The following is a 288,358-nucleotide window of genomic DNA, read 5'->3' as shown; positions in this document are numbered from 1 at the left end:
TGACCTCCCCTTTCCTATTTCCTCTGCCAGACCCCAGCAATAAAGCCCAGCCATTTCTCATCCCCTTGGCAAAGGCTGCCCGCTGCCTTGAAACACGGAGCACACCCCAGCGCCGCTCGCCTCTCCTCCGGGGGGAGCGGCTCTGTCTGGAAGGCGCATCGCAGATTCAAAAACCATACGGGAGACCGCCCCCCCTCCACTCCATTCTTTTTCTGGGTTTTTTTTTTTTTTTGGTAAAAAAAACAATTGCATTTATACAATATTAATATCCGCGACTAAAAAAGACTTCCAACCTTTTTAAGCGTCTGACATGGCACGCTCAAACCCATATTTCACGTGTCTTGTTCTGTTTTAAGTTCAGTGCATTTAACAGGGCCCTGGAGAGGATCATGTGGTGGAAGATTTCTCTTCCGTCTTTGACACCTAGAGGGGGGGAAGGAGGGGGGCCGGTGCGGAGCGGAGCTCCCTCCGCCTGGGACCCGGAAGCCGGTCCCGGCCCAGCTCCTCTCGCCTCCTGTCCAGCCGGGGCCTGGCCTGGGCTTCCCTTCTTCATCCAGGGGTGCAGCAGACCCCTCCTCGGCCGTTTCCTTTTCCGGCTTCTCGGGCAGACGGATAATTAGCTGATTTCGAGGAGCAGCAATTCTCTCTGATCTCCTCTCCCGGTGACTGACAGCTCATCAAATCAGAGTAAAATGCCTTCTTAGTCGGTTGCCGCCGCCGCCGCCTCCTCCTCCTCTTCGGGCCCAGGCTCGCCTTGCGCCAGAGCCGCCGCCGCTGGAACCCAGCGCCTCCCCAAGAGGAAAACCCCTGCAGACTCCCCCCCCCGCCCGCCCCCCATCTCTCCCTCTGGGGGCTGGAGAGGACTCGACGAGCTGCAGTTCGGCTGCGGCTCCTCTGGAGCCAGGATCGGGGGGGGGGGGGCACAGCGAACATCCATCCCCTCGACTCGCTAAAAAAACAGCGTTGCACTTACCTGTAACTGTTGTTCATCGAGTGGTCTTCTGTGCAGGAACACATGTGGGACTCTCATGTGGGACTGCACAGAAGCCACGAAGATGAATAAGAATAACCAGGGGTGTGCGGGTGTGTTTAGTTTGTAATGAATTAAGACCCGGCTGAAAATCTCTCCGGCCCTGGAGCGTCCAAGGGAAACATTGGACAGGGTGGAAATGTGTTTCCCAACGGATTGTACAGAGTAATTAAATCTAGGGGGAGGGCGGGGGGGGGAAACTGGGCACCAAAAAAGAAGAAGAATTAAAAATACATATCGAATCCCCTCCCCCCGTGTTCTTCCCCTACTATTAAAATATATACCTAGGATTTGTAACCCTGCTGCTATCAGTGGAGGAAGATACATATAAATTAGCAGGAAGGCAAATGTTTAATTTTGCTGCTAATAACGTGAGGCTGCCGGATCTCCTGATCTCCCCGATAAATATCATAACTGCAAGGGGAAGAGATGTGAACTTTGCGTGAGGGAGGGGTCAGCAGAGGAAGGAAAGACAAAAGGCGGCGCCCCTCTTCCCCTCCCCCAGACCTTTCTCTTGCAGGATGACGGAGACGGGGATCATTTCTCTCTCTCCCCCCTCCCCCCCGCCCACATCCAATATCTCGTTTCCATTCAGGGGATTATTATTATTAATTGCATTGTTCGCGTTATCCGCTAAGATACCCCCGCGCGCCCGGCTGCGTCTAGACAGCCCGAGAAAGAGGCCAGCGGGCCCGGCACCCGGGGCGAGGAAGCCCGCCCGGGCCCTTCAGCCCAGCCCAGGCCCGATCCCTTTGCCCGGGGGAGCAAAGGAGGGGGAAAACCAGCCTGACACGATTGCAAGGGGGCATCTCGAAAGGGAAGGAGAAGGAGAAGCTGTCTGGGAGAAGAGGCTTCAGCCCAAAGCGGAACTCAGCCTTGCAAGAGGCTGTTCCCACCAAATTAGTTGCTGGGGTTTGGGGCCCCTCGCCCGGCCTTGGGTGCTTTCAGGACCCCTCCCCTTCCCTGCTTCTTCCATTGAAGGGGGACTCGCAGCGATTTATCTGGGCCGACCGAGAAAAGGCCCCGACATACCCTGGAGGCGGAACGCCACTCGCTCCACACGAAGCCAGAACACCGCAGCCATCGGGGGTGGGGATGGGGGGGTGCCCAGAGCTTTCGTTGGGCTTCAGGTCGGAGCGGGTGCCCTCGGTGTCTCCCCCCGGACTGATGGTCGGACGGAAAGGAGCCAGCGCAGATCCTCTCGGACCCTCCTTAGAGTTCCGTCTAGGCCAGGGGTCTCCTACCCCCCTCTCCTTTATTCCCTGGGTTTGGCATCAGGGCCAGGCAGACAGAGGAACAGACGGGGCGAGCACCTGAAACCGGCAATTAGCCCCCACAGGCTCCCTTTGTTCAGCGCGGGCCTCCCGTTTGGCAGCAGATGGCCTGGGCCGGGCGGGGAGAGTAGCTCACCTGTCGCCACCGAACCCAGGCAGGTGGAAGAGGGATCCATCCTGCGCTGGGGTGGGGGTGGGGCGGGGAGCTGTTGGCAGAGTGCTAATTACGCAGAGAAGCGGCAGACTCGGGGATTAAAGATAAAGTTAAATGTTTATTAAGGAACTACATTTCAGACAGGAAAGCTGAGAGACCCAGCCTCTAGCTGTCTAACTGGCTACGGATAGGGAGGAAGATGGGACTTCTGAGAAAGAGGAAATTAGACCTGAGGTTATCAGTCTAAGGACAGGCCAGAGGTGACACAAAAGGATGGAAGGGTCCCTAACCTTACAGCCCTATCTAGCTGGCCACTTACCCACCCCCTGCTGGGTCTTCTTCTCAGTTCCTTTGCACGCTAGACATTTTTACTTCCAGCAGGAGCTTGGCTTAAAGGGAGCCAGGCACGATGCTTAAAGTGTGTCGGGATCGCCCTCCCCTCCCGCTTAATTATTCTCCTATATCTTGTTGGACATAATAATAATAATAATAATAATAATAATGCAAAATGTCGCTGGAATAGAAGGCCCAGGCTTTGGCAGGCCATCGCCGTGTTTGCAGTCCCTCCTTCCCTTATTGGACGTCGTCTTGTGTTTGACAACACTTAAGGAGATAATGAGAGAGGGGGGTGGGGTGGGGGAGGGGCGTGCTGGTGAACTGGTGGCGGGAGAGAAGGCGGGGGAGAGGGGGGGGTTTCGCCCCGTCCCTTGAAATTATAGCCCTTGTGTTGGTGTTTCCAGGCATTAAATCAATCTAATTACATAAAATATAGACTCCAGCCCACTGGAGATAATGAGCCGGGGTCTGAGGGCAGGACCCTTCCCCGCTGGAACGGCGGCTCGGCGGCTCTGCCACGCGTGTCGGGGCTGCAGACCGAGCCCCCAGCCGAAGCCAGAAGGAAGGCAGCCGGGCAGGGCAGGCGGACACAGACGGGCCTGCAGCGAAAGAAGCAGGACTCGGTGGCCTTTGGGGGTGCAGCTCGTGGCACCCTGGGCCCCTCCCCGATCAAATGTTGATGGGTGACCCTTCAGTCAGTTCAGACGGCTCAGTGGTAGAGCATCTGCTTGGCAAGCAGAAGGTCCCAGGTTCAATCCCCGGCAGCTCCAGTTAAAAGGACTAGGCAAGTAGGTGATGTGAAAGACCTCAGCCTGAGACCCTGGAGAGCCGCTGCCGGTCTGAGTAGACAATACTGACTTTAGGCATTTATGCATGGGAGGTTTTGCCTTGGATGTGCTGCGTTCTAGATGCGCATTTCCCCCACCCGAATTCTCAAAACTCAAAAATAAGCCCCCATGCAGAGTTTTGAGAATTCAGATGGGGAAAATGCGCATCTAGAGAGTGGCAAATCCGAGGCAAAACCTCCCATGCATAAATGGCCTTTGATGGACCAAGATCTGATTCAGTATAAGGCAGCTTCATGCGTTCATGAGATCGACGGTCGCAGAGTGGTGCAGAGTTTGTCAGAAGTTGTGAGAAGTAAATAAAGAAACCCCAAACTCTGGGGAAAATTTTGTTGGGGGGGGGGGAGAGAAGGAGAGAAAGGCAGAGCCAACCCTAAGGAGGGAGGGAGGGAAGGAGCAGGAGGCAGGGTGTCGTCACCATCCTGCCCCGCCTCCTGTCCATGGATCCCAGGAAAACCTATACAACGGTATGGCTTCGCTGTACTTCTCTTCTCCCATGTAAAAGAGCGGCGACAGGATCCGGCCCAAAGTGAGCACCTTTAAGTCCATTGGCTGCAATGTGGGAGGCAGAAGCAGCAGCAGCAGCAGCACCCCACCCCCACAGCCTGCCAGTGGCAAAGGATTGTGGCTCGCTGGCTTCCCCATTCAAACCAGTCAGCACTGGTTCGACGGAGGCCTCCGTCCCTAGACGAGGGCCGCAGAGGTTGCAGCAGCCGGACTGAGCGCTGCAGAAATGAACAGCAGGCGGATGTGGGGGTGATCGAAGGGCGTGGGGAGGCCGAAGTGACGGGCTCGGGTGGCCCGCAACCGATGCAGGGTTCAAGTGCGGATTTCCCAGCCGGAGGGTAGCTGAAGCTCCTGCCAGAGTCTGCTGGGGGCAGCGCAAGGGAGGCAGCTGAGCAGGGTGGAAACCATCGCGTTGCTCTCCTGGGATGGGGAGAAACCTTGCCAATGCCGCCCCAAGAATGATTTCCCCCAAGTCCAACCTCCGGAGAGGAGAGGAGGCTGAATCACTCTTTCTAAGCGCCGTCTGCAGTGGGAGACGCCGAATTTGTGACACGCGAATCATGAATGTGCTGGGAAGGGGTAGGTGGGCTGGGGTGGGGGCTGAGTTTTTAGGAAGACGCAACTGGCTGGCAGGCCTGTCCTTTGGAAACAGCCCCGCCGGTTCGTAAAACACACACAGGCCGAGCACGACTGAAGCTGAGGCCCGAAACTCGAACACGGATCTTTGGCAGTTCGTTCTCTTGGCCCCTCTTCAACCTTGTACACCTGTGCCTGTGCGCCTGTGTGTGAGAGAGAGAGGGAGGGGGATCTTTAGCTGCCTGGCTCGGAGCACTAGCCAAAGGGCGAGGAAGCCGGAAGGGATCCTCTCCCCATTACACCCCCTCCCCCAGTGTGCTGGCCCAGTCTTGCTCCCCTCACCCCACCCTTGTTCTGCTTGGAGCTCTTCACCGTGGGAACGTGCCCAGTTCTCCACGGGGCCCAGTGGTAGAGCATCTGCTTGGCATGCAGAAGATCCCAGGTTCAATCCCCGGCATCTCCAGTTAAGGGGACTAGGCAAGTAGGTGGTGTGAATGACCCCTGCCGGAGACCCTGGAGAGCCGCTGCCGGTCTGAGTAGACAATACTGACTTTGATGGACCGAGGGCCTGATTCAGTAGAAGGCAGCGTCATGCGTGTTCATGTGTCTCACTTGCGCGGCTTCTGCCCATCTCCTGGGCGTGGCCCTCTCGGGGGTGGGGTGGAAAGTGGCCCCCGGGGTGGGGCCAGGAGGGCCAGCAGCGGGCAGCGGGGCGGCGGCGTCGGAGCCCCCGTCGGGGGCGGGCCGAGCGGCGCGGAGGTGCCCCGGGTGGGGAGGTGGCCCGGGCCGGGCGCGCGACGGGGCGGGCGAGAGGCGCGGCCCATTGTCTGCGTCAAGCGGTCCGTCGGCGGTCCGTGGGCCTGTCGGGCGGCGGCGGCGGCCGGCGAGCACATGGTGGCCGGGCCTGGCCGGGAGCGGAGCAGCCAATGGGCGCCGCGCCCGACGTGATGTCAGAGCGGCGCTAGAAAAGGCGCGGAGCCTTGTGCTGGGCCGGGACTGCAGCGGCTCCTGCCCGGATCGCGGCTCCTCCTCCCGCGCGGCTCGCCCGGCCCTCCCGCCCGCCCGCCCGCCCGCCCCCCCGTGCCTGGGTCCCCGGAGCAGCCGCCTGCCTGGAGAAGGGCGCCAGGCCGGACCGTCCAGCCGGCCCAGCCGGGGAGCCGGCCAGCCGCGCCCCTAGGCCTCGGCGGCCAGTCCCCAGCGCCAGGGCAGCGCCCGCCGTCCGTCCGCCCGTCCGTCCGTCCGCCCGCGCCGCCGCCGGGCCATGGAGGAGGGCCCGGCCAGGCTCTGACGCCGACCGGCCGACCGACTGACCGACGCTCGGCCCGCCACCGGCTCGGCCCAGCCCCGGGGCCCCGAGCCCGCCAGCCCCGGGGAGGAGGGAGAGGCGACGGCGAGACGGGGCGGCCGCGCTCCAGGAATGGCGCCGCGCCGCGCCTGAGCCCGGCGCCGGTGGCGGACTCGCATCGGCCCGAGCATCCCGGGGCTGCCAGCCCGGCCTCTGCCGGCCATGCTCTTCCACAGCCTGGCCGGCTCGGAGATGCACGGCGTCATCGACGAGATGGACCGGCGAGCCAAGGGCGACGCGCCCGCCATCAGCTCCGCCATCGACCGGGGCGAGACCGAGACGGTAGGGCCGGGAGAGGGACCGCCGGAGGGGAGGGTCGGCGCTCCTCTTGCCTACCTGCCCGGGCCGAGTTGGCGGACAGGGGGCCGAGGGTGGAGGGGAGCGGTGGGCACGGGGCTTTGGCTCTTGGCTAGGAGCACCCCCCCCACCCCAGGAAACAGTAACCCCCCCAGAAAGGGATCGCGGCAGGGCATTCCAGTTCCGGCGCTTGGGCTGACTTGCAGGAAAGCCAACCTAAGGGCAGGGCTGCCTTCCTGGGAAGAATTCCGCTAGTTCGGCTAGGGTGCTCGACTTATTGTTATTATTAATAATAAAAGAGAAATCGATTCAGTTAATAGCTAATTTTCGAGATGGAGGGGACAGACCTGCAGCCAGAAGAACCTAAAACGAGGAGCAAAGAATACAGGTCCAGAGAGGGAGGGAGAGAAAGGGACCCCCCCTTCCCGACATCTGAGCCGGGGCGGATGAGACTTCTGTCTTCCAGAGATTTCCTCCTAGTGAACAGAATAACATTTACTTTTCTCCCTTTCCTTCCCTATTCCGTAGAATTTAAAAAAGACATAAATTAACTTACCTAAAATTAAAATATCTTAACCTAGCTCGGAAAAGATGTTTGAAGTGACTCTTTAAGTCTTCATATGATTATTATTAATATTTTGGAATCCATGTTGCATTCAAAAATATATATTATTTTTTAGGTTTCAAACAACACCTCTCCCGCCTAGACAGCCCCTCCATCCTGTTGAATCGTGCATTGTCTGGGGCTCTCTGAGGCTTCGGAAACACGATTTGGGTTTAATGCGGGGTTCTCCTTTTTCCAAAGCCCGTTATTTTTGTCTGCCAGAAGCGAGAGAAACCAGGGCCGGCAAAAGCAAGAGAAGAGACCCAGAGCCGGCCTGTTTCAAATCCCTTTCCGGAGACCTTCCCAGCTCTGCCTTCTCTCCAACTCCAAATATATTGATAGTCTTTTGCAAGATAACTTTCCCCTTCTTCTTCTTCTTTTTTTGTTTGAGGAGGAAATAATTAACGTTATTTTGATTTGCAACGAAAAAATTATAAAAGTAAACCGGAGGCTTCTGCTAAGAATTCAATTGCATCCCGTTTTTATTTTGATTATGTCAGGCAGCGTCCACAGCAGAGAAGATTATTGTAATTTGGATTTTAAAAAATTATATCTTTCTTTTTGGTTGGTGGGGGAATTATTCCACATTTTGCTCCTAAAGCAGTTTGCTTAGGAGTAAATTAAAAACATATCTCAGGACCCTTACATGTGGAGATGGGGCCTTATGCCCCCCAAGAAGCACGGGTTGTTTTTTCGGCTCTTTTCTTCTGCTGTCTTCATTTCCTCGAATCGGGTCCACAAAGTCAGGTATCCCAATTGGGTTCCATTTGCAAATGTCATTTTAAAAAACGCTCTTAAAAAACAACTAGACCCTTCTGCATTTGTGCCGTTAGTAAGGAGACGGGAACGAAATTTCTTCTCCAAATACCGTCGGGCCGCTGCAACAAATATGTCGCACATATTTAAGAACAAGGAAAAGGGCCGTATAAATCAGTCGCTCACAGACTACTTAAGCTGAGGCGAAGCCGTGCATTTTAGTGTTCTATATTGTGCACTAAACGTTTTGCTGAAAGTAAGCACCCAGTAAACTTGAGTAGGATTCTGAGTAGACCTGCTTAGTATTTGTTTGTAAAATAGCTAAAATGTGAACAAGCTGAGAGAAGGCAAGGGGCGCTTTTCTCTTGCGCAAAAACGGCCTTCAGAATTGTCTTCCCCCCTTTTTCTTTTTTGAAATTTAAAAGGTAGAGCTGTTTTGGTCATTTATTTTTAATTATGGGGCGATTCAAAATAACACGCACACACTCCAAATTGTTTAATTCTTCACAGTTTAGCCCGGGTTCCGAGTCCTGCTGGTCGATTAATTCTGCTTTCAAAACAAAGGACGAGTCCTGCGGCCCGTGCGTTATAGCACAAGTTCTCCCCAAGCGATTGGAAAGGAAGCCTCTTTGAAATTTTAATTTTCCTAAAATGCGCCTCCCAATTTATTCTGCCGCCGCCGTCTCCCCACCTCCCGCGGCTCAGGCGTTGCTTTCCCGGGACTTCAGTTTCCGCTGAACCCGCATGGAGAAAAAGAGCTTTTGATTGCGATTCCAGATGGGCCGGCGGGTTCGGCTGTAGCCGCGGAATGAAGCCGGGGTCCAGAGGCGCTTTAAAGGCCAATACCATTTCCTCTGCCATAAGCGGTTCCCTTCTCCCTATTCCCCCTTCCCCCATTTGCATCGGTGGGTCTGTGGCCCCCTAGCGAGGGGCTGCTCCTTGGGGAAGGGGCTCTTTGGGTTTGGGTCGTCCGGACTCTCCGGGCGCCGCTTCTCCCCGATCCCGCCCGGAGGCCGGAGCTGCCGCTTTGGCCAACTCTCGGCGCCCGGCCGTCGAGCGCGCTCAGCGCGGCGGATCCGGCTCAGAGCCCCTCTGCCCCCCTTCCCGGCGGGTGGGCTGGGATCCTTTCGGTCGGGGGAGGCCCCTCGGGTCCCTGCGCCGGGGCAGGGCTGGGCAGGGCAGGCGGGTCGGAGCGGGAGCCGGAGCCGCCGGCGGGCCCTCTAACCGACGCCGGGCGCCCTTGTCTCCCCTCTGCAGCACGCCATGCCGTCCATCAGCAGCGAGCGGGCGGCCCTGTGCGCCGGCTGCGGGGGCAAGATTTCGGACCGCTACTACCTCCTGGCGGTGGACAAGCAGTGGCACATGCGCTGCCTCAAGTGCTGTGAGTGCAAGCTCAACCTGGAGTCGGAGCTCACCTGCTTCAGCAAGGACGGCAGCATCTATTGCAAGGAGGACTACTACAGGTAAGGGAGGCTGCGGGCCTGCCTGTCGCCCGGGGCCCTGGGGAGTGGGGGAGGGAGAGCCGGCCAGCGGCCAAAGGGAGGCCCCTTCCCGCCCCCCCATCCTACTGAGGCTCTTGGAGGGAGCGGGCGTTTAGGATCCGGCCTTGGCTTGCAGTTCGGGCGCCCTACCGGGCAAATCGCAGTAGGGGAAGGAGTGCCCTCTACCTTCCAGCTTGGGCGGAGATGCCTGGAGCATCCTGGGCGGCGGCAGCGACCCTCCTCGGAGCCCCCTGCCCCGCAGTTCCCTAGCGCGCCCGGCCCAAGCGCCCCAGGACACGGATTTTGAAAAAACCCCAAAGACTCTCCCAAGCGCGACCGTACTGGCTGGATTCTTTCGTGCCCTTGGCCAGCTCCAATTAGAAGCCGGCCTACACGAGATCCCCTTGCAGCCCAGGGGAAAGCCCCCGCTGCTGGGGATCTGGGGGTGGGACGCTTTATTTTCCATAAAGAAGCGCCACACAGCCGTCCGCTCCCCCAAACTGGGGCCAAACGTTTCCTGCGGGGTGCCCGCTAAAGGGCCGGGGTCCTGGGCGATGGGCCCTCTGCACCTGCCCCGGCCGGCCCTCCAGCGGGTTCCGGGACTGAAGGGCTGCCGTTTTTCTGGGCCCGCAGGAGGTTTTCGGTGCAGCGCTGCGCCCGCTGCCACTTGGGCATCTCCGCCTCGGAGATGGTGATGCGCGCCCGGGACTTGGTCTACCACTTGAACTGCTTCACTTGCTCGACGTGCGCCAAGATGCTGACGACGGGCGACCACTTCGGCATGAAGGACAACCTGGTCTATTGCCGGCTGCACTTCGAGGCGTTGCTCCAGGGGGAGTACCAGCTGCACTTCAACCACGCCGAGGGGGCGGCGGGCAAAGGCCCCGCGCTGGGCGCCTCCGCCCCCCTGGGACTGCCCTACTACAACGGCGTGGGCACCGTGCAGAAGGGACGGCCGCGGAAAAGGAAGAGCCCCGGACCCGGCGCCGACCTGGCCGCCTACAACGCAGGTAGGAACCGGCGCCTGGAGCCCAGGACGGAAGCCGGAGGCCCCTGGGCGCCGCCAGGCGGGACCCGGGACGGGATCCGACGGGCCTCGGCCGGCTTCTCGTCGGAAACCAGCGCGGGTGGGGCGGTGGGGGGCTGCGGCTTCGTGTTCAGGCTCGGCGCGCTCGAAGCTGGTGTCGGGCGGCGATAGACGGGGCGGGAGTGGTGCGGCTGGGGCCTTGGCTGGTCCTCGGGCGGTCGTAGCTAGAGAAGGGCAAACGGTCGGCTTGGGCCGTCGGAGCGGTGGCGTCCCGGGCGCTTTTCCTCGGGTCAGCCAGAGGAAGTTTTCGCCAGTCGCGAGGGCAGCCAGGAGCGGCGAAGGCGCAGAGGGCGCCCAGGCCAGGCGCAACTTGGCATTCTCGCAAACGCACGTCGGGAACCGTTTCTTTGGGCTTGCTGGTCCAAGCAGAGGAAGGGCGGTGGGCCCGGGGGAGCTGCGAGGGGGGGGATTGATGAGCTGGCGGCGGGAAGGGGCGAATGGGCCTGTTTCCGAGGTGAACGCGTCTGGGGCTTCCTCTGGGGCAAAAAGCCCGACAGAAGACCCGTACAATGTATCGCTAGCCCCAACCCCCAGGAAGAGCAGAACTCCCTCCCCCCCCCCGAAGAAGGGGCTCCGAGGTCTCTCTGTCTCCCCCTCCCCCCCCGTCGAGTTCGTTTCCTTCTCCGGGCTTTCCAGTTTCTGGATTTGGGCTACTTGTCCTCTCGGCCTCCGCGTGGTTTTGCGAATTAGAATAAAAGCAAAGGGTCGAGCGAAATAACTCATCATATTTGCCGTCTGCAGCGGACAGAAAACTGCTGCTTTGTTGTTGGAAGTCTCCAGTACCCACCCACCCCTGGAAAGAAGCGGTTCTGGAAAGGCCTCCGAAACCTGTTTCCGGGGGTTCCGCCGCCCTTCTGAACCGAATTTCCCTCCCTGCCACCCTCTGCCAATAAATGACCTTTTAGGGGGCCCCACATGTCACGGGGAGAGGAGATCTGCCCAGCTCGGCCTTTTCGAAGTGAAAGTAGCCGGCGACAGCGGAGTCGATCCGACGTGGAGCGCAAACCGGGCCGCCTCGGCCTCAGCCCGCCTTTCTCGGTGGAAAAGGAGCCGGGCTGGAGCCACAAATGGAGGCTGGCTGGGGCAAATCGGCTTCCGAGGGATGCGGAGCCCCAAACGGATATGTCCTCTTTTCCCCCAACCCCCCCATCCCAGTCCCTTCTTTGATTTCGTTGTAGGAGAACTGGGTAGAGGTGGGGGAGAGTAAGAACCAGCTACCTCCTCTCTCCCACTGGGGTTTGTTACAAGAACTGTTACGAACCCCTCCCTCTAAGGCATGGGTTCTCAACAAGGGGGGAATCCCCCCCGGGAGTGGAATTGGGACCACTATTCAGCCAAGTGTGATGTCCTGTAGATTATGTACAATCTGTAAAATTGTAGTTTTTTTTTTTTTTGAGTTAGACTATCTTGGGAAGGGGGGAATTATATTCTGAACAATGGTGAAAGGGGGGAATGGAGCAAACAAGGTTGAGGACCACTGCTCTAAGGAATCTCCAAAAGGGTTAGGGAGATGCTGGAGTAAGCCCCCCCCTCCGAGAGAACCCCTCCCCCCTCCCCCCAGCAGCTATGCGACCTGTGGCATCTTCTCTTGACTTGATTCTCCATTCTGGAGACCAGAGCTCTGCTTGTCCTATTCAACCCCCTGGGTTTTTCCAAAGAGGGGCGAAGCACAGAGTGCCTGTCTCCCACCCCTTGCTCCGGCCTCTTTCTTTCTTGAACTGGCGGCTCTGCTTGAAAGGGTCCCGCCTGCCTGTTGGGAAGAAGGCGCCCCTCTCCTCCATGGGCCTGACCTCCCAGGCAATGTCAAAGAAGAGGGGCATCTCCCCTCCGGCACTGAGAGCCCTCCTGGAGTCCGGTGTTGCCCCTTCCATGCCTCGTGCCTGGGGAAGAACCCCTTCTTGGCCCCTGGCCTGGAATCCAGACCTTCCCTGGGGTGAGAAGGGGGCGGAGAGATACCCAGGGACATGGACAGTCAGCAGGCTGGTGTGAAGCGAAGCCCTACCAGTGTGCTTCTGATCCCAACTAAAATAGACACTCTCGACCAGCTCAAAACCTGCCTGTGTTTGTGGAGAAGGGGAGGGTGAGGGTGATGTGGCCCCTCCCGAACAAAAATCCCCCCTTCCCCTCTCATCTTTCAGACCCAATCCAACTTTCATAGGATGCCTCTTTATAGGACCTGCCTGTCCCTGCTAGGGGCCCCTCAAATGACCTGACCCCTGGCATGTCCTCCCCCTCATCCTGTCCTCTTGCCAGCCCTGCCCCCCCATCTTCAGCTGCAGCTCTCCCTTTCTGCAGGGACACTGGTGGTGGCATGGGCAACCCGGGTTGGGCACCCCTGGCTTGGGGTTCTCTGGGGACTGGCTGTGCATGTTGTAGGCTTGGCAGTTGCTTTGTTTGGCTTGCTGAAGAGCACACTGAATGGTTCTGCTGGATGTGGGGGGTGCGTTTCGCCCAGCGTCCCTAGTGCCAAGCCAGATGCTTGGGGGGGGGGGCGCAAAGGAGTGTAGGAAATCTGCCTGTCCCCCAGGTATCCTGCCTCTTACCACAGAGCTCCTTTTCCCTCTGCCATGCATTTGTCGAATCTTTGACCGAAACCATCTTTGCCACATCTGGCAGCAGCAAACCCTGTAAAGCTTTACTTCCCTTTGGGTATCCAGAGCCTTTGCTGCAGGCCCTTGCCTCCTGGGGGAGGACGGCAGAGCATGACCATCACCCCTCCAACCAAGGGAGGACCCACAGCTGCTCTGAAGAGTGGGTTCTTTCCACACAAGGGTAGAGATCCCTGGCATTCTGGTCTCCAGGAGAAGGGCTGGGCATGCCCTTTCCCATGAGAGCCCCGGCTCCTTCCCCCACCTCTCCCACGTGGCAAACCCCCACAGAAATATATATTTTTCCTGTGGGCTGCAAAATGGCAGCTCAGCTAGCAGCAAATATTGGCACGCTGGCATCAAGTGGGTTGCCACCATGAACAGAGGGGAGGCCAAAGGAGTGTGTGCTTGTGAGTTTATACATTTCCTTTAATTGTTGTATACATTCTTGTCTGCATTTTAAACATTGTTTTGATTGTTCGCTGCCTTGGGGACTCTATGTTGAGTGGAAAGGCAGCCTATAAATGTTTAAAATTACCCCCTAAAAAACCCCAAAACACAAACACAACAACAATGTTGCTAGAGCAGAATAGTTGTGTGAGCCCCTGGCGAGGGGCGATTGGCTGGGCTGCATAGAAGGCAAATCCCTTAAATGTCCCAAGCTAAATTCTGCAACTCAGTTTTTCCAAATGAATCCAGATGCTCCTGCAGCGGCAGTGGTTTATTTGGGATTTCCAGAATCTTTCCAGATCTCTGGCAGGAGAATGGATTGTCCCACATAAAGACGACTCAAGGCTAATGCTCCTTTGGTGCCCCAGGGCTAGGAAAGCTGGGTTCCACTGCTCCGCCTAATTGGATGTGAATACTCTGGCCTCCAAGCAGCAACTCCTCTTATGACCTTTCCCAGTTCTTCCCCTAAATGCTGGAGAAACAGATTCCCTGATCCCTTTGGGGAGGGAACATCAGCAGGATTAGAAGAGGAATGTCCTGGCATAGAGCCCCCCCGTGATGGGTTCTCCACAGGTCCTACTCCCTTAACCACACAACTCTGCTCAGTGTTCACTTCTAATAAATCAGACTTTCATTATTGGTGTGGGGGGATTAAAAGAATGTAGAACAGGTGGAGACTGAAACAATTCACAGAGCAAGCCTCCAGATTACCCTGGGTTGCTGAGTCTATATCATGGAGGCTGTACTTGTGGGATGCCAACTTGTGTGCGAGTGGGCATTCTTCCTTTCAAGATTTGCATTGTCCACTTAGCAGTCAAGAGAAAGAGTTGTTGGTTTTTAAAAACTGTTGGTTTTTAAAGCCCAGGCATGCAGGTCTCTCTTCTCTGTGGCTGGCAATAGGATAGTAGATTTTTTTCCTTCTGGAAATCCGGTCTCCGAAACTGGCTCAGACTGGCTTCCCTGCTTGCTGGGGCAAGTGCCCATTTGGACCCATTCACAGGGCATAAGGTTAGACAAAAGCCTCATTCATTCTTTTCCTGTGCATGCTGAGGGAGACAGAAAGGAGGCATGTTTACTCCAGCCGCTGTGGATCTAGTGGTGCATTTTTAGCATCTTTATTTTGGAAAGAAGGGAGTATTTCAGGGACTGAGAATCATGCCTGAGATGTGGAACATCCAAGTACATGGTGAACATTGAACTTGTGGCCAGTCTGGCTACTCAACCAGGCACCCAAATAATGTCTCGCCTTGCTATTGCAGAACTGTAACCACGGATGGTGCCATGATGTTGTCTGTGGGGGAGGGCAAGAGTTTTCCCATGGCTCAACACACACAGTGTTGTAACCCCATCATGCCCTTCAACCCCATCATGCCCTTCTGAAAGGGGGTCGTGTGAGGTCCTGATGACATGAGGCTGCTCTGGGATCTTGTATTCTGTCCGTGATGGCTTATGTTTCGTCCACAATTAAAGGCTGAGTGAACAATTGATTGGATGGATGCAATGAGGACAAGGCATTCTTAATCCACGCAGGCTTGATTAGAGGACTTGCTTTTAAAACAAAACTCTCTTTCTCATCACCCCCAGGGAGAGGACCACTCTTCTGCCCACCCACTTTCTTGCTAGGGTGCTCCTTGATAGCTTCCAGCCCCAAAATGAGCTGGCTTATTTGAATCGATGCATCATTCAGCTGTCCTCTTTTACTCCAGTGGCCCACAATGCTTCCATTCCTGACTTCCGCCCTTCAGGTCATCAGTGTACAATCCCTTCTATCCCTAGGCCATTTCAGGTATCCCCCTTTCACATTCCCTAGAGAAGACTCACCCTTGACCTGGATGGCCATGGCTAGCCTGATCTCATCAGATCTCAGAAGCTAAGCAGGGTCAGATCTGGCTAGTACTTGGATGAGAGACCACCAAGGAATATCAGGGTTGCTACATGGAGGAAGGCAATGGCAAACCACCGCTGTTACTCTCTTGCCTTGAAAACCCTACTGGGTTGCCATAAGTCAGCTGTGACTTACCAGCATTTTACACAGATAGACACACACATACAAGACTCGCTGCCTCTTGTTGGCTGACTATATGCTTCCCCATCAATGTTTGTGAACATTTTTTATAATGTCACCCCATCTCAACTAATAGCTGGAGAAACGCCACAGACAGGAGTTCAGACTTTTTTTGTTTGCAAATATTTGTGGACCAGATTACAACTGAAAACTATTCACAAGGCAGTGCATTACAGTTCTAAAATACAAATGAAAGCAAACCATAGAAAACAGACAACCTCCCCCCCAAAAAACAACAACAACAGTACAACAAAACCAAGTAAAAACCAAACTGTTTAAGTGCTGGCAGAAAAGAGTGGATTGTGTTAAACCAGGTCTTTTAATCAAAGCCTGCTAGCTCCCTGTCTCTCCAGCATGTTTATTATCTTAGTTAATCCAGTCCTCAATCCATCGCAAGGATACCTTTGGCAGGAACTAGCAACCAGAGCCCAAAGGCAGACGTTGCTAATGCCATTCAAACCTCCCTCCAGTTAGGGCATAATAAATAAAGCACATCTTGGACATGAGGTTCTTTTTGGGTTCAACGGAGGGCTGATGGGTATGGTGCAGCCCCAGTATCAGGAAACCATTTGTGGTCAGGCACTGGAAGAAGAGAGGAGGCATCAGGGTAGAATGTGAATGCTTACCCCCCCCCCCATGTTTACATTATTTGTTACATTTATATCCAGCCATTCTTCTATTATGTGATTTGAGGTGGTGAGGTGTACGTGGGTGAGAGGCTCCTGGCTGGAAGATCTTCCCATGCAGGTTCTTACCAAAGCTGCAGTTCATTAAATGCAGCCACTGGCTGCATAATGCGTTTTCCAAATGTACTCTGGGAATCCTTAACTGCAAGCAGCATCAGATGCACCCCCATACATGTCCAGAGTACCAACCTGGACACTGCAAATACTTTTTAAAAATCTACTGCAAATTAAGGAAGGTGACCTCTCTCACAACCATTACTAAGCATTTATTAAGAACCGATGAGGTGCTGGGTACTATATTTAATATATCAGAGCAGGCCTACATCTGACAGATGAGACTCAGATAGGACAGGGGTAGGCTGGCTCAGGACATTTTCCTACCCTGAACAGATACAGTGCATGATCAAAGATGTCGCCAAGAGGATTTTGGAGTATAGCTTTTGGAGGCTCCCAAATTAACAACCTCTAGGATGCGTTATGAGATCTCATTGTCACCTTATCAATATTGTTGGCCCAAGCAATTGCTTGCTTTGTTGTGAGCCAGTCCTGTTGGGACAGCAGATCAGGTATTATGGCATATGCACAGTTTGCATGTTAGAGAGTACCTGCATGTATGTGCATACACCTGTTTGTAAGAAAGGACTAATGCACATTCACTTGGCAAATGGAACCAGTACCTGGATAAATGTGGGGTTTCAATAACATGTTCAACTGTACATGCATTGAAGGTAACATGAGAATTACTCACTGCACATATAAAAAAATCAAGTGTACACTGTACATGGATTGTATGTGTGTTCATTGCAACTTGTGAGCAGGGCTTCTGAAGCGAGATTTCAAGTGATGTCGAACTGTTTAGGAGGCAGGTTAAAAATTCTGCCAGACTCAAAACTTCATATTCTTATGCCAGATGGAATGTTTCAGGTGGAACAAGTTGCTCTTAAGAGCCATAGTGGAGAACAGGTTTGCCATAGTGGAGAACAGGCTTTAGGGATGACAGTTAGGAATGGTGCCTCCATGTACAGAAGCAGTGTACTTTTCACTACCAGATGCTAAAGGCAAATGTAAAGGGTGGCTCCAAGATGGCGTATACACTTTCAGAGTGTTTCTCTGCTTTTAATGACATGTTTACAGTCTACCTTTTTCAAGAGAAGGTGACTACAAGAGTGGGTAGGAGGTAGGCTGACCATATATACCGTTTTGAACAGGACAGTCCCATTTTTATCATATTTCCTGGCCATCCCGTCTTTTTAATTAAAATGTCAATTTGGTCCCGTTTTGCACCTCATTACACTTCCAATGTTTGTTTCCTTCACTTCTGACATTTCTTATGCTGCATGCAGGCATGGCTGGGTAAATTCTCATAGAAAAAGTGCTCCGATCAGGTTACGCTAATATTACATAACCCCTGTCCAGTTTTTGCCATCCCAATGTCCTGTTTTTGTCTCAAGGAAATATGGTCAGCCCAGTAAGAGGAGAGGGTTGGTTATTGTTCTCTTAAAAGATTCTGAGTCTCTTTGAAGCTTCTCCAAAACACCCTGCTTGACTTTGGGCTTTTGCTTGTTGCCATTTCTTAGGGTGTTTTTTAAAAAAAATCTTAAGTGGTGGCTACCTTCATTGCCAGCGAACTTCCTAGGGGCACCTGGCAGTTGCAAGCAGAGGCCAAACACCAAGCTAAAACTTATTTTTCCTCTGGTCCTGGGTGGTGCCTCTCGTCCTTATACTCTAGGGAGAAGCAGGCTATGAGGTCTTTGCATGAAATACCGGTATTTAAAGCACTACCATGACCTGCTAACTGCGCATGGGATGTGATGTCTTTCTGAACATTTGGTGCTATGGCTACTGAGGACCAATCATTGCCCAGTTGCGAACAGTAGATTCATCTGTACATTTCATTTTCTGTTGTTACATCTGGATAAATAATGTGCATTGGAAATAAGGCTATGCTGGTATAGGTACCTAGTAGAGGCAGACTGGATCTGTGGTGATGGACAATTTTTAAAGCTGGTGCAGATTTGTTTAGACAGCTGGATCAATAATGCACATTTTAACACTCCCACAGTGGATATTTATCTTTGGGGGGCACTGGATAAATAATTACCAAGAGAGAATATAAAATAAAACAGGGATCTCCCTTCTCCCCCCCCCCCCACATATAGTTTGTTTTTGTTTTTAATTTGAAAAAGGAGTTTGTGGATGCTTGAGCAGCAACCAGGGCCTGTTCATGAGGCAATGTCCAAAGGGATGCATTGTTGGGTTCCTTTGTGTTGTTAGCTTTTGCTCTTCATGTTATCTGTAGAAGGAACTTCCTGTGTCTCTATATGCTCTGATGATGTCTAAAAGCTTTAAAAAAAAGAAACACACACTTTCACCGGTATGCATATTTTTGCTTAGTGTGCAAATTGTAGCTTTGCTGGTTAATTACTATAAGGTTCCTTTGCTTCTTTTGTGTAAGCTTCATTAGTGAATTTATGCAGCCGTATGAGGGAGCCTAAATTTATCTAAATTGTCTTTAGTAAAAACATGGAAAAGAAAGGAGTTCTGCACACAGCTTTCTTCAAGGGAGTTTGATCTGAATGGAATGCAAACACACAATTATTTTAAACTTCCATTTTGGTCTTTGGTTCCTCTCCAGGGCCTCTGGAACTGTCCCCCTCTTGTCAACCCCTCCCCCCTTGTCTTCAGTCAAGTGATAACCGGAATTTGCCATCAGGTATATAAAATCTCCCTCCCGCTGATTAAAACCAGGGTTTTTATTAAATGGTCTCTCCTGTATCCCGCAGTGTTGGGATTGGAAGAATGCTGAGGATTTTGAATGAGCTTTTTGCCATTGAGTGTTTGAGTAGACTTGGTTGTTGCAGGTTTGCAACTGCACAATGCAGCTGGGCATTAAAGTGCATTAAAATAAGTTGCAAGGTTGTTCTTGACTCTTCTCATTGTGTCTGAAAATGAAGGATGGGGGAAGCAGTGAAGGGTGGGAAAAGAAAGCCACCTGCCCTTGCAGAGAAAGCCAAGGTGCAGGTGAGGGTTTGTACAGGCCAGTTATTGTCAAACAAGAAAGGAGCGAGGCTGCAGGCGTGAAAGGGGCAGACAATGCGCACACGGCAGTGTGTTGTTTCGATGGCTGCTCTCGCTTGGCCTGACTTGCCCTTTTCCTCCTCCTTGTCTCCAGCTTTGAGCTGCAATGAGAATGACGGGGACCACCTGGACCGAGACCAGCAATACCCCAGCAATCAGAAAACGAAGCGCATGAGGACATCTTTCAAACACCACCAGCTGCGGACAATGAAGTCTTATTTTGCTATTAACCACAATCCAGATGCCAAGGACTTGAAACAGCTTGCTCAGAAAACGGGCTTGACCAAGAGAGTTCTCCAGGTAAGAGAGGCCAAGGCCTTGGCTCTTGCCCCAAGCAAACAGGCAGCTTTCTTTCCGGAGTGCCAGAAGGATGACCCTGTGGCACCTGCAGCTGGGTTTGTGGGTACCAGTTTCCACTCTAGGCAGGCCAAGGAAAGATCTGGCTCTCTGCTGTGTCATTGGAAGATTCAGAAGGGGTTTGAAACTTCCATGGCATGAGCTTTGGGAATCATGTGTGGTTTTCTTCAAAGCTAAGAAAAGTTTGCAGAATCTGCAGTTGATGTACATTTCTCCCCTGCACTGTCCTTTCTCCCCTGCACAGCCAGTTTGATCTAGCCCTTTCTAAGTTCCTTATTAAATGATGAGCAAACTACCATTTGCATGTTTCTGAATATAGGCTCAAGAAGCAAAAGGCACAGTTAGAGAATTTCGTCATTCTCAGATGTCCACGGGCTGCTGATCATCATCTAAATGCACACAGAAGGGGTTTAAGGTGTAAACAGGAGGTGCCCCTGGGTGAAACAACACTGGTGTAAATGAAACTCTGGAAACATTTACCCCCTGGGGTGTGGATGGCTGCAGATGCTTTCCCGCCAGGCAGCCTAGCTGGTTGCTACTGCCTAAAACAAATGCTTTTCTATCCATGATGATCCGTAAGATGACAGCAGCATCAAAACGATTCAAACCAAGTTAAGCAACAATAAAAGATCTGCTTAAACAGCAAAGACAGAAAGCATTGCTATGGTGCTTGGTTAGGTGGACACTTCCAAGGCAACTAGGCTGTGTCTGAACTGCAGGCAAGCTGTCCTTTGTTTGGAGTGGTGGTACAGATTCATAGCAGTGTGCCTTACCAGTTATGTCTGCCTGCCATTGGAGGATGCTGTGGCATCATCTGTTTCTGGCAGGGCCTTCCGGGGTTTTTAAAACAAAGATTCAGTGGCACCTTAAAGATTTTCCATATGAGCTTTCATGAGTTTTTTCCATATGAGCTTTCACGTATCACAGCTCACTTCTTCAGTGGTATCATCTTCAGTAAAGATCAAACTGGAAATCAAATTGGGTGTGACGTGGGAAGTTTGAACCATGAGATGGAGGTTGGGTGGGAGTAGAAATGATTGGCCATTTATGCAAGGCTTTTCTTCAGTGGTCCCCACCCCCCGACTGGTCCAGCGCTTCATTTTGATTATGGATGCCTTTCCCGAACATCAGAGGTCGCCTTGCTCTCCCTGCACATTTCTGCATATTTTATCCATGTTTTCCGGATTTTTGCTAAAACAGCATCTGGGAAACACGGGCAAAATGCGTTGAAATGAACGGGGAGAGCGAGGTGATCTCTGACAGCTGGGAAAGGCATGCATAATTGAAACGAAGCACTGGAGCAGTCAGAGGAGTGACTGTGAGGGAAACAGCCCCACATAAATGACCATTGTCTTTCTTTAACCAGGTCTACCTGATCTCACGATCTCCAGGTGCCAGCTTGGTGCAAATTCTGCTTTCACGTGGGCAGTCCGTGGAGATTGGACACGGAAGGTTCAGCGCAGACTAGAATTTGCACCGGACTATTCTGAACAATGTTAGCAGAGGCTGACCCCAAGTCAGAACAACAGGAGGGCTTTAAGCAGCAATGTTACAACAACCCACATCACATACACAAAGCCATACCCATTACCTGGAGAAGTTAACAGTAAATATAACCCTGGTCTTCCCTCCCAGTGTTGTGTGCTGGAATTGTTTAGACACCTAGTAGGCACAGCCAGAATGGATAAAATGACATTCAGACTACCTGCAGCCCCAGAACCTCTTGTTTTGATAATGAAGCACTCTTTGTAGGCAGATGTATTTGCAGGCTAAGCTTCTGCAAAGCCAGGTGTGCAACCTGGATTTTTGCAGGCAAGCTGGCTAAGTGTCAGCCCAGAGGAGCTAAACAATCAGCAACTGCTTAAGCAGGATGACATGCAGCATACAGTGGTGGCATGAAGCCCTCAGGCATCTGGACAAGGGATCTATACCTCTGTGCCACACATTTGCAAAAGGCCATGAGCAAGGGTCCTGTCATCTTTGCACACTGCCCCCCTCCTGGGGCACATGAAGCTGCCTTATACCAAGTCAAAGCATTTAGTCCAGTACTTTTGTTCTGACTGGCAACAGCCCTCTGAAGTCTCAGGTAGTAGAGGTCCTTCTCATCACCTGTTTCCAGATCCTTTTTGCCACGTATGTGTGTGTGTGACCCTGGGCCTCCTACATGCAAAGCAAGCACACAGCCAATGAGCCACGGCTCCTTCCAAGCTTAGCATAAACTAGTTCCAATTGCTCGTGGCTATCAAATGGCAAGACATGCAGAGATGGTCTCCTAGGGCCTCGTTTCTGTTTAGAACATTAGTTGGATATCCTTTGTTTTCAGTTTTGCTGTCGTACAGACTGTTGCTAATCTAGCTCTCTGTTGAAAGGGTTGACCAGCTATTCTTGCAGTGCATAAAGTGAGCATTTGAAGTTTCCGGTTTGAATTTTGACACACCAATAAGATTTAAAGTTTATACAAAACTTCAAGCCAGTGCTTGGGAGCTGAGCACTATCAGCGATGGTCTTTTAAAGCCCCAAAAGGGGAACCGGGGGAATGGCTGTGCAGAAATACCGTGTTCCTTAGAGAGAAATACAGCAACACAATATTGTCCTTTGTTTGCTGGTGGCAGTTGCCATCTTGTGGCCAGGAGTGGTCTTAGGAATGGGGCATCCAGGACAGCTGCCATTGGCTTGGGCCCCCTGACTGACCATGGCATCATTCCCCTGTCAAAGGGGGAAAAGAAGATTCAGGGGCCCCATCCGGAACTTTGCTCAGGGCCCCAGAGTCCCTAAGACCACCCCTGCTTGTGGCTGATTTACACTTTGCATTTTGCAGGATCCTGTGAGTCTGTCAAGGAAGTGTGTGAATGTTTTAAGTACAGGTTACATCTTGGGTAGCTCTAAAAATGCCTGGAGTTGGACCATACACTTCCTGAGTGTGGGTTAGTAGGGAATTAAAGAGAACCTTGGAGGGGGAGGAGGAGGAAGAGGAGGGGAGAGCTATGTATGCCTACCCAAGCACCTTGAGGAAGAGCAGGATAAAAATCCAAGAGAAAGGAAGCAAAAGGCATCCATACAACACTTTTTTCCTGCCTTCTCCTAGGGATTGTCTGCGAGAGTAATCCCTTGTCTGAAAAATAGGATTGTACAGAGAAAAGGAGGCTCTGGATGCACAAAATTTTCAGTCCTTCTAATCAAGGAAGTAAGTTTAGCTGTGTTTAGGGGAAGAAGGTTGTGTCCCATGAAGATCAGAATTGCCATTCAATATCATAATATGTCCATCAAGTTCACCCTTCTATTGGTGATGGTTGCCAGCATCAGATGCCCCTAAGCCAGGATACCATGAACTTTATAGCAAACATGTTCAACTGGGAAATATACCATGTTTGACAGCTTTGATCACCTATGAGCTGAATGTTGAATTTGTGGACTGTTTGCCTAGCTGCCATCTTCCTTGAATGGCCGTCAAACAGCTTTGTGGCTGTGCAGTAGAGGTGGTTCTAACGTTTCATTTCCTTGTCTTGTGGGGGCTTTTACATCTGTGCAGTAGGTGAGGTGATTCTGCTTGGGGTCATGGAGGGAAGGGGCTTTGGCTCAGTGGTAGAGCATCTGCTCGGCATGCAGATGATCCCAGGTTCAATCCCTGGCATCTCCAGTTAAAGGGACTAGGCAAGCAGGTGATGTAAAAGACCTCTGCCTGAGATCCTGGCGAACCGCTGCTGGTCTGAGTAGACAATACGGACTTTGATGGACCAAGGGTCTGATTCAGTATAAGGCAGCTTCATGTGTTCATGTGTGCTCACGGGCTGGTCAGGTAATTACATGATGTGAGGGAGGAAGTATGTCTCCCATAAGGCTGTGTGAGAATGGGCATGCATAAAATGTAGATAATACGGACTTAAATACCCAACAGGAAGATTTTTTTTAAAAAATACTGTGTTTATAATTGTGGTATTATTTACTGTGATATATGTATATAATGGTATAGTCTGATCCTCCCCCATTATCTATTGGAGTTAGTTAGGTCCCAGAGGGCAGAGTTCTTGTTACCAGTTTCTAGTTTAGTTGATGTTGCTGTGAGCTATAGCTGGGACCTGTTGGAGTTGATGTTATACAAATAAAAGCTGTTGGATGGACCCAAAAATGAGTACTCTTGCCTAATGCTGTATGCCTTAAAAGGGGATCATTACAATAATCATTGCCTGACTCTTTGATTTGCTCACAGTTTATATGATTGGCTGCCATGCAATGACTATCGGTCTGTGGAGGATAGTGGGAGAGTAGGAATCCTATTGGGCTGTGTGAGAATACACATACGTGAATCACTGCCAGTTGCAATGGATGGTACTGTACTGTACTGTTTGAATACGTGAACAATAACCTGACAAACAGGCTGGTATTGTTCACAAACAGCCAAACCAACGGACAAGAAACCGTCTCCCTGTTTATGACTGGTGAACAGCCCTTGAGGCGAATCAGTGGGTGTGTGAGCAATCCTAGATGCACCCTCCCACCAAAGCTTCCAAACAGAGCCTGATGAAGACCACCATCCCAACATCCTGGGTTTATTCCCGGCATGTGGAAATCAGAGGCATCTTGACCCACAATATGGCAGTTCTAAATTCTTTGCTCTCGTGGCTATTAATAAAAATACTCCAAGAGTCATCCTTTAGCTGTTAATATAATCCTTTTAAAAAATGGCTTATGCGAGTGGCAATAAGTTCCACAAGTTAGTTATTATGTATGCGTGGTGTTACTAGTAACAAATCCAGGGCTAATTTGCATGTGTGGATCCAATAAAAATGCTGCCGGTGTACCGAAGCTGAGAGTGAGAAACAGGGTTCATGTGGAAAAGAAAGTCTTGCCCCTGGGACCTGAAGGGTCCTCCTGTTTCTACTGGGTAGTATTGCAGATGGTCCTGCTTCCATATTGACCTGGCAAGCCTTCCCAGATAGACAGGGACAGGTTCTAGTGTGTGTTTATGTGTGTGTGTGTGTGTGTGGGAGCACAGCTGCAATTAGATCTCATTTGCCCTAGGAAGGAGTTTGTTTGCAAGTAGGTTGTCATTTATGCTGCATTATTTCTTGCCTTTAAACCCACTCTTAAGAAAAACCTAGAGAGATACAGTTTCAAGCTTTGGACAACTCCTAGCCAAACCTCCAGGGAGCATCCTTCCCCTATGGAATGGCCCTTTTTTCATGGTCTGCGGAAAATAGCTATAACTCTGTGCTACAGCCTGCTGCTCAGCATCTAGAAAAAGAGATGCTGAGGTTCTTGCGTGCCTGAAAATACTGCAATCTGGTCTGAAACCCTTCTTCCTATTCGATGAAGTTTGGGGATTCTCTATTGTTATTCCAAGGTGAAGAAAATGTACTCAGGGTCATTTTCATCAGTTCTTACTTCATTCGGTCCTGGGTTAAGTTCTGCAATGAAAACAGAAAACAAGATATGCCCTGACACAAATTAATCCCCACTAGACACCCCATCATTTAGAACAGCAGCTATGCCTTTCCTAATTTGCATATAATTAATATTAGTGGCACAGTTTATTTTTGCATAACTTGACAGTCAAAGGCTAGGAATGGGGGCCAGAAATTGTACACATGTTTGTGCAGGGACCAGAATCCCCCTCCTGAATGAGTGTATGCAGCAGAAATGGGTCACACAGTTTGGTAGTTTTTCTCGACAACATCAAGGACTGGGAAATGGAACCTGAAAATAAAACCCAGGCACATTCTGAGGATTCCACGTTCTGCTTTATGTATCAGATGCTTTGCTGCCCTGAAGTGGCAGCTTTGTTAGTCTGTTAAGGTGCCACAAGGCCTCTGTTTATTTTTTGCAGCTCCAGCAGCGTGCATGGACATGTGTTAATTAATGCCAACATCCCTGGATGTGACAGAGGGCTTGATTTGAGGTAGAGCTAATCTCCCATATCTATTTTCATCACCATCCTTGGGATGTGAAAAGAAATAAAGATAGGAAGGCTCCTGAGAAGCAGCAGCAATGTTTTTTTTATCACTGAGAGCTCAATTCACCCACACGTCTGTAATCAGTGGGCTTCCTGTTTGGTGGGCATGACATTCTGGAGCCCCAGCACCTTTTCTTTTCAGAATTTAATCACTGGGCATTGGAAACTGTGAAGGGGAATTCAGCCGAGACAGGAAGAAAGCAGCCTGGCTTGGTGAAACAGGATGTCATTCTGGATCCACGGAACATTCACCTGGGTTCTGACTGAGCTTTCAGGGTCTGATTCTCCTCCTGGAGACCATGCTTCCAACTGCATGATTCAGTGACAGAGCACCTGCTTTGCATGGAGATGATCCCAGCTTCAATCCCTCGCCTCTCCTGGATCAGGTAGCAGGGGATATGAGAACCTGGAAAGCCAGTGCCAGTCAGGCTAGCCAATACTGACCTTGATTGACCAGTGGTCTGACAATATAAAACAATTTCATATGCTCAAGTTAAAAATAAAGTTTCTAGCCCTCGTGGCTATGAGACTAGCCGCTAAAGACTGGGGTTGAAGTCTCAGAAGACTAAGGGCGAAAATGCATGGTCGTTTAGCCTCTATTCCCTGTTTCAGTCAGGATTCAGCCAGGATCTAATGCACATTCGGCGAAATGCATGCGTTCGATCCTGGCTGAAACAGGAAATAAAGGAGACTAAAGTGACCATGTGTTTTCACCCAAAGAGGCATTTGAGTAAGATTTTCAGGGATTGAGGGTGGGGCTACTGTGGCTGGAGGGGGGCTGAAAGATGGTCCACTAACCTGGGCATGGTTGGGGGTTCCTTTCTCACCTTCTTCATCATGCGTTAACTAACCATTAAAATAATTGCATGGGTCACATGGACACAGGAAGCTGCATTATGCTAAATCTGACCATTGGTCCTTTGAGGTCACTATTGTTTATTTAGACTGGCAGCAACTTTTCAGGGTCTCAGGTAGAGGTATTTCACATCACCTACTTCCAGATCTTTAACTGGAGATGCTGGAGATTGAACCTGGGACCTTCTGTATGCTAAACAGATGCTCTACCACTGAGCCAGGGCCCGTTCCTGTGTCTCTCTCTGGTAGAGTTCATAATTTAATAAAGAACCACAAGGATCTGTGAGTGGCCCAAAATAACCAGCAAGATCTCAGGGCTGCAATTTGCCCAGGGATGCCTTTTTTTGTTTAAAGGGAGACGACATTTGCTATTGTACTATAATAACTTAGAAGAGTTGGTTTTTATACCCCACTTTTCTCTACCTTTATGGAGTCTCAAAGTGGCTTACAATTGTCTTCCCTCCCCTCCCCACAGCAGGCACCTTGTGAGGTGGGTGGGGCTGAGAGAGTTCTGAGGGAGCTGTGACTGGCCCAAGGACACCCAGATGGCTTCATGTGCAGGAGAAGGGAAACCAACCTGGTTCACCAGATTAGAGTCCACCACTCATGTGGAGGAGTGGGGAATCAAACCCAGTTCTTCGGATTAGAGTCTGCTGCTCTTAACCACTGCACCATGCTGGCTCTCCAGAGGTGGCAACCGCTGGATCATTTGGGGAGGGATTTTAGTTCAGTGAGAGAGCACCTGCTTTGCATGCAGAAGGCTACCGCTTCAGTCCCCACATCACCACTCAGAATATCTTGGATAGCAGTTGGGTAACACCACCTAAAAGCCTAGAGAACTGCTGGCCATCAGTACTGATCTAAGTAGACCAGTGGGGTCTGAATCAGTGTAAGGCAGCTTCTTGAGTTTATATCATTGTGCCCAGAAGCCTGCAGTGGAGGGCTGAGAGGTTCTGATGGCAGCTGCCGTGGCCTGTTGCAAAACAGAAGCTTTCAATCTTCTCAGGTACAAGACCTACATTTCGCCTGTCTTGGGGGAAGCTTCTACTTTTGAACAATATAATGTTATTTCCCCCCTTTGAAATTTGGATCTCTGGAGGCTCTCAGTACTCCTCTTTCCAGCATACAAGCACATAGCTCCCTCTGTAAAATAAATCATGATGGGTAGCTGTGTTAGTCTGTCAATAGCAGTAGAAAAGAGCAAGAGTCCAGTAGCACCTTAAAGACTAACAAAAATTTCTGGCAGGATATGAGCTTTCATGAGCCACAGCTCATTTCTTCAGAACAGAAGTGAAGAAGTGAGCTGTATCTCACGAAAGCTGATATCCTGCCAGAAATTTTGTTAGTCTTTAAGGTGCTAATGGACTCTTGCTCTTTTCTGTAAAATAAGGGAAGTAAGGACACCTTCCTTGCATTATTGGGATGGCAGGATGTTGCTTCGATGGCGGATGCAGCATGAAGGAGGTTCCATAGTCCATATTTCACTTGCAGTCTGGGTGTCTTGCATACAGCAGGAGCCATATGAGCAGCAATCATAAGCCTGATCCCATTCATATTCTTCCTATTCTCAGCAGGGTTTATTCTAAATCCAGTGTGCATAAGACTGCTGCGGGGTCAGTGCAGAAAACAGGCCAGCAGCACATGCTGTATTTTAGAACCACACGCTAGTTTTGTTAAAAACAACAACACAACATAAAGTTTTGTCAGGAAAGGGTGCTGTGCTTCATACTGTTGGATCTTGGGTTACATTGACCAAGGCAGAAGATCATGTGTTCCAACTGGAGCTAAAAAGAATTGGGGTTGGACCTCAGGCCTTTCTACTTGAAAGGGGGGCTGAAGACATTGTGGCTTCTTCTGCACTGGAGGCTTTTATGAGTCAGTTGAACAGATGTTTTGTTGGCTCTATTAGGGGGTCTTATTGATCTACATGGCGAGAGGGAATAGGGGATGGCCTCTGAAATCAGAGTTGCCAGCTTTTTCTGATCATCCTAGTCCTGTGCATTTAGTAGCAGGCTGACATATAGCGACTCAGAATTCCACCCCCCCCCAAAGCATGCAGACAAATGACACAGTTCTATGAATTGCTGCTGGTGGGGGGAAGACTTGACCCATAAGGGCACAGGCAATGACAAGAGCAGCTGATGTAAACAGGGCAGCAGGGCCTGGGGCGCCAGCAATCATGGGGTGCAGCTGGGGCACAACACAGAATGACTGCCTGAGCAATGGGGTCTGGGGCCCAGATACCCAAATCCACTGCTAAACTGGACAACCTTTGCAGCTATGGAAGTGGCAATAGAAGCACCGGGTCTCCCAGTCCCATCTCAGCAGCCACCAGGAAATGAAACAGCGGTGGGAATTCACTCTGCAAATGCACTGCTACTGCAGTTAATTGTATTGATTGATTGATTTCACTTCATAAATACCCTGCCTTTCTCCCCAAAGTGGCATACATGGTTCTCCTCTTGTCCATTTTATTCTCACCATAACCCTGGCAAGCATATGTAATAATTACTATTAAATATTAAACAAATAAAAGAACATGCAGTGTTGAGGAAGGACCAGCAAGGCTTCTGGGAAGGGAAGTCTTGCCTCTCCAAACTTTTTAAGTGTCTCCAAACATACTGATAGGAGTACTGAAGTAGACACTATGTAGTTAGATTTATGAAAAGTATTTGATTACATCCCTGACCAAAGGCTCTTTCTTGTGTTAATTTACCTATCATGATGTAACAGAGCATGTCCTGTTATAGGCTGGTAACTAGTTAGAGAACACGAAGCAAAGACAGTTCTCTGCAATGGAGGGAAGGAAGCAGTGAGATCCTCCAAAGAGTGTATCAGGGCCAGCGGTATCCAATATGTAGAATTACAGGTGAGCAGAAAGGCTGCCAACATTGCAGCTGACATTATGTTATTAAAGCTGGTGAAAACCCAAGTGAACACAAAGAGCTCCAAAGCCCTCCCTCCAGAATAGACATGAGGACAACAAAATGGTAAATGAGATTCAATGTACATAAGAGTAATGTAAGGTCATGTACGCTGGGGCAAAGCATCCAGGCAAGAGATCCTGGTATGATAGTTCAATGAAGCCCTTAACTCAGTGTTTGGTGGAGGTGAAAAAGGCAAATTCCATGTTAAGGATTATAAAGAAAGGGATTGAGAATATTATTATAGTGCCTTTGTATAGATCTAAGCCATGGCCTCATTTGGAATACTGTCTATGATTCATAATCATCCCATCTCAGAAAGGATATAATGGAATTGGAAAAGTGCAATGAAAGTGAATGAAATTAAGGAGTTGGAGCGGCTTTCCTACAAGGAAAGGCTAACAAGACTGGAGCTTTTTTAATTGGGGATGGGAGAGAAAGGGAGACATTACAGAGGTAAATAAAATCACGCCTGATTAGAAAAATTGAATTTATCATGCACTGAACTCAATTGTCTGTACATTCAGCAAAGAGAAAAAGGAAGTATTTTTTCATACAATGCATAATTAACATATGGAATTCACTGTTCCAGGCTGTAGTGATCTCCACTAGTTTTGATGGCTTTACACAGATTTCTTGTCAGTGGCTTACTAGTGATAAATAAATGGATACTCCATTTAAGAAGTCATGTGAGCTGAACAATGGAGGAAGACAGTGGCCTCCACCCCCTGCTAATGAGCTTCTTAGAGATGTCTGGTTGGCTGCTGAAGGGAAACAGGATGCTGGATGAGATGGAAGCACTTTTCCATGATTTTCAGGGCTTTTCTTAAGTTCTTTGCTGCTTTATAGGACCAGATGAAACTGTACTGGCCGCTTTTGTCACCTGATCCATTATCAGTTGGTAGCTGCAATACCATCTTCTGGGCGTCTGCCATGGTGGTGCTGCAGCACAGCAGAGGCCAGCCAACAGGTGGTTCTTCTGGCAAATTGCCATGGTGGCAACAAAGCTTAAAGTAACTATGCCCTACTGCTACTGAGTCCTATCAAGGTTTTGAGACCTCGGTAGCCTCAAAAATGGAGAACACTACAGGACAGGCCCCATATCTGCAGAGACTCCAGATTGTGAAATTTTGATCCAACAGTTCTCCAATATAAGATCTACAATCTCAGTTTTTTATTGGCAGATGAGATACAGAGGGCCAGTGTTGAGTCTGTCATTCTGTATGAAGATAATTCACTTGTTCAGGGCAGGAAGGTTAAGAGCTGGGATTCCTGGGATTTCTGGAAGGAGAGAAGTGGCTTTAAATTGGGCTGGCTTCTGGTGACTGGGACAAGAGATGACACTTCTTATGGCTGATTCACAAGTTCATATTTACTACTTGGGATCTCTTTACTTGATGGCTCTCAGATGAATGTGTGAAGATGTCTCCAGCATTGGAATGGACACTGGATGATATGAAGGCTGCTGGTTGTGGGGATCAATGTGTGATGGTCGATTCACGCATACAGGTTAACTACTTGACATTTTGCCCAAAGAGTTGTAAATAAGCATGTGGGAACTGACAATTAGTGTCTGTCTATCTAGGAAAATTGCCAGCTTTTGTCTGGTTAGATCAGTCATCTGTATACATGTTGTCTTGACTTCAATGCTCTGAACTTTGGAGGTAGTGTGTATTATTTATTTTTGAAAGAAAAACATAATTAAATGGCTACTGGATCATGATTCAGTTGTAGAGTATCTGCTTTGCATGCAAAAGGTCCCAGGTTTCATCCACAGCATCTCCAGTTAAGAGGATCAAGTAGTAGGTGATGTGAAAGGTGGATAGATCAATGCTGACTCAGAAGAAGGCAGTTTCATGGGAGTTCCTGCTATGTGGACATCTTTTTTTGCTCAGCCAGTTTGGATCAAATATTTCTCTCCCTACAAATTTTCCTCCTAGAGAGTAAGACCTGAGCAGCATATACTGCCCTGGGAATTTCTATTGCTAATAATAATTTATAATATTAATACCTTCATTTGTATCTTCCTGTTCCTCCAAGGAACTCAAGGTGTTGTAGATGATTTCCCCCACCTCCTGTGAATGTTATGCTGAGAGATGGTGGCTGGCTGAGTGGCAAATTTAGAACCCATGCCCTTAATGAGGGCAATTATAGCACTATCATATGCATGTCTACTGAAAAGTAAGTCCCACAGCATTTAGTGGTGTTTACTCTCGTTAAGTATGCATAGGATTGCATCCTTAGAGAGAAAATAATGTTTTCACTTCGTTCAGAGATCCCGTTCTCCAATATGGAGCCAGGTACTCAAGTGGAAGCATAGCTAAAAATCTATCCACAATAGTAAACATTTTGTATCCACTTTTTACAAGACTTAAGACTCAGACCCAAACTTCAAACAGAGCAACATTTGTGTATATATAGGTGAAGAAGGGGTGGAATTGAACATATAGTACAATGACATTGTAACCTACAATGTAACATTGTAACCCACAACCAAGTTTTGAAATATATATTTGATAACTATTCTGAACTGAAGTGTGATGAGATATTCCTTCTTGCGGCACGATTAGAGGCCCTGCAATAAGCAATTTTAAAGGCTTTGCCTGTGCAAAATTGTTTAGCTGCAGAGTTCTCCAGGATTTATCTATTAAAGGTGATTAACAACCTTTAATTCTGATCATACAAAAGAGTAAGGGCCCCCAAGTTCAGTTCTTTGAACTATTAACCTGCAAACCAGACAGAACATCTGTAGAAACATTTATCTTTTATTGAGATTAAAATATTATTTTTATTGAGCAAGACAGGAAAAAAATACAGGTATGAGAAAGTTAACCCTACAGTTACTGTGAAGATAAATGCTAAAATTATCAAAGTTCCTAGCACTGCTGAATCATATTATAGCAAGTGGTAGTTTTAAAAGTAAATTCGGTTTCAGCTTCTGTTTCACTGCTTTTATGGATTATCAAAAAGCCCAAGTTATTTTACCTAGTTGTCTTCTGAGTCTTCCATCAAGAGAAATCTGATTTGCTTGTCACAGGAGTGCATATTTATATTAAAAAAAAACCAGTCTTTCTCTAAATCTATTCTATCATAATTATTATTATCTAGATAAGTGATTGGTTCATAACTAAATATGAGATAATCAACATAAGCGCAAATAAGCCAATCAGCATGTGCATATGAGTTACATCTGATATAAAGATAAGAGGGCCAATCTCAACTCTTAACCTCTATTAAAAAGCAATTAATCTAAATTTTCTGTAACTGTTTCAAAACTGTTCAAGATGAAAGCAACTTTAAGCAAACAAGGTTCATTGGCAGTTGAAAAGTGCTTGAACTCTGAGTTAGCTTTCCAACTAGGAAGAAAAAAGTAGTGATATCGTAGCTCTGTGTGTGTGTAAAGTGCCGTCAAGTCACAGCTGATTTAAGGCGACCCCTTATAGGGTTTTCAAGGCAAGAGACTAACAGAGGTGGTTTGCCATTGCCTTCCTCTGTATAGCAATCCTGGACTTCATTGGTGGTCTCCCATCCAAATACTAACCAGGCCATCCAGGTCAGGGCGATATTGTAGCTACCACTACAGAAAGACACAGAGAATTTTTTTTCTTTTGGTCTATGAACTGGGTAAGGACATTACTTAAAGGGTGTCTTTGCCTTGGCAACCTCTGAGATTTGCTATAAATTTGTTTCACTGATTACTGTTCCCTTGCCCAAGAGACCATTTCTTATAGTACATCTAAATCTAGAATAATCTGAATATAATCTGAATTTGACCCCTGTTGACATTTATCAACACAGAGTATCTGCTGCAGGCCTGTTTTTCCTGTTAAAGACCATATGTTAACTTTTGTGATGGCTTCTGATTTTAAAGAAACAAATATGGCTGGCTGGTCCAAGGTCATAGAATCATAGAGTTGGAAGGGACCACCCGGGTCATCTAGTCCAACCCGCTGCACAATGCAGGAAATTCACAACTACCTCCCCCACACACCCCCAGTGACCCCTACTCCATGCCCAAAAGATGGCCAAGATCACTGGGACCATGCTCAGGCATTTGAACCCAGTGGCTCTCTGGAGTTGCTATGGTTGAATCCCATTTAACCTTTGATTTATTGATCGGTTTGTCATTGGAAGTATATCATCATCATAATTCACTTTGGTATACCACTTTCAAGCATTCAAAGCACTTCCCATATATTATTTCGTAACCCCTACAGCAACCCTGTAAGGTAGGTCAGTATTACCAGAGACCCCCCTAAATCACAACTCATTCTGTCAACCACTGCATGACACCAGCTCAGCACAAAAAGGCTGCATCTAATGTCTACCATTTTAAGTTAACTCTTTTTCTATTGAATGGTTTTAGGTCTGGTTTCAAAACGCCCGAGCCAAATTCCGACGGAACCTTTTACGTCAAGAGAACACGGGGGTGGACAAGACGTCTGACTCCACGCTCCAAGCCGGCACGCCATCAGGCCCCGCCTCCGAAATCTCCAATGCCTCCATGAGCCCTTCCAGCACCCCTACCACCTTAACGGACTTGACTAACCCCAGTATGCCGTCTGTCACCTCTGTCTTGACGTCAGTGCCAGGGAGCCTGGAGGTCCACGAATCCCGGAGCCCTTCACAGACGACTCTGACAAATCTTTTCTGATGACTCTTTCTCCAAATAATTTCTTTAAAAAAGGAATTATTCTTAGTTGAATTCCAAGTGTATTGTGAATAGAGGCTTTTCACAGCTGGGCTAGCCACAGCGTAGGGTCTTTCCGGGAAGCCAAAAGGCCGCTTTGTTCTGGTCTGAGAAACGCGACGGACTAAGGAATAACTTGGAAGTGCTACCTGCCACACAACATTTGTGTCAATGTACAGTTTTGTGGACTGGGCAAGGGAAACAGCAATTAATTTAAGTTGGCTAAAGCTTCTGTAATTTTCAAAGACTGCCATGTGCCTTATATACTGGTATCCCGTCCTTTGGATCACACGTTCCCCCCTCCCCCCTCTCCTTTCTGTATATTTATGACCAGGGCAAAGACAAAAAAAGAGAAAACGAAAAAAAGAAAAGAAAATGTTAATAAGAGTTTGTTACTTTGAATTAGTCCTAAGCCCCTTCATTGGTTGTTCTGACGTTTTAGAATTTTAAAAGTGAAAAGTCTGTTCGGCTATCAGAATTTGTAAAAATCTAACCAGTAATAAAACCACTTATGGAAACTACCTCATGTTGCTTGCAGTTGCAAAAGTCAGGGTTTCCTGAAGTGGGGTATCTGATCCATTAAAGGGGAGCACCAGAATCCTATAGTGTAACAGGAGTGGGGGAGAGAAGAGGTTATTGAAGGAGGAGGAAGTCAAGAGAACTGGCACCTTCCGGACAGGCCTGCAGCAACACAGACGTGAGTGAAAGCATGTAGGGTTTTGTCCATGCATTATGATTGTTATAATTGTTGGAGTGTAGGCATACATGTATTAACTGTTGTTTTTCCGAACAGTCAAGGTGACACAAACACACACAAAAACCTTCACAATGCAATCAATAAAACAGTAGTATTGGCCCAGGGTAGCCTGATCTCGTCATATCTGAGCAGGGTCAGCCCTGGTTAGTATTTGGATGGGAGACCACCAAGGAAGTCCACGGTTGCTGTGCAGAGGAAGGCACTGGCAAACCACCTCTGTTAGTCTCTTGCCATGAAAACCCCAAAAGGGGTCGCCATAAGTCGACTGCGACTTGACGGCACTTTACACACACACATTAAAATACGACATCCGAAGTACTCCGCACAGAAGCAGCATAAACAAAATTCAGTAAAGCAGCCAATGCATATCTGGAGAAGGCCTCATGAGATTTTTTTTTTTTAATTCACTGGTGTTACAAGTTGAATCGAGAAGGCGGGTGTCCTGTCCAGAGAGCTTTCCAGGGTATTATAGGTGGAAGGATCACTGTGGAGAGCGGCCTTGTTCTGTGCCATATTTGACTTCAAATTGAGAGACCGAGGCTTTACCTACTGACCTTAGAGGTCCAAATGCTTGACCCCCATATCACTGAGGCAGCAACTGGCAGGAGGGACAAAAGTCAATCAAATCGCAAGACAATCGCCACAGCCTCAACTCCACCTAGTCCAGGGAATCATGTGACACCATCGAGTCAATCCCATCCGATGGTCTGTATAAACCTTCCAGGGCTCCTACTGTCGCTCACAAGGAGTTCTTTTTACTGAGGGAGACCACTAAGTTGTATTGTCAGTTCGCTGAACACCTCAGATACTTGCCAAGGGGACGTGAACACATGAAGCTGCCTTATACTGTGTTGGCCTGCTCATCTATCAAGGTCAGTAATATCTACTCTGACTGGCAGCAACTCTCCAGGGTCTCAGGTAGAATACGTCTACATCACCTGCTATCTGATATTTTTAACTGGAGATGCTAGGGATTGAGACTGGGACCTTCTGCATGCCGTGGCTACAGCCCCTTCCTGATTGCCAGATAGCCTTCTGGGTAAGAATGACTTAATTTCTTGCACCAGCTACTAACGGGGTATGGTGTTCTTAATGCCAAATACAATTGGCAACTGTCCTTGTCAGAACAGCAGCACCTCAGAGAGGAGAAGTTGCAAACTGTGTATGTATGCAGTTTCTCTGAAAGGGCATCTTTGCCTAGTGGTTGCAGCAAGGCAAAGGATGCTGGACTCTCCTATGTTCTGTTTCCAGACTTTTTTGGTATCCCGACTAGCTCACAGGTGTGTCATAAGGTTCAGATGATATCCACATGCAGAATGTTGAAAAGGGTCACAAGAGAAGTGAGGGCTGGTTTTGGATTCAAGACAAACAGCTGCCGGGAAATGCCAAGGAGTAGCAACAGGGCAGGATGGAAGGCTGGTTGCTTTTCTTATGAGATACCAGGGCTTGGTCGTTTGTTTTGTTTTGCTCCTCTGAGTCGTAGAGCAAGCTGGCAGAAGAAAAGCTACATTGCAAAATGGCATGGTGACCGAGGCTGTTGCAGATTTTGAGTGATGGTCCCTGTCTTCCTTCCTTAACAGATGGGAAAGCAGCAGGAGAAGCGTGGCCTTGCGCTCATACAGCAGGAGGCGAAAAGGTCAAGCAGCCTTTCCCCTCCCTTCTACTGTTTTTAACTTCCAGCCTTCTAAAGATGCCTTTCATTATTTAAGGCAAGAGCCTTGGAACCTAGGTCTAGTTTGGCCTCGAAAATGCATTTTGGAGCATAGCCAAGGGAAACCTCTTGCTCTAATAAAATCGTGGTAAAGATGCTCTGGAAAAGCTTCAGTGTTTTGATATTTCCCAGAGCAACTGACAGAGAGCGTTCTATGGTGGTTAGAGTATGGGCCTAGCACCATGGAGACCCAGATCTTTCCCACACACTCAGCAACTGCCCCACCTCAGGATATGCTGAGGCCACCCCTGGTTGGCAACCCTATCGACAGACACAGAACCCAAACTATCTGATTTTTGTGGATGCTCCAGAGGTTTTCCTCCGTTTGGAGCAGTGGGAGAGAAACACAATCTGCAGCAAAGAGACTCTCCTGGAGGATCAAGTTCCTGGCAGGAAGCGGCTCCCGAGGGGCCCAACATACCCTGGCCTGTTTGTGCTTCCTTCCCACCCAGCCAGACTTGCTTCTGAGCCCGATGCGCTCCCTGCCTCCCCCCGGGGCCGCCCAGTCCCCTCCCCACTGCATGTTTCCTGGTTCTCTGCCATCGCACTCTCCTCTCTGGAGGCAGCCGGTGCCAGAAATACACTCCCGCGCTCTCAGCCAGCTGCAACAACTGCTTTCTCTTGCATCACCAGGACCCTCTGGCAACATCTCGTGGGCCTGGCAGGAGAAAACAACAGCCATGTCCTGAGGAGAAAAGGAAGCATTGCTGAGAGTTCAAAAAGTTACTGGAAAGCTGAGGTGAGAAGGAGTGAAGCTCCACCTGATGATACTGGACCCTTCTCCCCAGCCTGCACTGCAAGGCTCGTAGGCAAGTAAAGAGAAGGAATTATGGGGTGGGGGGATCCTCTAATGTTGTTTCTTTTCTGCCCTTCAAGGTCTTGGCTACTTAGAGACTGGCACCTACTGTTCTCAAAGCATCCTTATTATTTCTGCCCACCTTTCTTTCCAAACAGAAGTAGCTTTACTGCCACATTAGAAGTACTTTTCTTCACTGTATTTATATTCTGTTTTTCAGGCAAAGGTCTCCTTCTGCACCTCGCATCAGTTGAGAGGAAAAGGCCCCTGTCCTCAGACTTGGGGTGGGGGAGATGGGGAAAATAAAGGAGGAAAATTAGTCTGATAGTGTTGGCAATAATATTCCTTTGGGAGGAGGCTGGTCTCCCCCTTGGGATGATGTTCTTCCTGGGAGGGGGGGCATCCTCCCAATGGCTCTTGGCTCTGTAGCCTGGTTGCACAGGTCAAAGCTTCTACCGCTTGCATCCACAGTCCTTAGGCAGCTGGAAATTTATGAGGTGCTCACATTGCTGCTTTGGGTAAAAAGTACTGCTCCGAATCCAAAACCAAAAATCAATCAATCAATCAATCTATCTATCTATCTATCTATCTATCTATCTATCTATCTATCTATCTATCTTTCTTTCTTTCTTTCTTTCTTTCTTTCTTTCTTTCTTTCTTTCTTTCTTTCTTTCTTTCTTTCTTTCTTTCTTTCTTTCTTTCTTTCTTTCTTTCTTTCTTTCTTTCTTTCCAGAAAATTAACCATGCAAATACAAAGTGGCTGTGAGAAAGTCTACTACTTCCAATAGGCTCACACTGCCTTTCCTCTTATCTCTTTGCAATGAAAAGGGCCAGAGACTTACTTTTAAAAAAACGAAAGCTGGGAATTCAGAATAGCAATTATCAATTGTGTAAAAACCCTCTTATAGTAGGAGAGAAAAGGAGGCCATGGAGGGAGGTGAGCCAAAGAAAATGGTGTCAGCAGGACCTTCCAAAATGTATACCTTCCCTTTCAGGCAGTCTTTGTAATGCCTTTAGACTGTGTTCTTTCTGGATAGATTGTACCCAACCAGGTTTGAGAGAGAATGTACCAAGGATGGGAAAAGTCTAGAAAATGGATCATTATTAGAAGATTTGTTTTATGTATTTCATTTTACTTCGTTTATATCCCACTATTCTCCCCAATGGGCCCCCAAAGTAGCTTACAATATTCTGCACATGATGTCATGTGGATGCTCATCCCCCCCACCCCAACGTCTGCAGTTTGGAAGCACATGGTGGAGAAAGACCTCCATGGGGCTACAGCCTTGGCCAAACTTTCAAGCTCTGCGCATTGTCTGATGCATAACTATGCCTGACTCTCCACTGCCATTTAAGTCATGTGAGATCAAAGCAACTTAGCACTGTATCTGGGAATATTCTTGACTGTGTGGATGAAGGTGGAACCAAGGGGTGAGAGCAGCGCTAAAGGAATGAACATTTGGCCCTGGGGCAGGCAGCTTAGATGTCCCTCACTGGCTGCTGGTGATATCTCTCTCAGTGTTCAATCTGCATTTGCATGTGGAATCTGGATGGGGGAGGGAGAGAAATCCCCAAATATGCAAAACCTTGAGTTCATCAGGCCATGAAAATATAGCTCACATGCACATCTTCAATAATTGATTCCCATAGCTTTAGCAAATCTAGAAATCTGCAATAAATTTTAAAAATAAATAAGCATTTTGAAAATACAGTAACAAATCATTAGCGGCAAATGTACTATAAATATTTCAAACCTCGAGCAGTGATCGTTCGGTATTCAGTTCTCTAGGGATAAGGGATAAGATGCAAAGGCTAGCAACATACAAGGCAGACCAAATACTTTTGCACCGTAGTTCAAGAAACTGCAGCAATGAAGGACTCATAGAGTTTGCCATTAGGGCTGTGTATATCATAGCCCTGGTTAGAACCGGGGCCAGCCGAGCCTAAAAAATAATTACAAGACCCTGGGCATAAAGCACACCAGGAAGTAATTGCAACCAGACCCACATGTCTGTAGCAAGAGCCCAGGACTTTTGGGTTATGCAAGAATACTACATTATTAGACAAGTCTTTGCACTTATTTTATCTTATTTAGGGGAGGGGCTGCGGCTCAATGGTAGAGCATCTGCTTGGCATGCAGAAGGTCCCAGGTTCAATCCCCGGCATCTCCAGTTAAAGGGACTAGGCAAGTAGGTGATGTGAAAGACTCCTGCCTGAGACCCTGGAGAGCCGCTGCTGGTCTGAATGGACAATACTGACTTCGATGTGTTAGCCAAATTGCTCTTTAACTTGGGGAATTAGCAAGCAAGATGGCAAACTACAATATTTATATAGCGGGAGCAACCTTTGTATACCATAGCCGGTAACTGTGACCTTTAAATAAAGACAGAAGCAAAGGATTCCGAATTAAGAGAGTTTATGTTGTTTCCTTTCAAATCAGTGATGCATACACACATACAGAGAAATCTAAGAAATGCAAAGAGAGTAGTACAAGCACAGATGCCAACGTGCCAGGGATCGTTGATGGGGTGATATTTACCGTTCTTGGTGTTGTCCAAGTTCACGTAGACTAATACAGAAGAAATTAATAGCAAAGGCGGGGGCAAGGCGTCCCGTAGACTTGGCCAGCAAGGCGGGAGGGAGCGTGGTCAGGCTGTGCAAAACCCAAACCAACAGAGTAATGGCAAAGATGCCAGGAAAGACCTAAGGTAACATTATGGGCTGGGGGCACCCCAGATATACTGTTTTTCTGGGGGCAGACAGAGGGGATTTACCCCTCCTAGGTTCCCAGGTGACAAAAGGTGACAAAGGGATTAATCTGTGGCTACCGAGGTGGGGATGGTGAGAATTTGGAAATCTATTCTGATTCCAATAGCTTTTGCAACCCGGGAGGAACCGGGAGTTCTCTGCTGAAGTGATTAACGTTCTGGAACAATCTCTGCAAACGTCTGGGGATCGCTGCTGCATAGCTGGAGGAACGACTCATCGCTGATATCAGGATCGTTGCTGATTGCCCATTAAGCTGCTGATGTTGCAATGGGAAAGGGGGGTGTTGGCACTGAATACGTGACTGTCTGCTTTCCGTGACATGGCTGCGGCTGGAACAGAGTCTGCCCAGGAACATGGAGTCTCTCAGGTTCTCTGGAGGTTGCCCTTGCTTCTGTTTCCTAGCTGCTGGCTGCACGGAGCTTGCAGGAGCGGCCGTGTCAGTTTCAATGGAGCGTGCAGCGGCCATCCAGTAGCATTTGGGATGGGTGCGCGGCTTGGAGCAGTAGTCGGGTGCCTGCATATCGGGTTGCCAGGTCCAGTCCGGGAGTTTAGGCGGCCTGTATGCTTTCAGATAGACCGAGGGTCTGATTCAGTACAAGGCAGCTTCATGTGTTCATGTGTTCAACCCACTTTTCTCCTAAAAAGGACTCCAGGAGGGTTACCATTTGTTTTATACTGCTATATTTTAAAACTAACAGTTAAAGCCTACATATAAACAGAGATTAAAGGAATTTCAGACAACTAGAAAACCTTTCATCTATTGGGAGGAAGAGCTAAACAATTTGGTGTTACACAGCTTGCAAATTGCTTTAATTGTGGGAGGGTTCCTGAACTGTGCAGGAAGGCTGTTCTACCACACAGAAGCCCCTGCCAAAGGAACTTAGAACCTCAGAGTTAACAGTTGGGGAGATGAGGGACTTTTGACATGTAGCATATTTTATGACTTTATGTTTGTGTCGATTAAAAAACAGATTGCCATTGGAGAAACTGATTATGAAGGAGAGTGGAGCCAAGCAGGGAAGCTACTGCAGGACACAGACTCAAACCTGAATGCAAGTGTGCCGTTCTCTCCCTGCCTGTGTCATTAACTCGATGCCTCCAGGGGAATCGATGCTGTGTCTGCTTTTCATCTGTGCCATGCAGGGGGTTCACAGTCTCTGCCAGCTGGCCAGAGAGAGGGTTCTCAGCATGGCTCCATTAAGTGACGTGAAGCAATTTCTCCCATGTTAGAGTCGGATCTGCCAACCATACAGTGAAGACATGGAGGTGATACAGGTATAAGTAACTGGGTCAAGGGCCTGAGCCACAGATGTGGGAGGCAGTTCATTTATTCAGGCATTGCATTAGTGGGGAATGGAAGTGTTGTTCTTCAGCCCCATAAATGCTTCCAGCATCTATGTAAGATTCCCTTCATGTCGGCAAAGAATGATTGGCATATGAGACTGCATTGAGTCAAGGGCCATGGCTCAGTGGTAGAACATCTGCTTTGCATGCAGAAGGACCCAGGTTCAATCCTCAGTGTCTCCATTTTAAAAGGATCAGGTAGCAGCTGACGTGAAAGACCTCTGCCTGGGACCCAGAAAAGCCACTGCCATTCTGAATCAGGCTAACATCTGAATCAGTATAAGGTAGCTTCATGTGTTCACATGCCTTATCCAGTCAGATCAATGGTCCAATGAGCTTGGTGTTGTCTGGAGGGAGGGGGATTTGGGTTAACGAGACACATTATACACTGTCTCGCTCTTGTAAAAAGTGCCACGGGATCACCCAATTGGAGTAGGCAAAAAGTGGTTTAATTTCTGTTAAGCCAACTTTTTCCTGGGAATGCCATGGAGCTTCCAAAGAGATTTGTAATGCACTCCCAAAAAGAGATTTGCCTTGCAATCTTAACTCTTCTAAGCCCATTTATTTCAATGGATTTAGAAGGTTATAGCTTTGTTTAGGGTTACACTGTTGTGATTCCACACACCTTATCCCTTCCAAGTCTCCCTGTTTGCTCGTACAACTATAGCAACCTTCTTTTCTACGTGCAGTTGCCCCTGCTTTTTTATTATCCTCACCTCCCCGCCACTTGAGTTTTTCCGTTTGCAAGAAGCAAAAGTAAGAAAGACACTAAAAGCAAAACAAACAAATCAATGTGACTGTGTGTCATTATTTGTGTGTATGACAAATTAACCAAGCTCAGCCAGATCATCAATTTTACAATTGCAAAATTAAGATCATAGGCCATCCTGAAAATTAAAGGTACTTTAGAAATTATGAAGAAGAAGAGGAGGAAGAGGAGGTGATGGCTGGGATGGGTACAGCTACTATGGGGTGGGGGCTCATCACAGGAGAAAAGTGTCACTATCATGACATGCTTGTGAACTTTCCTGTAGAATCTGCTGGACTTTGACCTGATTAAAGCATTCCTACACCAGACATGATCCCTCCACTTACCGAGCAAGCTGAAGAATCCAAGCTGTTGGGAGCCTCACCCGAACAGCAAACCAGAATTGGCTGGTTTCCCTGGACTCCCCACCGCCCAGCTTAGGGGCTTTGAACAAACATTAATTGTTCAAAAGCATGCCAAATGCACACTTTTATCTTTCAATAAAAAGTTGTTTGTATCATTGAAAGCTCATTGTGTTTTTCTTTTAAGGCAAAAGATGTTAATAATGTATGTGTTGTTTTTTTTTCTAAACGAAAAACCTCAGTATTCAGGTTAAATTGCCATGTTGGCACTTTGCGATAAATAAGTGGGTTTTGGGTTGCAGTTTGGGCACCCGGTCTCTAAAAGGTTCGCCGTCACTGCCATAAGTCAACTGCGACTTGAAGGCACTTTACACATGCATACACACATATGCAATGCCCTGGGATGCCCATGGAATTAGCAGCCATGTGCATTAACAATGTTACGCAAAGAAGGGCATTATGGTTATATGTCATGCCTGATCTTCTGCGCTAGCTAGAAAGACTAAGTCTGGCACATTTACACCTACATGTTGTTGTTATTGTTGTAGTTGTTAACAACAATAATCATCATTAATGGTAGCCAGGAGTAACCAGTGTTGCCTGTCTATGCTTCTTTTTGATCTGACTCTTGCAAAATATTGTTCTTTCCCCCTGAAAGCCTGATCTGTCATTTGGCAGAAAATTCAGCTTTCATTACAAAGAGACACTCCGGTCTTGCATCCAGAAAGCTTGAAAGACAGGATCAAAGCATAACCTGAAAGCTCCAAATTCAGACAAGGGAGAGTCTTGTGGCACAAAAAATATCCATGTGAAAAATTCAGTCCTATGCTTCCCCCCAGCTCCCTTGCCTCTCTGAATCCCCTTCTACTAGCAACACAGGCAGACTCCAATAGTACCTAGATCCTCTGTAAAATTTCTCCCAGCCTTTCAGATGTTCCAAAGAAGCTGCACTGCCTGTTAACATTCTGTAGATGAGAGTTCGCAATCAAACTGCAACTCCTTATTTCCTGAACTCCTGAGCAGCTAACCAGGAAGGGTTGTGTCATTGCATTGTCTTTTGCTCTTGGGCACCACCAAGAATGGTGGCCAGGAGGGGGACTGCAGGCAGAGTAAACCACTTTGAATCTTGATGAGCCAGCAAACCGATGACATGACACTTTGTACTATAGACGTGCTAACACTCTTCTGTTATTTAGTCTGAGTGCCTCACCTCTCTTGAGGCTGTTTGACTAGTTATTGGCCTTCCTGCCATTCTAATGTTCAGACATTTTATTTCTACAAATTGCATTACCAGTGTCTCTTATATTGTTTGGACTTTGTATGGTGCTCAGAAGCAGCATATTTGTGATGAAATTTGGCTAGGATTTGCTGGTTGTGGCAGGGGCTTCCATCTCAAGACTGAGCCAGGTTCAGGGGATTCCCTTGCTCTTGATGCAATGAATTACTTGCTAAGCTGCATATGGGTGAGTGGCGAGGCTTTTCAGCTGCTCCAGCCGGTACAAAGGTTGAGCCTTTCTGCCCAGTTTAAAACTGGCCACTTCCTTTTTCACATTTACCCCATTAAGACTAGAATAACCTTTCCAAAAAGGGAAATAAGCATAGATCAGACAGCATATATAGCAAAACCCCAGTAAACCAATGACTCTGTGTATGTGTGTGCATCTGCATGCGTGCACATGAGTAACCAAAAGGCAGTTGGTGGGCCTATGTGAATATATAGCTACACTATACATGGGGCAGAAGAGCTTTAATAACATTTAATAGAAAATTAAGAAGAAAAGTCTCCCTTCCTTCTCTCTGGTTAGAAAAAGTTTCAGTATGTTTGTTCTTGAATCACGCAAGTGCTGTCTTGTATTATCTGCTATTGTTGTGGGAGCAAAAACTGAGAATAAACTGTGGACTGTTGTGAGAATGTGACATCTTGCACTCTTGATAGGGATACCAGGAAAAGATTCCTATCCAGTCTGCACTGGAGCAGTCTTATGCTCACAGAGAAGGGTTGTTTCCTACTCTCTGACTGGTACAGAAAGATGACCTTCTAGAAGGCACTCTGCTATACTGGGTGAATAAAACGGAGCTGCCTGTTCAATGTATTGGTTTCTTGTAGAGGCGATCAATCACCTAATCCAAGCTCACTCTAACAAACTTCTTATGGATGTTTTTAGAGGCAGTTCTGCAAATGTAATGTGTGTGTAATGTGCGTGAAATCTGCTAATTGAGAGCACATGAATGCCAGCATTCCTGAACTTTTTGTGTATACTTGTGATGAATGTTATTTTTTGATGACCTGCAAATAAATTGCACTGAACTGACCACTGTCAGAGCACAGAGGTTTGTTCCCTGGTGTGTGTGTGTGTGTGTTATTAGAAGCACAAAAGAAGAATGGTACAGCATATGTTCCAGCCTGCCCCTGCCTTTTGGGCACAATGCAAGATGCCAAGATGTTTTTCTTTCCTGGTCAATTGGCCTTCTTGGCAGCCGCTCCACAACTGTGGGAATTTCATCTCCAGATTCTTGCCAGATCTCTGTGAATGCTTATTTTGAGCTCTCTCCCAAACCACACAACAAGCCATAGCATTGAGCGCAGCGTCTCCAGCTCAGCACAGAAACTGTCAATTGCAGCTGTTGATTCTCTGGCAGTACACTTGGGAGAGCTGTGGACTTATCTTTTGCCGGTGTTAGTCTCTGACTAACTCTTCCAGCATGGCTGCCTTTTTCCTTTGGAGAGGGAATGCAGGGGCATCGTGGGCTACTTTTTCTGTCATCCTGTGCCACAAAGGAACTGCAGTGGAAGCTTTACTGCTAGACAAATATCAATACCAGCTCATTCACTAAGGCTTAAGCCATCACAGGTTCTGTTATATTTTTATTGTACTTTTAATGGCTGTAGATATAACTTCGGTTACAAAAGCAACAGATCCCAGATGGTTAGCTCTGTTTGCCTGTTGCAGCCAAGACAGTCTTGTGATACCTTACAGATGAACAAATGTATTGTGGCATTGCGAGTTAGGTGCATGGCATGTTAGAATCAGATTGCATTCTACACTTGCATAGTCTCCCCCTTGCCTCGTGTAAGGAGTGATTTCAAAGTCTTGCTGGTGACCCAAAGACAGCCAACAAGACAAGCAGAATTGTGCCCTGTATAAATTATGCAGGTGTACATAATTGGCCTTGTTTAACATACTGCATTTGAAAAAAAATTTTTGTATAACTATTTTTTCTTCTGCTACTCAAGAGGAAGGGGCAGGGACCATAAGGGGTTCTGAGGCCCTATCCTGAGGACCACTGGAAATCTTATTCAACCCACTGCTCCAGCTTCTGGGATTTCACCAGCAATTGCCTTACTTTCATTCATAAGGACCAGAAAGTCAATTTCTTGATGAATTCATCGGCCAGTGTCATTTTCTGAGTCTCTTTGGCATCCCCCCTACAGCCACCACCCTCTGCCTATGTCTGGCCACCTTTCTCCAGGTGCGGCAGGCGTAGGGTTGCCAACCTCCAAGTACTAGCTGGAGACCTCCTGCTATTACAACAGCTCTCCAGCAGCTAGAGATCAGTTCACCTGGAGAAAATAGCAGCTTTGGCAATTGGACTCTATGGCACTGAAGTCCCTCCCATCCTCAAACCCTGCCCTCCTCAGGCTCCCGCTGGTGGCAAAGAGGGACTTGGCAATCCTAGGCAGGCTGCTGCTGAAGTAGGCTGTTGCCTGCGCCTTCCCCAGCAATTAAGAGAGGGGCTGTGGCTCAGTTGGCATGCAGAAGGTCCCAGGTTTAATCAACGGCATCTCCAGTTAAAGGGACTAGGCAGGCAGGTGATGTGAAAGACCCCTGCCTGTGACCCTGGAGAGCCGCTGCCGGTCTGAGTAGACAATACTGACTTTGATGGACCCAAGGGTCTGATTCAGTATAAGGCAGCTTCACGTATTCATATTCAGCAAGCCTCGGAGAGGCCCTGGCGTGCTTTCTGGCCTCCTCGAAGAGGGGCTGTTCAGGCAGGCTCCCCTGGGGAAGGGCGAGACGCTTTCCAGCTGGGCCCGCACCAGCAGCCAGCCGCTCCCTCAGCCCTGGAGGCTCCGAATCCCAGCAAGCAGCTTTTGCGCTCAGCCGAGCTGCAAATTAGGCCCTTTGGTCGCCTCCACTCTTTGTCAGCTTCCGTAGGCCAGCCTGCAATCCCGGCTGGGTGGGAGGCCCCGGAGCCAGGCTAGAAAGCCCCTGGCCAGCGGAGGCCGGGTTGAAGGAGTGACTCAGGCGTGGGGCCTGCAGAGAGCTTCGCGCCCAGGGAGGAAGCTGAAGCCTGGCGGAAGGTGGTCGGGACCTGTCTGACCCGCCTGCTATACCAAGTGCCATGGCGTTGAACGCATGAACATATGAAGCTGAATCAGATCCTTGGTCCATCGAAGTCAGTATGGGCCATTTATGCTTGGAAGATTTTGCCTTGGATTTGCTGCTCTATAGATGCACATGTTCCCCAACTGAATTCTCAAAACTTTACATGAGGGCTTATTTTTGAGTTTTAAGAATTTCGATGGGGAAAATGTGCATCTATAACACAGCACATCCAAGGCAAAAAAACCCATGCATAAATGGCCATTGTTTTCTCAGACAGGCAGCGTCTCTCCAGCATCTCAGGGCGGGGTCTTTCACATCACCTACTTGCTTAGTCCCTTTAACTGGGAATGCCGGGGATTGAACCTCGGACCTTCTGCATGCCAAGCAGGTGCTCTACCACTGAGCCACGGCCCTGCCCTTCTTGGAAGATGCCCCTCCCTTCTTGGGGGCTTGCCGGTTGGCGACTGGCTTTCACTGTACATCGCCTGTTCGTTTTTGAAACGGCTCGTCTGAACGGGGGAGCAAGGCTCTGGCCTCAGTGGCAATGCACTGCTGGCAGCGCTTCCAGTGAAGATTTCCGGGTTTCCGGTTTCAGGAGGTGGCCAGGCCCTTCTGTGTCTACTTATGCAAGGTAGGTTTTGCCTTGGGTTTGTCGCTCACTAGATGCACATTTTCCCCATCTGAATTCTCAAAACTCTGCATGGGGGCTTATTTTTGAGTTTTGAGAATTTGGATGGGGAAAATGTGCACCTAGAGAATGGCAAATCCAAGGCAAAACCTCCCATGCATAAATGGCCTATCATTCAGGGGAGACAATACTGAGCTGGGGGATAAGTGAGCTGACATGGGGCAATGCAGCTTCAGACATTGCGGGGAATCCACTGGTAGGGCAAGCCTGCAGAAGGTCCCTGGTTCAGTCTCCACTTGGAGGATCTCGTGGCTTGGGAAAGACCTTTCTCTACTGGGGTCCCTGGAGAGACACTGGCAGGCAAAGCAGGCGAGTTGGGGCTAGACCCGACTCGGTAAACCAGGCACTTTCCATTTGTACGTTCCCAAAAGGCTCGTACACAGCTCTGGTTCCTTACTAGGATCTGTGTTGAAGGCCTTCCCGGTGGATCGTGCCCTTAAGCCACTGCTGCTGTGAGAGAAGCTCTGCAGTTCATGCGACAGAGCCAAAGAAACTGGAGGAACCAAGAGCAGATCCCCCCTCCCCGCCCCCTATTGCTGCTGCTGCTGCGCAAGACAATGCATTAGCAAACACTGTTTTCCTGAGTTATTCTAAACCTGTGAATAAACCGGCTGCTTAACGTCTCCAGGGCTGTTTTGAAGTCTCTCACTTGCTTCCCATAAATATTGTATTTGCCTCCAGTGAGGAATTCTGACATGTATTTAAAATATATACATTAGTACCGAGTATAAAATAGTAATTCTGCATGCTGCTATTGTGCCCCCCCCTCCCGTTCAAAATACAACTTAGTAGTGAAACGAGTCAGCCCCTCTCCACCATGTCAAATGTATTTTCTTTTGTCCCTCCTTCTGTGATCTTCCCAGGTCAGGCTCGTGGGGTTTGTTTTTGTCCGTGTTGGAAGATGCCTGCGATGACTGGCTAGTATTCTGGGGTGGGGTGGGGGTGTCCTAGCATGCTGACCCTTGGGCATCGTTGCAGTTTACTAGACTCTCTCTTTCCCTTGCACCCCAAGTGGGAGTGTTGCGTCCACTCCAATCTGCAAGAGATGTTCGGAACTTGATTCTCAAGGGAAGCTCCTCTCTCTGGGCCTGGATTAGAAATAATTTAATTTGTTCTTGGCTCCCTTATGGGGGATGGGGCAATCCGGCAACGTTAAAGCATTAGCCAATATGGCCAAATTTAAAGCATTTTTTAACGGTTTCAAAGGGTGGGGTCCTGAGATTTACAATTTCCCCCCATGCCCCCTGTAACGCTTCTGTTAGCATTTTGTATGAAAAAACCACGAAGGTCAAAGGAGGTGCAAGAGAATTCTTTGCCTCGAAGTCAACGGGACTGAAAATTGTTAAGCTTTGGCTGGACCCCAAGAAACATAAAGTTGCTTTTTACAAAATCCTTCTATAACACCCCCACAGCCCCACAACTCTAGGGGAAAAATTGAATAAATCCATTGCAGAGCAACAGAGGCCTTAGCCTTGAGTGCAATCTGGGCAGGGGCATAGAACGGGCCTCAGAGATTAATATATTTCCGAGCTATTTAAAGAAACGTAAACTTATACTTAAACTATTACACATAGAGCTATAGGTCATCTCCAAAGTTAGGGTGGTCCTGCGTTAATGAGTGCAGGGGCTCAGGAAGGGGTGTGGGCCGCTGAGAGCAGCCCTGGCTCTGGGGAGGGTTTCGGGAACCAGCCCAGCTGTTGGGGTCTATCGCCAGAAGCCTCCCCCTGTGTGTTTTATGGGTGGGTACGGGAGATAGGCGGTGACACCTCCCCTTTGGGATTCCCTTTCGGCCTCCTCTTTGCCTGGGAGGTTCTGCCTTGGATTTGCTGCTCAGCAGATGCACATTTTCCCCATCCGAATCCCCAGAACTCAAAAATAAGCCCCCATGCAACGTTTCGAGAATTCGGATGGGGAAAATGTGCATCTAGAAGTGCAAATCCAGGGCAAAACCTCCCGTGCATAAATGGCCAAGTTCTCAACATTTCCATGGCGCTTGCTGGGTTCGAAGCGCTTTAGACGCATTCCTTTGGCCAAATCTTTCGGACAGCCTTGCGAGGTTGGCCCGTGGAAAGCTCCCCTAGGAGGCGGCTGGCTTGAAGGAGGGTGGCTCGACCCCTGCTGGGCTCCGGGCTCATGAGGCCGTGAGCCGGGAGGACTCCCGGGGAGAGGAGAAGGCCGCGGCCGTCCGTCCTTCGCCTCCAGGCGCGCCGCGTACCAAGGCGGCAGCTTCTGCCGGCGGTCTGCCCTCCCAGCGTGAGTGACAGCTGTCAATCTGCTGCCAGGCAGGAAGATCTCCGCGGCGCTGGACGGGAGAGGTTCGTGCCCGCGGGGACCCGGAGAGGAGCTGGAGGCCTCTTGGTCCAGCTGCACACCGGCGACAGGCTCCGTCCGGCTCCCCCGGCGGCAGCGGGGTCCTTCTTGCCTGGGGCGGGCCACATCTGGCGGGATTCCAGGAGCGCACATCTGTCCCTCCGACGCAGCCGGAACAGCGCAACTTGGAAGCGAAACGGGAAGATCAAACAGAGAGGCTGTCGTTGGGCGGGCTGGGACTGCAGTCCCCTGTGGACTGCAGCTTCTCGGGCTAGATTTGAGGCAGAGAGGCAGCCTGGGGTAGTGGTTAGAGTGTCGGACTAGGGGACAACCGGGTTCGAATCCCCACTTTGCTATGGAAGCCTGCTGGAGGACTTGGCTGCGGGAGGGGTGGCCCAGTGGTAGAGCATCTGCCACTGGGCTCGGCATGCAGAAGGTCCCAGGTTCAGTCCCCGGCATCTCCATTAAAGGGACCTGGCAAGTAGGTGAGGTGAAAGACCTCTGCCTGAGACCCTGGAGAGCCGCTGCCGGTCTGAGTAGACAATACTGACTTTGATGGACCCAAGGGTCTGATTCAGTATAAGGCAGCTTCATGTGTTCATGTGACTTTGGGCCAGTTCTACTCTCAGCCAAACCTACCCGGCAGAGCTGTTGTGAGAATAAAACGGAGAACAAGAGAACAGACATTTTGGGTCCCCCTTGAGGAGAAAAATGGAGTCTAGATAAAGCCCCGGGGTAGCACAGGGCCCCCTCAGACAGCTGTGAAAGTTGCTAGATGACTTGATCCTGACAGCTGAATGTCTTAGGCAGCTTCATCTGAAAGGATTGCAAAGAAAAGGGGAGGCTCAAAAGTTGTCCTTGTGGCACTTTATGCTAGGCGGGGGCTCATTCCCACCTGCAAGACACCACTAGTTGCTGCAGTCCTGATGGGAAGAGTGTGTGTGCAGACTTCCTCTGAACATGCGCAGATTAGAGGGATGCAGATGGCATTTTCCTCACAAGCATATAGTCACAGCCTGCCTACAACAGCGCTCAGGTTACAGGGAAGCCTTCTAGACCAAACAGTTTGATCTGTTAGTGTGGCCTCAATGTAGGGTTGCCAACTCCAGTTTAGGAAATTCCTGGAAATTTGGGGGCAGTACGTGGGAGGGGGGAGATTGGAGATGGGAGGGAGTCCAAACGGGGATGGGATGCCATAGAACCCATCCTCTGAAGCTGCCATTTCCCCCAGGGGAACTGAACTCTGTATTCTGGAGGCTGCTTGTTCTTGTGACCTGGCAATCCTGCTTCAGTGAGCCCTGATTCCTCCAGTTGTCAAACTCGGCTACACTCAGGAGTGATCATCACCATACAAAGCAGTGCTCTCTTTACTCCATCTGGCCTTTCTCCCAGCGCCATCACTGTCTGCAACATTCATTTGGTGATTTTAAAAGTTGACATTGCATTATCCACCCCGGTGGGAAAAGAATGTTGAATCATACCATTCCTGTACCATTCCTCTTTTAGGTTGGAAGGATTTGCAGTGCATACTCATGCATGTGAACAGGCAGGGCTGGCAGCTTATGATAAATCTAGCCCACATTGCACCAAATCCACAAGCAATGAAAGGGTGCTCTGGCATGGAATGTGTCCAGGGTCTGAACGTAACAGGCCAACCCCAGCAAACACCTTTTTTAAAATTTACCTAAGGGCCACCAGATGTAATATTGGGTCCCTGGGTCAAAAACACATGAAGGATTCCTTCTGGGTCCACGCTGAATAATGGTCATTTTGTGCCAAGGTGCATGTTTAAAACCTGGTAAATTCATGGGTCAAAATGATTTCAACAGCATGGACATCTTGAGTATTCAAGCTGCAGATCTGTGCATTCATTATCTTAGGCTATAGGCTGAAGCACCACAATTAGTTCCAATTAGGTAATTAGCATGAATGGAGAACACTTGAAAGGGATTTTTGTTCTGTGGATTCAGTAGGTGACTGGAAGCAGCAGGAAGCCTATTTGTGTATTTTCAACTGTATAAACTAAGGTGACCTTAGAACAGTGATGAAGTGAAGAAAGCATCAGCCATTGTTTGGGTGGGAGAGCCTTGGTTCTTGTTCTGAACTACTGTACATGACTCACTGGGCAGCCTTCAGCAAGCCTTCCCCCTGTCTGCCTTCTCTCATCTGTGAAATAGGGATATGAATTCTCTGGGCAGTTGCGTAGGTATCTGATAGCCAAGGGAATTTATTAGCCCTTGTAACTCTTGGCCCTAGAAGCTGAACTGACCCTAGAAGCTAAAATGACTAAACTGAGGCTATCGTATTTTGGTCACATTATGAGAAGACAAGAGTCACTGGAAAAGACAGTCATGCCAGGAAAAGTTGAAGGCAGCAGGAAAAGAGGAAGACCCAACAAGAGATGGATTGACTCTATAAAGGAAGCTACAGCCCTCAGTTTGCAAGATCTGAGCAAGGCTGTTAAGGATAGGACGTTCTGGAGGACATTGATTCATAGGGTTGCCATGAGTCAGAAGCGACTTGACAGCACTTAACACACACACTCTTGGGAGACTGGGAGGGTTGCAGGCTGGTGAGGGTTGGTGTATGTCTCCCTGTCCATTTACATAGGTAGGCGTTTTTGCAATGAGTGGAACTTGTTCTTTGAAGGGGGAGAAGTCCTTTATGCATCCCCAGCCTTCTATGTATTTGTTCGATAAGGGGCAAAACCTAGTTTAGGAGTGAGCAACTGGAAATTCCTGAATTAAACTTGGCCAGTTGGTGATGATTTCTGGTATCCCTGGTGTCAGTTCCAGTGTCTGTGACATGTGAAACTGCCTTATACCAAGTAAGACCATCAGTCTATCAAAGTTAGTATTGTCTACTCTGAGTGGTAGTAGCATGCCATGTTTTCCACTGTGGTCTTTCACATCACATGTTGGGGATTGAACATGGGACCTTCTGCCTGCAAAGTAGATGCTCTGCCACTCAGCCATGTCCCCTCCCTAGAGACTTGGACAGGAGGCCATTTTGAGGTGGGTCATGAGCTATGACTCTACCACAATCCCACTCACCAGTCAGAGTGACCTTCTGAGACAGCTAGTTGGGGAGGGGCAGTGACTCAATGGTAGAGTATCTGCTTGGCATGCAGAAGGTCCTAGGTTCAATCCCCAACATCTCCAGTTAAAGGGACTAGGAAAGTAGGTGATGTGAAAGACCTCAGCCTGAGACCCTGGAGAGCCGCTGCCAGTCTGAGTGGACAATACTGACTTTGATGGACCAAGAGTCTGATTCAGTATAAGGCAGCTTCCTGTGTTCATGGGGGGGGGGTTCTCGTTGAGCCCGAACCTGGACTGCATTGTGTGTAGCCAATTCAGACAAACAAGTGCCTCTTGATCCTCCCTGGGTGGGGATGGCAAGTCAAAATAAGCTGGAAGATGGTGGAAATGAACATTGATCGTCTGACTCCACTAAGTATTTTTTGGGTCCAGAGTTTCTTACTTGTTGTGAAAAGAAGCCCCCAGGTATTTGTCCGCCACCATCTCAATTTGGGATGAACCAGCCATAGCCGCAGATGAGATTCTGTATGTCTCATCACGATGCAACATACTTTAAATAGCATCTGCATGACTGCCCCCCCAGTCTCTCTCCCCCCTCCCGCTTCCTAGCGAGGCTGATACACAAAGTACCTCAAGTGGCAGCTGTCACCAGTGAGGTGGCATTTTTCTTCAGCGGTGCTGACAGCAGCTGTCCAGGAGGAGTATGAATGGAACGGGAATGACATCATGTTTATTCAGAAATGACATTCCCAGCTACGGATCAGTGTCAGCAATATTTTTGATATGTTTGAGAAGGCGAAAACACTTCCTGAGATACGTCCCTGATTTATCCTTTATACGGTGCACAACACGCACAGATGTGCACAACATGCATACACTAATTGAAGGCACTTTGGCAGAGCAAAACATAGCTACCTCACTGAGCAGGGTGCGCTATAACTCTTCCCCTGACATGCTAGCTTTCAGTGTGCAGGGACTGATTTTGTTGGGAGAACAATTCAACCCTGTTATCCCCCTAGCCTAGGAATCATTTTATAATTAGCTGTGAAATGGAAACTATAATGAGTTGCAAACTATGTCCTGAGCTTTTGTGGGGTTAGGAAGGCTGCTTTATCAGGAGCCATTTGTGTAGTCACCATATCAGATTGGGCTGGCTTGGGTTCTAATCCTTGTACAGCTATGATGCCCACTGGGTGACCATGGGGAAGGCCTTGTCATTTAGGCTAGCCATCCTTCACTGTGAGAACAAAATGGGGCTGTCCAATGGGGCTGCCCTCTTGTCCCTTGGGAAAAGGGTGGAATGCGATTGTGACCTGACACAATATGGTACAAGATCCAGGACTTGCTCCTGTGTATCTGCAGCTAACAGCATCTCCAAATGCACCTGGCAACAGAAGCCCAAGGCTCCAGCTGTTGTTACCTTTGGACCTCCAAACACATTTGCCTGGTTGCAAACTTTCCTTTCTTGTCTCCCTTTTCCCTCCTCTTGGTTTCCACTCATGGTGTCAGATGAAAGAGAGATATATTTAATTCTGAGTTCAACAGAAGGGCTTATTTAAATATACACTCTGAAACTCTGTGCCTGATGATCTCAAGTTGCAAGTGGGTTGATGGATGGAAGTAGCTGGAGGGAGAGAGTCCGTCAGAGTCCTTGGGCAGGCTGTCTGAATGCTAAGAGATCTTGGCTTCAGCAACCTCTGTAAGTTACGCAAGTTGAGCTTGGTTTGCGTGGTTTCTCTTCTTTTGTAGGATTTGCCCACATGCAAAGCACCAAAGCCTCACCCTCTGAACAGTCAATCCATCCTCTCTTTTGGCTTCTGAGATCTCAGCCAGCGTCACCCATACATTTCTGCAGCAGTCAGTGAAATTCTGTGCTCACTGTGCCACAGCCTGCATTTCCTCCTGCATCTTTACTGGCTCTGGCACAAAATAAACCTTCCACCATGGTAGGAATAGAGTACATGACTTCCACGGATGGGATCCGAGGGCCACAGACAGAGTGGGATCCAAACCAGGATTGTCCAGATCCTGGTATGACATTCTAACCACTACATCACACTGGCTCTCTAGATGGCCTTTGGATTCCTTCTAACTCCAGGAGCCAATATGAAATATTAAAATGAGGCATGGCTTGACCTACCACCCCTTTGCTCACCTCTCCTGATTGGCTCTGTGGCCCCAATAGGACCCCAATGTGCTTTGGTGTTCATATCACCGTTTCGCCCATGAACAGCTCAGAGGCTGCAGCTGAAACATTGCTAACATTTCATGTTTTCAATAGAAGTTGTGACATGTTGTTTCACAACTGACGATGCCAACATCTGTCACTGCCAGAGTGATGCGGAATCAAGTTTTGTCATTTCAAATATTTCAGTGCTGTTTGGGAGAGGGGAGCTGGGATGTAAATATGTCATTCCTAGAAAGGGAAAGAAATTGGGACTATTTGTGGCTTTGGAACTAACTTTTGTCACTCAACCAGGCCTGTTTTCTTTCTAATGTTGGTTAGGCAACTCTCTCCTATGCACCCATGACAAACGGAACTCTGCAGATCAATCTTTCCCAGAGATAGTCTTTCCTTGACTCAAGGGGTGATCCTCATGGCGCACAGAAGTTTTCACTAGATACAGCAGCCAGTGGACTTGCATAAGAGTTAGATATGGGAGGGGGGCAGAATGGATTTCTCTCACAGGATTGTGTAAGATTCAAATTTCTATCCCTCTGATTCAGTTTTCCCAAAAACCATGCACTTACTCAGGCCTTGGATGACAGTGGATAGTGTTGTTGAGTCAGGCCAATGTCCAGCATTCTGTTTACAACAGCAGCCAGCGAGTTGCCTCTGGATGTTCAATGGAACCTCCAGATTCAGAGGCAATATACCACAGACTGGATGCAGGGGACTGAGGAAGGCAGCACCTTTGTGAACTATGGCTGGCTACGGTTTGTGAGGTTCTTCAGCTACCCTCGGCAATCCCAATAAGTCACTTGCTCAGACAGGTAAATCAGAAGCAGGTAAACGTTTATTGAGGAGCACGTAGGAACATAGCATGAGCAATCCACGAGTTCAAAGCTGCTAATGGCGAACCAAACTACAAAGCATAACTTTAAGCACAGAGTCATCCCAGGTGCAAAAGCAGGCTGCCTGGGAATTAGGTGATAACGGAGCCTAGCAGGAAGAAGGGAGGGAGTAATCCATAATACAATAAGTGCCTACATGAAGCTCAAGGCCAGAGGAGAGGGAGGGGGGAGGAGTGGGGCAGCTTGACCCGTTCAGAGAAACAAAACGAAAGTAACATTTGCACAGGAATTGGCCTAACTCATGTCAAGAGCCTGCCTGGACTCCTGGCAGGCTGAACAGCAGGCTGAACAGACACACTTGAACAGAAATCAGTATGACTCTGAAACAGAAATAAGCATGACTCTGACACTGTTCATTCAAACAGATTGCTGGGCTTAGCTGGACCAGGGCCTGATCCGGTGAGACTCTTCTTATGCTCATACAGTAGCCTGCTTATTAATGATTGTTCAGAACAACCAGGGAGCAAACCATCTCCCCCACCCCCATCCAATATTTCTTAAAAACAAACAAAAGTTGACTTCACAGCTCCGAGCTAAACATTTTATACATTTAAGCTGCAAGTCACCCCCATGTGCACCCATCCCCACAGCGCACCACGATCTGTGAAGTTCCACAGATCTTGTTTATAACACATTCGTCTAAAATTATCTCAAGGCACACGGCGTCCTCCTATAGAACAGATGCTCTGTAACCCCCAGTTCTGTTTTGATCTCAAATCGGCGTGTTTAAGCGGCTTGTGTGAACTATAAATTGAAACTAAGCTGAGGAAAGGAAAAAATGTGATGTTTACCAGCGTGCTTTTGTAGCTCTGCAGCTTTATTCAGATTTCAGGACCTTTTTTGAGGGCACCTGGCTGAGGCTTTTCTTAATGATCAAAATTATTATCGTCTGTGTTTGCCAGTATAGGATCTTGGGATGGTAGGGGGGGAAACAGAGCAGCCAAAGGCAGGGATTCATGAACCTCACAACAAACAAGAGTGACCCCCTCCTAACTTACATTTCTTCCACTGCTTTTGATTTTCCGTGGTTGCTGGGTAGCTATCCCAAGTGTCAGGTTTCTGTACTAGTCACTCAATGCAAGGTCTGCCATGGCCAGTGGAATTTCTAGTTTCAGTGTCCCACTTTTAGACACACTGATAATGGACCAATTGTTTGTTTCTAATTCCTCCAGGGGAAGGGAAGGCAGCATGGTATAGCCCAGTCTCATCAGTTCTCGGAAGCTAAGCAGGGTCAGCCCTGATTAGTATTTGGATGGGAGACCACCAGAGTTGCTGTGCAGAGGAAGGCACTGGCAAAGCACCTCTGTTAGTCTCTTACCTTGAAAACCCCATAAGGGGTTGCCATAAGTCAGCTGCAACTTGACGGCACTTTACACTGAAGGGCTGTCATATAGAAGATGGTGCCAGGTTGTTTTCTGTTGCCCCAGGTCTGACCAGAACCAATGGGTTGAAATTAAATCAAAAGACTTTCTGTCTAGACATTAGGAAGAATTGTCTAACAGTTAGAGCGGTTCCTCAGTGGAACAGGCTTTCTCGGGGTGGGGGTGGGGTAGTTGTGAATTTCCTGCATTGTGCAGGGGGTTGGACTAGATGACCCTGGTGGTCCCTTCCAACTCTGTGATTCTATAATTCTAAACACACACTCGTGATTCTCCCAGGATCCACAACTGGCACATGCCCAGGGCTCACTAGAGAATGATTTGGGTTTATCCCCTCTAGACTCTTCTCAGCTAGGGGAGGGACCATGCCTCAGTGGAAGAGCATCTCTTTTGCATGCAGAAGGTCCCAGGTTCAATCCCTCGGCATATCCAGTTAAAAGGCCCAGGCTGTAAGTGATGTGAAAACCTCTGCCAGAGACCCTGGAGAGCCACTGCCAATCTGAGTAATCAACACTGACCATGATAGACCAAGGGTCTGATTCAGTATAAACCTCTGTTATATTCCTCTGTAGCTGTCTTTTTTTACTAAACTGAGAAGCTCAAGACCTTTTAGCCTTTCCTCATAGGAAAGGTGCTCCAACCCCTTTGATCATTTGGGTTGCCCTCTTCTGCATATAAACCCATATAATTTACTTTGCATGCCGTCTTGAAATGAGGAATACATTCATTCTGTACCGTAGCTGCAAACACTCCTGAAGCACAGGTGCCGCAGAACGTAAACCCCCCCCCCCAAACACACTTGTGAATGCCGCTGTGTTGGTTGTGCTTGGGCAGAAGCTTTTCAGCTGCTATTTACAGTTTGACAAAGTGAGATTGGGGAGGGGATGCAGCAAGGTCACTACTGGAGATTGTGGTGAGAATGGCTACCTCCTTTTAAGGCACTGGCAAAAGCCTTAAAATCCTTGGCACAAAGGCACTGGCTTCAACCATGTATGCTATGAGTTATTTTGGGTGGACGGGGAGTCTTTGGGATTCTTTTAAACCTGGTACCCACCAATTGCATTATTGGGCTCATACTTTTTGTGTGCATGCTGGAAAACGCACTGTATCAGAAAGGCCAAATAGTCACAGGCAGGGATGCTCAAACACCCACCAGTTCAGCTTTCGTCTTCTTCATCAGCTTCAAACAGGGAACCAATTTTGCAAAGGACTGTTCATTTCCCTGTTCATGGATTTTTGGCAGGCTGCTTCACCATATTCCATACTAATGGGGGCAGGACAGCAAAATTTGCTTTTCATGTGCGTGCGTTCTTACACAGCTTGATGGAGTTCTGCTTCCCTCCATTTTTGCTGCACTGCTGCTCCACTCAGCAGGCAATTGGTTAAACCAGTCACAACTCATATAAATCAGTCATAAATAAATGCTGTATTTAAAAAAAATCCTACTGTTTGGTGTTCACCTTACCAACATTAATGGCTTCCAATCTGTGTGGATCAGCAGCATTTTCGCACATGCGCAGCTTTGCAAAACCCCTGATACAAACCCGTTTGGCAGGCTTTCAAGCCATTCAATGTTAAATTGAACAAATCTGGTGATTAGCTCACATTTGGGCATCACAGTTTAATACAGTCACATTTGTACTACACAGTCTTTAGTCCAGCATCCTGTAATTGTGAAATCCAGTTTGTTGGCTCTTGGTTCTTCAAGTGTGAAGTACAGTTTATGCACTGCTTTATAATGTTTCTATTTCATTGCTCTTTAGTTGGCGTAATCTGGTTTTGCTGCATTGGCTATGATACGCATTGTACCGTCTTTACTGCATCGTCTTTTATAACTCTGCAATCTGTCTGGGGTCTCAGTGAGAAAGGCGGACAACAAATGAAGTGAGTAAAGAAATAAATACACTGTCAAACACATTCAGTGTGAAATTCACGGCATCTCCACTTGCAGGCTCTTGCTACAGAGCTGCTCCACGGGGGCCGGGCTAGTGGAGACCCACAGTCCAACTGTCAGGATAAGCCACATGTTCAGGTAAGTGCAACTCTGTTTTCTTTAGGTACAGAATTGCTCTCAGACTCTGGCTTTAGGGCCTCCTGACTGCTTGTCTGGTCAGCTCCTGCCAGATAGCTAGACCTGATGACTGCTGACATTTTGATGGTGCTGGGGACCAGAGGAGAGGGGGGGTATCATTAAAACCTTGAGAGACCTTCCAGCTTTTAGCTCCTCCATTTTTCTTGGGTTCCAGAGCATGATCATCTCTTGAGGGCAAGCAAAGCGTGTTTTCCCCATTTGCTCTTGTTTAATTAGCACCTGGCCAAGGCTGGCATTGTTGGCACAGGGTCAGGTGTTCCCTTTGCCGCATCTCCTCTCTGCCTTTATTATTTCCTACTTTGGTTTGATGTTGTTGGTATATAAAATTTAAAGAGCTCTAATTTTTTTTAAAGGGCCCTAAAGGGAGCTGCACTTTTTTGTGTTAGAAGTCATTACAGCAAACACCTGCACACTGTTGAGTTTAATTGGGCTACAGCTGTTGAGGAGAGAATGGGGGAGACGTCACATTGATTGGCTGTCTTTGCAATGCGACGCACTGTCAGGTTCTGTCCTTTCTGGCTTCTGTGGGACAGTGGATTGTACAGACTCAGCCAGAAGAAGTAGTGGGGGGGGGGGAACTCCAGGCCCATCTATGGGTGTCTTGGGGCAGCCCAAGGAAGTGATGGCAGTCAGCTGAGCTGAGACAAAACCTGCTGGCTCCAGGGGGCCAGACTGCCAGCTCTGTCTTGGAGGGGAAAATGCCAGGTTCAGAGAGGTGTCTTAAAGAAGCGACTGATGGGCCATCAGGGAGAGAGGCTGGGCTGCAGAGGCAGAGAGGGAAAGAAATGCACATGCACAGGCAAAAGTAGACCCTGAGAGTCAGCATGTGCTTGCAAGACTGGCACTCTGGAGCCATGAGTTCAAATCTGCTTCATTTATCAATTCAGTGAGTGGCCTGTCTGTTATATCCCCATATGAGTAGCAGCTGGCCTACTATTTTTCCTGGATTGAAATTGAAGGCAGATATTATTCTTGCAGCTTCCCTGTTTATCTATGGGATCTGTAACTCCATCCCACCATAAGAACATTAGAATAGCTCCACTGCATCCCTCTAATCCAGCATCTATTTTCCAACAGTGAACAGCCAAATGTACCTGGAAAGTCAACAAGGAGGGAAGAGGCCAAAGTCTCCCTCTGTTGTTTTCTCAGAGCAATTAGAATTCAGTGGTACACTGCCTCTGAATATGGAGGTTCAATTTAATCCAATGGCTAATAGCTATTGAAGGGCATTCTTCTAATCGCCCTTTAAAGCCCTCTAAGCTAGTGGCCTTCACTACACCTTGTGACAATAAGTTCCATAAGTTAATTATGTCTTGTGTGAAGAGGGACTTTCTTTTGTCTGTTCTGAATCTACTGCCTATCAACTTCATTGAGTGATCACAAGTTGTAGTATTACGGAAGAGAGAGAAAAGTCCTCTCGCCACTTCTAAACTGAAACTGATAAGCTGAAAATTAAAACTATTACTATAATTTTAAAATAGATCTCAATATCTCAGAGTGAATGAAACAATGGCAAGTATTTTTGTGTATGTGGATGGGATTCTTTTTAAGTTGGACAAAATTAAGTTTTAATCATTGGCACTGTTTTTCATCAGCTGAAGGGGGAAAGCATTTCAACTGGGTGTATACATTTTTGGTTTTGACCTCTTGTTAAAAACAGAGGGTTAATTTTTTATCTGAAATCTCAAACCTCAAGCCTGACAATCACAAATTGCCTTTTAAAAAGGTATACACCAAAAATATTTTCAGCGTAAACCTGAAAATGTAAAGAATGAACAAGGGCTTATGCTTGGCAAGATGTGACTTGTACGTACACTTATCTGGAAGCCAGTATGAATCACAATCCCCCTTTGGTGGCAAATCCAGGTTTGCCAACTGCATAATGTGTGAAACTGAGAAGCCGTGTGTCTCATTCGCTTTTAAAAACCCAAGCAGCCTTTGAAATCTGTGGGCAGCTTTTTTAACACCAAGCTTAAATTATGCAGTGGCTGCAGTTTGATGCGAAATATGCAGATGAGCAGATTCTTGTATCTTGTGGCTCTGGCTCTGTCTAAAAACAGATTGCAACCGTCATCCTAATTTGGAGGAATAACAACAAATCACACCAAAACAGAAAAAGGCACTGAAAAGCCAAACCAAACAAGCTCAGTTACCCCTTCTCTGGCTTGTGGGTTAACATGAGTAGCCACTGGCTCAGAAGCCATGAAATCATCTGCTGTTTTTCTCAATGGCAGAGGATGCTGCAATTTATTCCAGTCAGGTGGAAGAAGAGAAATGATATCAGCCCTAAGAATTATGCCCCAGCGATTAACCTAGGGCCTGAATACAGCAAGAGGGGGGCTCCAACTGAATGCATAACAAACACTTGCTAGGCTGGAGCAAAAGCAGGGCTTGCACGTGACTGCAAAATACATGAAATAAGAGGGGACCTGGGCCTGGTCTACGTATGAAGCAGAATTCAGTGGTGGCGGAAAACTGAGGTGGTACAATGGACTGTACCACTGCAGATTGCACATGAGGGATTACATGCCTCAAAGTTCCCCTGCAAATTAACAATTCCCTGCATGTGGAAAACTAGCATGGCATGCAAAGAGTGAGACTAGAACTTTTCTCACTGGTCTGCTAATTTTCTATTTGCAGGGAGTTTTTACATGGGTAGCATTAAAATGTGACCCCACCACCCAGTAATTTGAAGTGGAACAGACTGTTCTACTACTTACATTTGCTAGATGTGTAGACCAGGCCTCAGTAACTGTAGAATGTGCAACAGGTATATGTTTAAGGTAGAGGGAAGGCAACATGGTATAGCCCGATCTCGTCAGATATTGGAAGCTTAGCAGCACTGTTACTTGGATGGGAGACTATCAAGGAAGGCTCTGCAGAGGAAGTCAGTGGCAAACCAGTTTCTCATCTTGAAAGCCCCTTGCTGGGGTTGCCATAAATTGGTTGCGACTTGATGGCACTTTATACACACACAGCTCTCAAAAAATGCTGCTTTGTGTGAAAAGGGGGGTGAGTTTCACATTGAACTGTATAATATCAACTGGAACAGTTTAAATTTAAATGCCAAGTCTTCCCCATAGAATCCTAGAAACTGTAGTTTTGGTGTTTCAAGATTCCCCCCGCTATAAATCTCGAGACAGAAATACAGTTAGAAAGGTTACTATTATTAAGCCAATTTAATTGTCTCATGTAGACACACCTTTAAAAGCAGGGATTATAGGAACACAGGTGGCTTTATCTCAGGCAGCAGACTTGGGATACCACTAAGGGTAGCATAGTTGTATAAACTGATGCTAGGAGCACAACCTAACAGGAAATTTTCCCACAACACTTTGGCACACAGGAAGTTCATCCACTCCTACAAGGAATATCATATACACCTTCAGGGAAGCTGACTATAGTAATTTTCCACCTTCTTTGAACACATATAGCTGCCTTATACTGAATCAGACCCTTGGTTCAAGGTCAGTGTTGTCTACTCAGACTTGCAGTGGGGCTTCAGGGTCTCAGGCAGAGATCTTTCTCACCACCTTCTACCCGATCCTTTTAATTGAAGATGCTGGGGTAGATGCTCTAACACTGAGCCACAGTCTCTCCTTTTCTTTCCTTTTAAACTCTCTCAAGACTGGCTAAGAAAGACCAGCAAGTAAATTCTCCCTGGAGGGTGAGAGCCCCTATTTGATCTGTTACTCAGTTTCTGATATTTCATATAAAGAGAGTTTGGGAGATGCAAACTGGAACACCAAAGACCCAGTCTGCACGGCTAAACTCACACCACTGTGGACTCTGGTCCCATGCAGTGTGTGTATGTGCACGTGCGTGTGTGTATGTGTGTGTGTGTGTGTGTGTGGGGAGAATCTCACAAAACTGCCTTATCCTGGGAATCTCTCCGAGGTCTTTCCAAACTTGTGGCTTTGGATCCACTGTAACTGGAGATGCCAGGGACTAAATTTGACACCAGCTACATGCAGAAAGGTCCTTCACACTGAGCAGCTTTAAAGTTTTGGACAGGCTTGGCCTTTTCCCCCTCACATCCTAAACCGCTTCCCCCCCACCCCACACCTTATTCTCCTAAATCTGAGGATCGTGGCATTGTGACATCCACAGGGTAGGGCGAAGGAGATTCTGTTCCGGCTCTGCGTCTGACATCTAGTGGCTGCCGAGTTTACAGTCCGCTCTTAAAGTGTCATTGGTTCTCTCAGCTCTGAAGCTTTGTCTGTACGACAAGCTTACGGTTTTTCTTGATAATAATTATTTATTTAGCCATACATACAGCAACAGAGGCACTTGGCAGAAAAACCTAAGCAAAATCAGAAAGCTGGCTACCCCGAGGAGTCTGCAAGTTAAACTGTGAGAGTACAGAGAGACCACAGTGGGAAGGGAAGGGAGTGAGCAGTAAAGCTAAGAAACGAAGCAACGGTAATAAAAGGGAGCCAGTGTCCTCTTTTGCTTCTTACTTTTGCTTAGTTTAAAACCAATTTAAGAGTCAAAGCCTCCTGCCACAAGGGGCTGTGGAAACTGTAGTTTGTGTCTCAAGGTGACAGTTCTTCAATACATAATTTGCAGGATCCTCTCAAGACTACAGTGGCTAGAGTTCCTCAGGGAAGACTTGTAAGTCAAGCCAGTGTGAAGCCCATTTTAGGCCCACAGTACAGATGGGTCTCTTGATGAAGAATCTCTTCAAGGGAGTAGATGAGAAATCATGCCTCTTTCCACCTGCGTTTCTGTTTTTGCAAAGCAAGGATGGACGGGAGGAGGTGGAGATTTGCAGGGAACCGAGACTGCTGAAGCTCTAATTGTAGGAGCCATCTAGAAAATACTGTAGACATGACCTTTGCCTTTTACCTTACAGCAAGAACCACTCACATGCTCAGTACTTTGCACTCTTGTACTGGAGTAACAAACCCTCTACCCCCAAGCTTTCAATGAAGGGCTGTGTATGTCCTCCCTCTGTCACACAGATAATGGCTGATAAAAGGGGGGTGTCTGTGTTATGGGTTCAGACAGGTTGTCCAGTTAGCTTTAAGCTTTACCTCCAAGGCATCCTCTTAGTGAACGAACTGTATTTTTTGCAAGGGAAAAGTGAAGAGCTGCTTGGGGACGGGGCAGTATTCTCTGGGGTTTTTCTCCATCCCTTTAATCCCAAAGAACACCTCTGATCAGCTCAATTTGCCTCTGTTTCACTGCCCTTGAACACCCAACATTAGCAAGTGCTGAAGTGTTAATGAAGGATTTCTGAACATGTGCAGGGTGCATTTCCTCAAGGTTACACCTGAAGCAGTGGATTGGGGTTCCCGCATGTAATTTTGGGCCCACCTGCTTGGATCTCTCCCAGAACAAATGTGAGAGGGGTGGGTGTGTAGGCTGAATTCTTCCTGGCTCCACATTTTTTGGTTCCTCCTGTCATGCTCCCTATTCATTGCAGGTTCATCAGATCAGAGCTGTGGGGGGATGAACAAATAGCTTATTTTAAAACCTCACCCTTTCCCCAAAGAGGGAAGGGTGTTGTCGCCTCCATTTTGTCTTCACAACAACCCCGTGAGGTAGATTAGAGAACGGCTGACCCAATATGTTTTATGGCAAGTGGGGATATGAACCCAGGTTCCACCCCCTTCAAGCCCACCCCTATACAGCATGGGTAGGGTTGCCAGGTCCCTCTTCGCCCTAGGCGGGAGGTTTTTGGGGCAGAACCTGAGGAGGGCAGGTTTTGGGGAGGGGAGGGACTTCAATGCCATAGACTCCAATTGCCACAGCAGGCATTTTCTCCAGGGGAACTGATCTCTATCAGCTGGAGATCAGTCGTAATAGCAGGAGATCTCCAGCTAATACCTGGAGGTTAGCAACCCTACGCATGGGCGCAAGTCTTGAGCTTTGCTGCCTGGATAGGCAGGGTTGCCAGGTCCCTCTTCGCAACCGGTGGGAGGTTTTCGGGGTGAAGCCTGAGGAGGGCGGGGCTTGGGGAGGGACTTCAATGCCATAGAGTCCAATTGCCAAAGGGGCCATTTCCCCCAGGGGGAACCGATCTCTGTTGCCTGGAGATCAGTTGTCATAGCAGGAGATCTCCAGCAACCACTTGGAGGTTATACAATCACAAAAGCACTACTGGCAATAAATCACTCACACTAGCACAATTATGCCAAGTGAATATATTCCAAGGAACAACAACGCATTCCAAAAGTGTGTGTGTGTTTTAAGTGCCGTCAAGTCTCTTCCGACTCATTGCGACCCTATGAATGAAAGTCCTCCAAAATGTCCTATCTTTGACAGCCTTGTTCAGATCTTGCAAATTGAAGGCTGCGGCTTCCTTTATTGAGTCAATCCATCTCTTGTTGGGTCTTCCTCTTTTCCAAAAGTACAACGTGCAAATTACAATAAATTCCTATCTATCATTTGCTAGCAAAAAGTGCAAAGTTCATAGCTGCCCATACAACGGGCCTCCGGTAAGTTCTCCCATTTCGCAGCAGCTTCTTCAATTCAGGCAATTCTATGATGTAATTTCTTGGAACGTATGTTCCATTCAACGGTGCATAACCTCCTATATCAGTGGTTCCCAACCTTTTTTTGACCAGGGACCACTAGGACTTTTTTGTTCGGTGCAGGGACCCCAAGGTTCAAAATAAAAATTCCGAGAATTTGAAAATAAACTTTAATCATAACTGTTAGTTAAACATTAAACTTAGAATAATATTTGAATATATATATATATATATATATATATATATATATATATATATATATATATATATATATATATATATATATATATATATAATATTATATATATATAATAGAGAACTTTTAATTGAAAATATTAATTTATTATGGGGTTATAACTTTGTTTCGTGGACCTTAATTTAGTTCTCGCGGACCCCTGGGGGTCCACGGACCCCCAGTTGGGAACCAGTGTCCTATATCAATGGGTGGCTTGCTGAGCCACTTGGAGGTTGGCAACCCTATGGATAGGGGCAGAGGGATTCTTGTCGGGTGGGGGGGGGGCTGCCTCGTGTCTGCCCTGGTCAGCGATGGAGGTCTGCGGAGTTGGGGGGAGAGACGGCGGGGAGGGGGTGGAGGGGGAAGCGCGCTTTCTTCTCCGGCGGGACAATGGCCAGACCTCCCGGCCAGCGCAGCTGCGCCGGCGGCTCTGAATGCCACCGGCCGCTCTTGGCAAAGGCGGCCGCGCTCCGGCTCTTGGGCAGGCGCGCCGCAATTCAGCTGTCACTCCGGGCAGGCCGAAGGGCGCGTTGCAAAGGCTCCTCTCGGGGTGAGCGAGGGGCCGGCCCATTGTTCCGCCTCCTCTGCCGCGCAGGGGCCCTTTTGGCAAGGCGACAATGGGTCCGAGCTGCCCATGGCCCGGGCGGCCGGGGAGAAGTTGGGGCCAAGGGAGACCCCTCCCGGGAGCGCGCTGCGCCAAGGCTCCGGCTCGAGGGCAGGGCTGGAGCGGGATGGGGAGGTGGTCGCAAGGGGGGACGGGTGGGCTGGGGGAGTTGAAGCTGTCGTGAGTCCACTGTGAACGTCTAAAGTTTGTTCAAAGGGAACTGGCTTTTCGGTGCTCCAGTGACCGGCCACCGACTGGTATTCCATTCACAACGGGGGTGGTGGTGGTGGTGGTGGTGGTGGTGGTGGTTACATGATCTGTCCCAACTGACTAAACTATTTTTGTACTCTGCAAGCCTAAAGACACTATCTCATTAGCGGCAGTAGAAAAGGGCAAGAGTCCAGCAGCACCTTAAAGACTAACAAACATATTTTCTGGTAGGGTAGGAGCTTTCGTGAGCCACAGCTCACTTCTTCCGGAAGAAGTGAGCTGTGGCTCACGAAAGCTCCTACCCTACCAGAAAATATGTTTGTTAGTCTTTAAGGTGCTACTGGACTCTCGCCCTTTTCTACTACTGCAGACAGACTAACACGGCGACCCACTGTGAATTATCATTAGTGGCAGTGAGATGTTTCCTCCAGCAGAAATAGAGCCGTTACAGTTGCAGGAATGAAAATAATGTAGAAGTGGGAATGCCAGGTCCTGAATTAGTTCATGAGTGATGAGCTCTTTGTTTAATGGGGTGGGGGGGGGAGAAGGGGCCAGAGAGCAGTGTGGTACTAGAGGACACCGTTCAGCTATGCCTTCCTCAGCCTGTGAAATGCTGCATATCTTCTTTCAGGACTTTATCTCATATTTTGCTGGTGACTCCTTGATTTAAAAAAAAAACTTTTAAAATGTCATTTGGATAGGAGTGTAAAGCTAAAAAGACCAAAAAGAATACAAGTTTAAACCACCTGAAATGTAAAAATGTGCTTGTGAAGTTTGTGAAGCTAATATATCTATAGAATGACATATTGTCAGCTATCCGGGGAAAAGCACTTTACTTGTAATCATACCATGAGCCTTTTGTTGACTTAACTTGTGTGTCTGTATTCAAGAGATTTGCAGGACATAAAACGTAGGAGATGGGGGAGACAACAATTAGCCACTCCTTTAATTACTTAAGTGAGAGATTCTAGGGTTACTCCTGCCTGTAAATCACTCCCTCCAAGCTAGAAATGCATCTCCTAACTGTAGGTAGGTAAATGTGTGTGCTTTACTGTGTAGTGAGGGAAAGGCACTCTGCACATATCAAAGGACTTTTCACCTATTTGCAGTCTGGGCATTCAGAGTAGGGATTAATTTTGGCTGGTGTAGTCAAGCTGTCCTCTTTTGCGCAGTGGCTAACCAGATGCCCCTGGAAAACCTACAAACGGCATGGACACGCAAGCCCCCTGCCCCCCCCCCCCCGATTATTGCTGTGAACATGGAGGTTTCACTATGGACCCTCTATATAAATTTTAAATGCTGTCAGCATTCATGAGGGCTAGAACCATAGCTGAATTTGGACCTTTGCTTTCAGAGAGTGTTTACAGACTCCTTTTTCAAAGCAAGGCTTTGAAGTACGTAGATCAGAACTCTCATTTCTGTTTCCATTTCTCCTCTTGTTAACAATGCAACTCAGTACAAATAAACCATTCTGCGTTTATGAAGTCTTCTGGCCTGGCAGAATGACCCAGATTGGGTGCCTAGGCCACGGCATCCATCAAGATTGCTGGGAAATTGAATAAAATGGCCATGCACTTTCCCTGCAGGTCCAAAGAGGTTCAGCCTTCCTTTGCCCATGAAGGAAATCTCTTTGGAAGTTTCTGCCCAGCTCATCTCCACTTATCGAAACTAAATTTCAGGAAGTTAATCGGGCAGAGAATGTAAAGGATGAAGACATTAAAGATCAAATTAGTGCAGCTGAACCACCAATTTCTGACCTAGAAGACCATTAGAGATGGTCAGAATTAATTAGTGGAAATCTGGAGGGGGAAGGCAGCCTGGGCACCGGGGATATGTCGATGGAGGATGTGATGTGACTTTATGGAGATGGGTGGTGAAAAGGCCCAATTCTTGGATAAAGCCCTGGATTCCAAGAAACATCTATGGAGATTAAAAAGAGAAGGAGGAAGGAAGAGGCTACCAGGGAGCCCCGCTTATCCCCCCCTGCTCATATTGTGACAGGAGAATGACATTTATTGGCCTAGAAAGACATTTCAGGGGCTTTAGACCCTCTTGGCTTGCAGGAGTAAAGTGGGAGGAGGGATAAATGTCAGATGTGAGTTGCAACACCCGGTGGCAGTCTGCCAACTTTGAATTTTTCCTGTGTAGGACTTTGTGGTTAGAAGAGAGAAACTTTGTGCTGACGGTTGCAGCTGTCCTATTCTATTTTTGACCAGTTCCAGAAAGATCTTTTTTGATGGTTCTCATGTTTAGTGAAAGATGAAGGGCTTTAAAATAATCTAGATTTTGGGTCTTAATGTTCCAAGTTTCATTCTGGAAACTTCCTTTCTGCAGCTGCATGAAACGTTAGTAGCTGAGTGAGTTCTTCTCTTTTGTGATCTGGCCTGGCGACAATTTTGTAATGTTGGTGTTTTGTTGCTGTAACTGTATGGTTTCGTATTTGAGTTTATAGCGTTCACAGTTGATCACTGGCATTTTGGAAGTAGTTCACTGGGAGAGGGGTCAGATTTGTTTTAGTTAGATATTTCTATCCCGCTTTTCCTCTGATTGGGGACCCAATATGGTTTACAACATCATCTTCTCTTCCTCCATTTTATCCATGGCTCAGTGGTAATACAACTGCTGGGCATGCAGAAGTTCCCAGGCATCTCCACATGAAAGCATCAGGTAGGAGGTAATGAGAAAGACCTTTGCCTGAGACTTTAGAGAGCTGCTGCCAGTCTGAGTAGAAAGCACGGACTTTGATGGACCAAGGGTCCGATTCAGTATAAGGCAGCTTCATATGTTCAGCCTTGATTCTCACAACCACCACTTTGTGAGGAAGGTTAGGCTGAGAGAGAGTGACTGGTCCAAGGTCACCCAGCAAGCTTCCATGGCTGAGTGGGGATTTGAATCATAGAGTTGGAAGGGACAACCAGGGTCATCTAGTCCAACCCCTTGCACAATGCAGGAAATTCACAACTACCTCCTCCCCCACACCCCCAGTGACCCCTACTCCATGCCCAGAAGATGCCCAAGATGCCCTCCCTCTCATCATCTGCTTAAGGTCATAAGCATTGCTGACAGGTGGCCATCTAACCTCTTCTTAAAAACCTCCAGGGAAGAAGATGATTGTAGTCCAGCACTCTAACCACTACACCACGCTGGCAGTCTGGCAGCTCCTGCCCCATGCTGAGCAGTTGTAATCAGGCAATTGCACTCATTTCTAGATGTCTCGAGAACAGAAGTGGCAAGTCTCAACAACTTGGGTTTCACCTGCAGCAAAGCAGCCGTACGGAGAAACTCCTTCTGTTGCAGTGTCATTCACAGCCTTTTAATAACAGTGTGCTTGTGTGTTATTATGGGGAACCTGAACATCCTTTTCAACAAAACAGCATCTGACTTTTTCCTCTTGATTAAATAAAGAGCTCTGTAGGGTTTGGGTTTTGTTTGTTTGTTTTTGTTAAAAAAGCCCTGCTTCATTTTCTGGCAAACACTTTCAATTGACTGCTCGACCGCAGCAAGGTCCGCTGTTACTTGTCAGTGTGGACGTCTCCCCTGGCTGGACAACTTACATAGGCCGTTTCTGAAATTAATTCAATCGGACCCATCTCTCCCATTGTTTTGCTGAAGGCTAAATAAACACAATTAAAATATCCTTTGTTTCCAATCTGCTTTGTTCAGTTCATTAAGTGTAAGTGGGGTTTTCTGGGCCCTTCCGCACAAAGTTAAGGAAGGGAGAAAGAAATAGAGGGTATATTTAGAGAAATGGGATGCTTTGTCACTAATTACACCTGGGGGGAAATCTCATTAGGTATTCATTTGCTTTCCAGAGTTTAAAACAAATCTAATGAGCTGCATTAGCTGCTCTGACAATGGGAGGATCCTGCCTTGTCCATTCATATTACATAGCTGGAGACGAGGACGACATCCCTCTTGAATCAAATGGGCGGCTGTGCTTAGGCTAGGGGGCCTCCAGGGTTGCAAAGAACATAACCGTCTTCTGAGTTCTCGGTTTGGTAAAAGCCCTCAAAAACATTGCACTAGAGGAGAAGGATGGTTCTCACTGGAGCCTGTAGTTTTCAGTGTTTTCTCATCCATTGTAGATGAGGGAGGAGTTAGAATTGGTATCCTTGAGCTCTGCTTCCCCAGTTCACCTGTCTATGTGGGCTGTTCCAGAACTGGCATGTCCTGGGAACCCTTGGACCTTCCGTCTTTCCCCAGTTTCAACTCCCCTCCTTTTTTTGTTTGACTATCAGAAAAAATAGCCCGAAGTAGCCATTTTAAAACAAATTGGCAAGTCGAGACTGGCTGAGCATCACAGAAATCCAGCCATGAGATTCAGGATTCTGCTGCTTCAGTCACCCACTTAGCTCCAGCCTCCTTATGCCCTTTCCCTTTGGGTTCTCCACCTACATTTTTTACTTGCATGGGACTTCTCAAAATTGACCTTCTGATCACCAGCTAACAACCCTGTACCTTTCAGAGTTTGACTCAGGTTCCCAATGTCAATCTTTCTAGTGGTACCTTAAGTTAGTGTTTTTAAGGTAGGGCCTATTGCTCAGTGGTAGAGGTTCTGCTTGGCATGCAGAAGGTCCCAGAATCAGTCCCTAGCATTTTCAATTAAAAGGATCAGGTAGCAGGAGATATGAAAGACCTCAGCTTGAGGGCCTGGACAGTCACTGCCAGTCTAAGTATATAAAACTGACCTTGAGAGACCAGAGCTCTGACTCAAAATAAGGCAACTTCATGTGTACAGGTAATCTAGCCTCCCCTCTGCTCACATCCAACACAACCAGTCACCTTCCTCCAGCCTTCTGTAGGCCACATTATCAGCTCCCTAGCTTGGTTTGCAAAATGGCTGTCTACATCTTAACTTTCTAATGCAAAACTTGCCCCTTCTTCCACCTGAGGATTTGTAGATATACACAGGACTCAACATAAAACACTCCCAAGCACAATGCATTTTAACTAACACCCAGGCGGCTATTTGAGAGTGCTGCTCCACTCTTTCTAATAACACAAAGCTACACAAGGCCAGTTATCAGTTATATAGAGCTATGCGCCCCACAACATAAGATATTCGCATCCTCATTCAGCATGCAAAAGGCCCAGCAAGCAAATACTTCTCTCAAGCCGCACCCCCCCACCAATTCGAACTGTAAGGAGGAAAAGAGATTGTGAGGTTGGAGTTCACATAACTCCTCTGGAGACTGCTGAGAGCCAATGGGTGGATGTAAAATGGCAGGCTGAGACAGCTTTACTGCCTTTACTTGCAGAGGCCGTGAATTCAGCCACAGAATAATGTTGTGGGAATGATCACATGGAAGCAGGATATATGGGACTCCTTGGTAATTGGGGACAACTTTGCAATGGAGTGGAGGAGGAGCTGGTGGCATTTGGGCTCCTGCAGGCAGGAGAGCAAAGACCAGAGCTACAATTTCATTTTAATTCCAATCTACCCCAGCGCAAAAGGGGGAGAAACGCTGACGGTGCAGAAGGAACTGTCAGGTTATGGCTGCCGGCAGGGAGAGTCTGAATCACAGAAGTGCCTCTGGAACCAAAGTTGTAAGTAGAAAGCTGGAAACCAGACTTTCTTCCTCAGAAGCAAAGGGAAATGCAGAGAAATGGTAGCTTGCAGAGGGCAAAACTGGAGGGCATGAAGTGGAAGGGCGGGGGCCTGCCTCCCTCCCCTGCGTCTTGCTTATTAAAAGGTTAAGGGAACTGCTGCTCTCAGCTGCACAAAGCCGACGTGTTTTTGCAGGTTCTTCCTCAAAGGTGGAAAACGGCCAAACTCATGCCATTATTTGAGGAACAACCCAGACACGTACCAGGGTCTTGCAAGCAAGTTCGTTTCCCTTCAGGTGAAGGGAAGTCTTAGCAAATGTTTTAATAGATTAAAGATGGCATGTTGAGAAAAGCACAGCTTGACCAAAAGTAGCCCGTGTTCTTTCCGGAAAGGACCTTTTCTGCCTCACTAACTTTTGGAAATGTCTCTCTTTTTTCCCCCTTCCAGAATATGCATTCCTTGTCAACGTAGACAGGAGGCAAAGTAGCAGCCATAGAGGCTCTTGGATCTTCAAGAGGGGGGTCCCACACCAGAGGTTAATGTCGAAAGGTAGGGAGCTGGAAAGGGAATGAATTGGCACGCTGATTGAAAAATGGTTGGAGGGCAGGAGCGTAGTAAGGAAAGAGGGAGGTGCGAAGAACAGCCTTTCAAGATGAAAGGCAATTTCATAAAGGAAGTGTGTGCAGTGGGAGACCAGAGTGGTTGGGTCTGGTCTTTTTGCTAGTTACAGTAGATGAGAAAATGGGTCTGAGAACATAGAAAGATTGCAAAAATTACACCTGATCTGGGAGGAGCCTGGAAGAGTGAGGGGCTAATTGTTCCAAGGCAGCCCAGCCAGAGATGGCTTTGTGATCATTGCTAAGACGGCCAGCAGAGTCTGATCGGGATGGACTGATTAATTTCGCAGCAGTGTATCTAGTTGTTGCCTGCCAACCACTCTATAAAAATTGGGCTGATAACCTCTGTCTGTTTTGATGCCTCGTAGTTGGACGTATGGCAAGGCCAGGGTATGGCAAGGCAAGCGTGCCCCCCCCCCCACAATTTGCTTCTCTTCTGGCAGAGAAGTGATGGGGATGCACACGATTTAAAAAAAGAAGAAGAGTAAAATAGGTCTAAAACGCATGGTCACTTAGCCCAGTTCCAGCCCCGTTCCAGCCCAGTTCCCTCCCAGTTTCACCCAGGATCAAATCTTCGCAAACAGACGGAACCTTATTTACTCTTCTTTCAGCCCTGTATCGAAGCGAAATGAACCCGCCTTTTCCCATTCCTCTTCTGGGAGAAACAGAAACAGAAATAGGGGAAACACAGATGATTGGCATCACTCACAGCCAATCATGAGGCAGTTTGTGAAGAGGCAGGAATTCAAATGCTTCCTATCTGCTGCTACTTGGGAGCTTTTTCTGAGAAAAAGAAAGTCTTTTTTAAAATGAGGCTTGGATTCCACCCCCCTTCTTTCAGGTAGCTCCGTTTTTTGTTTTTTTAGTTCTTAAAATGCTTTTTAAATTACAAGCGCGGGGGGGGGGGAAGCCTCCATCAGTCTATTCGAAAGGACCAATCACCAGGAGCTGGGGTGGTGGTGGGGAGGGCTTACTCAGCAGGAACCCGCATTTTCTGTTTACATGGATCCTTATGCACATAGTTTAGTCCCTGCTCATTCCAGGTAATGTGGATTCATTTGATCCTGGGTGGAACAGGGATGGAACTGGGATGGAACTGTGCTAAGTGACCATGCGTTTTAGACCATAGTTTGAAGAAAAATCAGAAATGGAACCCGATGTGAATGGAAATAAGAGTCCATCCTATCAGGGCTGGATTAGGACATACTAAAGCCTGGAGTGATGTCATTTTAATGATAAAAATAATATTTTATCATTCTCACAAAAATAACATCAAACATTTAAACACGAAAGCTTTATTATTTTTCCATATATACGAAAGTGCAGGGGCAAAGAAAAAAATTATCTTAGTAAAACTCCCCCCCCCTTATTTGGAGGCCCCTCATACTGTGAGGCCCTAAATTGTAATTTATCTAACTTATTCGTAAACCCACTCTGCCTCCCACCCTTCAAAAATAGACACCTGCATAGTCAACATAAGGTGCAAAACCAGCAATTCCAGCTCCAGACTGTGTACTTCTACTTCCAGGCCAGAATTACTGCCATGTTGGTGGTATTGACAGATGGCAGGGATTCTTCTATACTATGGTCACAGGACAGTTTGTCTTGAAGAAGCTGTTTCTTATATCACATGACCTGGGTGGAAGAAACAGGGCAAGTTAATATCCATATTCTGTGCCTTGAGTATCAAAGTAAAGTTTCTTTGCACTCAGGTCTAGGCTATGTGATGCCACCTCACCCGCTCAGTCAACACAGTGCGGGATTTGGTGCCAGCAAGGCATCAAGGAAGTCCATGACTGAAAGGTGCTGCTTACTCTTTCATTCCACCTTATATTTATTTATTCTGGGATTTATCTTTCACCGCATGCCTCAAAAGGGACCTCAGGGCGGCTTACAATATGTAATAAAAAAAATAAAGGCCACAATAAACAAACCACCATAACATCCGTCATCGTAAAAACACGGTCCTAAAACAGCATAAAGAAGGCTTGTGAGCTGCAGCCAACGAGGCAACATCAGATTATCAAGTCAACATGTCCTCAATGAGTTTTAGATCTGATTTCACTCTCCAAAGGCACAACTAGGGTAGGAAGACAGAAATAGCAGCTTGGATGAGGAGCCTCATGGGATCTCACCTGGCTCAGAGACTTACTGTGGGCTGTAGAGCAGGGGTGGGGAACGTCAGGCCCCGGGGGCCGTATAAGGCCCTCGAAATCATTTGGTCTGGCCCTTCATGGATCCTGGTAGATCTCTAGCTCAGAAGGATGCTGCCCTGCCTCAATCTCTTGGGCCCAGCTGGGGACAGCAGAGCTCAAAAGCGAGTCGCTCTATGTGGCAGACACTCGGAGCCGTCTCTGGTCGTGCCTCTTGGCTAAATGTTTAACCAAATATAGTAGGCTAATTTTTAAGCTGATAATTTTGTATGGCCCCCGAATAATGTTATAAATATCCAAATGGCCCTTGGCAGAAAAAAGGTTCCCCACTCCTGCTGTAGAGGGATGCATGTGTGTGTGTGTGTGTGGGGCGGGCAACAGCTCCTGGAACTGACAGCATTATGCAGCCTCAGGACTGGTCTGGCCTGGTGCAAAAACCAGGAGTCTGGCCCTCTGCACTTCTGGCTTGGAATCTAACCCACTTTCCACTGTCAGCAACAGCCCTGCAGGTTGGCCAAGCTGTTCCTATGGCTTTCTAGGCACATTCACTGGCCACTTGCAGGTTTCATCATTTCCCTGATGCCATTTATCTTTCCAAAGCCCCAGAAACTCTTGATTACTCTGGCCACCTTTTGTGTCATGGGGTGGACCAATATGTTGTTTTGACATTTTATTGTCAAATCTGGACGGTGCCTTGACAACTTCAGATCTTTGTATCACGTCCAGATTTGGGAATGGTTTTTAGTTTGTCTACAGCTTCTCTTGAATAGTGGTTCTCTAGACTACCACTGTGGCAGAATACAGCTGTCAATGCCACAGTGTGAGTAAGCACAACCTTGTACCTTTGCATCATTCAGCTGCAGACCTGTGGCATGGGCAAATGAAGTTTTACTTCTGAAATAAAAGCTGCAGGCTTTGAAACATGCCTGGAAGCCACACATGTTAACACTGGGAAATGTGTTGTAGGGTTGCCAGCTCCAGCTCTGGAAATTCCTGAAGATCTGGGGGCAGTGTCTGGGGAGGGTAGAGTTTGGGGAAGGAAGGGAGGCTCAGCACCTTTCAAAGCTGCTCTTTCCTCCAAGGGAATGGATCTCTGTAATCCAGAGATTAATTCTGGGAGAATTCAACCCCACCTTGAGTTCAGAAATCCTGTGTTTGGTATTTAATTTTTTAAAAATATATTTTTTATTGCATTGGAGGTCATTTTACATCTCCATACCTTTATAATTACAATTTATACTTTCCTTCTTCCAATACAAATTTTCCCCTTCCCCCCCTTTCCCTCCCCCCACGGACCAATCCATAATATCGTATTTTCATATTTTCAGCCATGAGCATAGCCTTTTTAGTTTTACTAAAGTCTCTTCGTTGGCTTCTCCTCTTTTCACCCAATTAATGTATGGGTTCCACTTAGTCTTCAGTTCCATTTCTTCTGTTTCTCCCATCGTCTGTTGTTTTAAGTATCCCAATACATCTGTTTGCACATATTTGAACACATAATTATTCCACCTGTCCATATTTTGTTCCAAAATTCTATTACCCTTGGGCACTCCCACCACAAATGTGAGAACCACCCCTTTTGCGTTACAATGCCAACAATTCGGTCTCATTCCTTTGATCATATGTGCTATTTGGGCGGGTGTTCTGTACCACTTCAGCATTATTTTCCTTTCCAACTCTTTATATCTATCCATCTTCAACATTTTAATACCCTTCATCATTTTATTCACCATTTGTGTTGATATTGTGGTTTCTTTTGCCCATTTTGCCTGTATTATTCTAATCATAAATTCTTTATCTCTTATCATTCTGTATATTTTCCCTGCTAATCCTTTTCTAATATATGCTTCACTCTTTATTAACTCTTCCAATTCATTGTCCTCTCTTTTCATACATTCTCCCCAACTTCCTTGTTTTACTGCTTCATATAGTCCCCTCAGTCCCAGCCAATGTCTTTGGCCCACTTCATCTAATACTCTCTGAAAAGGTTTCAAATTTCCTTGGTGATCTAATATGTCCTTCACTCTATAATAACCCTTATTTTTCATTTTTAACCCTAAGTTACCATCTATGATACTTTCTTTCACGCAGACTATTGGGGGCCATCTTGATTGTTTGTTCATCCACTTCATTTTCCATTTCTTCCAAACACTCAATACTGCCCGTCTCGGGCCCTTGGTTAATCGTAAAGCTTTATTTAAATTTTCTGTAAATATCCCATATTTCCCCATACCTTGATTTAATTCATTCTCTATTCTTATCCATTTCATATTTTCAGCTCCCTCAATCTCCATCAATGCTTTTAAATGAAATGCTTCATAACTGTGTTTGGTATTTAATGAGTATGGCTTAATGTTTTCCTGTTCCAGTTGTTGGGTCAAAGTTTTTTTTGGGAATAGGGCAGAAATGTTCCCTGGAAAAAAATCCCCAATTGTGAGAACATCCAGACTTTTATGATCTGCCTCCCCCTTCCTGCTATAGCTTTAGTACATTTTTTTTCCTTCTCACTACCATGTTGTCTACTTCAGTTAGTCACATGGATGAACCCAACCAATTGGGAATTGCATAATGAATGGAATGACATAAGGACATAGCACAGCCAATCAGATTTGACCACATGCTGATATCTTTGAAAGCAATGCATTTTACATAGGTTTTAAACATGCTGAACTCTTTTTGAATAAATTACCAAAATATGGCAAAACTAGGGGAACCCTTTTCAAAGCTGGTAAAAATATTTGCGAAAAGCAGATGCCTTTCTTTCAGATCAGCCTTTATATTAAGGCACTCTATACATGCTCAGAGTTGCTGTCTTCTTTATTATTACTCAGCCCTAACATAGACAATGGGTCCTCAAGCCAAGAGCAGCAGCAGCAACATCCTTTTCTGAGGACCTCCTCATCTTATACATCACACCTCTTTGCTGAGATCCTAGAATTTCCAGCAAAGATTATTTCCTTGTGATAACTCTTTTTTCTTGGTAGCTAATTAACGATGCTGTGGAAATTATGTTTTACAAGTGATAATGAGCATGGATTTTGATTCAGCTGTACAGCAACTGAGCCTCAGTGAAATGGTAATTAGCTAAGCAGTTGGTTCTTCCGTATTCTGAGTTAGGTACATTACCCTTGGCTCCCCACCATCCATTTCTGGGGCATGGGGAGGAGGAATGATGCTTCTAAATAATGAGGCCTTTGAACCAAAATCAAACAAAATAGGCAACGAAACATGAGGACAGTCCATTGTAACGGGCATTTCAGTCACTGCATTGTAAGATCCATGAACCTGCATTGAGAGCTTTTGGGGTGCAGGGATTTTGGCTGCTAACCTATCAGGGCACACCTGGATTAATCATGCTGATAAACTTCAGAGCAAAGTCCTAGCCAATCAAGACCTCCAAAGAGGCTGGAAACACTTTTTGGGTGTCAGTTCCCTCTAGACGTCTACCAGGGAGAAATGGCCTCCCCAACAAAGGCCTGTTTTCCAAAAGGATACCTGGGTGCCTGCTTCTCCCAGCTGTCAGCAAGGCCCTCTCTCTGATGCCGTCTTCGGGGCTCTTTTGAAACTCCCCCCCTTCTTTCTTACAGAGCTGCCTTATTGCAGCAATAAAAATAACAAGGTCCCCGCAGACCCTTTTATAAAGAACAATTTAGAGCCAGGAGTAAGTGTTGGGGGATCGAGATGAAAATAGGAGGCAGGAGTGCTAATGTGATATACAAGTGTGATTCAAGTATTATATTGATGCAGGAGGATTGTGGGTCCCGGGAGAGTGGATGCTCAGGCAGGAGGCGGCTGGAGTTTGTGACGCTGGCTTGGAAACAGCCTAGCCTGGATAACAGGGCCACAGAGAGCAGCCGGGTACCTGGGTGGCTGAAGTGGCCCAGGAGTGGCTGCGGCAGGTCAAATGCACTTCCCTCCCTTGTAATGGCACGTGTGGAGTAAACCGTCCCTCAAGCTGCCATTTGCTATCGCTGTACATTTGATAGGAGCTAATGAAGAGTGGCAGGCGCCCAAGCAGGAGGCGGGTTTTCGTGGGGAAGTGCTTTGTGTCACAAGAATTGACGTGAGCTCCTTCCTGACTTTCTGCTCTGGCTTTGACTGAGAGCCAGTGCTTCTTTCCCAGGCTATTTGAGGGGAGGTGGGGGCGTCCTGTGCATTGATCCTTCTGTCTCTTGGGCGGGTCTCCTACTGCTGTGCTCCAGACCCGGCATGTAACACATGAGTCACCCAAATTGTGCCACATGACCCCAATCAGCAAAATGATACAGGCCAAATAGTGTCACATCACGTGGAAGTTCTCTTCTTAAGTATCTTTTGTCCAACAAGCAGACATCAAAAATAAATAAAGTGAAGGCTAAAAGGCACAGATCTTGGTCTCAGCCCTGGAGCCAAAGAGGCCTTGGAGGACATGTGTGTGTAGTGCCGTCAAGTCGCAGCTGACCTATGGCGACCTCTTTTGGGGTTTTCATGGCAAGAGACTAACAGAGGTGGTTTGCCAGTGCCTTCCTCTGCACAGCAACCCTGGTATTCCTTGGTGGTCTCCCATCCAAATACTAACCAGGGCTGACCCTGCTTAGTTTCTGAGATCTGATGAGATCAGGCTAGCCTGGGCCATCCAGGTTAGGGCTTTGGAGGACATAGCAGAGCATTAAAGCTCTTGCTTTACAGGGCAGGTTTGACCCTAGCCAGTAAAGCATCTCAAGGAGCAGATGTTGGCAAACTGTTTGAGACCCTGGCGATCAGGCGCCGCTCAGGACTCAAAACTGAGTAATGGGGACCAATGCTCTGACTTTGGATAAGGCAATTTCGTATGTTTAGGGGAGGAGATGTGGCTCAGGAGAAAGTACCTGCTTTGCATTCACACATTTCAGATTCAGATCCCAGGGAGCCAATACAGGAAAAATATTTGCTTGAAAAACTAGCAAATGACTACCAGTCAAAATAGACAATATTAGGTTGGAAGGGCTAATAGATTGGCTTTAGCTGGAACAGTTATGCAAATAGCTGAAAATGGTTGGGGGAAAATTGTTGAGGGTGTTCACACACATTTCTTTTCTCCCGACTGTTTCCTTAGCCAAACGGGTGTTTTTTTGGGGTGGGTGGGTGGGGGAGATGAGAACCAGCCAAACATGTTTGTCAGAGGCAAAAACCGGACGGGTATTCACCCCGCCCCCAGCAGTGATGTCTTCTAAATTCTTGTCTGTCTCCAACCATCGGCTTTTGTTCATGTGTGCCTCTGTGGCATACAAATGTTCAGGAGATGTTTCTGTACTTCTCAGCTTGGCAACTGGATGGCCCCACACTTGATTCACCCATATGTTGTACCTGCAGGAAAGCAATTGAGCAAGATGGCTGTAGGGAAACTGTATGTTCATGGCACTCAGACAGACAATTCTAACTTTTGGTATCTTGCTGAAAAAAGACATAATACGGCCTTAAATTATGTCTATTGCTTTTTGAGGGACTGCCTGGCAACAAAACCCCTTTAACAGCCACAGAGAATGATCCAATATTAAGAGTGCCCTCTCCCCAGTTGTTCTCTTGTGAGGTTTGATTTACAATTTCAACTCAGGGGTTGGAATGCTGCCCCTCACAGCAGGCTGGGGTGGGAGGCAGGAATTGGGGGTTTTCTGCTGACTTCCACTAAGGTGTATCAGATTCCAGGTTTTACATGACCACGTAGGCTAACCCCAAAGCTTGTTGCTAGGAGAAGGAACTCACACACAAAGCAGACTTATACTGAATCAGACCGCTGGTCCATCAAGGTCTGTATTGTCTTCTCAGACTGTCAGCGGCTCTCCAGGGTCTCAGACAGAGGCCTTTCCTCTGGCACCATCTGGTTCTTCATCTGGAGATGCCAGGGATTGAACCTGGGACTTTCTGTATGCAAAGCAGAGTCTCTTCCACTGAGCCACAACCCCTTCCCAAGCTGCTGCCATGCAGAGCTTTTGCAGAGTAGTTGGCTTTACCCCCTTGGGGTAGTTCGAACTATACCAAATCCTGATTCTGTGTAGTCCAGATCCAACACTTCCTTGGCAAGTGCCAATGAATAAATACAAAAGTTTTGCTGCTCTGTAGTGGAGCCAGGGTAGACGGCAAGTCTCCTGCAATCAAGTCTTTTATGGCTGCTAACACCCAGGTGGGCCCTGGAGTTCTCCCAGAAATTACAATTGATCTCCATGTTAAGTCCGTGTGGGAAGGAGTCACGAGATCAGAGACGGAGTTCAACAACACAGCTTTATTTGATTTCAGCACAGAACTAACTTACACACTGAACGTGCCCTGCTTATATGACCCCCTGGCCGCCTGATCCGTGATGGGGGGGAATACCCTCTTGGTGACCAATGGGACATGCTGGCTTAGGGCCAATAGCATCCGTTTGCTTAGCCAATAGGGCGAGCAGGGTTTAGGATCCTTCGTGCGGAACTCAAGCTCCTAAGTCTCCCCTTGCTTACTACCCTATGAGATACATACACAACACCCCTCCCCCCTAAGTCCGAGCGATCCTAGCGGTACACTAGGAGCACACAAAGTCTTGGAGGCAGCTCGGCGGCGAGCGGTTCCACTGGGAACGGTGCGGCGCCGGGACGGGGGCCTTTGGATGGTCCGTTGGCGCCGGATCAATCTTACCCATGGTTGCTGGGACGTCGGTGTTATCCGTCGCAGGTAACGGCAGCTCCGGGCACTCCGGCTGTTGCGGCTCTCTGGTGACGGGGGTCGGCAGCGGCGCGGGAACCGTGGCTGCTTCTGGCAAGTCGGCGGAGGTGTGGCATAGCTGATCGATGTGGCGCCGCAGAACGTGCCCCTCCGGGGTGGCTACCCGATAGGATACCGGGCCGGTGGTGTCCTGGACTGTGGCTGGGATCCAGGTGGGGCCCGCTCCGTAGTTCCGGGCGAACACGGGGTCGTTCTGCTCAATGACCCTCGGTGTTGCGGTTGAGTCCTTGCGGCCCGGGTACTCAGGTGCCAGGTCAGGGTGCAGCCGGTCGAGCAGCGTTTTCGGCCACTGACCCATGAGGAGCTCTGCAGGGCTCTTGCCGGTCACGAAGTTGGGTGTGGTGTGCTGAGCTAAGAGGAAGTCCACTAGCCCCCTGTCCCAGTTACGGCGGTCGATGCGCCGTAACGCATCCTTTGGTGTTCGGACCATCTGTTCCGCCTGCCCGTTGGTGGCGGGGTGGAACGGGGCCAAGGTTGCGTGGCGGATCAAGTTTTTGACTAAGAAGTCTTTGAATTCGGCGGACGTAAATTGGGCTCCATTGTCAGAGACCACGGTGTTGGGCAAGCCGTGGGTTGTGAAGACCTTGCACAGCTCACAGATGACCACACTCGAGGTCATGGAACCAACGTCAACCACCTCTAGCCACTTGGAGTAGGAGTCCATGATAATCAAGAATGTCTTACCCTGGAACAGCCCTGCAAAGTCTATGTGGATGCGGGACCAGGGTGTGTGGGTAGACTCCCAGCGCTGGGTCGGGGCCCGTGGCATCTCCGAGCGTGACTCCTGGCAGGGTTGGCAACGGCTCACCCACTCCTTGACAGCAGCGTTGATGCCCAGCCACCACACATAGCTTCTTGCCAGGGCCTTCATGCGCATGACCCCTGGGTGGCTAGCGTGTAGAGCCTCCAGTACTCTCATGCGTAGTTTGGCCGGAATCACAACGTGGCTCCCCCACAGCAGGCACCCCTTGTGCAGGGATAGTTCGGTCTGGCGGGAGGCGAATGGTTTGAATTCCCTGCCCGGCCGGGTCGCCGGCCACCCCTTCCCCACCCAGTTAAGGCCTTGGCGAGGGTGTGATCCTTCGCAGTGTGTGCGGCAATGTCTGATGCATGGAGGGGAGGCTCGAGCAGCGACTCCAGAAGCATCACCTTGCAGGCGGGATGAGGGTCGGGATCGAAGATCTCGAGCGGTAGGCGGCTGAGGGCGTCGGCGTTGCCGATGGACCTCCCGGGCCGATGGACAAGCCGGAACTTGTAGGCATTCAGGAAAATTGACCAGCGGAGCATACGGGGTGACAGGATCTGTGGCGTTTGGCGATCCGAAACGAACAACCCCAAGAGCGGCTTGTGGTCCATCACAATGGAGAACTGTCGCCCGTAGATGAAGTCGTGGAACTTCTTAACGCCGGCCACGACGGCGAGGGCCTCCCGGTCGATTTGCGCGTAGTTCTGCTCGGCCGGGGTGAGGGTCCTGGAATAGAAGGCGATCGGGGCCTCCTGGCTGTCCGGCAACCGGTGCTGCAGGACCGCGCCGATGCCTTAGGGTGAGGCGTCGCAGGTCAGCACCATCCTCGTCGCCACTGTTAAGTCCGCATGGGAAGGATTCACGAGATCAGAGACGGAGTTCAACAACACAGCTTTATTTGATTTCAGCACAGAACTAACTTACACACTGAACGTGCCCTGCTTATATGCCCCCCTGGCCGCCTGATCCGTGATGGGGGGGGAATACCCTCTTGGTGACCAATGGGACATGCTGGCTTAGGGCCAATAGGATCCGTTTGCTTAGCCAATAGGGCGAGCAGGGTTTTGGATCCTTCGTGCGGAACTCAAGCTCCTAAGTCTCCCCTTGCTTACTACCCTACTAGATACATACACAACACCCCAGACTGCAGAGATTAGTTCCCCTGGAGAAAATGGCAGTTATGGAGGGTAAATTGCATGACTTCACATCCCTGTTGAGTTCCTTCCACTCCCCAAACTGTGCCTTCCCCAGGCTCCACCTCAAAATCTCCAGGAATTTTCCACCCTGGCATTGGCAACCCTAGGGCCTGACACTAGAGTTGACAGGTCCTTCTTCCCCACCGGCAGGAGGTTTTGGGTTGGAGCCTGAGGAGGGCGGGGTTTGGGAAGGGGAGGGACTTCAATGCCATAGAGTCCACTTGCCAAAGTGGCCATTTTCTCCAGGTGAACTGATCTCTATCAGCTGGAGATCAGTTGTAATAGCAGGAGAACTCCAGTTAGTATCTGGCGGTTGCCAAACCTACCTCACTCACCAATCCCTCCCAGGTTTACATTTTGGGACTTACTGGGTTTGAGGGCACTTTGAGATAAGAAGGAGCTAGTGGGCCAAGAAGGCATGATGTGTCACAGAGTCTGGCTGCTTCTTCTATGTATGTGTGTGCGCTTGCATTTGTGTGTGTAGTCTGATGCTGTTTCAAAAGTCCAAATTGCTAGTACGCTCACTCCAGGTAATAGCAAGAACATTGTACCACAAAGCCCCCTTTTTAAAAAGCCATCTGTTTTTGAAGTTGTTTCTGAGATAATAAATTATCCTGCCTAAATTGCACAATTGAATAGTCTGCTCACACATGGCCTTTTTTTGAAAAAGCCTGTGGAATGTGGTTTTCTGCATTAACATCTTTTTGTAAAGGCATGTCTACATACATCTCTAAACCAGTTCATGGACAAATCCACCAAATGAGAAGTGCCAGAAATGATTTTATACGTTCCCAGAAGACATTCCTGGGTTACTGATACGTTATGCAGGAAGGGCACGTATGTGCACAAGCATATGCATGCACGCACGTACGCACATGTACACACATACTCCTGCCATCTGCAAATCTGGGTGATGGGGGGGGGGACAAAATCTGAATTTCTTTGTGGAGCTGGCATTTTGCCAGACCGGCCCTCCCCCACATTCAAATTGCCTTGCTGTCTTATGGCACTGGAGTTTATTGTTCCACAGCCTGTTTGCTTGTCTTGTGAGGTGCACACCCAGGCTCAAGGTTGCTGAAATTCTGGGCAGGGTTCGTGCAAAACAGAGACTGTTTTCTGCCAAGAAGCCACCCTCTTTGTAGAATGCCGATCACACACTTTGGCTGGGAAAGGGAATTCAGCAGGTACATGTTTCTTGCGGGGCTTGGTTTCATGGAGGAATTCTGAAATCTTGCAATGGTCCATGTCAGGCAGGCGAGACAGGGAGAGAAAGTGAGAATGAGCAAGTAACCATTAGCAAGGTTCTGATCCATTTTGCTAAGGAAACATGTTCAGTGATAAATGTTTGCCTCTGCCGGACCCACTGGCAGGCTCTCCAGTGATACCTATTAAACAGGTACTGTCCCTGTGTTCACTTTGTATACCAGAAGCTGCTTCGTATCTAATCTGTGCCTTGTATAGGAGTGTACCTTAGGGACACAGGTCAGGTTTCCGAAAGGGACTTGCAAACATGCAGTGGTACACTGACATTCATGGTACATTCATAATAGAGGCCTTTGCTGATCACAGACTGATTCTGAAATCCTCATTCATTTGAAAACATGCTAGTTTACCTTGGAAGGGGAATGCAGCCATGTTCAGTTTTTGCACAGCTTACAATCTTTATTCTAGTTGGTGGTGGCTCTCTGGGGTCTCAGTCACCAAATGATCGTTCCCCAAATCTGCTACCTGAAATCCTTTAACTGGTGGGTTGAAGCTGGAGAACCACAGCCTAAATATACAAATATACCTTGTTCTGAGTCAGATCGTAGATCCACCTACCTAGGACGCTATTGTCTGCTCTGACTTTCACCAGCTTTCCAGGGTCTCAAGCAGAGAAAGGGTCTCCATCACACGCTAACAGAGATACCAAGGACTAAGCCTGGAACCTTCTTCATACAAAGCAGGTGCTCTGCCACTGACCCAGAATTAGGGTTGCCAACCTCCAGGTGGTGGCTGGAGATCTCTCGCTAGTACAGCTGATCTCCAGGTGACAAAGAACAGTTCATCTGGAGAAAATGGCCACTTTGGAAGGTGGACTTTATGGCATTCTACCCCGTTGAAGTCCCTCCCCTCCCCAAACCTCACCCTCTTCAGGCTCTACCCCAAAATCTCCAGGTACTTCCCAACCCAGAGCTGGCAACCCTAGCCACAGTCCTTTCCCTAAGGCAGTGGTTTCAACCTTTTTTGCTCCATTCCCCCCTTTCACCATTGTTCAGAATATAATTCCCCCCTTCTCAATATAGTCTAACTAAAAAAAAAAACCCCTACAATTTTGCAGATTGCACATAATCTACAGGACATCACTCTTTGCTGAATAGTGGACCAAATTCCCCCCTGGAACCTTAAAATTACCCCCTGGGGGGAAATTCCCCCTTTGTTGAGAACCCCTGCCCTAAGTTTAAAGCAGTTTGCCATGCAGCATGGTGGGGTGGGATGCAAGCAAGGCAGTTTGGGAACCACAGATTCAAACTATGCTGGTAGTGCAGAACCTTATAGCACAAAAAAAATCATACCCATCTACCAGCTGCATATTGCAGGTAGAGTTTGCAAACTTCCCATGAGATTCCTTCAACATGGATTTTTTTAAAGCTGGGGGATGGTGAAGCACACATGAAAAAAGTACCTTTTTAAAATCTGTTCTTTATTTAGAATTTTTATATGCCTCCTCTCCAGAGAGTACTTTCACCACTGGAACAATACAATAAAAGTACACAGTGATTAAAATCAAGCCAGAGCATTAAAACAAGCCCTTAAACCTAAAAGATAGCCCTCAGGCTATGGCATGGCTGTTCCATTTCTGGTCTTCTGGAAGCATTTTGTTGCTGCCGGTTTGCCTTTGTGTCTTGCTATGACTTGATACTAAGCCATGTGATGTAGAGGTTAGAGTGTCAGACTAGGGTTCAAGACACCACCCTACCATGGAAGATTTCTGGATGACCTTGGGCCAGTCACACGCTCTCAGCCTAACCTACCTCACAGGGTTGTGAGAATAAAATAGAGTAGAACAATATAAGCCACTTTGGGTCCCCATTGGGGAGAAAGGCAGGGTATAAATGAAATAAATAAAAATTTAAAAACGAAGACGTCCTTCTTCATACAGCATAAAAATGTATGCATTTTCATTTGGCAAATGCTAGAAGTTTGGTGGGTTTTATTCCCTGCTCCTCCACAGGAAGCCTGCTGGGTGACCTTGGGCTAGTCACAGTTCTCTCAGAACTCTCAGCTCCACCTACCTCACAAGGTGTCATTTGTGGGGAAGGTGATTGTAAGCCGCTTTGAGACTCCTTAAACGTAGAGAAAAGCTCACTATAAAGACCACCTCTTATTCCTCTTCTTCTTCATTGTCTTAACTTAGGGTTGCCAGCTCCAAGATGGGAAATACCTGGAGATTTTGGGGGCGGAGCCTGTGGAGGGCGGGGTTTAAGGAGGGACTTAAATGCCGTAGAGTCCAATTGCCAAAGTGGCCATTTTCTCCAGGTGAACTGATCTCTATTGGCTGGAGATCAGTTGTAATAGCAGGCAATCTCCAGCTAGTACCTGGAGATTGGCAGCCCTATCTTAACTGAAGGGCTTTTCTCTCAAGGAAGGCTGTAGGCCTCAGTGCAAAATTGTCTTCGACAACATTTAGGTTGTGCCCACATCCATAAGCTCATAAGAAGAGCCCTGTTAGACCAGTGGTTCATCTAGTCCAGCGAGCATCTTGTTTCACACAGTGGCCAACCAGTTGCCCTGAAGGGCCAACAAACAAGGCATAGAGGTAGAATTGCCAGCTCCGGGTTGGGAAATATTTGGAGATTTTGGGATGGAGCCTGAGGAGGGGGGGTTGGGGGGAGGGACTTCAATGCCATAGTCTCCAATTGCCAGAGTGGCCAGTTTCTCCAGGTGAACTGATCTCTATCGACTGGAGATCCGTTGAAATAGCAGGAGATCTCCAGCGACCACCTGGAGGTTGGCAACCTTACATAGAGGCCAAGGCCTTCCCTTGAAGCTGCTCCTTGCACTGGTATTCAAATAGGGTGGTAGCCAAATAGGCTGCTGAGTAGTATCACAAGGAACCTGATGTCTGAAGCATGCACAGATAAGGTAGATGCATTTTGGAACTTTCTACTTTACAGAAATGTAAGAAGCTTCACTTTTCCAATATAATTTCTTTTCACTGCTGTTGAGAGGAGTTTTTTCCTCTTAAGAAAAAGCACCCCACCAAACAACGTGTCTTCTTGCTCATCTCACCACAATCTGACAATGAGCATCTGTGATCCCTCTCATATCAATGTGGCTAAACACTATTGACTCTGTGTTGGATTGTGGCCCTGTGTTTTCCCAGTAAGCTGCCAACGCAGCTTCTTTCAATCAAAGATCATTTAATTTGTTCTCTGATCATTGTCTCCCATTAATTGTCCTTAAAGAAGTCTCTGGCTTGATTTCACTTCTTTTCCCTGGTGGCCACAATAGGTTTTAATTACTTTTAGGTGTATGGTGCCCTTGTAAAAATTGTACAGCAGTTTTGTTAAAGATCACAGTATGTTCATCTATTCGGTTTCCCATTAAAAGCCAATGGGCGCCCATCAAAATGACTTATGGTACATGCTGGGGAAGGGGGGAAAACTAACAAAAGAAAATTAAACATTATATACTTAAAGGGCTACAAACAAAGATGAATATTTAATTTGTATATTTCGCTTATACACTGATCAGTCAAGCAAAATACAAGGCCGAACAACGTCTGTGTGGAATTGTTTTGCCTCTTATACTAAGGGAGAGTTTGCAGCAATGAAGACATTTTGGTGCCTTTCTAACTTCTGAAGACAGGATGTTCTAGGATCCTTGAGCTCTGCCCACATTTCCCACCTCACCATGAGAGCCAGCATGGTGGAGTGGTTAAAAGCGGTGGTTTGGAGCAGTGGACTCTGATCTGGAGAACTGGGTTTGATTCCCCACTCCTCCACATGAGCGGCAGAGGCTAATCTGGTGAACTGGATTTGTTTCCCCACTCCTACACACGAAAACAGCTGGGTGGCCTTGGGTTAGTCACACTCTTTCAGCCCCACCTACCTCACAGGGTGTCTGTTGTGGGGAGGGAAAGGGAAGGTGATTGTAAGCTGATTTGATTCTTCCTTAAGTGGTAGAGAAAGTTGGCATATAAAAAACAACTCTTCCTCTTCCTCCTCCTCCTCCTTCTCCTCTTGTTCTTCTTCCAACATGGATTTAACCCTAGAACCCCCACCAAAAAGTACAGATTTTTAAGATTAATACTTCCAAACGTATTCCTAACCATAGCTAAAATGAAAATTATCTGAGAAAATGTAAAGCCTCTGTCTTATTGTATCAACATTCAGTCACAATAAAACAGTTGGAAGTTGAAGATTCAAAGCAGTTTGTTTTTATTGGCCAATACACAAAATGCTGGTGAAAATTGCCTAAAGCGCAGAGCAATTTCCACACACATCAAAGGATTGCAAGTATGTATATAGACTTTGATGATGGGTGGTTACTGAGGGTAATACACACGTAAGACTCAACTGTCCAATAAACACTTATAGACGTATAAGCAATTATTTGCATATCCAATAGAAAATGCTCTTCAAGGCGTTCCCTAATGGTTAATGAGGAAACACAAGTTTACATTCCAGGATGACACTTCATGTCTTAAATCAAAGCTCCAGGCTTAATTAGGGAACTTGCCTGTACCAAGTGAGAATGATCTCACCTAGTCAGCTGCCTGCAAACAGTTGCAGGTCAATCTGACCCAGGCCTCACAGTAGCAAATGTCTGTTGACCAAAGATTGCTACTTTACCCATCATGCATCGTGATTCTAGATCTGTACATAAGAATATATGTATATGTGTGTGTGTGTTATGCTATGCGAATATGCATATGTGAAAGATATGTTTTCCCCATAAACTAAGTTACTAAGGCACTACAAAAGCTTCATAGCTATACAATAGACTAAAGTGTTATACTGGACTTTATGTCCAATCCATGTTTACTTATTTGGGGAAAAAAAGTATGTCCACATGTCCAACATATGGTCTTCTAGGTTTATTCCATGCTCCCTCCCACTGCCAAACAACCAGTCCAATCCCCACCTCCATCCATAAGCACACAGCAAAGAATTTTATTCTCAAGAGAAAGGAAAAAAAGAAGATAAGATGACAGGAAAGAAAAATAAAATCTTCACTTTTTTGTATCTTTTCACCTTTTTGTCATCTACTCCTTTTTGCGAAACAGACTAGTTCTTTATTACGTCTCAAATCCTCAGCCATAGAAAAACTGTACCCCTCCCTACACAAAATGTGCCCAGCTGCACTTCAGAATAAACTCTGCAGCATGGCTTATAAAATCATAAAAGCATTAACTTTATCCATAAAAATGTCACCATCAAGTCAAACAGCCATGATCTCAATCTTCATTGGAGCGTGGAAAATTATCTACAACCCAGCTCAACAAAATGTACATATATAAGTACTGTCAAGTTGCAACCAACTTATATTCCAAACAAGTGAGAAGTAGAGGTGGAATGCCATTGCCTTCCTCTGCAGAGGCTTCCTTGGTGGTCTTCCATCCAAGTACTGACCCTACTTAGCTTCTGAAATCTGATGAGACTGGATTATTCCATGCCACCTTCCCTCCCATCAAAATGTAGGAATGTCATTATTAGTTTGCTGGGAAAGGAGCTTATAACTGTCATGGACACTGTCCAATAGATGCCTGCGATAGAAATCCTGGAACCATGCTGCAAGGAGATGAGAAGGAGGACCTTGCTGCTATGTGGCAGAAGAGGATTTGGCAGGTGCAATTTGGTGCCTGCAGTAGCAGATTCAGAAGCACAAAGGGACTTTCAACACATCCAAATGTATTACAAATCCCTTGAAGAGAGAAGGGCCAGCTGCCTTTGGGAAAGGTCTGACATTTCACTCCTGTGGGCCACATGGAGTTCAGAGTGTCTGCAGTGGTATCAATTGCAAGGAATGTGAATTGCTCAACATCTCTGTTTTCCCCCCCAATATCTCCAAAAATTTGAAGCAGTTTACAATAAAAAATATTTATAACCAAACCCTAAAACACTGGCAAGGCCTCATGTTTCAGCTTCATTAGAAGCAATAGTTCTATATAGCACTGTAGGCTGGCTGGGCAGGAGGAGAACATGGACAAAATCTTCAGAGTTGGATGTTGTGGCTTGCCAGTGGATAGGAGCCTCTGCTCTTCTCATTTTTGCAAAGAAAGCACTGAAGACGTTGATACCTGGACTTTGTGTTTATTTATGAAACACATTTTTAGGTTGCTTCTCCTATGTGCTCAAAGCACAGATGATGAAATATATATTACATTAAAAGAAACAGCTACACTAGCTCCAGGGGGAGTATTGGATCAGGCTCAAGGTGCTGGTTTTAACCTTTAAAGCCTTACACGGTCTGGGACCTTTGTACCTACAGGACCACCTCTCCTGGTATGCCCTCCAGACAGCTTTACATTCTATGAATAATAATCTGCTGGTGGTCCTCAGCCTGAGGAATGTGTGGCTGTCCTCGACAAGGACCAGGGCTTTTTCAGCGGGGTGTAGTGGTTAAGAGTGGTGGTTTGGGAGCGGTGGAGTCTGATCTGGAGAACCGGGTTTAAATCCCCATTCCTCCACATGAGTGGCGGAGGCTAATCTGGTTAACTGGATTTGTTTCCCCTCTCCTACACATGAAGCCAGCTGGGTGACCTTGGGCTAGTCACAGGTCTCTTAGAGCTGTCTCAGCCCCACCTACCTCACAGGGTGTCTGCTGTGGGGAAGGGAAGGGTAGGTGATTGTAAGTCGGTTTGATTCTTCCTTAAGTGGTAGAGAAAGTCGGCATATAAAAATCAACTCTTCTTCTTCAGCCCTGGCCCCAGCCTAGTGGAATAGTCTTCTTAGCGACATCAGGGCCCTGCAGAACCTTAATGAGTTCCGCAGGGCCTACAAAACGGAACTATTCTGCCAGGCCTATAACTGAGGGTAGCCGCAAGTTTTACATCATTGCTGGCCTCCCCATCCTCTCCCCGCCACTCTCCGATTGTGGGGGTTACACTGCCTGGTTACACAGCAACTGCTATTCCCCAGTGTGAGAATGACATCTTGATTTTATCTTATTTTATCTTATATTTGTGATTAGTGATTGTATTTTTAGCTGATGTTTTTATGTTTTCAAAATGTTGTTACCCGCTCTGAGTCCAGCCCGGCTGCAAACGAGGGCAGGCTATAAATGTAATAAATAAATAAATAAATAAATATAAATAAGAAACCAAATAAAATTAAACAAAAACATTGTCAAAGCAAAACAACCCCAATCCAGGTTGACGCTTGTAGCCATGTGGCAAAAGGGACCATTTTTCTTCTCATTTCTGCAGCACTCTAGATAAAAGAGCTGAGATGTCTCACGCTGTCCTTGCTAAGCCCATTCATGCCATTCCCAGACTTCTCACACTTCCCATTCATGCCATTCCCAGGCTTCGTGGGGCATCTGAGGTCTTGGGCTCTCTCTTCTTTCTGGTAATGGACCTATGATGACTGAGTCAGGATAATCCAACCCGCCTCCACCCGGCTCCCTTGTCTGCCATGCAATGTACAAGTTGCTCTCATGGCAGCTATAAATGGCTTCTTGTAAAGTGGTATCTTCTCTTCTATCCCCACCCTCCACCCTCAGTGCCTGGGCTTGTAAGAGATACTGTGGTCATTAATGACAGCATCAGCCATGGAGGGATAATGACTGGACGAGAAAAGGATGGCCTGTAAATGTGAGGAACAGCAAGACCCAAAATATCATACACACAAATACACATCCCAGGCAACAATTGCTGGTACTTTCTTCGCTTGTTTCTTCTCCAGCCTAGCTGCTGCTCCAGTACCACTACCTAAATATGGTGCTTAGAAAATCCTGTTGTTTCCTTGAGTTATAAGTTTTGAATTCTTTTTATTAAAAAAGGATAGGGATGGTTTACACTTTTTTTTTTTTTGCCGTCATGCCACAGTTGACTTATGGTGACCCCATGGGGTTTTCAAGACAAGAGACGTTCAGAGGTGGTTTGCCATTGCCTGCCTTTGAGTCACACCTCTGGTATTCCTTGGAGGTCTCCCATCCAAATACTTGCCAGGGTTGAGGCTGAGAGTGTGCAGCTGGCCCAAGGACACCCAGCAAGTTTCCATGGCAGAGTGGGAATCTGAACCTGGGTTTCCCAGGTCGTAGTCTGACACTTTAACCACTACACCATGCTGGCACTCACTACTGTCCAATTAATGCTTCAGCATGAGCAAGTCTGTTTGTCCAACTCCTACTCCTCCTCTTCATGAGCAGGAGAGGCACCATGAGAAAGCTAAATGGGAGGAGAAGCAGTATATATTTGGGGGGGGATTGATTATATGTGTGCCTTTTCACCAGGGAGAGAGACCTCCAAGAGCTTCACCCACAAATAGAGTTGCCAACTCTGGGTTGGGAAATTCCTGGAGAATTTAGTTATGGAGCTTGGGAGGGTGGCATTTGGGGAGGAGGAGGGCCTCAGCAATGTATAATGTTATAGAGTCCACCCTCCAAAGCAGCCATTTTCTCCAAGAGAAATGATCCCTGTAGGCTGGAGATAAATCACAATTCCAGAAGATCTCCAGGACCCACCTGGAGGTTGGCAACCCTACCCACAAATAATAATATTAATGAAAACGGTCTGTCCAAGTATATAACCCCAAGTGACATTCAAAATATGAACAGTGAATCCTCGGGACTTTGCTGGAAATGTCATAAAATCAGAGGCACCTTTTACCATTGTTGGTGGACATGTGAAGTTGTCCAGAAATTTTGGAAAAAAATTCATAGGAACCTAGAAGGCATCATTGGTCAAAGTATAAAATACGACCCCAAACTTTTTCTACTGAATAAAACATCAGACACAATGAATGAGGATCAACAGGTCACAGCAAAATATCTCGTAACGGCGGCGAGAATCGTCTTGGCATCCCTTTGGAAAACAGATAAAATCCCTAAAATATAAACATGGATAGATAAGTCATTAGAATATATAATGATGGCACAACTAACCAAATATATGAAAGATAATACATTAGAACGAAATCACGAGAGATGGAAACCGTTTTATGACTACATCAAAATCACCAGACAAAAGGACCAATCAAACTAAGTCACTATCTAGTTAAGAACATCAACTTGTTAGATGGCAATGATATGAAACAATATACTATATTCAATAGAGGGGTAGATACTTCCAAATGTTAACAAAAGGATATTCAACTACTAATATTTTCCTTTCCTTTCCCCCCCCCCCATGTACCTATTTAATAATGAAAAATAAAAATATATTAAAGAAAACGGTCTGTCCATGCACAGTGAAGAGCTATTCCGTTAGACGCCTGGAAAACCAAGTCCATCTTTTTGCATCCTCTCCTGTTTGTGGGCTTTAAACACCAGCCTTCCAAATGGTCCTCAAAGCATCTTGCTGATATTAACTCATTCTTTAATTCTATAATCCTCATGGAGGATAGGGCTATCCATGGCTACTAGTCAAAATAAATACTAGTCATGATGTGTACCTATTCTCTCCAGTATCAGAGGAGTATTCCCATTATGTTAGGTGCTGTGGAACACAGGCAGGATAATGCTGCTGCAGTTGTCTTGTTTGTGGGCTTCCTAGAGGCACCTGGTTGGCCACTGTGTGAACAGACTGCTGGACTTGATGGGCCTTGGTCTGATCCAGCATGGCTTCCCTTATGTTCTTAATGTTTCATCCAGTGTCAGAAGCCAGTGGGAAGCTGCAGCATCTCTAATTGTGCTGAGGCCTCTTCCCCTTACAGAAGCTGTAATACCAGCTGGGCTTGGGGTAGGATCTTCCAGTTTGGCCCTGTCCTTCTGGGAAAAGTTTCTGCTGCTCTGAAAAAGTCCCCCTAGATTGCACTTGCGATAATCTGTTGTTCATTTCTCACTGTATCACCTTCCCTCCCCAAGTAGGAACCACACGAAGGCTTCGTCTAAGTGCCCCTTAGTCAAACTGTGACTGTTCATGGCAACTATCCATTAGTGCCCTCTTGTTGACTGTATTCTCCCCCTCCCTGTCCGGAGATTACCGACGCAATCATTACCAGCCAGCAATGGCTCAGGTGGCATGAGGAGAATCTAGAGAGGCGCATTAATACAGTAGCTTTGTTCATGCCACAAACATTCAGTGCCATTTAGCATGTCAGCTTGGCTTGAATGGCTGAGGCTGTTGCTGAGGAACTGCTTCTTAAAGTTAGGAGAATGTTTCTCTCTCTTTTTCTTGTTTTTGAGCATAAGCATGAGCATCAGAGATGCCCGTAAACTCTCTTGGCTACAGAGAAGACAGTTAAGAGGTAGGGCCATCACCCGCCCCCTGGCATTCCATTGGCTCTCCTGACCCGGTCTGGCTATTATCACTTCTAGGATGGGTTCACCACTTTTGCCTGAGCAATAGTCTACCCTGCACAATTCTATTTTACAGCCAATGTAGTGATGGTAGCAACTGCTTGCTGCGTACTAAGACAGCCTTAATACTGGGGGACTTTTCAGGCAACAGCCGAGGAAGCTGCACAAGGTGATGGTTATAGCCGGGCTTCTGGAGTGTTGGAAAGGACCATTTATCCTCATTGCTGCTTCTGTTTCTCCTGCTCAGGGACAGCAGAGGGCGAAGGTGAGACAGCAAAGCCAGCACTACAAGAAGGTCCAGCTTCTGGTGGGCAACAGAAATACAGACTTGGGCATCCCCCCCTCCACAAATGCAGTAAGAATGTTTTGTATAAAGACGATGACAGCTGACTGCTCTTCAGAATAATGAGCATGTTGGGGCCCTTCCAAAACAGTGGCCCAGATGCTGTGTGCCCTCAACACTGCAGAATGGGAACAAAACAGGGCCCTCTCTTCAGGCAACAGTTATTTCAAGCTCATTTTTGCAGTTTTGGCTTCCTTCAGGCCAGATTTTTCCTTGCCTGGCCTTTATTTAATAATAATTTTTAAAAGATTATTTCCAGAAATGCACGTATTTTGCTTTTTCTCCAACTCTGTCACTTCTTATTAACTCAAGCAGAATTCTCAGGCAAGCAAATACCCTCTTTGAAAATACTTTGGGTAACTTAATAGGACACTGTCTGAAAAATCTCTGAACCGCATCCAGGGTTCTGAGGCAAAATGCAGACGGCAGCTGGGGGTGAAGGAAACTTTGCTGTTTGTGCGGCTGGGGTCTGCGTTTCCCATTAGGGAGGAGGCTGGTGGAGACAATCCCATTCCCAGACTGTCTGCTGTTGCAGACCTCTGACTGATAGAGGTGGTAGTATGGTTGCCTGTGGCTAGACGTTTTCCAATAGTGGGGTGGAACAAAATTGGAGGGAGGCATACCCTGTGATCTGCCATTCACTGTCCCACATGTTTCTTTGCTTTGCCTTAGTCCTTACGGTATCACATGTGCAATGGCAGATATTTGGAGGCTGACAGGATCTGCTGGATCTTGAACCAAGAACATGTGGAGGGCAGAAGGCCAGGAATATCCTCTTCCAGCTGGCCCCACCTTCAGGGAACCCATTGGTTGTCTGCCCAACATCATGTTCCCACCCAGTGATTCAGAAACCGACTCAGATGAGTTGTTGGGTCCAGCCCTTGATTCAGGTCCACATAGATTGGCAAAACCAACAGCCCCATCCAGGGACGAACTGGTTGGGAGGGAGAAGCACTTCTGGACCTGAACCCCAGTGCTGGCCTTTCCCCAAGTCTGCAGCCTGAGTTCTAGAAGACCCGCCTTCCCAACAGCCTCCAAAGTCACCATCATCAAGTCCCACTTGCTAGAGATGAAAAAAGGCCCCACCAGGAGGTTGCAGAATATTGCAGGAATGCTGCACTTCACATGCAAGCACTGCCCTTTTAAGACGTGCTCCTTGACCTTGGCTAGATCTAGTTGATCCCTCTCTGGTAGTTAAGACCTTCGTCTGGCTCTGGCAGCTGTTGGAACAAGTAGTCTGCCTTGGGACCATCCAATGTTCTGCAGCTTGCCTTCAGCCAAGCCTGACTTTCCACCTTGAGAGGAAGTGACTCTAGAGCTCATGCAGGAACTTGCCTCTACCGTGCAGGCGCCCAGCCAAGACTGGACATTAGCCTATTTATAAATACTTCCACATCATATTTCATGAGCCCATGAAGCTGCCACTCGACCATGTCCTCTTTGAGTGGCAATGGATCTCTCAGATCTCAGGCAGAGAAAGGCTTTTCCATCACTCACTACCTGAGACCATTTAAGTTCCATGGAACTTTATTCAGGTAAAGCCTATGCTCTGTCTCTGAGCCATGACTTCTCCTTGTATGCTTTGCTTCCAGCTTGTCTACTTGCTTCACTGTCTGTCTGTTGTATCCCAGTCCATTTGAGCTAATACCTCAGCTTAGTTCCCAGCCTGTGAACAACTTGATCTTTGGACAACCCCTTTGACGTGACACTTTGACAAACCCTGTGCCATAGCACCTAGCAAGTCTGGTCGCTGATTCTATAGATGTTGAAGCTTTGATCTACATAGGATCCCTACAACCAAGGATTGGTTGAGACTAGAAAGTGTTTGACAGCTTGAAGGAGCCTAAGGGTTGCCTGTTGAGGAAAGAAGGTTCCAGACTTGAGCCATGGCTCTCAGGGTATGAAACAGGGCTTCCTGAGGAGATGTGGGCTTGAGCACTTGGGGAGGCCTCTGTCTGAGTCAGGGCTCAACCCCAGAAATGTGTGAAGTGGGATCTTAGATCATTTTTTTTGACTGGCTCAGCTTCTAGAGCCAAGATGGGACATGCAATATTCTAGCCGTTGTGCTTGGTCCACCTTAGAGATGTTCCCAGCTTCCCCAGAGGAACACTGGTCGGGGCAGTAATGGCTGTGCAATTTACAGAGGTGCCATGGGAAGGGGCTTTTGTTTGGGAAGGGGCTTTTCCATGTGTCCAATTGATACTGGATGTCAAGGCATTGTTGGTGTGGACAATAGATAACATTACCTTTGGTCTTGTCCGCAACAATGGAGGAAGTTCAATGCCACTTGGAATTTAATAATTCCTTCACATGCATGCTCATTCACTCTTTCTTTGAACATTCTGATATCACTAGGGTTGCCAGGTCCCTCTTTGTTATCAACGGGAGGTTTTTGGGGTGGAGCCTGAAGAGGGCAGGGTTTGGAGAGGGGAGGGACTTCAATGCCATAGAGTCCAATTGCCAAAGCAGCCATTTTTTCCAGGGGAACTGATCTCTATTGGCTGGAGATCAGTTGTAATAGCAGGAGATCTCCAGCTAGTACCTGGAGGTTGGCAACCCTAGATATCACCCCTGTTCCTTTATGGAACAGAGATTTCTTTAGGAGATCCCAACATTGGAAGTTCTAGCTCTGCCTCAAAACACACACACACACACACAGAATTTAAAGCCGGACATGATTCCTAACCTGAAGCAAACAGGCTCTTCAAAGCTGGGGAGGATGCCCTTCCAGTAATTAAGGCAAAGTGAGGAGAACCATGCCGCACGCTTCTGCTTACAGGTCTTGGCTCTCCTGGGGCCCGGCCATTCGCTTTGCTGCCTGCCATGGCTCACTGCCTCTGCCGGTGGACATTAGGCAGTTTATTACAGTAATTTATCACCCCATAAATGTGGCTCCCTTGTATTACTGGATAATTCTGAAAGAAATATGTTTTAAAAATTAAAAATGCAGCCGGTGTGTGCACCGTCAGGTCTGTGGGGATGCATTTTTGCCACAGCTGTAACTGCCAGGGTACTTTTAATACCTCTGCCTTCAATTATTTAAAGTATTATGATTTTTTTTTTACTCCTCTCTGAGCTTCGGCAGTTATAAATAAAAGATAAGGGTTGAATTGTGTGTGGGTCCCAGTAAGCAGTTCCCATTATTGATACTTAAAGAGATGGGACTGGACTGGAGTTTCTTGCTTGTGCTGAAATCTGAACCAGAGTCCAAAGATTTCAAAGATTTTCAGCAAGCAAAGCAGCCATTTTTCTCTCTCCCTGGTTCCGTTTCCCCTTAAAGCTGCCCTATAGGCTGCCTGTTTTATGCCATGTTGTTTTCCACTGCTTATGCTAAGCATGTCCATCCCTGTCATCTCCTTCTCCCCCGCCAGGGTTCCTGTGTTTAAAGGGCCAAGGCGGGGACGCATGTTTAAGCTAACTACTCAAGATAATAGGATCCTTAGAAAAATGGGTGGGGGCTGCTGTTAGTTAACTTTAGATCCCACCTGTCTTCCTGCTTGGATGTTAAGCCAGTTTACATGGTGGTCCCAGGACGTCCCTTACCCAGTCACTGGCCAGGCCAAGACCAGTCTATTAATTTTTAAATTAAATCGTGATCATGCCCTTCCTTCAAGGAGCTCAGTGCAGTGACCACGGTTCTCCCTCCGTCTGTTTGTTATCACAGGTGGGTTGGGAGAGAGTGTCCGGTTGTAGCTCACCCAGTCATGGGGCTCCTGACGTTGACTGAAACCTTGGAACTGGGTATTTGCCCTGTTGGAACAAATATACAGGTATACACATCAGCATCTGGATGTTCCACATAGTGGGAGAAATAGCAGCTCTCTGGGGCCATTTCACATCAGGAAAATGGCATGGGGGATAGATTAAACCCCCTTCCCCCTATGCCATGATCCTGATCCAAATTGGGGCTTCACGCACAATTTTTTTTTTTAAGTTGAGAAGTTTATTAATGAAACTCCCAGTCTCACATTTTGTCCACTATTCCACACTGGCTTCAATTTAGCTTTAGCTCGGTGGCTTTAAGCATATTCTAGAGGGATTTTTTGTGTGTGCTTTAAAATGATAGTACAAATATATTTTGTTTCAATGCTGTCATGCACACAAGGGCTGTCATGCACACAAGTAAACTGCCTTTACAAGTAAATAAAATTAATCCAGCATGCCCCCTCATGTCTCTTAGGAGTAGGAGTGCAAGTCACACATCCTGTTCTTCTCAGAGAACAGATTTGCATAATCTCTTGCATCTTCTATTTCTAAGAAGTGACCACAAGCCTTGGATGGTGACAGAAAAAATGAGTCATGCATTTGTGAATGGAGAGATAAATTCTGGTACGTTCTGTGCGTGCAAAACCTCAAGGCTGGATTCTGTGCCGCTGGCACCACCTTCTTCTGGAGAAGGAGGCTGAGCAAACCTCAGAAAGGAACATCACAAAGACCAGCAATGAGTAGCGTGTAAGAGGAAAGGCTTTTGGAGGAGATTTCTACAAGGCTTCTGGAGAGGTGGGTTTTTTTTAAGCTGCTGAGCAAAAACAGAAGCTGAGAAGGCTGCAGGGGAAATGCCAGCTTGCTGGAATGGGACTCTGTAATTCCCCCTTTAGGCCCAAGTGAGAAGGCTTTTGTGAGTCATGATACTTTATTAAAAGAGACTCACGCTGAACTGCATTCTGGATCTCTGCAGCATACCACCTTCTACCCACACGTAGCTCTAATTCAGAAGTGCATCGACAATTAAGTGTTGCAATGAGTAGTGTTGCCAACTGCCAGGTAATAGCTGGAGATCTGCTAATTCAACTGATCGCCAGCCGATAGCGATCAGTCCACCTGGAGAAAATGGCCACTTAGGCAATTGGACTCTATGGCATTGAAGTCCCTCCCTTCCCCAAACCCCGTCCTCCTCAGGCTCCACCCCAAAAACCTCCCGCCGGTGGCCAAGAGGGACCTGGCAACCCTAGTGACCATGGCAGGATCAGCTTGGACTTGACCCTCCTGGTCTTCAGTCTGGGGCTCCCTTGTGGTAAGTAGGGTTGCCAGCCTCCAGGTACTAGCTGGAAATCTCCTGCTATTACAACTGATCTCCAGCTGATAGAGATCAGTTCACCTGGAGAAAATGGCCACTTAGGCAATTGGACTCTATGGCATTGAAGTCCCTCCCCAAACCCCGCCCTCATTTGGCTCCACCCCAAAAGCCTCCCACTGGTCACAAAGAGGGACATGGCAACTAGGGTTGCCAACCTCCAGGTGGCAACAGGCGATCTCCTGCTATTACAACTGATCTCCAGCCGATAGAGATCAGTTCCTGTGGACAAAAAGGACGCTTTGGCAATTAGACTCTATGGCATTGAAGTCCCTTCCTTCCCCAAACCCCGCCCTCCTCAGGCTCTGCCCCTAAAACCTCCCACTGGTGGTGAAGAGGGACCTGGTAAGCTACTCAAGGCTGCAGAGAGGAGGGCACAAAGGCAGGACTTTTATCTTCAGGATCCACCTCCAAGGCAGACATTTGTTCTCCTTGACCACCCAGCTTTAAATATGTCAAAGTCAGACAGCTTTCTCATTTCACCTGCCAGTGGGTTTGGCCAGCTGCAGGTCCTTGTTTCTGCCATGTTTGGTCATCTACAGTTGTTTTATGAGAACAAATGCAACCTGCTTTGTGTACTTGGGGAGGGAATGCCCCTCTCTTTTTGAACTTCATGGAATAAACAAAATACATTTAATTGGGACTATTATTTCACTTTTATGGGAAAGCCTTTAAGATCAGACAGCAGCCTTCTCTGCAATGGTGGAAATAAGCAGGCCTAAATAGTTCCATTTTCCAAAGAACCTCAAAGGTAGCTGATGAAAGGAGCTTGTTGTGAGCCAAGCAAGTTCACCTAATGTGCAGGGAGGGGGAGAGTGGAGAAGCTGTATGGCAGTCTGTTGGGTACATAGAGGGGAAGTGGTAGATAAACAAGCTGAACTAATAGGATTTGGGGTTTGCAGTCCTACAGAGCAGGAGAGACGAGTGCATAAGAAAAGTCCTGTCAGATCAAACCAAAAGCCCACCTAGACCAGCATCCTGTTTCCAACAGTGGTGAGCAAGAAGCCCACAAGCAGACCTTTCCCATTCTTTGTCCTTCTGGCCTCTGGAGGTACACCTCCTTTTAATATGGAAGTTCCATTGAGCTCTCATAGCTAATTGCAGTTGATAGATCTATCCTTCACCATTTTGTCTAATCCTTTTTAAAAATGGTCAGAGCAAAGAGTCTTTGAATAAGCATTAAAAATGCAACCAGTGGTTTCACTTTGTCCAGCCGCTACCCCTTTGGTTGGGCCACCTGGAAGGTCACACACTACATGCCCACTAATGCCACAGCGATGGGAAAATGGATCCATGTCCGCTGAGCCATTAATGTGTTGACGTGATGTCCTTGGGCAGCTCAGTTGCTGATCAGTGATCTGGAAAATCTGTATGTGCCCTGACATGATGCTGGAGGTTTTTCCAAAGGCTTTGCTGCTCTGCAGCCCTCTGCAACGAAACTTCTTGGACAAAGAGAAAGAGATGTCCAGATAAAACTAAATCCCACCCGACTCCACGCATCACATTCTACTCGATGCCCACGTGTTCTACGGTAATGGTTCAAAATTAGGGGCAACGGGAGGGCAAGAAGTAAGAGGAATTGCAATACTGTAGAAGAAGGGATAATGCTTTTAAATAGACTTCATTTTACTTGGACTTGTGCCATGTTTTCAATAAGAAGGCATACCTATAAAATAGAAATACTTAAGGCAGATAAAAATATGAACAATTACTACAGCCCCCACCCCACCAAAAGCTCTTTTAAAATACAGATGATTTGCAGTGCTTCAGAAAAGTATACCAGCTTCAGCTTTTGTCTGCCCTTCCCCCTCCATCATTCCTTTCTGTAAGGATGCTTTGTAAATGAACACAATTAGAATGATGAACAAAAGGAAGTTGGCGGGCTTGGCATGAATGGAGGCAAGAAAAGAATGTGGTGTTTGGGAGGGGATGAAGGGAAGCCTGTTGGGACTCAGCAAGTTACCAGGGGGAAGTTCTTGAAGTTCCAAGAAGGCAGGGAAATCATTCCGACATACACACCGGAGTCCCTCCTTTAAAGGGCTTGTCTTCCCATGTTGTCTTATGGAATGCAGCACCTTCCTTCTTGGACTGGGATCCCACACACACACTTTTGAAAGGCTATTCTATATTTCTTGAATGTACGCAGATTTCTTTCTTTCTTTCTTTCTTTCTTTCTTTCTTTCTTTCTTTCTTTCTTTCTTTCTTTCTTTCTTTCTTTCTTTCTTTCTTTCTTTCTTTCTTTCTTTCTTTCTTTCTTTCCCCCTGTTCTTAGACCGAGGTCTTGAACAATAAAACCATAAAACTTAAATAAGACTCATCTCTAAAAAAACACCTCCCTTCATCTCTTCTCTGCAAGCCTCCTAAAAAAGAACAACAAACTAAGTACGCTGAGGGTCAGAATCCCCTAAGAAGAACTGAACCTTTTGCTCCAAGGTTGCTCAAGAAGATGTGGACCGTTAGGCTAAAATGGATTATAGCATGTTTTAACAAAGTTGGTATACATAAGGATAGTGCAAAAGGATATGTATCAAGGAGTCCACAGACTGAAGAGGGCAGGGACACAGCCGGACTGAAAAAGTAAGCAGATATCAGTAACGCTAACCTGTAATGCTCACCTGACCCAAGTTCTTTAAAATTCCCCATTTTGTTTGTTTTCCTGTTTGCAGAAACAGCAGTGCATTTTTTTTGTATTCCAGGCAGCCCTAGATTTTTAGCAGTGACACCTAATTTACATGCAAGAAGATCAAAGAGAGCATTTCCACAAGTTTTTAAACAATGTAGCTCTATCTCTAAACTTTAAATAATGTTTTTGTTTCCTATAGTACATGCTGAACTATACTACCTATGCAAAAACCAATTGCAAGGTTGTGTGCAGAATTCATTGGTCCCTGGAGAAAGATGTTGACCTCTGAAGGATATCAGGCAAAATCACTTTGAGAAAGACCTCAAGGTCTCCTTTTGGCCTTTAATGTTGCACGGGCATGGCAAAAGCTTTGGGCATGATCCAGCAGGAAATTAAATGAATTTGATCTGTGTGAGAGCAAACGTGATGAAGTGGCCAACCTGGGCCTTTTTGTTTAAATGAAGCTCTGAAGATAATGGCTTTCCCACTGTGTTCTGGGTAGTGAAAACTTTTCAATTATTCCAGTGGAAATAACTGGAAATTTGGGTGAGCCCTGAATCAGTTAAATACTTATTAAGGTAAGACTTTGCTCACTCAAAATGTGTAGTATTGAGATGTGTATGTAGAACTAAAAGGTAACGGTAGTCCTCTGTGCGAACACCGGGTCATTACTGACCCATGGGGTGACATCACGTCATGACATTTACTAGGCAGTCTGTGTTTATCGGGTAGTTTGCCATTGCCTTCCCCAGTCATCTACACTTTACCCCCAGCAAGCTGGTTACTCATTTTGCCGACCTTGGAAGGCAGAAGGCTGAGTCAACCTTGAGCGACTTGAAACCGATTTCCATCATGATTGAACTCAGGTCATGAGCAGAGCTTCATTTGTCGTACTGCAGCTTACCACTCTGCACCACCGGGCTCCTATGTAGAACGGCTAACAGATAATGATCATAGTTATCATGTATACTATAGGTATATATAGCATATATTCAAAGATATGGTTGTTGCTTAAGTGTTGATAATTCTGTTCACAATTAATTATCTATAATATGTAGTATGATACACTACTGGACAGTTCAGTGTTTTTACTGTTATAAAATTTAATTTCAATATGCGGTACAACTTTGATCATATGATACTGTTTTAGCCAAATAATGTGTCCTTTTGTTTACTGAAAAAAGTCCTTTCCTTTCTTCAATTCTTTATGCTCGCCGACCAACAGGTCATGAGCAAAAACTTAAAAACTGTGTTCTCTGTTTGCAACCTTTATTTTTTCCACTTCCTCTCATAGGGCTAAAACGAATGTAGCTAATGTAATATAGGGTGCAGCAGTTTCCTATTTTCTGTCTATAGTACTGGGTGCTAGGTATATTTGCAATTTTGCTTGTAGAAAACGAAGGCATTTATGTATACCATACAGTACAGTTTTATATGCTGTTATTATAAATGATTAATTTTATGATGCTAAACAGTAAAATATGTTTAGGTTTGGTAAAAAATCGGAGAGGAGGTGGCATGGTATAGCCTGATCTTGTCAGATATCGGATGCTAAGCAAAGTCAGTACTTGGACGATTCCAGGCTTGCAGCTCCGTTCTGCAAGCAAGAGTTCATTACTTTTAATAAGTGTGGAGATAATTGTTCCTTAAAAGTTTTATAATAAAATGTTGTAAATCTGTCCGCACCAGGAGATTTATTTAATTTACTTTTACCTATAACATCATTTAGTTCCTCCATAGTTATCATGGCGTCTAATAGTTCCCTATTTTCTTGTGATAATTTTTCCCAATCAAATTGTTTCAGATAGACATCAATTTCCCTCTCTGGAACTGGATTTTTCCTATATAAATTTGTATAATAATCTACAAAGGTTTCCATAATTTTTTGTTTCAGTTATCAATTTGCCCTCTTTTTTAATTTTTAATATTGGTATTCTTTTTTCTTTATTTTTAAACTGCCAAGCAAGCAGCTTACCTGGTTTATTAGCATGCTCAAAGAATCTCTGTCTGTTAAACATTATTTTCTTTTCAATTTCTGAAGTTATTAAAAATTCATATTGGACTTGTAACTTTTTAAAATTATTTATCTGTTCCTGTTTACCGTATATACTCATGTATAAGCCGACCCGCGTATAAGTCGAGGTGCCTAATTTCACCCCAAAAATGGGAGAAAATTAGGCACCCGTGTATAAGCCGAGGGTCGGCTTACACAATGCCCCTGCCCCAGGTCGCCCTCCTGCCCAGCCTCCCGGGCCCTCCAGACCCACTCCAACCCCAGCGCCACCCCTTCCCGGGCCCTCCACACCTACCCTGACCCCAGCGCCACCCTAGGAGGGAGGGAGGGAGAAGAGCCCCTGAACCCCTTACTCACCGGGAGGACGAGGCCCACTGATCAGCTGGAGGCGGCGGCAGGGAAGGTGCGCGGGCCGACGGTGGCAGCGGCCGCGGGGCCCTGCCTGCGTGCAGGGAGCCCCCTCTGGCTGCTCCCAGGCCACAGAAAAGGCGTGGGGGGCAGGAAGGCCCCGCTGGCCCCTCCCAGGCCGCAGAAAAGGCGCGCAGGATGGCGGCGGTGGCGGCGGTAAGTTCCCCCTCTCCCCTCCCCTCCCGTATTGACCCGCGTATAAGCCGTTGGCTTTTTTCAGTCCTTTTTTTGGGCTGAAAAACTTGGCTTATACGCAAGTATATACGATAAGTAATTTATCTTGTATTTTTCTTAACTGTCTTTCTCCTTGTCTAATTTCTCCTTTTCCTTTTGTGCCTCCTTCTCTTTAAACCATCTTGTATTTTGTTGTATCAAGAGTCCTCTGATTACTGCCTTGCCGGCATCCCATACTACCTCATCAGTTATTCCCTTATCTACATTATCATAATTTTTTTTTGGTATATCTATTTTTAATTTGTCTACTATTTTTTTGTTTTTTTAATAAAAATTCATTAATTGCTATTCCATTAGTTTTTCTTTTTTCATTACAAGATGTAAAAAGTTCTCCCAATTTTAATTGTTCCAGTCTTGAGATATCCTCAGGTAAAATACGTGTTTCCTGTAAACAGAAAATGTTAGCCTTAGACTTTTGCAAGTGATGAAATACCTTCCTTCTCTTATTGGGAGAATTTAAACCATTAACATTCCATGATAATACCTGTAACATAATAAGCTTTATTTAACCCCCTTTCTTATTTCCAAAATTATTACTCATATTTTTATTATAGCCCCCCTCCCGCCCCCTGTTGTTCCCTTTAAATCCCTTTAATAAAAGTTCAGCCTTCTTTGCCATCTGACTGGGAGTCCTCTTCTGCTTCATTAGGTGGATGTGTCCTGCCACTTGCTTCTGCCGCCTTATCCTCTTCAGGAAGATCTTTAGATGGATGTTGTTTTGTTGGTTTGTGGAGATCTTTATCATATCTTCTTAAAAATTGTTCAGCCTTGGCAACATCCCATTGAGTTTCAGTCTTTCAACAATCTCTGAAAAATCTTTTCTTTTTCTGAGTAGTCTTCCAGGAATTTCTTTCATCATTCTCATAGCTGTGCCTTCAATTGTAAGAGGGTTTTGGTAATGCTTGTTTAAAATAAGATCACGGTAGGTTCTAGAAAAAAGCTGAATTAAACAGTCCCTTTGCACATTGGTTTTGGTTGCAAAAGCAGAGTTAATCCTGTAGGCTGTTATAATCATTCCTTCCACAACTTCTTCATCTTCCTGTAAAAACTCTGCCAACAGTACCTTTAGAAAAGCTTTTAAGTCTGTTCCTTCAGATTTTTCTTTCAAACCCCAAATTCAGGTTTCTTTTTGTTTGAGATCAATCACTGCGATTTGATCTTCCCTTTTTTCTTCTCTCTCTTGGGATGCTTCCACCGATAATTCCAAAGTGTCCGATCTTTTTTTTGTATCCTTATTATCTTACGAATGCTTTTGGAGTTTGGCCTCCACTTTATCCTGATGAACAGTCAGGGAGGAGATTGAATCTTTCAATGCAGAAATGGCAGCTGTATTTTGACTAATGGCCATTGTATTTTGAGTCAGTTCTTGTTTTATAGCTGTTACTTCCTGAAGCGTTTTTGTCATCATCTCATGGAGAGAACTAAGAGTATCCTCCATTTTTGGCTTGGGAGGCATCTTAGCCATCACAGTGGTCCCTAGAGATGGTGAGGTGGCTGGTGATAGATTTATATTAGAAGCAGAAGGTCTTCTCTGTTGTTGGGATGCTTGCTGTATCTGCAATTGTTTAGAGTCTTTAAAGTATTCCTTGGAATGTTTTTCTTTTTCTTTTTTTTCTTTGTCTCCCATATCCTATGGGTTTAGTTTAGCTGTAACTTGTAATCCACAGTGGGGGGGGGGTATAGGTTTGCTGTTTAAAACATCAGTTTGAGTTCTACATGAAAGAAAACTTGAGATCCAACTTATAATTTAGTCCAGACCTTAGAGAGAAAGTTTAGCACATAATTTTCTTTATTTTGTCATCTCCTGCCAGCTGTTTTTCACTCCCCATTCCTTGTAGTTTATTACAATGGCTGGCAAAGCTGGAAAGGTTGAATTGTAGCTGCGCCACAGCTGGCAAAAAGCCCAGTTTCGCTTTGAGTTTTGTTAGTAGAGTTATAGTCAGGATTCAGAGTACTTTCTCTTGGATAGTAAAACTGTCAGACACCTCAGTTGTGTTATTAGTAGAGTTCAAGTGTAGAAAAGAAAACTTACGTTTTATTTTTGAAATCGGGGTCTCCCACCTCTCATCCGGCTGCCTTCAAGGTACAATGGCGCCTGCTCTTCGGCTAGACCCGTCCGAGCGGTTGCCGCCGCTTCCACAGCAGCAACCCGCTGGGATCCAGTTCAGCATCCCCTCTTACTCCGAGGGGTTGGCTTGCCCAATGGTGGGGGCGGATTTCCTTGCCTCCTGGAAGCTTAAAGCCGGAGCGCAATCAAACGTGTGGCCACGGTGATTCCACCCCGACCCATCCCATTATTGAATAATGATTATAAACTTTTTGTAGCTATCTTAGCATCTAGATTAAAAACGGTTTTAAATCAGGTTATACATAAAGATCAAGCTGGTTTTTTACCAGGTAGACTGATTAGCCAAAATGTTAGAACAGTGATAGATCTTTTGGAATATGCAGAAATAGATAAAACACCTGTAGCTATGATATTTTTAGATGCAGAAAAAGCTTTTGGTAATGTGAATTGGAATTTTATGAAGAAAATATTAGAGTATATGGGCTTGGGAGCAAATTTTAAGACAGCTATTGAAAAAATATACACATACCAATCAGCTAGTCTGCTGATTAATGGTACACTATCATCACACTTTGAAATCCAAAAGGGCACCAGTCAGGGTTGCCCTATTTCACCTTTGTTATTTATCTTAGTGCTAGAAGTTTTATCGAAAAGGATTAGACAAACTCATGATATAATTGGATTTCAATTTGGGAGAAATCACTTTAAGATTAAAGCTTATGCAGATGATCTCGTATGTTTTTTGACTAACCCCATTTCTCAAATTGATAACTGGAATAAAATTGTGGAGGTTTATGGAAAGCTCTCAGGTTTTAGAATACACAAAAATAAAACCAAAGTATTGGTTAAAAATATGACTCTATCGCACCAGCAAGAATTATCCAAAAAGACAGGTTTTAATATTGAACACAAAATAAAGTATTTGGGTATATGGTTAACCTCAAATAATCTTAATTTGTTTCAAAATAATTATAGCAAGTTATGGCAACAAATTGTCATAGATCTTAAAAATTGGGGAAAATTACCCTTATCATTATGGGGTAGAATTTCAGTGGTTAAAATGATGGTACTACCTAAGATGCTTTTCTTGTTTCAAAACTTACCAATTCTAAAAGGAGTACAAATATTTAAAAGCTGGAAGAAAGATGTTTTAAACTTTCTATGGGGTAAAGAAAGACATAGAATAGCATATAATAATTTAATTGAATTAAAAGAGACTGGAGGGTTGGGGTTACTGGACTTAAGAATATACTATGAAGCATCTTGTTTTGTGTGGATAAAAAATTGGATCTTTTTAGAGAATCCTAAATTATTGGAAATGGAAGGATTTAATTTACGTTTTGGATGGCATGCATATCTATGGTACGAAAAAGATAAAGTGAATAGAGAATTTTATTCTCATATTATTAGATGTGGTTTATTCCAAATCTGGAAAAGATATAAGAGGTTTGTGGAAAATAAAACCCCAGGATCGGTTAACACAATAGAGGCTTTTATGAAGAGAAGTATACAATTAAATTTGGATATGGACATTTATAGAGAGATTATGGATTGTAAGGAAGGGGAATGGTTTTTAAAGAGTAGAGAAGAACTTAAAATTAAAGATTGGTTTATGTATTATAAACTTAAAGATATATTTAATAAAGATAAGCTGATGGGATTTAGTAAAAATAAATCTAAATTAGAAATTATATTAGGTAAGGGAAATAAAGGATTGATAGGAAAAATATATAAATTATTAATTGAATTTAACTTGGAACAAGAAAGAATTAAACCAGTGATGGTAAAGTGGATGCAGGAACTAGGATATAATATTGATTTGGAAATTTGGGAAAATCTCTGGAAAAAAGTGTATAGATTTACAATTACTAATGAAATTAGAGAGAATTTATACAAAATGTTTTATAGATGGTATATAACTCCTGTGATGATAAGTAAAATGAAAAATGGAGAATCGGACCTATGTTGGAAATGCGGAATTGAAAAGGGAACCTTTATGCATGCCTGGTGGTTCTGTAAAAAAAATAAAAGTTTTTGGAGAAAAGTTTTGAAAGAAACCAATAATTTAAGTAATATTAAAGTAAAAAGGGATCTGGCTTTTTGTTTATTGGGAATTCCTCAAAGTAAAATGGATAAATGTGATAGAGTCATATGCCAATATAGCTTTGCAGCAGCAAGAATCATAATAGCTAAAACCTGGAAGCAAACAAATAAACCTTCAATCATTGACTGGAGAGAGAAACTATGGATGTATATGCGAATGGCCAAGTTAACAGATTTCCTACATGGAAAAGATATGGAAGAATTTAAAATAACATGGGCGAAGGCCGTCGCATATTGGGACAAACTGGCAAAAATGAATTTTACTGTTAATGAGTTATAGAGATAAATGATTATATCTGTATATTACTGTTATGAATAATTTTATAAACTGTTAAGACACTTCTCCGGAAGTCTGGTGATGGGTCACTGTTTTAAGGTGGGTGGTGGGTTTTAAGGGTACTTTAAATTGTGTAATCTTTTAGTATATTATGTAGTTAAAATATTTTGTATGTACTCTTTTGTTTTTTCTGTTTTTTATATTTTGGTTTTTTTATTATAAAAATAAAAAAAATATTTAAAAAAAGTACTTGGACGAGAGACCACCAAAGAAGACTCTGCAGAAGAAGGCAATAGCAAACTATCTTGAAAGGCTCTTGCTAAACATCTCTAGTTCTGTGGAATGATGAGATCCCTCTGGGTTTCTCAGTGGCTAAAAAGCAGCTGGTCAATCACTGCCCTGCAGTTGCAGGAGAGCATTTGAGGTCACACTTCCATTTCAAACAAGATAATAGTAAGGACAAACAGATCCTTAGACTTTTGGCCAATGCCACAAAGGAATACTGCAGAGGAGCTGTGGTTTAGGGGTATGCTACACACATTTCATGTGCAAGGTCCCAAGTTCAACCCGAGGCATCTCCAATTAAAGATCTCAGGTAGCTGATATTGAGAAAGACCTTCCTCTGCCTGAAACCATGGAGGACCACTGCCAATTACAGGAGATAGTACTGGTTAGATGGGCCAGTGTTCTGACTTGGTATAAGGCAACTTCATAAAATCAGCTGTGTGTGCACCCTACACTATGCTTAGAATCCTCTGAAATGGTCACTTTGGGAGTTTTGAGATGGAAATGTGGATGTTTCTTAGCATGGGAAAAGGGCAGTGTTTGAAAACCACTGGCTTAGTGGGAGTGACATGGCAGTACAAAGTTTCAAACCATCATATCTATGATCCTGGACATCTGAAGTACCTTTGTACGGAAGTGCACTGGAGGGGCGAGTGATGTTTTCTGCTTGTTGATAAGGCATCAGCTTCTTGAAGGCTCTGCAGCTTCACTGTCACTCCAGACAAGTGTGTCCTGACATCTGCTTCTTTTTATAATATATCAGAAGCAAAATGAATAAATTAGTTATTGACATTCCTCCCGGGCTTCATCGATGCAATTGCAGGTGGAAAAGACAGGTAACATAACCAGAGGGAATTGGTGTCAAACCTGCTCCTGGGAGCTCTAGATTATATCCTCCATTGGCTGGCAAAATAAAGAGATTTTCCACGTATATTTAGTAAATCAACATGACAATGTCATATACGATCAGAGATAATTAGATGAGCCCCCTGTGCTGCTTGCTCCATACCTTATGCCTTAAAGGGATGGTGAGGTAGAGAGGCCGGAGTCATTAAGCCTTTGGAGAGGGCAGCAGGAACTGATAGGCTGGTGCTCTCAGGAACCTCTCAGTCAGGCAAAGCCCTGAGCAGGTGTAGTCCAGGGACTGATAAATAAGTCAGGTAGAGAGAGAGCCCATGGTTCAAACTAAGTCTGGGCTGAGAGGAGGGATGAGTTTGGAGACTAGGCCTTGATATATGGGGAGAAAGGTGCATATCTGTAGCACGGCAAAACAGAAAAAAAGGCACGGAGCTTAGGACACAAGCTATTTAAAACAGTGAGGTCTCTGATGCAGCAGACAGATGGGCAACACAACAGTAAGCAATTCACGCCGACTATATTGCGTCTACACAACACACGGAAACCAATTTCAAGACTATTTGCCAAAGTTCCCTAACAAAAAAAATCCTCCAGAATCGAAGTTCTCCAAAGGGAGCTAGGGATCTCCTGTAAGGAATTTCATGCACTCTCAAAAACTACAATTCCAAACATGCTTTGGGAGAAGCTAGTTGTGCTCAATCTACTTCCCCTCAAAATATAATGCAGATGGCCAGTGATGTGCTTAAAGAGGCCTGGGAAGTCCTTACCCTAGCACCCTAGGGAGGATCATTTGGAAAACCAGATTAGGAATGTATCTAATGCTGTCACTGAGACTAAATCCATGAAGTGGGGAGTGATCCATCTGAAGTACTGATTACCCACTCTGCCAGCTTCTAGTCTTAACAGCCCACTTCTCTGAAAGGGTTAACATCCACTTCCTCAGTAGCTTGACCAAAAGTTCCAATGTGGATTGTGATAAGATTAGGTTGGATCTCCCTAGATCAGAATACAGAGGCTTACTTTAACAGCAATTTAGGCTTATTGACAAAACACAAAAGAATTGCAGTCCAAAAATAGCAAAATATTGCTTCTCGCTTCTAATACCAGGTTTAGCAAAGACACTGGCCCGCAGAAAACATGTGGCAGTAGTTGGAGAGACTCTCTCTGCTTTCCTGGCACACGATGCAATGTGGAAGCATGGGGTGAGCTTGTGCTGACCCCAAAGTGAAGACCCTTCAGGAAACTTGTTTATGAATTGTCCCAATGGTGGCACAGCCTGCTTCAGAAAGGTTCTCCAATTTAGGATACAGGACAGGACAAATCTTATTCTAGTCCCTGCATGATCATTCTACATACACGTACCACTTTAGAACTGAAGGCAAATTGGACCATTCAAATAAAGACTAGTAGAACTGTATATAACATTTCACATTCCTAACTCTACTAAGATCATCTTTGGGATCTGGAGACACTCCTGAAGGCTGATACCTTTGCTTACGGTTTGGAGTTTGGGAGCAGAAAGAAAAAAGTGTTTCAAAATTGGCTTACTTCCTGCAGGCAAGGGTGACCATTACTATTGTGAAATGTCCTATTACTGCTAACACTGGAGCTGGGTGGCTTGCATTTTCTGACCAAAGAACAGGTCCAATGGGGCAAAAAGCACAGGAACTGTCCAGCTCGGTTCAGCACTGGAAGCAGGTTCAGGGCAAGACTGCTACTCCTCATAGCTCTTCTTCTTCCAGACCTGATCCTGGCCATTCATAGAATCATAGATGGGACTGCTGGAAGTGAGGCCTTTTGCTGCCAGGTGAGGTTTCCAGCTTCTGGTATTGGCTTCTGCTTGAGCTCATAATCTTCCTCACTTTTGGAGAATATGGAACGTTTGTGGGAGGTCCTGAGCTGCTAAACCCCAGCATGTGAGTGTGCCTGTCCTGTCTCCCAGAGCCTGGATCTGAAAGTTCAGATCTCAGAGGAGGCAGCAGACCCCTTATATCCCAGCAAGGATCCCCTCCGCATGCATCACTGCCAGTGAAGATCAGCAAGAAGCCTATATCCTAGGAGGAAGACATGGAGCAATCTGGTTGGGCAAAGGCACTCATGCACCTTGCTCCTACCTTAGAGTCAGGGGAGCTCCCCACACCACCTCCAGGGGCTCACCACTCCACTCAGGATCACTCAAAACCCCCTCCCCAATGCCAGAAATGGTGGTGGGCTCACAGGGAAGTCCAGAGCAAGAGGTAGAGTACTTACTTAGCCTTACTTGCTTCCTCTGCTCATTCTATTTGGGAAGAAAGCTGCTTCACAAGTCACAGTATATTCAGGACCCTCTAAATGCAGAAGAGGAGATGGGACTACAGAGCCAGCTATGAAACCCCTGAGTAACTGCCTGAACTTTTGCAACATTCCCCTCCTGCAGCTCTTGATCTGCCCTGAGAGCCCCAGCTGCTGGACCACTTGTACCCAGCCAGGCAGGGCTTCTTCCCTCAGTAACACCCAGCTCCTTGCCTTGCCGGACTATTTCATTGGGTCTTCGAGCCAACTGGCCCTTATGGTGGCAAGACCATGATAGTACCCCTGCCTCTCATGGCTGCTGTCTCCTGGGTGGGTTGCTCAGTGCAGACCCAACCGTGCTGGGACTTGCAGGTGGGTCCTTGCTAGGATTCTAGGAGACTGTCTCTTCCAAGGATGAGCCTTCTGAGTCAGACTCTGGAAGGTCACGGGACATGACACAGAAGCACTATTTTTATATAGTGATTTGAAGGCAATGTTAACTCTCTTCCCCGCCTCCCCCCCCCCATTGGAACAGGCCATTTTGTCCCTTGCCTGGAATGATTTTCCGTCACAATGTATCAAACTATGCTTGAAAGGATTTCCTGTAGACATTTTAGCAGTATTAAATAATGCTATCTCAGCAAAGCCAGCTTCTCTGTGCCACAGGGAAAAAAAAGAGGGATTTGACAAAGCCCCCTCACTTTCTCTCTTTCCCTGGCCTTGGGGACCAATTTACTCCTTGCTTCTTCCTATCGTCCACTAGTAATGCCACACAGCGCTGCTTGGATGCCGCCTTTGTCAGAATTAGAGACACATATGGCAGAGTGTAATTACCTGTTTATTCTGCTGCTGATTCAGCAAAAGCAGCCCAGTCTCCAGTGCAGCTCCATGAGCCCTGTTCATAAACGCAGGTCATTGATGAATTCATGCAAAAATTGACACGATTGTGTGGGGATGGGTGAGAATGGGTTTGCAGACAGAGAACCCCAAGGGCACACAATAAATGATGTGGCAGGATCTCAGGGGAGGGGCAGTTGGGAAGAAATTGGGGGGGGTTGTCAAATTCCCCCCTACAGTGAGGAGACTGACCTCTCTGAAAGAAGACCATGTGCACAGGAATAGGTGGTAACATTTGCTTTAGACCAAAAACCATGCATGCATTGTGAAGTACAGGAAGGTGCTAATATGATTGTAAACCCACCTTCCTCCTTGGCCTCCAGTCAATTCAGAAACTGGATAGGAGTGAATTTAAAACAGCCTTTCTTTTTTTAATCACATGCACACCATGACAGTGGGAGAGGGGATGAAAAAGAGTTTTGCGTGATACATGCAAATTCTCTCTCACTTCAAATGCTACACAATATTCCCCAGGCCTGGTAATGACTTTGTAATGGATGGATATCTGTTGGCATAAGACAGACAGAATTCTTCCTGAGAAAGGGCAGAGTGGAGAGATAATAGGCCTTAGGTATGTAGCACATGAGGTTGATTCCAAATGCTTGAGTTCTTTTGCATTTCAGAAAGCAGGCTCTTTATCCATTGTTTTACCATACAGGTAGAAAATATGTTTAAAAACAAAACCAGGAAGTTATGATCTCTCATTAATCCAATCTGCTTCCATACTTCAACTGACAGCATGGGGTGTGTGTGTGTGCGTTCAGGAGGTCTGCTCAGCAACTGTGATTGATCCTCCAAGCCCCCGTTGTCTCTGTTGCTCCTAGCAGGCTGGAACAGAGTTGCATCACATGTGTTGTTGTATTGTATCCTCTCACCCCTGGGTTACATCTTGTGAGATGAAGCCCAGCTCAGGACACAGATTATGCTTTGTTCTTTTTGGTCAGCTGCTGCAAGCATTTCACTAGCCCATCCTGACAAACAAGTGCTGGGACCAATCCAATCCAGAGCACAGGCTTGTAGACTGATCCAAACTGTCCCCATGGCAACTTTCCACTCGGTGGCTCAGCCCACATTTCCAAGTTCCCCCACTCAGGACACGGCAGGTTGCGATCTGGACAGCATTCACAAGCCTACTTCAAAACAAAACACTGAATTCATTGGTTACCAAAAACAAAATGGGGCAATTCCTGTTGATTTTGCCCCTCAATTAAAACATGGTGGTGTAAGTCAGCCACAACACGCGGCTGGAAACACATGCTGACATTACAAAGCTGCCTGTTGCAAGAAAAAAGGGAAAGGGTTAAGTTCCACTTTTGCTTCTGCGTTTCCCATAATCCCACATATCTGCTAAGGGCAGCGACCTGCCTCCTGGGGCTGAAAACAGAGCCAATGGCAACACACTGTCAGTCTTAACACTTACGCAATTTTGATCTCCTTCCACAAGGGGAGGATTGCTGGGGTGGTGTTTCGGTAGAACCAGATAGGGCTGCTTTTTAGCCTCTCTGCTTCTTCCATTGAGTCCAAATGCTGACCTTCACCCTGACTGGCCTTCTAATATTTTGGTATTTTATAGTTCCAGGCAAGAAGATGAATATGTCTCCAGCTTGAAAGGCTTAGGTGTGCAAGATCAAGATTATGCTTACACGAGAAATGGAATTTAGCAAATGTTTTTACAACGCCATGGATAGCTACATCTGCTCTATATGAACTGTTATATGAAACTGCCTTATACCAAAGCAGACCATGAGGCTACCGAGTTAGTATTGTCTACTCTGACTAACAGCAGCTCTCCAATATCTCTGGCAGCACCAGGTCTTTCCTAACACTTGCTGTCCAAGAACATTATGACTGGAGTTGCCACACTCTCTGGCACAAAATATTCAGGTTGCTCTGGGGAAATTCATTGCTCTGGGGAAACACTGAAGTTATCATGAGCTAATGGTGCTGTGCCCTGACCTGGATGGCCCAGACTAGCCTGATCTCGTCAGATCTCAGAAGCTAAGCAGGGTCAGCCCTGGTTAGCATTTGGATGGGAGACCACCAAGGAATACCAGGGTTGCTGTGCAGAGGAAGGCGCTGGCAAACCACCTCTGTTAGTCTCTTGCCATGAAAACCCCAAAAAGGGTCACCATAAGTTGGCTGCGACTTGAAAGCACTTTACATACACACAATGGTGCTGTGCAAATGTAGGTCTTTAAGAAACCCCAGTAATCACAGGGGCTTGAGAGGCATGTGTACATTGCTGTTGCTCATGCTCAGCAATCGTCTTATAGGGTTTTTCATGTACAAATATTTCCTATAACTTCCAAGCACTTGAGCTTTGGGAAATGAAGAGTACTTATGGAATCTTCTTTTAGTTACCAGTCAGGGTTTTGTCTTCTCCATGAGCTGGAATCTAAACAATTACTTTGACGGCGGCTATTGGGAAAGATATATTGTGGTCTTGGTTGTGCTCTGGCCTGGCCAATTAGAATTGTGTGGTTTGTAATGCCATTTGAACTCTTTTTCCAGACTGCCATTATATTGTCTGGCTGTGACTCCATTTCCTTCCTGACACTTGGTCTCTTCCGCTGCATCTCTGCTTTATTTCTGACAACCCTGGCAGTGCCCGGCTGTGTTTTTCTCTTCTTCCTGTTGAGCCTCACATCTGCCTGACTCTTTGAATCAGTGGCTCGGAGTAATTTCTGGACATTTTTAGTGAATTATTTATAACAAAGAATTATAGGCCATTCTGGGAACAGAATAACCACTGTGGTAGGGCAAGAAGGTTTAATCAGCATCTGGAGTTTCCAAATTAACCGACTGCAGAAACATCTCCAACACATTCTGCTTAAGTAAGAATCTTAAAAATCCTACTTTTCATTAAAAAAAACAACACCCTTCAGTTTCTGGCTCTTAAAGTGACACTGAGAAGTACGTGCTGCTTCGGAACACCCGGTCTCTACTATAATGGGAGGCAGGAACACCCACCAAGTCATATGGATGATAGGGACTGTAGCAAGATAATTTATGTAGCAAGATAATTTTATACTGCACATTCTGAGAACATCAAGGGAAAAGGCTCCAGTCTAATCACTTGCTGTGAGGCAGGATCATTCTCCACCCCTCTTCAGGTAACCGTAAGCAATCTAAACCACTGGGTGTGACAGTCAGCTCGTGTGCTGCAGAAGGTACTTACAGGGCAAATGGCTCCAGGTGACTCATACAAGCACACTCAGTAACTGGCTGCTGAAGAAGGCAAAACTACTCGGGAACACTGTGCAATTTGCTTTGAATGAAAATTGTTTCCTATTCCCAGATGTTGCAACCAACCAGATTCGCAGCATAGACATATGACACAGCCTAATGCTGAGTGAGCCCTTTGGCCCATCTAACTGGGTATTGCCTTTTACTGGCAGTGGCTCTCCATAGTGTCAAACAGGGAAAGGCCTTTCCCAATACCTGCTGCCTAACTGCAGATACAGGAAGCAAACCTGAGACTTTTGGTATGCAAAACAGGTGCTTAACTATGACTCTCCATGGCAAGACCCAGTCACTGTGTGTCATCCACCAATGTTACTGAGCAACCCCAAGCATTCTATTTCTGTAAAAGTGTCTGATGCCCATAGCAATATGGGAGAGCCCTTATTCTGGGTAGGGTAAGGGAGGACCCTTTTGGGATGTAGCTGAGCCACCCAAATGGAAAGTATACTTTGTACATGTACATGGACCTGCATGGCTGGCTTCATGCTTTGGGCATGGGATGCCTGCTAGAGTATCCAGCGGTATTTTTGATCTCTGTACCCCCTGGTTATGCTTACAGTACTGAAGCAGGAACAAAGAACAGCCATGTGGAGTTAGTCTTCTGAGCTCCATCGAGCCAATTACAGCTCCAGAATCATTTTGTCAGATCAAGAAGGTCGCTGATCCTGCCTCCTGCATACCACCCCACACACACTTTGCTCAATTAGTCAAGGGCATTTCACATAGATTGTCCATATTTGCATCACAAATTCTAAATGATGCATGAAAAGCAGCTGTTAAAAAACTCCAGAATTAATTATCTACAGCACTTGAAAAGAATGAGCTTGCCAGACATTGCACTGCCGGTGGAGGGTGGGAGCGGGTGTTTGTGTGTGGGAAGCATACAGTGTTTGGCTCAATGGGAGCAAACAGTTTGTGATTGAAAGAGAGAGAAAACGCCAGCCTGAGTGGCATCTGCTTCTCATTCCGGCTCTTCCCCTCTTATTTGGTTGCCCATCTGCACTGGTGACCTGAAACATCAGACCAGAAACAAGATAGGGTGGTGGTTGCATTCCATTATATGTGGAAATGGAATTTAGCTAGTGCCAGCAAGTCATCTTCATCTGTGCTTGGGTGCTCCTACTCTATATTCTCTCAACTGGCGACTGTTTCTAATCTCTCTCAAACTGGAACCTGATTGAGAAGGAATGAGAAGGGATGCACCATCAGTATCCATTTCAGATCTACCACTTGAGGCAAGGGCTTCAACCCATTTCATTATAGGGCTGGACCTGGTTCCAAATAATTTCCAAGCCCCCGGCCCCCATTCATCCAGCTTTCTGACACTGCAAGAAGCATCTGATGAAACAGCCTCACCCACAAGCAAGTTCCTGCCACTACATATTACTCTGCCTTGAAGACACCACAGCACTTCTCTGTTTTTGCTACAGCAGACTAACACAGATGCCCCTCTGGAACTGGACAGGGCAAGACTCTCTTCTCACCATTCACACAGCCAAAGCCTCTCACACACAAGCAGGCTTCCAGTGGATCTGAACTGCCTAATGATGTTACCAGGTTCCTCAGAATCTTGTCCTTAACTAAGAACCATAAAAAGCAAAATAAAACTGTGTCCAGATTGGGATATTGACAGCAAACATCAAAAGAACTTCACGTCAGGTAAGGCCTTGTGTAATTAATGCCTTCTCCTGGCAAGCTTTACAAATTTACCTGTACAGAAACTTCTTTTCCCCCTTTTCTTTGCCTACCACCTCTAGAAAGTGCCAATTCAAATCACATGTATTTAGTGCTCTGGTTTCCATGTAATCATATCTATAATATTATGCAACTCATTGCACGCACACCAGACTGGATCCAAACATTCTGGTGCCCTTCCCCATCTCCACCTGCATGCTCCTGTCACTAATGAACTGCAAACAAGCGTGTTCTATGTCGTCACCCTGTGCCCTGCCCGACGCATGTGTAATCTAAATAGAAACTATAATGATGCTCCCAGCAGCTCTAGCCCACTGACAAGGACTGGTGGTGAGAGGGGTCAGGATGGCTGTTGCACCTTGAATATTTCACCCTTAACCCTTTCTCTGCCACAAAGAGCAGCCTCCAAAGCTCCCTGGAACAAACAAAGTATTTTATCATTGCTTGGAACATGCAAGTCTCTGCTTCTTTCCCAGCACTTCTGCTAGATTCCTGGGCCTTCTGAACTAGCGATGAGGCTATTGCTTGCCTGATATGTAGGATCTTGATCTAGTCACTGAAGCACAGCTTTTGTTAAGGGATATCTGGACAAAAATACCTTCCCAATCAAATACCCTCCCACCCTTACACCTGGGAGACATATCAATCCCAGCTACTTGCCATAGGCCCACACCATTGGCTGTATTCATCTAATATTTAGAGCAGCTGGGTATGTAACCACTGCTCCCTGGGAAGTCATAAGAGAACAGGCAGCAGGAAATTTCAAAAGTGGCCAGCGCAGGATAACTCTGCTCTTACCACTTATGTGTTCCCAAAAAACTGTATCACACTAATGTGTGTGTGCGAAGTGCTGTCAAGTCGCAGCCGACTTATGGCGACCCCTTTTGGGGTTTTCATGGCAAGAGACTAACAGAGCTGGTTTGCCAGTGCCTTCCTCTGTACAGCAACCCTGGTATTCCTTGGTGGTCTCCCATCCAAATACTAACCAGGGCCGACCCTGGTTAGCTTCTGAGATCTGATGAGATCAGGCTAGCCTGGGCCATCCATGTCACACTAATAGCACCAGATAATTAACAGCCTGATAGTTAGTCCAGAGAGTGACTTTATGTTCTTATTTTGTGCTTTAAATCTCTACCCCTTGCTTCCACTACAAAACTTGTAAAGTTTCCTGAACTTCATCAAAACCTGGTTGTTGTTTTTTAAGAGGAGAGGGAGAATCTGGGCACAGAATCCAGGATATTTCAGCACAGAACATCAGTCAGCAAGAAAGGCCTGACTCTCTTTTGGAGGGAACTGCAGATCTTATTTATTTTAAAACATTTATAACTTGCCTATCCCTTTAGGGCTCACGGCAGCTGCTGCAGATGAGCTTGTACTACTGGTTTGTAACTAGCAAGCAATCAGAATTCTGATTTCCAAGGAGCCTAGTAAGGTCCCACATGGTGCTTCACAGCTTGGCGCAAGAAGGTGGGCACATTGCAGCTTCTGGCTGGGTCACATTTGTAACATCTGGCTGTGAATGCTGAAGCCTCAGCCAACTCTCTCCAAATAACAGCAGCCAGCGCACATGGAACTGGAGCCAATCTGTGCATTCCAGAGAAACTTGCCCAAAAACACTTGGAATGGAATGAAGAATGTCACGAAAAAAAAAAAGGGGAGGGTTGCATTGTTAAAGTCGCAACTCGCTAATCTGGCTTCAATTTAAGTGGGGGAAAGGGGACAAAATAAAACAAAAGAATGACTGTAGTTGCTAAAATTCAATGCTGCTTTTTTTTTTTTAATGAAGACTTAAGCATTGTTAAGAGATCAAGCACCAGAGAGAATTTGAGGTTGCAAGGGAACTGGGCTGAAACCAACTGCAAAATGTGCTACAATTTGCTGCATAGAGCTTGTTTATGAAGGGCAAGATCTTTTGGAGGGGTGAGCAGCTGAAGGAACACACAAATCTGCCAATATTCGATAATCTGAAAGAGGCAGACTTGAGCTTTTCGCTCCTTGATCCTTTTCTCAGCTGTTATGCTGAGATAACAATTCACAGAGGTTAGATTTTCAAATATTACAATTCATCTAGCCCTCTTCCCTAAATATGTATTTAAAATGAGGAAAGCTCATTTAAACTCACATAATATCTCAGAGAACCACCACATATTAGGATGGGAACCTCCACTGAATGAACTTGTGGAGTTCCCCAAACTATATGGCCAAGTCCCTGCTGCAATTTGCTGAAGCCAGGACTGATGGTGCTTTTAAGAGGCCTTTAAAACCCCATTTATTCATCCAGGCCTTTGGTGATTAGGATGCTTGGTATTTTTTGCTAACTGTGGTTTTAGTTTTTGACTCTCCCATTGATATTTATGTCAATATATTATAGTCTTGCTGTACTTATATTGCTTTGAGAGTCTTGCCTGCTGAAAAAATTGTTTGTTTGTTTTTGCTGTCAAGTTACTTTTGACTTATGGCAACCCCTGGAGGGTTTTTCAAGATAAGAGATGTTCAGAGGTGGTTTGCTATTGCCTGCCTCCACATCATGACCCCGGTATTCCTTGGAGGTCTCCCATTCAAATACTTGCCAGGTTGACCCTGCTTAGCTTCTGAGATCTGACAAGATCAGGCTAGCCTGGGTTATCTAGGTCAGGGCAAAATAATATAAACAGAATTAGAGTTGGTGTTGTATATTGTTGTATATTGACTACAACAGGTAAAGGGTAATCCTATGCATATTTATTTTGTGTGTGTGTGCGTATATTATATATCCTATATATATTTCAGCGGTACTTCAGTATGTATAGGATTGTATCCTAAACTACACATCAGGAAGTCCCTGGTTCAAATTTAATTTCTGTTAAGAATTCAGTATGTTGCCTTAGGCAAACCACCATTCTCTAAGTATTCCATCAGTAATATGTGGATATTGTTACTGACCAATCTTTAAGGTAACTGTTGTATGTGAAGGACTTTGAGCATTATCTATAAATGCTAAATATTATTGTTAGAATATTAAAGAATTCAATTTATCCATGTTTTAAATCTAAAAACAGGGAGTTGTCTTCCCCACACATACCTTTTGCTGTACTCAGAGACTGTGAGTTCTAATTAAGATGCAAAGTTTACTTGGCTTATTTCAATTTACAGACAAAATGTGTGGTGGCCAGGAGCTCCACTTTGATCTATCTATTCAGCTCCTGAAACGAGAATAATCTCAAGGTACCTGGTGTACTTCTCTTAGGGAAGCTTACAGATCTGGAGCTGGCAAAAGCCTGGATAGAAAATGACTGGCAACCCCATTTACGCTCTGTTCAGCTTTGAGAAGGAATACACAATTTGTAATGCTTAGCTGACACACCTGATAGCTACAGCCAAAGTAAGCCACCAGATGACAGACAGGTGTGAAGTAAACTGTCCTCTGGGCAATAGTTAACTGGAAGTTCCAATAAATGCTATTGGTAGATTGCGGATAAATGTAAAGTGGGAGTGCTGTCCTCAAGTCAGGATGTTCCTGGGCAAAATGGCCAGATGCTGAAAATGATAACAGGTAGTTTCAAAATTGGAGAGGGTAAGAAGACAGATGGACAGACAGATGGACAATGACTCATGCTAACTCGGGATCCTGTAAACTTCTCCCAGCAATTTTGCAAATCTGCTTTCTAATACATTATTTTTCTTGCCTAAAAGGAATCAGAAGACTTTCCTCTGAGCAATTAAGCAAACTCTAAAAACCCTCATTATTTCCCATTATACTTTTCCATTTCCCATGGCAATCTTTTATTCCAGATCCTGTGCTGTGTGTGTGTGTACACACACACACCATATATATATAGTTTGCCATCAGTTACATATTTGATGGTTTGCCATCAGTTACACACACACACACACACACACACACACACACACACACATATATATATATTATATATATATATATTTGCCATCAGTTACATATTCCCCTGATGAGATCTACAGGCAGCTGGCCCAGATTTCTTTCTTGGATCACATGACTTGTCTAGGTTGCTTTATCTTTCTGAATACCAAGTCTGTAGCTTGTTTCTCCCCACTTCCTTTTTAAAGATTCTTTATCAATTTAAAAATATAAAATTGACCCACAAATCTTAATCAGAGATTGTTTCCCACAGTGATCCTGAGGAGCTTTCTTGAGTTTTATTTCCTCTTAAGTTCTTTTCACACAAGTCACATGCTGCCATGCATTCCTCTAGCATTAATGCTTCCTTTGGGACTCAGACCTTACAGAAATATGAGAGCAGAGCCTGCAACAGGCAGACATTCTGGGGAAGCCGGCTGTATGTTTGCTCTGCGTGCATGGAAAGAAGGAGCTACAAAAGGAGAAGTTAAGAGCTCAGCTTCACAGGATACAGCTGACAAATAGATCTCTCTGAGTGTTGCATGTCAGTTTTGAGGAAGCAAGACTTTGCTGACTTGAGGTCCTAGCTGTGTGCACCCACATGCTGTACTATTAGGGGTTCAGCTAGCCAATAAGAGCTGAAATCTCTGGAAATATTTGGGTGGAATGGAAAAATCTTCATGAAAATTTCAGCCTCGGTGACTGCAGACAAGATTTAGTGTCTATTGAAGAATACAGAGCTTAATCACCATATCTTCAAACTGGATGTTTACATTAAGTTAGAAATATTAAACTGGCTGAGCACATTGCTTCAGCATGTAAACCTCAAATCCTGTTGAGGAATGGGTCTTTTTCCTGCAACACTTTGGAATGATAGCATATATAGAGTTATAAGTCTTGACATTTATTGGCATCGTAGCTGGAGATAATTTTCTAGATTTAGCTCAGTTCCACAGGGTCTGTAAAATGGAGGTGTTCCACCAGAACTATTGTTGAGGGCAGCGATGGTCCATACATCCTTCCTTTTCCCTTCTTCCCTTCCCCTTCCCCTCCTTTCTCTCTTTCTTTTTCTCCCTTCCCATACCCAACGTGGTGTAGTGGTTACGAGCGGTGGTGGTGGACTCTAATCTGGACAACTGGGTTTGATTCCCCACTCTTCCACATGAGCGGCCGGCACTAATCTGGTGAACTGGTTTGGTTTCCCCACTCCTACACATGAAGCCAGCTGGGTGTCTTTGTGCTAGTCACAACACTCTCAGCCCCACCTATCTCACAAGGTGTCTGTTGAGGGGAAGGTAAGGTGATAGTAAGCCAGTTTGATTCTTCCTTAAGTGGTAGAGAAAGTCGGCATGTAAAAACCAACTCTTCTTCTTTTCCCCTTCTTCCTTTTTTCCTTTCCTTGTTGGACCCACTAATAAATAAATATTGCCCAGCCATTCATTTATGTGTTTCCCATTCTTATCCCTGTAATTCACATTCGAACAACATTGGGGGTGCCATACTGTTATGAAGAAGGAACACAATCCTAGAATTTTAATTGAAGTGATTTTATTATTTAACTAAAAGTGGTTATTATTACTTTGTATGTTGATTGTCTGACTATCATATGTTGGAAACTACCCTGAGCCCGGCTTTGCCGTGGGAGGGTGGGGTATACATTGAATAAAATAAAATAAATATTTTGTTTAAACAGAATACTGCACTTTCTTTATGTTTGTATTCATATCCTGTTCAGGCACCATTTTCTCTCCTGTCTTCTTCCAATGTGCACTGGGTTTTTTCTTAGAAATTTGGGAAGTCATAGTACAATGTGCCTTAAAGGGTATGCATCGTGCAAAACATATAGGTTCAGTTTTGCACTACAAAAAAGGAACACGGCAAAGTTTCTCAACACAAGGCCTAGCATTCACAAAACCATTATTCTCGAAACTGCCCTCAGCTACTTTGTGGTTAACACACATGCATCTGACTCAGGATGCTTTAACATTTATTTGTATGTTTACTATTTGTTTTTGTTCATCTACATTTTATGTAACACACTGTATATGGAGCTGCTGTTAAAACTATTAAAACACCTCAGTTCAGAATGCTGCAGCAAAAATGCAGGCTGACAAAAGTTAGTGACTGTATCTCACCAGTTGAAAAACCATGCTGGCTACCAATATGTTTTTGGGCATTTGAAAGACCATCTGCTTCCTCATGAATCTGCCTCTACTCTGTATGCCTGCAGCCTGTGGTATACATGAGTGGAACGAAATAGTAAGCCTCCCCTGCTTGTGTTACACCAACTTTTGGAGTTCTCTCCCTGCTACAGTTCATCTGGCACTAAACTGGAGGCTGCAATCCTGAAGATGGGGGGTGACGCTCCTTAGAAGCCAGTGTGACCCTGCGCCAGTGTAAGTGCCCCTTTCACCCAGGATAAGGGGCACTTACGCCATCCCAGGGCCAAACACGCTGGCATCAGGGAGCTGCAGAGCTGCGCCGGCTCCTGCCACCAGCACAACCACACCAGCAGGGAATTCCCAGAAGGGAAAGCTCGTGCAGGCATGGGGGGCATTCCTGGGGGCAGAGCTGCCTTTTGACAGATTCCTAACCACTTTCGCCCTGGGAACGCCCCCTTGTGCTGTGGTGTTGCTATGCCACCATTTTTGGTGGCGTAGCCTTGCAGTTTTCAATGGGGACATTTTCCTTCTTTTATATTTTAAATTCCTTTTATTTTATTTTCGGCGACTGGGAAGCCTCTGTGGAGGCAGTGTGGCTGTACCGCTCCCGGCTGCTGCCTAACTGCCCCCCCACTTCAGGAATGGGCTTCCCATTTTATTTACCATGTAAAAACACTGCCATTTCTCCAAGCATTTTGTTGTACTGTGTATGTCCCCCCTTTCTTACCATAATTTCTACTAATGTATTATAATTTATTGCTGTTTTTGTACATCTATTTTACACTTATGTTTTGGGGCTCCAAGTTTTCCTAAATTTGAATACTTTCAATTTTTGGAGGTTTTGTTCTGTTTTATGGAAAAATTTCTCCTGTTTATTTTTATTTGGTGTTTTATCCTAATCAGTATGTGTTTTAAAAGTGATGTTGTAAATCAACTCAAGTGTTAATAGGGAATATGAGGCATAAACATAAATAAATAACAATAAGTAACTCAAAAACTCTAGCACATACATGTTCCTCGCATATAATGAAGTAGGGCTGTTGATTCGGTTCGGCCCGAACTGTAAATCAGCCGAATTTCCCCTGATTCGGTGGTTTTTAGTTCGGGAGGAACCGAACTCAAAACTGGTGGGCAACCGGGGGGGGGGGGGCCGAATTCAGCGAGTTCGGGAGTTCGCGAATAAATTCGGCAAATTCGGCCGTCAGTAAGCAGCATAACCGTCAGTAAGCAGCATTCTCCTCCCCTGGCCAATCGGTGGCCAAGCTGGGTCTTCTTCTGGCCAATCAGTCAGGATTGAGTACTGGAGGAATCAGCTGATGTGCGGCCCCGCCGGGGAAAGAGAGAGAGAGGGAAATCCTTGTGTGTGTGTGTGCGGGGGTGCTTGTGCACATTCGCTCCTTTCTGTGGCTGCAGGGGGCGCATTTTTGGGGGTACAGACCCCAAACTTTGAGGGGATATTCAGACAAGCCTTCTTAAGAGACCACACAAGTTTTGTAAACATTGGGTCAGGGGGTCCCGAGATATGGGCTCCCTTTTTCTTTCCATGGCTGCAGGGGGCGCATTTTTGGGGGTACAGACCCCAAACTTTTAGTGGAGCTTCAGATGAAGCTTCTTAAGATACCCCCCAAGTTTTGTAAACATTGGGTCAGGGGGTCTCGAGATATGGGCTCTCCCCCTTTTCCCTCCCCCCTTTTTCCATTTATGTGGCTGCAGGGGGCGCTTTTTTGGGGATATAGCCCCCAAACTTTTAGCATAGCTTCAGACAATTATTCTTAAGATACCACCCAAGTTTTGTAAAGATGGGTTCAGTGGGGGAAGAAATATCGCCTCCCCCCCTTTTCTCTTTCCGTGGCTGCAGGGGGCGCATTTTTGGGGGTGCAGATCCCAAACTTTGAGCGGAGTTTCAGACCAGTGTTCTTAAGAGACCACCCAAGTTTTGGGTCAGGGGGTCCCGAGATATGGGCTTTCCCCTTTCCCCTTTCCCCTATTGGGATGAATGGATCAGCAGATCCTGTGTGTGCATCTTCTCCAGAGCAAAACGTCCCGTGCCTAATTGGAATCATCTTGGATTACAAGTCCTCCCCAGCCCGTCCTGATGGAACAGAAGACAGCCATAGTAAGACCCCTTTGGGGACTTTAATCTATAATTTTTCTCCTGTGTATGTGTGTGTGTGTGTGGGGAAAGCAGAGTCTGTGTGTGTGTGGGGAGGGAGCAGTTTCTGTGGGTGGGGGGGAAGCCAAAGGGGGCTTTCGTCGGTTCTGCCTGGGGTGTGTGTTCCCCCTCGAGTCTCTCGCTCCCTGGTTTGAGGGGGGAGGTTTCAGTTGTGTCTTCTGGTTTTCCCTGTTGCAAAGGTGTTGTTTTACAAGGTTGTGTTGCTTTGCAAACTGTTGTCGGGGCTGGGAGCTTTGTGCGTGGGTGGCAAGCTCTGCTGAGAGATGCACATGAAGGGTGGGGGGACCCCTTTCAGGGCCCATATCTCAGCCCCCCCCTGACCCAATCTTTACAAAACTTGGGGAGTCTTTCAATAAACGTCCTTTGAAGCTCTGCTGGAAGTTTGGGACCTCTAACCCCAAAAATGCCCCCCCAGAGCCGCGGAAAGGCGCGATTGTGTTTTTAATGGCTTTATTCGGCCGAATTTTTTTCCCGAACTTTGAATTCCCGCCGAATTGAACGGATCCGAAGTGGGGGAGTTCGGACTTCGGCATATCCCAAATCTAAACGGGCTGAATTCGGCCGAATCCGAACTATACCGAATTTTTTTAAATTCAACAGCCCTATAATGAAGTCCTACCCAATACTCAAGTTGACTAAGTATTACCCATAACCAGTTTTGAGACTGCTAGCATGTTCTGAATGTCAACATCTTGGAAAACGATCAGAATGTTAACACATTTATATGCCATGCTACTTTGTTAGTTTGATGACAAACTATGCATGACTGTGCTAGAGGCAAAGCCATTATTTTGAAGTGAATATTTCAAAAGATCTTTGGTGTATTGTAGGGACATATGTGATCCTATATAAGTGACATCTCATGATCCCCTTTGCTTGTGGGGCAAACAAGTGTCAAAGGCTGCAGGATGTGAAGGCTGCCTCCTAGAATATTATGAGCAATCCAGCACTCATTTCTCATAGTGGTAAAACAAACAGAAACTCAGTTGTTCCTTGTTTGATCATGAAATACCTGGTCACATAATTTTAAACACTATTTGAGACTTCCAATTCTTATGGTAACGTTACAGGAGGTTTCACTTCTAGATGAAAAGTATGAAATCTGTCTTTCTAAAATTAGAAAGAGAACGACTGGAATACATGATTTATAGAACTAATTCACTGAAGTAAACTACTTGCTAGCTGTGTCAAGCTTCCTCCTGTGACACATAGACAAAAGAGGATTCATTGCAAATCATCAGGTCTCCAGTCAAATTTGCTCTTGTGCTCCTGATTCTAGTCGTTTTGTTAGATATGGGGTCCCACAGACTGCCTTTTGCTAAGTTGTTCTTAATCAGAGTGATCATCAGGATTGCCAACCTCCATGTACTTGCTGGAGATCTCCTATTTATTATAGCTGATCTCCACTGGACAGAGATCAGTTCACCTGGAGAAAATGGCCGCTGTGGCAATTGGACTATGGCATTGAAGTCCTTCCCCTCCCCAAACCCCGCCCCCTTCAGGCTCCGCCCCCAAAATATCCAGGTATTTTCCAACCCAGAGCCGGCAACCCTACTTATCATGCTGTTTTGTACCGTCCTTTTACACAAATGTTTAAAAATTATTATTATTAACCGCTTGTCAGGCTTTTAAAAACTGCCTCGCTGATTTTATCTCGCTGGGTTAAAAAACAAACAAACACAACTCTGCCTTCGACAATATTTTAAACACAACTCTGCTTCTTACTTATGGTTCATTTATTTAGATGCAACATAACTTCGAGTCTCTGCAGGAAAAGCAACGAACAGCTACCCTAGATAAATAATAAATAAAGCGTGGGCGGGAGGTGGGTACGACGTGGTGAAGCCAAGAAGAAATGTACGTCGCGCGCAGCAGCTCTAACCCCTCTAACCCCATTTGCCCGAACTTGGTGCCTGAGGTGAAATGGGAGTGGTGGTGAAAAATCCGTTCGCGCCCCCCCCCCCTTCAACGGCCCCTGCGCGCGCCCTCCTCGTCTTAGGGAGAGAAGGTAGTCAGATGAGCCTCGCCCAAGCCACGCCCCCCTCAACGGCCCCTGCGCGCTCTCTCCTCGTCTTAGGGAGAGAAGGTAGTCAGATGAGCCTCGCCCAAGCCACGCCCCCTTCCCTGAGTCCCGCCATCAGGCGGCTCCGGTTTGGTAGCGGTGGAGCCAGGCGAGCGCAGGGCTGTGCGCGCGCACCTGCGCGCGTCCACCCACTAGCGAGCTCGTTCCCGGAGGAGGGAGAGAGAGAGAGGGAGGGGCCAAAGGGAGGCCTGCGTGGCAGCTGAGGACCGAGTGGCGGGCGAGCGCGCGTCCTCGACTGCGCCGCGGGCGAGGGGGGCGGGGGACGCGCGTGCGCGTGAGCAAGAGAGAACGACCCGGGGCCGTCACGGGGTGCGCGAGCCGAAAACGAGCGGGGGTGGGACTGGGAGCGCGCGAGCGAGCACGAGCGGGTCGAAGTTGTGTCCGGGACTCCTTGCCCGCTTGCCTGGCTGCCTGAGGCGCGGGGCCCGAGAAGGCGCGACACCTCCCTCCCAGAAGCAGCAGGTAAGGGAAAGGAGGCCTCGTCTTGGCTGTTTCCCAGGAAGGATGGAAGGAATGGGGTCGGGTCACGTCACACCTCCCAACCCCAGTGCTTTGCTTCCACCCCCCCTTACAGCTGGGGCGCCCCTTTTCCTCCTCAAAAAGCTCCCTCAGGTGTCCCTTTGCTTTGCCCCTCCCCCCCATTCTGTACGCATTAGCCATCTCTCCCCACGCTGCTCCTCGTATGGTTTACATATTCGCTTCTTAAATGTTTATCCCATCTGTCAGTAATAAACAGTGCTCAAGGCGGCTTACATCCTCAGATTAGTAAAACGGAAAAATATTACACTTCTTAAACATATGCATCTAAAAGTAGTCGCCTAAAATGTTGGTTAACTATTGATTAAATAGAAGAAGCATAAAACTAATAAAAGCTCAAAACCAGCATGGGGAAAGTTAAAAAATCTATAGTTAAGATTAAGTAAGGATTGCTGCTATTACTAGTATTTTGTAGGACCTTTTAATGGGCAATATTTTTTGCTTACTTTGTTACCTAGGGCACATAGGATCTCTTTCCCCCCATGCCACTGGACAGGATTGTTGCCTTCTATCCATTCCTCTTGCATCTTTGGCCCTGCTCTGGATCTGCCTGTACCCCATTTATTGTCGCTTTTATTTCTTATCTGGGTTCCTGTTTGATTCTGAATTATAACATTGGTTGGTTTTTTACATGTGCTGGGCCTGAGTGGGTGTGTGGCTTCTGAGGTCCTCTCCAGGGTCATTGCTGGGGCTGTTTTGCTGCACCCCAAAGGGTGTACTAGTGTGGAGCAGGGGTTTTGGGTGCTGTCTTGGATGGTGATTGCACTGTACTTCGGGAGGGGCACATGGCATCATCACTGTTGGGCAGATCAGGTGATTCTTATATACAGCTGAGCCATGAGTAGGAAATGGACAGCCACCTGATGCTATTTCTCATGAGCTTCTGTTATGGCAGCTCGTGGCATGTTCTTGGTCACAGAATTTTGGGGCCTGTTGTCCCTTTATTGGGAGGCAGGGTTATTTTCAATCCTGCCACCAAAGGATGTTAAACTACAGACTGGTTGGGGGATCATTCCTAGCAGTGCTCTCTATTATCTTATTTGAAGGGTGTGTTTATATATGTTTGTATATGTGTATGTATCTGTGTTTTCATCTGTATTAATTTCACAGATGCTATTTGAAAAGTGGCTTTAAAATATGAGTTAACATTATAAATTTGCCTTTTTTTATGAGTGGGGTCTTAAAATCATAAATATTTTAAACTGCTAAAAATTGACAGCAACTGCCTTATACTGAGTCAGACTGTGGTCTGTCTAGTTTAATATTCTCTGTTCAGACTGGCAGCAGATCTCTAGAGGCTTAGAAAAATCTTGTCCTGCTGTCTGAGTCCTTATAACTGCAAATTCTGTGGATTGAACCTGCAACCTTGTTTATGCATTGTGGTCTGCCTCAGAACTATACTCTTACCCTTTATTCTTTAGGTTACAGGCCTCTGTTCTTCACCAGGCAAGAATGGCCTGTCCAGAATGAGAATCGTGAACCATACACTGTAGGCAGAAATTATTCCCCTAGACCATCAAGCCTCACTGCAAAGCTCACAAGGATATACTTAAATCACATTAGGAGTTTTATGTAGACCAGTTTTAGATTTCCTCATATGGTATCACAAAGGTAACATTTATCCTATGGGGCTACATTTAGGTAAACATTTACAGAGAATACAAGAAAATGACAGAGGAAAGGAGATCAGTTTTGGTTTTACTTATTCAGTTTTTCTGAAGATCCATGGTAGGGCAACAATGAGCATAAAATACAATTATGACATGCTGACAAAAGAAGCTCCTGTTCATCTTCAGCAGTTCTTTTCCTGCTGATGGGAGTACACTCAAGCAAATAACTGTATTTTTTCTGACATCATGATGTTATTCCTTCTCCTTCTCCCTGTTGGTCTCTCTCTGAGCCGTTGTTAAAGGCTAGAACAGCACATTTCTGTCTCTCTGGGTGTATCATGTGTTTTGGACCTGAAGTCTTTATTCACTTTATAACTTGTGAGATACATTGCACATTTCAAGAGCAGTGACTAATGTATTGTATTCTATTTTGAATTATAACATGATAATCCCTAGGAAGCTTCTGTGGCTTCCATTGGGGTTAAAGTGTGGTTCATTTCAGACATGGGTTCCAGTTCCTCCTCATCCATGGACAGCATGTTGTGGCTTTAAGGAAAGCACCTCCTTTCAGCCCAATCTACTTCCCAGTGCTGTTGTTAGAATAAATGTAAGAGATGAGAACAGTGAAGCATTTTGTAGAACAGAGTTCCAAAGAAATTGATAAACGAACACATTGTAGTAAAGTTGTTCTCCTGGGAGGGACAGTAGTTGTTGGGAACAGAAGTGATCTGGGATTTAACACTACAGTGTAGCATAATCGGGCAGTGTAGCATAATCAGGTGTATATCTGACAGAATGTAACTCAGGATGAGGAGGGAATGAATGATCTCCCAAAGATCTTAAACAGGGTGGGTGAGAAGTTGGATTGGTCATTAGATAACATGGTTCTGGGTTTGAGAAGTGAGCTGAGAGGGACTCTTTTGCTTTGTAATTGTGTACAATTATGGGCTAATATATTCATTATTAGTGAAATTTCCTTGGTTGAAATTTTGCAAAAAACAACAACAACCTGCATTATATTTTGGTTTGGTATCAGATATTATTTTTAAAAGTTAGTGTTGGTTATACTGTCACTACTGTTAAAATACATGCCTTAGAACAGATGCTTCCTTATACCATATAGTTTTTTAAAAAATAAAACAGACATCTCTAAGAGGAGGATTAAATTACTTCATGAAAGCCAGTGTTCTTTATTAGTTTACCTTAATTTCTTATTAACAGGATTATGCAACAAACTGTACAGCTCCTCTCTGCGGGCACTTGAGGAGCCGTCACCAGTCCCTCGGATGCAGCCAGTCTCTCTCCTGTTCAGGCACAGGATTGAGACCGCAGTCTGCCTTCCTTCTCGGCCTCCACCCCTCTGGCGTTTAAGTAGGCCCCCATCCTCCTCCCAAGCCCCGCCCTGAGTCCTTATTAGGACCAGGCGGTGCACGCCCGTCCGCTTCCTGTGCGCGCCCTGCCGCCTCTCAGCTGGGTGGCGGCGCCGGGGCTAGCTGGCCACCCTGCTCATGCGGGGGCGGCGTCTTCCCCGCTCTCCTGCCAGCTCCTGTCCCTGCCGACTCGGGGTTCTCCTGTCTCCCCTCGTTGGGCGAGGTAGGTGGGGCCACAGCCCTCGTTCTTCTGTCATCTTGGCCTGTCGGCGGGGCGACCCTGTCCCCCTCCGTGGTCGGCTCCTGAGGGGAAGATAAGTCGCTGTGGGAAGGGACCGCTGCCCATCCCTCCCGAGTCTCTCGCCTTCCTCTCCCCCGTTCCCCGTGTAGAGGTGGGTCCTCCCTGTCGGGGAGGGGTAGCCAGGTCCGAGCGGATCCCGGCAGGGTCCGTCTCGCGACACAGACTATCTCTGCCACCTAAGGAAGAATCAAACCGACTTACAGTCACTTTCCCTTCCCTTCCCCACAACAGACGCCCTGTGAGGTAGATGGGGCTAAGAGAGCTGTGACTAAGCCAAGGTCACCCAGCTTGCCTTATGTGGAGGAGTGGGGAATTAAATCCGGTTCTCCAGATTAGAGTCCACCGCTCCAAACTATCGCTGTTAACCACTACACCACGCTGGGGAAAGAAAGAAAGAATCTTGCCACGGTCTTGTCTTTTTATGTGTCCAGTCTCTCCTAGCAGTGTTCAGTACAACTGTGTTAAGCTGCAGGGGCGGGGCCCAATAAGCAGTTGCAAAATGGTGCTTTTTCTGCCTAGCCAGCTGCCCTCCCTAAGCCTCCGAGAAAGTTGGTACTCGGGCCTCCCATCTTGGAAGGAACAGGTTACGTCAGGGGTGGGGAACCTTTTTCCTGCCAAGGGCCATTTGCACATTTATGACATCATTCAGGGGCCATACCAGGTGTAGATCTCCTGGTGGGGGAGGAGAGGCTAGAGTTGCCAGGTCTCCAGCCACCACCTGGAGGTTGGCAAACCCAGGGGAGGCCACACACAGAAGGCCTGCAGGGTGCCCCTGCTCCCCCCTCCCAGGCGGGAGAAAGAGAGGGAGAGAAAGGAGAAGTGACAGAAAAAGAGGAAGAAGAGAGAGAAAAGCCTCCCCCCCACACACACACCCATGCATGCCGGCCCCACACTGGGCCCCAGTCTCCATGCCCTCCCATCCCCCAGAGTCCACAAAAGCCTCCCCCCCAAAGCCCAATTGGCTCCCGCATGCATGCTCTGCCGCCAGGAGCCACCGGCCTCTTTCCACCACCCACCACCTTGCTGCTCAACAGCCGACAGGCAGCGAGAGGGGCTTACAATGTGCTGTGGTGTTCCTGCACGCCGCGACTGTAGGGGACAGCCTTGGGGGAAGCGTCCCTCCCCCTCCCCTCGCTGACCAACAGCCGACAGTCGGCGAGAGGAGGTCCAAAGGGCGCTGTAGCGCCCCTGTAAGCCGCAGCCCCAGGAACACCTTTGGGGAGGGCCACCCTGTGCCCCGCCTCCGTGGCAGGGCTCCGGAGCTCACGAGGGCCGAAAAAAATGTCCTCGGGGGCCGCATACGGCCCCCGGGCCTGACGTTCCCCATCCCTGGGTTACGTCTTCATCATGCTAATAATTTTCCATATCACACCTGGCCCTGTGGGCCACCTATGGCTCCGTTCTGCTAGTGCAGGGTCCCCTTTCTCTCCCCCTCTCCCTCAGTTAGGCCACTGATCCCAAATGATTTCAATGCCATTTGCAGCTGGGTTTAACTGTGTGAAATGGCACAATCCACTTGCTAAGGATTGTTAAAGTGGATTGAAAGTGCACTATTTGGCATGTGTGAAAGCACCCTCAGTATGAATCACTGCACAGTTTATCCACCGACTGACTTCCTTCAGTTGTTTCCGTATGCTTCATGGGGGGGGGGAGGAATTGGAAGTGTTCCGGATGCTCAAATCTGCGCCTTAATTCCAAATATATGGAGATTTGGCTATTTATGCATGGTCAGTTTTGATGCTCACTCAAAGCTCTTTTTAAAAATGCAACTTTAAAACTGCCTATTCACGGTCTCGGAGCAAAAGGAGAAATTCCACCCCTCCCACTCGCCTGCTCCTTTGTTCCTGTTTGCATAGCATGTGCATAGCTAACCTGCCGCTGTTATTTTGCATGGTTCCTTCAGGGGGATTCTTCAGGGGGATTCTACAGGTTAAATTTCTGTTTTGGCACTTCGCGATAAATAAGTGGGTTTTGGGTTGCAGTTTGGGCACTCGGTCTCTAAAAGGTTCGCCATCACTGCTCTACTCCCTCCCCTTCTTTGTCTGCTCTGCTTCCTTATTCCACTACATGGCTGATGTGGGGGGTGTTTCCTGGACTGTGCATGGATGCTGCTGCCTATACATAAAATACAATGTTGGTGCAAAAACTGCACCCCATCAGGCCATGTACTTCCTGGGATTGGTTCTTCTAGAATTGCAGTAGCATCCATGTGGACCCATTCATCTTCAAGGTTTTGAGTATAAATAACTTTATGGGCTTTATGTCTGCTACTGTAGAAAGATAACCAAACCTCTCCCAATCAGTATCCTAAAAACACTTTCCTGGGAGTAAGCCCCATTGAAGAGACCTTAGTAGGATTCTGAGTAGATCTCTTTACATTGCTTTCAAGACATTAATTAGGCAAGTTGGAGCATACATGCCCTGAAATAATGCTTCCCCCTTTTTGTGGCATTGCATTATTACCTTTATAATGTTTTTGATCTGTAGTGTGAAATACTTGGTATGTGTGACTCTCACCATGCTGCACTTTTCCTAGAATAATATTCTTACATGCTGTATCAGTCTAAAGCTACAGCCATTAAACCTACCTAGTCATTAAAGCCTGTATATCCCAGACTGTATGTCTGAAGTAAGGGACATGAATTGCAGTCTGTGTGAGACTTAAAACAGGAAATGGTGACTTTTTCATATATTTCACAGCATTGGGGAAAAAGCAATTAGACAGAAATGGGCTGTCCGAATAGGGATTGAGAGAATAACTGTAAATGTGTAATTTTTCTTGTTTCTCAATAATGAGTGTAGTGGACACTTTAGGAAGTGGTTGCTGTTTTGGTCCCTGTATATAAGCTTACTAGAAGACAGAAGGCACTGTGATACAGAAAATATTTTCTCCTTCCACCCCCAGAAAAACAACCTACAGCTGAGATGACAGCAGGATTTGTTTAGTGTTTTTCTAATATTTAACATTTATTTAGTGCCAACAGTTTGATTGGTGATGAAAAGCAAACTTGTGGACTCTAATGGGAAACTAACACTGAGCAAACAAGCCATTAGCGCTTAAAGAAATACTTTGAGACACAAACTGCCTCAGAAACTTGCCTGGTATTATTTTGATTAGCATTTAATCTTCCTTTATTGTGAGTTATATTCTATGTGAAATGCCTGTCATATTAATATAGAGGACGCTGAATAAGAGGGCTGGAAATGCAATTATTGGCACATGGATCATTTTGTGTGCTTTGGGATGGAATTGCTAACAGGATTAGTTATATCATGCTGTATGGGTGCTTGTGACCATACTTTAGTTGCTTCTGAAACCAAATTTGGAGGGAAGCATTCCTCTCAACATGTGTTATCTGGGCAAGTGTTAAGAATTTCAGTGGGGCAAGTTGGGATAGTAGTAAAGACTGTGGATGAAAAAATGGTCTTTCAATGGGCAGATCATTCTACCCCCTCCCCATGATGTAAATAAGATACTAGTACTTAGTATTGTCTGAAGTAGCATTATTTGCCAGTTTTCATAAATTAGAGTAGATGGTTTAAACCTCTTCTTGTATAACATAGTAAAATGTGGTTTAAATGTTTCTGTGATCACAAGTCACAACATATGATTTTAAAGGGCTTGTGTCAACTTAAAAGACTATAACCTTTAAAATAGTCACCACCTCTCAGTCCAACTTGTTGTATGTGCTCTAATTTGTGGCCTTCTATTTCTAGAGCTTATGCTGTGAACATGCAGATATATTTGACTTATCCACTGCTTTCATTAGTACAACCGAAAGAGTTTTATAAGTATGCCAGCATTATTATCCCATTTAATCGCCTTGGGGACTATATTTGGGTGGAAAGGCAGCACACAAAACTGCTTTAAATAAATCTTTAAAATAATGGAGAGAAAGAATAGAGCAGTGGTGGTGAACAATATAGGACCTGGGCTGCAACTGACCTGTAAAGAACACTCATGTGGCCTGTGAGCCAACTGCCTGTTGGTTCCATCCTCCCGCCACACCTGAAGCAGTGGCCTGACATGTCCAGTGGACCCAAGGCCGGCAGCAAGCCAAGTTGGCTAGCTGGGAGGTGCCACTATCAGCGCTGCCAAGGAAGAACTGGGAAAGGCTGATTGCTTCCTGGCTTGGTGACAGCATTAGAGACATCACCCTGGCAGGCACCTGGGATGCAGGCAGTGTCAAAGGAGACAAGGACATGCCTGCACAGTTTGCAGGATTAATGGAGGAAGCACAGAGATGACACACCATTTTTCTGTGGGAAGACAATGTGTGTGGGGGTGTGTGGGGGTGTTTGTGAGGCCTATAAGGGGGCCAGGAGTTGAGCTGAATGGCAAGATGAAAGGAATTGGGTGCCGAAACCCCCTCTTTTCAAGCTGAGACCCATATGGGGAGATTGAGGGGAACAAGCAGATATAAAATCCAAGAGAAGAGTGACAAATGTTTCCCAGCATCCTGTCCCCTCAATGAACACTGGAGCACAGAAAACTACCCAACTTGCCTCACCAAAAGGGAAGCAGACACACTTCCTCCAGGCAATAAAACAAAACTACTTTTTCAAGCAGGTACTTACTAATGTTCCTTGGCAGATTTTTCTCTCCTGACAATGCTGGTGGGAAAGAGTTGATGGAGCATTTTACCTGCCAGTGGGATCTGGGTGGAATCAAAGGACCCTTATTGGTCCAGGAGACATAGTTCTAGCTCACTCTTTGTGGATCCCAGTGGGAGGAAGGGCTGTTGACACCCTCAGTGGTGTGTGTTTTGTTCAGTATTGAGTCCTTGTTCACACATACAGGAGAATAGTGTGGGGTAATATGAAGTTGTATGTTGGTGGTGTTTCCCAGCCTTCCATCTTGGGAAGGGGAGCATAGGGACTGAGAAGTGGAGACAACTGCTCACCACCAAGGCCATTAAGAACAGCTGTTCTGCTTGGTAGAAGCATTTCCAAGGAATAGTCAGTGGGAAGCAAGAGATGTTGAGCACCTTCTGCTCCTCCCCTGTAAGTGTTTTGCGTTTACAAATTCATGTTCCAAAGCCTGCGAGAATGCAGAATTTGCATGGGATTGCTGTACTGATTTTCATTATATTTTAGTTAAAGTCAGGGGAGATATGTTGCTATAGTGCTGCAGAAAGCGCATATAAGACTCATTCAGCTATTAATATCAGTTACTAGTAATAATGATTTAATTAGCGCTAATACAGTTAATACAACATTTTGAAACAATATCGCATGCTTGGCTCAACCAAGTTATGCTTATACCAAACCCAGATGCATGAATTTAATACCCCTACAATAGAGCATAAATAGGATATTTCAGCTAATCAGGGTATCAGGGCTTCAATAGAAAAAGTAGACATTTCTGTTCGGCATACATAAATGTCCCAGAATAACTTCCAAGAGGGCTTTGGCTCCAGACCTTTTCAGTGAGAACTGGGGTTTCATCTTTGCTTTGTGCATGTTAGTGACATTGCTTATAATTAAAAAGAAAACTCCTCCAGTCTCCTGAGATAATTGAAAAATAAAAGACTACCCATCTTCCAGCTTATCAACGGAACAGTAGCATCATAAGCACAATTATAACCTTCTAAGTCCATTGACTTCACTGTAAGTCCAATGGTGTAATTATGTTTAGGATGGCACTCTGTACTAAAACGTATCTGGTTCCTACTACTAACTATAGCTGACTTGCATGAGGAGTGGAACACATTTCTCCTTGAGTTTTTCCTGAACTGGATATCATGAGGGAACAAGCATCATCTCGAAGATGGCAAACAGAGCCAAAGTGGCAAGCCTGTTTTCCTTTTGCAGTGAAGAACTGTTATGTTTAGGATCACCCAGAAGTTGTTCACCATCCTTGGATCACTTAACTTCAACATGGTCCCAATGTGCTTTATGTGAGGCTTTCCAGCCCCCCCTTTTTTACCAGAGATCATCCTGTACTACTTCAGAAAAATCCAAGTCAAACATTTGTGGTGCATAATAGAATGTAAGGCCTAGAACTTAACACTTTTGAGTAAAATGGTTCTGACTCAAGAGGCTGAGCACGTTGCTTTATAGATCTTTCTTTAAAGAGCAGATTTAGAAGTGCAGATAACTTTGCTTAATATTGATTTTGACATCTTGCCCAGAGCTGCTTTGAAATAATAATTCTCTCCTGGAATTTAACTAGTGTCCCCGCAGTGACTCTCTTGTAAGTGCATGTATTTAATGTCTCTCCTTCTATGCTTTGTAAAAAAAAAAATTGCTTCTTAATTTTTTTTATGCTTTATCAAAATAAACATGGTGATATTCTCTTCTATTCTTGCTTTAACACCACAAGGTCAGGGAGCCTAGAGGATTCTTTAATAATAGCAAGTCCTTTCCCCAGTCATAATTACCTGTGCTGCAGAGACTCAAAGGAAACAGATGTAAGACTCTTGTCATAAAAGTGGAGCCTTTTGCACTGTTCAGCATTTTGACACAGAATGAAAATCCCATAGTTAGCAAAACATATAATTTTTGTAGTTGGAGGTAATGCATACAGAATTGCAGTACCTAAATTTTAGTTGGTTTTCTTTAATGGAATGAACTCTTAAGAGTTCATAAACTGGCCATTTTATCAGAATTGTGGAAAGTAACTCCCTATTGGATATTTTAAAGTACTGGAAAGAAGGATTTGGGGTGGTTAGTTTTCTTCTTCCTGGGGGACTCCTTTATGTTTTTCCTGTTGAATACTTTATTTGAAATAAATAAAATGTTCTGGTTTAGTGCCCTCATATTGCAGAGGTGAAGAATAAATTGATAGGCCCTGTGAACTCTTGCCCCTGCCTAGAATGCTCTTGTAACAGGTGGTAGCCCGCACCCTCTCAGAGGGCTTGCAAGCTTTCCATTTTGAAGAGCGGAGTGATGTTTACTATTCTCTAATGACTTTCTTTGCTTCATCATTGAGCTCTGAGACATCTGTGTATTATTCAGTGAGATGTCCGTTCGCCTTTTTGAAAGGCTTCATGAACGAGAAACATATACTCAGGCTTGTGTTGGCAAGAGAAGTGGATGTGGTGTAGGTGGGATTGTTTTGTGAGGGGCTTGTGTGCAGACTTGTAAAGTGACGCGCAGGGGACTGGAACCCAGGCTTCTGCTTGTCAGTGCCTGCCTCTGAGTCAGCAGTCTGCTCCTGGCTCAAGTGGGAGTAGGATGGCTCAGGTTCCAAATTTTCCCCTTTCCGATGAGCCAACTGCTGTCCTTATTACTACGAGACAATAATGCTAAGCATGTCGTGAGTTTGAATCTGTGCCAAGGAGGAGGTGGGAAGTAGGATATTTTATAGCAGAAAATGTTCGTGACCCGACAGTGTAGGAAAAGACTTCACAAATTATTATACTTTTTTTCTGCACAGACCAGTGGTAGCAGAAATTGATCTGGACAACCAGTGCAACAGCTGACTTACAGAAGGCCTTCCAAAATGTGGTTTTGACTGTTGTGCTTGCTATGCAACATGAACAGAGGACTTCTAAATTTTCTTCATTTGCTGTCTTCTTCAGAAATCATCTGTATTCACCAAGTCTGTTCTTTTGTTCCCTAGAGACCAGGCGAGGTGCTTCCCAGGAGCCTCAATGAGCTAGTTGGATGAGCTGTAAAGGGATGGCCCTGTGACATCTTTAAGCATTTCCCCCCAATGCACACACTTCTAAGTAACTACATATAGACAGCAGTTAAGAAAAAAGTTAACTGCTTTGTAAAGGGACAAAGCTTTGCTTTTAGCATCCTTGATCGAATGCTTGAGTTTCCAGTATTATATAGTAATAAAATTTAAAGGGATGTAAAGATCAGCATCTGAAGTGTAAGGATGTTCCACTGGCCACCAAGATTAAGTTAATTCATGCCATCGTATTCCCTATTACTATGTATGGGTGTGAAAGCTGGACTTTGAAGAAAGCTGATAGGAAGAAAGTAGGTTCCTTTGAAATGTGGTGAGTGTTACGGATATCGTGGACTGCCAAAAAACAAATCAGTGGGTTATAGATCAAATCAAGCCTGAACTGATCCTAGCAGCTAAAATGACTAAACTGAAGCTATCGTATTTTGGTCACATTATGAGAAGACGAGTCACTGGAAAAGACAGTCATGCTAGGAAAAGTTGAGGGCAGCAGGAAAAGAGGAAGACCCAACAAGAGATGGATTGGCTCAATAAAGGAAGCCAAAGCCCTCAATTTGCAAGATCTGAGTAAGGCTGTCAAAGATAGGACATTTTTAAATGCCAATAAAGGTTCTGTTTTCTGTTTTAAAAAAAAAGATAGGACATTTTGGAGGACTTTGGTTCCTAGGGTTGGCATGAGTTGGTAGCGACTGGATGGCACTTAACACATACACACACAAAGATCATCTATCCCAGTCATGTATCTAACAAAGTAGTCTCTAGCTCAAGATGGCTGCTGTCACAGTGTGATTTAATCTTTAAAATGCCACAGCATACTTTTATAGTTTTGGCTGCAACCCAGGAATTTAATCTAATCCATTTAGTCTAACTTTTAGAATTTAACACAATCCACTGTCGCAAGGAAAAATTCTGTTCTGGGTTAAATTGTGTGCCATTAACAATTTGTGTTTTCCCCTTTCCTCATTTTTGTCAGTGAGAAGGCAACAATTAACATTTTGTTTGCTGTATACTTGTCATATACAGTGTGTCACAAGGAGATCGTATCAAGCAAAGCATCTGATGCTACAAGCTCTGAGACATGGGACGACGGAATAAAACATTGTGGTTGCTTTCCAGAGTTCTTGGGGAAATTGCTCATTGACCCTAGATAGGGTAATCAGACCCTGAGAATCCAGAATATGCTCCTGGTATAGTGTATTTTCCCACTCAACATCATGTGCTTAATCGTTATTGCTGAAGAAGATATCTATGTGCACAAGATTTTGGGCCCAGGGAGTGTCTTTCAAAATCCAAATTGGGTCAGACATCATATTACACAGAAACATTTATATATAGGGTTCTTCACACAAGATATACAAGTAGAATAGAGGAAGCTATTATTTTCCCTTTGCGGGCCATACTTAATCAGTCTAGAAAATCTAAGTGATGACTTTCAGCTCTTAGAAGATTAAGAACCAGTGCTGGTTTTTGTGGCAAGCTGTATATATTAAATTCAGCCCAACATAGTAAATATTATCTGTTACCATAATCATTGTACTTAGTGTAAGTGCTTCTTGGGTGGATATTAAAGATCTGTTAATCTTTATGGTATTTATAGTATAATTTTTAAAACTCGCTTGAACTTCTTACTGCTTTCATGGGTCAATTACTTCAATTTATAATGTCTTGTCAGCTTTAAGAACATTCCTGTCTGATAATACACACCATGTCATACAATATTCGACTTGCTTAATTTAATCTTTTCAGACATCAGAGAACGCTTCTTACCATAGGGACTACGGTTTTGCATAGTAATTTATGGTGCCTTTTGCTCAGCATAGAATGTATTGGTCATTATGACAAAGCAGAAGGGATGGATTCAGTTTTGCCTAGTGGATCACTGCTGTCAGAGAACTTCTACTGATGTTTCTCTTTTTACTCCCCTTGCCCCCGTAAGTACAACTGATGTAAAAGTCTGAGAAAATCAGCTTGTTATAAGGCTGTGTGGTCATCTGTGGGAGTGACTAGAATCCTACTGTCCTGCTATGGGGGAAATTGTTTATTTGTTCTACACCCATCCTGTTTGACTAAAGATAGCTTTTTTAGAAACGCGTAATTATTTGTTCTACATCTTGTAATTTTATAGTATCTTCCATCTTTTTCTTAGCTTCAAACTTGTGAGATTATACTTTCTGTTAAAGATGGCTCATAGAGTATTTTAAAAAATTTCCCTTTTTTTCTTTCAGTATTAAAAAAAAGAATGGTGCTTTTCCTAACGCATCTTATTGTAGGCCTGGGGTAAGGTCAAAACAAGCAGAAAGCTTTATTCAGTGGCCAAAAATATAAGTGTCTGCACAGAATTTTCCCTGGATTCTAATCCTGACATTCATGCAATAGTAGGAAATTTTAAGAAAAAGCCTAGTGCAGCAAGGGCAGGCAGGCTAAGCACTCTGGTACTGAAATGCATTTCTTCAATTATCTGAGAATGTTGAAGTGTAGTCTTCAGGGCTTTCCTCTCTCATGCTTTTTCCCTTGTATATATGTAAGATGAAGCTTCTGCTGGCAGAAGCAGGTTTCAGCAATCACAGCAGCTCTTTGAGGATCTAATAAGTCCCCCAAGGAGTTACTGTTCTAGTTACACTTTCCTTACTTTCTAGTGGAAAACTAATTCTTTCTTATGGAGGACAGCAACTTTTGAAGTATTCTTGGGTATAACATACTGTACAGATCTTTGTGGTGGAGAACGGAACTGTATATCTTTTTCAAGGATATGGACCTTTAGAATTAGTAGTGGTTCAAGCATGTTTCAGTGAAGTTGCCGTTCGTACTTTGTTTTTCCAAAAATAGTTATATATTAGTTGCGTACGGTTAAACTGCTATTGCTGTGTAATGCTGGCATAACTGAGCCAGTATCCTGTGCACTCCCACACAGATGGTGAAAGAATAAATGATATTTTAGGCGACAGATTGCACAGTAACAGCCACAGAGTTCATGGTTTCATTGCTGATAGGCACTATGAGTGATACAGCATGCAGACAGTGACCTATATGAAACAGGCATGAAAGGAGTCAATTTATGTGTGATCATGCCAGAGCTCCTGTGTGACCTCACTACACACACAAGACACAACCTGTAAGATAAAAACACTGCCCAACATCCTCAGTGGTATGAACTTCAATGGCATAGTCAGCAGGAGTCCTACAGCAAACACCCACCAGCCATCCTTGCAGGTGGAGGTTTATGCTCCATACACTCAGCCTGCGAACAGCGACTCTTTAATTTTATTTTTATTTGCTGTCAAGTCACAGTTGACGTACGTTGACCCCGTAGGGTTTTCAAGACAAGAGACTTTCAGAGGTGGTTTGCCATTGCCTGACTCTGCATCATACCCCTGGTATTCCTTGAAGGTTTTCTATCCAAATACTAGCCATGGGTGACTCTATTTGCTTACGAGATCTGATGAGATTGAGCTAACCTGGGCTATCCAGATCAGGTTTAGTCTTGACGAGGGGAAGGAAGGACGGACAATCCAAACACAGCTCCCCAGACAGGGATTCAAGGCCAGTTAGAGAGAAGGTGCAACTGTACTCTACAAGGGACAATGCTGTCATCTCTCCAGTAGTTTAGTGGGAAATGTCATTGAGATATGGTCTGTGATGTGTGAGTCCAATGCTGTCATCTCTCCAGTAGTTTAGTGGGAAATGTCATTGAGATATGGTCTGTGATGTGTGAGTCCTGCCGTGGAGAAATGTACAATTAAAATGTTTTGGATGCTTATTCAGTAACAACTGGGACAACAACAAAAAGGAAGAGGAGACAGTGTAAGAACCTGCATTACATATTCCACATAACAAGTCTCTAACCACATAGCTACAGGAGTACAGAAAAGAGTCTGTGTCGTAGTACATTTGAACTTTCCCATTGGCCCAGCCCATCAATTTGGCTGTTTACGTACATCTGAGTGGAGGTTTACATAGTGGTATTTGTGTGGAGCAACACAAGTGGTGAAAACACATGACACAGGTTTGAACTTTGGGTGAGGTCACCAAGAAGAGGGATGTTAGATCCCTCCATATACACCTCTGTGAGAGAGCAGTTCCACAACTGGATGGAATGGGTTAATTGCACAGTTTAGCTAATTGCCTACCTCAGCTTGCTTGTCACTTTTCCTAGCATTCTCCTATCTAAATAATTTCAAGTGTAGCCTTGTTAGCCTACTAACAGTAAAGCAAAACAGAAATCAAGTAACATCTTTAAAATTAACCCAGTTTATTCCTGCATAAACTTTCATGAACCAGACCTTCAGATGTATAGTCTGTTACCCAGCGACTCACACCTGAAGGAATTATGACATTACACAACTCCCCCGTCACTCCCCCCCCTAAGATTTTGGTTATAAATATTTGCATAAAATTTCTATTTTCTGTTATGCAACTGAAGAAGTGAGGTCTGACTCATGAAAGCTTAAGCTGGAATATACTTGGCTGTAAAAGTGTTGCTTGATTTCTGTTTGACTATCCTCACATCTAACCAGTCTTCCCCATGTTTGTTCAATTGATTGCCTGTGTTTGATGCCTGTTATCCTAGCAAACTGTACGAGTCACCTCCCTTCCATCCTCTGCGTCATGTAGTCTAAATGCACGTTTTATCACACCAGCGGCAATCAAGGGGTTTGTGAACCCATGTCAGGTCTGCTCCATCTAGGGATGCTAGTTGTCCACTTCAGGTGGATATTCTTCCATGTTGCCCCCCCCCCTTACCTCTGAATTCGAACAGTGGGTGGCAGATATGACATTTCCCTACACGTTGATGTCACATTCAGGCGAAAACCGAGACATGCTCTAAAAACTATGGTAATACCATACAGTTTCTAGTGCTGATGCTACATCCGGGGTTTTGCCCAGATTTGACTTTGACAAGTAGAACAGTGTCACGTCAGCCCCTTGCCCTGCCCCTGCAATTCTCAGGGATGCCAGGCAGTGGTCTAGACTCTCTCTTTCAGGAAGAGCGTGGAGGAGATGCAATGGCTTGGTAGCATGGTGAAGAACTTTCTGGGCCACCCTCCTAGTACAATTCTGAAGCTCGCTAAAGTGAATAATTGTGTGTGTGTGGGGGGGATTCCTATCTCCTAAGCCCATTAACTTGTGCAGGTGTGAAATGACCAGACTTTGGCTGAAGATCGATTATCTGTTTCTGTAATCCCCTTTCAGTCTTTGAGAGAATGGTGGACTATAAATACAGTTCTTCATTATTTCAAATACTTATGCCACCTTAATCCCTTAGACTCAAGGCAGTTAACAATTCAGTAATGAGTTGCAAGGACACAAAAACATAAGTCCAACTTCATTCTCAAAGCAAGCCAGATGAATGTGGTTGCCAACCTTCCTGTGCCTTTAAAAGCTGTGTCAGATGGAAGTGTAATAGGTAGACCTTTCTCTTTCATTGTGTTCCAGGAGAGCTAGCGTGGTGTAGTGGTTAAGAACGGTGGTTTGGTGTGGTGGACTCTGATCTGGAAAACTGGGTTTGATTCCCCACTCCTCCACATGAGCTGTGGAGGCTAATCTGGTGAATTGGATGTGTTTCCCCACTCCTACACATGAAGCTAGCTGGGTAATCTTGGACTAGTCACACTCTCTCGGCCTTACCTACCTCACAGGGTGTCTGTTGTGAAGGGGAAGGGAAGGTGATTGTAAGCCGGTTTGATTCTCCCTTAAGGGGTAGAGAAAGTCGGCATATAAAAACCAATTTTTCTTCTTAAACCTGGCTTTACCTGTTTTTGTCACTTGCGATGATTTAGAAACCCAGCTAGGAAAAGAGAGATTTTACAACCTCGTAGAAAAGCTGGATACACTCTGGTTGCTGCTGCTATAAGTCTTACTGTGGTCTGCATTATTCTGGGACTGGGGAATAATCTTGTCCTGAATCTCTTGAAGGGCTACTTGATAAAAGCCATGAGGACAGTAACGAGTAATGTCTAACAATTGTTAAAATAGCTAGCATCTAGACCCAGGCATTCAGTGGGTAGTGGCATCACCAGTTTTTCTTTGGCTTGCACCTCTGGCCAGGTCCAAGCTAAATACCTGAAACAAAGGAGGAACAAATACTCAGACCAGATCTCATTCAGCTAGCAAAAAGATAATATCCATCCTGTGTGAAGAGCTGCAATGAAATGCAGTCTGCAAGAAGCCCTCCCTCCTGCCTTTGCTAACACCATACCATAGTGAAATAAAAAGGTGAGCTGCCAGCTGTGCAGTAGCATTCTAGATTGCATAAAATATTTGACGGTATTCAACCATAGTCAAATAATAAGCATCAAATTAATATTTGACCAGTCGTTTGACTTGCATGTTAATCCCCAATGCATCACTGTCCTTTACGCTACTGTTACCAACAGCCAATAAAAAAGGGATCTCTTTCTTTTCCATGTGAAGAGGCAGTTGTGTTCAAACTCAAGGGTTGTGCTTGCTAACAAGTGTATAAGCTTGTTACAAAGGGAGTTTAAAGTATTACCTAAAGTTAGCAAGGTGGAATGTAGATTCTTAGTTATTTACAGTTTCTTTAATGTCTACCATAATGGAGTTAGCTGGCATTCTTAGCAGCTTGCCTTGCTTTATAACTATGGGGCCATGACAGTTTGGGTCCCATGCAGCTGGTCAGTACCAAAAGGAGGTGCTGAGGTGTCTGCTGTTTGGCCCCATGGTGCTTGCGCTGTGGCATCCTGCAAAATTCCATCTTGTCCCCTGTCCTTTTCAGCACCTACATGGAATCATTGGGAGAGCTCATCTGGGGATCTTGAGTGACATGTCACCAATATGCGGTTGACAGCCTTCTTGTCAGCAGAGCCCAGTTAATCTGTGGAAGTTTTGAATGAGTCTTTGGAGGCAGTAATGGGTGGAATGGGGCCAGTAAATTGAAGCTAAGTCTAGACAAGACAAACATGCTGATAATACATCCAGTAAGGGGTTACTGGGGGTTACATACAGTAAGGGGTTACATCCTGACCTGGATGGCCCAGGCTAGCCTGATCTCGTCAGATCTCAGAAGCTAAGCAGGGTCAGCCCTGGTTAGTATTTGGATGGGAGACCACTAAGGAATACCAGGGTTGCTGTGCAGAGGAAGGCACTGGCAAACCACCTCTGTTAGTCTCTTGCCATGAAAACCCCAAAAAGGGGTCGCCATAAGTCGGCTGCGACTTGACAACACTTTACACACACACAAGGGGTTAAGGAACCACCCGTTCTGGAGGGATTGGAGTTCCTACAAAGAAGCAGGTTCACAGTTTGAGGTTACTGCTGTTTACAGATGCAAGATGGCATGATGTTTACAAATGGAATTTGAAGCCTCCTCTGTTATCTATGCCCCTTCAATCAGCTTTGCTTGGCGTACTGACTGTGGTCTTTGAAAAACAAGTTCTGGCCATGGATATCCATTCTCTGATCATAGCCAGGTTAGGCAATGTGCTTTGTATGGGACTGCTTTGAAGACTTGGAAACATCAGATGGTTCAGCATACAGCAGTGATGATGCAGACTTGGAGAAGTTGCAGAGAATACAGCACACCTGTCTTAAAAGAAACTTGTGGGCTGCCAGTCCATTTTCACGCTCAGTTCAAAATGCTGTTTCTTGCCTGTATTTTTCATAAATAAAATATATTGTGTTGTGTGAGATTAGTTTTTAGTAATATTGTGTGCTGTTTTGAGTCACCTGTGTGGAAAAGTAGGCTAAAAATGTTTAAAATAAAAAAGTCTCCTTCTGTATGTCTCTTTGCATCAACTATGGGCATCTGGTGGCTATCCCATCCTTTAGGGGTGAATGTTCTGGCATCGACCAGAGCCCAGGCATTTTCCATTGTGGCTCCTGCTCTGTGGAATAGACTCCCAGATGAGTTGAGGGGAGCCCCCTCCTTGGATATTTTCAGGGGGTGCTGCAAGGCTTGATAGTTGCTAGGGCTTTTGAGGAGGTTTGAATGTCAGCCATTGGAGGGGGAGAGATTTGGGGTTTGTTGTTTTATTCTGGTTTTAACTGGAAAGTTCTTTTAAAAAATCTATTATTGTAAGCTGACTTGAACCATGAGGGAAAAGGGGGTATACAGGTTTTTAAAAAGTAAAAATGTGTGTGCATGTGTTAAGTGCGTCAAGTTGCTTCTTACTCATGTCTTGGGCCGCACATAAAATACACTAACACTAACGATAGCTGATTCATAATGTTTTAAGTAAGTTTACGATTTTGTGTTGGGCCACGTTCATAGCCATCCTGGGCCACATGCGGCCCGGGGGGCGCAGTTTGGACAAGCCTGCTTTACAACAAACATTCTTAGGCTGCTCTTCTAATGTTTGGAATCCCTCTGAGCTGCATCTTTATCCCAGTCGTGGAATGGAAACTAGTATCTATAGCTTCTAGTGTGTTCTGCTCTCTCAGTCAAGATTCACTTGGCAATTCCTTGTATTTTTTCTTGATTATATTGATATGATAGGTGCCTGTATATCCAGGTTTATAATGCTGCAGGAATCTAGTTTGCTACTCTTTTCACATAGGTAACTCTAATCCCCCTCCCCACCATATCAATATCTAGAATTACTGAGTGAAGCCCTGCATTAGAGTGGAAATAATGGTTTAGTGACAAAGAGTATTGCGTCTGTGTGGACATGCTGTCAAACTTTTTACAATTACTGGTTCATTATCAAAGTGGTATACCATTTAAATCTTGCTAAAGAATGTAGCTAAAACATAACCCTTTTCTGGCTGAAACTCTTTCGGAAATTCAGCAATGATTCTTTTCAGTCAAGCATATCAGCCTCTTTAAAGCAACCTAGGTTAAAGTTGCCAAACACATCTAGTGGAATGAATAGTTAAATCCCCTCTAATACATCAGAGTAGTGTCCTTGGATCAACCAACACTTTAAATCAGGGGTCTCAGCCATAAGGCCTACCAACTGGATCCGGCCCCTTGAGAGCTCTTATCTGGCCCACGAGACAGCCGAGATAGCCACCCCTTCCACTCTCTGGGCTGGTGAGGCATAGCTCGGGCTCCACCAAGTGACATTTATGTCATATCTGGCCCTCGCAACAAATGGGTTTGACACCCCTGCTTTAAATATTTCTAAGGAGAAATAGTATATTTAGGTATTTAGTGAGAAGCTTCAAATTTTCTATGCTTTGAAAGCTATTTTTGCACTGTTAGTATTGGCTGCTTTGCAGACTTCACACGTGGTCTAACCAGGTGACTTTGAAGTTGTCTTTTGGATTCAGCATAGGCCTTACAGGATTTATTTATACTCTGAAATGATTGTTTCTTAGCATTTCTTAGCATTATGCATTATATGTTCTTGGCTTGAATATAAGAAATGTAAATATATTAAGTTATTTATTTTTGGAAATAAGCACATACATCTCCTCTTTGCCCCTTCTAGGAAGATTTCCCTCATAGCAAGACAGGCTGGCTGTCTTGTATTATATTATCATAAGTACTTCACACATTACATTTTTCAAGTGTACACAAGATCTAAGTGTACATCTTAGAGTATAAGATGGGAATGGGACAAAACATATTTTCCTTATGTATGTATCATGCAGGTACAGTCACAAGGGAGCAGTGGTATTCTGTCAAGTGTGCACTTGTTGACAAAGGCAAGTTTGCTGCTGTCTCTTAATTTCTTACTCTTATAATATGGAACATGGTGGCTTTACTTTCTCCTATAATTTTTGGTAATATTCTTTGTTGTTAAACTGGCTCTTAATCTTTTTCTGTCTAACCAGTTTCTTTGCTATCAAGGAAAGGTGAGGATTGAATATGTCTCCTCTTTAGACCAGATTGCCCATAACTGATCAATAATAGTGTAAATTGAATTATTTATTTTAGCTAAAAATAATTATTACTTCCATGTTTTGGAATGATGAGAATGTTGATAAGGAAACAAACCAATCTGCTTTAGAAAGAAGTTGTGTTTGTTGAAATTTTTTGTGAAAGAGTTCAATGTAGAAATATCTTAAGTGTATTTCTGTTGAAAGATTAATCTTACTGACAAAATACAGGAACATAAACATGAGCAGGGGTAGAGAATTTATCTCAAACAGTTTGGGAAGCTTGCCACAAATATTTAAATACAAGCTAGTAGCATTTGTTTTATTGACACCTAGAGTAACTGACTAACTTTTGTTGACTTAACGTCACTTGGCTTCTGCATATATAGCAATGTATTACAATGTCACATCACTAATATATATCAGTTGTTGACAAACAATGAGAAAATGAATCTGGCTTTTTTTTTGTATTTTAATTACTTTTGATGTTTGATGGAAATCAAAGCTCAGCTCTTGTTATATGTTTGATACCCTGGTGAAGTTTACACATAGTCCCATCTGTGTCTAAACTGCTCATAAAAAGTTGTCATAAATATCTAGTGACACCTTGGACTTGCGGTGGCCTAATTAATGTACATATATCTCTGTAGCTTTATATGTCAAGTACAGTGAAAAAAATTATTGTTGAAAGTGGGGCCAAGGGCTATAAAATGATAGCAGGTTTGTGACATTTCTATATAGAGCCCAAGTAGATACATGTTGAAATCTAAGGAATCTAGAAGAACAGCTTTGTCAGGTTTCCCACCTCAATCCTCCTCTTCTAGGGTGTAATAATACCTTCCTGTTTAAACTTTTTTCTTTTTGCATCATAATGTGACAGCCCCTTTGTCACAGACCAGGAAAGACCCAAGTTCTTCATGGCCTCTTTGCAGTCCCACATATAGGTCTTGAACCTTTATGGAACAGCTTTGGAAATGTTCTAGGGAAGTGATGCTCATATCCTCTCCCCTTGAGGGTAAATATGTACTCACTGGTACATGCCTTAAAAGGTGGGCCTGCTCAGATTTTAGAGTCTTGTCTATAAAAGCTCATACCCAGTAAGTCTTTAATTTGTTACAGTATACTTGATTGCTTTTAGTGTATATTAAGTGCTGTATATATAATGGCAACTCCCACTAAAGGTGTTAGCATTATAGCATTCTCTGTTTTAATTCCACCCACCTGCCTGTTGTATTTCAGAAAAAACAAGAGTTGAAAAGTACAGTTTGCCATTTTTGTCGGCTTTAAAATATCCGATGTTGCCTTAGCTAATTGCTGTACAATCTTGCCTTAAAATTTAAGTTTTTTAAGTGCCTAAGATTACTATGATACCCCCAATGAAGATGACCTTTTATTAAGACCAAACAAAACAACACAGCCCCAGGGTCTGGGACAGTGTGGGTGAGATAACTTATTTTTATTTAAAATAACTGTTATTTGTTTTATTTATTTAAAACATTTTGATTTCTCCTTGCCACCCAAATAGGATCCCCAAGGTGGCAAACATCAAACATTAAAGTATTTCAACATTAAAAACAAATTATATATACAATAATTCAAGAAAACATATAAACAGAAAACTAGGGAGGAGGCCAATAGCAGTTACTGGGGGTATTCCAAACAGAACAAAAAAAGTCTTTACTCGCGAGTGGAAGACAACAATAGAGCGAGTCAGATGTGTCTTCCCTCGGGAGGGAGTTCCAAATGCTTGGCACCACGACTGAGAAGACAATCTTTAAGGTATACTGGCCCCAAACCGTGTAGGGCTTTAAAGGTCAATAACCAGCACCTTGAATTGGACCTGGAAATGGAGAGACAGTGGAGATGGAACAAGCCTAGAGTGATACTATCCCTATGACTTGACTCCAGTCAACTTTCTACCTGCAGCATTCTGTACCAACTGTAGCTTCCAGAAAGCTTTCAGTGGCAGTGTCATGTAGAATTTATTGCTGTAATCTAATCTAGGTTGTGCTTTGAAAGGAAGGGTGTTTTTTTTTTGCATTTTGGGAATGCAAAAATTAAAAATCTGCAACACCCCCCCAACCCTTGTTATAATCAGTCAGCTGATGAGTTTCCTTAGGGGTGGAAGAGAAACATGTGTTCCAAGGAAAATCAGTTGAAGTTCAGTCTTAGGTCTGTAAAGTACATTCTTAAGTAATCTCCCTGAAGAATTACTAATTTCTTGCACAATTCCCTTATGTGTCATATGTTACTTGCTCTTCCATCACCCCTTTAAGCAGTGCTTAAATTTTGAAAGGTATGTGTTACAGATTGTCATATTTGTGTGTGCCTTTTCATGTTAAAGTGTGCTGCTTATGGTAATTTCAAGTCAACTGACTCCTGAGAAAGGCAAGCAAGGAAGTTAAAACTTGTCAGAAATTTACAGTAAATGTTCCTTGTTTTTGAAATTGCTGTCAGAAGCTTAATTGTTAGGTTCAAGTATATTTGTCATGTGCCAGACAGTGTCAGTCTTCTTGTGGTAAACCGGTTATGTACTTCCACCCAGAAAAAGAGAGAGAGTGAGAACCCAAAAGGCTGCTTGAATATTTTCTATTTGCTTGTGTTACAGAAGGGAGAGGGAGGTGATGCTGTTTAACGTAGCTGGTAATTAGGTTCTACAAGGAAGCATCTATTACTGTTGCTTTTTTTGCCAAAGCTCTTCAGTATGATGGATGAGATTTAAAGGTTGATCTGACTAAATTGCAGTGAGAATACTAACGACAAAGATATTTCTGTTGTGAAATATTCCTACAAGACATCATGGCTGTGGCATAAGTGGTGTAAGATAATGGACAATAAAAGTCACTTGGAAATAATACTCTCCCAGGATAGGGCTGCTGCCTTGTCACACACATACTGAGCCAGGAGAGAATGTAATCATGAGCCAAGACCATCATTTAAATATATCGGTAATCTTGTATAGCATCTTGACAGATTTATTTTATGAATCGGCAAGAGAGAGAACATTATTGGGCGGGGGTGGTGGTGGAGGAAAGCAGTAGCATTTTGGTGCTTAGTTTGTAAAATAGTTTGCATTGATTCGTTGTTTCATGGAGGCTTCGGTAAATAGCACTTGTGCTCTGCTTTCATTTATTTATCACCTCAATCCTAAACAGGTTTTTGTGGAAATAAGGCCTGTCCATTTCAGCGGAACATATGTGACAGTGTTGTGCACATGGGACTTCTGTGAGAATTCCCCATTGTTGTTCTTGTTGTTATTAATTTATTAGCTTTTTAACCCGCCCTTGCCAGTCCAATTTATAGAGGCTTTCCCCTTTATTTAGGAAGGAATGAGGAGCATCTCTCTTGTGCAGCCAGAAGGAAGATGGTGCCACCTATGCCAATTAGCTGGGATTGTTCTTTTCCCTTAAGCAGTTGAGAACCCCAAAGCGAGACTCTCTTGGGAAAAGCCTGGTTTCCAGAAGACTGCTAAATTGTCTTTGAAGGTTTATATTGTCTCTAGTTTCAAGTATGTCTAGGATTACATCTATATTAACATATCACAAGATAGCATATTAGACAAACAAGATATGAGGTTTTATTCTGCTAACCTTCATATCTTTCACATCATGATGAGTAATGGGCTAGTCCACTGTATGGATTTGATATGCCCCACAGTCATCTTTGAAATATGCATTAGCTAACTGCTTTGGTGCTAATAAAACCAGTCTCTTATCCTTGCATATGGGCAAGTAGTAAGGGAAGTGGAAGACAGAGGTGGTAGATATGTTTTTATTCCTGCGCATGCTTGATATTAAGGATACCATATTTCTCATGTTCTCTTTGAACATTCTGAAAGCTGTACCTTTGCCTGTCCCTAGTTACTTAACACCACTTCCAAAATGATATGAACAATGCTCTTTATCCTGGTGGGAAACTTAAGGTGCTGGATAGCTTTGGGCCATTTATACATGGCTGTTTCCTCCCGGTTACTCTGCTGGCTATATTGGGCTTCGCTTTGATTATGCTTGCATTTTCTGACCATCAGAGGTTGCCTCATTCACCCCATGCATTTCCACTGTTTTTGGATGCTGGCTAAACATGAATCCAGAAAATGTGGGCAAAATGTGTGGAAATGCTCAGGGAGAGCGATGTGACCTCTGATGGTCGGAAAATGTGAGCATAATCAAAGCAAAGCCCCGAAGTAGTCGGTGGGATGACCTCAAGGGAACAGCCATGCATAAATGGCCTTGGAATCCTTCAGGTTCAGGGTCCTTCATAGACACGGTAGCTAGAAAATTGTTTGAATTGTTTTAATGCGATCAGATTCTTCTGTGTGTATGCTATTAAGTCACAGCTGACTTACGGTGACCCTGTAAGGTTTTCAAGGCACGAGACATTCAGAGGTGGTTTGCCATTGCCTGCCTCTGCGTGGGTTGAGAGAGTTCTGAGAGAACTGTGACTGACCCAAGGTCACCTAGCAGGCTTCATGTGAAGGAGTGGGGAATCCAACCCAATTCAACATATACTCTGCCACTTTTTATCACTACACCACACTGGCTCTCCTATGTGTCTAGATAATAAGGCCCTTTTGTTTTCCCCCAACCCAGCACATCAGCTTTAAGGGGATAGCAGAGGCTTGAGGGGAAAGTTAGCCAATGACTGTGTTGTGTAGATCTCTTGTAATCTTTGTGTCCCATACCTTTCCTGAGTGCTATTTGCAAGATAAAACTAGTTAAGGACACTTCCTCTTTGAGAGGCAGATGGGTAATGAGGCAGAGGTTTTTGTAGAAAATGGGAAGCATTCTTTTGCATGTCAGATTTGGTGAAAGGTCTGTTGAACCTGGATGCTTGGCTTTTCTGCTTTTTTGTGGCATTGTGTACAACAGAAAGAACTGAGTGCCAGCCATATGGAGAGATGGATATACCTACCAGGGAGATAGGCACAGGAAAACAGGTGCTTGGTTGGCACAGTTTTTGCCTCTGTGCTGTTTGCTTCAGAAGTATTCATCACTAGATATACTGGGAGAATAGTTGATCTGTGGTTGTGAGCTCGCCGCCCACAGATGTATGCTTATTCCCGATTAAGCTGATTGGCGCTGTTACTATGCCTGATTTGGAAAGGGAGTGCACCTTGGGCATTGGGGTGCATAATATAGGCTGCGGACCCAGTTCTGTTCTTGAATGTTTTTTTTGTCTCTAATGATTCTGGGCTTTGCTTCTGAATACTTTGGATATTTTTGCTTTCTTCCTGGAGAGGGTGGTGAAATCATTTGTTTTTCTAGCATGCTAAAATATTAGCTTTGGGGGAAAGTGTTTTGTGACACCCTTTAGTTTGCAAATCACCTTTCATGAAGACATTCCAAAACTATACTTGCGTGTTGTGAAAGGGAGACCTATTCAAATTGAGGGATGCAATTAGAACTGTGAATGTCATCCTGTTGCTATAGATTGGGCAAGTCTTAGTAGAATGAACTGGCTACTAAGAGGATGTCCCCCCCCCCCCCGGTGTTGTTACAAATGGGTTTCTTTCTGGTTTAGTAACAAGTAAACAATTTCAAGGTAAGTTCTCACCCTGCAACTGTTTAGGAAAGCAGAACAAGCAAGTCCAGTTCTGGGGAAGATAGTTGCCTTTGCTATTTTTCTTCTTGATAGAGTTAAGTGCTCAACTGAAGAAAAATGTGGCAGCTCTACATTTCTTCATTTAGAACAGTGGTTCCCAACCTTTTTTTGACCAGGGACCACTAGGAATTTTTGTTCGGTGCAGGGACCCCAAGGTTCAAAATAAAAATTCTGAGAATTTGAAAATAAACTTTAATCATAACTGTTAGTTAAACATTAAACTTAGAATAATATTTGAATATATTTTTTATAATAGAGAACTTTTAATTGTAAATCAATGTGATTTTTGAGCTTGCATCCTTTTTACAAGCTGGGCAATTCTGGGGCTAATACTGTTGCTCAGAGCTACTCAAATATCATCACTTGCTTCCAATTGATTTCTGGTCTTGTTCTTAATTATAAGCAAAGCAGAAAACCCTTGTTCGCATAAATAAGTTGTGGAGAAGAGCATAAGATATCACAAGGCAAATCCCCGAACTGTAGGGTATGAAATTACTTTTTTACACCGGAACTCTTCAAGAGAAACTGTGGAATTCATCGACCAGCATTTGCAGTTGACTTCTGATGTTGTCTTGTATATTTGCGGTGATCATGTCATCTTTACTATCATCGACCAGTGCTTTTAATGTCACAAACGCAGAATAATTGTTTTCGCCTACCCATAATTGAAGTTTGCAAATAAAGGCATGCAGTTTGTCTTCAAACATAAAAATGTTTTCCACACCTGCTAAATTTATGTTTCCAGAACCTTGCAACTGTAAGTTTAGTTTATTCAAATGTGAGAAAATATCCACAAGATAAGCCAAATGCATCTGACTTTTTGAATGAGAAAACAGCTCTAGTAAATCTTTAATTTTCTTCTCGGCTAGAAACAGCTCAACCTCTTTTCTTAGTTCAAATAACCTTCCCAGCATATTGCCTTTTGATAGCCAATGAACTTCGGTGTGGAAAAGAAGAGTCTCATGATCGGAGTCCATTTCAGTGCAATTTTTTAAAAAGGCGTGTATTTAAGGCACTGCTTTTAATAACATTGACCACTTTTATGGCCATTTCCATGGTATTAACAAGGCTTTTAGGAAGAGTCTTGGAAGCTAACTCCTGATGATGTATGATACAATGAGTTGTTATTGCTGAAGGATTCTTCTGTTTTATTAACGTTGCTAGACCGAAGCGTAATCCTAACATGGCTGGAGCGCCATCCGTACAGAAGCCGGCGAGCTTTTCCCACATAACGCTATGTTTCTCAAAATACTCTGCTATTATATTCATGACATCACAAGCATGTTGCCAGATTCTGTTTCTTGGCCTTTGAACAACACGGTAAAAACTCGAATTGAAATTATGTCAAATAACATCGTGTTGTTCGATAGAGGTATTTCTTGTATTTTCTTTTTGGCTTTCCTCCCTAAAACCTCTTCAACAGCTATCATCAAACAAGGTTTGACGAGTGTTTCTCCTATTGTGTGTGGTTGTGTGAGGCTCACTTGCACCCTCCCCCGGCCTCCCTGCCCCCGCATGTTCCTTACTAGTCGCGCGCCGCTCCTGCGAGTCACCACTGCACACTGCCGTGCTCTGCGCCCGCAGAGGAGGAGCAGCTTGTTTCGAAAATAAAAAATTCGTCGTGTTTCGCTTTGCAGTGTGATAATCGACAGATGTTTCTAATTGCAGTCAGTTGCTCGTATTCGTCCGCTTTTTAGACGACATCAACACTAATAAAGAGGAATTATTGATTTCGCGGAAACTGGAAACAACGTCAAAAGGTATCGATGCCTTTGAATTTGCTTCCTCACAGTTGTGGGTTGTGCTGGGTTTAAAGGGAATGAATTAGCAGATATGGCTGCATGCTCTGGAGCAGTGGTTCCCAACCTTTTCAATATGATGACCTACAAGTCCAAATTTAGTATGCATGATGACCCATCCAGGGGCAGCTCAAGGGTTTTTTGGCACCCTAGGTGATCTTTGACCTGGAACTCATCTAGTCCAGCCTTCCCTTTTATACAGTGGTCAACCAGATGTTTTTGAGATACCAAGAAACATCACAGAAAAGGCACAGTTTCCTCTATTATGAACCCCAAGTTTCTGGCATTCCAAAGTACACAGCCTTTGCATATGGAGATTACATTGCAGCCTTCTTCTCCATTACTCCCTCTAATCTCCTTTAAGATTCTAAGAAGCTCACTGTAGTAACTACCGTATATACTCGTGTATAAGCCGAGTTTTTCAGCCCCCCAAAAAGGCTGAAAAATCCCAACTCGGCTTATACACGGGTCAATACGGTAATTGGGCGGTTTCTCCTTCGGAGCCGCCTGAATCGCGCTCCCGCAGGCCAGCTGATTCCCACCCACCCACCCCAGCGCACTCCCCCCGGACAGCTGATTCCCCCCCACCCCCCAGCGCGCTCCCCCCACCCCCCAGAGCGCTCCAGCTGATTCCCACCCACCCCCCAGCGCGCTCCAGCTGATTCCCCCCCACCCCCCCAGCGCGCTCCAGCGCTCCAGCTGATTCCCCCCACCCCCCCAGCGCGCTCCAGCGCTCCAGCTGATTCCCCCCCACCCCCCCAGCGCGCTCCAGCTGATTCCCCCCACCCCCCAGCGCGCTCCAGCTGGTTCCCCCCCACCCCCCACGCGCTCCCCCCCACACCCCCAGGGCGCTCCCCCCGGCCAGCTGATTCCCCCCAGCCCACCCCCACCACACTGCGCCTTCTGCTGTGTGGCGGCAGCGGCAGTTTCTTCCCCCCCACCTCGCCCACCTCACCAGGGCTGGTCCTCCCGCTCTACAACTGATCCGCAGGCCTCCAGCGGGCCTTCTCTGGGCCTCTTCCTTCCGCTCTAAAATGGCGGCCGCCATTTTAGAGCGCCTCTCCCGGTGAGTAGGAGGTTCAGGGGCTCTTCCCCCTCCCCCCCTTGGATGGCACTGGGGTCGGAGTGGGTTGGGAGGGCCCGGGAGGCCGGCGGGAGGGCGACCTGGGGCAGGGGCAAGACCATCCCTGCGCTCTAAAATGGCAGCCGCCATTTTAGAGCGCAGCATTACCAGTAAAGGGAATTTCTTATTGACCCTCGGCTTATACGCGGGTCAATAAGAAATTCCCTTTTCTGGCCTCAAATTTGGGGGGTCGGCTTATACTCGGGTCGGCTTATACCCGAGTATATACGGTATAAGGACATGTTTTACTTGATTCTTTATCAATCAGTAGGCAGTGAAGAAAAAATACCAACGAATGTATGACATGGAAGATATTGTTTCTAGGATCAGATCTTGGTTTTCAAAATAGAGGTAAAAAGCCTTGGCTCAAATTATGCACTGAAATTTGTTCTTCTCAGAACATCTGCACATATAATGGTTTTCCTACAGAGATATTATTCTACGGAAGCAAATGTGTATATCTATAATCTGTAGTAAAAGGACATGTTTTGCTTACTGAGAGAGCGACAATTGGTTGCATACATTCTTTTCTCTACAAAACAGAAATATCAATATTTATTTATTTACATTCTTTATAGTCCGGCTTTCTCACAGAGTCTCAAGGCGGATTACACATAGTGAGTCAGTACAATCAACAAAATGGGACATTCAATAACTAACGCATTAGGAGGTTAGAAGTCTGGATCCACCAGAAAGAAACAGAAACATAGCTAATTATTAACATGCCACATTAAGCAGTACAGAAATTACTAAATAGGATCCCACTTACAATATGCTGTGTGTGTGTGTGTGTGGGTGGGTGGTGTGTGTGTAAAGTGCCATCAATCACAGCTGACTTATGGCGACCCCATGGGGTTTTCAAGGCAAAAGATGTTCAGAGGTGGTTTGCCATTGCCTGCCTCTACATGGGCTGAGAGAGTTCTGAGAGAACTATGATCACTCAGCAGGCTTCATGTGGAGGAGTGGAGAATCAAACCCTTAGTTCTCTAGATTAGAGTCTGCCGCTCTTAACCACTATGCAACTCTGGGTCTCACTATATACAGCAGTAAATCTCACAAGTCTCAATCAATTATCCAAGTAAGTTTGTGAAACCATTTTGTACAGGTAATGCAGGTAAATTACATAAAATGGCCCAGTTTTCAACCTCTACAGTGCAGTAGCTTTTGCAAGTTATAAACTGTGAAAGCACCCCTCGTTTCCATCTAAACTTAGAAGACTAAACTTAATTTTTTACCACTTCATAAGACCCGCCATGGTTGAGAGGGCAGATGCTATGCAACAGCTGTTTGTTCAAATCCGCTTAACTCTGAATACCTTTAACCTCCTTAATAGTGTAGATGTGAGTGCCTCCATTGTGATAAGAGGAAAGATTTAACCCACACATTACTGATTGTCTGAACAGGGAAATTAAGAGGTCTCTATTACAGCAACCAAGTCCATCCATAAACCATGTCACATGTGGGAAGAAGAGATTATAACAAAGTTTTCTTCTCTTCCAAGTGGAGAGTTCACAGGGCTCTCCCTAAGGTCAAGCCCCTGAGAGTGTGGGGCCTCCTTTTGTCATTTTTTCCTCTTCTGCCAGGCAGGCCAGAGGTGGAGCTTGGGGAGGCACGCTCAGGGGCACCAGGTTAAGGTGATGGCATGAAGATGGCAGATGACAGTGAAGGGGTTGGCAGCTAGGGGCTCAGTACAGTACATCTTCCTCAGCAGGTAGAGGGCAATGAGGCAGGGGGATGGACAAGACGTTGCTGCTGAAGGAGCAGCTGCTAGAGGAGCAGCGCCAAGACAGAGCCCATGCACACACATGCCTCTTTCTCTCCTCCTCTGGTTTTTCCATGTCCTCTTGAACAGCTCCCTCTCTTTCCAGCCTTTTCCCCCTTCTTCTAGCTCCTACTGTACATTTATTCATTGCTGGATGACTTTGTCCCTTCTCATTGTCACAAAGGGAAGGAAAAGCAAGAATGTGAGAAGCTGGCAGGGAGGAAGAGGACAGAAAGAGCAATGGCAAGGGCAGTGTTGGCCATTAGGGAGGGCTGGCCTGCAACCCACTTTCAGAGGCTTCATGACCCACTTTTGGGTCCTGACCCACAGGTTGGGAAACACTTCTCTGGAGCATGTCTGGGTAGTTTTTATACAGCAACCTTGTTTATGATGCTACAATTTAAACCCCAGATTCCTGGTTTGAACACTATTTTAAATTATGCTAAAACTTTTCATCTTAGAACCCCTGACATTTTTGGAGGCTGGCACGGCAGACATTAACCTGGCAAGAGCAAATTGACTGAAGATCTTGCACATGACTCTTTTGATGGGGAAAGAGTCACATATGTGCATGCATTCCAAATAATTGTCATAGTGGTCCTTATGCTCAGATTGAAAGCCTCTGCACTCTTGTAGTGCATAAATGTAATTGAATAGGAGATCATCTTTACAGCGTCGTATGTTGTGATTGTTTCTTCCAGATCATTGAAAAGATTGAAATTATACAATGCTTACTTAAATTTCTTTTACTAAATTAACAACATAAAAGGCATAATTTATAACTCAGCTTATAAAATTGTACTATTAGGCATAATGATGCAATTTAAAAATATAAATGTCTTCATTTTCTATAAGAAAAATTGCAAGCATATGCAATACCTGAGAGAGATAAAAGGTGTAACTTCTGCATCCTATACTACCATAGCACATGTATCTTAATTTTTGCCATCTGAGAGGTAGAGAAAAATAAAAGTTGAAGATAGAAAACAAAATTGAGTAATAAACAAAAAAATGTAATTGGTACAGAAACTTTCATATAGTCATAATAGGTAGAACTACAAGCATATTTAGATATCAAGTTAAAGTTTATAACATTGAATACGCTGAAATCTTCAATAATGTGTTATTAAACCATTATAGCATAATGATTGTTACCAAAATTATTTACATTTAAACCAGTTACATAGGAATTATCTAATGCTGTAGATGTCTTACATACCACATTTTCATACTGCACTGTTTGAGTAAAACCTTTTGTTTACTTCATTCATTCCAAAAGGGAAAAATCATAAGGTTGTTTTTTTTAAGCACTTCCCTAATTTCCCCAATTTGTCCACTGGAAAAACTGAAAAAAGTCCTCGTAGTGTTTCATAAAAAAAATTTTCAGTGTGATTTCCCCTCCAACTGACCCCCCCCTGTGTTTTTTCCACATCTCTTCTTAAGGAAGAAGTGGAGAAACCTTGCCCCTTCACAAACTTACAGGTTGGAAGTTATGGTTCCATTCATCTTTAAAGTGAAGTTTGTATTCCTGTTTTAGGATCTTGTTACACCAGTAAGTGTTTGTAAGAAGATTGGTTTGTTTATGGTGATCAGAGCTTCTGCTTAACCTTAAAATAGCATCAGAATTTTCCAAAAATGGCACTGTTGAAGAATGGTGCTGAAAGCTTTCTCCTTTGCACCATTTAATGTATTAGTAGTGGAGATTAGAGCGCATTATCTAGTTATGCTGATGTGCTTTTCAGGAATGAAAACCCAACAACTTGAATAACCCACCCATCCAAACATACTTACTTTGGCGAGCAGTCCTGAATAAATACACTCAGAATCCTACTCAAGTCTATTCAGTGGGAACAGGAAAATGTTCTTAGGATTGCACTGTTTGTCATTTATGTCATATCAGTGATCTGAAAGAAAAAGAGAATAAACAGTCCTTAAGTTTACAAAAGGGCACACTTTAGGTTGCAAAGAGGCAGTTCTTGTTTGCTTTGGGCAAACAGATTTTTACAAACCTGGGACTTCCTAGAACTGAGAAACAGAAATGCAAAGACAGCAAAAAGCAGAGGTAGAAGTACCTTTCCTTTTCCTTTTATCCCTTAGAAGCTCCTTGATCAATTGATCTTGAGCAGCATATATCTAGTGTTGGAGGGATATAAGGACTGAAACAAATCTTGCCACTGACAATGTAGCCTTGGGGTCCCTATCACTTAGTAAAAAAGGCATTATGTCAGTCACAGAGGCATTGGATTTGTATATTAAAAGGGGGGAAATATAGTGCGATCGAAGTTCCTCGTAAAAGCAGCATTCCAAAAGGGCATGGGCTAATGAGTCAATAGAGCCAGAAGAGCAAGGGCAGATCCTGTCAGAGTATGGTATATTCAGAATTCTGCCCTGTATTACCATAGAAGGGTTAGCATTCAATCTAGTCAAGCAAAAAGCTCTACAGAGACGAGGAGTTGTTAAATAATATGTATAGGCAGGCAGACCACGTGGAGGGGGTATTCCGAAGAACTGGGATGAACAGACACGACGAGCACGAAAAGTAGTGCTGTTATAATCGAGCTCTTTAATGCGCTTTTTAATTTTGGCAAAAGCTTCAGTTTTCCCAAGATCTAATAACATATCTTGCGAGAAGCCCAACAACGCCAGTTTCTCATCTAAGATTTTTTGCCATGAGGATTTAAAAGGGTCATGCTTCAGAGAAGCTAGGAACCCCTCAGTGCTAAAGCACAGTTTAAGGTGTAGTTTAAAGGCGGCCAACCACGCCCTAGCTTCAAGTGACATTTGGCCAAACTCGGAACGAAGAGTAACGCCAGCAACACATCGAGGGGCATTTAGGAGTTTTCGTAAGAACTGAAGCAGTGGACGATCTATAGATTCATTGATGACTGTAATCCAGATGGCAACACCAAAGAAGATAATTGGGGTAATTTTCAGGTTAAAAACCTGAATAGCCCCTGGAATATATTTGCCACCTTTGGTGTGAAAAAAATTGACAATAGCACCAACCCCAGGTTTAATTTTGTTGGACACTGCTTTTTGATGGGCATTCCAATTTAGGTTATGGGAAAACAGAATGCCAAGGTAAACAAACTCCTTGACTTGGTCAACCTCAAAGCCATCTAATACCCAGCGAAAAAGAGGCAATTTTCTCCTCTTAGTGAAGATCATAATCTTAGATTTATGATGGTTTATTTTAAGACCTTCCCTAGAGCAGTACTCAGAAAAAGTTTGCAAAGATCTTTTCAAACCAATTCTTGTGCGGGACAGGAGAACTGCATCGTCAGCATAGAGTAGAATCGGGGTGGGAGGTAGAAGTACCTGCCAGATATATATGAGAGTTTCCCAAATACAACTCCGTTTCCTGTTCTTGACTTTGGAACATAGTAGAAGAAAAAGAAGAAGAGTTGGTTTTTATATGGCGACTTTCTCTACCACTTAAGGAACATTCAAACCAGCTTATAATCACCTTCCCTTCCCCTCCCCACAACAGACACCCTGTGAGGTAGGTGAGGCTGAGAGAGCATGACTTGCCCAAGGTCACCCAGCTGGTTTCGTGTGTAGGAGTGGGGAAACGAATCCAGTTCACCAGATTAGCCTCCGCCGCTCATGTGGAGGAGTGGGGAATCAAACCCGGTTCTCCATATCAGACTCCACCGCTTCAAACCACTGCTCTTAACCACTACACCACGCTGGCTCTCCAGTAGTTTGACAGTAAATGGTGCAGAGATCGTCACCCTTTCAGAGGGCACTGTGATGCAGGGGGTTTCAAGATTGGCCCAATCAAAGTTAGTTGATCTAATGATGTGGGTTTTCTCGAAGAAAAATTGATCTGACTTCGTAAACAAAATTAACATATGGGCAATGTTTAGATTTTATGTCCCAATATCAGCAAAAATCTGGCTGTCCTTAACCAGGGCCAGGGCCTTTTCAACTCTGGCCCCAGCCTGGTGGAATGCTATGCCCAGTGAGCTTTGGGCCCTGCAAGACTTAAAGCAATTCCGCAGGGCCCATAAAACTGAGCTGTTCCGCCAGGCATAAATCAGATCAAAATCTTGAACTGAAATATTTGATTAGGAAAAAACCAAATAAATGTATTTCTGTTATTTCTATATAGTCTGCCTTTGTCACAGGGACTCAAGGCGGATTAACCATAGTGAGTCAGTACAATCAACAAAAGGGAACATTCAATAAACAATGCTTTAGGATTGTAGAAGTCTGGAACCACTACAAAGAACTGAAGAATATCATAAGTATTAACATGACACATTAAGTGGTGCAAAAATTACATAATAGGATCCTATTTACAGTAAGCTATACACAGCAGTATAGACCACACTCCCTAATAATTTATCCAAGTAAATTTGTGAACCTTTTCGTACAGTGTAACCCTACTACCTGTACATAAAGGTCTTCTTGAATAATTCAATTTTGCATAATTTGTGGGAAGCCAGGAGAGTGGGAGCTTTCCTGAGCTCCTCAGGCAGGCCATTCCATAAGATGGGAGTCACAGTGGAGAAGGCACGTGTACAGAGAGTTGTTGATTTTGCCCATTTACAGGTTAGCATCTGCAGAAGACCCTGCTGATGAGTGAAGCTGTGGCTCATGTGGCATTAATGTTATATATATGTGGTATAAAATGCTCTCTTGGACAATTCTGTTTTACATAGTTTGGAAAATGAGAGGGGCATAGGAGCCTTCCTGACCTCAGACTGGCCCTTCCACAATGTAGGGGTTTAGGTTTCTATTCTAACTTTGCCCATTTTCCGCGGCTGACTCAATGTTTGTCAGGTCAGCATCACAAAATTCTTTGCCATGACTGACTGCCCCCTCTGTTTGTCCAATGCATCCAACAGGCAAAATGTCTCAATAGAAGAAGTTATATCCTTGGTTGTCTCAATCCTGATCAGGTGGGGAGTTGGGGAAGCTGCATGGCTCATCTTTACTGTGGTTCTGATAACTAAGAGCACCCTCTACCTACGGATCTTGCCAAAGCCCAAATAAAAGAACACCCTGTCAAGTTCTTACCTACAAACAGTATCTGTTCATCCTGACATGTATCCTCTCCACGTTCATTATCACATGTATTAATTGAATTTACTTCCACAAGGACAAGGAGGTCTCAAGATTTCAAGTTGCCCTTCCCTCAGAGTGAGAATGGAACCTTGATTATTTATCGTGAAGGTTCCTTCTACTCTGAAGTAAGAAGGGCATCTTGCCTGCCTGAAAGACTGGATAAAATGGATGTACGAGATAAAGCACCTACTTTCCAACATATCCAGAAGTGATGAAGAAAAAACAGACATCCGCTACAGCTGACTCTCCTAATTTACTAACCGTTCTACTTTATCTTTGTCACTGTTACTCAGTTCCCAGTTGTTAACCGTTGACGTATCAAATTATAAGATAGCGGTTTTAGCGTTATTTCTAGTTTCTGTTCTGTCTTCCTGTTCCTTACTAGCTTGGTAAGATTAGAAACTGAGTGGTTCAATTCCTGCCTTAGGGACAGGAAGCGGAAATTCTTTCCTGCCTCCCTGGGCATGCAGTGAGAATCACCCAAGATTTCAAGATGCCTTTAACCTCAGAGTAGAAGGAATCTTCACAGTTAGTAATCAAGGTTTCATTCTACCTATAGTATGCTAGTTACCAACATCCTAGAATAGCTGCCAGTTTTGAGCAGGACACCATGTCTCTTGGGCGTCAGCAAGGATCAGTGCTAGTGTCATGCGAGCTGATGGATATCAGTTTTCAAAACCGATATTTTGTTCTTACCCCTTACAAAGTAGTGCAAGCAAAAGGTGCTTTGAAACAAATACTAGCCAACCCTAAATACTTGTTGTGGCTTTGCAGAATCATAGCAAATTGCTCTCTGTTGCCTGTGCTATCATGGTGAGTGAGAATACCAGTTTGGCTGACTGATGTGACTTCTTCATTTCAGAAGATAATTTGTTTCTGCTTGAGCATAGCTACTTGCACAAGGTGGGTCATGGTACGATGGCTGTGAGAGGGTCAGTGTTAAACTAGGGAAATCACAGTGGTTTTACATGATAACTGAGACATGCCATTTGGTGTCTCTGATGTAATAGGAATTGTATATTACCTACACAGGAATGTACACAGATATTAAACCATCCTTGTGTAACCCCTATAGCCTTTCTGAAATAACTTTGTATCTCTAAATGTTGGGTTTGAAAAACTTGTTTTTAAAAACATCTACGAGAATACACACACACAAAAAAGTCATAGAGCTGTGTTGGCGAACCTATGGCACGTGTGCCCGAGGTGGCATGCCGAGCCCTCTCTGTGGGCACGCGAGGAGCCGTCGCATCTGCCTTGGAGTGGCTCGCTGCGGTTGCGTGAGAGGGATGGGCGCACAGCAACAACGTCCGCCTCCTCCTGAGCTTCCCGTCCTGTACTTCCGGGGCTCCAAAAGGCCTCCCCGGATGGCGTCTGGGCCCCTCCCTCTCAGCTGAGCTGCAGCCGCAGCTCAGCTGTTTTTCGGCTCCTGCTCGCTTCTCCGGCTCTGCCCCGCCCGTCTCCACCTCAGACGGGTGAGGCTGTGGCCGAGCACCTTGTTGCGGCGCGGTTCCCGCGTCATCGTCTCTCGTGCTCCACCTCCCCTGTACCATGTTGCCGCGGCGTCTGGCTCCTTCCTTCCTGGCCATGACGCCAGGTCCTCCTGGGCTGCTGCGGTAGGCGGGGCATTCGGCTTCGTCCCTTTGGCCAGTGACTGCCGGGGTTCCTTCCCTTCATACTGCTAGCCCTTCAGTGTTGTGTAGGGGGGTCTGGCCAGGGCTGCCAACTTCCAGGCGAGGCCTGGAGATGTCCTAAGGCTAAAGGGGACTTCTGCCCGGGGGGGGGGGGAGAGATAAGACACACTTTGCTGCTGCTGTTGTTTACCATGAGCACAAACTCAGTAGAGCATTTTGATGCTTACTATCCTGTATCTGGTCTCTCACAAACAAGTCTGCACCCCAGGTTCTCAGTAACTTAACAACTTCTTTATTCAGTCATTTTACATTCCTTCCGCAGAGAGATGAAGACTCTTATCACCCCCCTTGGTATACTAAGAAATGAGTCTTGGGGGGTTACCGCACTTGTATTCCCAGCAATGTATTAAGAGTTTGAAAATGTTATAAAAAATACTGTTCACACTGTCTATGTATTCCCACCGATGTATTAAGAGTTTGAAAACGTTATTAAAAAATACTGTTCGCACTTTGTTTGGCCCCTTTAGCTGTGAAGACGTCTTCCAACCATTTATAAGCTGTGGTATCCAAAAACCCTTTTAAACGATGTTTTTTGCAACATTTTCAAACTCTTAATACATCGCTGGGAATACAAAGTGCGGTAACTTCCTCAGTGAGAATGGTGTGCCGGTTTCAGCTCTCTATGGCCTTTGTGTGTGCTATATGAGAGGACAAGACAGACATGGGACTCATTGTACTGAGATTGTCAGGGGGAACTTTGTATTGGCTGCTGTCCATAGGAACCAACCTGGGCTCCTGCTAATGGGAAAATGAAAGCTTGTATGGATGATCGAGGTCTGCACGCCTCCTGTGTATGGGAAATGTGTTCAACACCTCCACTTCATCTTATTCCAAGAAGGGAATATCAATTTCTTTAGTGTTAACTAATAAGTTGAGGGCAGCAGGAAAAGAGGAAGACCCAACAAGAGATGGATTGACTCAATAAAGGGAGCCACAGCCTTCAGTTCGCAGGATCTGAGCAAGGCTGTCAAATATAGGACATTTTGGAGGACTTTCATTCATAGGGTCGCCATGAGTTGGAAGCGATTTGATGGCACTTAACACACACAATAATGTCCGGTGGCTGAGCAGAGGACGAGTCCTGGAGAGATTTGTACCCTGCTTGGATGAAATTAGGCTGTTTATGAATGAAAAAGGGCAGGAATATCCACAGCTCACTGATATGGCCTGGCTTACCAACCTAATGTTTTTTACAGATTTTACACAACACTTCAATGTACTGAACAAACAACTACAAGGTGTAGGGAAAACAGCAGAAAGGATGCTTTGTGATATCAAAACATTTGAGAGAAAACTACAGGTTTTTGAAAGAGACCTTGAAAGTGGGCAGCTGAAATATTTTCCAAATCTAAAAATGCATTTAGAAAATTCTACAACATTTGCAGACAATCCTACAAGCCATCAGGAAATCTACAAGGAATTTTATAGCATTGTAGCAGCTGCAAAGGTGAATTTTAGTAACAGATTTTTACAGTTCCGTAAGATGGAGACAACCCTGTGTTTTCTTATTTTTCCAGATAAAGCCATATTTGAAGAACTTGATCTTTCCTGCCTACACTGGTTAGATTTAGAAAATCTGGAAATGGAGCTAATAGAATTTCAAGAAAGCTCTATCTGGAAAAATAAATTCTATGACCTGCATGAAACACTTGAGAAGATAGAACGGATGACAAAGGACAGCACAGTTAGTTCTGAAAATGAAATCCTTAAAGTGTGGAATTCTCTGCCCAATAATTTTAAGTCAATGAAAGCACTTGGCATTGCTTTCCTTGCTTTGTTTGGATCATCTTATGCTTGTGAGCAGCTGTTTTCATCTTTGAATTATATCAAATCTGACACCAGAAACAGACTAACAGATGACCTGAGTACTGCATGTGTTGCTCTCAAACTTACAAAATATGAGCCAAGGGTAGACAAATTATCAGCATGCACACAACAGCAAAAATCACATTAATTGTTCAAAAGCATGCCAAATGCAAACTTTTACCTTTCAATAAAAAGTTGTTTGTATCACTGAAAGCTCTGTTATTGTGTTTGTCTTATAAGGCAAAAGATGTTAATGCATGAGTTGTTTTTTCTAAACTAAAACCTCAGTATTCAGGTTAAATTGCCGTGTTGGCACTTTGCGATAAATAAGTGGGTTTTGGGTTGCAGTTTGGGCACTCGTTCTCTAAAAGGTTCGCCCTCACTGCCATAGAGGTACAACATCTAAAAATGTGGATAATGATGGTATTTAAAGGCTACAGAAAATCCATGCAAATCAGGCTTCATTTATTAGGCTATTTCATTCAATTAGTTGGTTTCTTCCTTTCTGCCTCTGATGTATTTTTCATAGAGACAGCCTAGCCTGGTGCTGTTAACTGCAGAATTCAAGATATCAGAATCTCATTTGTTATCAACATAGGGTTTTGCCCCTACTTTGACAAATACATTTCCTGCAGACACAGTGCAATACATTGACTTAGAATGTTGGCATGTGCCATTATATGATACTGAGGCAGAATGGGTTGGGAGGGGAAGTAAACGTGATGTCATTCTACTGAATGAGTAAAATAAGAAATATGTAGTGACATGCATAGTTAGTCACATAGATTGTTTATAGATGGAATTTCACTAGAATGCTTCATAAGCTGGTTTCTTGCCCCTACCTAGAAACGTGAAGGCCCACGGTTTTATTCATCCTCTATGGACTCTTCTTATTTTGGTGAATAGTGGAAAAAACACTCTTATGAAATAATTTTCATAATAATAATTCTTACTTGTCCTGTGGACATATTTTCCAGGCTATATTTATTGTGACCAATTTTGTCCACAGTTAATATACTATAATATGTATGATGATAATACATTTTGAATAGTTCAGTGGTATAAAATGTAACTCAATATCCAAATATACTGCTAGTTTTACTATAACTGGATGGGACTGTTTCTGTCTAAATTACACACTTTGTTTTGTTTACTGTAATATTCTGCTTTTCATCATTTATTTTGTTCTACTGCTCAGGTAGCAAAAAAACCAAAGATACGTGTACATAAATTAGTATAGGGCACAACCGTTTGCTGTATTCTCGCTCTCTTAAGTATTGGGTGTTTTGCAGTTTTGTTTGTCATTTATACTTCCAAGTTACATAAATCTGCCACCTATAAAATTATACTACGCTAAGTACTAAATGGTGCATTTTGTATTGTTAAAGCAGTAAAATAACTTTAGGCGTCATAAGAAAGTAAGTATTGCATAATTCAATGTTTCCCCAAATGTCTGTTTTTTCCTAGAAAAAAAAAGCTGGAAAGAACTTCTTCCCCATGGTTTCAAAATTTATGGAAGTAGCAGCTGGAATTCTAATAATGCATTCCTGAGATCTAAGGGCGAAAACCCTTAGGAAGTCAGGAAGGCACTGCGACGGCATCCGGGCCCCCCGCGATGGTGTCCGGGCCCCCTGCAGCGGCATCCGGGCAGCTAATGATGGCGTTAGCAACCCAGTACGCCGGCAGGAAGGCCTGGATGCTGGTTGCAGGGCGCTGCTGTGGCAGTGCCGGCCCAGGATGCCAACAGCCTTCTGCTGGTGTCCGAATACTGTCAAAGGCTGTGCCGGCGTCCCGGGAGGCATTCCCGGGGTGTTCTGGCACCAGGCTGGGGGTGGGGCCACCTTTAGGCAGCCTCCAAAGCCCTGTCAGCCCTGGAATGCCCCTTTTTATTTTTGGCGAGATACGCCAGCTCTCAGCCCGTGAGGTTGACTTAAGACACTCATGGCGACTCTCCAGGCATTATGCCTCCTTTTCAGCTTACATTGCTAGGTTGCTCTGGCAGCAGAGAATTTTCTATAGGATGACCAGTTTATAACTGTGTTGTAAATATTGTATATGCTTGAACTGAACATCACTTCTACAAGGGCTCATTATAGTTTTCAGCTTTCTTGTAGGATATTTACCCTCCTTTGTAGAAATGGGTGAAGGAAGAATTTGCTCAGTAGGTTTTTTCTTAGAGAGAGGTCTAATACTTTTATTTTAAAATGTTTTTAAAAAATTTCTTGCTTCATATACAAAGTGATGTACAGTTCACAGACTGTTTCTGAAATTCTCATTGTCAACTAAGATGCTGAGCTTCTGTTATTCTTATTGTCAGTGGCTCAGGAATTTGCATATATTGTTATTGTTTGGCAAATGGAATAAAAGTACACGAGAGTACATTAAAGTACAGTAGTTACATTTGAACTAGCAAAGGGAAGGGTTTTAGAGAGTAATGGAGCAATGGTAAACTATGCTTCTTTGATAGTAGTATGTGGATGTTTTGCGTTGAGATCAATCATGCTAATCATGCCTTCCTCTCTTGCTGTGCCTGGAATGTCACAAAGCCCATTTGTCTGCCTACATGGATAAGTTAGGCAATACAGTAAAATTGTGGAGTAATTCAGCCTCTGCCTGGAAACTTCTGCCCATTCCATGCAAACAGCTGCTGATAGTGACTGACGGTGGCTTGGTCCCATTTATCTTGGGTTGGATCCAGCCATCTGTCAGCAGAAGATGCTGATGGCTGCAGTTCTTTCCTTCTGAAAGAGGGAGGAAAGCGTGATCTCATCCCCTTCTCCCTCTGTACAGCTCACTGACCTAGGTGGCTATTACTCCATGCAGATCCTGCAATACTGGGAAGGTACTGTTGAGTAGAGGGTGAAGCGGAGACCATTGATAATCCTTGTGCGAAGACAATTACCTGTTTTAGCTCCTTATTTCCTTATGCTGCACATCTGCATGAGTGTATTGTATGCCCAGGCTGCCATAATTTATATTTATTTACTTATTTCTATTCCCTGCCTTCTTCCCAATGGAAACCCAAAACAGCTTACATTGTTCTCCTCTCCTCCATTTTATCCTCACATCAGCCCCATGAGGTAAGAACATAAGAAGAGCGATGCTGGATCAGACCAAAGGCCCATCTAATCCAGCATTTTGTTCACACAGTGGCCAACCAGCTACCTCTAGGTAGCCCACAAACAGAAAGTCTGCAACAGCATCATTCTGTCTGTGCTCCCTGGCAACTGATTTAAAGAGTATACTACCTCTGGTATGGGGTAGTAGATGTCTATCATGATTAGTAGCCATTGATAGCCCAGTCCTCCATGAATTTGTCCACTCCCCTTTTAAAGCCTTCCAAGTTGGTAGCCACAGCCACATCCTATGGCAGCGAGTTCCACAAATTAATTATAGGTTGTGTGAAGAAATACTTCTGTTTGTCTGTCCTGAATCTCACTCTTCAGCTTCATGTTCTAGTAGGTTAGTTTCTAGTAGGTGGGTTAGGCTGAGTGTATCTGACTGGCCCATAACTGAGTGGGGATTTGAATCTGGGTTTCCCAGATCCCAGTCTGACACTAGCCATCACAACTGCCACAATCAGTGCAGGAGGTGAAGAGGGAGGGCAAGTGGCAAGATTTATTTTTGGCTACCCGTCTAAGGAACCTGGTATTCTTGTAGAGTACAGAGACTGTGTCATACCTCTGCCTGTGGTGGGCAGAGGAAAGGTCTTCTGTAAAGATGCTCACTGACATGTACCATAATAAAGGGGAAAGACTCTTCCAATTGGTCTCGTTGTGCTCAGTGGCTTTAACACAATTGTGTTATTGTTCCAACACAGGTTGAAGGCAAAGAGTGGCATGTTACCATGGAAGGACAGCACAATCATCCACATCATCTAGGGGACCAGAATAATCCACTCTGCAAAGTGGCAAGTCAAGAATATCAGCATGATACTCAGGTAAGCAGCCACCACCACCCTTGTTCTGGAAAATTAGGAAACTGTCTGAAAACATTTATTTATTCAGAGAGCCAGCATGGTGTAGTGGTTTGGAGCAGTGTACTTTAGTCTGGAGAACTGGGTTTGATTCTCCACTCCTCCACATGAGCTGCGGACGCTAATCTGGTGAACCGGGTTGGTTTCCCCACTCCTACACATGAAGCCAGCTGGGTGACTTTGGGCTAGTCACAGCTCTTTTAGAGCTCTCTCAGCCCCACCTACCTGTGTGGGGAAGGGAAGGTGATTGTAAGCTAGTTTGATTTCTTTAGTGGTAGAGAAAGTCGACATATAAAAACCAACTCTTCTTATTATTATTTAAATCAGATGTTCCCCACCTTTTTGAGCCTGTGGGCACCTTTGGAATTCTGACACAGGGTGGTGGGCACAACAACAAAATGGCTGCCAGAGGGGGGGCGGAGCCAAACAGAAAATAGCTGTCACAGGAGGTGGAGCCACACATGAAGAGGAGTAATTAAAAAAAACTGGGAAAGAGGAGTGAGAGGGCATAAAACCAACTCTGTGGTGGCAGCTACAGCTGAAATAACGGTATCTTAATCTGTCTAGCCAGTCAGATCTCCACTGGCCAATCAAAAATACTTTTGTTCAGGACCCCCACATGTCCCCGCCCACTATCTAAAAACACATGGTGGGTGTCAGGAAAGGTGGTGGCGGGCACCATGGCGCCCAGAGGTACCACATTGGGGACTCCTGATTTATATATTTATACCCTACCTTTCCTTAAAGGTACAATGATATACTGTAATGTTCTGCAATCAGATTGAACACATCATGCCTGTTGTTATCATGTTCATTTAGGTCATTGTAATATTTCTAAGGGAAGTCAGAGGAAATATTTGTATTTTAACAAACATACCCTGTGGGTCTAGAGTTAGTTATTAAAATATAAAATAGCAAGGGAAAATTTTAATAATTGATCTGTTCAAAAGTTGTACTGTTTTTACAGATTACTGTACATGATGAGGGGCCTGCGGAATAAGTAGGGAATGTAATAAATTCATTCTGTACATTCCATGACCTGTTCCATCTATATGTTCTGTCTCAAGATGGTGTTTAACCTCATTTTTCCCCTTCACTTCCATGTTCATGTATCGTAATTCCCAAATATGGCTTCAGTGTGTGGATCAAAACATTTGCAAGGGTGACCTCCAAAGACTGGGGAAGACTGTTCTGCAACCCGTAGCCTTGCCAAAAATGTTTTTAAAAGTTGGAGTTAAAAAACCCATAAAACTGGAACAGTGATGTTGCGCATGTACATATATAGCTGCAGAATCTGTTGCTCTAATAAAAATAATTATTGCGTGGTTGCCACTGGAAGGTTTGGGGAGAAGAAAGGGAATGAAAAGGGCAGCCGGTGAGAGTAGGAAGTCAGACATATTGTTTGGGGGGGGGGGAAGTGCTCAGACCTAGCAGGGGTTTGGGGGAGGGGGGGAATTGGAGGGGACAGAGTGTGTAGGGGCCAGTGGCCCACAGGAGAAGGAAGAATGGGAATTTAATCTTTGTGGCTTCTGTGCAGTCCCACACATGGAGGACGACATTCTAAAGCTTTCTGGAAGATTCGAAGCTCTTAAGAGCAGTCCCCCTCCCCTCCATCTTGAGCTGGAGTTTTTCTGCCCAAACAGGAATGTGACAGAGATGGGGAGATAGCTCCTCTCGCCATTCTCTCTTTGCTGCCTTGGAGAGAGGACACGTTCTGAAGCTTTTGTCATCTCAGGATTATTTTTCTTCAACCTACCTGATGGTGAAGCCTGAAATATGGCTCTCTTTAAAAAAAAAAAGGAAGAAGTAAGGGACCAGCAGAACTGCTGTCAGCACAAAGGGCAGCATTGGAACTGCCTCCCAAAAAGGCTAAGAAAAAAAGCAAAACATGTCACTCTGGTTTCCTTGGTGCCAGCCATCATTCTGGTTTCCCCTTGGTGCCAGCAGCCACACAGACATCTCCCAGCATTGACAGTTTCTGTTGGCCCAGCATCAAAACTTGTAATCCCCTCAACACTAGTTGAGGAGTTGACCTAGTTACTCACCCTCAGATGCAGTCTCCATCACCAAGACCTCCAGAGTCACCTTAATCCTCAGAGGATGACATTTTTGAGGTCCCCACCACTACCACCTCAATAAAGCCTGCCCAGCATGCTTTGCCTTGGTGCCCGCCCCAGGGCCCTTGGTACCCTTACCTTCCCATGTATATGCCTCAGTAGGGTCAATGGGAGCAGTGGGAGCAACAGCTGGCTTACCCACCTTATCCATTCCCCGGTGACGCCTCAGGCTGTCAGTTCCAGCAAGTGCCCATCGATGTCAGTGAGAGAGTACTGATGTGAGACACCTGCTGAACATTCATGGATTCAGAGGATGGCTTTGATCAGAATGCAAAGTCAAATCCAAGTGTTCCTTGATGCCATCAGGGATCCATCTCCATATCACCCACTGAGGACTTAAAGTTGTACTCAGAGCAACTGATAAGAGTGGCCAAGGCCCTAGAGCTAGATTATCTGTCATCAAAACTGAGGCCTTTTGGGCCCTGTTATGAAGGTTCTGTATGGCTCAGGTACAGGGCCTGTTACCTTCCTTCCTGGACATAACCAATAACATTTGGGCAATATCAGCATTGGGACTGGCGTCAGTTCAGAAGTTAGAATGCACAAATATATATCTAATGGCATTGCCTGTTTTTAGCCCAAGCTTGTGGCATGTTAATCATTGGAGTACGTGTCACTAGAGAAAACTTTGTTTTTACAACAGTTCCTGTTAACTGGGAGGTACAGTCAACTGTTCCTCCTTAAGCATTTCACCTAGCCTGTTGCTACAGTGTTCTTCTTTTCCACAGCGGGCTATACACAATTGTTTATTTGTGTACAATGAGAAAATTGTTTATGTGTGCTGAAATATCCTAATTTAAAAAATACCTTTAAAAATGGGCCAAATTTATCAGGTATGGGTTCTACCTGATAAAGCTTTTGGTCTCCTGAAACCAGTAATGTTCAGCCTGAGAATAGAGGCATAATTTGCTGAGCTAATTCATTAAAAGAGCAGAAGCGAAGCACAGCTATGAGATTTATAAAAACAATGAGTTGCCTGTAAACACATGGTGCACAGCGACACTTTGAAATACCCTATATGGAAGTCAGCCCCCCTCCCCTAATGCAGCAATTTGTCATATTAAGTCGTTTAATAATAATTGATCTCCTTGAATTAGCCAAGTTACATTTTGAGCAATTAGGGTTAATTACAGTCTCATTTGGCAGGATAGAGCCCATGTAATTATTCCATGAACAAGTATTCTTATGCAGCAGATACATTCATAGCATCTTTAGAGCGCATGTTGGAATTTGAAATGGCATGGTTAACTTTAATTAGTAGATAATAACCCTGTTCTCCTGGTGGCCTGACATTACAATGTTTTGTTGTCATCTGTGACTATTTTTGAGTGTACTTTTTTCACTCTCCCCCATGCTCTCTGTTTACGTGTTGTGGCTGTCTCTACACTCTTCCACTTGAGGCAAAAAATGAAGCTGGGATTATTCAGAAAAGTATAGTCAAGACCCTTAAGAGTTTGTACAGCATGTCCTTCAGGGAGGCTTAAATTTGGGACTATTCCTCTCAGAGAAAAGATTGAAAAGGGAAGATAAGTAGCAGCTCTTGAATATCTTGAAGGCTCTCATTATGAGAGAGGAGGAGAAGACAGAGAAAGTATTGAAAGAGCTCCCGAGGGAGGGATAATAAGTGATGTATTCAAAGTGTAACAATGTGGATTTAGAGTGGAAACCAAGAGACAGTTCCTGGCTGTACCATAAACTGAGCAATGGAGCAAGTTATATCTGGAATATGAACAGGGGCAAAAATGAGTAACAGTTGCCATGTTTGATCATCATGAATGAAAATACTAGGACTTAATTTATGCAGTCACATCAAGTTAAAAAAACCACATTCTAGAGACATCACCTTTGGAACCAACGTGGTAAGCAAAAACAATATGCATAAAGTCCGGTAAATTCATGCAAGGGAATTTGTCCTATTCAGCATGGTAACATCATACTGTGCAATTGTGCAGGTTGGAGTCACATTACCGGGCTGACAAAGCAGGTTAGGTGTGTCTTGCAGATGCCTGCAGTTGGCACTGAACTGTAGTGTAAACTACTCTGGCAGGCATGCCTCTGCTTTCATTCTCTAAACTGGTATTTTTCTTTAGCAGAGTTATAAATACATCTGACCTGCCTTGTCAGCCCTGTATGATATAATACATAGCAAAATCTTTTTCATCAGCTTTTAAATTATGTATTATTTAACTTGTGTCTCAGAACATCAAGTTCAATTGAGTCTTGAATTAGCTGTGATACTTGGTTTAGGGCTAGTGTGGTATAGCGATTAGAGTGCTGCACAAGGCTTGGGAGGTTTGAATTCAAATCCTTACTCAGCCATGAAACTCAGTGGGTGATCCTGGGCCAATCACTACTTCTCAATCTAACCTATCCTACAAAGGGTACATTGTAAGTATTAGTTATTTATTTTTTAAAATTTCTGTTCCACCTTTCTACCTAGTTCAGATTTGCCAAGGCAGTGAACATTAAAGCAAAACATTTGAGACATTAATAACCTTTAAAAATATAAATATATCTATATAAATATATATACACACACACATTTAAAACACATGAAATGTAATATAAACACATAAAACACACAAATTTGGATGTGGGCTAATAAGAGTGAGTGAAGGAACACCAAACAAGAAAAACATCTTCATCTGCTGGTGGAAAACAACAATAGAGGGGATGCAGATGAATCTCCCTGGGGAAGGAAGTTTTGGTGCCACAACTGAGAAGGCCCTTTCTAAGGTTTCCTCTGATGGTGGTGGGCACCCAAAGCAGGGCCTCCAAAGATGGCTGGAGTGGCCAGGTAGACAAGGGCAAACAGCCACGCTTAAACACTAGACTCCATGAGAGGGGGAGGAGCACAAGTTAGTTCCCAAGCTCCCTGAAGGAAAGGCAACTTAAAGATGATAATAAAAATTGAATATTTGAGATTTTCTGATCTGAGAGATGATAGTTATTTTATATTGTATTATCTGTATCTTTGGCATTCCAGAATCAATACTGAAAGCATAGTCAGTTCAGTTTTTAACACTGGGTTACTCATAAGAGAGGATATAATACTCATCAGATTATATAGAGGACAATGTGCTGCTGTTAATTTACTGTTTACCATATCCCTAAATACCATTGCAGGTGTCTTCTAAAGGTGAAATCAGTTAGCAGTAAACGTCACTCAGATATGAACTTTAAAAGCATAGAAACAAACTACAAGATTAATGATGCATTGCAGGTAGTGGGGGGGGGGGAAACATAGCAGACAACAAGAATAATTAAAATTCAGATTGTTGCTAAACATGTAATGGGATTGTAAAGTATTAATTGAGCAAATGTTTGCTGTTTAAAAACAAAAATGAAACATTCCTAACAAAGCTTGTGCTTTTGATATTTGGCTTGGATTTTTTTTGAAAAAGCAGCTATAGTTGCCCAACTAGTCATAATTGCTATCAGCTAAGTGAAGAATGCACTGTGGCTTAGTAGTTAGCTCCTGTGATTGGCTCAGTGGCTCAGTCTTGCCCCTTAACTTCTGGCTTGGCAATGAAGAGCCTGTTCTCACCTGGTACATGTAATTAGCAGCCTATCATAGTACTATCCAGGCTGGGGATACCTCAGATTGTTTATGCTGGCAAGAAAATTAAATTCTTTGGTCATGTAATCGCATGCCTGTGTTGTGCATCTTGTGGCATTCTTAGTCTTGGTGTCTGATTGCACTGCTCCAAAAATTTTTGACGCTGCCATCTTGAATGTAAAATATGTGGCATATTTTGTAAAAGGTTTATATTTATATTTAATGTATTATGTATAATATAAATGGACTGCCCTAATCAGTAAGGAACATTTTGGCATGTTCTGTTTTGACCTGGATATATGCTTTTGTTCATGCTAAAATTTATCATCTTCTCTCTGGTTCCATTGTTGTAATGAGGTCTGATAGGTGGTGGTAGAAAATGCAAATCTAGGTCATTGCATATGTAAATGTGCAGCTGTAATCTTGGCAGATGCCTGAGTGTATCAACTGAGGTGTCCAGTTGTCACCCAGCATTAATGGGGGTTGGCAAGCCGACTTCTGTGGCTGAACCATATTGTATGGAGTTAAAGCCAGCATGCTGATTTGCTAGCGAGATGTGAAGAATGTACTGAAGGACTTTTCATTTAAAATATTTAATTGCATATGAATATTGACTTCATAATTTGCATGTGTCAAACTTTTATGATACCTTACGTTCATGGTATGTTTTATGATTCCTGTGTTCATGGTATGCTTGGCTGTGATGTTGAGATGTATGGTGATAGAATGTCATAGTGTGTGTAAAAGTCAATCAAGATTTGTACAAGTTGCTGCTTCTTGTGCTTTTGGAGTGACTCTGGGACATTTGGGACATTAAATATGATGAATTATGTCTTAACCATGCTGGAAATGCTTACCCCAGCTATCCATCTAAGCTTTAAGCCTACAGTCTGTTACTACCTGCTTTGTGGCAAAAAGTGTTGTCCAGAATTTGCCTCAGAGGACCTCTCCATCCTGGCAGTCATAGCTTCATACCATTAGTGGAATTTTGAGTATCCTTTCTAATGCCTATAAGGCATATAGCGCAAGGGATTTTCAGAATGGTGTGAGAGTTACATAATACTTCAAGGGGAAAGGATGAGGAAGAAGTGCCTCAAATATTGCCTGCTATTTTGTGGAAACAACAAAGTTTTTTACAAGCTGCACTGGGAAACCCCATATTTTCGTGTGTGTGAGTGTGTGTGTGAAGTGCCGTCAAGTCGCAGCAGACTTATGGCGACCCCTTTTGGGGTTTTCATGGCAAGAGACTAACAGAGGTGGTTTGCCAGTGCCTTCCTCTGCACAGCAACCCTGGTATTCCTTGGTGGCCTCGCATCCAAATACTAACCAGGGCTGACCCTGCTTAGCTTCGAGATCTGATGAGATCAGGCTAGCCTGGGCCATCCAGGTCAGGGTCTATATTTTAGTACCAAGGGAGAAAAGGCTATGGTATTATTCATGGTAACTACTCCCTTCTCTCACTCAAATTCTCTTGAAATTTTTAGTAGTGAGGAATTTGAGCACTAGAGGCTGGAGGAATTTGAGCTCTTTGAGAAGGCACCATATTGAGCACGCAAGAGGAGCCAGGAATGGCATTTTTAAAAGGACAATTTAAGAAAGACATTTCAGTAAAGCATAAATGTATAAATATGCATTTGTATAAAAATGTATAAATATGCAAATGTATAAATAAAGTTAAACTGTAGCCTAGTCAGATTGTATGCAAGATTATTTTACTGGTCTCACTCAGAGGAGGAGGGTATCCTTGACTGATTCTTGATCCCTCCTATTGGGACAGGAGACAGGGACAAAACACAGTTTCCTATGGCTCCAGTGGGAGTCACCCTCCTGGCAGTTCTTTTCTTACCTCAGCAAGAATGCATACTTCAGGGTACATGGGTGCAGGCCCTGGTGCACTGCATGCCCTAACTGCTGGTGACAGAACAGATGTGTTTCTGGAGAGGTATAGGCTGTTATCCATGACACTGATGTCACATAGTGGCTATGGTTGTGTTGAACACAGTTAGCTGCACATGTCCATGGGCCTCTGGAGGACAATAGCAGGAGGTGTCTCTGGAATACTTTGGCTAGGAGGAGTTTGATTCACTCCACTTTTGGACACCACTGCTTAGGCCGACTTCTGATTTAGTATAATTTTTCGCTTCTAATGTTTCGTCTTGCAGTAGAGGGGAGTATGTGTCTATGTATCTGGGGACTATGGCATCGTTTTTACTTAACTCAGTATAATTTGCTCATTATTGTTTTTCTTTCCCCATCAAGCAGAGGCACTTGACATCATATCCATATCGCTGCACATTAGCAGACTTTCAGATAGAAAAAAAGATTGGACGAGGGCAATTCAGTGAAGTCTACAAAGCAACTTGCCTTCTGGACAGAAAACCAGTAGCATTGAAGAAAGTGCAGGTGAGCATCTTAATGACCAAAGATTGGTTCAGACAATAACTTCCCAAAAATCTTTTTGTTTGTGGAATTTGCCATGCATCTCACTCTTGTGCCTTGTGTGTAGTATTCTTTAGTATTTCATATTCCACAGGTAGTGTTCTGGAGTACCTTCTGAGTATATTTTATCCACCCACCTGTGTGGTGAAGGTATTTTATTTAAAGTAGCATGATTATGCTGACATCATCTTTGCTGGTAGTATTTTTCCTATCCTTGATCAGGTCTTTCAAATTTCCAGTAACAGCAGGTTGCCCTCTGATTTTGAGAGTGAATGTTAATGTTCTTTGCTTTTAATTGGCGGTGGGAAATACACAAAAAGAAGAAAATTTATCTTGTCAATAGAAAGGCGAAGCATAATTGTGCAATATGTGAAGTGTTAGATCATTATTAGTGATAGTTTCCCTAGCAGTTTTCAGCATGTTCTTATGATTCGCATTTATTTGTACGCTGTAATTTACTTTGGGGTTTTTTGAGGTCAACAAACTGATAAAGAAGTAACAAGCTACATTTCACACACCAATTTTAGCTTCATTTTCTAAATGTTGTTGATAAGTTTTCTGTTTTGTTTACAGGTATTTTTAGATTTTAAACCGCAAGAATTCTGACAACTTGGGTATTATTATAGAGAAATTTAGGGATTGTGGTGATTTAGAACCTGAAAAGTATGGGATCTTCCATGTTTCTTGCTTGGCTTTAAATCTCTATTTTTCCCCCTTTTGAAGATATTTGAAATGATGGATGCCAAGGCTAGACAAGATTGCATTAAAGAAATAGACCTTTTGAAGGTAAGAATTTCTCCTGGTCTGTGATAATGTAATGGGAGCAGGCTATGGTCTTCTAGTGTAACCAAAGATGGGTGGGGGATGTATACAGGCTCTGATTGCAAAGCTCTTACACCTCAATTTGTATTTTTTTTTTTAATTGAAGTGCACAAGATGACAATAGATACCTATTTGTAGATATCCTCCATCTTTTTAGCCTTATTTTTCACCCTTTTTGAGTTGCTGTTGCAAATTAGAGTTTAAAATTATGAATTGTTCTCAGGTAGAGAGCCAGCATGGTGTAGTGGTTAAGGTGTCAGACTAGGGCCTGGGAAATCCAGGTTCAAATCCTCACTCATGCTACGGAAGCTTGCTGGGTGACCTTGGGCCAGTCACCACTCTCAGCCCTGACTCGGGCTAGACTTTGGATGGGAGACTTCCAAGGAATACCAGGGTTGTGATGCAGAGGCAGGCAATGGCAACCCACCTCCAAATGTCTCTTGCCTTGAAAACCCCACAGGGTCGCCCTAATTCAGCTGTGACTTGACGGCAAAAGAGTGGGGGGAAAGAGTTTTGTCAAAAGTTCATTGGACATCTTAGTAATTTGATAGTTGACTTCAAATTTACTCACTAAAGTTGTTCCATAAGTGCTGCCTGTTTTTTCATACCATTGCTGAGAAACCTGCCAAAAGCTTTCAGCATGGATAAGTCAGTATTGTAAAAGTTTTGGTTTCTTTCAACCTGCCAGCTTAGTGAAAGTACTCATTAAGTTTCTGACTCTTTGCCAACACTTCCTTAGGCTACAGGTTGGTCTAAGAAGTGTTAGAGTTATCTAATTCTCTGAAGATCAGTTGGAAGTGTTCTGTCTGGCCCTAGCTACTTTGCAGCTGTTCCCACTGAAACACAGAGAATTGTGCAGATCACCCAGTATGGCAGACCTTGCATTTGACTAAGGTGTGCTTTAATGGAGCATCCTGCTACTGCTCATAGGTTTTTCATCAGGAGAATGCTGAAGCGGTACCCCTTTTATGTTGGTAATGCCCAACCCAAATCCTCGACCTGAATTTTAGCTGTGTTGCAACAGTGCCAATGAACTGAGATTACATCAGAGCTATTCTGTGTGAGGCAAGGTAGATAGTGAGGAATAAGCAAAGAATGCCAAGCTAAACAATTTGAAAAGTCTTCACTGCTTTTGGGGTGCAAAACAAGGTGGGGGTGGGCACTTCCATATGCTTTTCGATGAATTCCGGCCAAAATGTCCACATGTGTTAGAATCATGGGCAAGTGAAATCAAAATACACAGGATGATGGGGGAATATAGATGGTCAATTATCAGCCCTACCGTATAAGATGTCCAGAGGCAACTGCAGATCTTCCTGTGTAAAGCTCACCAGGGAGACAGATGTTAAGTTGTGAATGTTGTTTTAGCTTGGCTGTGAAGAGAAATGAGAGATGATGATATGGTTGGATAATTAGCATTTGCATTTATTATGTGCCAGTATCCCTTGTATTTTCTGAAGGAATTTTTCCTCCACTTGACTTCGTGGTGTCTTCCTGAGCCCCCAAGGGCTGTCCTTGTGTAGCCAGATAAATGCCTAGCTTCATTTGATAAAGCAGGAACCACATCTGGCTGTAAAATGCTGAGATTACCACATTAACTTTTTAAAGTGTTATTTTTGAGACCCCTCTACAAGGTTTGCTGAATTGTGTGCAGAAGTGTCTGCTTTTAAGATGGAGTGGCAGGCACATAACTTGAATCTCATTTCTTTTTTATTGTTTTCCATCTGGGCTACACTTGAGAAGACTCACAGTGACCAGAGACCAAATTGCTAAGATGTTGCTGGATTTGGCCTTCTACAGACAGACCAAGGATAGTGCAGCTGGGAAAATAAACTGGTGGCTTGAAATCTAGTTGGTGGTAGAATCTAAGAATAGTCTGTGGAAAAGTTGTGGTACCAAATAGTAAATGGAACAGTGGTATATTTTGAAACCCTTGGGACTCAGAGGGATTTGGGTAGGGGCAAGGAGGCAGATAGGTACAGGGGGATCAGCATTTGCAGAAACCGTTTGCTATAACTCGTGTTGCCTAGGCATCAGTGGTAGATTCCTTATTGCTCCTTGGTCCTGGCTCATGATTGCTTGCAATGGGACATAAGTGATCAGATTGGCTTTGAAAGTGGCTCTTTGTGCAAGGCTCCCACCTGAGCTGCAGCACGCCCTTCAAGACCCTTGCTGCCAAGCTTGAGAATCTCCCCTTTATAAGAACATTGCTGAGGGCATCAGTTCATTTTCCCTGCTCTGTGACGGTTGCCTCACAAGACCTTTGTGAATTTTGGGGCCCACGTAGGAGCCCACTTCTTCTCATCGCACATTTTGTTGGGAAGTATTATGAAGAATTGCTAAGAACAGTCCCTGCTGGTGAAACACTTTCATAGCTGCTGCTCAAAGCGTGGTTAAAAAGTCAGTTTGATCAATTGTACTGTATTGCAAATGCACAAGAGATCTCTTAGTAAATGTTGCCTGTTGGGCATTCCTTTCAAATGTATCCAAGTTTTTGAGTGAAAAGTGCAAGCAAATGTGACAGACTTTGCCCAAGATGTATATAATTCAGCTCTGAAAAGCTGGACGTATTAGAGCAAAGATCTTAATGTCAACCCAAGAAGCATTTTTTAATGACATGATGCAGGTCAGCATTTTCTGGTAAATTGGTGCAGGTGCCAGAGTTTTCCCACGGAGTATAGGAGAGGGCAGAGATGTTCAAGGTTTTGTTTAGAGGCAAGGGAGGGTTCCAAGATGAGTGCTTTGCGCTGTTTGCTCTGTCTGTCAGCATCAGCAATTGGAACACACTTCGTTCATTCTTACACAGCTAATAACTTGTCAAATCAATATCTGCAACTCATCACTTATTAATTGATGGCTCCCCGATGATTGCTCTTACAGTTACTTGTAAACTGAAGGACATTTTGCTCTGCTATACAAAAGCAGATGTAGGAAAAATATATATATTGCTTTAGCAACAGCTTCAGGCATATTGTCTGTATTCAATATGCAGTTTTTGGGTCCTCATGATAGATTTTTAGGGCCATTTTATGGAAAGGAGTAAAATTCTAATGTCTAAATTCCCAGCTAGTCTCTGCCCAGAGATGCAGGATCTCAGCACAGCTTTGAAATGTGCCTGGAAAATGTTGTTTTGTAGTTCTTAAGCTGTGACAAAAACTGTAAATGCTTATATGATTTACCGTAATTTATGATAAGGGCCGTGCTAGTTTTTCTAGAGTAAACGTAACCAGCTGTATCTGACCCAGGATGCATATAAAGCATCATCTGAAACTTAACAACAACAACAACAACAAAAAGAACAAATGAAACATTACCCAAATTGCTTTAGGTTTAACTGTAGGTTTAACTGTAGGAAGTGAAGATTTGATGCTGCCAGTGTGTAAATGTGATTATACTGTATTATGTGAAATTAAATACAGAAGAGGTTTTAAGCAATTAGTAATTATAATGCTAGAAGCCATTCTTTTTCTCATAGAATCATAGAGTTGGACCACCAGGGCCATCAGGTCCAACCCCCTGCACAATGCAGGAAATTCACAACTACCTCCCCCCTCCACACCCCTAGTGACCAGAAGATGGCCAAGATGCCCTCCCTCTCATCATCTGCCTAAGGTCACAGAATCAGCATTGCTGACAGATGGCCATCTAACCTTTTCTTAAAAACCTCCAGGGAAGGAGAGCTTACCACCTCCCGAGGAAGCCTGTTCCACTGAGGAACCGCTCTAACTAACTTCTCTTAAAGGCTCCTTAGTTTGCAAAGGTCAGCAAAGCATTATTCATGGGTTGAATTAGAGTTTTCTTCACTGGTTTGTGGATGGTACAGAGGGCTACATGTATTTATTTTGGTCTGTATGCTTGCCAAGCAACCAACTTGCCTTCTGGGAATTTTGTGTCCCTGCAAGATTTGTATCTTTGTGCCTCGCTTCCGCCTCACTCCAAACCCTATATTTAAATTTTCTGTGAACTGCACTTTAAACAAATTTGTCCAGTTCTATAGAGACAAAATTAGATTCGATAGCCTTTTCTGGGAAGGACTTGGCAGATGTGCTGTAACTCCTGTTTTTCAGTGTAATCGTTCTAATTTTGAGGGTGGGAAGAGGGGGTTGAATAAGAAGGGTACACATGTGTGGCTCGAAATCACACATACCGTAAGTATTTTGTGCTTAATACGTTAATTAAGGAAACCTTTAGCAATTGGGAGCTAGCTCATCCTGATCTCTCCAGTTCCTCAACTGCAAAATGAGTGGAGACAGCCCAGTAATGTGGCCCTAATCATTAGCTGGCCTGCCAGCATCCTTCCTTCCAGTTAGAGACCACTTGCTTTTTTGCATGCATCTTGCTGACAGCGTTGCTCTGCATACACATCAGGCATTCACTTCCATCAAACTTTTAGGCAGCATTAAAGAAATGAGAGAACAGCAGTCGGCCAAACCAGAGTATTTATATGCATTTAAGAATAAGCTGGAGTGAAGGTTCTGTAGTTCTTTTTTTCTTTCTGAAGGCAGAGATTGATATAGCTTTCTGCATATACTGGTAGTGATGCATTCACTGTCTTTATTACTCATGTGCATGCAGATACAAGTCAGTGATGATATGGAAAGAGCATTTATCTGAGTAGTAAGTTCAGGGAATGGGATTGGGGGGAGGTAACTTGAATTTAATAAAGTAGGTAATCAGAGTTTCTGCTTTGCCTATTTTTAAGGTAAGAAGACTGGACATAGAAGATCTGAATAGTATCAGGTTTTGGGGAGGTTTGATAGTCTGATAATTATCCTTTCTGGGTGTTTTATTAAAAATCCTCGCCCCAACCCTTCCATGAAAATTTGTCTTCAAGGACAGTGCATAAATTCATAAAACTATTATCAAGCACTTAAATAACAAATAAAACAGCCACAGTAGGAGTAACAAAATAAATGAAGCGGGGTCAGTTAAACTAATAAAAGCAGCTCTGAAAACAGGGAACTCTCTCTCTCCCTAATATCATGTAAATACAAAACAAAAAAGAAATTAAAACTAACCTCCAAGGGGGCAGATTTTGCCTGACACCTAAAAGAGAAAGATGGTCCACCCTCAGGGCACTGTCATAGAGAAGATGATCTCCTGTAGATGCTTTCTAATCTTGAAAGGCAGGGGCATCCAGTGAAGAACCTATGACAACCTTTGCTTGAAAGCAGGCTCATGTGGAGGATAGTGGTTTTTAAGAAAACTGTTACATCCAAGCCCAACATGCATTCAATATCAGGAACAGCTGTGAGTTAGAGTTTTTGTCTTGTGTAAGATGTGACTGATCATCATTGGCTAGAAATGTCCAACTTCCTTGTGGGAAGCACCTCAAATCTCAGATTTGTGGGATGACTCTTCTATTAGGTACCAGCACACATTTTTTAAAATTCTAATGCAAGCAGGCATCCGGGCAGTATGAAGGAGCTTCACCTATTCCCATGTGAGAGACAGTGTTAAGAGTGTTGGACTAGGATTTGGAAAATCTGAGTTCACATTTTTACTTTGTCATGATACTCATGGGGAGATCTTGGGCCAGTCATTCTCTCTGTCTAACCATACAAAGTTATTGTGAGGTGAGAATGGGGAAGAGCGAATCACATAGGCCTCCCTGAACTCTTTGGAGGAAGGTAGTATGGAAACGTACTACAGAGATGAGTGATTAACCTGATTGATCATAAAGGCATTTATGTCACTTCGGTAACCCATGAAAAAGGCACACAGAAACAGCAGTTTGATGAAATGCCTACTTCTCCCTGCTGCACCTTCTCTCCAATTTATTTTTACTGGGTTTTGGCAAGTGAGATATGGAGAGAAATGCAACTCAAATTAGTCAAAAGCTGGAGAAGCTGCATCTGCCTCCTGGGGTGGACTGTGAGCAGTCATTTTTTGCACCCCACCCCTGGCTTTAGCTCACTGGGACTTTCCCCCTCTAAGATCATTTTTCTGGGTTTGGGAAGTTATGTGTAATTTAAGCCATGTGGGTTTTTCATAAATATTTTAGAGGAACATGTTAATTTCAAATGGGGTGCATGCTTGGAAAGCATTCCTATTCTGTGTGTGATAAAAGGTTAGAGACACATAAGGAATAGGAAACATTAGTTTAAAGAGTTATTATGTGGGTATGAGATATTCTGGAGGACACTGATTCATAGGGTCGCCATGAGTCGGAAGCAACTTGATGGCACTTAACACACACACACGAGATATTCTCAGCATTCCAGAATATATTCTTGAAGGATGTTTCTGTTTATTCAAAACATTCCCCCCCCCCCAAATCCTAAACATTAAACATAGCATTGGAGGAGGAGAGAAAAATCTCTAATAAACTTGTGTGGTTCTGCTTGTGCTTAAGGAAATAAAGGCTTATATGGATCACCTTGTGTTGACCTGGATAGCCCAGGCTAGCCTGATCTCAGACGCTAAGCCGGGTCAGCCCTAGTTAGTACTTGAATGGGAGATGACCAAGGAAGTCTAAGATTGCTTTGCAGAGGCAGGAAATGGCAAACCTCCTCTGTATTTGAAAATTCTTTGAAAATGCTTTGAAAATTCAATGAGGTCGATGTAAATTGGCAGCAACTTGGCGGCAGAAAAAAATTGATAATATCTGTGTCAGGGCAACAGATGGTCACTCTTAAAGCATTTTCAGCTCTCTGGAGCTAGGTAGCAGGGAGTCTGTAGCAGAATTAGATTTGTCAGAGAATGGGAAGGGGCCCCCTAACTTTGAATATTTGGTCACAGGGTGTTGTGAAATCTGTCATCTGAGTAGTTACTGCTTTACCTGCATTTTGTGTCTCTATATCTTTGAGCCTTTTTGAACCTGTACATTCACAAGGTGACCTCCTCCTCTGTATTTGCAGCAATTGAACCACCCCAACATAATCAAGTATTTGGATTCGTTTATTGAAGACAATGAACTTAACATTGTTCTGGAACTGGCAGATGCAGGTGACCTCTCTCAGATGATTAAGGTAAGGACACGTTAATTACTTAGGCTGGAAGATTACTCTGAAGTGGAGGCTGGGAGCGGAGAGCATCTGGGAAACAAACAGGAAGCTGAACCTAGTGGCTTCTTTGCCAATGTGTAAAAGAATTGGGGCTTCTCAATCATTTCAAAAAGTAGAGATGCAGTAAATGTCATAAATGCTGATGCATTTGACTCCATTATTACATTAGAAAAAAATTCTGAATTTCTTAAGAGTGGTGCAACACCAAGAGCTTAGGTGTCTGAGCCAATCCATACCAAAGTCTAATTTTGATGCCACTGAAAATGCAGATTTCTGACAGGATATTCCCTCCTAGGCCAAGTTGACCAAGCAGCTTTTCAATTGACAAGCACTTTTAATTGGGAGGGAGCAACTGAAGGCTTAAAAAAAACACCTCTTGACCTTCTTTGCCTGCTTGGATTTAGGCCTGAGATGTTTCAGATGGCTGCTTTTTCTCTTCTGCTGTTTTCAGGAATCCTTGCATTGTGCAACTAGCTTTAGCTCAGCTGTTATCACCTGTTTTTTAATAGTTTCTTTGACATGTTAATCTTGAGACAGGCATCCCCTGTGAGAACAGATGTGGCCTCTCATACTTTCCTGTTTTGCCAACGCTGATCTGAGATGATAGTAAATAATCACTCTAGGAAGCTTGCCACCTCCTTAGTGCCAGGTTTTGGGCTTTTCTCAATACCATGAAAGCCCTGCTTTTGTCCTTAGGGTGATTTTTGTGCTAGTCCCAGTCAGTGCCTGTTGTGAATTATCCCACCTACCACTCATAAGAGATTGGGAGGTGGGGAGCGGCCATCCGCTGCTTTTGACAAAAGACAGGTGTGTGGCTCGATAGATTAGGGGGCATAGCCTTCGAAGAACAAATACAAGCTGAATCCAGATAAGATGGAGGTGATACTGGTTGGAAGGGCTACTGATTTAAATGGGATTACGCTTCTTATGCTTGATGGTGTGCAACTTTTGCTTAAAGCCTTGTTGATTGTTTGTCTCCTGTTGGATAAAGAGTTATCCATGACAGGGAAATGTTCCTTCCTAGCTACGTTCAGTTAGGAAGCTGGCTCCCTATTTGCAGATACCTGATCTGGCCATGCTGATCCTAGGTAGATTTCTGTAACATGCTCTATATGGGGCTGCCCTTGATGATCCAGAAACAACAGTTCGTGGAAAATTATTGTAGTCCATTTGTTACCTGGGATTAGCCAGTGGGACCCCCAAGGTAGTTGGTTAGCCATTGTGTGAAACAGTATGCTGGCCCCATCAGTGGGCACTTCATAAAAAGCCAAATGGTGGCAGCAGTTGAACCAAGAGAAGGAGAGAGAAGCCCCTTCAGGTTTTGGGAAAACCATGTGGGTAGCATGTGCCAGGCAGAGACCTTGGGCAGCCACTGGGGCCAAGACATCTTGGAGGATATGGTGGAATAGGGCCTGCAGGTCAGAGCAAGGCTGTTCCACCACACCCTTTATGACCTGTGGTCCACATGCAAGAATGGCCTGTCTCTGTATATACCCATGCAGCAGCTTCATAAGTCCCAGGAAGGTCTACTAGCAGTACCCTCCCCCCATCTAAGGCACGTGTAGCAGCGTTCTGTTCCCAGGCTTTCTCAGTGGCTGCCCCATGCCACTGGAACATCCTCCCAGAAGAGGTGAGGAGGGCTCCTAGCACCCTGGCTTTATTGCAAAGCTGCAAATCAGAATATTTCCAGACAGCTTTTGGGGCAGACCAAGTCTGGATAAAGGGGAAATACCCTGCTGCTGGGAGCATAAGGTGTTTTTAAATTGATTTTTAATGTTTTATATCTGTTATTTTTATGTGTATGTTATCAAACTGTTTTTATATTGTTACCCTCCTTGGCTCCTGAGGCGCTCAGGAGAAAGGCAGGCATATAAATATTTGAAATAAATAAGCAGTACACAATATTAAGTGTGAAAGCATTTTAGTATAATAAATAAGGAAACGGTTGTTAATGTGGCTAATACTATAATGGCTCCTCATGATTATCAACTGAGCACCATCCAGTGTAGCTGCTGTCAACAAGTATATTTGACACCTTTGGTCTGCCTATTCATTTATGTATTTCTTGTATTTCCTCCATGCACTGACAAACATTATTGAGTTGCATGTCTGTAAATGCATCCCTGTTCCGTGTCTCTGCTATGGGTTTATTACTGTGGCTCTCATATGTACCATTTGTGGTACTTACTGTACATTATACCTTTGAAAGGAAAGATAGTATTTCATCTTTTAAATAGAACCCAAGTTTTGAGACTTTAATTGTCAGGAAACACCTACCACTTCCCCCTCCTTTCTTTCCTATGTGTTAAGGGAGGTGGTAGAAATAGCAGTAGTGACACTCAGAAGATGGTTTTAAAACCAATACACCCCAAACCCAGGGATCCTCTTTGCTCTGCCCCTGTCATCTGCATTATTTATGAGGCATTATAAAGTTGATGTAACTGAGGGTTTGCTTGCAGTACAACCCACTGGAGAATTTTGACTTTCTGTTAAATGTCAGGGAAATCTTATTGGACATGACATTTAAAAAGATTGCTAATTGTGGCCTAGCGTACCCTTCCCTACATGTTTCAATGAGAACGAAGCTAGTGTTAGGGAATAAATAATACTTTTTGCCCTCTGCTGCTCTGCAGTATCTCATACTAGGCTTTGCTTGGAAATGAAGGAAATTGAGTTTTTCTTAAGAATGATCCTGATAAAGGACTAAACAAAGTGAGTTTATTCAGAAATCACAAACTTGGTAAACGACTGAGAGACAGGCTTATTTCTAACTAGGGTCCATAACTAACAGGGCAACATGCGGCCTGTTATTCCTCTCTTTCACTGTAACTAGAAGGTAGAGGAGGGGTGCATTATGGGAACAAACAAGAACACAAGAAGAGAAGGGAGAAGGATCACAACCTTTCTATCTATCCAACTCTCACACTTGCTGCCCCCTGCTGATCTTCCTTTCTTTAATCAATCTTTGTGCACTAGACATTGTATTTCCAACAGGAAATGCTGGCAAAAGCTATTATGACTAAAATGCATAAGATTTCCTTGGCTCTTCATTGGAAGTGCCTGAAGAGATTGAATTTCTGTTTGAACGTATGGAGAGAAGTTTCTAAATATCACCTCTTTTCAGTGGCTGCCTTAGGATCATTATTCACAATCATCAATATTGTGTGGTGGTCTAAAACTAAAGTTGGTGTCAAGAGTGAAGGTGATTGCAGCATACCCCAAAAGTGCAGAAGTATAGATTGTTACCTGAAGGGGGGATTGCTCACTTACATACATTTTATTTACTTATGGAAGTCCTTCTACATCCGCCTCCTCTAAAACATTTGGTACGTCTGGGCACACCCTCAGCCAGGGGTCCCCAGCTTTTTTGAGCCTGCGGGCACCTTCGGAATTCTGATACAGAGTAGTGGGCACAGCCTCAAATTAATTCCCCTGGAGGTGGTGCCAACCTCAGAATGGCTGCCCTTGGAGGTGGCACCAGCCTCAGGGAGTGTGGTTATGCAAAAATCTGATACTAACACTTAAGCATTTCAGGAAGAAACTCTGACTAACCTAATGCCTTTTAAAATTAACTTGTTGTTTAAAAAGAATTTCTTCTATACACACAGCTTACCTTCAGTCTTACAGTGAAGATCCTTGTGCTATGGTTGCAGCAGCTACAAAAGCAGTTTTAAAAAATCTGCACAGCTAATCCAAAGCACTGCTGGACAAAAACCTTACTGGCCCTGTACGATTTGTAAAAACACCTGGCAAGGCACCAGGAAGAGTGTTGGTGGGCACCATGCACTCATGGGCATCCCATTGGGGGGCTCTGAATGCAGTGTTTTCTGGAAATAGTTTAGGTAGGCTCCGTCTCTGAGACAGGAGGATGGTTAACTCCATAAATTCATGAACAGCAAGGAAGCCTAGTATCTGACATCTTATGAACAGATTTGTTGTAATAGCTCTGCTAACAAAGATAATATGGAGGGGACAGGATGAAATAGAAAGAAATGTTAATGATAGGTTTGCAGGGTATGTGTATGTATGCACTGTGTGTGTGGCATCTGTTATCTGTGCCAAAACTGACACCTTGAGTCTCCAGCTTGTAGTCAATGGTCAGTCTTTGTAATTCAGCTGGTTGTAGTGAAAGCAGATTCAGTGCCTTATTACTCTGTTGTTCCTAGGACTTACTTCCCATCCAGCCACCTTTTCTTTACTTTTGCAGCCCTATTTCTTGCCAGAATTCCAAATTCTTGGAAGAAAATAGATAGTGAAAGCAGAATAATATACAAATGAGCCACAACGTGAATACTAATTTGCTTAATTCTGTGTGCAGAATCGCTGTTGCATATATGTGTACATAGGCTCCAATGTTACTCAATGTGTTTTGAGAGATAGTATATAAATATGCAAGATATCCTGTGACTTTCTTGATTTGGGATGTGTCAGCTTTCCTGGGCTTTTATACCCATGTGCGGTTGCTGAGGAAGTTCTGCCACACATGATCTGGCGGAGTACGCCATGGCCCAATATTCTAGGGCTCGTTGACCTGCTAAAGAGAGAATTCTTTTGTTATGTTGAAAACAGATGATGAACATCCTCAAAAAATTTTTTTTTAAAAAAACAGAGAAATCCTTTTGTTCTTCAGACAAAAGTATGCCCGACATTTGTTGTTTTGAGGCATTAAATATGTTCTGCATGGTAATTAACAAGATTAATGCTAATTATAATTGGTGTCCATTCAAAAATGTCAAACCTATTTAAGCATCTTTTTCATAATGCTGTTAATTAGTGAATTGCATTGAAGTTTATACACACAGGCAAGGAGTTAACTGCTAAGAGGAGGCTGAGCTTCTCTGCCGATGGTGCTGAGGACGCTAGCGAGGTGGCAGCTGGCAGTCATGCTTGCCTTGCCAGAGTAGAGAGACAGGGACATGTAGCTGCTTTGTTCATCTTGTTTTTATTTTCTCTCCACAGTATTTTAAAAAGCAGAAGCGGCTAATCCCAGAAAGAACGGTTTGGAAATACTTTGTGCAGTTGTGCAGTGCAGTTGAACACATGCATTCCCGCAGGGTGATGCACAGAGGTAACATTAATTCAGTCTCTTTTCGCTGAATAATAGTATAATGTTCCAATTAGTAAGCGCCTACATTCAAAAACAATTATGCTGATGTTCAGCCAGTGTGTTTAGAGAGACAGTGGAGCTTGCAAGATGGATTTCTCCTTGAGCCTGATGCCTGATTGTTAAAGCATTCAGCCTAAGCTGATCAGGGGGATTATGAAGATGAGTTGCCTCCAGTCACCATCACCGATATTTGGTAGAAGTGTCAAAGCCTCCATTAGAATGGTGGCAGAGGCATTAATGTTGAGGGTAGTGGGTGTAGCAAACTCTGAGCAACGATGCCCTTTCAGTACAAGGGTCCTCCTTAGAGGCTCTGGACTAATGCAGACAGTAGGCTCCCTCCAAAAAACAATCTTTTTTTCTCCTTTTTAAATGCACAGTCAGTGTTTTGAAAGAAAGACACTTTGGGGAATACAAATGTGCCACAAAGGAACAGATGCTTGTCCTGCTGCCGTTCTCAAATTTGTCATCTTTTAGATGTAGCAAACGTTTTGCTGAATCCGCACAGTATTCTGTTCTTTCAAGGTTCCTGTGTAGTGCTTTTTCACCAATAGATCTCAAAGGGCTTTTCTTTCATCCCATTGTAAACAGCACAGGAAACCCATGAGGCAGGCTACTATTTCTTTTCCTGTTTTACAGATGTGAAACTGGTGCTCAAGAAACCCCTTTCTGCAAACCTCCCAGCTGTGACATCCTTACCAACATACAATATTTCTAGAATTAAAGGGTGGAGTGCTCTTGCTATGAATAGTTTCACTTTTTTAACACAATTAATTAGGGATATTTTGTTTGTTATGTATGTCCAGGTGAGAGTGTCTTTATTGTCGCTTTATGAAAATGTTAATTGGTTTTGCAAAAGAAAACTATTCGTTCAAAGAATAATATACTATGTGCAGCTGTGGTGTTTCAGTATAAACTTAGATTTGTGTACATGTGTTTGAGGGAAAAATGTTTAACTTGCCCCACAACTTTCTACTTGGTATGCACAATATACTGAGAAATGTTCCTGCTTTTAAAAAGAAGTAAGAAAATGCCTTGGGAGACCTATGAATGAGGTTGCAAACTGTGGAAACTGGTTAGCTGTCTTGGGGAAATTGACCTTTCTTTCTCTCCTGTTTTCTAGACATAAAACCAGCCAACGTGTTTATAACAGCCACTGGAGTAGTGAAGCTGGGAGATCTTGGACTGGGCCGCTTCTTTAGCTCCAAAACCACTGCTGCACATTCCTTAGGTAATGTTAATGATAACCCAACTCAGTTGGCACCTAAACATGAGAAAACTTGTTTGTAAAAAAACGTCGTTTTTTAAAGCTATTAATGGTTCCACTCTCTTTAATCAACACCCAAAGCTTCACAAGCTACTTTCTCTGCAGCATTGTTCCCCTTGTCTGCCCCAACTAGCAGTTTTGAAAGATCTGAAACGTTCTGTGTAAGCCAGTGAGCAAATTTCTATGAAGATCTGAAAAGAAGAATTGTGATATGTTCCCTTCTGGAACCATTCTTCAAAGGCTAGTCTGAGTTCTGTCTATTGCAGTTCGCCATGGTGACCCTTCCCCCCCCCCTCCAAATATTGCTTGTGCTCCTCAAAACACTGAGAGCTGTGCAAAGCTGTTGTGCCTTGACATTTTGGAAAGCATAAACTGTGGTACCCATTTGGTCCTAGAGGCCATTCAGAAGTTCTTCTGCCTGGTTAGGTGACTGCAGGGTATGGTTTTCAGTCCCTTTTCTGGCTTCTAATAGCCATTCCACTTGGAGAAGGCATCAAGTTGCTCTGAGATTTACTCTGCATCACACTTGTCCAGCAGTTGGCATTGTGTGTCTCAGAATACATCTGGAGAAGAAACCACTGAGAGCTGATTTTGATGTATCCACAAATCAGTGTTATGGTAAAGTACAAGGAGGAGGAGATGGTGGGAGGCTTCTGAGCATGAATTTTTGCCCAGCAAGGCTTCTGATTGACTATGGGAGATTTGATTGGCCGTGCAGATTTTTTTAAAGTTGCGTTGGCAGCAGTTGGCAGCACAGCACAAGGATTTACACTGTGTTGCTGTGCCTACCTTCCTGTGTCAGAATTACAAATGTGCCCACAGGCTCAAAAAGCATGGGAACCCCTGGTTTACAGCAGTATAAAATAAATTTGGCTTCTTTGCCATTTTGTGGTGACCACTGATCTGCATTAAAGCTATGAAATGACACAGTGCACCTTGAGAAAATTCCGAGAGTATGCTTTAAAAAATCTGCACATTTCTTCTGCTTCACCTCTTTTAGCACACTAGTTTTTCAAGATCCACACAATGTGTTTAAATACAGTTTTAGTATGCAATTGAGTGAACCCTGATTCAGTTTTGTAGAATGAAAACCTAAGCCACAATGAGTTGAAGAGCTCCGATCACTGAAGGGTTTGAAATGCCCCAAGTATTTGATGGGGCTTGTGACTACTCCTCTGCATGTTTCAAAATCCTACTTGAGTGACTGGAGAAAAAGTGCATTTGAACATAGCTGGTTTTCTCTCCCTTGAGGACATAGTGAATGTACTAGTACCTTCTTTTGTGGAGGAAGCCTAGCTGTATTCTTGTGAGACTTCTAAAGTCCTAGAAATAGAATCATCAGGTGTGTTTCAGTAACTATGTCAAGCAAAGTTAGTTGCTGTAGCAAAGTTCTTGTATAGACTCTGACTAAGCATCCTTCTAAGGTGCTGCTGGACTCATATCTAAGCATCCTTTTGTGACCTTTGATATCCCTTCCTTTGTGAAGGTACTTCTTGTTTACTCAACATTCTCCACAGTTTAAGGGCAAAATTGTTCAGGGATTCTGAGGTCTTCTGTACTTGCTAGTTGTATATTTAAATTATAGCAGACAATATGTGAATGATTAATGGAAGGGGGCTTGGGGATCAGAAATCTGACTTTTTCAAACAGGTTATGCATATGACATATAGCCAGGTGGTTCACAGTATATAGCTTCACAAGAGCAGTTCATTTGAGAGATTTTCATTATTTTGAGTGTTGCTTCTCTGTTTGTCCAATAGAAAGTACCCTTTTAATACAATTTTTCTGTCAGGTTCAGATAGCAAGGACACAAACACATGTGGCATTAGTGACATTCCTTTATTTGCCAGGTGGTTCACAATATACAGCCAGGTGGTTCACAGTATATATAGCCAGGTGGTTCACAGTATATAGCTTCACAAGAGCAGTTCATTTGAGATTTTCATTATTTTGAGTGTTGCTTCTCTGTTTGTTTAATAGAAAGTACCCTTTTAATACAATTTTTCTGTCAGGTTCAGATAGCAAGGACACAAAGACATGTGGCATTAGTGGCATTCCTTTATTTGCAGCCTCTTCCTCACTGCACACTTGCCAAGTCCAAGTGTAGGCTGCTTTTGGAAGCATTGTATAAGACCTGCCTGTTGTCATTGGTCTTTGTGCTCAGAGGAAAGGGTGTAAGTTTCAATGGGTTGGATCCAGTGATTCCTTTCCACTGTAATGAGTCTTCCTCTTATAGAAAGAACCTTGCTTCAGTGGAGGAAGATATCTTGTTTAATGGAAGGGAGTCATTAGATACAACCTAGTGATTTTTTCGGGTTTTTATTGTTATTATTTACAGTGTATTGCTTTCAATACCCACTCCAAACTCTTTGGATGGGGCAGGCTATACAAATAAATTAATGTTGATCAAACAGCCAAGCTGTGAAATCTTTCTAGGAAGAAGTGACCTCCTTGACAGTATTAACATGTTTCAAACACCCTCTTGTCTGTCTGTCTATCTGTCTGTCTGTCTAATCAGACTTGTGTGCTGCCCATCCCTCACTTTCGGCCGGGCTCAGAGGAGTTCACATCATATTAAGTACAAGACACCCTAAAACCATATCACAGAACCCTGGTAGGGATCTCCACAGTTGGAAGGAACAAGGAAACAATAAATACTCTCAAGGCTGCACTAGAAGTCTTTGCAGTTGTGCCTGATGTCCTGTTCTTAACAATCCAGGTCATGGGATACCCATCTGATCTACCTTCTTTGTGCCACTTCTCATATTCTCTTTGAGTCCATCTTGATCTTTTTTTTTAAGCGAAGGAGTTGTTGCCCCATCACAGCCTGAAGTTATAGCATTAATTGAGTAGATGCATAGCTCTTGGTTGCTATGGTAAAGACATTGTATGTGTTCTTGTAAATTTTACAGAAAATGGCAAAAATGCTACTTCTGTATGTGTGGGGGCAAGCTGTGCCATACCAAAGAATTCTCCTTCTTCACAGCCATGTAAAATTGCATCAGCTGAAGGCAAAAATTAGTTCATGTCAAGTGTTATGAATTCATCCTATTTTACTGTTATTAAGCATAAATTAGAACATGGGATCTGGTGCCACCCAGAAGCCAGGCAACCAATGTCAGGTTCGAATTGACAAGAGTACATACTCTGAAGCCCTCCTTGGTGGCTACTGTTGCTGCACTTCAGGGAAATGGCATCCAGGAAGCAAGTCCAAAGGCAACTGAATGCCAGCAAAACCCAAGTTAGTTCACTTCTACATCTGACACATAGGTTGGCATTTTTGCATTAACAGTCGAAATAAAACCCTACCTGATTTAAAGTACTTTGCCATGTTATTTGTTTCCTAGTGGCACAGTCTTGCAGGTGTATTTTAATGTGGAAACTTACATTTTGATAAGAGGCGATGGCAAATGCATATGCACAATGGCTCTACTTGTGATATTGGATTTTCCCCCTATTTCAGTGTTGCCCTGGCAACCATCTTGAACTCTAATATCTAAGGCTGCTGACCCATGAATTGAGCACAGGGCTTATGCAAATAGATTCACCTAATTTTTTTCTTTGTATTTGCGAACATCAGACTGGCATAAAAGGGCATTAGGCAGTACCACAACTTGTCTGACAGGTGTACTCCTGGCTCTGGCAGCGTAGACGCCTCTGTGTCAGAAATGGAAGCCATAATTAGAGCAAGGAACAGAATGAACGTCAAATGAATTACCCAGCAGCAGATCATATTTGTCAGGAAGGATTGCATACATAAAAATTAAGTGACAGTACATGCCGGGGTAATGAAAGAAAAATGAAAGATTTGCCCATACACTTCTTGCAAGATACAAGCGAATGTCTCGCTTGGAGCAGCAGCAGGCTCTGCACAACAAATTACATGGCTGGATTTTGAGGCTGCTGTTTCTTCACTGCAAGTCAGCATACATAAAGCAAGACAGGGTGAGGCCCATTTAAACAAATACCTGACAGCATGCTGGCAGAATAAACTCAGGTGCACATCATTCTACACTTGGAGTCCTTATGCCAGTAAACCCCCAAAACCTTATTCAAACATGGAAGGGAAGCATGTTTGAGCAGTCAGCCCCACAGGAATGATGGTGACATTGGCTTTATTCAAACATGCATGCAGCATTCTGTTACTGCTACTTCTTTGACCATCAGCCTGTTGCTTCCAGAGTACATGATTCTTTCTTCAGAAGAGCACTATTGATTCAGCTATAGCTTAGCAGAAAGCCTCATGAAAACCCATGTGCTTTTTGCCAACAGGTATTTTATTTTCAGCTGCTCCTTCAGAGAATAAATGTAGGGACAGTGAAGACTATGCAGCACATCTGCTGACTGCAAAGTCCTTTCCAACTAAGCTTCAGTCACTCTCATCTACACAAGTCCTTGTGTTTCTTTAGCACTATTCATTCTTCTTTCAGCTTATGTTGAAGTTCTGACCAGTTCCATATGAGGAATGTTGAATTATTCTACTTCAGATGCACACAGGTGCATAAAGTCTGTGTGTTTTTTCCGTAGACTGAAATTCCTTCTGAAAGTCCTCCTTTGGGGGTATATCACACATCAAGTCTTGACTAAAAAAACTGCCGTGATATTACATCTTTTGGGCATTAAAATCTATTATTATGTCTCTTCCTCCTCTTGGAAAGCAGCTTTTTTAATTTAGGCAGTGGAGTTGACAGGAATGGCTAGAGATTTATACAGTTAACGTGTACATTTAGAGCTCAGTCTCACCACTGAAACTGATGGCAGTAGATTTAAGTAAGAAGAATTCATAAAATGCATAAATCACCTATGGAGTTTATTTCCATAAGCTGTTAGGATGTCCACTCGCTTAGATTGCTGTAAAACAGGTTTAGACAAATTCATGGAGGTGGAGGGGTCTGTCAGTGGCTATTAGCCATGATGGTTAAATGGATCTTCCATGTTCACAGACAATATGCCACTAATTGACCATAAACAGGGGACAACCTTTATGCCCTGCCTGTGGGCTTTCCAGAGCCTTTTTACTGGTGACAGTGGGAAACAGGATGCTGGACTTGGTGGACCCTTAGCCTGATCCATTAAAACAGTGGTGGCGAACCTATGGCATGCGTGCCAGAGGTGGCACTCAGAGCCCTCTCTGTGGGCATGCGCGCCGACGCCCCAGCACAGAGTTCGCCTGAGTTTGTTACTAGAAAGCCAGAGGGACGTGGGGCCGAACTGCTCCCCTCCCCCTCTCCACGCATGCCTGAGGGCATTTCTCACTTCACCCGCCCCTCTGCCCAGCAGCCCAATGGGAGCTCTTCCTCCTACCCCTGTCACATGCGGCAGGGTGGCTCACATGCCGGGTGGCTCACATGCGATGTGAGGGTGCGGCGCGGACGGCAGCCTGTTGAGTCTGTGGCGAAGGTGATTCCCGTGGTGGGGTTGGAGAGGCGCCTCCCACCTTTCAATGAAATCCCCTACTAAAAGAGGAACACCCACTTACCCAGCATGTAATTAACCTGTGGAACTCCTTGCCACAGGATGTGGTAATGGCATCTAGCCTAGATGCCTTTAAGAGGGGATTTGACAAATTTCTGGAGGAAAAGTCCATCACGGGTTACTAGCCCTGATGGGTATGTGCTACCTCCTTATTATAGATGTGGGCCACTGTTAATCGTGTTTTTCTTTTAAGACAAAAGATGTTAATGTACGAGTTGTTTTTTCTAAACTAAAACCTCAGTATTCAGGTTAAATTGCTGTGTTGGCACTTTGCGATAAATAAGTGGGTTTTGGGTTGCAGCTTGGGCACTAGGTCTCTAAAAGTTTTGCCATCGCTACATTAAAACTACTCTTATGTAGTTTCTATTTCTGATGGAAAACATGAGCATCCTCTTTATTGTTCTGCTTGCCTGACCACCCTGATATTTTAGGCAGGGTTCTCACAGCAAGGGTTAGGACTAGTTCTTTGCACAAGACAGGCAGCATCTTGATGTTAGAGTACAAATATCCCCAGTTTGAACCCCAGTTTGATTTTTTTTTTAATTATGGGATGATTTATTGGTATCTGGAATTAAAACTTTGCTAATTCAAGTAAAGTTTGCTAGAGAATGGTTAGAAATTAACAGATGAAATGTTTTATATATATGTTTTCTAATACTTCAAAGACGTGTGTTATGGCTGTGTATTTTAAAGTTTATGTATATCATGTTTGATAGGTTATGAATTTTAATTTAATTTAATTTACAACAATTTGGAATTTTCCAAGTGGAATGTTTTCCTTTTTCATATGTATTGAACAGTTTCAAAAAACCACAAGGGTTCCATATTCTTGCAAAGTTTATCTTGTTAACAGGGGCATCTCTGGAATGTGCAGTTCCTTTAACTTGTTAGTTAAGATTCAGCCTTAAAAAAATCCCCTTATGTTTTCTTTCATTTTCAGATTTTTCAGCAAACCTGAGAGTTCCCCAAGTGTGTAGAAAGTTCTTCTTCCTCTCTACATGGCCCTAATATGAGGATTTAAAGTCCCATGGCCATTTTCAAAATTAGACATATGATTTTCTGCTGAAAGGACACCAAAGTGATGGGTTCAGAGAACTTTTCATCTCCACATTGAAGCTGAACTCAAAAGATAATAGAGGGGCTATTTCCCTTATCAACTTGCCTTACCTGTTACATCACAGGAGCAGATGGCTTTCCTGTGTGGATAGCTACAAGAGAACATCAAATTCATAGTGGATTTTAAAACTTCAACACCCTTCCTGCATTGTTGATTTCGAGGGAAGAAGTTATTTTGGGACAGGGTGGTAGAAAATACCTGTTCCATGGGATAACTGAACTCAGGGACCATGAATCTACATAGAATTAATAGTGCAGTTTCAGTCTTTGGCGGGTATAGGGGAAGTACTTTCACATTTTGGATGTATTTGTTCAAAACAAAGAAACAAGAATCAGAACTGGTATACTTTGGAACAGTGTTGCATAGTCATTTGTACTTGGAGTAGGATATCTCTTGAACTCTGTGGTTGGATGTGTTTTCTTGGTAGCAATTGAGATTTGTATAACACAAAATTGTATTTCTTATATAACCAAAACTGTGGGTGGACATCTGAAATCCAACTTGCATGTCAGTCTTAATATTTTCCTTTATAGTGCAACTTGAAAAGGACATAGTACAATCTTTTGAGTGTGTATTCGCGAGTTGGTGGCTGCTGTTTTGATTTTGCAGATGGGAAACTGAGACAATGTGTTTAGCTGGTTCTTCATAGTGGAGGAACATCTTGAATCCAGATTCAAGCTAAAGTATCTCCACTGGGCCTGATTGATTTCATTAGCATTAACAATAAAGTTAATATTATTATTTGAGAAACAGACTTGTAGTATTTCTGCCTCAGACATTGTGACCTGCCTTGTTACCCAAAGTGGGCCTTCAAAGCCACCCATTAATTGCCAGCATGGCAGCGTGGTGTAGTGGTTAAGAGTGGTGGTTTGGAGTGGTGGACTCTGATCTGGAGAACCGGGTTTGATCCCCCACTCCTCCACATGAGCGGCGGACTTTAATCTGGTGAACTAGATTTGTTTCCCCATTCCCACACATGAAGCCAGCTGGGTGACCTTGGGCTAGTCACAGCTCTCTCAGCAACACCTACCTCACAGGGTGTCTGTTGTGGGGAGGGGAAGGGGTGATTGTAAGCTGGTTGAATGTTCCTTAAGTGGTGGAGAAAGTCAGCATATAAAAACCAACTCTTCTTCTTCTTCTTCAATAATAAACATGAAAACTGACACATGAAAGCAAATTAGAAAAGTAATGGGTATAAAAATAATTAAAGATTCATAGAACTGTTTGAAAATTAGCATAGTCATGCATAAATCCGTAGCAGTCAACCATGCAATTAAAAATTTGTCTTCTACAGTTGTTTTCTATTATTACATTAAACCTTTGAACAAATATGAATTCTTTTTTCCTCCGTGCAGGGTACCCCCGGTATCAACCACCATAGTAAATATCATGCCATCTTCTGAACATGCTTAAATTGTAAAGAGCCAGCTTCCATATATAGTGACTTGGTGCCCATGATCAGAAGATTGAGCTGTAAAAATTATGAGTTGGGTTTTGCTCTTCTTCCAACTTGGAAAGAGTGATGATAAAGTTTCTAGTACAATGGTGTTTGCCCCAGAAAGCAAATTGAGCAGCACCAGCATGCAAAGAGCTTTAAACCACGAGTTGTGCCTGAAACAGGCAGTTAGCCTGGTGTTCTGTAAGTGAAATTCAGCAGCCCAGAACTCACACCTCTCCAGCTTCAACCTGCCTTACTTCATAGGCTGTTCTTTCATCCCCAGTATTGTGTCTTCTCTGCTGGGCAAATGCCAAAGAAACTTTCTGGTTAATAGTCTCCGATTAGCCTATCTTGTCAAATTGGCTGATGTAATGCGTTTCTGAGGTCTGGCTGATTAAATTGGAAGTCTTGTGCACTTTCCTAGAAGATGCTCATTACAAGTGATTCGCACTTAATAGGAATCTTATGGACAGACCATAAAGACAATTGGGCTTGTCAGTCTTTTGTCCTGGTCCTGATTTTAACATTAATGCTTCTTTCTTTTCTTTTCTTTTCTTTTCTTTTCTTTTCTCTCTCTCTTTCTCTCTCTCCCTCCCTCCCCCTCTCTCCCTCCCTCCCTCCCTCCCTCCCAGATTTCTGTCTGTTCATCCATTTGCTGACAACACCACAATAATAATAGGTAAATGTGCAAGGTACACTTGGTTGGGTTGGGGGAGGCAAAGACAGTTCCATAGACCTACTTAATGTGATAGCACAATTTAATGCACAGAAATCAAGAAGTATGACATGCTCATCTATGTAATAAACTCTGTCATTCCGCTTTGTTCAAAGGCCTTTTTCGGGAGTTATGTCAATGACAGTATTATTTTGAATAAAGAGTTGTAAAAGGCAAGTCTAACTTTCTACCCTTTGCCTTAATGTGTTAAGGGCTGTCAAGTCACTTCCAACATATGGCCACCCTATGAATTAATGACTTCCAAAATGTCCTCTCTTTAGCAGCCTCGCTCAGGCCTTGCAAACTGAGGGTTGTGACTTCCTTTATAGAGTCAATCCATCTTATGTTGTGTCTTCCTCTTTTCCTACTACCTTCAACTTTTCCTAGCATTATTCCCTGCAAGTGACTCTTGTCTTCTCATAATGTGACCTAAGTACAATAACCTCAGTTTGTTCAATTAGCTCCCAGGGAGAGTTCAGGCTTGATTTGATTTGGCAGTCCACGGTATTCATAAAACTCTCCTCCAATATCACATTTCAAAGGAATCAACATTCTTCCTGACAGCTTTCTTTGTTGTCCAACTTTCACACCCATACACAGTAATGGGGAATACTATAATATCAATTATCTTGATCTTGGTTGCCAGCACCACATCCTTACATTTAAGGATCTTTTCTAGCTCCTTCATGGATGCCCGCCCAATCTCAAACTCCTGAATTCTTGTTTGTAGTCTCCCTTTTGGTTGATGATTGAGCCAAGGAATCAAAAATCGTTAACAGTTTCAGTTTCTTCATCATCAATCTTAAAGCTGTGCATTTCCTCAGTGGTCATTATTTTTGACTTCCTGATGTTTAGCTATAATCCTGCTTTGGCGCTTTCTGCTTTAACCTTCATCAGTAGTTGTTTCAAGTCTTCACTATTTTCTGCCAGTAATATGGTGTCATGTGCATGCATATCTTAAATTGTTAATGTTCCTTCCACCAGTTTTCACTCCACCTTTATCTAAATCTTATCCAGCTTTTCTTATGATATGTTCTGCACATGGATTGAACAGACAGGGAGATAAAAAAAATATCCTTGTCAGACACTTTTGCCAATTGGAAACCATTCTGTTTCTCCATATTGTGTCCAACAATAGCCCCTTGTCTGGAGTAGTATAGTTTGCACATCAAAACAATTGAATGTTGTGGCATACCCATTTCTTTTAAAACCAACCATGGCTTTTCATGATCCATCAAAGAAGTGCCAACAGAATCAGGTCAGTCCTGGTTTGAGGGTGTGTCATAGTTAGTAAACATGAGGGTTGAGGGTTTTGACTTCTTTTCGGTGATGGTGTGGGCATGGGAGGAAGAAAAGGAGACAAGCACTTTTATTGAAGGTTGCTGTTCACTCGCTTACAATGGGTGAGTCTCCTTTTTTGGCCCAGTTTGCACACTTCTGCAACTGGTGGATGAAGTTCAGGGCCAGTAAATGAATAATTGCCGGAGATCAAGAACAGGTTGGAGAGGATCTGTAGGAAGCTCTTCTTTCTGTATTATCATAATATGTCAGAGCTTGGCAATGGATACTTGATTCCTCCTTTGTATTCTAGATTCATAGAATCATAGAGTTGGAAGGGACCACCAGGGTCATCTAGTCCAACCCCCTTCACAATGCAGGAAATTCACAACTACCTCCCCCCTACACCACCAGTGACCCCTACTCCATGCTCAGAAGATGGCCAAGATGCCCTCCCTCTCATCATCTGCTTAAGGTCATAGAATCAGCATTGCTGACAGATGGCCATCTAACCTCTTCTTAAAAACCTCCAAGGAAGGAGAGCTTACCACCTCCCGAGGAAGCCTGTTCCACTGAGGAACCGCTCTAACTGTTAGAAAATTCTTCCTAATGTCTCGATGGAAACTCTTTTGATTTAATTTCAACCTGTTCTGGTCCGACCTTCTGGGGCAACAGAAAACAACTCGGCACCCTCCTCTATATGACAGCCCTTCAGTTTTATTTTGTGGTTGAATGTGGAGATTGCACTACTTTAGCAGGTGCAGTGTTTGAGGTCTTGAGCAACTCATGGTGTTCCTCTTGCTAAATCAGGTTTTAGGGCTCTCTGGTTGACCTGTCATGTTACAAGGATGAGCTGACCCAAACTGTTAAGGTTTACCTGAAGTGGAAGGATTTTTCCTGCTTTAAGAGACAACAGTTTGACTTGGGAGGTCCTATGCTTAATACTACTCTAGTCTGGTCTCTGCTACTGAAATCCTGTTTATTTATCTAAAACGTTTATTAGCCGCCTTTCTACCATACAGAGCTCAAAGTGGCTTACAATGTAAACCAAACACTAAGCATAAAAATACATTAAAAAAAAACCCACAATCCAACATCTAATCCTGGTCACTGTGCAGCTAAATGGTGGGTGGGTTTGAAATACAGCACAAATAAGAGTCTGAGCCATGGTTAATGATCTTAGCAGTAACTTACTATAAATGCAATTATGTTTCTTTGGGCAGCAGAATAACTGAACATGGAACTAAAAACAACCTTGGATTTAGATTAATGAGTATTGTCTTTGCTTTAATGGGCTGTTGAAGAGCTCTTATGTTAGTGACAACGACGGCAATCAACTTTCCACACTGAATGTGCCCCCCCCCCAAAAAAAAGTGTTCTCTGTGGACATGAGACTGATGGACAAAATGTTTCTCAGAATATACATTGTGTTAATACCTTCATATTCTCTTTGATTTGCTGATTTCTAGTTTCTGGATCATAGTGATTGTATTCCTCCTCCAGCCTGTGATTCTTTGGCTTGAGTACAAATTGTCCTTTGAGCATTTCTTTCTAATAAGTACTGCGTTGAGCTTTTGAAGTTCTGTTGACCTTTTCAAAGATAAGTCCTTGCCTTGTCCTGGAAGGTAATTCCTTTTTTGGTTTTTATTTTTGGCTTCTGTCTTACAGTAGGAACACCCTACTATATGTCCCCAGAAAGAATTCACGAAAATGGCTATAACTTTAAATCGGATATCTGGTCCTTGGGCTGTTTATTGTATGAGGTACGTATATCTTGCTTTAGTATTCATGTACAGTATGGAAAGATATAAATGAATTAAAATGGAATGAATTAGACAAAAAAGATTTAATTGTATATAGTTTTGATTATTAAGTTAATAGGCTAGCCTGATCTCGTCAGATCTCAGAAGCTAAGCAGGGTCAGCCCTGGTTAGTATTTGGATGGGAGACCACCAAGGAATACCAGGTTGCTGTGCAGAGAAAGGCACTGGTAAACCACCTCTGTTAGTCTCTTGCCATGAAAACCCCAAAAGGGGTCGCCATAATTCGGCTGCGACTTGACAGCACTTTACACACAGACACACACACAGAGTGTTCAAGGAACGTATATGTGAAAAGAATGTCTAGTTTTTAGGTGGCCAAGCAATTCCCAGGATTTTTGCAGTCTTGGATCAGAGGTTCTTGGCAAAAGAAAGTAAGGATGAAGTCAAATTGTTTTAATGAGGTGATGGAAAGTGCTGTAAAGTCATAGCTGACTTATGGCGACCCTGTAGGGTTCTCAAGGCAAGAGATGTTCAGAGGTGGTTTGCTATTGCCTGCCTCTGCGTAGCAGCCTTGGAGTTCCATGGTGTTCTCCCATCCAAGTACTAACCAGGGCCGACCCTTCTTAGTTTCTGAGATCGAATACCTGTTGAATTCTGGAATTGTGTATTCTAAATGGTAACTTTGACAATGTTGAAGCATTTAAATCTCTTAGTTCATAGCTTCAAAGTGCTTTTAATAAAACAAATGTTCCATCAACAGCCTTTAGCTTATTTCATAGATTATTTTTAAAATTATGTTTGAACCATACGGCCACTATCAGTATGTTCTCACCATGGCTAAATGTGTGGATCCTTAAATCTGAAAACTGGAGCCATGAACAGACAAGACAGATATTTCTATAAACCTGAAACACACCCCAAGTTTGTAGGAAAATCTGAATTCTTGAAAAAAGGAGGGGAGTTAACCCCTCCAAAATAATAGAAGCAGCACCTGTAGCTTTAAGAAACAAATGCCTTCAGTGGCCATTGCTAGGCAACCACAACAGAATTGCCAGCATTCAAGCCTTGATTTCTGTGAGTAAAAGGGAGTGGGGAGGGGCAGGGCCCTTTCCAGGGTTGTTCTGATGTTTGAGGGAGGACTGATTGCAGCCATGCCCAGCAGCAACCACCAGGCAACTTGCTACCATCTCTTGCATAACTCACCCGGACACAGCTGCTTGCTACTGTTCATCAGCAGCCACTCCATGAAAGCCAGTGTGGTGTAATGGTTACAGTTTCAGACTAGGGTGGGGGAGACCCAGGTTCATACCCCTCTCTGTTATGGAAGCTTGTTGGGTAACCTTGAGCCTGGTACTCACCCTCAGTCTCACCTCACAGGTTTATTGTGAGGATAAAATAGAGGGAAATGGACGGAAAGTAGAACTGCTGTGGGGAGGGAAATACAGGGGAAAGTGAGCTGACCCCTACAAGTCCTTACAGGTTCCCCACAGCAAAACTGGGTCCGGCCCAGCAGCAGGCATTACACAACTGAGCCATAGTTTTCCCAGGTAGAGGCTGCTAGGGAGAGGGAAGGTGGGAAAGCTGAAGATGGGGACAGGTAAAGGTAGGTTGGCTGGTGGCGGCAAGGAGAGAAGGAAGCAGGAAAGGGGGAGAAGCTGTGGGGACTGCCAGGAAAAGGAAAGTGTGGGGGAGGGGAAAATAAGATGCCCCCGCACATCCTTGTGGGTCCAATGTTTGTAAAAGTATAATGATTTGAAACAAAGATCTGTAATCTGAATGGTGTGTAAGACACTGTGTTGAATATACCAGTTGGAGGAAATTTATTTTAACTAGGCGCTTTGTGATTTTGGTTCAAGAGCCTGGGCTGTTGAGAGAACTGAGCTTGTGTTGGGCTGTGAACTGAGGGCAAGGATGGATGTGCCTGTGAGTAATTGCAGATGAAGGAATCAGGGCTGTTCTTCCAGTTTGCTCTTCAGCACTACCTTTGCTTAACTGAGGTTCTTTTTAAATGTGGGGGCTTGGTGGAAAGTCTCCTAAAGAGCTGCCTGCAGTTGTCAGCCAAGGTAGCCTACTAATGGCTTTGAAGGCCCAATATTTTTGCTATTTATTATTTGTCTGATTTCAACACAAATAATTTGCAGGGTTTTGTTAAAGAGACACTTTCAGCTTTCCCCTGTCTTTTTTGGGGCGGTGAAGGACAAACAGCTGCTTACTCAAATCAGAGCAAGACACCATTCATTTTGTGCTGGGGTTTGAGGAGAGTAACCCCCTAAACCTTTGAGTGCATAAGGAGGGGGCTTCTTGGGGTGTGTTGCTGGAGTGGAGAGGGAGTCTCTTACCTGGCGAGAGAGACTTGTTTAACAAGACAATGTGCTTTTGTTAGGATTTCGGGCCTGAATCATACAGCTGTTCAATAGGTGCTGATTAATTTGTTGGCAGTGTGCAAAAGCACTGTGTGCAGGGTGCATAGAGAGAGAGAGAAATATGGTTGCCAGGAAGTCAATAAATAAAATCAATGAGCTGCTGCTGCAGGGCTTAAGCAGCCCTTGGGAGAGCAGCGCAGCATGACTCTAATAGCCCTCTGCTTGTCTTGTGCAAGCTCCATCACCCTGGCCTTCAGGCCACAGCGGGTAGCAAGCCTCCTCCTAGAAACAGATGGGTAACGTAAGCAAGTTACAGAGTTCCCTTCCAGTCACTGGCCCTCAGAGCGTGGATGCAGCCGCCCAGGATGCACTTTCCTCTCCGTTTTTCCCAGGGAGCATCTGTGTATTGCAGAGTAAAGACCACCTAAGAAGCCTATTTAGTTTGCTGCTGAGCAGACTGGTCCTGGGTCTTAGCAGAAGTTGGCCTGGGAGCAGTGAGACCCTCACACACACAAGCAACTAATCCAGTTCCCTCCCAGCAGGAGGACACTGCAGCAAAAGCAAGTGGCATATCATGAGCTTCAGCTAACAGCTGAGGAGCTGTCTTGGGAGAACCTTTGTGAGGGATACAACTTGGTCTGTGCTGTCTCTAGGCAAGCATCAGCAGGGCTTTGCTGAGGTCTGCTCCCTGATAGGTTGGGGGGAGCTGTGTCTAGACCTGAGTAGAGGGAAGAAAGCACCTCAAAGTAAGGTTTTCAGTTGTGGGTTGCCAGGAGGCCAGCTGACACTCCCACAAGCCAGGTGGTATCATGTTAGAAGGAAGGAAGGAAAGACTGGAGAAAATGGGAATGTTTTTGTTTTCCACGCAACTCCCCCCCCCAGGCATTTGGGGACACTTCATTGATGAAATACTGCAATAGTTATTAGGAATGGATGGAAAGAGAGGCGGATTAGTTCTTGTCTTAGTCAGGGGAGCTAGGGTGTTCCGTGACTGGAGATAAGTGCTCAGGAGTAGAAGCCCGTGTTGGAAGAGGCAATGTCTGGTGTACAAAGAAGAAAAGAAGACCCTGCAGGGGGCAGCAAGAGGACAGTTAGGATAGTGAGGTCAGCACCTTCTCTCTAGCTAAGTGTCATTTGTAGTCTCTCTGCAGACTGCTACTGTTAGGGCAATCTCCTCCTACTTATAGGAAGTTCCAATCTTACTCTTGTGCTCTCTCTCAGCTGGTCATATGGTTAGGACACACTCTCTCTCTCCCCTCTTTACTATCAAGTATGTTAGTTTCTGAATAAGCCTTTATTTACACTTTAATCAGGTTGTGCACCTTTGCTGTGTTGATTACTGAGCCAGTGGCTTACCTAACCCCCTTTGTCAGGCTTGCTGTCCTCCCAGTAGCTGTCTGGGTACCCAAGGTTGGGTGGGATAAATAAACTAAGTTGATAGTGAAAATATAATTTATTTAAGGCGCTATGTCAATATAAAAATTATTTTTAAAAATAGTTAAAACAGCACAATGGCATTTCCTAAGGTTCATATACTATAACCACATGCAAGATGTGTTTCAGCCTATTTGCCCTTCCTCAGTGGTCAGTTGAAACCCATGTAAAACATACACACATATTTACAGATATATAAACATATACAGACAATTATATGTCAGACCAGGCATGTATATAGGTTGTATAGTATATTTCCAATTATACCAAAATCTGGTTAGATTGTCTATGAGTTGTTATACTGGGCTGTATATGTCTCCCATATAAAATGTATGTGCATAATAGTTCCACAATTTAACTTTGTGTTGTGTGAAGAAATACTTCCTTTTATCTGTTTTGAATCTCTCACCCTCCAGCTTCAGCAGATGACCCTGTGTTATAGTATTATGAGAGAGGGAGAAAAGCTTCTCTCTGTCCACTCTCTCCATGCCATGCATAATTTTATAGACCTGTATCATGTTTTCCCTAACCACCTTCTTTCCAAGCTAAACAGTCCTAAGCATTTTAAGTGTTCCTCATAGGACAGTTGCTCTAGTCCCCTGATCATTTTGGTTGCTCTTTTCTGCACCTTCTCAATCTCTGCAATATCCTTTTTTAGGTGTTGTGACCAGAACTGTACACAGTATTCCAAGTGTGGTCTCACCACAGATTTGTACAAGGGCAGTATGATAGCAGCAGTTTTATTCTCTATTCCTCATCTAATTATGGCCAGCATGGAATTTGCCTTTTTCACAGTTGCCGCACACTGCTGTAGGAGAGGAGAATGATGTATGCCGTTCCCCATTGGGGCAAAAGGCAGGGTATAAATTAAGGAAATAAATATTTGGTTTGCATGTCAGCTCTTGGTGGGCCTAAAAGGTGCTTTCCATTATCTCTTTCTGAGCCAGCATCAGGTGGTGAATAAACCCCTAAGAATGTAGTTAGGATTTTTCCACATTACCTGCCACAAACGATGGTCTTTCATCTGGAATTGGAGCAGTCTGGTTAGGTTCTTTTCCTGTGCCATATTTAGGCCAGCCAGCAAGGGTATTCTTCCTGTCGCTGCTTGGTCTGCTGCAATTCTGGGCTTGCGGTGTGCTTTCAGTTTTGCATAGATGAGCTAATCTGTGAATGCCATGCCAGGGAGGCTTGTTCACACATGTGGCCTGCCCCTGAGCAAACACTCTCCTTCTTGGGCTCAGTCAAAGTGTGAACACAACTGCTCAGTGGTAATGGATGGTAATCCCTACCTATTCACATCTCACTAATGAGGTGTGAATTAACATCCCATATCTCCCCCCCCTTGCTGAATTCCACAGAAGATGTCAATGCCAGCACTCTGTTCTCTTTCTTGCTTTGTTAAAAGTGGGGAAAGCAATGATTGGCTGGCTGTAAGTTGATTTCCATAGCATTCTTCCTTACTGTGCAGATAAGTTGGAGGGATTTTTGTCTCCCGATTGCCTAGAAACGCCTGTGTCAGTTGGAATTCACTAGTGTTATTGGGTGGGGTGTGGATGGGGTAAAGTGTGTAATGTCAGATAATGTCACCTGGGCCTGACACTTACAAACTCACATTGATTTATATTAAACCTTATCATAATAGTGGGAAGCTGTCACCATCTCTTGGAGATCTGTTATCCGGATAACTTGTAGGAGATAAAAATAAGTTTTCCCGTTTCTGAAAATAGCTGCAAGCAGTGGCTTTAGCAGTTCTAACAAGACGATCAATTTAAACGCAGAGAGGCATTTGTACTTTTTAGACCAGGTCAATTTCAGAGGAAGATCTGGGCATTGCCCTGTAATTGTTCTAATCTGGTTGTCAAAAGCAAACCTCAGATGAAGCTGCTGTTCACAAGAGCTCTTGAGTGCCTCCAACCACAGGACTGTGGCTATTCCCATCAGACAGTAGCCTCCTACCCAGTGTCTTTTCTAATGTAGGCTGGATATTAGCTGGACAGAAATGGGAAAGTGTAGACAACATGGAAGGCCATACTAGAAAATTTTGCCATCTTATTTATTTATTTATTTATTGGTGGATTTTTAACCTGCCCTTTCCCAACCAAGTTCGGGCTCAGGACGGCTTAAATCTGAGCGGTATAACATTCCGTGATGTTTGGTAAAAATAAAAATATGGTATTGTTATCAGTAAAATTCCCTTAAAATCTGTAATAAGCCTTATAATTTAACAATTTAAAACCCAGATGTTCACTCACAATTATGAGAATTAGATACTTTATTTCCAGGATGGCTGCTTGTTGCGTAGCCCACTTCTGTGGGTTTGATCCTCACAATGCACATCTCTGATCAGGTCCTGCCCTTTGGCTCAGTGGCAGAGCACAGATTTTACTTGTTAGATGTGCTAGGTTAGACCTGTAGCAAAGGGGCATCAAATAGCTGAGCTGTGTGTGACTGAGAGGCTGTAGAACCAGTCTGGTTTGGGAGGGAGGAGGAGGAGAGTTAGTTTTTATATGCCAACTTTCTCTACCACTTAAGGCAGAATCAAACCAGCTTACAATCACCTTCCCCTCCCCACAACAGACGCCCTGTGAGGTAGGTGAGGCTGAGAGAGCTGTGACTAGCCCAAGGTCACCCAGCTGGTTTCGTATGTAGGAGTGGGGAAACGAATCCAGTTCACCAGATTAGCCTCCGCTGCTCATGTGGAGGAGTGGGGAATCAAACCCGGTTCTCCAGATCAGACGCCACTGCTCCAAACCACTGCTCTTAACCACTACACCACACTGGCTTTGTTTAGTTTGCAATTGTGGGTGGTTGTTTGGGGGGGGGTTATTTGGGTGCTTGTTTTTTGCATCCTTACCTGGAATAATGTATTAAGAAAAATGCAGGATGATTTTTCAAATCACAGCCCTGGAAAACAAGTTTTTGTATTAAGTCTGGCTTACATCAAGCACATACTATCCACAAGTTGAAATAGAAGCCCTTTGCCTCACGGCCAAATCCCTAATCTGCTCACCAATGCTAAGAGGTTGCTGCTAATATCTCTTTAAGCCATAAAAATGGGTGAGAGAATTGCCTTGGAGTGACTATCTTCTTGTTGTTTAAATGCTGTTGGGGGCTTGCGGAGCATCTGAAGAAAGGCAGAATTTCTTTAGAAGCTTTCCCCATGCATGATAATGAGCAAAAGACTAACAATTATCAAACTGATTAAAATAGCAGTGCAAAGCATTGGCTTCACTAATGCTAATAATAAAAAAAAAGCTTGCCGATCTGCCACAGCTTGCTGCAAAATGGTTTTAAAAGATCTTCTAACCAAAGTTGATAATATCAACAATTATCCAATAGCGCTTCATTAGGAGGAGGATTACTTCATTGTGGCGGGGCAGCTTGTGACAGTGAGAGTGACAGGAAGCCCTTGAATAGCATTATGGATTAATAAGCAGCTGGGGCTCCATGTGGGCTGCCTGCTGAGGGGACACGGCACTTGCTTAGGAGCCTCTGTGCTGCTTGCTTGCGGCATTTCCTTTGAAGACAAACCTTATTAGAGCTGGATGGAAATAGGAAGGGGGGAAGTTTTGTTGGCTTTTTTCCTGGGTGGTGGTGGTGGGGACTGGCCTTCTGCCTCTGCTTAGCACATTTTGGGGGAAGAGATAGTGTCAGTTCCCAGACCCAAGGCAGGAAAGGTCCTTGAAATGTACCTTGGCCTCTTCTGCACTTGTACAAAATTTGGTAAATGGCCGTCCTCCTTTTGAAGGTCAGTTTGACTTCTGGAACCCTCAGTATGCTTGGCTAAGATGGAGAGGTGGGTGTTCCTCCCACAGGGTAGCAGGTTTTAGCTGACCAGACTATTTTGAAATAGGCTCTTCATCACAGTACCTTGTTGCCTGTTCTGTTGATGTTTATATGGACAAAGTCATCTACATTGGTAGCTGCGTACGTGAATGAAAGAAGAAGAGGAGTTGGTTTTTATATGCCAACTTTCTCTACCACTTAAGGAACAATCAAACCTTCCCTTCCCCACAACAGACACCCTGTGAGGTAGGTGGGACTGAGAGAGTGTGACTAGCCCAAGGTCACCCAGCTGGCTTCATGTGTAGGAGTGGGGAAACAAATCCAGTCCACGAGATTAGCATCCACTGCTCATGCGGAGGAGTGGGGAATCAAACCCGGTTCTCCAGATCAAAGTCCACCACTCCAAACCACCACTCTTAACCACTACACCACACTAGCACATCCAACAAGTTTGTTACCTAAACGGTTTTTGGGGAAATCACTGAGGGAGAATTGTCATAATCTCCATCACTCTCTGAGCTACACATGAAGATGTCAGAGATTTGCAAACCTCATTTGTTGCCCAGAAAATGTCTGCAGCGTTGCTCAGCACTTCTGCAAAGCCTGCCTAAAAGTGAACTGTGATTGGTGCATCATCATGGATAGCTGATGTTCTCCTGCCTTTACTCATCTTCCAATTTTCCCCTCCATTCCAGATGGCAGCTCTTCAGAGTCCCTTCTATGGTGATAAAATGAACTTGTTTTCTCTCTGCCAAAAGATAGAGCAGTGCGATTACCCACCTCTTCCAGCTGAACATTATTCTGAAAAGGTGAGTCACTCTCAAAATGGCAACTTGGCAGAGCTGCTGAACGTGCTCTATGGAGAGTCTCAGGAAGGGACAACCCACACCCAGATGGATGAAACTGCAGTCCCCTACAGGCAGCTGCCCTAAAAGAAATCATGGCTGCTTCCTCAAAGCTGTTTTGAGAGTGAGGAATAAATGGGTGTTTATAAGCTGCACTTTCAAAAGCTGCAGTGAGGAAATGTACCCCTTCTAAGGCACATACCATAAGGCAGTGGGCAAACTGGATGTGATGATAGATGGAGGAAGAGCAGTACTGAGATATTGGAACAGGCTGGCTGCTTTTAAGGCTTGGTTTACGTGACAGCTTAGGCATGCGATCCAGCGTGGCTGTGCCTATTCAGCATTCAGCCTCTGCTGAAGTGCAGCCTTTGTCTTTACTGCTGGCTGCTTATTGCTGAATTATGCTTCCAAGAAAGCTCCTTGTGTTTGCTTCATTCCCTGTGTTTGCTTCATTTGGTCCCTAATGGTTTGGTCAGTGTCATGTCTTAAGAATTAATGTGTTGAGTACTAGAGAGAAGCCTGTGGGTTGCATTCTCTCCTGCTACCTATGCATCCTTTTAGAATTTGAAGTAAGTCTGAGCAGGAAAACCTACTTGTTGCATGCCTATCAGCTCCTTATATACTGTTTTATTGGTGTTCCTTTTCTGTCCAATTCTGATTTCCACAGGAGTGGAATGAGATTTTAAGGAAACCTGAACAAGTGGGAATGTTACAGCTTGTCTATGAAAACTGAACTGAGAGTAGATATGTAAGAGCCCTGGAGAGAAACTGCATTTATACTTCACTGTCACCCCTCATCCTCACCTCAGACCCAAGTGAACAGCCTCTGAATTCACAACATATACAAACTTCCACTGCAGAACGCACAGTGCAGACCCCTAAGATGCACTTAGACCCTGCACTTAGGGAGAAGCTAGTAGGCCTTTGTCTCCTGGGGGAAATGTTTTGGATCATGCTCAAGGGCAGCCTGACTTACACAAAGCCTCCAGTCAGCCTCTTACCAAATCTGCTTGCTTTTTTCTGGCACTGAGCCACACACTTCCCTGCTAGTGGCACCCCTCCTGTACAGTGATGTTTGTGGGGGACTCCTTGAGCTACAGGTAAGGCATCCTCAGAAACCATGGCGTGCTTCTTTCATTGCACATGGACAATGCCTGGGAGAACCAAACTGTCACTAGATGAGGCTTTGGAGTGCTGAACAGCTTGTTCTTCTTCCATACTTTAAGAGGCCAAAAAAAACAAACAACGTTCTGTTTCAAGTAATCCTGCCCTGCTTGTCATGTATGAGCCCATCACTGAACACAGCAATGCCTTTTGGTCATTTGACCCCACAAGGGTAGGTTCTGCCCACTTGTATTTTTTTTTTCCTGTGGCTGCTCCGGTGTTTTGAAAGGGCCTCCCAGAGGAAATGAGAAGATCTGCATCCTTGGGGTTTTTGAAGGACTTGTGAAACAACTCTCTAGAAGAGCCTTCCAGGTGTCTTTAAAGACGTTGGTCTCTTTTGGATTTCATGTTTAAGTTTTTCTGCTGGTTGTGTTCATTCTGTTTTTCTTAGAATTGTGTTATGTTGTGGTGAGTTTACTGTTGTCATCCACGTTGGATCCCAGTAATCTGGGTGAAAGGTAGGCTTAGAACTGTTCTAAATGAATATGTACATAGTGGGAGACCTGAACCGGCTCCTCCTGCTTTTATTAGCGGACCCCCAGCATAAATCCCTTTTCTTACTGGAATGCTTGTGCTACAGTGGTGGCCACTGCTGCTGCTTTGGACAGGCTCGCAGGTACCCCCATTGATTCTTGATATACGGAAGGGCTGGTGCCTTAACCCACCCACACAACTTGAGTCTTTTCGTGGTGACTTGTAGGCTTGCAAAGCACAGTTACATTGGTTTGGAAAGTGAGTCTTTCTTCCCAGAAGTTTCTGTGGCCAAGTCAGGCTTGGCTAAAACGCTTTTGCTTTGCCAGGCTGCTGTTGCAGCTCTTCGGGATCTGCCTTCTGGCAGGAGGAATTAGTGTGAGTTGACAGATGTGTTTCCTGTCTCTCCAATTACTGTCGGTTTGCCTCCCTCTGGCAGTGCTAAAGAGTGTGCCGTCTAGTGATGCAATTCAGGGTGAGAAGGATGGTGGAGAGCTCCAAAGTGGCAGGTCCCAGAGAACTCCCTTCCAGATGGTGCTTTTTTACATGCAACAGGATGCAAGGAGTCGGTCACTAGCTCAGGATCAGATCATGGGATGAGCTGCTCCTGCATGAAACTACATGGAAAGCAATGACTTGCATGCTTGATACTGGTATACCTCATGCATGTAGTTGTCATGTCACAACCTTTCATAGAATTCCTTTCATAGAATCAGAGAGTTGGAAGGGACCACCAGGGTCATCTAGTCCAACCCCCTGCACAATGCAGGAAATTTACAACTACCCTTCCCCCACACCCCTACTACATGCCCAGAAGATGACCAGGATGCCCTCCCTCTCACCATCTGCTTAAGGTTATAGAATCAGCATTGCTGACAGATGGCCATCTAACCTCTTCTTTAAAACCTCCAGGGAAGGAGAGTTTACCACTTCCCGAGGAAGCCTGTTCCACTGAGGAACCACTCTGTTAGAAAATTCTTCCTAATGTCTAGATGGAAACTCTTTTGATTTAATTTCAACCCGTTGGTTCTGGTCTGACCTTCTGAGGCAACAGAAAACAACTCGGCACCCTCCTCTATGTGACAGCCCTTCAAGTACTTGAAGATGGTTATCATATCCCCTCTCAGTCTTCTCCTCTTCAGGCTAAACTTACCCAGCTCCTTCAACCTTTCCTATACACTGTTCCTGCTGGAAAAGCCATTTGGGGAGTGGACATGCCATCCTTTAGCATGTTGTTTTGCCCAGCACAACTGACTGAACTAGGTGAGATGCGGGGATAATTAGGCCTGGAATTTGCCGGTTGGGGCTCTTGGCGTCACACAAGTGGGTAACCCTTGTGTGAGGGAGGCAGACTAAGCGTACAAGGGGGCAACAGTGCAGGTGGCCCACCTCTCCCAGGAGGCTGCTTTCTGTCACGCAGTCTGACGGAAAGCAGAGTGAGCCAGGAGAGCTGTGCTTCAGACCTTCTAGGCAAGTGCTGTCTCCCTCCCTAGTGGAGCTGCATCAAGGCTCCCTTGGAGGACACTGGGAGGCAGCTGATCAGTGTCTCTATTCATACCTATGCGGTTAAGCAAAGTTGGTGCTCTGGACCCATATAAAATCAACCCAGCTGCAGGCAGGGAACTGCCCTCCTTGCTTCCGATTGCGGGATGGTCATGGTTTTAATTACCATTAAAATAATTGGTTCTGTTACTACTGGGAGGATGGGAGAAGATCAGAGGCTCATGGCTGTTTCTCTCGGTGCCTTAGGGTGTGTAAGCTGCTTCCAGGGGCTGTGTAATTAAAAACTCCAGTCTTTCAAGTACAAAATAAAAAGGCTAGGGCGGTGGGAGTTGCAGCACGTCTGTACTTTCTTTATTATGCAAGCAAAAGTGATGTGAACAAGAAGGTCACAGCTCTCTCAACTGGCTAATGGCCCCAAAGCAAGCTTGGTATAGGAAGGAGCTCTTGAAAGGATTATTCGAACCTCCACTGCCATAGCCTGGCTCTGTAGACTTCATGCCTGGCCACCTTGTATCTGTGCCACATGTCTCTAGCATATTTCTGTAGTCTCCATTGCAAGGTTCTGTGGGGTAGCAATGGGGTAGCATACTCATTTTATGATCAACTACCAGCCTCTCCCTTTTCTCGGATCAATACTTTGATTGTATGTACATAAAGTTAGTTTTCAGTGTAGGGGGTTGCTGGGTAAGAACAGACTGTGACATCTTCCACACAATAGATTATGTAAACTGAGATTTTGGCTGCCTTATGTGTAACTTTAGCAAATTAGAGATCCATATCCTGAGCAGTCATTGCATGGGTACCAATGCTGCATGGATAAAATACTGGGTGCACACCAGCGTCATGTTCAAACTAGGTCACAGGATGGTTTGTTCACAGAATGGAAAGTTCTAACATTGGGAGCTTCCAAGACTGGAAATCTGTTTGTCCTTTTCACCCTTGCAGAGTGTCTTACGTGCCTTTGTCTCCTTGCAGTTGCGGGAGCTGGTCAGCATGTGCATATACCCAGATCCTGATCAAAGGCCTGACATTGGTTATGTGCATCAGCTAGCAAAACAGATGCATGTTTGGACCTCCAGCACTTGAAGAGTCAGCAATTGTGCTCCACAAAAAGCCAGCCCAGCTTAGTCTTACTTGAACCTTCTGTCTCAGAATGAAACCAAGAGGTGCCTCACCAAAGTCAAGTGGGAGAGTTGAGCCTTCATTGAAAGACGCTTCATGATTTCTGCAGGCCACTTGCAGGGGTTCTCACAGAGTGGATACGCTCTCAGTGAAGGCTGTGAGAGGCTGCTGCAAGTGTGTGTTATTCTTTTTAAAGCCAATAACATGTTACAGACGTAGATAATTTAAGATCCTTTCTTAAAACTGTTGTGTGTAATCTAGGCTAGACTAAGAGCAAGGGTTTCTCATTGTGCATTTGACACACCCCTTGTATTTTAACTAATGTGAAATATTGAAATAATTCCTTTGGTGAAATCACTTTATACTAATGTAAGAATTTCAGTAGCATTTGTGTAATTTTGTATAACTGTTACTTTGCCTCTTCTGCAAATGGTTAATAGCAAATTCAGTTTCTAGTTCATTTATTTTTTAAAAGTATCTGCCTGGAGTTTTTATACTTCCCTTCTTTGCAAAAATAGAACATGGAGAAAGGGAAACACCTTTGAAGGTATTTTTAACTGAAACTTTAAAATGGCTGTTATGCAATGCATTTTATTCGTTAATGTGGCTGCAGCTGAGAATGACTCCAGAGTCTGCCTCACACCAAAGCTTTTTTGTAACTTTCCTTGCCTGTACTGGCACAGAACTTGTGAGAATCTCAATAGCCATTCTTACACGAAGACCAGTGTTACTGTAAGCAAAAGTTGGGGGGTGGGATACCTTTTTGTTAAAATCACTGGTACTTCAGCCACCCACATCTACTTTAAAGCAGTGTTTTTAATCACAATGGAGGGGGTATGACATTGAGCACGAAATAAGCAACATTAAAAGAAAATTTTCATTTTAACTCAATATCACACTTATTTACTGTGAAAACTCATTTATAAATGTGAATATTTTAAACAAGCTGATTTGAAGGAAATTTGTTATGGCTAACTTAAATTTTTCTCTTACGTATTTTTAAATCAGCCAAACTAATACACTGTCCATGAAAATGCTTCATTTTGTAGAAATGCCTAGTAGGAATAGGGCTGCACTCCAGAATGTCTGAAAGACAATATTTAGAGGTGTGACATCAGAGTTCTTCAAGGAATGGAGTGTGGCCGCTAGGCTGAATTCTCAAAGGAAATCCTACTTTGCCTAGAGATAAATGGCTACACGTACTTTCAGTGAGTTTTTACAACTCACTTCCTGCCTTTATAAGGAAAAGGGCAGTGCCAACTGCTAAACAGTTTTGAAGTAATCCTCCAAGGTGTTAATATCAATCTCTTTAATTGCTGTGAAGTTGCATGTATAGCCCACAGAGAAGTTCAGTCTAGATCTCTTTTGGAGAGCCGGGAAATTTTTAGCTCTACAGAAGTCGTCTACCTGTAATTCTGTGCTGAGCTGCTTACAAACTGGGGGGAGGGTCTTTTTTCTTTAAAAGCAAGCAGAGAGGATTGTTGTTTTTATGTGTGACACTGAATAAGTCTCCGGCTGTTGGGAGTTTCGAATTACATATATCTTTCTTGCTACTTAAGATCTTTTAGTGCTTAAGTAAATGTATTTCCAAAGAAAATTTTGCAACTTTGCATTTTTAGATAAGATTTAAATGACAATAAACAGTTTTCTTTGTAAAAAGAAAAGCAGCACTCAGTGTTGAGGCATGCAGTTGATAATTTGCATGTCTTTGGGTTTTATCTAGTCAGTGGTATCTTACAAAAAGGATTGACTTGAAGCCAAAGTTAAAATGCTGTTCAACCTGCACACTTGTTTTTTGGAACATTTGAACAGTGATGATTCAAGGTCAAACACTGTGGAAACAGCTTTAAGATAACAAAACTCAAATACTTCTGGAACAAGCAAGGAGACTTCAGCCTCAAGTCTCCTATGAACCTAAGGTGGGCTGAGAGCTGGTACCACATCTCCTCGTCACTAACATGCCCCTCTTGATTAGAAATGTGCTCCAGGCACCAACCAATCTTCCCCCACACACACAATTTAACTGCACCATACTATAGCTAATCTCGGTGAAGTTTTTAGGAAGGCCTTCCAGAAGGAAAGGTCTGTGTCCGACTGTATTGTAGGACTTGCACATACTGAAGTGTTATGAATAGGTTGGGCCCCTGACATTTTTGTATTACTTTCCTGCAGTACTCACATACATGGGGGTGGAACATTTAGGCCAATTTTCAGTGCCAGCTGAACACTTTCAAGTATCTAAGTAGACATGTCTGAACCACAGTGGAAGGGGGCACTTCAAATGTGTGCAGTGTGAATAAACATTTCTTCTCAACTAGTTCCCCACTGATGTTTATTAATTCTGAACAGCCCAGCAATACAGAAAGGTGTGTCAATATAAAAGCAATACACCTAGCCCACTCCAAGGCCCTGAAAGTTTTCAATAAATCAGGATGTGTCCATTGTTTGTACTGTTTCATCCATTACTTCAAGATTCAGCAGAGTAACTTTCTCAGTGAGAATGCCTGTGGTTCCTCTGTCACACTTGTATCTCCCTTGCCTGTCGGAAGAAGAAACCATCATTGGGTAAAGTTACTTTGAAAACCTCCAGTAACCACTGAGTAAAGAAGGATGCTTGATTCACACTTCATACAGGAACTGGATATAATCAGCAGCTGAAGTCCATGTGTATAAATACAGTTGAATCCCCTCTTGTCTAGTTCGGACAACTGTTCATGTCTTGCATCATCTTAATAAAAACAGTGGGAGAACTACACGCTGCCTGATCCTTACCTCACTTCACTGTGTCTTTCCCCCACCCCCAGCCTCGCTTCAATACCAGAGGAGGCTTAGGCTACAAGAAAAATACTCAAAGCAGAGTGCAGCAATGAGAGGTAGTGGGTGGGGCAGGGTTTAGCCTCCCTCACCTGTGGGTCTTTAATAAACTGCTTTAGATGTGAACAAGCAAGGATCTGCGGGAAACTCAGAAATTCCCCCACTGCTGGGAAGGGAACCCAACAGATCTATTTGCAGGAGGGAGGAGGCAGGCCCCAGATGCCTAGGTGTCCCTTCCAGCCCTAACACAATTGGTAGCTTGCTAGCTCCAGCCACCTCCCCCCCCCCCACTTTCTTGGCAGCTAGCAGGAGGAAGTGGTCAGGCAAGGGCAGAAGAAGGGGAGGACAGTAGTGGTAACCCAAAGCCTGGTCACCCTTCTTTTTCCCTGCTAGGAGGAGATGGGAGCAGATAACAGTGCTCACCATCTTGCAGTCACCTTTTTCTTTTCTTTTTTAACACCCCCCCCCCAATATCCTTTCCATAGCTACTGTTGCCTCTCTTTTTATGCTGCACGAGGATGAGAGTTTGGGAAAGGGAAAAAGCAGCAGCACCACCTCTGCAGCTCCATCTGGCTAATGCCAACTAGTTGTCTGCCTAGCTTTTTTGCCATCAGAACTCATGCTAGACGTGGTCTGTAGTTGTGCAGGCAGTGCTTATTGGGTTTGGGAGTTCCTGTAACCCTCTCCCCTGCTTTAGTGTTTGTGATTTTTCGGCAAACCTGGGGATCCCCATGCCTGTAGAAAAATTGTCCTTGTGATATACAAAGGAGGAGAGGAAAACCTCTGGGTGCCCACTTGGGCAGCAGACTGTCGTATAAACCAACCTTTCTAAGGGTACATGTGGTAAGAGTTCTAAATCCAGAGTAGTGTTAGTCAGATGCAGCAAAATTAAAGAGAAGTAGCCCCTTAAAGACCAAACACAATGTAAAAACATAACAAATTTATTCCATTGTATACCTTAAAATTTTATGCTGAAATAAATTTTGTTAATCTAAGGTGTTGATTGGCTTCTTTACATCCTATTCAGATTTCATTTTAGACATGACATCACTCCCAGCCTCTGTTACACACCTCAAAGAAAACACCTCCCACAGCCCAGTCAAGGGGGCACACAATTTTGAAAAAGCCTGCCCCTTCCCCCGACTGATGCCATGGCAGAGCCAGTTTTTGCCTGTGGGAGGCTCTGAAAGCGAACCTCAGCTGACCTTACCCAGAAGAGCTAAGCACTGCCTAAGTATAAGGACACAGAATACTATTTACAGAAGACCCTTCTTATCTTGCTTTTAATAGCAGGTTCCATGGTTACTCAACTGTGTCTTGCACATGGGGTGAAAGTACAGACTGCAAACCTGTCAGTGGGCACACACGCAGCAGTTATAAATCTCAATGGGTTTCCATCCAGCCAGAAGGAAATGGTATTTATTATCTGACATGATCAAAAACCATGACAATTTATGAAAATAACAACTGAAGATTACAAGTGGATCTTACACTCCATCACCATAGAAGTAATTTTGAATGTGCATTGTATAATAGGAGAATGGGAACTGTTGTAATTTCTCTTACCGGAGACCTGGGGTTTGTCAATGTAACCCCAGTTTTTATTCCACAATACTACACTATTGTGTACCATTTCCCCTAATACCAGACAAATGAGCAACAACTCTCCCTGAGCTAAGGGAAGATACTATTCTGACATTCCTGTTGAGGTGCTGCAATGTTGGACCTTAACGACAGTGAAATTTCCAGCCAGCGGTGAGAGAACATTTGTTTCCCCGCACACTAAGAGCCACCTCTTCAACCCAGGCCATTTTAACGGGCACAGCCATCCAGCTGTTCTTCAGGAAATACTGGCTGTGTTGCACCCTTGTGAATGTCTCTCTCAAAGCCCTCTGTTCCTATCACAATGAACTCATACAGCTTTTGAAACTAGCAGGCCTCTCAGATTGACAAGTGCTGCAGGAACAATTCTTTTGTTAATTTGTTTTTCAAAAAAGAGCCTATTAATTATCTAAGCTAGGACAGTTTGTACCATCAGCTCCAATCAGGACAACATTCTCTGACGTACTTCCAGTTGCAAACGTTTGCAGCCTGTAGATGCAATCCCCACACACCCGTATGTATTAAGCTTCTGAAAACCAAGCTGAATCTAAAGTCACTCAAAGAATCTATCACCAATGGCTGTGCAAGACACTCACCTTTCCCCCTTTTTGTTGGGCATGTCATAAGGACGGAGGAAGTCCAGCTTGTTCTTGCTTATGACACACAGATCAATATTGCTGCCTGATCCCAGATCGTTGTATATCCCAGCTGCAATGGCATTTCTCACCAGCTGCTTGGCTTCCTCTTCCTGGGAGAAAAGTTCCAAGAAAGTATCAGTGTTTCAATCCTCCCACATTTCCAAGCAGCTATGCTGGGCTGTTCATGACACACACTCTCTCGAGTATTTCACACCTTCAGCAAATCACAGAAGGCAAACATGGGAAAGGCATAGGGACTCTTCTATAGAAACAGTTTGAGCAGTTGCTCAATTCAAACAGGCGAGAAATATTAAAGCAGTAACTCTTTGGAGGGAGGGAGAGAGCTGGAACTGCCATGCCTGCAAGTGTGCCCGCACAAAGATGCACACATACATGTGAATGCACAGCACCATTACCATTCTGAATCACAGCTATGCCTCAGCAGGACCAACCCACCACAGGAATGATTCAGATTTGAACCCAACCATGTATTTTTCTGCAGTGCCTTGCACTTGAGTAAAGATTCACTTTCAAGTTACTCCCCCCACTTCTCCAGGCAAAACCATTACTGGTTGGCATTCATCACAGCCACTACCGTCAATGTACCCAGCCTTTTCCATAAGGCAACAATTCTGCAGGTAAGCAACGCCAGCACAAAGCTGATGGCAGATGTTACTCTGTCGCCAGTGAAAGGGGTGCAGACAGTGTTGCTGCACAATTGCAACTGTATCTAGCTCTACTTATTTTTGACATAAAATATAAATCTGTTAAGATTCTCCCTCCCCCTACTTTTTTGTTCAGATAGATTTTAGTAGTTAAGATCCCAGCCAGGAAGGTATGTCCCATCACAGATATTTCCTGATGCATTGTAAAAGAGAGGTATATTTTACTCAAAAAACAAACAAATTTATCTGAAGAATCTGAAGAAGTGAGCTGTGGCTCACGAAAGCTCATACCCTACCAGAAAATATTTTTGTTAGTCTTTAAGGTGCTACTGGACTCTTGCCCTTTTTGACTACTGCAAACAGACTAACACGGCTACCCACTGTGAAACAAATTTATAAAAGCTAACAGAAGATGGACCACACAAAAATTGGAACAGGCCATCTGACTTTTAAAAAAATCCCATCAAAACAGTGTTCAAATTGCTTTGGCAACATAACCTGTGCAGGTAACCCACAGCTTGCACTGTAAAAATTATACAAGAACAAACTCTCCTCTGAACAGCCTGCACAGTCATCCTTTTAATAGATGATTTTCCAGTAGAAAAAAGATGCATTTGGCAACCAATTCTGTGCATCAAGAAATACCCTTAATAAAGTGCCACTCTCTACCATAAACAATAGGAAATGGAAGGGATTCCCATTACATTAGCACCCTCTACAGACTCACAGAAGAAAGTAAATTTGTATTTCAGTAACTTTTCTGGGCAAGAATTTCTGGCCTAAATAGGGGGATGTTTTCAAATTATCACTTTAATATTTTGGGAAGAATCTGTGAAACATAGCAACTGATACAAGAACGCCACCGTGGAACTGCAGGCACACTAGGTTCATATGACTTCCTAAGCACAATTAAGCCAGAACTGAGTTTCCTTAGTACCTCTAAGCAGTACCAGAAGTCTAAACTGCAGGATATATTTTGCCAGGGGTGGAGGGACTTGCCTTCACAGCTTGTCCAGTTAAAGATGTCTAAAATGGCAACTCTCCATCAATAACAAACTACTTATAAGTTTCTTACTAATCCAACATTTGCAACCCCACCCCCCCCATCCCAAAAGGTCCCCTGGAATAATTTTGTATTAATGGCTAAAATATCTCACTGAAAGAATCTGACAAAGTGCCATCTGGCTTTCTTCCCCTGTATGGAAAATTCTCCATTCCAGATGAGCACTTACCTAAGCCTTGCTCTTCAAAGCCCACTCCTGCCTCTCCAGAACAACAATCCCATCTTCAGACCACCTAACCCTACAGAGCTGCCCATGCCAAGGCTCCTTCCAGCACAGTGCTCAGCTAATAGCCAGAGGGCAAACAGCAACTCCTCCCATCTCCTATAAATCCTCCAGATGCAGCCTCGGGCTTTGCCACAGGAGAATAAGGATTGTGGGGTGTGTTTTCATTCTAACCCCAAGGGGTTCTCAGATTTAAGCAGCAGCTGCATGAGTATTGCTGAAGAGGCCCCTGAAGTGCAATTGTGCCTTTTCCCAGCACATGTTCAGCAGTCTCTAGTGATCCTCCACACAAGGGGCTTCCCATGGAGGCCTCCAAATTCTCACAGCTCAATTAGGACATAGACCGAGAGGTCTGCAGTCAGCCAGACACCCTTCAGCCAAATGAAAGAGATTTTTCAAAATACACTCAGATTAAGCTTTGGCCTGGGGTCACCCTGTGAATGACTGGTGTATGTCAGCACTACATGGCTCCTTCCTTGCTTAATTCTAGAAAACTTTCATTAAATGCAGTAACGTCAGGGAAGATTCAGGCATGTCCTAAACCTTGGCTTTAAAAGCAGTGTAGCAAGAAATAATTTGGTAGAAAAGCAAGCAAAAAACAAACATGACAATTTGGACCAATGGTGCATTTTTTCCCTTTCTGTCAAAGTTGCTCAACTTTGAGTCATTTTCAACAGTATTTGGCCAGCTTTTAAAACTGTTTAACATATTGACAAACTAAATGTCACATTTATCAAGGTCCCATATAATTAAAATATTTTCAAAGGAGGATTTGTGACATCAAGCCCAAGCAACATTTTTAAAAACTTGCTTTAACACCACCTTCCTATTACAGGAGCAGTCACATGTAACTACAATATTACTACTGCTCAAAAGGATGGTCGTAATGGCACCGAGAAACCTTGTTCAGTAAAAAACTGGTCCTGCATACAAGCCCCAAATGCCAGCTCCAACCAAGTGAGTTTTTTTAGAGTCAGAAAACAGAGGTTTATAATGAAAGTGCTGACAGTCACAGTCTTAACGATGGTAGCATGAATGACGCAATGTAATAATTAATCTTTTTTTTTAAAAAAAAAAAAACACCCTCTAAAAGTTCTGAGTATATAAAAGGAGCACTTCTTCCTTTATGGTTGCAAAGACCAAGCTAACTGGGAATATCATCCTCTGGGGCCCGCAGATGCTCCTTAAATGAGATTACTGTAAGAGTGATGTACTGTAATACAAGTCAGCTGTGACAAGCAGCCCTTTATAGACCACTCGGCTTCCTCCATTGCTGCATCACGCAATGTGTCCCCGGACTCCAATGTGCTTCTCCATTTACCGCCACATGACAAATGGGCAGCACTTGTAAAAGGCACAAAGAGGTCCGGGCCAGCCACGTAATGGTCACCACAGCTGTGCCAAACTGCTGGAGGGGGGCACGGCAGACCCCCAAGTTCATTAAACTGACCAGTAATGGATCTTTCAAAATGCGTCTGAGGAATTGGAACAGTAAAGGCTAAAATAAATAACTCGGCATGGAGGCTCATCTGAAATGGTGTTTGATAAATTATTTATAACTGAGGAGATTGTCTGCATTTAATTTTGGAGCTACTGGTAGCATCTTTAAAAGATGATTTATGTGTTGTAATGCCATTAAACTCTATATTGGCCCACTGCTGGCTATAAAGTCTACTGAGATTTAGAGAACGAGTTTTAAACTGTCACAGCAACATCATAGAACATAGAGACAGTATTAAATCTTTACTTTAAACCCGTTATCTGGAGAATTGCATTTTGTAGACACTCCAAAACTGATAGATTACTTCTCTCCAACTGCACTGGCAAGAGTCCCAAATAGCCCTCCCCTGGTAGAGAACTTTTCTACATTAGTCTTCCAGAGAGCTCCAGTCACTTAAGTGATTTGCAGACCAGGGAGAGCAGAGCACCCAAATTCAATTTCAAGTATTCTGCAAGGGAAGGGGCTGGTCAAGGATGTAGCAAATTTTCAATGATTTCTTACAAAAAGCTTTCAAGGCAGAACCACTTCACCTATGTTTCTGGACGGCTCAGACAATACTGTGAGTATTTGGGGTAAGCTACCCTATTAAAAACAGGGTGGGCACCTAACAATTAATTTTCACATATTTTATTTACTTCATTTATATCTAGACTCTCTCGCCAGTGGGGACCCAAAGCAGCTTACATCATTCTCCTCCATTTTATCCTCACATTGACCCTGTGCAGTGCTGGTTAAGCAGAGAGTATATAATTGGCCCAAAGTCACCCAGCATGCTTCTGTGGCAAAGTGGGGACTCAAGCCTGGGTGTCTCCGATCCGAGTCTGACACTCTAACCATGACACCACACTGTCTCTAGTGTACTAACAGTTATTGTGTGCCACTGGAAGCAAATCTAAGTACCCTAAAAGGGCACCTCCATGCTTAAAAGCAGTATCTGATTTGCTAGTAAATAGCTGTACCTTGCTAAAAATCCAATTTCTTCCCAAACTGTTCTTTGCAGTTCCAATGTGTACAAATATTTGTTCAACACCCTTTTTGTACCCAAAAAGCAAAATGCACAAATTACTTTGAGTATCTTAGACATGGGGGGGTGGAATGCTACTATCATAGTAAAAATCTATACAGAAGTATTGGGAGTTTGGGACCAGGCATGAAGGATACCAGGGCTTAAAGAAGGCTAATTAGACCTTGGAAGAGTAATCGGCAGACTTGATTGTGTAGAAATGTGGATCCGCCTGTCTTCTGGGAGAAATTTCATCAAGATCAATACATAACGGGAAGCAAAACTAAATCTACTGGGAAGCTCTGGAAGGGAGGTGACCCCACAACAGTCACTCCAAATCAAAAGAGTTTGACTGCTTCATGGTCCATATTTTCAGTCTGCCCCCCTCCAATTTTGGGGGGGGGGAATTTGCAAAGCGGAAAGGCTGGAAATCAGCCACATCATCTGGCACGTGCCTGTGAACCAAACACCATCTTTGGAATCAACAGGGAAATACAAACAAAGGCACCTTTCATTCTAATGCTCCACACTTCATACAGTGCAGTGGGAAGGGAATGACTACACTTCAGAAACTGTTTTGAAGCTCAAAGCTCAAACTGGTTAAAAGTGGCAAGATTTTTGCTTTGCTCCTACTTTGCTTTTGAGTGATCACACAGGAAATGTTAAAAATGTCTGAAAGAGTTATCAGCACTGTCCCTATTTGGGACAAGATCAGTGTGTATACCGCACTGTTTCTCTCATTCACCCACTATTAACGAAAAATGGTGGTCAAGCAACACATTTCTGAGGCTGTCTGAGACTAGACAGTCAGCGTGAGAATACTGCAAATACGCCAGACCTTCCTTCACTAAACAGGTCATTCCGTACTCAAAGTATTTTGAACCCAACAGGGTTGCTTTTGTTTCTGAGCCAGGTAGAGTCGCCAACTCCAGGTTCGGAAATTCCTGGATATCTGGAGGAGGTGTCTGCCCTCTGGACCTGCCATTTTCTCCAGGGGAATTGATCTCTGTGCTCTTGAGATAAACTGCAAGTCCAGAAGCACTCGCAGCCCCACCTGGACATAGGCAACTCTAGAACCAGATGAGGGAATATATCTCTCTGAAAGATGGGCTTGATATACTTGCACTGATTCAGCTCTGCCCACACCAAAACTGGTAATAAGCCTTACCATTTAAGTTTTTAAAATCTCAGAAAGGGGCATTCTACATGCTACATTATTACACAGGATAATGTTTGGGCTGTATTATGAACTGGAGGGTTTGGAAAGGCGCAGAAACTCAGTGCTATGTGAGTACACATTTTCAAGATGGCTGCTGCTTCGTGTTAACTGGTTAGATTGGCTCCTGCACAGTTTCCCACACGACTATGCATCTGTCTATACAGCCAGAGGCAATTAGATAAAAACACCCTCAAGCACATAGTGCAGATTGACACAGCTTGCAGCCTTCAGAGCTACAATGAAGAATTAACTTTGTTGATGCAACAGATTTCTCAGCAGCAAAATCAGGCTCTCCCCATCACCAAATTGCATCACTTGCAACTCCCTTTTTCTGCTTTCCAGTTAAGTCCTTCAGTAGCAGACAATAGATTAAAAGCATCAGAACAGTCCAAGTTTCTAATTTTGTGGCAACACAAAAAAATGGACCATGTGCTTCTTTGCTTCATACTTACATCTGGCAAAAGGTAGGGAGAGCAGGTGCCCTACCCACTCGGATTAATCTGTCAAAGCTCATGGCAGGGGGAGACTGTGTGGGCATGAGAAAGATGTACAAGCTTATGTGGACAGAAGAGCAAGCTGCTGTAGCATATCTTCCTATTATTTCCATAATGAAAGGCAAAAGCATTAGTGGCTTCTGCTGAAAGCTCCCTTTCTGGAAAACTGTGCAGTGCAACAGGCTGGTCTTTAGCAATAAGCTCTACCGTCATAGCACCATGACAATAAACACCTGTACTGGGACATCTATAGATACTTATCATCAAGGCACATTTTGGCCTAGTAAGCCTTCAAAGTTGTCTGCTATCTAAACTCAATATCTGTATATGAAATCTGGCTGAGGATACTGCAACAAGCCTGGCTATGGTATCTCCCAAGCAACTACTGGTTTATTGGCATTTGTATCCCTTCTTCTTCCAGAGTTCAGGGCAGTATACATATGACCCCCTCCATTCCCCCAATTTGGCCTCACAGCAACCCTAAAAGAAACCAACTGGCCCCAACTTCTCTACATGCTAAAGACAGAGAACATCAGCATGCCTGATACAGCCATGTACCCTAACTCGTAGGTATGTATTTCCAATCCCAGGGAAGGTTTTGGTGCACTGCTGCCTCAAGCAATGCTTAGAAAAGGAAACTATTCACTAGGAAGAAGCAGACTCCATCTATGACTGGAACTGCAAGGTATACAGAGTCATTTTTATTGCACCTGAAATTTGCCAGGATATGAAGCAAGCCAAGACTCTGTGTGTGTCTTCCTTGCCTTCAAGCATTTCAAAGGATTCAGCATTGCCTGATTTGTGTTGTTAACAAAAAAGAAGAAATGTAAGCTTACTAGAGCTTTGTTCTTTCCATTATCAGTAAAAGATCTATTTCTTAAAGCCTTCCACTGCAGCTGGCTGAACCTACGTTATTTTCCCGATGTATCAGTACATATGCCTGTAAGCCTGGCCTCCCCCTTCTCACTTCCTGAACCACAAGTACAATAAACCATGTTAATATTTCATACCAGTGTGAAATATGCCAGAGTATCAATTCAACATCTGTTGTCTTTAGGGTTCAGGAGTCCCACAGTGGCCCTTTCAATTTGTAATTGAGTTCTATACTGAATTAATCAGCAGTTTATCTTTTTCAGTTAAAAAAAATCTTCCCTACTAACCTGAATTAACATTAACAATTTATGCTGAGTTACCTGCCAAGATACAAAACATACAATTCCAGAACCACCATTCTGTAATGTCACCTTCTCCTATTTCATCCCTCACAGGAACAGCAGAAACCATTCCACTGGCTAAAACCTCACATCACAAAGGGGATGTGAGGAGGCTGCTTCCTGCTTTCAAATCACTACAAGCTAAACTCCAACTCCCAGGCACATTTAATCCATTACTAGTGTTTTTGTGATGTTGCCTGGATTTTCAGAGCAAAATAAACCAGACTTGTTTGATAGGGAAGAACAGACCAGATGAATACATCTGCAGTAAGAACCCCAGTTTCTCAAATCCAGTCTTCACTGTCTGTCCTCATCTCAGCTACAGTGATGTGGACAAGGACAGCAAGCCAAAAGAAAGAGGCAGTCTGTAGACGTATGCACCATATTGCAACAAGGGCCATGCTGCTAATGCTGACCTCTCTATTGGGTATTAAGATGTAGATGTTCATATTTTCCTATTTTCCTAACGGAAAATAAAATCAGTCTTGGGTGAAGGGAGGGGAACAGCCTATAAACCAGGGGTCCCCAGCATGACACTTGTGGGCACTGTGGGACCAGATGGGCCTCTTGTCCGGAAGGGCTTCTGACTGGCCACTGGAGATCCAATCGGCTGTAGAGATTAAAACAGCATTGTCTCAGTGATGGCTGCCACTTTCCTGGTGTATTTTTTAAAAATTACCCCTCTTCTCCCCTGCACTTCCTCTATGTGTGTAGCTCCGTCCTGTGGCAGCTAGTTTGTGGCTGGCTCCACCTCCTGTAGCAGCCATTTTGTGGCTGCACCCACCATCCCTGTGTCAGAACTGCAAAGGAACCCAGAGGCTCATAAGGGTTGGGGACCCCCCACTATACACTGTGTCGTTAAAGAATTCTGAGAAGTTTTAGTAAAATCTCTCTCCCCAAGTCCACGAAAAACATTTCTCAACCCCATCCAGCACTTCCAAGAGAGTCTCCTTGTTCTAATTCTCAGATGTATGAGTCAGTCTTCACTGTCCACAAAAAAAATTCAGCATCCAGAAAGAACTCTTGCTCATTGCAGAACAACCACACAAACCTGAATTGGGGGGGGATTCACTGCAATCCCACCACACCATCCCATTGTGGTGAAAATTGAAGCAATTTGGATTTGAACACTGACTCCTAAGAAACACATCAAAAATTATTACCTATCCTCCATATCTCATTTAAGAGTGAAAAGTGATCTCTAAACATCAGTAGCTTGTGAATATACCTGCCCACATTACCAGCCACAAGTTTTAAGTACTGCTAACTTTCTTCTGTAAATTCAGGAACGTGCTCAAAAAGTGTTCCTATTCAGCCACACAATGAATGAACTAAAATGTATAATCAAAATATCTTGGCATATTCTATGTTCTTTCAGATTATGCAGAGTGACATGCTTGGCTTGCCAAAGACAGACTAGAAATCACATCCTTAAATCAACCCCATGAGCAATTTCCTTATGGAGGACACAGCTGAAAAAAATAAAGATCAGCAGCCACTAGAAGATCTAAGTTATTAAAAGCATTTTATCATTAATCTCTGTAGTGTACAGTTATTTTAAGCAGCATTTTGGCATGGCGGTAGAAAGATTTAGATCAATCCCACTAATGGAAGGAAGCCAAATTAATATCCCAAACTATGTCAAGTATGTAAAAGGAACCGACAGGAGGAAAACACCTTTACATAGAAAACCAAGAGCAAATGTAGCCCTAGTGAGAATGTGTCTAGAAAGATGACCACAGTGCAGGCAGTGCAATGGGAACAAGAGCATCCATACTAAAGGACAGAGTGGCAATGCTCATTCACAGCCATCAACTGTCAGATACACAAACACTGGGCACCCATTTTGCAAAGGAGTCTAATTTTTGTAAGGCATTTGCTTAAGCTCTGCGTTCTGCCAAAGGGGATGCAAATGACTCAGGCAGCTCTCCAACTTAATGCTGATGGTCTCCCTTGATCTCCATTGTCTGCTGGCAAACCTCCCAGCAAGCGGCCACCTTGCTAAGGAGTCATTAAAACTCCGAGTGTCAGCTGGGGGGATTAGCCAGAAGACACCCACACCTGAGCCCGTGGCAGAGACATGGGCATTTTGATCAGCCCCACTAATGAAGCCGGCATTCATATGCAGCTTGTCACCGCTCCTGAGTGTCAGTCAGTCACACAAGCAGCCTAAATGAGACTGATGCTGCTGCTGTGCCTGACTAAGATTAAAATTTGGGCAGTTGTAAAATAAATAAATAAACAAACCAGCACACCATAGGGACTCTCCTATTGTCAGCAGTTAAAACAGATACTTGACCACATACAGTTATATTTTCCTTCGTTTCCCCGAACCAAATCCAACTAAGCCCCAGTTTCACACTCACAATGAATACCACCCACCAGATATTCCACGTGTCCAAAATGTCACCACAAATGTCCAATAGAGAACTCAGCCTGTTCCTTCCTGCTAAGAGATGAATTCTATTGCCACTTCTACTTAAGAAGGGGAGGGGAAAGACTGTCCCTTTCAGCCTGCCCCATAAACCTTGTGGGTAGGTGGCCTGATCACAGAACCCATAAACAACTGAGGTGTGAGGTAGAAAACTATCCAGTGCTTTTTTTCAACCTTCACAGAAAATGTTCCATTTCTAAAGAATCTTTATTTCATATAACTAACAGCCATGAATTGTCAATATAATATTAGGTAAACTTGGTAACTTCAATTAAGGTACTAATATATTTAAGGAACAAAGAATATGTCTTATTGATTTGTAAACTGGACAAGGAGGGAAGGGATAAAAGCATAATTAGGTATAATAATGCAAATTTTAAAAATAAAGTTATGAATTCACCTGACTGGCTGTACAGGTAAAATCGAAACCAAACCTAAAATGCTTATTTCTATGTCTCCTCTCAAAAGGTGGAATGGAATACTGTAATCACCAATCTGGTATGGAACTAACAAGTAATGCAAGCGAGGTGCCACCATGACCTCCACGGACAAAAGTTAAATTCTGCTGAAAAAGATGGTGGCCAAACATGGCCATGGCATACCAGGCACAGTTCTTTGGGTGCATTAAAATTACAATGGACTCCTAAGCAGAATTATACCTTTCTAAAACAACCGCCTTCAATGGACTTAAAAGGCTGCAATTCTGCTTAGGACTGCATAGCTAGTGCCTCAAGTTTTCACTGCCTTCAGGTTTTCCCTTAAATCTAAACAATGTAACAGACATACATGCTTTACATTCTTATAAATATTGTGCCAATAAAAATAATTTCAACATAAAGCTCTGAACATTTAAACAACACTTATTTTATTTTGCTAATCTAATGTTTCAGCTGAAATGTGTTGCTATTGGGGCATGGGCACTTTATATGTTATTTACAAAATCCAAGCCAAAATAAACATAAATCAGATCATGCTTTATTTATGGCAGTGGAATAATCTACAGAAACCAAATGACTCAGCTCAAACCCAACCCCCTTCTGACTATATATTACTCTTCCTACACACTTGACACTGAGAGACACTGTCCTTCAGTGTTACTCCTCTGAAGATGCCTGCCACAGCTGCTGCCGAAACATCAGGAAAGAAAATATCAAGACCACGGTTACACAGCCCGGATAACCTACAAGAACCAATGAACTCTGACTGTGAAAGCCTTCGACAATAATCTACAGAAAGTTTTCTAATTCATGTTATTCCAGGAAACCTGTAACACTGGGCAAAAGACCAAGGATTTGAGCTCTGCTGCACTGCTAATGTTTCCACACTGTCAGAGAGCCTATAACTGCACACAGCACATCTGCACCGGTGCCTCCATAAGAAGAACACGTTTTGAGGGAAGAATCATAGTTCAATGCGGAAAATTCTAAGTTGAATCTTTGGTGCCTCCAGCTAAAAGGATTTCAGGTCAGCTCTCTGCCTGGGACCTTGGAGAGCTACCAACTGCCTGAGTAGACAGCACTCAGCTAGATGTCAATGAATCTGGCACTGAACACTTCTCCTGAGAGAGGAGCAACTTGGAAACGTGCAGGGTGGTGTCAGCAGAAAGCTGAATAACCCAGGCTTTAATGCCCAGCACCGCCTCAGCTATCCCTCATGCCCCTCTTCCAATGCTCCAAATGCCACAAGCTGTTTACTGCATCCAACCTTTCCATTCCAAAACTCAAACAGCTACCAAAAACCAGATAAAACAATTTATGAAAATAAATCAACCACAAAACAGCAAAAATAAATCACAGCACATAAAAGCAAGGCTTCCCTATCAGGAGCAACTCTAAAGAAAAATCACCCAACTCCAAAGCTCTTCTAAATAGTCAGATCTCCACTGACTGCTGAACAGAGTACAATAGTAGGGCCAGGCAGGTCTCCCTTGGTAAGGCAAAGTTGGGTAATGGAGCTTCTCTCTCCCAGGGTCATAGCATCTAACCTAATATACTGAATGTTGTTCTAGGCTCTTTCTGAATGTAATACTCTTTCTAACAATAGGAATGATTAAACAATGCCTTCCAACAAGTATTTATACGGCAAACTAATACACAGCTAATTCCAGAATCATGGGAAACGAGCACTCCTCAGAGGCATTAAACTTTCCAATCAAGGTCCATAGGAACATTACAAAAATTGGATCACAAAAAGATGGGTCTCTGCTCAGCGGGTAAGGCCCAGAAGCTTCTTCCTAGATGGTTTGCCCCACATCTTCCTACTGGCCTTTGCAATCTGCCTCTTAAGAGGCCAATAAGATGTGAGACAAACTATTGGCCCCTACACTCTGCCTTCCTGCTGCCACCTCTGCCTCATTCTTGCTTGCTCCTTCAGACATTATCAGTGATAGTCTACCTCCTTGGCCTTGCTAGCAGGAAATCTGCCACATTTTCCAAGTCCAGTTCCAGAAAGCAGCTGTATTGGTTGTCATCCACTTCCATCTGCCCACATTTTTGTCTCTTGGTTTCCAGGCCTGTTAGGCATGGCAGTATTTGTCCCTTGCTATAGCGCGAGGTATGCAGATTACTAGGCACAGCCAGCCATTGAGAGCTTCCTCAAAGGCCCTGCTCTGTAAACCCTCACTTCCAGAAGCAATATCTTCTCTGTCAATGTTCCTCAATTCTGGGATTCTGTCCCTGCTACCATTTTCCTGTGGCTGAGTTCTGTTACATTTTAGGCACTAGATGAAGCCATTTTTAATTCTACAGGTGTTAACTGATGGTCAATTTTGCATTCTTTGTTCTGATTGTATGCTACTGTACTCTGCTTTGTTTTTTATTCTTAAAAGCTTATTGTATCAGTAACTGCTTTCTGTATTGCCTGTTCGGGGAGTTTACAATGTGACAGGCTTTAATAGTCAAGTCCCAGCCAACTTATGGTAGCCCCACAGAGTTTTCAAGGCACGTGATTAACCAGAGGTGATTTGCCATTGCCTTCCTCTGCAGGCTTCCTTGGTGGTCTCCTGTCCAAGTACCGACCTTGCTTGGCTTCCAAGATCTGATGAGATCAGGCAATACTATACCATTCCACATCCCTATACCTCTGGCTATTTACCATTTTTAAAAAAATATCTTTGATAATTCATAAAACTAACCAAATAAAATAAGCAACTATCACTCTTGTAAGCCTCCTTGCCAGTCTTTGCTTAGAGCTTTAAATAAATAACCACTCAACGGACTGAGATGACCATGGGCACTGGAGTAATGGCTGCTGATGTCATGATGCCACCCTTTCCTGGAGTACAGGCAGAAAGTGCTTGTAAGTAGCGGCATTTGGCAGGCTCCCTACTTCTACAAACCAGAATCACATTTTTATGAACCAGTATCAAATCTTAGACATTGGTCTGGTGTGAGAGTGGGAAATGTGGCAAGTCGCTTGGCATGTGGGTCTTCTCGCCCCTGTATCAAGCAGTGGACTCCACTAAAAGCAGAGATGGCTTTGCTCCAAGAACTCAATCACTAGGCATGCTGTTCTCTCATTTACATTACTTCAGACAAGTCTATAGGAGCAGGGCGCACATGAGCAACTGTACCTGTCTCACAGCAGTCGTATTCTCGTCCTCCTGTTTTGCGGCACCTATAGAGCTTTAGGGCAAAAGCTGTTGCCAACTTGGCAGTCTATAACTGCCCCTCCAGAGGCTGGCATCTATCTACCTGGAGGAGATTGGATAGAGATCGTCTCTCTGCACTGCAGCCCGTGAAAGGGATGTCACACTTGGCACTGACAATGCATGAGCTACCCAAAAACTCAAGACACACTAAGTCTAGGAGGGGGAAAAAATAGGCCCTGCTGGTGTGAAGCTGCCTCAGGCAGTGGTAGAAGCTCGAACAACTCATCTTCAAACAGCAGAAAGCCAGGGCTTGAGAAACCTGCAAAAATTGGCTAAGCCTGCAGTCTTCGTTTCTTTAAGTCGAACATCTTCAAAGTCTGCTATTCTCACTGTAGGGCACAGCAGCTGCCAGAGCAGGTTTGATCCTCCCAGCTTTTGGCAGCTCTCAACTTGAAATTCCAGCAAAAGAAATTTTTCAAGTTGCTATTATTGCCTGTCACTGATTTATAAATATTGTGCACTATGTGTTGTGGCATGGTTCTCTAGGGACACTGGCGCATGCCAAAAGCGTAACAGAATGAAAAAAAAACAACAGTTCCTAGCCTTCAAATAAATGCTAATGCCTTTAACTGCGCTCACACGATGCTTTTGGTGAACAGCTTCAGTAGTACAGAATATATATCAGAGGGGGGAAAGGCTGATTGTCTTTTCCAGCAGTATTCAGCTGCTACTTTCATTAAGCTCATTTAATTAGATTCCAGATGCTAATTTGCAAGTTGATACCAGAGGGTGCAGGATGGTTTGCCTTTGAATCATTTCTCTGTGATGTGATGGTCTTGCGGTACACCACTACCCTTTCAGAGCACCACCAAGATATTCTGACAATTAGTGCAAAAAGGAGCAGCATTAATCTTAATAGAAATTTTTTTTACTAATTTTCTACCCATTTTAATGACATGGGTCTGGAGAATTTTAAAGTTCTTTTCACCGCAACAGCAGTTGACAAATTCCATACATTACACTTTGGTACCTAGAGATTTGCCAAATATATAATTCAGCCCTTCCAAAAAGCAAATCTTTTATGCTTTTATGTAACCATGTATTGGAATAATGTCACTACAGAACTCTCAGCTAAAAGATATTCCAGTGTGCATAAGGCAAAAAAGTAGAAGTCCGCTTCCCCTTAAATTTAAAGATGAAAAACAAAAGCCATTGTCATAACATTTTTCCTACAAATGAACAGTATTCCAACCCTGCATATGCAAGTTTTAATTTTACCTTGGTTTTCTAAGTCCATCCCATTTTAGACCAGTTGGGACAGGCAAGGATTTTAAAAACTCAGTTGTCCAATTAAACCTTTTGTCTAACATGGGAGAGGGTGCCTCTCTGGCTGAAAGACAAAAGAAAAGGAATGGAGCAACAAACTAGAGGGACGAGCCTTCCCTTGGATTTCCCAAGACACACATAGTTGAGTTTTATGGCATTCTTCCAAAGTATTTGTGGCAGTGTATGCAACCAAGCAGAGCCCTTGGATGGAGTAAAGTGCAAGTCTAAACACAGCCAGTGCAATATAGGGAGTTGTGCTGATGCTGGGGTCACTAATGCTAGTTGAGGCAAACAGGGCAGCCCCTCTTTATTTTGTTCTTCTGTTCCTGATATATACCACAGGTGAATTTGGCTTTGCTTCCCCCCTTCTCAATACATTTGCTGATCTACCCCGCCCCCCTCCACAACAAGTTAATCACAGGAGCGATTAACTTCTTCTGAATGGGGGGGGGGGAGTAAGGGGAACAAGGTACCAGCATGATGGCTTTGTCTTGTTTATCTTTGAGGATCAAAGGATTTGGGGGAGACTGATTAGGATAAAGTCTGAGAATCCCCTAGTAAGATTATGAGAAATGCTATTTTTAAAATCTGACTAACTGAGACAATATGCAAATTTGCATGGGATTCTAACCTTAATGGCTAATTGTCCATTTCATCAGAACATATTCTGTTGTGTTCAAGAGTCCATAAATGCAATCACCAGCAGTAAGGTAGGTAGTAGGGCTCATCTCCAACCTGATACCAGAGTTCACTACTTCCCGAGCACTTTTAAAGTCTAGCATGTCAGACAAGACCCTCCTTGTCTCCAGAGAAGGTAGGGCTCTCCCTGACTTCAGAGATTGTGTGCCTCCTTGACTTGTGGGAAGGGCAGATTCTGGTCTATTACTAAGAGTACAATTGACACTACAGTAAGTTCAAACTGCTGCTTTAGGGTATGCACAAGGATCATTCAGTTATATAGAAAAAATAAAAACCTAAAGGCATGTATCCTACTTCAGGCCAGAAGAAATTGCTCTAGTCTAACTGGCTCTTCTGTTGGAGAAAGAGCCACTTAAGTTGGAAGAAGGCTGCAAACTTTGCTCGCTGGAGTGGTAGGATACATGCTTTTTACTTAGCACAATTTGTAATTGGTGGCAGTTATATGGGGCCCCACATATGTACATATAGTCAATCTATGGGCTGTCAAGGCTGTTGTGCTGCAAACCAATCATGTTAGATGAGCTAAATGGGGGATATGAAGCATGGACAAACCCCAGTGCTTGTGTATGGTCCAGGCTTGTACATGATGTATCTGCCTCCTTTTCCTAGCATTATTTATTTAAATTATTTATTTAAATTTGAGTAGGAAAGTTTTCCCACTCAACAAAAGAACTTAAGATCCCTAATCCAATTCATGCCCCCATATCCTACAGTAGGGCCCACTATGCTATAAACCACCCCATCCACCTATACAATGACTTGCCAGCTCAATCCTATGATACCCCATATTGTTTTATTAACAACACTGTTCAGGAACAAACAACTTGCTCTCTCCCAGATACATGTTTAATTCAATGAATTATTAAAACAGATGTAGGATCACAGGCAAGCCACACAAATAAGGCTACATACAGGTAAAGAACAGAAATGCCTTCCCCAACATATTGCTTCCCTTCTTTCTTGCTGTGTTTTCAGCTACAGAAATAGATCATTGAAAGGATCAGGACAGAGGCTTGACCTTGCTTTAAAACTAAGCCGCACATCCTTCTCAGAACTAAATATCACATGATACTGCTGTCACAATTATGCAAAGACACAGTGGCAGGAGTTGGGGGGGGATTACCTCCATGTCCGGCTTGAAATTGTCTTCAAAAACTGCCATAGCTGCCAAAGCGCCAGAACCTGAAATCAGCAGAGAAACCATTTATTTCCGTTTTACTGCAATGGCATCTAAATGCATTCTTTCACAAAAAGAAAAAGGAAACACAAAACAGTGTGCCACATCCATAAAAACGGGATCTTTAAAAATGCTCATCTTCATTTTTCTACTGACCGTCTGAGTGTCCCTTTCTGAGAGCATCATCACTTATTTCAGATGGCATCCTTCTTGCCTGCATTTATAACCACCTAACTCTGAAATAGCAGCTTGAGTATTAGACCCTTAGATACCACTTGTATTTGCAAAATTCCTAGCAGCAGAATTATGAAGCAAAAGATGTCTGGCCAGAAACCAAGATAAACATGCCAGGGGTTGGGACCTGTGTTCCCTGAACCACAACACCCTCCACAACCACGCCACATAGCACACTGCTTTTGAATCTGAAGGGACTTTAAAAAGGAAATTGTAATAGGATATTAAGGGAGCTGGGCTTGTTGTCTGTTGAACAATCTCACCAAGCATTAGATTTTGCCCCCCGCCCTTTAAAAAAAAAGGAATAGCTATTTTTTAATCTATAATTGTATGACGCCACTACTGTCCAGTCAGAGGCTTTGAGGCTGAGGTAGGCTAAAAGTTTAAATATATTTAGTGGATGGGAAGGAATAGACTTTTAATGAATTAGTTCAATGTATTCACCGTGGCATTGAAGATGTTCCAGCAATACTAAGAAAGCTTTTGGATGCTACCTCCTAGTTATTCGTTTTCTTCATCTACATTAAACCAGATTATTACATCGCATTCATTTTGGTATTGTTCCTACTGTCTGCTCTGAACAGTAAAGCAGACAAAGTGGCAGATGTGAAAAACACAAGGATTTATTCATACCTGATACATATCAGATTATCTCAAGGATAGTTCTGCAAGAGCCCCTTTTCACCCAACCAAATCACAGGCATCACAAGCACATCCTACAAGTGGAGTTTTAAGAAGGAGCTGCATACCATTTGTATTTTTAAACTTGCTTTGTTCAGAATGGGATCTTCTTTGCATACAGACACCATGATGTCTCTATGCAGCCTAGCCCGTATTGCAGCCTAGCCCGTATTTCAGGCCACTCTACTTTTGGAGATTGAACAAAGTTACCGACAATTTTTTATGCCAATTAGGAGATTTTTTGGCATTTATTACTTTTTAACTTGTTTTGCATACCACTATCTATTTAGCTGGGTCACCCAGAAAGCCATATTTTCCATTTAAAATGATTTGTGTACATCGCTTGACCACCTCAATGGTTCAGCAGAAGAAAAAGGCAGCGATTAAACAGTTTCAAATGAGGCATCCTGCTGATTTTATCAAGTCTGCTGAATGTATAATGAAAAGGGAGAAGCTGACAGTGACACTGCTGAGAAAATAGACTACCTTATCTGAACCATTTAAGGAGGTCCAATTATAGATCAAGTTTAAAGGGTAGAAGCAGCAGATTTACAGACACAAATCAATGAACATGGTAATCCCAGTGAATGTGACAGATACTCCTGTTATGGAATATTGCTGTGGTTGAGGATCATTACCTTTACAGTACCAAATACATCACATTTATAAGTAGTGGGGTGCTCAAAGCATCCTCTTATACTCCAGGCAATGGCTATTCATTTCAGCCTCAGCACCACATATGGCTCCATTTTCAAAAAGCTACATCTGAGAACAAAAAAGGAAAACTTTCTAAGGGGCTGACACGATATTCACAGAATGTGTAAACAGCCCAAAATAGCTGCACTAAACCACAAGAGAAGTCAAAATGAAGCTGTGCCCTGGATACTCTTTATGAAGCAAACACTGCTTTCAACAAAAATACATTTATTGTTGAGGGGCACAGGGCTGCCGTCTTCTAGACAAGATGGAGCCTTGACTAGAAATGCTGAAGGTGACAGAGCCGACATAACAGAACAGGTGGCAGCTCTTGGCACTCATTTTCCTAGTGTATGAATGCGTTATGATGGGGACGGAGGATTGCAGATAATGTAAGGATGTGTACATGGGCTGTCAGTTTGCAGAGGCCCTGCCTGCCAAATGTGGAAAGCCAGATTTTGCCCTCATCACATACTGAACGCAAGCAAAATGGAACAGCTAAATTTCGATATGGAAAGTAAGGTCAAATAATGTAACTGAGATAGGGGCAAACTGCCACTTGTGCCTGGTCATTCCAATATCTACTGTTCTCAAAGTCTTTTCGATTACAGCCCAATCACTTAACATCTACTATTAAGTTCCATAAGAGTGTAAACAGGGAACAGTTGGGGGGAGGATGTATCTCCCATCCCAAATGTTCCCTTGGAGCAGAGGACGTGACGTTTTCCCTGCAGCTCTTGCAGACTATTTTCTCCTATACAGTTAATCAGCAGCCAGCCTCCTTCTGCAAAACTCCACCCTGTTTTCCTTTTGGGGTAGGGAGGGGCAAACAGGTATAGCACTGAACTAGCACTTCTTAAATATTTTATTTATTTTTAAAGGGAAAATAGTCAAAAACCAGCAACTAAATAAAATTAAAGAAAAAATATACACACACACGGCTCTGGGGCTTATCTGACTGCTAACAAAATGACGTGTAGGTTGGTGAACACAGCAGTTGTAATTATATTAACCTCTCAGCCCAGAACTAGACAGTCAAATGACAAGTTCGGCATGGGCAGCACAGCTCCCACGCCCCTTTCCAAAAACTCCAATGAATCGCTCAGCAGCTGCCTTGCTCTGTTCAGTATTGCGAATCCTCAGCACGCAGAAGCCCATCCGTGTGTGCAAGCATAATACTGCCCAGGCACTGATTAAGACACCTTCAGCTCACACGGGGTTCACTGCATGCGTTGGAGTCACAGGGTATGGCCCGGATTGGCTAAATGGGGGCACACAAGTGCTAACTGGTAATTGAATTAACAACATCCTAGAAATCACTCTGCATGCACCTGAAAACTGTTTTCTTCATCAGACCATGGGGGGGGGGGGTGTCTTTATGCACTCAATGCCTTGGAGAGCTACACCCGTGTATTTTTTTAATCTGTGTCCAAGGTTAAATAGGAATTGAGATTTCAATACCTAAATTAGCATCTGTACAGTGTTTCTTTTTAGCAAAAACAAACAAACCAGTGCACATCTTCAGAACCCAAGGACCTGTTTGCTGCCACTGCTACCTCTGCCTGCCACGTTGGAGAATGTGTAGCGTGAAGAGAGTAACATTTAGATTTCTCTAATCCATCAGTGTCAGCAGTCCCTGACAGGGCACTTATTCACAAATGCTCATTGTTATTCAATTTGCTGTTCATCCTACGAAGAAACCCAGTGCTCTCCACAGACCCATCGATCGGCATCATTTTTCACTCTGGTTCCTGGCTGAGAGGCCTGGTCTCTTGGTGGCATCGCCTGTGCAGCAGACAGACATTGCCAATGCATGAAGAGCTGATTTATGAATATGAAACAACACTGGTGCCAAGAGATCAGACTCAGCCACTAGAGACCACCGGAATGCATCTTGCTGCTTCCCAAGTCTGAACTGCAGACTTCAAGTGCTTTAATTTTATGCACGCATTTCATTATACAGCCATGGCCAGAAGCTTTTCTAGACAAGCCAGCAATCAGACAATCTTGCATCGTTTGCTGAAATCCACATTTGTCCTTTGTCAGCATAAACACTTTGATGTTTTCACTCCTGAGTAAGCACTGAGTATGTTTAAACTTCTTCTGAGGGAGGACACTGCTTTATGTTCAGACACAAGATTCTGGATTTCTATTTTCTTTACCTATTGTGAGCAATTACAGACAGATCTTCCTGCTTTATGCCCATTGTTCCTAATATATAGCTTGCAATAAAAGGAACATGGGAGGAGAAATTAACATTCTGTAAGGAGAAATGTGGGGAAATTGGTATTTTTTTAAAGTTCAGATGATTTTGTGGCATTTGCAGAATTTTACATCTCATCAGATATCAGCAAACTAAACATTTGCACCTCTGCTATGATGGCTAAGCATTTTGAGAATCAGGTCAGTACAGCAGCTAAAGTAAAAAAAAATTAAGACAAGGAAGATCTGTTTGAACCTCTGTTCAGCTGAATCAGACACTCGTTGTATGATGGGGAATGTTTGCTGCCCTGAACTTCTTAGGAAGGGATGAGAAAATAATAGTAGTAATTAACAGAAATGCCATTTTGGACAACCAACAGAATGGGCATGACAGTAAATAGCTTTCCAATGACCCACCAAAGGTTTCATTTCAAACATATGCTAATATTTTGGCATATTAGAGATCAATCAGCCTGTCCAGGACTCCCAAGAAGCCTAAGCAGTATTATTTAAGAGGATGGCGCTGATCTTAATATGTCCCTCCGTCTAGAGAAAACTGGATTATTATTCCTTGTTAGGCATTCACATTTGTACTGGTTTTCAGAGAAGAGGGCTGAGCTTCAGAGTATTGGGTTTTAGTAAGTCTGATTTTATTGCACATTATTTTAGCCAGTTACTTACTGCAAGCCTTATGGAATAGATAACTACGAATTTTTTATCAGAACTACATCTTCTTCCTGCATCTGGCCCTTTAAATTTAAACATGACAACTAGAAGCTTTACAGTTTCTTTAAAAGGCAAATAGAAGTTGTCCATATGGTTGACCGGATTTGTACAAGATGCTCCGTGGCATACCAACAGTACAGCTGTGAGGGTCTCTGTCTTTGTGTCTCTGCTTTCCATCACCTGCGGTGTTATCAGTGAACTCGTAAAAGCAGTTCACACCTTCTGGTTTCAGGCGCCAGGCCTGATGGCCCATGTATCTTCCCCCCCGCTGTTCTTCCTGCCAGTACTCCCTCAGGCCGGTGCGGCCTTGGAAGTGTGATAGCCGCACCAGACTTCCTGGGATCCGTCTGATGTTTTGTATTATGCCAAGCTTGTAACTTCCCATAACAATAAGTGTGAACCCCAGTGCCCCAGTGCCCTGGAGTCAATATATTCTGTAAACCCGTATAGCCCCTCACTTGCAACTTTCTACCTGTGCCTGTCTCATCTCCTGAAGGCTTCAATAAATCTATTGTTTCTGTATCAACGTCTGAGCAACTGATTTGGAGAAGCAAACTCAGAGAGGGGGATCTCTCACATTAAGTTGCAAGTCCTTGCCTCTCGGACTGCAGCTGTACCGCTTTGGACAGAATGTCAGCCGACGAGGACACCACCCCTAACCCCGATACCCCCAAGGAACCGGACGAGCCGGAGAAGCCGGACCCGAAGGAGGAGGGAGCCAAGCCAAAGAAACCGAAGGGTCGCGCCCCCGACCAAGATCGGGACGAACGTCCCCGGGGGCTTACTTATTGGCTGGACTCTCCCAAGGGCTGGTCGCTCTCGCGGACTGCGGCGAAGGATCGCCGGTTGGCCTTCCCCAGCACGGGACTCGAAGGGGACCCGGCCCGCAAAGAGGCCCTCATGGAGGAAGAACGAAAGCAGTGGCAGGAAGACCGCCGGGCTATGCAGGAGCAGATGGAGACCATGCAACGCGTAATGGGTGAGATGGCCACGACCCTAGATGCGCTGAAGTTGCAACCTCCAGCCGGTGCTCCTCCAGACGGGGCGCCGGTAGTTCCGCCCGCAACCCCTGCCCCCCCGGCCCGTCGGGACCTGAAAGTCACGTATGACGGGTCGGGAGACCAGTTGACCTTTTTTATGGTCCAAGTAGACATTTTTATGCGGGAACAAGGCCGAACCTTCGTTTCTGAGGAGTCCCGGGTGCAGTACGTGGCTTCCTTACTGCAAGGGGAGGCGGCTGCCTGGATGGTGTTGCAGTATGAACTCCGCTCGCCGGTGCTGCGAACCCTGGACGAGTTCATGGTAGCACTCCGAAACCGTTTTGAGGACCCGACTCTGGGTGAGCGGGCTAAAGCCTCCCTGATGCAACTGCGCCAAGGGACTAAGTCGGTGGCGCAGTATGCAAGTGAGTTCCAGTCACTGGCTAGCCGAATTCTGGACTGGAGTGAAGCTACCTTGGTACAATGTTTCAGGGAGGGTCTCAACCCAGACCTCCAACATTGGGCCTTCATGCAAGGGAACCCCCCGGATGTGGAAGGTTGGGTTCGCCATGCTGCTGACATCGAGAATCGCAAACAACTCCTGAACTTGTCCAAGCAACGGCTTGGGCGAGACCCCAGGCCCCGAGGTGACCGTGGCCGGGAACTCCGGCAAGGGGGTGGCGGGGGTCTCTCGGCCGCGGAACGCCGCAAGCGGTTCGAGGCCGGCGTCTGCCTGATCTGCGGGGGAAAGGGTCACTTTGCATCGCAATGCCCCTCTCGCTCAGGCCGTCCGACCCCCCCCCGCCAAACCCAGGCCGAGCCGACGAAACCGGCCGCCGACAGCCAGCCTCGCCGCAGAAGTGGACCACTGAGCCGGCGCTCCGGCGCACCCTCCGCTCTCCACGCGCGCCCCCAGGATGGGGCATCCGACTCTACGGTCCCATCGGGGTCCCGGATTACAAATACCGTCTTTGATTCGGACGGCTCCCCGGAAGCCACCACCCCGTCCCCCTCTTCCAGCGAGGAGGAAGAGTGGGAACAGCCGGCAAAAAACGCCGTCGGTCTGCTGTAGAGGGGGCTCCGCAGCAGACCGTCCCTATCGTTGTGCAAGGAGCTCCACCGATGGTAAGCGCCCAAGAAGACAATGTATTTGTGCGTGTTCATCTGTCCCTACCCAAAGGGGGTCCCCCGTTAGAGGTCCCCGCGTTGGTCGACTCGGGGTGTGCCCGCACCATGATAAATGAGGAAACTGCCAAGAAGTTGGGTGTCCGACGCAAGCGGCTTCCGGGACCCCTCCGTTTTTCCCAAATGGACGGGAGTGACTTTAAGCGGGGCCCTGTGACCCACAGAACTGCAGCCGTGATTATGTCCGTGGGGGAACATTGGGAACGGTTGTATTTCACCATCGCCCCTATTGTAACCCCTGTGGTGTTAGGGATGAACTGGTTAAGGGGACACAATCCCTCCATTGATTGGGTTAAACGGGTGCTTTCCTTCCCCGAAAACCCCTGTGGGTTGCATGACAAGGAACGGGTACTCAGAACTCCAGCCGCCGCACTGGTAGGGTCCCCCGCCCCAGTCTCTCCTCAATTACCCTCTGAGTACTCGCAGTTTACTGATGTTTTCGATGTTAGAGAGTGCGACGAACTGCCTCCCCACAGAGAAACGGACTGTGCCATCGAGATTGTAGGGGAAGGCAAACTGTCTAAGGGAAAGGTTTACCCCATGAGCCCTAGTGAAAAGACTGTATTGCGAGACTATCTGGATGTCAATCTGGCGAGGGGTTTCATACGCCCCTCCAAGGCTCCTTATTCAGCCCCAGCTTTCTTTGTAAAGAAAAAGACGGGAGATTTAAGACTGTGTATTGACTTTCGCAGACTGAACGCAGTCACCCAGTCTAATGCTTACCCCCTCCCTCTTATTCCTGACCTTCTAGCACAATTAAAGGAGGGCCGAATCTTCACCAAACTGGACTTGGTAGAAGCCTACCACCGCATTCGCATCAAAGAAGGAGACGAACCCAAAACGGCCTTTTCCAGTTGTTTTGGGATGTTTGAGTACCTGGTCATGCCGTTCGGACTTTCGGGGGCTCCGAGTGTCTTTATGCAATTAATTAATGAAGTTTTGCATGATTTACTGTTTCGGGGGGTGGTGGTATTTCTCGATGACATTCTTATTTACTCTGAGACCATGGAAGAACATGTGCGCCTAGTGCGAGAAGTGCTCCAGCGGCTGCGGGAGCACAAACTGTATGCTAAGGTGTCCAAGTGTGAATTCCACCAGCCTTCTATCACATTTCTGGGGTATGTGATTTCCCACCAAGGGTTGGAAATGGACCCCGCCAAGGTCCAGGCGGTGCGGGACTGGGAAACCCCCACTACCCGCCGCCAACTTCAACAGTTTTTGGGGTTTGCCAACTTTTACCGGAATTTCATTCCCAACTTTGCCCAAGTTGCGCTTCCCCTCACTGCCCTGTTGCGTACCAAGGACAGGGGGGCTAGCGCCGCACTCCCCTCAGCCCGTCTGCAATGGTCTCCCCAGTGCCAGCAAGCTTTTGAACGTTTAAAGCTACTTTTTTCATCCGAACCCGTTTTGGCTCACCCGGATTGCACCAAGCCCTTCGTGGTGCAGGTGGATGCCTCGGATGTAGCCATGGGCGGGGCCCTATTGCAGAGGGATGAGGGGGGACGGTTGAGGCCATGCGCCTACTTCTCCAAGAAGTTTTCCCAGTCCGAAATCAACTGGGCCATTTGGGAGAAGGAGGCAGCAGCGGTCAAACATGCCCTTACCATATGGAGACACTTCTTAGAGGGGGCCGAGCTGCCGTTCGAAGTGTGCACAGATCACAAGAATCTTGAGGCTCTCAAGGGAGCTAGAAAACTCAATGCCAAACAAATTCGGTGGGCCCAATTTTTTGCAAAATTCCGGTTCACCCTCAAACATGTCCCTGGCAAAGAAAATGCCCTAGCTGATGCTTTGTCACGACTTCCCCAGTATCGCAACGATTTCGATCGCCCCGTCGACTCCCTGTTCACTCCCGAACAGCGAGGGGAAGTCCCTGGCTTGGCCGTCACCACCCGATCCCAAGCCCGCCAACCGGAGACCCCCCCTACGCTCAAAGGTATCCCGGAAGCATTCCAACAGCGACTCCGGGACGCCTCCTTACAGGAGGAGGAGCACCATCTCCTCCCCACTGGCTTGGAACGAACCAACACTTGGTGGGTGCAAGGGGGGAAACTATATGTCCCATCTTCCCTTCGCAAAGAAGTATTGGGACTTGTACATGGGGCCAGGCTAGCGGGTCATTTTGGTTTCATAAAAACGCTTCACCTGGTTCGAAGGCAATTCTGGTGGCCCGGTATGAGATCTGATGTAGAGTTGTATGTGCGCAGCTGCCCCACCTGCGCCACAGCCAAGAAACGGATGGGAAAACCCCCGGGGCTTCTCAAACCGCTTGAGAACCCCTCCCGTCCCTGGGAAGTCATCGCCATGGATTTTATCACCGACCTACCTCCAAGTCGGGGGAAAACGGTTCTCTGGGTTATCACAGACCTCTTTTCCAAACAGGTTCATTTCGTTCCATGTGCAAGTCTTCCTTCAGCCCAGGGCTTAGCTAAACTGTTCATCACGCACGTCCTCAGGCTACACTCGATCCCGAGGAAGGTCCTCTCCGACCGGGGGGTCCAGTTTGTTGCCAAATTCTGGCGGGCTTTCCTAAAGTTAATGGGAGTGGAGGAACAGGGCCTTTCTTCCGCCTATCACCCCCAAACGGATGGTCAAACGGAACGAGTAAATGCGGTAGTAGAATGTTATTTGCGTTGCTACGTAAATTTCCACCAGGACGACTGGGTCGACCTGCTGCCATTTGCCGAATATGCGTACAACAATGCGCCTCATTCCTCTACCGGCTTTAGTCCCTTCCAAGTTATATACGGGACGGATTTTGGCCCTTTCGGTTCTGCCCCCGTCTCGCCAGAACTCCAGTCTACCCCTGATCTTCAGGAGTGGATTCAGGTGGTTAAATCCACCTGGCCATGGTTGCTCAAAAATCTGGAAAGGGCAAAAAGCAAGTACAAGGAACAAGCAGACAAACACCGGTCTCCGGGATGGGAACTCAAGGTGGGGGAGCAAGTCTATCTGTCCACCAAAAACCTCCGCTCTCTTCGCCCCTGCAAAAAACTGAGCGACCGTTATGTAGGACCTTTCCCCATTACCAGAGTAATCAACGAGGTTACCGTGGAACTGAGTCTCCCTAAGACTCTCAAGGGAGTTCATCCAGTCTTCCATATAAGCCTCCTCAAACCTTATGTAGCAGCTCCCCAGTTCCACCCCCCTCCTGCTCATGAGATTCCTACCGTAGTAGGAGGGGATACCCATTTGGAAATATCCAAGGTTTTAGATTCCAAATGGAAGAAAGGGAAACTGTTTTACTTTGTTCGCTGGAAAAACCTTGGCTCCGCTCATGACGAATGGGTGGCCGCACCCCACATGGCAGCTCCTCGCTTGGTCCGAGAATTCCACCTCGCTTATCCCGATAAGCCTCGTCCTCTCGGAGGGGGGCCTTAAGGGGGGCAGAATGTGAGGGTCTCTGTCTTTGTGTCTCTGCTTTCCATCACCTGCGGTGTTATCAGTGAACTCGTAAAAGCAGTTCACACCTTCTGGTTTCAGGCGCCAGGCCTGATGGCCCATGTATCTTCCCCCCCGCTGTTCTTCCTGCCAGTACTCCCTCAGGCCGGTGCGGCCTTGGAAGTGTGATAGCCGCACCAGACTTCCTGGGATCCGTCTGATGTTTTGTATTATGCCAAGCTTGTAACTTCCCATAACAATAAGTGTGAACCCCAGTGCCCCAGTGCCCTGGAGTCAATATATTCTGTAAACCCGTATAGCCCCTCACTTGCAACTTTCTACCTGTGCCTGTCTCATCTCCTGAAGGCTTCAATAAATCTATTGTTTCTGTATCAACGTCTGAGCAACTGATTTGGAGAAGCAAACTCAGAGAGGGGGATCTCTCACAACAGCTTTGGAAAAGGCTTACATCTAAACTGTAAGCATGCTTCCTTTGAAGTAAATCCTACTGACTTCAATGGGATTTATTCCAAAGTGTGCCAAGATTGAGGCCTTATTTTTTAAATAAGAAACAAACTGTTATGTACAGTATTTATTAACACTGCTAGTTTCCCTTGGCTTAGATGCCTGTTTGCATCTTAGCAGAGCAGACCTTACTAGAAAAAAATTATTTTACTGGGTTCAGTAAACAATATTCACACTATAGCCATGCTTTAGAGTATCAAACAGTGTCAAAAGATGCCTGGTATAAAGCAGATGAGAAGAGTCCTTTCGTTCACTTACTATGTATACATACAACAAGGTAATATATAGTTTAGTTATCCAATCATTTATAAGTTTCAGGACGCATTTATAAATATTAATCCAATTTCATATTTTATGTTAATTCATATAAGAGCTTAGAGGATTATTACATCATAAATCCTATAACAGCATTTTTAAAAATAGATTTTATGCACAGAGTAAATAATTTACTACTTTGTGGAGTACCATGGCACCATCTATTGGCCTAAAAAAGCCTTTTCTCCCCGTTGGGTCTGAATATATTATACAAACCTGCTTACATATGCATGCAACTCCCCTCCCTTAGCATGTGTGTGAAAAAGCATTTTTTTTTAAAGTCCTCATACCTCTTGTATGACTAACAAGAAATTTTTGGTTTTGACAGAAAGATTTCTATGATTGGTTGTATCCTGTTTTCCTACTTACACTTATTTCTAAATAAATTCAGCAATACCATTTGGCATTGCTAAACAAAGTTGTTATTTCTGTGCATACAAGAGGTAACAGCTTTACAGCAAACTGCTGCTGAGAGAACAGCGAACTCAAATTGATCAGAGTTCAGCCAAACAATTTTTAGCAAACATTCATACTATCACCAATTTACTTGTTCTTGAAATTCTTGCAGTGCTTTGTAATCGGTGAAAAGCTCTCATTCATAGAAAAAATATTCTCACACGTTTTCAGTCAGTTAACCTTTCAGACTTTCAATCAGGTACTTCTGTTTAACAAGTAACAAAACAAGCAAGTAGAAGTCCCAAGAAGCTCCACCAGACAGCTAACTTATTTTTGTAGTTTCAGCCAATAAATCAGCCATGGTGCTGATTTAAAAAATCTGAAGGACCCATTTAACCAAAGGGTGGGGTGGCATTTCAGATCCTTCGTGTTTCTTTTTTTCCCTTCATTGTTCTGATGAAGAATTGCTATCTTGGGATATGTTTCAGCACTGAAGCTATATCCTGGAAACCAAGTTTCCTTTTCCACCAAGTGCAGGGAAGCTGGATTTCTTTCAATGAATTGGAATTTACCCACAAATTAATTTATTATAAGGAAGCAAGAAAGCTGATCAAACAACCATGGTTTTACTTTGAGGTTCTATAAAACTAGTTGGGGGGGGGGGAACAAATGTGGCAATGAGGAAATGCAAGTGAAATGCTGTGGGTTTCCACTAGTAGGCAGTGTGGTTGCCACATTCTAAGATATGAAAGATTGCTCACCCATTGTGACGTATGGCAACTTGTCTGTAGATCCATGGGGATAGATGCTGTAGAGGTGGGGCCCAGTGACATCAACCCCACCGAGAACCAGGGCAGCACCTATATAACCTTGATACCTGGCAAGGGAAAAAAAATGATATCATGACAACACTAGGAATTTTCCTATTTTAAAACCTTCGAAGTTGCCCCTGGGGACTTCTGCAGGCACACTGACTTGCAAAATGCCCAAATGCATGTCTCGCTATACTGTATTTACTGAATGGAGGCAACAACAGCTGTGTTGCAGGTATTCAGCATCACACAGTCCGGGCACAGGGGAGTTACCTGAAGAGCATCTGCTTGAGCATCCGGTTGGCAGTGACCACTCTTGGAAGCCGCCCTGTTGAGAGCAAGTGGAGTTCCATGTTGGAAGAGATCAGTTGAGTTGTCATTTCCGTGTCTGCAGCAGTCCCAGCTCCACAACAGCTGTAACCAAATCGAACACAATTTTGTAAGCTAGCAGTTTGTTTAAAACACTCTTGTACCATTTGCCACGTCGAAGGAATTGGAGAAAACTAGGAAGACTGGCCCGTTTAAACAGGCAATAATTTTCAAAAGAAGGTGCTGAGATCACTGCACAATGTAAGTAGTATCAGCTTCAGGTGGCTGACGTTTAAATGGCTACATTTCATATTTATGTGTGTGTGCCGTCAAGTCACAGCTGACTTATGGCAACCCTGCAGGGTTCTCAAGGCAAGTGACGTTTGGCGGAGGTTTGCCATTGCCTGCCTCCACATGGGCTGAGGAGTTCTGAGAACTGTGACTGTCCCAAGGATACTCAGCAGGCTTCATGTGGAGGAGTGGAGAATCGAACCAGTTCCACCAGATTAGTCTGCCGCTCTTAACTACTACACCATGCTGGCTCTCACATGCCACATTTATTTAGTGTACATTATCCCACTTTTCTTTCCAGTGGAGAATCTAAGTGGTTTACAAAAAAACAATACAATTTAAACAAGACAAAGCATAAAAACAAACAAAAAACAAAGAGTACATCCTGGGCTGGGATCCACCGGGTTGGTCCGCCAAGGCTCTTAGAAACAAGAGCCTTGTCATCCTCAGAAAGGAACAGACTCTAGTTTCCCTAATATGTAATTTCCCCAGAAAGTCTGCGGACACAGTGTGTGTGTGTGGGGGGGGGGGGGAGAGGAAGAACCACACTTACTAGATGTTTGGAGAGATAAAGTGGATTTTTGAACAGTTCTTATCAGCAACAACCATCCCTTCGGTGGCTCTTGTATCTGCTCCAAGCACAACGCCATCCTATAGTCACAAAGAGCTTTCTTAGAAACAGAATGAATGGCACGGAAAGAGGCATGCTAAAACTCTAACAAGCATCACAGTAGCAGCTGAAGTCTCACCTTGAACACTACTCCAGCAATTGTGGTCCCTGTCTTGCGGGCTGAAGGGAGCCGGAGACCCTTCTTAGCACTCTCTGCTTCTAGCTGGGCATTCCTTCAACACAATAGTGAAAAAACTACATTACAAAACTTTTCTAAAGAAATCATAAGAAAATACTGGCTACACCACCACCACCGGAAAAGATGGCAAAGAGAACAAAAGGGTTCTGTTGCACTGCTCTTTCTATAATATTAGATCCCAGTACATTATCCCCATCCTGCCAGTTTTTCCAGAAAGATCTGAGGAATTCTATGTTTCCCATCTTCTCGCAGACCCTTCCCGGGAGATAACCATCCAGGTACCAAATTTTGTCTCTGGGTGAGTGGGATACAGAAACAGCAAACTGAAATCCTACTCCATAGATGGCATCACTCTTCTTTTATAGCCTACTCTTTTGATTTAAATGTATCGCCTGTTAATCTTATTTTAATTCTTTGCCTTTTAGAGAGAGCGAGAGCTGATTTCATATCGAAATAGACTGACAAAAGGATTCTTCCTGTCAATTACCTAAGCCTATCTTCTAGTTCTCTCTGATATCGCCTCTGCCAGATCACCAAAACAGCACACATGCATGCACATTTCCACTTCATCCAAAACTGTTTTGGGAATACATACTGGATTTTTGAGATCTCAGGCTATGTTTGTGTGGAAGCAGACCACTACAAAACCAAGGGACTACAGAGAAAGCTTGGTTACAGTCTGGGCTATCCAACAACCATTCAACAGTTGGTTTGGGGTGACCAGACTGTACCAAAACAGCAGATCCAAAGAAGCATTTGGAAGGTGCATTTCCTTCCTGAGCAACAAGCATCTGAACATCCCCTCAAATGTAACACGAATCAAGGAAACTAATTCCCAGCGACGTATTAAGAGTTTGAAAATGTTGTAAAAAACATCGCTTTGAAAGGGTTTTTGGATACCACGGCTTATAAATGGTTGGAAGACGTCTTCACAGCTAAAGGGGCCAAACAAAGTGCGACCAGTATTTTTTATAACGTTTTCAAACTCTTAATACATCGGTGGGAATACATAGAAAGTGCGACCAGTATTTTTTTATAACATTTTCAGACTCTTAATACATTGCTGGGAATACAAGTGCGGTAACCCCCTCTCTTAAGACACTACTCCCCTTGCTGTCCATCCACCCCAAACAAAACAAACCTCTTACATTTCACGATAAAGATACCACCGGGAGGAGAAAAAGATTGAGGGGATATGAATGGGGGTGTCACGGGAGGGCACGGCCGGAATTCAGTTGCTCACCAGGCAGTTCACGCACGGGAGGTTTTGCTTTGGATTTGCCGCTCTCTAGATGCACATTTTCCCCATCTGAATTTTCAGAACTCTGCGTGGGGGCTTAGAGAATTTGGACGGGGGGAAACGTGCACCCAGACGGCAGTAAACCCAAGGCAAAACCTCCCGTGCACGAACGACCATAGTCTCTCTCCCTCCCCCCATTCAAAACCTCCGCGTGGACACCCACCCCCCTTAAGAAAACCCTGCACGAAAACGTCCCTCCCACCGCGGAAATCGAGGCAGCTTTACGCGGAAGGCGAGAGAAGGAGGCCTCCGCTCCTTTCCTCGTAGGCTGGCGCGGGGCGGTGAGATGATCGAGAGGGTTTTTACGGCGGAGCCAAGTTGGGGGCTCTAAACTTGCCTTCCAGCCTCCCGTGAGGCTCGGCAGAGGCAGATTCCTCCTGCAGGGCACAGGCCGGCGCAATAAATCAACGCCCTCCATCAATAAAGCAGGTCGGAAGGAGGACCAGCTTTCCTCCCCAGCCGTAGGCCGCAGCACCGCCTGAGTCACGGTTGCCCCGGGAGTCTTCCGCGTCTCTTCTCCCCCCCCCCTCGTACCCCGCCGCCTGTTCCCGCTCTCCGGCCCTGCCCGCCCCGACCCCTCCCTCTCCCTTCCGTCCCTCGGCCTCCTCACCGGGCGCAGTTGTGGAAGCCGAACCCGCCAGCCAAGTCTGAGGCCTGCAGGACCGAGAGCGCGGCCGCCATCTTTGCTCTGCTTCGGGGTTCGCAGCAAGGCGGAAACGGAACCGGCCGAGGAGGAGGGCGGCTCTGGCGCGCGGGCGGCGGTTGCTGCTGAGTCAGCCGCTCGCGGAACGGAGAGGCTTTCCCTGAGTCACCCTACACCCTCAGCCTCTGGCCTCAACTGGTGCTGGCCAGGGTCATCAGGCCTCCTAGGGGCGTTCCAGGCCATGACGTCAGCCCAGGTTGACCGTTAGAGCCCCTACGTCTCACTCTGCCCGCCACAGCTGTTATGACAGCCTTGCGTGTTCCAGCACGGCCATCAGCGCCTCCCCTCACGATTCCTGCCTTAAAAAAGAAAAACGGTCACAAGGCCATTTATTCATGGAAGGTTTTGCATTGGATTTTCCACTCTTTAGATGCACTTTTCCCCCATCCATATTCTCAAAACTCAACAATAAGCCGCCGTGCAGAGTTTTGAGAATTCAGATGGGGAAAATGTGCTTCTATAGAGTGACAAATCCAATGCAAAACCTTCCATGAATAAATGGCCAAAGGGAACGGCCTCGGCTTTTTCCTCTCACCACGACCGATTCAATCTCCGTCCACCTTGGGTTTGCCGCTCTCTAGATGCACCATCAACCAAAAGGGAGACTGCGGCCAAGCAATCAGAAGGAGATTGAGACTGGGAAGGGCAGCCATGCTGAAGTGCCCTGGTGGTCTTATAGAGTCCAATGAAGACAACTGTGTGTGTGCGTGTTAAGTGCCGTCAAGTCGCTTCCGACTCATGGCGACCCTATGAATGAAAGTCCTCCAAAATGTCCTGTCTTTGACAGCCTTGCTCCCCCTTCTGGATGCACACCTTAACGTGGTGAGGGGGTTTGTGAGTGTCAGGGAAGCTGAGAGCAATGCCGTAAGGGGTCTAGACCAGTGGTTCCCAACCTTTTTTTGACCAGGGACCACTAGGACTTTTTTGTTCGGTGCAGGGACCCCAAAATTCAAAATAAAAATTCAGAGAATTTCAAAATAAACTTTAATCATAACTGTTAGTAAACCATTAAACTTAGAATAATATTTGAATATATATTTTATAATAGAGAACTTTTAATTGAAAATATTAATTTATTATGGGTTTATAACTTTGTTTCGTGGACCTTTATTTAGTTCTCGCGGACCCCTGGTTGGGAACCAGTGGTCTAGACTCTATCAAGAGACTAAACTCCTAGCAGAGTCACTCAAGACGGAATGGTCACAGCTGAGACGCCAGAGGAAGATGCATCCACCCCCTGAAGGGATCAATGGCCACGTACGCAGAAGAGAACAGGCAGTTCCAATGGGGATGGGGGCAGAGGAATCCCTGAAGGTTAGCTACTGGGCAGCAACAGTAGTGGAAGGTGACACTGGCGGAAGATCTTTCGTAGACAACGGCAGTGCCACTACGGCTAACTCTGGTTAGTACTGCGCAGAAGAAGGCACTGGTAAACCACTTCTGAACCACCTTTACCTTGAAAACCCTATGATGAGACAATTAAGACAACTAGGAGGAGGTTAAAATAAGCAACAGTTCTTTATTTAGCTAAACACAGACCCTGGGGTGAAATAACCCACAAATAAGATGCAGAGTTACTCAGCCGAGAAACAAAGGAAAGTCAGTATCATTTATGCATTCGCATTGGGCAGGCCCATGGCTGCTGACAAGCAGATTGATACACAAAAGCACCAATGCATATTTAGTGTCTACTTCACTCTAATTAGCATAGCCATAGATATTGGCTGAAGGCTGTCTCTAAGCAAGTTCTAGGTCTTATGATCTTAGTCACTAGAAAACACATTCCTAAGGATGAAGGTAATTCAGAGCTCTCTACTGGTGAGAGGCTGTACCAAGCACAGAGAGCATGATTTGTTGGTTCATGACTCCCGGATGCCAACTTCCCAAAGCTTCCATGTGTGTGCGTATGAATACATAGTGTTCTAAACCAGCCCTTATATCTGGGCATTACAGAGCTAGAAAAGATTTTGAAGTGTAAGGATGTGTCACTGGCCACCAAGACTAGATTAATTCATGCCGTCGTATTCCCTATTACTATGTATGGGTGTGAAAGTTGGACAGTGAAGAAAGCTGATAGGAAGAAAATAGGTTCCTTTGAAATGTGTTGGAGGAGTGTTACGGATTCCGTGGACTACCCAAAAAACAAATCAGTGGGTTATAGATCATATCAAGCCTGAACTGACCCTAGAAGCTAAAATGACTAAACTGAGGCTGTCGTATTTTGGTCACGTCATGAGACGACAAGAGTCACTGGAAAAGACCGTCATGCTGGGAAAAGTTGAGGGCAGCAGGAAAAGAGGAAGACCCAACAAGAGATGGATTGACTCAATAAAGGAAGCCACAGCCTTCGATTTGCAAAATCTGAGCAAGGCTGTCAAAAATAGGACATTTTGGAGGACTTTCATTCATAGGGTCGCCATGAGTCGGAAGCGACTTGACGGCACTTAACACGCACACACACAGAGATACACATTTCTCCCACCCGAATTATCAAGACTCGGCACGGGGGCTTATTTTTTGAGTTTTGAGAATTCGGATGGGGAAAATGTGCACCTAGCGAGTGGCAAATCCAAGGCAAAACCTCCCAAACATAAATGGCCCAAGGGGCTGAGATGCCATTTGTGCTCCTCAGAAGTAAATCCAGAGGAGATCAGTGGGACTTCCTGCATTTCATCGGCAGGATTGAGCCTTGGCATCCCAGCAAGCCCCTTCTGGCCGGATTGCTCACAGCGGTAAAGAAACACACATGGCACAAACATACATGTGATCACTCAAGAATAAGCCCCTAAACAGGTATGTTTAAGTCCACGGTGGTTTAGATAACCCTAGGCATGTGATATACAACCCTATGGTCTGGAAGGAATCCTACCAAACCAGAAGAAGTTTGCTGCTGGATACACCCGCTTTAACGCTATGCTTGTCTGTACCCTAAATGCCATTAAACTCTCCAAGGCTCTCATGTGCGTGCTAGAAGTGTATGCATCTTTCCCAAATAATGGCACCCACAAAACTGGCCAGAAACAGACAAGCTGCACAAAATGTATTTTGCCTTATTCCAGATTTCTATAACTTTAAAATATGGAGCCTGTCCATGACCCACCTCCCAAGGGCCCCACTTTTCTTACACCCCAGAGTTCTGCTTGATCACCATCCAGTCCAGCACCTTGTTTTCCACAGTGGCCAACTAGCTGCCCCAAGAAAGCCTGCAAACAGAGGCCCAAAAGCCAAAGCACCCCCCACATATTATTGCCCTCTAGCAATTGGCATTCAATAGTATACTGACTCCAAATATGGGGGTTCATGGATAATAGCTGTTGATAGACTATCCTCCATGACTTTGTCTAATTGCCTTTTAAAGCCATCTTAGCTAGTGGCCATCACTGATTTTTGTGTAAGCTCCACTAGTTAATTATGAGTTGTATGAAAATGTTCTTCCTAGTATTTGGGGGAGGGGGAGGCTTCTTGTATCCATGTCCATTTTAATAAACTATCATGTTTTTCCTTCCACTTAGTTGTTTCCTCCCCTCTAAACTAAAAAGCCCCAAACTTCTGAGCACTTCCGCATATGGAAGGTGCTTCAGCCCCTTGATGACCAGACCTGTTCATGATACTGAGGTCCAATATGGAACAATAGGGTCACACCAAATATCTATACAAGGATATTAAGATCCCCCCCCCCCCACCCAGAATCTTAGTATTCATTAAGAGGGTCTGGCCAATTTGCCTCAAAGAAACAATTTGCCACCCTTAAAAATCAACAACAACAAAAACATTGTCTCCCATAACAATCACATACAAATATGAGCACATTCCAAAAAATGGCTCCTTCAAAATTGTTCTCCTGAAAATGCAGGAAACAGAGAGAAAGTCACAGACATGTGGCACATCTGCAACTGTTCACATGACAGCCAATTTCTGTACAGTTATAGGAAGAGCAGCCAAATAGTAGTAGTTCTCTTAGAAGATATTTGTACCCATGACTTGTTTCACCAAATGTGATCCTTCCTCATGTGTGGTGTAGTGGTTAAGAGCGGTGGTTTGGAGTGGTGGACTGTGATCTGGAGAACCGGGTTTGATTCCCCACTCCTACACATGAGCAGCGGAGGCTAATCTGTCTGGTGAACAGGGATGGTTTCCCCACTCCTACACATGAAGCCAGCTGGGTGACCTTGGGCCAGTCACACTCTCTCAGCCCATCCTACCTCACAGGGTGTCTGTTGTGGGGAGGGGAAGGGAAGGTGATTGTAAGCCGTGATTGATTCTTCCTTAAGTGGTAAAGAAAGTCGGCATTGAGACAGCAAGGTAGACTTCCTCTGAATGTGGAGGATCTACTTAAGTATGTTCTTGATAACCTTTTCTCCTTTCTGTGTGAATGCATTGAGACAGCAAGGGAAGAAGTCTGCTGCAGTACAAGACAGATCTGTGTATTGAGTCAGTGGGGGGAAAGTCATGGTAAATGATAACGGGAACTGGATAGAACCGCTGTGCATCTGTGCTCCTGACTCTGTCCGATAAGCACTGAATGGTGACGTGTTATGTCTTAGCCTGGAATTGGGATAAAAGTTCATTCCCCAGTACAATTGGGGCTCAGTCTTTCTGCTTGTCAACTGCAGGCTGGGCATCAGCTGTAATAAAACTGTTTTCTCGACTAACGGTCTCGGGTCTCTCTCCTCTGCGAACCTCCGTTTTCCCCCAACAGCATATAAAAACCAACTCTTCGTCTTCTTCTTACCTTCATATCTATGCCCTGGACTGGAGTTCAGGTCCTTGCAAAGATGCACAGCAGCTGCTGTTTCCTTGATCCTGCAAACATCTGCATGAAATACTAGATAATTATCCTCCACCTCCAGGAAGAAGGACGTTGGTAAAAACGAGAGCAACAAGTGCATACAACATTTGTGAATTGTTCCATTAATTTCCATGAGGCAAGCCTTAAGCTTTGAAATTGCTTGTATACATTAGACAAATGCATATGTTTTCAAGCTTACAGCCTTGAGATGGAATTGAGAGTAGCCCAGAAAGAAGTGTTGGGGTCATGAATAACTAAAGGAAAACAACTGTAACTGGGGCAGCAGTGTAACAGATAAATTCCAGGCTAGGGATTATTGGGAAAGGAATTAAAACTGCCAGTATCATAATGACTTTATGGAAATCTATGGTGAGGCTGGATTTGGAGTACTATATACAGTTCTGCTTATCTAGTCTCAAGATGACTAAAAGGTGCACGAAACAACAAGGGAATAAAACACTTTTCCTGTGAGGAAGAGCTGAAGCAGTTGGGGCTTTTAAATTAGTCGGTTTTTTAAAAGATAACTGAGGAGGCAGGGCAAGGTAGAAGTTTATGAAATTATGCATGGTGTGAAGAACCAGAACCTGAGCTCGCCTACAGAAATTAGTAGGCGGTAGATTCAAGAAAGAGAAAAGAATGTGTAATTTATTTATGGAATTCGTTGTCAATATAGTGACAACAAATAGTTATGGGCACTGGTTTAGATGGCTCTAAAGTTGGGGATTAGACAAATTCATGGAGAATTATTCTTTCACTGGCCATATGGATAAATGGACTCTCCGTGTTCAGCAGTAGTATGCCACCAAATCCAGTTGCTGGGGGGACAAAGAACAAGCAGTAACTGGTCTTCATATGCTGCCTGGGGGCTTCCATTTACAGCATCTTTCTAGCTACTGCTGGCAACAACACGCTGGATTAGATGGACTTTCAGACTGATCCAGTAGGGCTCTTGTTATGTTCTTATAGGTACAGTCAGGAAACCTGATCCTATGCATTTTTACTTGAAAGTAAGTTCTACATGTTTCGTGATTTTTATTGGTCAGTAGGTGTCAAAAAGATCATAACCTTATTAGCAAGAAACTAGGTATAGAGTCAACTACAGTAGATGTAAGTTGGATTCTGAAGAACATGTGTATTGTTCACTAGGGGATAGGAAAGAATAGTATGGCCTTTCAATCTATTTTCATGCTAACGCCTTCTTTTTCAGTAACACTGGGATGTGTAGAAGGGGTAATTTCAACAGGTGCAGCTTCTCCCAGTACTGCCAGCATTATGGCAAAAAAGCCAGTCTTTCCTATCCATTGTTGAAGTGGCAGAACCTCTGATTCATCCTTGCTGCCCTCTATGTATTTGTATGTCCTATGACCCCATGTTGTTCACCAGACTCTTAATTTTACCTGTGCAATCTTTCTCCACTTTCTTCTGCCTGGGATGCAACCCTTCAGAGACTTAGCCCATTTATTATATTACACAATTGTTAACTGAAGTCAATTAAGTGGCACACATTAACTAAAGTTATGCAAGTGCATAAGGTCTTTACAGGACCCAGCCCTAGAGACTTTTAAGCAATTAAACTTGTCATGTTAGCAATTGCTTTATACTGTCCACCATCTGCTGAATTTCTGGTATCTGTGGTGGTTCAGAAGAGGGGGGTTGGATTCATTAGCCCAACTGGAATACAGCTGAGGAAAAATCTGCAGCAATTTGGAAAAGGAACAATGTGAGCATGTTTTTTGGGGAAGGATAAGTTGTATTTGTCTTCCTTTGCAGACACTGTACACCAATCAGGGCTGTTAGGCACTTGCTGGCAATTCATGGTGAATCCTGAAAACAGCTAACTTGGGTCTACGCATGTAGCAGAACGAGGTAGTGCATATAGGTGGTAGAATGGACTGTATCACTTCATTCTCCAACTGGAACAATTCTCTCTTGTTTTCTGCACTGTGTTTGGTACAGCCCTCCTTTTCTTGCAGCAGTTGTGACACCTCAGACTCAGGTAATTCATGTGCCTCCTTATATGAATTACCAACCTACTCCTGTGTCAGTCTCAAAGTATCAAGCAGTTTGAGACTTCCACATAGCACTGTACTATCTATAGAGTCATGGTTTACTGGTAAACCAGGAGAAGATCTGTTTTGATTTCAATCAGAAGTCTGCAATATCTGGGCAAGATCACAGAAACGTCCCAAACAAAGTTATTTCTCCCACATAATCAGAAGGCAAAACTGATTATGGCAGCCAAGACTCAATGATTTCTGATAACAGGCAAACTGGGCCATCCAGATTAACTAAACTACATTTTGACATTTTATGGTTACCCACTATACCTCCTTTGTATGGTTTGGTTCTTTTCTTTATATTACAAGCTGGTTTCCCTCAGCTCTTTGAACAGGGATAAAATTATTTCATAGTATTTTTCTCATACAGAATTCTCAAACTGATTGTGTGTGTTTCCCTTGCACCTTAAAGCTAGAAAGCTGGACATTAGCCATGCCTCCAGTCCAGATCAGATGGGAAGAATTACCGGGGGCTTTCCTTAATTCCCAGTAGAAGGAACTCTCATAACAAGGCCAATATTTTATTCTCCCAGAACTGTCACCTTTTCATTTGTTGGGAGTTTTTACATGGAAGAGGATTAAATATATGACTGTCCCACATGCAATCTGAAATGGTACAGTCCATTCTGCCTGTTCAGAATTATATTGCCATATTCTGCTGCATGTGTAGTCCTGGCCTAAGTTTGCCTAGATAACTGTGCTGTCAATTTGTTCAATTAATTTTCAGTAACTGTTTATTTCCCATTGGCTATTTTTCTATCATTGTTAGAACTGTGTGTCTAATTGTATTGGGTAAGGGCAAGCTTTAAAATGGGCCCCTAAATGCATCCCCACTATGGAGCAGTGGCACTCAAAATAGAGGACAGAAATTTCCCTTTAGCTATTTAAAAAAATCCACTGGAAATGGTACTACCCGAGACCTACAGTAGCCATAGTCTTTGCAGTACAGTATTCATAAATGTTTTAACATTAATCCGTGCAGTACTATAATTGTTAATGGTTGATAACATGCTTCTATATTATCCTCTGATTATGGCCCCTTTAAGAGTTTCAGATGCTTGTAACAGATCTGGCATAAAAGAGATGAGGTCGTCTTGTATACCATCCCTCCATGGACATGGACATCTTCCTCTGATGAACCTTAATATTTTTCATGGCTGCTCCACTGCAAAACTATTCTGCCTCCCTCCTTAAATATTTTTCACTGTACACCTTTTATGTGCATATTTACTCTCTAGAGGATTTTAAATGGCTGTAGCATTCAATTAAAGCTGGTGAAGAGTTCCAAATCATGGACAAACAAAGAAAGGATTATGCAGTATTCAGAAACCCCATGTGGTGCAGTGATTAGAGTATTGGATTAGGACTGGGGAGACTTGAGTTCAAATCTCTAGTCAATAGAGAAGCTCACTGGTTGATCCTGGGTCACTCACTGTCTTCGGCTGACTTACTTCACTGAGTTGTTGGGAGGATAAAATGATGTATGCCACTTCAGAGGAAGAGTGGGATTAAACTGTAACAGAGACCGTCTCCCGAGTATTGGGGGATAGGGACAAATCCCGGCATGCCTTCTTTCCACCCTAAATCCAGGTATGCTTCTGGAACATGGAATCTGATGGCCAGCCAAATTGCATGGTAATAGAGTTGCTTCAACACTGAGTGAAGTGGCAGGCTTGCAACTTGTGCAGGTGTGTACTTGCTGCTTAGTGAGATGTCTAAGTTGTCCAAAACTACCTTGACTGTTACATCTCATCAGGTTATGCATAATCTTTAAAGATCAGGCGTGAGTGACAGTTGCCTCTTCAGGCAGAAAATTGAGTATAAATCTTGCATGTGGGCCCCAGCTTGTTGCTGAGCTCAGAGCACTTGAAGTCTTGTCCTGAGGAAGGTCTACAAACAAATGGCCCCAAGCAGGAATGTGGCAAGCAGGGAGCCAGCGTCTAATTGGCTGAATTAGACCTCTAGCAAGTGGGGCACAAGTAACCTAAGCGCCGTCTGACGGTGGACTCCAGCACCTCCACGCTGACCTCCCCCTCCTGTAGGGATTTGACTCCTAATGCACAGTAAAGGTTGGGAACAATTTGCAGGCTCCCCAAGAAATCTATTAGAGGCTGCCGAGGGAACAAGGAGAGGATTAAACCAGGTTTCAGAGCCAGAGGCGTATGGGGCTCTTGAGAGAGTAAAAATGCCCTGGGATCCAGTTGTGAGCAAAAGATGGGGAAAGTTTGTGTGGGTTAGTCGGATTGCTTTTTTAAAAAAAATGTCACTTTCTTATTTTCTCTCCTGCTATATACTTAGGTGTGTGTGTCCCACAAGTTAAGCTTTTCTTTACCTGACCCAAAGAAAGCATGATGTAGCTGCATGTTGGGTGCAGCAGAAGTAAAGCTGAGAAAAGCTCTATGCAGGTGTATTCTGCCTGGGAGTATCTTTTTAAAGGTTTCCAGGCTTTTTTGGACATATTGCAATGGGTTTGTTTGTTTGTTTGTTTGTTTGTTTGTTTGTTTTGGAGTATTTATTCAACAGATCATTATTCAAAGTTCTGTAGCTTTCAAAGGGGGTAGCCATGTTAGTCTGTTACAGCAAATTCAAAAAGGAGACTCCCCCTGACACCTTAAAGCAGGGATCCCCAACCTTTTTGAGCCAGTGGGCACCTTTGGAATTCTCACACAGGGTGGTGGGCGCAGTCACAAAATGCCTGTCACAGGAGGCAGAATTGTGCACACAGAGGAAGCCCGGGTGCAAGGGAGAAGAGGGGTAATTTTTAAAATACACTAGGAAAGAGGACTGACAGAGAATAAAACCAGCACTGTGACAGCAGCTGCAACTGAAAGGCCATTATTTTAAACTGCCCAGACAATCAGATCTCCAGTGACCAATCAGAAGCCCTGCTGGCAAGATCCCACTTGGCCCCACCCTAGGGTTGCCAGCTCTGGGTGGGGAAATACCAGGAGATTTGGATTTTCACATTGGTGTGAATGAGTTTTACCCCCTCTTATGGCATCTCAAAGTTTGGGGTGGTCATGGTGGAGGGATCTATTTTTAAAATAAAGATGGAATGTGTGAGCAAGCAAAGGTGAACCATGCCCATCCTCTACCTTAGAACTCTGTATCCAGCACTTAAGAGCATATTTCTCCCAACCAGGCTGTCTTTCAGTCTTTTGCTACCAGAAATCCTTTAATCGGAGACATCACAGATTGAACCTGGACCTTCTCTGTCAAAAGCAGGTGCTCTGCCACTGAGCCATGGCCCCTCTGCCAAAGGCACGATTGTATTGTAAGAACAGAATCATAAGAGTTGGCATAAGCTATCTAGTCTAACCACCTGTTCGATGCGAGAAATCCAAAGCTAGAGCATCCCCAACAAATGACTGTACAGCCTCTGCCCAAACACCTCTTATGAGAGAGACCCCCCACCCCATAGTTGAGTTCATTGGTGAAGTGCTTTTGTCATTAGGATGTTATTCCTAATGTGAGCTATCACAAACAATGGCACTCTTATTTTGCAAAGTGATTTGCCATCTTTATTATATGTGCCTTCTCAACATCCCCATGAGGCAGGCCAGTGTTACTTTACAGGTAAGTTATTGAAGTGAAGAGAGTGTGACTTTTTCCAAGGTCATGCGGTGTCCCTTCTTGGGTTAATCCAGGGCATTACTCAGATGTCCCAAACAACGATTTGTCTGCGGGGGGCTTGGACTTGACTTGTTGCCAGGCTTGGGCAGTCCCTCATTCCTCCCCTTTCCCTTTGCAGGGCGCAAGGGAGATGGAACTCTTTTGCTGTCGGTGGACTTCCAGTTAACAATGATGCCTCATGCATGCCCCTGTGCTAAGTGGAGTTTGTTTCTTTCCCATAAGCCAGGATTTTATTAGCAGCATTAAAACACGGATTTAGAATTCCAGTTTGTGGGAAGTAATGCAATTGGAGCTGTTGGAACGGGTGCTCGAATTCAGATGTGACTGCAAAGTGAAAGCTTCCAAAACCTGGAGGCTCTCCATCCCACTCTGCTCACAAGGGAAGGAGGGAGGGGAGTGAGCGAGTGCAGCAAGCCAAGCTCATGCCTGCCACAAACACATTTGCCATGACATCTGAATGCAGCCCCTGTCCCCCAGATTCCACTCCAGTATCAGTACCAGTAATGCAATATGATTGTTAGGCCAAAAGCTCCTGTTCAGTGCTGCCACCTTTGGATGCCTGGGTTAAGCCTAATTTAAACATGACGCTGGCAAGACAAAAATCAAAACCCCTCATCCATGAGACCCTGAACTTGCACTATGGCCATTTATGTATGGCTGTTTCCTTGCGGTCACTCCGCGGACTACTTCGAGGCTTGGCTTTGATTACGCTTGCATTTTCTGACAGAGATTGCCTCACTCTCCCCTCGTGTTTTCGTGTGCTTCCCCCACGTTTCCTGGATTCAGTTTAGCCAGCATCCAGAAAATGAGTGGAAATGTGTGGGGAGAGAAAGGCGACCGTAATCAAAGCAAAGCCCTGAAGAAATCCGCGGGGTAACCGCGAGGAAACAGTCATGCATAAATGGCCTATGTCTTGTTAAAATGGTTTGGTACCTGTATAAAGCAGGCATGCATGCTTAATTAGCTATCCAGTGCCACACCTGCCCAGTCTACCGGTCTCTGGCATGCTAATTAAGCAGTTGCGTGGCACATGTGGCTGCCGAGTTCAAATGAGACCTGGTGCGAGGGCAAAGTCACCTGGGTGAACTCTTTTGCCACACTTGCATCACTCTTCAATCATGCCCTGGTTTCCATTTTTTAATCAGCTGCCTGTGCTCACAGTTGCTGTCAATGGAGTTTTCACTTCTGTTCCACGCTTCAAGTGCATGCTTGAGGGTGAAGAGCATATTTTGATCACTGGCATATTAATGTGTCCTGGACAACACTGAGTACAAAGTACCCAGCAGTTTGGCTGTACAACCCAACACTTCCCAGTTCTTTTCCTTCAAAAAGGTTTACTGCTTAGTGGGGTTGTTTTTTGTTTTGGTTCCCTCCCCCATCCCCACCCACCCCAGCTTGGAATAGCATGCAGGAGTGTGATGTGCTTTGTTTTGGAAAGGAGATAATACTTCAACCTCCTTCCATCAGCCAGCAGTTTAATTTCAGCTACAATGATTGCTTCTTACCCTGATTGTAATGGCGCTGTTTATATGTTACCGTGAACACGGATACATCCTGCATGTATGTGCATATATCTTATGAGTAAGAAAGACCCAACACACACATCACTTAACCAATGGAACTGGGGACCAGTACCTGGATAAATGTGAGATGTCAGTCACATGTTCAGCGGAACACACGTTGAATTTAGAGTATTAAGGGAGTATTAAGGAGCCCCGTGGCGCAGAGTGGTAAGCTGCAGTACTGCAGTCCAAGCTCTGCTTGCGACCTGATTCCGACGGAAGTCAGTTTCAGGTAGCCAGCTCAAGGTTGACTCAGCCTTCCATCCTTCTGAGGTCGGTCAAATGAGTACCCAGCTTGCTGGGTAGGGCTGTCAATTCGGTTCGGCCCGAACTGAAAATCAGCCGAATTTCCCTTGATTCGGCGGTTTTTAGTTCGGACGGATCCGAACTCAAAACTGGCGGGCAACCGGGGGGGCCGAATTCAGCGAGTTCGGGAGTTCGGCGAATAAATTCGGCCAATTCGGCTGTCAGTAGGCAGCATAACCGTCAGTAATCAGCATTCTCCTCCCCCGGCCAATCGGTGGCCAAGCTGGGTCTTCTTCTGGCCAATCAGTCAGGATTGAGTACTGGAGGAATCAGCTGATGTGCGGCCGGCCGGGGAAAGAGAGAGAGAGAGGGAAATCCTCATGTGTGTGTGAGGGGGTGCTTGTGCACATTCACTCCTTTCCGTGGCTGCAGGGGGCGCATTTTTTGGGGTACCGACCCCAAACTTTCAGGGGATATTCAGACAGGTTTTTTTAAGAGACCACCCAAGTTTTGTAAACATTGGGTCAGGGGTCCCGAGATATGGGCTCCCCCCCTTTTTTCTTTCCATGGCTGCAGAGGGCGCATTTTTGGGTGTGCCGACCCCAAACTTTCAGCGGAGCATCAGACTAGGCTTCTTAAGATACCCCCCAAGTTTTGTAAACATTGGGTCAGGGGCCCCCGAGATATGGGCTCCACCCCTTTTTCCTCTCCCCCTTTTCCATTTTCGTGGCTGCAGGGGGCGCTTTTTTGGGGGTTCAGCCCCCAAACTTTTGTCATAGCTTCAGAGAATCCCTCTTAAGAGACCACCCAAGTTTTGTAAAGATGGGTTCAGTGGGGGCTGAAATATTGGCTCCCCCCTTTTCTCTTTCCATGGCTGCAGGGGGCACATTTTTGGGTGTGCCGATCCCAGACTTTCGGCGGAGCTTCAGTCAAGGCTTTTTAAGAGACCACCCAAGTTTTGTAAACATTGGGTCAGGGCCCCCCGAGATATGGGCTTTCCCCTTTCCCCTATTGGGATGAATGGATCACCCTCGAGAGATGCATACATATGGATCTTATATTGGATACAAATGGAATCATATTGGATTACCCAGCCTCCCAGCCCCTCCTGCTGGAACAGAAGACAGCCACAGTAAGACCCCTTTGGGGGCTTTAATCTATATTTTTTCTTTTCTGTGTGTGTGGGGGGGGGGAAAGCAGAGTCTGTGTGTGTGTGTGGGGAGGGAGCAGTTTCTGTGGGTGGGTGGGGGAAGCCAAAGGGGGCTTTTGCCGGTTCTGCCTGGGGTGTGTGTTCCCCCTCCAGGCTCTCTCTCCCTGGTTTGAGGGGGGGCTTCATTTTTATTCTTCAGGTTTTTCCTCATTCATAAGATCAGTTAGGTTATTGATGCTTGCTCAAAACTGGTTTTCAAATGGTGACTTAAAGAATGCATCTGCCTGGTCCCAAGTCCAATGCAAAAGGAGACATTCCACCCCCTCCTGCTCATTATGCATAGCTAGCTGCCTCTGTCCCTTTCCATGGTTTGCAAACTCCCAGGTGTCAGGTGTTGCTATGCACTGTTGCAAAGGTTTTGCATTGCGTGCTTGTGTTGCTTTGCAGTTGTATTGTTTTGCAAAATTCTTCACACCTGCCCCGCCCTTTGCATATTTGCAAAGGGGTTGCTCTGCAGTTGTGTTGCTTTGCAAAGTTCTTAGCACCTGCCCCGCCCTTGCTCTCATCAGCTGTTAGTCGGGACGGGAGCTTTGTGCGTGGGCGGCAAGCTCTGCGGAGAGATCCACATTAAGGGTGGGGGGGACCCCTTTCAGGGCCCATATCTCAGCCCCCCCTGACCCAATCTTTACAAAACTTGGGGAGTCTTTCAATATACGTCCTTTGAAGCTCTGCTGAAAGTTTGGGACCTCTAAGCCCAAAAATGCCCCCCCCCCAGAGCCACGGAAAGGCGAGGTTGTGTTTTTAATGGCTTTATTCGGCCGAATTTTTTTTCCGAACTTCGAATTCCCGCCGAATTGAACGGATCCGAAGTGGGGGAGTTCGGACTTCGGCACGTACCGAACCCACAAGGGCCAAATTCGGCCGAATCCGAACTGTACCGAATTTTTTTTTTTGACAGCCCTATTGCTGGGGGTAAAGGGAAGATGACTGTGGAAGGCACTGGCAAACCACCCCGTAAACGAAGTCTGCCTAGTAAACGTCGGGATGTGGCATCACCCCATGGGTCAGGAATGACCAGGTACATGCACAGGGGACCTTTACCTTTTTATTAAGAAAGTGAGTCAAATGCCTGCACTATATAATATTTGAGGGTTACAGTACCTGTCTCATTTAATTTGGCCAAACTACATCTGAGAGCTCTTAGACAAATAGGAACTGAGCTGTAATGGTTATGAACCTCAGTTATTTGGCTAAACAATGCCACCTAGAGCAAGGATGGACAACGTTTAATCCTTCGACTGCATCCATGATTGGATGTTCATTTTCGTGGAAATTAACCCCAATAAATTCAATAAGTATGATTTCAGAGAATTACCTTTCCTTTTATCCCTTAGAAGCTCCTTGATCAATTGATCTTGAGCAGCATACATCTAGTGTTGGAGGGATATAAGGATTGAAACAAATCTTGCCACTGACAATGTAGCCTTGGGGTCCCTATCGCTTAGTAAAAAAGGCATTATGTCAGTCACAGAGGCATTGGATTTGTATATTAAAAGGGGGGAAATATAGTGCGATCGAAGTTCCTCGTAAAAGTGGCATTCCAAAAGGGCATGGGCTAATGAGTCAATAGAGCCAGAAGAGCAAGGGCAGATCCTGTCTGAGTATGGTATATTCAGAATTCTGCCCTGCATTACCATAGAAGGGTTAGCATTCAATCTAGCCAAGCAAAAAGCTCTACAGAGACGAGACGTCGTCAGATAATCTGTATAGGCAGGCAGACCACATGGAGGGGGTTATTCCGAAGAACTAGGATGAACAGACGCAATGAGCACGAAAAGTAGTGCTGTTATAATAGAGCTCTTTAATGCGCTTTCTAATTTTGGCAAAAGCTTCAGTTTTCCCAAGATCTAATAACATATCTTGCGAGAAGCCCAACAATGACAGTTTCTCATCTAAGATTTTTTGCCATGAGGATTTAAAAGGGTCATGCTTCAGAGAAGCTAGGAACCCCTCAGTGCTAAAGCACAGTTTAAGGTGTAGTTTAAAGGTGGCCAACCACGCCCTAGCTTCAAGTGACATTTGGCCAAACTCGGAACGAAGAGCAACACCAGCAACACATCGAGGGGCATTTAGGAGTTTTCATAAGAAATGAAGCAGTGGATGATCTATAGATTCATTGATGACTGTTATCCAGATGGCAACACCAAAGAGGATAATTGGGGTAATTTTCAGGTTAAAAACCTGAATAGCCCCTGGAATATATTTGCCACCTTTGGTGTGAAAAAAGTTGACAATAGCACCAACCCCAGGTTTAATTTTGTTGGACACTGCTTTTTGATGGGCATTCCAATTTAGGTTATGGGAAAACAGAATGCCAAGTAAACAAACTCCTTGACTTGGTCAACCTCAAAGCCATCTAATACCCAGCGAAAAAGAGGAATTTTTCTCCTCTTGGTGAAGATCATAATCTTAGATTTATGATGGTTTATTTTAATACCTTCCCTAGAGCAGTACTCAGAAAAAGTTTGCAAAGATCTTTTCAAACCAATTCTTGTGCGGGACAGGAGAACTGCATCGTCAGCATAGAGTAGAATTGGGGTGGGATGACTTGCAAGCTTTGGGGGGTGGCAAAACTCTGAGAAATTGGTTGCCATATCATTCAGGTATAGATTAAACAAGAGAGGAGCAAGGAGGCAACCTTGTCTAACTCCCTTGACCAGTTCAAAGGGCTTGGTTAGTTCTCCTTGGTTACCACAGAGAACCTGAGCTGTGAGGTCAGTATGAAATTGCTGAATAAGCCATAGTAACCTCCTATCCATAGTAGGATGTGATAGTTTCAACCATAGCCTCTTCAGAGAATTACAAGCAGACTTGATATGGCATTTTCCCCTTCCCCCTCTGATCTACAGGAGCACAATCAGTTTCACGTGGTTGTGATCTGGTAAATTAGCAAAATTCCAATTTTGGAACTGTGGCTAGTTGTATGAATATTCACATGCATCAGATAATTGTCTAGAATTGTGTTGATAGTGCCCTGGATCATATTGTGAAAAGCAGCTTTGGACAGAGATGGTGAGCTATAATTGCAAAACCATCTTTCATGTGACTGGTGGCTGCAACAAGAAGTGGCAACTTGTGGTAGTTTCCTTGCACCATTCCTGATTTAATGACAGTGTAGATGCAGCAGAGTGTCTGAAAGCCGAGCATAAAACTGGTTTGGAAGAAGGCAAAGTCACTGCTTGATCTCTATATAAATCATAAAACAGTTGTGCAGATAGATCTTCAAATGACAAACCGTACCCCACTCCTAGTTAGCACCTTACGTTTTCTGGTCTTGGAGAAAGAAGAGATGGAAGGTTAATTTTTCTATGGGCATATCATGCCAACCAAGATTCACAATTCCTCCAATATGCTTCCCTGCCATTATTTGTGTGCTCTGAAGTGAGCCTTTACAAAGTCCCAATATAAAAGAAGGTTTCCTTCCATGTGGAATTACTTGCCCACAAAGGAGAGATTCCCTAGCCAGGAAATTAATTGACCTTTAAATCCAGAAGTGCTTTTGGTTGCCCTCTCTTGCAGGCCTTGATTTTTACGATGACTAATCCTGGATATCTCCATTTCAACTGGATAGCCATTTATGCCAAATAAGACATCATTTTTTTTCCTTTTTATTTTTTTGGAAAGAGCATGTTTTGGAGAGCTGACAGGATCCAACGACAGAAAAGGGTAAAAAAATTTTACCTTATTCTATGGTTGATCTCCAATGTAACATTACATATTTGTTCAGAAGTGAATTTGTTTTATTGTACTTCCAAGTAAGAGCATGCAAAATTGCACTCCTTATTCATAAGACCACAGGAACACATCTGCTGCCAGCCAAGCCTAATCTGTAACATCTTTTCCAACTGATCCCATTGCCTGTGGGTGCTGCCGCAGGATAGGAGGAGCATTCCAAGATCTAGATTGTTCTTGGGCAGAGTTCCCACCAGAGTCACACCTGGAACTCTGCTGTGCTCCCAACCCAGTTTACCCACTTGGCAGCACTTTTTCTAGCTGTGTACCTACCCAGCAGAAAACGCTGACTTTTAGAGGCTGTTGGGACTGGCATAGTATGGATGTTTTGTTTGTTTTATGAAGATTTATGCCTATAAAAGCCATTTTGTATTTCATTCAACCTCATTGCCCAAAACATTTACGTACTTAGATTGTGAGCCCCATGTGGGGGTGGTCTATCTATTTGTCTGTCTGCATTTAAAAACCCTGCAAGCCATTCCAAACCTGCAAGATATAAATCCACTTATTCCAGCATTCTGTTTCTAGCTGTAGCCAGCCAGCCAGATTTCTCTGCGAAGCCCACAAGCAACGAGATGGAGATAATAGCCCTTCCCTGTTGTTTATCTGCAGCATCTGGTATACTGCCTCTTAACATGGAGGTTGCATTGAGCTATGATGCAAAATGACTGTTGATATGCCTTTCCCTTAGCCGACCTTTGAGCCCTAAAATACATATATTAAGGAACTAACAGAAAGAATGTTTGTATCCCTTGTAACATTTGTAGTGAACTTGAGATACTTTTTTTTTTTTTTTTGCAAAATGAAGCTACATGTCTTTACTCAGAAGCAAATCTGAATTAAGGAAGGCTTTCTCCCAAGTGTGCATAGGATTATGAACTGTGTGGGTGTTTGACTGGTGCCCCCGGTTACTTACCTACAAACTTTGTCATTTGTGGAAGTGAAACCCCCAATAACTTCAAAAGGAATTCTAGGATGGTGGTAATGTAACATGCTTTGGTGGGTGGATCCTGCCTGGGTCACACACACAGAGCACCCTGCTGAAATTCTGCCCCAGGGACAGAAGACATTAGCAGGAAGGAATAATATTAGAGAAGCCCTGAGTGTTTATTTCCACAGTTGTCTGGGGTGTCGGTTTAACTTGGTGCATCTGTAGTTGGCTTCTGGTGTTAAGGTCTTGATTTTTGCTGTTGGCTCATAATGATCTTTAAGTTTTAACATCATTTTGCACTTGTATGTTGTGTTTTTGTGTTTGCATTTTGACATTTGATAATCTGCCTCAAAAACCTTTCCAGTTAGTAGGTGGGATATAAATAGTATAGAAATAGAGAGCCAGCTTGGTGTAGTGGTTAAGAGTAGTGGTTTGGAGTGGTGCAGTCTGATCTGGAGAACTGGGTTGGATTCCCCACTCCTCCACATGAGCGGTGGAGGCTAATCTGGTGAACTGGATTTGTTTCCCCACTCCTACACACTAAGCCATCTGGGTGACCTTGGGCTAGTCACACTCTCTAAGTCCCACCTACCTCACAGGGTGTCTGTTGTGGGGAGGGGAAGGGAAGGTGATTGTAAGCCGGTTTGATTCTGCCTTAAGTGGTAGAGAAAGTTGGCTTATAAAAACCAACTCTTCTTCTATTTTTGCTATGATAGAAATTTCAGTGGCAGCCCTTGTCAGGCTCAGCAAGGCAGCTGTGACAAAAATGTAACGAATCATCTTGATACAGTGTTCCCAAAGTGCCCTACAACTCCCCATGGTTGCATTGTGGGTTTGAAAGCAGGAAGCTGCCATGCTGAGTCAGATCATTGGTCTCTCAAGGTCAATACTATCTACTCTGACTTGCAGCAGCTCTCCAGGGTCTGACTCCAGGGTCTCAAGTCGAAGTCTTTCACATCACCTTATCCTTTTAGCTGGAGATGGCAGGGATCGTTTCTGGGACCTTGAAAGAAGCAGGTGCTCTCCCAATAAGCCCCAGCCACACCCCTAATTTTATATTCTGCCTGGCACAACTATGTAAGTGATGGCTACCTGCTTATTCTAAAGGTAAATCACTAATATCAGGTTTTATTCTGCCTTTTTATTCAGCAGAAAGTGCATCAGCACCTAGACTTCAGTCCTTACATCTCTGGCCTCCGCTGACTTGACCTTTAAAAGGACCAAACAATTAAGATCTATACTACAGTGACTTTGCAAAACAAAAGAGGGGTTTTAGTTTAATTTTGGGCGGGGGCAAATGTGTGAAGAAACTATAGAGTGAAGGAAAGGTAGGGGTTTTTTTAGACTAGGATAATATAACATTAAAACAACAACAGTTATCTGGACTGATCCAGGTGATAACCCACTGAGCTTTGTACAAGTTTTCTGGGATTGTTGAAGCAGCTGTAGCTAAGATCCAAGAGCTCTGAGGTCTGTGGTTACTCCTCACAAGCGCATGGTTGGAGATGGCTGGGTGACTCATGTGGTGGCAGGGAATAGCCTCTGAAACCAGCCTTTGTGATTTACAGGTGGCAAGTGCATAATGGTTTAACAAGCATAATCGTGTTTAACAAGTGTCTTTCAGCTACCGAGTGCTGAAAAGCTGGCATTTTGGCAATAACAGCAGGCTGTCCACTAAATGAGTTGCTTAGCCCAAAGGCTTAGAGCTGTGGATGGGTGGGCCTAATTACAGGGGCTCCAGCAAAGCACCTGAGACAAAGATCACCTGGGTACCAGGTATCCTAAGGCATTGACCCCTAGTAACACGCAGCATCTCTGTGTGGATTCTGGCAACTGGTTTTCTTTCCCTGTGATGTGGGATGACTTTTCTAGTCACTGAATGGTGGGTCTGGGGGTCACTCCTGGTCTCCAGCACAATGTGGGTTGCGCTGAAGTGGAACCATAGAGAATCCCTATGCAAATGTGCTGCTGATCATTTTTTCAGGTGCCTACACAGACCTCCCATTTCAAAAGGGTGGCAAGCTAGGAGCCCGCATAATACTGAACTTTGGGGAAGTCAGCCAGCACCAGGTAGTCCTGCTTTTAAATTATTTGATATATTGATATTCTGCATGTCTCTTTAACGGGATCCCAAAACAGCTGACAACACACACACAAACCAAATGGAACCGCAAACAAGAAAGGGGGGAGGCTTCCTATTGGCCAACAGGTCTTCTCTCCCCACTAGCCTAGCTCTGACCCTCAGGCTAAGAGCCAAAGAAGGGAAAGAGCCCTTTGGCTTGCACCTCTGGGCGTGCTCAGGCTTTATATATCCATGTGCCGAGAGGAGAATGAATTCAGTGAGATGTTACTCAGCTGCTGCTAGCAGGACCTTTCCCAGTTCCTCCTCTGCCAGAAAAAGAAAATATGGCTCTGTGCATAGGATGCTGCCTTATGATGAGGCAGGCAGACTATCTAACCTAGCATTGTTGATTCCAGTGGGCAGCACTTGCATAGAGGGGCCTTGTCCAGAGAGCTGGGGCCTTCTACATGCTGTGTTGGTACTTTTCCTCTCCTCTCCGTAGGCCAGGTAGATCCACTGATTTGTGGTTACATGCATCCTCTTTTCTCCTCCATCCCCCCCATCAAAGGTACCTGCCTCATGCTGTATCTTCCTTCAGTAACTTTACTGGGTGGGTGGGTTGGGGATCACAGACTTCCTTACTAGCAGCATATGATAGTAAGAGGATACGTTGTGGCTGCCAGATGCTCTCTTATTCTTTTTTCTACTCCCCCCCCCTTCCTCTTCACTTGATGAAGTTAAACTACAGTCCCTGGGGTGAATTACAAGCATCAGAATTGGATTGGCATCCAAACGGCAGAGCAGTTGGTGGTTGAGAGTCTGGGGAAAATGGAACAGCAGGTTTTTGCTGGAAGGGACAACGGCTTTATTTCCCTCTTGGTTGGTGACAACTTAGCAGATGTCTTACAATTATTATTTTACCTTCTAGTAATGGTGTTGCCACTCTTTCTATCCTCCCAGGTATATGGCTGGCTCTCTTGCAGATGTGCAGGTAAGTCTGCTTCAAGTGCTCTTTTGTCACAGTTCTAGCGCCACCTGCTGTCATTTGCATCCTTGCAGTATTTTTCTGCAATTGCAGGCTATTTCATACACCCAGATTGACGAGCAGAGTATGGGGGTCTCGACTGGAGCTGTGTGCCACTCAGCATGCGCAGAGGAAACTGTTAGAGGCTTCAGTACCTTGTAACAGAAATCTAGTTTGCTGCATCTATAAAATGAAAAGCTGTCTTATCCCTGCATATCATAGTAGGGTTTTTTTCACAGGTAAAGGTAGTCCTGATGTTTACGGGTTTTTTAAGTGTCAATTTTTCTACCTCTTACACTCCTGTTTTGTCACATTTAACACATTGTTGAAGTGGTTATCATCTGCTTTTCATTATCCTTGCAAGCATGATATAATCTTGAATGTAAATAAATGTTATTATCCTACATAAAATTTAATATGAGTCAATATGTGTGTGTGTAAAGTGCCGTCAAGTCAAGCCGACTTATGGTGACCCCTTTTGGGGTTTTCATGGCAAGAGACTAACAGAGGTGGTTTGCCAGTGCCTTCCTCTGCACAGTAACTCTGGTATTCCTTGGTGGTCTCCCATCCAAATACTAACCAGGGCTGACCCTGCTTAGCTTCTGAGATCTGACAATATCAGGCTAGCCTGGGCCATCCAGGTCAATATGAGGGTGAGGATATTACATGATGTATAGTATTTTGTTCTCACACCATCCACCCAGGAACTTTCCTCCCATGTATGAGTCCCTTGTGTCCTTTCTACCCACCCGTTCAACACCTTTCTTTGTTTTAACTAATGTTTGGGGGAGAGGCTTCTTGCAGAGTCTCTGTTTTCTGATCTCTTTACCTGTTTTATATAATGTCCCTTGCCAAAGTTCAAAGTCTTGTGATGTGGAAATCAAGCAGGCTTGGGACTAGCCAGTACCTGGATGGGAGCTTATGAGTGCACAACATTCAGACTGCTGGAGGAAAGGGGGAATCTAAATGGTAAAATTCCTCCTGGTCAAATTCCTTGAATTTCCCCTCCATTCATCTATGTGTGCCAGTCACAGAATCCAGTGATAACAGGAGGTATTAATGATCAGTTCTGTTTTTAAAATTGGCATATTACTTTGTTGCAGTATATTGTGCTTCATCAGTGATATTGCTTTCCCCCGCATTGTATGTTACTTCTGCTATTCAACGTTTTGTTTTCAACTTCTGCTGATTCATCAGTTCCTCCCATTGGGTTAGTCTCAAATAAACACCAGTCTTTCAATTTCATTCCTTTTGTTCAACATACTACTGGTTTCTATAGTAAGAAGATACACTAAGCTCTCATACAGACACGTAAAAAAACACACACAATAAGCTTTTAAAGTCTCCCACACTATCCCTAGTATAACTTCTTTTCATTGGGTTTGGAAAAAATATAAGGGCCCTGGTAACTCAGCCCAGGGTCTGGTCCAGCATCCTGTTTCTCAAGGTGGTCATCCAGATGCCTCCACGAAGCCAACAAGCAGGACAGGAAGACAGAAGCTTTCCCCTGTTGCTGTTCTCCAAGCTGCTGGTTCTTTACCCCCACATGCTTGTTGACATTTACAAAGAACTCCAAAAGAATGACGAGACAGAGCTTCCCTTTTCAAGCCGACTCTTCCTCAGCCCAGCTTGTCCTTAAAGCTTTCCATCAATCTACCTGGGTCTGATGTTAAACTAACTGGCCTATAATTTCCTGCTTGGACCCCATCTCTCTCTCTCTCTTTTGTAAATCAGCATTTCATTTGGTACTTTCTAATCCTTTGGTAATAGGGTTGTCAGGTCCCCCTTAGCCACCAGCAGGGGATGAGGGGGGGTAGAGTTGCCAGACCCAGGTCGGGAAACTCCTGGAGATTTGGAGATGGAGCCTGGCTGTAACCATACGTCAAAATTTGGGGCGCCAACGGACAGCATAGTGTAGTGGTTAAGAGCGGTGGAGTCTGATCTGGAGAACCGGGTTTGATTCCCCCACTCCTCCTCATGAGTGGTGGAGGCTAATCTGGTGAACTGGATTTGTTTCCCCATCTCCTACGCATGAAGCCAGCTGGATGACCTTGGGCTAGTCACACTCAGCCCCACCCACCTCCCAGGGTGTCTGTTGTGGGGAGGGGAAAGGAAGGTGATCGGAAGCTGGTTTGATTCTTTCTTAAGTGGTGGAGAAAGTTGGCATATAAAAACCAACTCTTCTTCTTCCTTCTTCTGATTTTATAGGGTAGGTTTTAAATGCTGTTTAAAGTGCTTTTATTCTGTTTTGTTATATAGTATATTGTGTGAGCCGCTCTGAGCCTGGCTTCAGCTGGGGAGGGCGGGGTAGAAATAAAATAAAATAAATAACTGCATGCTAGGAGGAAGAAATAATGATGAACTGTTACTTCTGCTATGGTGTTTTGACTGCAGGGTTCCCGAGAGATGGCTTCTACCCAGCCTGCCACCGCCCAGTGCCATGTATGGGTATGAAATGTATTCTTTTTGACTGATGGCCCATATTGCCATCATCTCAAGTAGCATTTGATAACTAGCATATTTTTCAGAACAGGCAGGGTCCTCCATCAACAAATACTCAGGCTTTCAGGAGCCTACAGTTGTTTTGTTAAGGAAACAATGAAGCTGAAGTACAAATGTGAAACATTCTGGAATGTCCAGGTACAGGTACGCTGCTGCTGTAGTACTGAAAGGCAGATAATTTCCCTGTGCGGGGTGAAAGCAAAGAGAATATTAAGAAAGAGAACTCTCAACATGACCCTCCACTCAGCTCACAATCGAAATGACAGACTTGTTGAGCAGCAAATTGCTTGCCAGCCAGTCTTGCCCCTCCTCTCCGCATGTTTCAGGTAGGCTCTGTGCCTTTTAAAAATAATAATTGTTGAAAACACTGCATGAACATTTGTCATCATTTAAAAAACATAAGAACATAAGAAAGGGCATGCTGGATCAGACCAAGGCCCATCAAGTCCAGCAGTCTGTTCACACAGTGGCCAACCAGGTGCCTCTAGAAAGCCCCCAAACAAGACGACTGCAGCAGCACCATCCTGCCTGTGTTCCACAGCACCCAAGATGCTGTGTTCCTCTGATCCTGGAGAGAATAGGTATGCATCATGACTAGTATCCATTTTAACTAGTAGCCATGAATACCCCTTTCCTCCATGAATATGACCACTCCCCTTTTAAAGCCTTCCAAGTTGGCAGCCATCACCACATTTTGGGGCCGGGAGCTCCATACTTCCTTTTATCTGTTTTGAATCTCTCACCCTCCAGCTTCAGCAGGTATTGTACTTACAAAAAACAGTTTGTTTTAAAAGGAGGACTGCTCTAGGGCTGTGTTTGTGACATCATGGGGATCAGTCAACATCAGTTTTCATAGCCCCTTGTGCTTCACACTTGTAGAACCCATTTTTAACCCCTTCAGAGCTGGAATTGGCACGTTTGACATTGTAATGAAGGCCCTTGGCCAATGTTTATCTCTTAACTTTTAAATCTCTATCACATGAGACTGAATTCAGGGCAGCGGTGCCATCTACTGGTTACCTTTATTAAACGTGTACAACTCGAGATATCTTTTCAGAAGGCAATGGTGGGAGATGGTAAAAATGCTCAGAAATGTGGTGTTTTGTTTGTTTGTTTGTTTGTTTTTATCCCCCCCCCCCCGGCTCAGGCCAGTTGAGAGTTCACAGCTTGAAATGTCTTCTCAGTTTAATTAATTTTTCCCCATGGAAAGATTTTTGTTAATTTAAAGTCACATAGAGCCCCTTTCCTAACAAAGGGTCTTCATTATTCAAGAGGAGTAGATCATCAGGGTTTGAGAAGAAAACTTCCATAGATAGGAAGCAAAAACCCTCTACTCACCAATATATATTTATATAATTGGGGAGGAGCTACCCTTCTAGAATATATATATAATAAACCCTCTACTCACCAATATATATAAAAAACCCTCTACTCACCAATATATATTTATTTAATTGGGGAAGAACTACCCTTCTAGAATATGCAGATTTATATTCAAGGATGCCGAGATTTCCTTGCACACACTGTACAAATTTTGATGAAAGAAAGCAATTTCTGCAAATGTGTTATGTGCCCATCCCAAACTCTGAGACCTCCATGTCTCCTGGATTTGTACTTAGTAAAGCCTACATCCCTCCACAGTAAGGTCTCTACTTGTGCACGATGAAGGGAGCTTTGACTCTCCAAAACTTAGACCCTGAAAATCTTGTTGGTCTCTAAAGTGCTACTACACTCAAATCTAGCTCTTTATTAAAAAGGTAAAGGTCCCTTGTGCAAGCACCGGGTCATTCCTGACCCATGGGGAGACGTCACATCCCAACGTTTACTAGGCAGACTTTGTTTATGGGGTGGTTTGCCAGTGCCTTCCCCGGTCATCTTCCCTTTACCCCCAGCAAGCTGGGTACTCATTTGACCGACCTCAGAAGGATGGAAGGCTGAGTCAACCTTGAGCCGGCTACCTGAAACCGACTTCTGTCAGGATCGAACTCAAGTCGTGAGTAGAGCTTGGACTGCAGTACTGCAGCTTACCACTCTGCGCCACGGGGCTCTTTATTACTCAGTGAGAAACATTTATAGTAGCTGTTTTAGTTGCAAAGGATTGCAGGGGGAGAGGCTGCAGTTACCCTTTCCCCCCTTAAAGGATCAAGATAGCCAGTTGAAAGTTATGCATGTTCATAATAATATTATTGTTATTTTTATTATTTGTATTCTGCGCTCCCCCACTAAAAGTGGGCTCATGGCAGATCACAACACAATACATCATCACATTTAATAAAAACATACTCATATCTTACAACAATAGTGCCAATCAAGACTCCCCATATTAACAAAGCAAGGCAAAGCGAGATCAGAAAGACATACCCAGCCTCCAAACCACAAAACAACAGAATGGGGAGCTGGGAGAAGAACCTGGAGGAAAAGAAAAAATGGGCAGGAGGGGGTTTCAGGGGCCCAGGCCAGCCAGTGGAATATCACGGATGAAAAACCGTTGCTGTCCTCAGCCATAGGCTGGGCAGAACATCTCTGTCTTATAGTCCCTATGGAACTGAGAAAGGTCTGTTAGGGCCCTGTCTCCGTAGACAAAGAGTTCCACCAGGCGGGGGCCACAGCCAAAAAGGCTGTTTCCCTGGTTGGGCCAGGGATCACCAGGATATTTTCCAAAGAGGAGCGCAACGCTCTCTAAGGGGGGCAATGGGAGAGGTGGGTCCCACAAATGCGAGCTGGAACTGGAGAAAAAGAAGCTAGTCCAGGAGGTGGAACTGCTGCAGCAGCGCATGGGCCATCAGAGAGCAAGACTGGATGGTTCAATGTTAGGGTTGCCAGGTTCCTCTTCACTGGTGGGAGGTTTTGGGGCGGAGCCTGAGGAGGCTTAAGTCTGAGGAGTCTGAGGAGACTTAACAATGCCTAAGTTAAGTCTTAGCAAAATTGCTTGAAACATATTTAGCTGAAGAAGCCGGGTTCGGCGAAACGCACACTGATCCAGAGGTGGCGTCCGTTCCTGGGTCACGCCCGGTCCCTGCTCCTGGGCTACGCCTTGTTCATCTTCTTCTTCTTCTTTTGACGTTTGAAAAATTATAGACTTTGGGCAAACTTAGCCCCGACATTGAGTTAATGGTAGAGGACATCGCGTCTCCAAACATTTCTACTGAATACCCCTATGAGGGAATTGTCAGCCTCCCAATTTTGAGAGTTTTGTATACATTCTTGTTTCCTTGTATTTTTGTATTATTTGTGTATTTGTCTATAGGCTATAGGTTTTTGTATTTTTGTATAAGAAATAGTGTTTAGTATTTAGGTTTAATTGATATTGTGTTAAGTAAATTCACTGCATACAAATTGAGTCTACATGCTGTTTTTGTAATTCAGTACCTGGAGGTTGGTAACCCTATTTAATGTGATGGCGTGTGTTTCTTCGTTTGTTATATTTGGCTCTGTCTACTGGCTTTTAACTCTGCTTTGATTCTGTATTGGTTTTGGCTTGTTGGGAAGTTGTGATGTCTGTGTCCTGCTCCTTCTACTGTTTTGTTATGTGCATGGAGTTTGCAGAGATAAGGCAGGGTATAAATATTTTAAATAAAAAGGCTACCGGCTACATTCACACATTGTTGGCTATTGCAGTTATCCACAGCAGTATTGTCTTGTCCACAAAGGATAATCTAGTTGTAAATGATTGCTATAGCATAACAATAGAGCAATACACAGCAATGTGCAGATGCAGCCCTGGAGAAGCTGCCTACCTGCTTTACATGGAGGAGAGAAGAGAAAGGGGGTCTTTGAGATGTTTTACTTGACATTTGTCTTGGACTCTTCCTTGGAGACAATTTGGCAGCCAGTTACTAACTGAAGGACAGGATTAAAACATAATCAGGACAAGGCTAGCAGGATCAGTTAGGAGTTCCATATCCTGGCACCTCTCCTCCAATACCTGGAGCCAGTTCACTCAGTTAAGAGCTTTTCCCTTTCCCAAATTGAATTGGAGCACGTGAGTGGCAAATGGGGATGTGTAGTTCTTACCGTATTCACTTGAAAGGAACACAGTCTTGAATGTGAGGTGATAACCTCCCCCAGATGTTATACCTAGAAAGATTTTTTTGAATTGGAGGGGCCGTGGCTCAGTGGTAAAGCACCTGCTTAGCATTCAGAAGGTCCCAGGCTCCATCCCTGGCATCTCCAGTTAAAAGGACCAGGTAGCAGGTAATGTAAAAGACCTCAACCTGAGACCTGAGCAGGCAATACTGACCTTGATAGACCAATGGCCTGATTTAGCATACGACAGCTTCATATGTACATAACTGTAACTTGTATGGGAATTTAAGACAACCCCCTCTTTTTTATTGCATATCTGGGGGGGGGGAACCCCTAGCCTTGCATCTGAGTAAATACAGTACTTTTAGCCTTGATTGGGGGGTGAACCATTCTATTTCTTAGCCCTTCTCCATTTTTGGAAGGTTTGTGGTGGTACATGCTTTTTCTTACGCCTCTAGCAAAACCTTCACATGGCCTGCTGGCTGCCAGCAAACAGCATTCAGTCTGGGAATGCGCTGAGATTTTTATTTATTTCTAACTAGAGTTGCCAATCTCCAGGTAGTAGCTGGAGATCTCCTGCTATTACAACTGATCTCCAGCTGACAGAGATCAGTTCACCTGGAGAAAATGGCCTCCTTGGCAATTGGACTCTATGGCACTGAAGTCCCTCCCCTCCCCAAACTCTACCCTCCTCAGACTCCGCCCCAAAAATCTCTAGGTATTTCCCAACCTGGAGCTGGCAACCCTACTTCTACCTGAGAGCAGATTACACAGTGTCAGTCCATGCAATCAATAGGATGTGACATCTAATAAGCAACAGAGAGGCCATAGGCCAAGCATGCACAGCCATGTGCTATTAACCTTTTAACCAGGTTGTTCCTGCAGACCTACTGAACCCAAGCAGTGACCTTTTGGAGCATTACTAGGGTTGCCAACCTCCAGGAGGGGGCTGGTCATCTCCCACTATTACAACTGATCTCCAGGCAACCCTAAGCATTACTAATATAAAAGATGTGGAAAGCAAGAGGAGAATGTTGTTCAGTCCTTAGTTGTGAACTTAGACCAAAGGTTGTAGAGACAAAGGATCTTGTTCTTTCAAACAGGGATGAGACCACAGAGCCCTTGGCACAATATGAGTGGAGGAGGCCTCTGGGCAGCTCAGTGCTTTTCAAATAAGACTTGGATGGTAATCAGTGCCTCCCACTTTCTTGGCGCCCTGCTGCTTGGCAATCATAAAGGTCTGTTCAGGAAGAAGAGGGCAAACAGCTACACTGGCAAAAGGGCAAAATGCTGCACTTTAAGGCTTGCCAAATAACACAGACCTGAACAAAAATGTGTCTTTTTTTTGGCAGCTCCAAAAAGAATCTTTGCATCTCATAGTCCCACTCACAGGCTATCTTGAGCATTTTACTTGGGGGTCTATCAAACCTAATTTGATGACTGGTGTTTTTTGTGCACACATGTGTGGGGTTTTTCTTTCTTTCTTTCTTTCTTTCTTTCTTTCTTTCTTTCTTTCTTTCTTTCTTTCTTTCTTTCTTTCTTTCTTTCTTTCTTTCTTTCTTTCTTTCTTTCTTTCTTTCTTTCTTTCTTGAGACAAAAGCAGCATATATAATCCTTGGTGTTTCTCTGTGTACTGCCCCCCCCCCACCCAACAAACTGCAGACTGTGGTTGGCTCTCCTCAAGCACTATTGGCATCTCTACACCCATAAGGACCACTAGAGTCTTGTTTTTGCTTACCTGGAAGCTGCCTTTGTTGGGATACATGCACAGCCCTTCCAAGTGTGCCTGTAAGAGAACATGCAGATTTTGTATTCACACAGAATAAAAGTCTGCATGCATCCCCCATCCTTATAAAAGAATAAGCACGAAGCCTGCAATCCTAAGGACTCTTTCCTGAGAGTTTGCCCCATTAAATAAGACTACCAAGAAGACCTGGTTAGAATTGCTCTCCAAATCTTCCAGGCACTTTATTTCTCCTCCTTGTTGCTGCCCCCAAGTCATTTACTGGCATTAGCCAATAGAACAAGACAGTATTCTTTCAACATCAAAAGCCATATTGGGCATAGCGTGGTAATATTTCTCTTTTTGCTCAGTTCTCTAGAGTTTTGGCTGAAGTAACAGGACAATTTTGGAAAGTCTGTTTTCTCTAAAATGGGTGGCTCTGATGTTTGTCATGATGTTGTTTGAGCCCTGGGATCAGGGCAGATTTGACTCTCACCCCAGGGTAAAAGACCTACAACGTGCCTCCCCACAACATAGTCCATCCTTATGAAAGGCTTAGATGGATCAGAGGGATTTTTCTTCCCAGAGCTGTAATGTTTGGTGCCTGAGAAATGCCTTCCCCCAGGCCCCACTACATGCAGAATAATTTGTGTTAATTAAAAAGCAATTGAATCTTCCTGTGAGTGGCTTGTTGGGTGTACACGTTTAGGTGAGATGCACAAAGGAAGTCAAACTTGGTACTTGGGAGCAGATGAATCTTAGGGGAAGAGGCACTGGGCTTTCTCCGGCCGAAGAATTCCTAGGTTACTCAGACTTGTTAGGAAAGATGGCACTGAAATAT

General features: G+C 44.7%; 3 protein-coding genes across 4 annotated transcripts; 2 read left to right on the top strand and 1 right to left on the bottom strand.

Moving 5' to 3' along the window:
• The first annotated feature begins 6,201 nt into the window (after positions 1-6,201).
• Positions 6,202-34,456, top strand: LHX2 (LIM homeobox 2). Its single transcript, XM_056860664.1, has 5 exons — positions 6,202-6,349; positions 8,982-9,187; positions 9,839-10,215; positions 19,254-19,459; positions 33,612-34,456. Exons 1-5 carry the CDS (start codon positions 6,230-6,232, stop codon positions 33,897-33,899), a joined length of 1,197 nt encoding a protein of 398 aa, XP_056716642.1. The 5' UTR covers positions 6,202-6,229; the 3' UTR covers positions 33,900-34,456.
• A 95,893-nt stretch (positions 34,457-130,349) lies between these two features.
• NEK6 (NIMA related kinase 6) lies at positions 130,350-221,600 on the top strand. Of its 2 annotated transcripts, none has more exons than XM_056860212.1 (10): positions 130,350-130,413; positions 173,870-173,989; positions 181,964-182,104; positions 182,864-182,926; positions 189,823-189,933; positions 194,929-195,037; positions 196,197-196,304; positions 208,032-208,126; positions 216,405-216,518; positions 220,668-221,600. In XM_056860212.1, the coding sequence occupies exons 2-10, from the start codon at positions 173,897-173,899 to the stop codon at positions 220,776-220,778; spliced, it is 945 nt and encodes a 314-aa protein (XP_056716190.1). In that variant the 5' UTR covers positions 130,350-130,413; positions 173,870-173,896; the 3' UTR covers positions 220,779-221,600. The 2 variants fall into 2 exon arrangements, with proteins under 2 accessions (XP_056716190.1, XP_056716189.1); XM_056860211.1 differs by having other exon boundaries at positions 181,961-182,104.
• Positions 221,601-223,129: 1,529 nt separating this feature from the next.
• PSMB7 (proteasome 20S subunit beta 7) lies at positions 223,130-257,998 on the bottom strand. The gene is made up of 8 exons (XM_056860214.1): positions 257,928-257,998; positions 255,958-256,051; positions 255,762-255,859; positions 254,882-255,022; positions 254,558-254,673; positions 242,422-242,480; positions 225,827-225,978; positions 223,130-223,353 (listed from the first exon to the last, which is right to left on the bottom strand). Exons 1-8 carry the CDS (start codon positions 257,996-257,998, stop codon positions 223,242-223,244), a joined length of 843 nt encoding a protein of 280 aa, XP_056716192.1. The 3' UTR covers positions 223,130-223,241.
• Between the last annotated feature and the right edge of the window lie 30,360 nt (positions 257,999-288,358).

Source organism: Euleptes europaea, chromosome 14 (genome assembly GCF_029931775.1).
Source record: "Euleptes europaea isolate rEulEur1 chromosome 14, rEulEur1.hap1, whole genome shotgun sequence".
In the NCBI taxonomy this organism is placed as follows: Eukaryota; Metazoa; Chordata; class Lepidosauria; order Squamata; family Sphaerodactylidae; genus Euleptes; species Euleptes europaea.
Note: the sequence above shows the minus strand (reverse complement) of the source record. Positions and strands in the feature narration are given on the sequence as shown.

Excerpts from the sequence above, each read along its gene's own strand:
- LHX2 (XM_056860664.1), top strand. The coding sequence starts at position 6,230 with ATGCTCTTCCACAGCCTGGCCGGCTCGGAGATGCACGGCGTCATCGAC. Across the intron at positions 9,188-9,838 it reads TGCAAGGAGGACTACTACAG|GAGGTTTTCGGTGCAGCGCT; the intron begins GTAAGGGAGGCT and ends CTGGGCCCGCAG. Across the intron at positions 19,460-33,611 it reads TGACCAAGAGAGTTCTCCAG|GTCTGGTTTCAAAACGCCCG; the intron begins GTAAGAGAGGCC and ends GAATGGTTTTAG.
- NEK6 (XM_056860211.1), top strand. The coding sequence starts at position 173,897 with ATGGAAGGACAGCACAATCATCCACATCATCTAGGGGACCAGAATAAT. Across the intron at positions 173,990-181,960 it reads AATATCAGCATGATACTCAG|CAGAGGCACTTGACATCATA; the intron begins GTAAGCAGCCAC and ends TTCCCCATCAAG. Across the intron at positions 195,038-196,196 it reads CCGCAGGGTGATGCACAGAG|ACATAAAACCAGCCAACGTG; the intron begins GTAACATTAATT and ends CCTGTTTTCTAG.
- PSMB7 (XM_056860214.1), bottom strand. The coding sequence starts at position 257,998 with ATGGCGGCCGCGCTCTCGGTCCTGCAGGCCTCAGACTTGGCTGGCGGG. Across the intron at positions 256,052-257,927 it reads GGCTTCCACAACTGCGCCCG|GAATGCCCAGCTAGAAGCAG; the intron begins GTGAGGAGGCCG and ends ATTGTGTTGAAG. Across the intron at positions 223,354-225,826 it reads CCCAACAAAAAGGGGGAAAG|GCAAGGGAGATACAAGTGTG; the intron begins GTGAGTGTCTTG and ends TTCTTCCGACAG.